Below are 243,793 nucleotides of genomic sequence, written 5' to 3'. Positions count from 1 at the left end.
TTACGTAATAATAACATTTTGACAATTTCTCAAATAACATTAAGTAAGTAAATTATTATTTTTACTAAATGAAATTTTAATAAAGAAAACTTTCATATTCTATAAATACAAGTAAATTGAAATAAAAATAATTAAATATTAAATTGAAATAAATTAATATAAAATTAAATATTAAAGAGAATAAAAATTATGCCCATTTTAATTCAATAAAAAAATAATAAATTCCTTGTATTTTTTTTTTAATAAAAATGGAATGGATGAAAAAAATTATATAAAATTGAGAATTTCTCTTTCTTATAATTTTCATGTTTTTTTTTTCTTTTTTACCTATTAATAAATACAAAAAATTTACACACAAAAAATAATTAAAATAAAAGTGAGTCAGTTAAAAAATTAAAAAAATATACAAAGTAAAAAATAAAATAAAAAATTTTAATCTAATAAAGTGTTGTATAAAATAAACTAATTTTACTTGTGTTGGTATGTATATGTGTAAAATCTCGTAAAATAATAATAACTATTTATACAAAAAAAAAAAAAATAAAAAGTGAGAAAGAAAGAGAGAAAAATATTTATAATTTGTTCTTTTATTTTGAAATTTGTATTTGTATAATAAAATAATAAAAAAAAAATTAGTGGAAAATAAGAAGAAGAAAAAGAAAGGAAGAAGAGAAAAAAAAATTAAAGGGAAAAATATTTTGTAATAAAAATTTTTATTAGAAAAATATCTAAATTAATAATTTATATATATATACATATATGTATGTATATGTATATATGTTTGCTGAATATATTAAATAAATAAATAAATTAATGTACGAATATCATGGATACCCTATACTGGATAATATTCGTATTTTTTAGTTTATTTTCAACAAATCCAACAAGTGAGTCTTTTATAATATTTTCTCTTAATGCTTAAATTTAATATAATTAAAATTTATTAAATATATTATTTTATAGTTAGCTATAATAATGTCAGTCAAAATTTTTATTCATTTAAAATAAATAGGTATAGGCAACTTACATAAGCCTTTTGAGTGCAAGTTATATATTCGCTTACGCCCGGAACACCAAAAAATAAAATTTAACTATAACTAAAATTAAATCGAACGTTGCGATCAAATTTCCATACTTTATTACTTAAACCTATTCTAAATCATTTAATCGCAACGTGATTTGACAAAAACAAAATATTTATTTTAAATTAAAATTAAAATTCAACGTTGCAATTAAACTCCTATATGAAATCATTTAATTGCAACGTGATTGAACTTTTACAGACAAAACTAAAGCAAAGTTCCAAATATTCAAATTACAATATTAAAACTTTCCCATGAGAATTATTCTAAACAATTTTTTGCTTACTAAACAGTTATTTCTTATAAATAGAGTAAATTCAATAGCAGCTTTGCTTGGTTGGTAGTTCAGTAGCTCGTTAGTTATTAAATCGTTTTGCCGTTTAGAAAATAAAGATTTAAAAATAAAGTTAATAAGTTTGGAATTGGAAATTAAAGTGTAATTAATTAATAAATGAAATAAAAAGAACTTTTATAAATCTTAAAATATTTTTTGTGTAAAGTAAAAACTTATAGTTTAATTTAATAAGTTTGGAATTGGAAATTAAAGTGTAATTAATTAATAAATGAAATAAAAAGAACTTTTATAAATCTTAAAATATTTTTTTTGTGTAAAGTAAAAACTTATAATTTAATTTGCACACATGTTCCACTTTTGTCCAGCAATATTTTAAAAATGCGATCGTTTGTAAATTATCTAACTACTTAGATAACTTTAAACTCACAAGAGCGAAAGTAAAAAATTTGAGAACATAAGAAACTATAAGTGTTTTTATTGTACAGAGATATTAAAAAATAAAAAATTCAAACTGTTTTTTTGCAAATTTAAGGACAAGAAACGAAAGTGGTACATCTATGCACTCAACGTTCCTAAAAAATAAGTGTGTACTCAAAAGGTTAAAATTAACGCTTAGAACTAATACTGGCGCTACTCCTTATATATAAGACAAGGATATTAAATACCGAAGCCTAATTATATGAAAATCTCAAGTAAAATACCAGCTTAGAGAAAAATGAATATCTACGTTTCATTTACGTGTTTAAACTTCTTGTGAATGTGCATACACGGGCAACTTCTGAACTGGAAAGTCTTTTTCGCTATATATGAGTAAAATATATGAGTAAAATAAAACCACAATTTTTTTGGTATTATTTAAAGTTCAGTTTAAATTGCTTACTTCATTGAAAAAAAATACCCATTGGCAATCTTAGACTTTTAGTTTTTAAAATATAATTAAAAAAATTGAATTGGCAAAAGCTACAATGTTGTATTTTAATCGAATGCCAAAAATAACTAGGAAAATATAAAGTCCTCCTGTTACAAATCAAAGAAAAATTTCCATATTCCAAAAAAAAAACTTTTCGTAACTACACTGAGCAATTACGCGTTTGTTTGAAGTGGTAAATTTTATGCTGAGGTTGTTATTATTAATTGCAATTTGTTATTCTTATATAATTTGAAATATATGTACATATATAAATTATTTTTTATTTTAAAAATAATTTTACGAAATTTGAAAGGAATTCTTTTGAAATTCAAAGAATTTTGTCGTTTTTTTTTGTTACGGCCCACTAGATTTCCATTTTCATTTGTACATATTTATATCCATATGTATAATGTATATGTACATTAAAAATACCAAAAGTCAGACTCCTTTGCATTATTTACTTAAACTGTAAGGACTTTTTTCCATTAGTTAAATTTTATTTATCAAATGCACGCAGAATGTGGTTGTATCAAAAATAAATTGATTTTCTAAGAACGGTCGGAGTTCGCCAAATACCAAATTTCTTATAATTGTTGGCATTTGGTTACATCTCATATTTTATGCTGTAATTTAAACTGATCGATTTAAAAGTACAAAAACTCCTTCAGGCGCTCAACAATTTTATGAATCGAAAAATTCAAAAATTTTCACAAAAAACTTCAAGGAATTTCCTTTTCTTCTTTTCGAAATTATTTGCATATATACATATGTACATATAATACATATACAAATCGAATATTGCAAAAGGACTTTATTGTCAAAAACTGAAAACTCCAAAATAATTTATTAATTAAATGTTCATATGTTATGTTTATTTATTTATTTTTTGTTGGTTTTATTTTGCAAAATTCATTAAATTCCACTTTGATTTATAGTGTTCATATAAAAACTTATTCTTTATATAATTTAATTTCTGTATATAAATTTGTGTATACGAATAGTACTTAAATTATTTTAATCACTAAATAAAAATATTACCTTTTAACCCTAAGATAATAATGAAATCTTAATTATATTATACAATAAACACATACACTTACATATTATTAAACTATAGTTCGAAAATGTGTGTAAATTGTGTATAGTTTGAGAAATTTAGTAGAACGAAATATCCTTGAAAAATCTAAAAAGAAAAATTTATTAATTTGTTCAACCAAAATTTATTATAATTTAACAATTAAAATTACATCACATTCTCTTGACATTGTATACACGATTACAACCAAATGAATGTATGCTTGTTTAGGTATTACAATTATATATACCCGTTTACATATTCTACATATACATGACTACATATTAATGTAAATTATTCCACATGCAGAATATTAAAGTATGTACATAAATGTATGTATACTACCATAATATAATAATTTATTGTAAATAAAGGGTAGGAGAAATTATATATAATTTACTTAGTATTTTACCAGACTATTACAGGACATTATTGTAAATATTATAATTGTAAATTGCGTAATTTTCGTTTCATTAATCTTTACAGTACAATTTTCTTTTTGTTCTTTTTTTTTTTTGTGTTTTAAGGGAGAAAGAAAAATAGAATTTCTGTCGTACATAATATTGTTTTCTTTATAATTTTTTGGTAATGATATCATTTCTATGCAAGACATTATTTTACTACATTTTCGAATATATTAATGGAAAAAAAACAACAGAGAAAAAAAAAATTATATGTTAAGTAAGGTTTTTACATATGAACTACGTTTTCAGAGACATGCAATTATAACAGAAGATTTTCCATTATGTACGACATGGGCCCAAAAAGCGCTCTGTTTATTCTTGTCGACATTTATTTATAGCAAAATTACTTTTAATTAAAGTTAGTTCGGTGCAGTTCCGTGTAGTTTCTTCAAATTTAATTCCATATCAATTAGGGAATTACACATTAATTTGTATTGAATTCCCCACCGACAGAACTTATCGATTCTCCATTAAAAAAATCTTTCTATATTTTTGATTTTCAAAATAAAATTTGAATTTTTCCTACGAACTTTGATGAATCGAATTTTTAACTGTACTTACCAAACTGAAGACAAAATAATTAACAACAACAGAAATTGAATTTGGGTTTCAATCATTAACTCGTCATATTTGTAGAAATTCCGGATGCTAGTAAAAAAGAGGCTCTTTTTTATTATATCTGGCTCTGGTTATAGAAATAAAGAATGCGCTCGTTAAGACGCCGACATGGCGGAATGGGAAGGATAAATCTAAAGCTGAACATAAAATCACAACTGAGGCTAAGGCGAGTTCGCTTTAATAAACTAATTAATATTAAAAATTTTTTTCAATTCAAAAATCTTAATAAAGCTCCAACTTGAAGAGTTGAACTTTGTTTTCCCTCATATAGAATATCTTTCGAATTCCTTATTTAGAAAAACTTTTTAATAACGCTCTTACGTACCTAACAAATTCTTAATTCAGCAATGTACAACTTATATATTATGCTTTAGATTTTGTTTTGCTTTTTTTTATTCAAAATATATTCAAAATGAAAGTTTTTTTATTTTTTGTTTATTTTTGGTATATGAAAGTACGAAGAGAACGTGCTCTGTTTTTATTAGAATTCTAACAAAATTTCATTGAAAATTTTTTTGTTTTCTTAACATTTTAATTTTTTATTTTTTTTTTTTTGTTTTTTTTTCCTGTTAAAGAACATAAAATTATGAAACAAATACATAAAGTTATGATATCTTTAAAATTTCTATGTTTATTTTATTTTTTTACTTTACAAAGAACAACATTAGGAAAATATTAAATTAAGACAAAACTAAAAAAAAAAAAAGAAAGAAAAACAGAAACAGTAAGAATAACAAAATGTAAACGATAAAGTATAAAATATCCTTGAAAAAGGAAATTTTTTGGAATACAAAACTGAAGAGAAACAGACAATTTTGTATACCCTTGAATTGAAAATAACTTAAAAATTTTTATGTACTAGTAACTAGTATATCTGAGAATATTTTGCACAATACCTAACAACACTACATATATAAGTTTTGTATGTATGTATAGGTACATAGAAGCTAATGCGAATATAAGAAGGGAAAGGGATAATGTAAGTTTCCTCTTAAATTAATTAAGAAGATGATTTTATTTTATTTTTAGTATTTGCAAATAGAAAATTTATTATTAAAATTTTTATTTTTAATATTAATGATTGATTTTTCAGAAATCAATTTCGAAAATAATTATAAATAAACTAAATTTTTTCATAAATAAATAAATTTAATTTTGCTTCTAAAATAATTACCTGCAAATCATAACTACTTAGTTTAGAAATTTTAATTTGAGAGTATTACAAAAAGTGCTATTGTAAGCTTTAAAGAAATTTATTAATTTTAGTACGAGCAATACCACAATCGCCTGGTATTTACATAAAATATACTGACAAATCTATGTTTAAGGATATTTGGTGGTAACTGTCTTCACCAAACCAAATAGTTAACACCAAATCATAGTAACTGTGATTATTATTTTGGGAAATTTTCAATGCTCTTTTAAGAGATTTTATTGAATGTATAGTCGTATAATTTTACGCAATACGAATTAAAATCAATGAGCATTAAGCTCACAAATAGATTCTATTTAAAAAAAAAACTCACCATTTTGGTTTTACCAGTAAAATTTTTCACTAAAAATCACCGATTTAAATTGAAAAACATAAAAAATTTTGTTTAACAAAATATCCACACAAAAGGATATTTTATGAATCCTTTTTATTTTCCTCTATATAAAAATTCTTAAATGATTTAATTTACTACATTATAGGAAAAGAGAAAAAAAAATATGCTTTTGGGTATTAAATGTACATTTTCTTAATTAATTTTTATAATTCTCATAAAATACATTATAGTAAGAAGAAAAAGACCAGAACAAAAAAAAAATAATATTAAAATTACCTAGTTAAACAAAACGATAAAAAAAACCAAAAAAACAAAATTGTTCTTTAAAGTTAATTAATATCAAAAAAAGGATATTTTTTTTTTTATAATGAATTCTTTGTTACAGATTGTATACGGAAAAGAAATAAAATATAAATTTGCATCTTTATCCAAAAACAAAAAAAAAAAAATACAATAAAGGTAAAACTTAAAATTCGGAATTTTTTAATTCTGTATTTCTTTTAATATGGAATAGGAGGGGGAGAGGGGGCGGAATCAGGCAGGCAGGAAATATTTTTTTATTGGAAACATATTTTTAATATTCATTTAAGAAATAAGGTTTATATTTCGTTATTAAAATGATTTAAGAAAGTTTTGGTTGATATTGTATTTTATTAAAGTTATTAATTTACCTTGAGCTGAGATTCGAATACTGGCATCGTAATATTATAATATTTATCGTAACAATTTTAAATATTATTATTATAAACAAAAACCATTAATTTGAAAGATAATAATTTGTTTTGAAAAAATTTTTCTAACACTTATTAATGAATTTCAAGTGGACATGTGCGCAACAATAGCAGCAGTAGTATAAAATTTTAAAAAATATTAGAAGATAGTATGGAATCCAATTTAACTACACCAGGCTATAATGTTACTTCTATTATAATGAAATTGCTTACTATGTTGTAGTTGTTCGATGCTTAATATTGTTCATGCGTTCTTAGTACGTTCATACTTTTAAAATTAATTCTTTTTATGCATTGTATATGAAAATACGAAATGTTAGATTACCATACTTGAAGACCTTTAAACTGAAATTAAATAAGAAGAATTTATGTATCGTGAGCTTAATTCATCGTGAACTTAATTCATCTTCTTCTTCTTCGTCTGCTTATCCATTACTGGATGTTTGCGATTACATTGCTAAAGCTCTCCTTGTTCTGTGCGGTGTGTACTAGTTGCCCGATTGTTTGCAGGCCAGTCCATTGCCTAATGTTTCGCAGCCACGACATTTGTTTTTGTCCAACACGTCTTTTGCCTCCTATTTTCCCTAGCAAGATTAATTGCAGTTACCTTGCAGTTACTTTAAATTAGAATCATAAATTTGTATTTGTTAATTCACAATTCAAATGTATTCGAATTAATATAATTCTATCGATATTCTATCGATTTCATATATAAACTAAATTATTATTAAAATTAGTATTCTTTAATTCTATTTTAAATAATATTTATTATGTACTATATTATTATTATTTATTTTAAAAAACATCACATATGAAGCAAATTAAATTTTAAAATTATGAATTGAAATTAAAAAAAAAAATTTGAATTCATATACGAGTATTGCTTTTCAACTTGTTTATTCACATGTGATAGAAAGACTTTTCCCGCCCTCTACCCGAAAAGAACAGAAAAATTTCATTCTTGCTTGAATTCTTTATGAATATAAAAGAAGAGAATTTTATTTATGTTTAGAATATTATCAAAGTGAAATTATTCAGTTATTTGTTATGTATGCGTCATACATACATATTATACTCCCGCACATATTCTGTGAGTTTGTATGCACATAAGTACATGTAGTCGTATAGCGGAGCTTAAGGAAATATAAGAACAAAATAATAAAAATTTTAACTTATGCCAAACAAAAGCAATGCTCTCACTGAACTTATTCACTTAAGTATTTTTATATGTATAACCGTATGTACACACATACATTAAAATATGTATACATTATTGTTATACACACTCAATACGAAAAACAATATACATATAAAATTTTCCAATATTTTCCTTTGGCTTTTAAATTCTTTTTCAATCTGCAATAAGAATAATATTTTATTTATTTGAAAGTCGGGATATTCTTTTATTAATTCATACCATATTGCATACTGTCAGGGGAGTATTGTAATCTTTTCGAGTTATTGTGTATGCTACTGGATGGGTTTTTATGGATTCCATTTACGGGCATGCTGATTCGGCATATCGGACTTGGGTCCGGGAAAAACTACTTAACAAAGGTGTTTTTTTCATATTTGAGACGACATTTTCAAAAATATTAAAAATTCTTAAAATATTATTCTTTAGTTCTGCTTGTAAATAGAATAATTTTAGAAACTTTTTAGTTTGAATTTGTTTTTCTGGACTAATGCCCGTAGTATTTGCCATTCGGAACATAAATAGCTTTCATACATTTGCTGTTACCATCACAATGGGTTTTTTTTTACTTATTCGCATTCATAATACACGACTAGTGTACTTACATGCTTACAAATGGAATCAGACAATTTTCAAAATGTTCAAATAAATTTTCTCTTTGTTGTATGCATGTATGCGAATAATATAATATATATAAGATACGAATATTTATATATATATATATTTATATATAATATTAATGTATTAAAGCAGACCAATTGAGAATTGAAATTAATTGAAACATATTGGTTTGTATTTGGATACGGTAGACTAGTCAAACAAATACAGAATAAGTATGTACAATAATTTTTTTCCATAAAACATTTTGATGCATATAAAAGGATAAAAGAAGAAGTTAAAGAGTTCTTTCATATAGAGAAAAAAACAACAACATTTTTGTATTCATCCAGTTTAATTTCATTGTTACGATTATTTAATTACGCGTATGTACAAGGAACAGCATAAAATTTGTAGAATTTCTTTAATTCCAATTCAAGTTTTTGCTCTTAGGTCCTTAAGTCTGTTGTTAAATTAACAAAATCCTTTGCAATTTCACGGACTAGCTCTTAGGAAATAGCCGCATTTTGTAGCTTTTACTCCTATTTAACATATTTTACAAATTATTCGATTTTTTTGAAATTGGATGAATAACAGTTGCAGATCTTAACAAATTTTGTATGTATGATCATGCATCACAGAGATTATTTTTCATCACAATTTGTTTCCGTACATCATATAGAAGAATTTACGTCTTAAACAATAATTTCATGGATTAACATTGTTCATTATTTTCTCTGGAGTTTTAGCAACGTACCAAGTAAAGTTGGGTTCCAATAAGGCTGTGTACTCGTTGACTTGCCATAAATTCAATTTTAAATGACTTATTATGTAAGATATTAATTACTATATTACTTTCTAAAACTTCTGTTTCCTCTTATCATAAAATTCATAAATTATACATTTTATATAGCTGTTTATATGTATTGCATGATATATGAGATCTTTGATAATGAAAATATTGTTGTGAATAAATTTTTACCAAGGAGACTTAATCACAGATTTTAATTTAAATCAAAAATTATTTTGGAAAACAGATAATATCATAAATCAATGTAGCTAAATATGAATTAATAAAGGTCCTTTTTGAAAGTCATAAATTAATTCAGAAAAAATAATATTAAACAGGTAATAAATAACAATATATATATACATGAATTGTGTGTAGGAGAGTGCATAAATTTTTGTTCTCATATTATGAAAAACATTGAAATTTATTTCATTGGAATTAAAGGAAAATATTAGTTTGCTATGTATTTTGGTACATAACGTATATACTTACTAAAATGAATAAATTTTTTGGTTGCTTACTATTGTGTATAAGTTTTGCTCGGGATTGCACCCAGTTCTAATTGATATTTGAATTGAAAATGCCTCAAATTTTTTTACTGCTTGAAAAGACGGTCTGTTAAATACTGTCAAATTATTTTGTATATCTAAATTTGCATGTGTAAGAGTTTGGCCAATGAATTTGTATAATTCGTTTCAGAAAGTGAATGAAATTATAGAATTTCACGGTAGTTGAACACCATAGCTGTACAGAGGCTGAAGAAATAATAAATAACCAATTGATAAAATGAACTTTTTTAAAATCATGTAAAACCTATGTTAAGGTATTAAATTTAAAAAATAATATTTCTTCAAGAATATTGCAAACTTATTCATTAAAACTAGTTTCTATAATATTATTTATAAAATGAAATATCCTTATTTTCCCAACTCATATATTCACATATACATTTTCATATTTCAATTTATTTTGAAGAGTATGTATATTTATCTCAAAGTTTGAATTATTCATAAAATTTCTGAAAATGAATTATTCATTTTATAATGTGCGGGTTTCTGAAATGAATATATAGAGAGTGATAAAAATCTGAAGCGTATATACGCGTGTATGTAGATATTTTGTTGCCGCAATTATTATAAATAAATTAATTTTAATTTTTATTAAAAAGGCACACGCCTATATTAATTTTTTTTTGTTAATAGAATATAAAGGTACATAATGTACAAGGAACCGGTAATTGGAAAATATTACAAAAATTTTTGAAATTATAAGTGCTCTTGGAATTTGAATCTTTAAAATAAATCCAAAACGCTATGTAGATTTTTAAATTTATTTAATAAGTAATAAAATTTTTGTATATCAAAACATAAATTAAAAAATCTAGACTTTGCACAAGCTAAGTACAGATAACTAATAGATTTTTAAAGCTATGTTTCTATAATCTTTATTCCTGTTGTAAACTGCTTCACTTTATTAAAAAGAATTATATTTGACTATTAAAAAAATTTACGAAAATGAAATTTTGAAAACGGCAACTCTGTTATCATAATTTATTTATTATTAAATTATATTGCATACTTTGTGGAGCAACATTTAAAAAATTATAAAAAACGTAACCGCCGTAATTTTCAAGAAGCCGAAATTTTTTTTTAAATTGGAGAAGTAGCGATACGTATTAGGCAGAAAGAGAAAGTTGAAAGAGAAAAAAAATTGTTTTTGAAAACGAGAAAAAATAGAGTTACCCATGTCAATAGTTGACACCTTAACGAAAAAATTCAATGTAAAACTTTTTCGGAATTATTTTATTATACAGACAAAGAGGCAAACAAACAAAGAACCGAATTTCTCTCTAAAAATAGGGCATCTAAATTTTTCTATTACAGGAAAATTCATTTCTGGCGAAATAGATTACTGTCACAGATCTTCTTCAATGTATTCAATGCGGTCCGCAAAAATACTTAATTCTAGTCCTTATTTGATCATATTGCAATTTAAGAATTTTAAATAGGCGTGATTATCATAATCTAAATGACATTCTGAAATATTAAACTCATTTAACTTTCGCTCAATTTAGTTAATGTTTCTTCCATCCCATAAACTAATTGCAGAATTTTAAACCAACAAGAAAAAAAAATAAAAAAAAATGTTATAATTAAAAGTTTTCAACATTTACGTAATCAATTAATAATGAGATTAATTGAGATAACAAAAAAAAAAACATTTTTGTGTTCACATTTAAGTAATTAAAAATTAATTAAAGTTTTAAAGATCGTAATCGCTGAATATTTTTTTTTTGCAGAAACGTTATGCAGAGGATTAAAAAAATATTAAGTGAGTGAAAAAATTTATCGAATTATGTAAAAAATTCTCTCATTACAAGTTTTTGTAAGGATGTAGCTTGAAAATATTTTAATATTGCATTTTTCATAAGAAGAACAAAATGACAACACATACTTCTTGAAAGTAAATGAGAATAGCACGTCCCTTAATTAAAAAATCGCAATATAACTATTAGTGTATTGCTTATGGAAGGTGTTACATGACCTCGAACATAAAATAATAGAAGCGTCTGCTTAACAAATGCTAAAAGAATATTAATTGAAACATTTTTTATATTAGGGATTTTGTCTCAGATCATTAGTTGTTTGTCTCAGAATTTTAATATTAGCAATTAAGCTTCGGCAGATAATCCTTTTTTACCTCTTACATTAATGTCTGTTATAATTTGTTATTTAAATGTTTTGATTAATAAAGCTTGCGCAGAGTGTTTCCTATAAGGTGGCAAATAATTTCTGGAATTCTTTGTATAATACTAATAACAGAAATTTTCGGAAAATTTAGAAAGGAAAAATTAAAAAAAAAACAAAAATAAAAATTCTGATTTTGACGAGCTTTATTTCGAAAACTATGACTCAAATCTAATTGATTGTAAGACCGAAATATAAAAAGCAATCACCTGTGAAACGAGTCTCTATGTTTCATTATTATTAGTTACTCTATGTCGCATTACTCCGAAGCTATAAGCATTTATTTACATACAAGAAAAATCTGGTACCTTTTTTTTTAACAGGCTGTAGCTCGAAAACGGGTATACATATCTGCACCCTACCCCACCCATGCAATTTTTTGCTGGAAATTGATCAAAGTATCATCTCTGAAAATATTTGCCACCTTATCCGAAATACTTATTAAATTTGCATTTAAGTAAAATTTGACGGTATGTAATTATTATGACACCCGGCCCTGCAAGTCAAATTATATAATATTTTCGTCTCTTAAGTGGGGTCATTGATCTTAAGAATTTATCTTAGAGTCATTGCTATACGAGTATAATTGTGTTCGAATAATTTAATTAATTTTTTACTTTATTTTTTTAATTTCAATATCAAACTTTTAGTAATTTCTATTCAATTCTATTTTTTCTAATATTTCTATATAAAAATTCTTTCATATCAACATTTTGAATTTTCACTAGCGATCAAAAAGCGTAAAATAAATAATATAATTTTAGTACATGTACATAATTTAATTTAATGATTTAAAGACATTTAAAGTAATTAAAACAAAGAAAATAAATATGTACGAATTAGCAAGTAATTATGCTATGGCATAATTTTAAAGCTAAATTTTTCATCCTTACAAATCCTATTATACAAAATTCATTTCAATAATTTTTAATACACATAATATACCTATATAAATTTCTCTATATTACGTATATTACCTACTTTTCTCTAAAGGATTTTTTTTTTCAGTATGATAGCATGAAATTTAAGAAAAATTTTCCTTTAATACTGAAAATGGCACGCGTAACTATTGAAATATCAACATACACCCTCGCAATGTACGTCTTATTCAATATACATATTGTTATACACATATGTACCTATATACTTCAATAATTTGACTGAGATTTTTTTATTATTTCTGATTTAAATATTTCATAAGCTTTTTGTTCATGTCGGTATGTATGTAATTTAAGTATGGGCACATAAACGAATTGAAATATTTTGTCTTTATTTAAATATTAATGCGTTTTAATTTAAGCTCTTAAATATAGCTCAAGGTTAAATAAGCATAATCTAATATTATTTTTTAAAGGTGTACATAATATATAAGCAAATTAAAAGCATATATAGACTGATAGCTGAGTTAAAAGATTTTATGTAGGCGATTTTGAAAGAGTTTCCAGCTTCACTGAATTCTTGCATGAAATTATATAGATATTTGAATTTTAAAATCATTAATCTTTGTAAGAATGTCGGCACAAAATTACCAAGTAACAAGTATAATTTTTATATGTAATGAATTCATAGCAAGGTATAACAAAATTAGGATGATTTACTTTGTATATGGATATGTCGTTGTTGATTTTTATGTCGTAAAGGTTTTATGATGTGCTTCAGAGTCATATAAAACCGACACCAATCAGGTGAAATACTATGTATGATAATATTTTCTTTTTATCTTTAAAATTATTTAAATAAATCTCTTATTTGGCTCACTGCTTTCGAAATTATTAATTAGCCTATTAAGGACTTGTCGATTCCTAAATTCACATTAACGTCACTTGTAATGAGTTATGTATAGATTGTAATGGGAATATATTATATAGATAGGAAAATTGAAACCACGGCGGAGTATATTTTCAGATTTGCCAGCATATTCCAAAATACATCAACGATCTTTATTGTAACATTATCTGATCTTCTGAATGTATACGGAAAATAATTTATCAAATGCTTAAATTTAGAATTCTAAATGACTACATGACTGAGATACACAAAAGATCAATGTTTGTCCAGATGTATAGACTGTATTGTTAAGCTTTCGAATTCTTCTGCGAGACTACTCTATACAGTATCTTAACTGCAATTCCTTATAATTCAAATTTTCCCATTTATAATCCAAAATGTTGTAAGTCTTGCTTAGAATATCAAATGTAAAACATAATTTAAGGATAATTTAAAGATGCTGTGTTGAAATTTAAAAATTTTTTTCAAAAAAAAATATTGTTAAGGAAATTGTATACTTTATATATTAAATTTAAAAGTTATTAATTTAGCTCAGCGCAGTTATATAAAAAGTAAATGTTTATTCTAGTATAAGAAAAAAGAAAAATAATAAATGTTATTTATTAGTGTAATTTTTTTTTCGTTTTTAAAACAAAAAGGAAAATACAAACTATGGTTGATAATTTTTTATATTTTGCAAGTCCTTGAAAATTTTTCTCAATTGTTGTTTTTTTTTTTCGAAAAAAAAACAAAAAATGTTTACGCAACTTCTTAACAAAATATACACAAGAATTATTGCTGTTTATTGTTATACAAACAAAACTGTAATTGTATACAAAGACACGAAACAGTTTAATTACATTTGTGGTGTATAACGAGTTTTTGTAGGGTGTTTTTTTTGTTTTTTAATTAGAACCTGTTACACACTACTTTTCCTAACTTGAACAATAAATAAATAAAATAAATAATATTAAGCCTTTTAACAAATTAAAACCAAATTTAAATAAAATTAAAATTATAAAGAGTTTCGGAAAAGCAGTTAGCCTAAAAATAAAGAAAGTTGTACGGTAATAGCCTAAAAATCTGCAATAAAATTTTAAAATATTTCAAATTTAATACAAGAAATCTTAAGGCATTTCAACTAAATTTGTATCAATGATGAAAAAACTACATCCTTTATTGGAGATCATTTTCAAATTTTGTGTTAGTAAATGAGGAGCTTATTTTTCTTCTCCAATTGCAATATAGTTTGATTAATCGCCATAATTAATGAGATCACCGTAAATGCTTTCTAATGGTTCATTTGATGTATTTTAAGTATATTAATTAGTAGGAGCAAAGAATCATTATTCTAACATTTTAATGGAGATGTTCCATAAACATTAAAAATCCCAAATAAAAGGTTATTTTCACCAAATATTACCCATTTTTTTTTTTACTTTTTAATGAAATGGTAAGCCATAATACCGACATTAAAAATTTATTTTCATATCAATTTTTTCCTCGCGAATTACCATACGCGTATCTACGTATTTTTACATATGTATATGTATATTACTTACATATATGTATGTATATATTTATTTATATTTTAAAAATTCAATACAAAATTTTTCGTCTATTTTCACTTAAAAATTAAAATAAGAAAAAGTATAGTGGTTGTGGTAACGTTAAAACGTTAAAAAATAATTCTAAAAATAAAATGTAGATATACAAAAATAAAATTCAAAACAGACTTAATAGGATACAAAAATTAAGAGGAGAGTATAACGAATTTTAAAGTAAAATTATCTTAACCTTTTTATTGTAATGTAAATGGTGCCTATATTGATTTATAAATACACGTACATAAATTCATATACATAATATATTAAAATACAGGCTGTATAACAATATTCTACCATATTTTCAAGTTGATATATAAATTTTGTGTATGTAGGTCATATTATGATGGTTTATTTATGTGATACGTACTTCCAGTGGTGAATATTTTAAGGATCAAGATTGGAAAGCTGAAGTTGTGTATTTAAAATTTTAGTACAGTTTTAAATTAAAACTAATTTAAACACAAATTTTTTTAAACGCAAAAATTTTAGGGCAAATCTATTATATTCTATAATAAATTTATTGTTATACAGTGTGAAAAATATGTAAGAATTTGCAATAAATGAATAGTAAATAAATTTGCTGGTAAATGAATAGTAAGTCAATTCTTAGTCGTTTAAGTGCTATAGGGTTATCAACAGTCTGCAATGTAGAAATTTTTTAACAGAACTCGACTTAACTTGGACCAATACCATTTGGATTTTAGTGATTTTTCTGCCCAAATACAGGAATCTGTATTAAATTTATGTACTGAGCTATATACTATTCGAGTTATTCATGGCTCAATCGTCACATATTTGTTATATGCTTGATTTACATTTTTTTTATTTGAATACATTACATTAAAATTTAATCAAAAATTTTGTGTTAACACTCATTGGTATTTTATTTTGCCATCAAATTGCAACACAATTTCATAAACACCTTATTCAACTTTTTAAGTGAAATGCATTTACACAATGCCATATTAATTAATGAATTGGGGAAAAAAATTATCCAAGTATACAAAAAGAATTCTTTCTCTTCTGGGTTCTGAATAATTTTTCATTTATTTCACTTTTGTGTACTATTTTTCTCAATAATATTGTTATTTATTTCTTTATAATTTTTTAATTGATCCCAAATGCACCTTAATATATACAACAACAAAAAAATTCTCTGTATATATACATACTTTATATTAAGATTAAAATTACCCATAAATTTCGGTGCACATAATGCATTTCATAAAAAAATTTTATTTCTTTCAAAATAAAATGCAAGGATGTAAGAAGAAAACAGAAAAAGTTTATAAGAATGTTTTTTAATAGAACAATTTATGAAGACTGAAGATGAAATGAAAATAATTCGAAAAAATACTTCATAAGCTTTTAACTTTAGAACTTTTCATGGAATTAATTGAAAATTTAAGAAATGTAGGTACTGTCAAACAACTTCTTTTACAAAAAACTCGCATAACTTATAAATCCTAATACTGTTTCACGGTAGCACAACTGTAGGTATACATTTTCACGGTAGGTATACATTTGTTAGCACAACTGATTATCCAAACTTACTATGTATTGCGTCTTCCGTTCAGTGACGGGTTCTGTGTCGCTTAAATTACAAACAACTTTGTGTAGATTTTGCAGTATGGAGGTTTAAGCATCGTTTCGTATTTTGTGCACTCTTGGATTCGAATGTTGTTTGATTCAACTCATCCTATAGGGTCGCTAAAGTTCCCTCAGGAAACTGTTATAGCATAGAAATGGTGTCTTTGAGGGATATTTATAAAATGTTAACTGGCCGCGGTAATAATTTCCTTAATTGAAATCTTTTCTAATTAAAATCCAAGCACAGTTTCTGCTTACAAAAACAATTCTTTCAGTCCGCTCTGCCTATATATCAATTTTATTCATTTTCATTTTATTTTAATTAATTTCTTATAAATTAAAAATCAAGGTTAATTAAAAATTTATTTTTTTTTTCTTTAAGTATATGTAGAATCTTAATATAAAGGATTCTCATTAATATATTTAAAAAAAAAATTGAAAATAAACTGTTATACTTTGGTAACCCTATACATTACGTGAAGGCTATTGCTCTAATATTCACATATTTTTATTAATATTAAAAATTTTCATGTTTTTAATAATATTCTCGATAATTATTATATAACAAATTTCTGTCTCTTATAATTTGTATGATATATTTATCTATATACCATGGGGAAAAATATGTTATTTCGTATTGATATTTTTAAATATATTATATATGATGTATGTACACTCTTTTATATTATAACAGTATATTATGCCTACATACATTATATAATGAGTTTATGTGCACAGGTGTATAAATTCGATGTAATATATTTTTTTAATATATTATAATATTGAAACGGTAGGATATTTTCGATAATATTTACGGGAATATTTGATATGGAAAAAACACCCACGCTTTAAGTAACGAATTAATTTTTTTTTTTCGATAATCACATGTAAATCAAAATTAAAATGGTAAAATATAATAAAAATATAATATTATGTATGTATGTTAGATTGTAAGATATAATCAAAATATTCTATACATTTTAAATTAATTTAATTGGAATTTAATTATTAATTCGTTTCGAATTATATTAGATTACTAAATACCTTTTTTTATTATATATTCTTACTAAATACAAAAATAAATGGTTTAATTTTTAATATTATGAAAATGAAAATTATTGTAGGAGTTGAATGACATTTGATTCCGTTTATAATATTTTATTGTGAATTGAAAATGTTCAGAGTAAAAAAGGTTTAAAACGTGTTAATGCAATTAAATCGAACACGATTCCAAGTTTTGTTATTTTTAGTTTAAGATTTTAGAGAAATTTTATTATTTGAGAAAATGTTAAATAATAATATTTTATTTTTAAATTGTTGAAACATAAGGATCTAATTAGAATGAGCAAGCGAAAAATTCAATTTCAAATAATTTTAGTTTTTTACATTTTGCAATACCTGATGACCATACTTTGATAAGTCTTGTTTGGGACATTAGTCGAGGAGACACAGAAGCACGCAGTGCCCAATCTCGGAAATTCCTTAAGCGTATGTTAAGATAGTGATTTAACAGTATAATAAATATAAATTTAAATGATAGGACGACATTATGTATATATAAGGACCTTAAAAGTTTAATTTTAAAAGTAACCTCTCTATATAATTTTATTAAATTAAAATTTATTTAAATTACTTAAAGTCCACAAGATGAAATTTCTACGTTTACTTATTAAAATCAATATCGCTTACAACCCTCATCCTCTAACGTATATTTATATTATATTTTCTGTTAAATATAAAAATTCCTAAGTATAATAATTTTGCTAATACTTTAATTATGTTATCATTATTTCATTCCCTAAATATTTAAATTTTAATTTTTATGAATGAATATTTTGCTATTTACAAAAGAAAAAAATTCTATAACCATTATTATCTGTTATACAATAATATGAAAAGTTTGAAAAAGTTTTTTTCTGTATTTTTAACGAAATTTTGTTAATTAAAAACTCTGTAAATAAATTTTTTAATTTTATTTTGAAAATACAATTTTAGTTTTCATTATCCCACGTAATTACCCAAATGAAAACAATAATACTTTTCAAATTTATTCTAATTTTATTCTAGAAATCTAATTATAGAAGCTAAATTTTATATTGTAAAGTAATGAGGTTTATTCCGCACTGTTTTTTTTTTCGCAAATTATTTTGTGAATTTTTTTGTTTTTTTTTTTCGTTGAAATTTTGTTTTTACGAGTATAAGAAAGTGACATTATATGCGATTTCTATTGAAATTATATTTACGTTTAAAATGGTTTTGAAAATTTTTTAATTTCAATACCGAACTTTGGAAAATATTTACATGAAACTCTCATATGATTAGAAAAAAAAAACAGGTTTAATAAATGGAAAAGTAGAAAGCATTCCTTTAACAATGGGCAATTTTAATAAATGGCAAATAACAAATAACGAAAAACAAAGTGCAAATACCGAAGAGGAAATGCAAATAGCAAGTAGCAAATACCAAATATCAAAGAGCAAATAGCAAATAGTAAATAGCAAATAGCAAGTAGCAAATAGTAAATGGCAAATGGCAAATAGCGAATAGGAAAAAACAAATAGCAAATGGCAAAAAGCAAATAGTAAATAGTAAATAGCAAATAGCAAGTAGCAAATACCAAATAGCAAAGAGCAAATAGCAAATAGTAAGTAGCAAATAGCAAATAGTAAATAGCAAATAGTAAGTAGCAAATAGCAAGTAGTAAATACCAAATAGCAAAGAGCAAATAGTAAATAGCAAAGAGCAAATAGCAAATAGCAAAGAGCAAATAGCAAATAGTAAATAGCAAATAGTAAGTAGCAAATAGCAAGTAGTAAATACCAAATAGCAAAGAGCAAATAGTAAATAGCAAAGAGCAAATAGCAAATAGTAAATAGCAAATAAAAAATAGCAAATGGGTAAAACAAGAGTTTTGTGCAAAATTTAGTTGATGCGTATGAATATATTCCTGTAATATTTATTCAGATTGATTAGTAATTACCGCTTAAAATTTCCCTAAAAAATGGAGCAAACTTTCATTCACAACCACGCACGAAACCTCAGTGGTTTTTCGAAATACAGAGATTTTAAGGAAATTTTGCTCACAAAATTTCAACTTAACCAAGATTTTTTTTGCTCATGACTTTCGCTTGGCTCTAAAAAAGATGGAAGCTTTAAACAAACAATTTTTGAAAGGGCTTAAACTGCATTTGATTCTATTAAAATAATGATTAATTTGGCAAGCATAACTCATAGATTAGCTAACATTTGGTACTTATTTCATACTATTGTATTTTCTTTGAAATAAGACCAATGCTTTACAAAATGCTATTTAAAAACATAATTGTTCATTTGTGTTAAGAATCGCACAAATTTTCATACTTTTATAGAAATTTTCAATAATTTCTTAGGAAAATGAAAAGTTTTGTAGTAGAAACTTTTTAAATTTATCCTATACTATTTATTTCTCTAAAATAACATTAACTTCTGTTACATACATACATATATCTATTTGATAACAATTAATTTATAGATAAATTACATAATATGTATGCATGTATGTATTTAATAAGTATTTTCTTTTATTTAGTTGGTGAATCCTTTACGATCAAAAACAAAAAGAATTAACTGTAAGATTGCATGTTAAATTGTAATATAAAATCAAAAGAATAAAAAGAAAATAAATTGAAAATGAAAACCAGGAATACTTTTTGAAGAAATAAAAACTTTGTAATTATAGAACTTTCAACTTTTCCTATATAATATCGTGTACATATATTTATTTTATATAAAAGGGACAGTTCACCTAGATAAATTTTATTTAAAGGGCTCTTTAGTACAATACAAGTAATGCTTTATTGAATTTTTTTTTTAAGTAAACGCTTTTTAATTAAAAAATTTTTTTTTCTTTTTATAATATTTTTAACCACTTTTACGAAAATTAAAAGTTAAAAAGAAAATTTTTCCCCCAACCTCTATATACCGCATAAATACAGTTAATAAATTTCTTTGGGAACAAGTTTGGAAAATTAACAAGAAAAATTTTTAAGGTGGACTGCTTTGGTTATATTTCAACTACATTTTTATGATATTGTCGTGTTCAATGTTTGAAATAAAAGATTAAATTTAATCAAAGGAGTAAAACGAATAAAGTATAAAGTAATTTTACCTGTACATGTAAAAATGGCCGCATAATATTATAGAAACTAAACCAAAATACTAAGAAAATTTATTTTAAATAATAGGGACTATAAGTAAATTTGCTTGCTTACTTAATTCATTTGAAAATGGGAACATTGTGATTAAAATTTTCGTGCAATAAAATATAGGATGTTATTAAGGACATTTACTTTAATATTAAGTTAAATATTGAAAATGTAAAAACTCGTGTCTGATTTTAAATTTTTAAAATTGCAAAGAATAAATTTTTTATAGAATATTTTGCATACTCTTATGCATTAATAATTAAAGAAAATAGCAATTATTATAGTCTTGCTTTGCTCTTCCTTGTCAAGGTTATTTTTGGTTTTGTTTTCGAGTGAAATTCCAAAAGCAAGAAAATAAAAATCTAAAATTTTATTTTCGGATAAGTACAAAATGTAATGTGGCAAGGTCATTAGCATAAAAATTACTTTGAAATAAGAAATTCAGATTATAGAAAATTTAAATTGAAGAAATCTTAAAATATGTAATCTTAAAGTGTTTTTTATTCGTTATTCAATTTTGAACTGTTAATGAGTTTAGTTTTGTCAGTATATTTGAGATACTCAGTTTCACAATATTTTAGTTTCAGACAAGAAAAGCAATTGGTCTGAAACACAATGAAGGATTCTTAATGATTGAAAAATTAAAAAAAAATAACTCAGTTAACTTTTAATAAATAATAAGACTGGAGGATTGTAGATTTAGATAATAGGGCGATGATCTACTGTGGCCTAAAGAAAAGAAGATCTATCGTGCGCCTAAGCACAAGTGGCCATCGTCATGCTTAGAGCACTTCCTCGAAAGTCACATTTTTGAATCCGAGCAACCTTTCTGGTGTTCCATAGCGATATGCCCATTGGTATAGTCCACCCGAGCTGTCCCTTTTCTTATGGACCAGTGCTCCACACTCATCAAGGATCGTTTTTTACTAAAAAAACTGATTTTAAAATTCCGCACGGTCTCATAAAAGTATTTGGTAACAGCTTTAAAAATTTATTTGTTTCATTAAAAATATCTGTTGAGAATTGAGAAATGTAGTTGTTTCAGCAGTCTTGTTTTGAACTTGTTTTCTTAATTGACCTAATTAACGAATTTCCAATTGATATCCACGGAAAATTTGGATCACTAGAGTTTTCTTATATGAAAGTGGTAAATTTTCATGGTTCATTTTCCAATATATATATTTTTACGTGCTACATTTCCAAAATTTAAAACAAAATTTCCCTATGAAATTTTTGCCCGATGAAAATTTCGCGGTTCATTTTGGATTTTTCGAAAATAATTGAATTAAATTTGAAAAATAATTTAAGAAATTGTAATGATGAATAAATTAAATATTTTACACATGAAGAAGAACAAAACTTCAAAGCACAGCCGGAAGAACAAACCTTCATAATTCGTTATTTATTTTAGAAGACAAATTCTTCTAATTTGAATCAACGAATTCATTAAGAATAAAATTTTATTTTTTATAATTTTCATTTTTGACCTAATTCTGAAATATTTAATAATTAAATTGTAAAACTTTAGCAGTAGATTTTTTTTGTAGATTTATATAACCGGGGTAACAGTGCACTGTGACTTGCGTGGTCACAAGTCAATCAAGTATCATATAAGATAAGGATCTAGTTTCAATAAGGATAAACAGTATCAATGTTTTCTAATTCAATTAATGAAAATTATTCAGTTTTTAGTTAAAGTGAACAATTTCATCAATTTTTTTTTTCTATAGTTCGGAACAAGTGAGAGGAGTACCATAATCCTAGTGTGTAGTCTTAATTTTTGTACTTTTCACATCAGCTAAGAATGAATAAATTAAGAAATTTTTGTCATTGATCGTATCACTGTACTAAATTGTCAACATTAAAGAAAACCGTCCTTGTTCTATAAAGCTTCTAATGATATTTTCTAACACCAGCATACAATTTAGAATACCCTTTTAAATAATCATAAAAATTTCAAATTTTCGAATTATTAAAAAGACAATTCTAATCTACAGTGTATATTTTTCAAATTTTCACTAATTGCAAGTGAACTTATGCGAATTGAAGTGAATAAATTAAATACAATAATTTTCAGCATTCTAAATAAGTAAATGTACGTTTATATTCGACTATAATTAAGCGCAAAATATGAATACAATGCATTGAAAATCTACACTCTATAGTTTCATTCCTTCATTCTATAGTTTATTTTAGACTTTAATTAAAACGGTAAAATTTTTTCTTAAAATGGAAAATTGAATTTCCTTCTAACTTCAATATTTAGTTTAATTTTCTTAATTTTTTTGCTAAATTTTATTTTATGATGGACCGTAGAGTGTACATAATTTTGTTGCGTCAATACCTTACAAGATTTTGATTAAACCAATTCCCATTAGGTTCATAGGAAAACAAAAAAATAAAATGTTTACATTATTCTTTTCCATAAATTGGATGTTATTTAATATAAGACAGGTGTTCTTAGTGACGTACATTAGTAGGCAGTATATATAAGTTTTACACAACTTATAAGAAATGAAAATATTCTTAAAGTATCTACGTGATATTTTGTAAATACAATTTACTCTTATGTACAAAATACTGTGTATAATAGAAGTTTAGCATGAATATCCTTAATCAGCTACATTTGAAAACTAGATGCGTAGGCGTGAAAACTTACAAATATTCAATGTAATTAGAAATGTACAAAAAAATGAACAAAAATATTTTCTTCAATTCGATTTTATTTCAGTAGAAATAGTTCCGTTTTAACTCAAGATGATGGGAAAATGAATAATTTGAATAAAGTCCTACACAACCTCGACAAGTCTTCGATAAGACCGAATTTTTTATTTCAGTTCCTTCCAAAACCTTAATTTCATCGAACTACACGCAACTCTTTCACATATTATAACGTACATATTTTATGTACCAAAGAATTAATTTCCTATTAAAATGCACATAATTCTACATTTATACAAATATAATTAATTGCTTTTACTTAATAACAATTTCTGTAAGTTGTTCACATGTGCGACCCATAAATAATTCAATAAATTTAGAAAAAAAATATTTAATAAATTGAAATTCCGAAATTGTTTTTTAAATTATATTAAATAGATAATTTCACATATTTTCATACTTTTATTGTAGAGGCAAGAAACTTATTGCCTGAAAAAATATTTAAGAGAAGAATTCAATTGTTAGCCAATATATAGGGTGATTCAATAATAAATAAAGATCTCTCCTTTTTCACTCCTCATTTGAACCACCCGGAATCCTCACAAATCCGTCAAGATCCCTAACATTTACATCCGCTAAGGCTGCAGTGCGACCAAAGAAGTAAAACCCGAAAAAAATTAGAAATATCTGCCTGAAATGCCCCAGGTGGGTCACCGTTTCATCTTACCCCCGTCTTAGCAACTCCTACAGAAATCGTTTGCGGTTTAGCCCGTCCTCCTTGCATGTTCGCTGATCAGACAATGGCCCATCAGAACACAATTACAGCATTGATATCCTCCTGTCGAAGAGATATCAACGCTTTTGTACTAAGCAAGTCCAGCCGACATTCTCGTCGACGTGTTACATGTTGTTCCATTTACTCATCTGCGAATGGTATACCCCAATGTCGCTTTGTGTAACAGCAGAAAATGGTCAAGTAAAAATTTTGCTAAAATTTTTTTAAAATTCCTGTATCTCGTTCAGCTTGATTCTCACGATCTTGTAAGACCTTGCATTTTTTCTAAATCAACCTGTTTAAACTATATACGTATACATAAAATATGTATGTGTGAGTACATCGGTTTTAATATCATTGAAAAATTGATTGGAGCTTTTGTTCACTCAACAAAAGGATAAAAAAAAATATAAAAGAAAACGACTAATTCATTCTTCCTTTCTTGTTTTCCTTGTTTTTCTTGAACTGACAATATATAGGTACTTTCCTTTCAATAAAAATTAAGAAAAGTATTTTTGAAATTATTTCCTATATCTAAGACATCAGTCGAAAAATGTATAAGGAAAATAGAAAAATTTCAAGGAAAATTAAATTTTTTCCATGTTAAAAAAAAAAAAGAAAAATTTTCTTGAATTGATTTTCTGTCCATTCAGAAATTACCTATACCTACCATTATAATTGTGTATGTAGGTAACTCTAGAGAATAGCAAAAAATGGAAAAAAAAATTTGGAAAATTGAGTTAAGTCCTTCATTTTCTATTAATTTTCTTTTTCATTCATTTTAAAGAATATTTTTTTAACATTATTTTTTACCTAAGGCAATTTCTATATATACACATTATAAGTACATTTATTGACACACACACACTCAGCCACATATCCACATATAAACGCCTACATTGAATTGCTTTCCGAAAAAAAAAAAATTTCATCGTAAAATTAAGAGGTAGTTCTATAATAATAAAATTATTTGTAGGTCAACACTTATCAATATGGTTAAATTTTCACAACCTTTACCAAATAAAAAGCAAAGAAAAAGAAAAAGAAAAAATTTTTGGAATTTGAAATGAATGGTTCTTTATTTTCCATCTCAAGTTCAATAATAAATGTGAATTTTTGATATAGCTCCAACAAATAATAATATCCTTAAAATATGGCGTACAATTTTCTTTTGTAATAATATATAAAAAAATTTTGACACACAGGTATGAAAGAAAAAAGAAATATGAAAATAAATAAGGAAAAAATAAAATAGAAGGAAGCCGTAGAAAATTCTTATAAGTAGAATAAGAACAACAAGGTATGTACGTAATTCTGAAGGAGAAAATAAGTCATCTGTAAAAGGAAAAACACAATTTATTATTTTCATTTTTGTTTTATTTTTTATTATTTTATGTTTATAACATTATTTAATTGAAAACAGAGAGAGAGAGAGAGAGAGAGAAATGAAATTTTTGCCACTCTTTAAATTATGTTGTTCTTCTACATTTATTTTGTATATTACCCATATATACATAATAATATGAGCTCATGTGGGAGAGAAAAGACAAACAAGCAAAAGCAAGTTTTATAAACGAAAAAAAATACCTATAACCTAGAAGGATTTAATGCCCTTGAAATTTGATTTGGTATATCTATATATTATATGTATACACATTGCGGCAGTGATGATTTTGTTTCATTTGCTTTTCCTCGAACAACGAAGGTTATGTTACGCTCATATTGTATAATACTTATATATTTTATCCACATTTAATATACAAGTTTATATATTTTATTTTCTTACTTTATTTTTTTGATATATTATTAAAGAAATGAACCCTATAGGATACCCATGTTAATGCTAATCTGATGAAAAATTATTGGAATCAATAATATTATTGAATGTTCTTATAGTATTTGATATATTCCAATATACACATACTTTATATAATAATACAGGCCATTTCTAATTCTATCATAAGCAGGTTGTGAGCAGATTTTCATTTTAAGAATATATCAAAATGTTAGATTTTTAGCAGATTATGTTTGAATTGGAATATATAGGTATATTATTTTACTTATACTATTACAATGTATAGATAATAAGATATATATATAGGATGTTATTGATTTCAATTTAAGAAAAATACCTGTCGTATTATATTTATTTTAAACACCTACTCGCATGTATCTCTGTTAAAATGTATTTATCTCATATTAGGGCATATGTCCTATATGATATATTCTATAAGTATAATACATATATGTATATGTAGATTTATTATGTTATAAGGTTAAATTTATTGAAGGAGTTAATTTTATATCCATTTGGGATTTAGATATAAATGGTTACAGTAGCTGTTAGTTGTAGAAAATGCCATGGTCCTTTGGTAAAATTTATCTATTCTTTAGCAATTCCTATATATAGTGAAACATTTCAGTACACACCTGAGAGATTATTATTATTTATTAAATAAAAGCTTTACTTAAAAGAAAAAGACCTAAGGAATTTTTGGGACTAAAGTATTTTGTATTGTATTATGTTTAAAGAAATTTCAATAAAAAATTAATATTTTGTAAATTATTAATCAATTTACTGCGAAAATAATAATGTAGTTCCGAACATTAAAAATTAAATGGGCTAATATTTTTTTAGTGATAAGCAAACACATGTAAAGTGACTTCCTAGGTATCAATATGGAAGGCTTTACTTGTGGATAGTACTAATATCTTATAATAAAAATAAGTTATCATTAAATGTTGACCAGTTCCAGAAACACTGGTTGAAATTTTAAGGAAACAGGTAGTAAATAATAAGTGAGAAACTGGTTTCTTCATTAATAACTATTTTGTATAAAATTACAGGCTTATAACATAATATAGTCACGGAAATTTCTTCATGCCTCTGTAGCTCAGTTGGTAGAGCGTCCGCCTAGAAAGCGGTAGGTCACTGGTTCGAGTCCAGTTCGAGGAGAAAAATTTTTTTAATGAATTTTTCTGCCTTTAACTCGTTCCTTTGATTACGTCATCCATCTGTTCTGCAGTTGCATGAAGAAATTTCCATTAAGATAAATTAGTAGTGTAATAGGCACATTCTTATTGATTCCGCAACTATGATGTTGTATTAGTAAAATTCATAATATAGTTATAGGGTTCAGAAGTACATAATCGATCTTAATTGATATTCCAAAAGCCACAATAGAATAGTAAAGTAATAAAAGGCTTAGAAGAATATATTCTGTATTTGAATGCCATTTAATTGGAAAATTTCTTATAGACTCGAATTTTTATATTAAGAAGCGATGACAAGCATTTGATAACATCAAAAATTAATGTTTGTCATAATAAGTGTCATGAAATGCTTTCAATATTTTCTTGCTACCTTAAATTTGAAAAATCTGTTAATCGTTCTAAATTCCTTTCACATACAGAATGTGAATATGGAAACGAAAAAATTATTACTCACAACACTACTTTTGTGCTTCTAAAAATATAATAAAGTGTTTAATTGCAACGTTGCTTAAAACAACACCGTTCATTGTTTAAAACAATATAACAATATTTTTTTTTAATAGTATTCCAATTACAGGTATTTTATGATGTGTACAGACAAATCAAAAATTATAGCTGCAATAAATAAATAAATTCATTGACTTTTTTTTATGGGAGCAATAAATCAGTGAATTTGAAGTTTTTAACACTTTTAAATGAAATAATTGAAAATTATTACGTTTTTAAAATTGTTTTAAAAAAATTATAACTGTTATACACCCAAACTGACATATTGTAAATCAATAAAGCAATGTCATTTTCATTTTTGAACACTTAATTAAAATGAATTCATTGCCATTCAATTTATTTTTCTTTTGTTCAATAATTTAGTTTTTAGAATTTTGTAAAAATTAATTGATTTTTATTTAACAAAACAAATATTATTTATTTATAACAGTTTTTTTTCCCTTTATTTTTTGATTTTTTAATTCTTTAAAATTTATTACAGATTAAGCTATACAGAAATATTCAATGAATTTATTTTTATGACACAATTTAAAATTAGAAATTAATTACATGCCTTATTTTACAAATTTTATAACATTGTCAGCCGCCATTGCTCTTAAAAATTTTTTAGAATAATAAAAATTATGTACACCATAGATATTTTTTATTTTTAATCAATTTTATAAAATTAAAAATTTAAATTTGAAAAACCTTCAACTACATTTTATTTTGTAATTTTACTAAATTAGAAATTAATTAAAAATTATATAACATGCCATTCTGTTAAGTATGTCACCTGTTGATTCTTTTATAATTAATCACTTGCATAAATAATTAATATTATTAAGGCACGCGCAAATAAAAAAAAAAAACACAAAAAAAACGAAAATGTTTTAATTTTGGCCATTTTGAATGGAAAAATGAATGGAAATGTCATCGAAATGGAATTGAGGCATACATAAGGTCAGTCGTATTCTACTTTTGTGTATAGATGAAGTAAAATAATCAGAATTACAGCAATATCAAGGAGAGAGAAAGCAATTTGAATAGAATTTACTTAAAAGGCTACATTACAAATTCATAAAAAATTTTTTACTATTTAAAATTTCGAACAATTTTAATACTTCAAAAAAAAATAATCTCAAATTCACAAATCAATTTAAAATCTGGCGGCCATTATAAAAATTCTATGTTTATTCATATTTGTTTTGTGTTCCAACATCATACAAGCGATTACAAAATTTAAAATTTCTAGTAGTTCTAGTCTATGTAATAGTTTAAAAAAAAATCACCTTTATTTAAATGATATTAAAAATGTTTAATTGCTAAGTACTGCTTTAGTGCTGTGAACATAATAAGGTATAGAGCTAGAATTTGGGTGGATACAAATTCAAATTTCCGAAATGTGTAATATTTCAAATACTAATATTATCCTAGTTCTACAGGTACGAGTAATCCCTCTACACCTCCGTGATTTACAGAAACTTGGAGTACATGTCAGATTTTTTATCATATCAGTACATGACAAGTATTTTTGTCATAGAACTGTCGGACTACAGTTACATTTTTTAGATTTTTTACAATTATTCATAGTGCAGCTTAGGCCCAGTCTCAGGATATTAAAAGCAATATTATTGTAAAATTAAATAATTTGTCAGAAAATATAACTTCCAGAAGAATCTAGGGTTCTGAAAGCAAGTTTAATTTTGAAAATTCAAATAAATTTGGACATATAAAGTATTCTTAGTCTATCTTATTGATTTAAGAATGGGCTAAAAGTTTTGGTATTATTTCTTTTTTCAAATCGGACCAATCTAGCAAATAGAGTGAGATTAAATTTTATTTATTCTTAACAAATTTCATCTAATACGTGAATCATGAACAAGTTCTCAATATGAAACCCTCGTATTTTATCCTATAATTTTCAACCTTTTCCTAACTCTGATTTATTTAAAAAAAACACAAACCAAACTATTAAAAAAGCCAAATTTACAATCGTTGAATTATTTTTGCCTACATAATTTTTTATTAAAATTTCAACCACAAATTCAAGGTGATTTTTATTAAAATTTATTTGTGTTTTACCATTTCCTAAACCCCATTTTGTAAAAAAAAAACGTTTATTTATTCTTTCGTCCGTTTTTGCTATTTTGTAAAAATAAAAAATCAATAATGTTAATAAAAATTTAAAAACGAAAATTTATTTTAAATGAAAAACGCATAAATACAATAAAAAAGAAAATTAACAATAACAAAGCATTAAAAAAATATGGAAAAACACAAAAAAAAAATAAATTTGCTAATAAAAAAATCGAAATTTTTTCAACGCACACATCCAAATATTCCAAATATAAATATTTACTTTCTAAATTCCATCTGCGTTTATTAAAGTTTGTAAATGTGTGTGCTGCTTATACGCAAAAAAAAAAAACGAAAAATTTTAACAATAAAGGATTGGTCACGTTTCGGCTTTATATTTTTTTGTCTCCTTCATGTTTAATCCTTTTTATAACCTTTATTTTTATTTAAATCATCCATCATTGTGTTTCATCCGCTGTATACACCATTTCTTCTATGTTCGTATTCGTATATATTCATATAACAAAATATTAAGGAACTTTTCCTTTCATTTTTAATGGATTTTAAATTTTTAATAAGCAAAACAAAAAAAGGTTTTTACATAATCGAAAATTTATGATTTTATCTAAGTTCTAAGTTCAACAAATCGATTTTTCAAGAAAGACAACAAAAAAAAGACATGATGATAATAAAATATTAGCAGTCTTGAACTTTTCCAATAACAGAAAAAATAAACAAAAATATTTTTGGGTTAAAATTTCTGGATTTTCTATAAATTTTTTCTCCTTTTCTATTTTTTTGTTTTAAAACTTTGAAATTTCTTTCTTGTTGCATATACTCGTAGTTTTAATAAACTTCGAATAGGTTTTATGTGTTTTAAACAACATAATATAAACGAGTATCTGTTATACAGTTTAGAAAAGTTTTAATTTAGTGTTATACTTAATATTTTAATACTTTACGCGCTTTAATAATGCCATCATGTTAATGCGATTTTGGACAAATTGTTTTTTGGAGAAATTTAAGGGCAATATTTTTTATTAAATCTTGTGTTATAGACTTTAATGTATATTGAACTCGTATATTTTTGTATGTGCAGGTAAATGTTTGTGCCTATATGAAAAAAAAGATTATATAAATTTAAGAAACTTAAAGAACATTAAAATATGCCGGGGAGTACTATAACATAACGATTTTCGAGGAATTATAGAAGAGAGCCCAGATTTGCGGTCAATGCCCTGTATTATTTCCATAAATTGGGTCTATAGAATTGCATATGAAAAGGAGATGGCGATTTTATTTATGAGGATGAATTAAATGTCTGATGTTATGTGTCATTTTTGGACTTACATGTAGTGTAATTTAAGGAAATCGATAATTATGTGAATGTAAGAAGCATACAGATACTTAATAAGTAGTAAAATGTTATATAAGCCTTTACGGCACCAATGATTTGGTTTTAACTCGACACCCTTCCTACCTAAAATCTAATAACATATCTAAACGTATGATTGTCAACAATTTTCTGATAATCACATTTTTATATCAAAGAAAAACAATCATAAAATGAATTTTCATGAAATTGGAACTCAAAAATTCCGAAATTGAATAAACTTTTAAGAAAATTAAGATTATTAACCTTGACCACGCTTATTTTTTGAGATTGTTGCTGAATTTATTAATAATTTTTTTTTCTTTTCTAAAATATAGTACAAGTTTAAATTGCCATTTTGATTTTTTTGCAAATGGTGCAGGATACTTTAATAATTTTAGTGTTGCCAGAAAAATGAGCAATCTAATTAAAAAATTAAGAAATTAAGAAAATGAGAATACTATGATTTTACTTTTTTTCTCATTTCGTTATATATATTTTCGTTATTCAAGCTGCACGACGTCACAAATGTACATTCAAATACATTTTGTGACGTCGTGCAGCTTGATTACTGAATACATTATAGCTCACAAATTGGACGACATTAATTTGATTTTTCGAAATTTCGATGTTAGAAGCGTTCGAACTCAGTAGAGTCTTTTTTTTTTTATAATAAGACACAAAATATGAGAACGAACATATCTTCGATAGTACAGCTTTTTTCGGATTTACAAAAAATATTTTCATCCTGGCGCTTCTTCAGTATAAAGAATTAAACTCGTCAATATTTCCCACTGTCTTAACAAAATTTATTTTTGCGGCAATATTTGAATTTTATTAATTCTTAATTTTTCTATATATAATAAATTCTATATTTAAATTAAAATCCCAACACGATTACTTTTCTAAAATTACTTTTACCAAATACATTTTTAATGCAAAAACAAAAACAGCAAGCAAAAATAAAAATTATTTATTTTCCATTATTATTCAAGTACGTCCTATGAAACAGCAATATTGTTATGATTATATAGGTATAGGCACATTTATTATTATTGCTGTCCTTCATACCTTCTATTGAATACTATGAATCCTACATGTACACAATTTATTTTACAATAAAGAAAAAAATAAGCAGGAAAATTAAATTCAATCAAATAAAATGAAATTAAAAAAAAAAAAAATTATTTTTTACAATTACAAAAGGCCTTTAAACTCTCTCAGGTATTTCGATTTTTCTGTGCTAATAAAACTGAATGAAAATTTTATTTCCCGTATAGAGTTGGTCTCTATTCAAATTCATTTGTAATGTAAATCAAAATATTTGTACATAAGTATGTATGTATATTTCAATATAAACGTAAATTGTATACAAATTGAATCTCTAATAATATTAAAATACATAAAAATTTCCCATAAAATTCATGCCACTATGGACTTTAGAACTAACTATACATATTTTACTGTGCTAAATCAAAATACATTTCGATTATATCTAAATTTAGATATTCTAAGTGTATATAAGCTGTTTTATAACCAAACCTTTACACCTTCATCAGCCACCCTGACTTAATTTTGAAAATATTTTCGTTTTTCTATTTTTATTTTTTTGTTTTTGTTTACCTTAAGGCCAGTGGCTCTTTAACCTATCATTTTAGGTTTTTTTTTTTGGGTAATGATTTTCTACCTGAAAATAAAAGCAATATGTAAAGAGAACTGTACAAAAATTATAAAAGCAACAAAAAAAAAAACAAACAAAATGGAGTAAAAACTCATAAATACTAAGTTAATCCTATTGTCGGCTTTCATGTCAGTTATTATTGTTTCTACTCCAATATTTTGTTTTTTCAACTTTTACTATTCGTGAATAATAATACATTAGAATAAAGATTAAATAATAGTATAGTGAACAGCAAAACTTAGTCTAGGACAGTTGTATAGAGAGAGTGTGTGTGTTTGTTAATAGTAACAGTAGCAATTACAACAGAATTAAAATCTTTTCGTATATTATAACATCACCATTAAAATTACACCAAAAAATAACAGTATAAATTTAGTTGGAAAAAATGCCGGTTTAAGGACCTTCAAATAACAAAAAAAAAGAAAATAAAAAAACTAACAAAATCCAAAATGGAATAAAAAATTTGAGAAAATTTTGGCACACAATGAAATGAGAAAAATTAACCTGGTTTGCGTGTTACGGAAATGTTACGTTTGCTACTGCGTTATTACAAAACCTTAAGTTTAATGAAAAAACAAAAAAAAAAAAGAAAAACATAAAATTTGAATAAAAAAAAATTCATCATACTTTTTATTTCGCCATTTTCCCTTTTTTTTTTTTGCATTCTTAATAGTGTAGCAAAGGCCGAAAAAAAAATAATAAAACAGAATAAATAAAAGGCGAATTCACAAAACGATAAAAATTTAAATAAAGTAAATTTTCGGCTAGCCTTTATGTCAATACACTAGTTCTACTGAATGCATTGCAATAAAATGCCCAGGTAGGTAGTGAAACGCTTTTTTTTTGTAGAATTTTAAGGAAACGTTTTTGGAGTAAGTGCTAACAATTCTTACTAAAATAATTCACTAAAAACTAAAATTGAAATTTAAGAATTTCACAAAAGAAAACGTTCTTTTACATTGTAATTAACATAGAGTACACGTTGATTAAATTGGATTAATTTTGCATATTGGTAGGCGTTGTTTAAAGTTGCAACAATATTGTTTAATTTACGTGTCATTACAAAATCTGATTTTATGTTTCATACGAGTAACTTAATTATTAACCTAACCATTGGTGCAGTGGTTATGGCTCCGGTCTTTTAACCGAAGGGTTAAAAGAAAAAACGACGGCAGTCTTGTCACCTATCTATAGTTCAAACACTATGACGCAATGAAACTGGATTATGACTATTTATGATGTTATGCACTAGCCCTATGTTCCTCCAAGGAGCGACGAAGGAAGAAAAAAACTTAATTATTAGGAATTGTAAGTGAAAAATATTTTGTCGATTATCGCCACAAAATATTATTATATACCATAAGAGATCATTTTTTTTAAGTTTCTAGAGATAATTTGTCACAATACGTACACAAAAAAAAATCACAATTTACAAAACCTATAACTTCTATAACCATTGAAAATGGGGCTCTTTTTATAGAATCTCGAAATGCTACGTCATAAATGATTATTTCAATTTATAATTAAAATTCTTGTTAATAACACCATTTATAAAATATGAGATCTATATACCGAAATTTCATGAACGATAATCGAAAACGATATACAAAATTGCAAGAAAATGAGATTGTAAATCATATAAATGAATGCAAATCTGTTCTATTGTTTGATACCCATATCAGAAATAAATTTTGCTTGAATTATTGTTAGAATTGAAAAAAATGGAATTTTATAAGCCATTCACACTCTTTACAGCCTAATCTTGTATTTCACCTTTTCGTCTCACTTTTGTTTTACTTTAAAATCGGAATTCTCAAATTTTCTAATGGATATTTCATTTTTCCAATAAGATTACTCATATTTTCAATTGGATTTTTGCATTTTTTCTCAAAATCTCACCTCATTTTATCGACTTACCTTCAAAAACAAAATGAGTAAATTTTCCATACATTTTAGTAAAAAACGACATACGCAATACGAAGAAATTGTTCTCACTCGAAAATTATATTATATACAAATATCGGATCAGTTACTCATTTTCTCCTCACTTGGCCAATAAAATAGCGACAAAGTTGATCAGACTCTTAATAATTATACATGAAAATGTATTAATGAAAATTTTCGATAATCATAGCTTTTGCCATAAATTTCAATTGGAATATTTAGTAACCTTAAATAATCTTACTCTTATATAATATTATTCTGAAATAATTTTAAATTCATAAAAATTTTGATATATCCTTAGTCCTGACCAATGTTAAATTTTGTTTTCTTGGAAAACTAAAGTTAATCTTCTGGGAATAAATATGTAAACTAGCAGATTTTTAGAATATTTCAAATTTTTTTTTTGGCAACTAGTGTGTTCTAAAATAAATTTCCGTATTTATAAATTTTTTTGTTTTCAGTTTTGTTTTGATCTAACCTTTTTTTATACCCGTACGAACGTATGTTCGAAGGGTATACTAAATTTGCCTTACCGTTTGTAACGCTAAGAAATAACGGTCTTAGATATAGACTCAAGTGTATGTTTTTGATCAGCGTCAAATTCTGAGTTAATTTAGCTTTGTCTGTCCGTCCGTCCGTCCGTCCCCACGATAACTCAAAAACTAATTGAGCTAAGTTCACCAAATTTTCACAAATGATTTATTGTAGTAAGTGCCAGAACCCTATTTAAATTGGACATGATCGGGGTACCGGTTCGGGTAGCTGCCATACAACTTCAAAATTTATTTGGCTATATCTCAGAAACTATAAAAGTTGTGGTATTGAAATTTCACACAAACGAGTATATTAGTAGGGCCAATGTGTATGATAAAAGTCGTTGAAATTACTTGGCTCCTTCTGGTACCTGCCATACAATTTCAAAAGTTATTTGGCTATATCTCAGAAACTATAAAAGCTATGGTATTGAAATTTCACACAAATGAATATATTAGTAGGGCCAATGTGTTTCATGAAAGTCGTTGAAATTACTTGGCTCCTTCTGGTACCTGCCATACAACTTCAAAAGTTATTTGGCTATATCTCAAAAACTATATAAGCTATGGTATTGAAATTTCACACAAACGAATACACTAGTAGGGCCAATGTGTATGATAAAAGTCGTTGAAATTACTTGGCTCCTTCTGGTACCTGTCATACAACTTCAAAAGTTATTTGGCTATATCTCAGAAACTATAAAAGCTATGGTATTGAAATTTCACACAAGCCAATATATTACTAGGGCCAATGTTTTTGATAAAATTTGTTAAAATTTCTTAGCTTTTTCTGGTAGCTGCCATACAACTTAAATAGTAGTTTGGCACACACAGTATTTTGAAAAACAGACAGTATTGAAATTTTGCATAAATTAATGTGTCCCTTAGTCAGTTATGGCATCTTTATTTGCACATAGGATAACAAATTCGTACGGGTATCACAGAGTTGACAAGGTCAACTCTATTTTTTTTCTCGTTTTTTTTTGGAAATATAACAAAAATAGAGTGGTTTTTAGCGTTTTTAGTATTCGAGAAAAGTGAATTTTTTTTTTTTAAATGAAGGCAGTTCCAAAAAAATTATTTACCTTTCAAAGTATTTTACAAAGAATTTATCGATTTTTTATAGCTATCATTTTTTATTTGTTATACTATTTTCTAAGTTAATATTTTGTGTCTGAAATTTTCGAAAGGAGAACCATGAATTTTTGTTAATTCACATTATGTGAGACTTGGTTCTTTTCTTTTTTTGCTCGTTTTCTCTTTTCACTTCTCATTTCATTTTTTTCAGAAATGTTTTCCCATCAATTTTATTGCATAGAAATCTAATAAAATTGGCTTAACATAATCGAAATTTTTTCTAATAATTCTTGTATTCAGTTTTAGTTAAATAAATTCCTATATTATAAGTGTTGCTAACAGATTAAAACAGGCTATATAGGCTGTACATTCACTGAATAACAGGCTATATAAGCAACATAAACTAAATAAAAGGAACATTAAAATAATAAAACAGTATGCGTGTGTACTTGTATGTATGGAAGCAGCAAGAAAACGTAATTCCGTCTTTGTCTAACCGGAAATTGGTGTTACTTTTAAAGTTCTTTCAGTCATTAATTCAAAAAGGAAGTCAAAATGATTATCTTTTTCTTTTCTCTTTAATCCTTATATACATATCTACATACACATATATATTTTGTTTAATATAGTTACAATATCTTTCATACTGTGTTGGTATTTCCTATAAAATACAAAAAAAAAAAATAATATTGATTGTTTCATTTGGTATACGTTTAATACAGCAATTTTTGGTATATTTCTCAATTTTGATTGAATGTTGAAGGCCCAAATAAATAATAATGGTGAACCATAAGGAAATATGAAAATTATACAATGAATTTTCGTTTATTTGGTATACAGATAAGTGAAGGCATATCTAGAGAAATGATTGTATAGCACTAATAATAATTTCAAGTATTTTGTACTTCAGTCTCTCTTCTTTGATTAATATCCATTAAAACGGTTATCTGATATGGTTTATATAAAAAATGGCGTTATTTTGAGTAATTGTAATTTGTTTTATCTTTGTTTTTTTATTATAAAGAATAAAAGTATAACAGATAGGTTGACTATATTTGAATAAAAAGTTCATTATCAAAGATGGAACACAAATTTATTTGTATATGGGTAATTGTAAACAAAAATAAAAAAGAAAATTTTTTTTTCAAAGGAATTTTTATTGAGTATTTTTTTTTTTTGTCGGAGTGATTGAGGACATTAAAACCATTTATAAAATTAAATAAAAATTTTCTATTTTTAGAAATAAAAGAATTTGATTAAAAAGTGATTTTGGACTTTTTGTTTTACAATTATTCCGTGAAAATCATTGAGAAACTTTTTGATTTATTTTTAAAAATTAAAATGACATGAAAATTTCCCATTTATTTTTTGTTTTTAATAAAGTAGGCAATATTAAGCTTATAATAAATTAAAATTTGCTTTCGAATATTTTTTTTTCTATTTTATTTAAATTAAAGAAAATTATTAATGATTTAAATAATTATAGTAAAAAAAAAGTAATCAATTATCCAGTATAGAAACGATTTTAAATCAATGTTAATTCCCTATGACAAATTATAAAATTGTATAATTACAATAGATTTTCCAAATTCAAAGATTTGAGTCAATTAATATTTTCTATACTAAATTCCATTTAAAATTAAATTTTATTTAAAACAAAATTCACACAAATTCTATCTCCGACAATAATTACCGAATATTCTAGACGAATAATACTAGACGATAAGCTATTCGGAGTCGAAAATTTTAATAGCTTTTAGATACTAAGAAACAGTTAATTTTGTTAGAACAAAATTTTTTCGAATTCGATTCCTTCTCAAGTTATCGCCTTTCGAAATTTATAAACTTTTCGACGCCTTATATTTCCGAAGCTGCAAGGCGACCACGCAACTAAACCTTGAATTCGAAGATTATGGTAACGCTTATTTTAACTGTTTTTTTTTTCTTTTTGTTCATCCTAAAAGTATGCAATAGTTATATATATATAAATAATTAATAATGTACATAGTAGATTGCTTTAAGAAGCAGTAAAATACACTTGTTGAGGAGGAAAGTGTTATTTTCTAAACCATTGGTTAAAACTAACTTTTTTCAGATTAAATAAAGAAAAGCCAAAACAAATTCTTTTATTTTATTAATTTTATATTAGCGCCTATTTTTCTTATAAAACTCCGATAATTTTATAAAAACACTGAACTTGTACCACAAAATTCAATTTTAATTATAAGAACTGCTACAAACTCTGAATATCTTATACTCGTATATTATAATAAAAAATAAATAAAAATTTTTATTTTAATTTTTAATTTTTCTTAATAACAAAGTTAAATAGGCAATTTATTACGAAAGAAAAATATGCGATTACCCTACAATACTAAATAAATTTTTATGAAAAATTAATTTATATTAATAATATTCTTTTAAGAAAATATAAAATAAAATATGGTTAATGAGTTGAAATTTTATAATTAGAAAACTTTATTAATTTCTTATCGAGTATTAAATTTACGTTTTTTAATTTCTTTTGTTATTTGTAAGAAGGTCCTACCAATGGATTTTCTTATTTTTCTCTTCATATCAAATTCTGTAATCATAAAACAAAAATAAAATTTATTCATGAAAAAATTTTCTTTAAATTTTCACTTTCTCTAACTTTACCCATAACATTTCTCGTGAAACTTTTCGTAATTATTACACAAAATTATTTTATTCTATATTCCAAAAATAAAAACAATAATAAGAAAAGTTGTGCTATTAGACCATTAAATATCCTGTTGACTCATTTTCCGGTAGATAAATTTATAAATTCTTAAAGCTCAAAACTTTCAATTCCAAGGGTGTTACGAGTATAACGAGATATTTTTGTAATATCGCTCTTTCAATATTCCATTGTATTGTTATAATAAATGATTTGCTATTTTATTCTCTCCTCGTCTGTAAATTCATTAATACATTGTATATGAAAAGAAAACGACAAAAATTCTTAGAAGAAGAAAGAGAAAATAGGATAAAAAATAAAAGAATGAAAGAAATAAATTACGAGAATTAGAGAAATTTAATTAACTTTGAAGAAAAATCAGAAAAGAAAATGTGAGAATCGAGAGTGATTTCAATTTTTCTTCTTTTATTATTTTTGTTTTTATTCTGATTTCGTAATGATTTCGCTTTATTTTAAAAAAAAAAAAAGAAAATTCAAAAAATTTTTTACTTACACTTTTTAATCATTCTTTTCGCTACCACCACCATAATGCCCGCATTTCTTTATTTGTTTTTTTTTTTTCGCTTGTTATTTTTTTGCACTTCTCTTTTTTTTCTCTCTGTGTAAAAAGATTTACGTTCTCAGTGAAATTAATTTTATCGTTTGGTCCTAATCGTTTCTTTCATTTTGAATTTCTTTTTTATTCTGTCTAAATTTATTACCACCAAAAAGAAAAATTGAACTACACTGCGATCCCTCTCGCAAAAATTTAAAAAATCCGAAAAAGAGAGAAAACAATGAAAAAAATTTTGTTGTTTTTTCAAACAAAAAAAAACCAAATCAACTACCAACAAAAAGAAAGAGTACATAACTGTTTTATTATTATTGTTTTCATCTTCTGCTCTTTCTCTCTCTTTTATATTCTTAATTTTTATGTTTCATGATTTTTCAGTACGTTAATACAAAAGAGTCTTAAAATAATAAAAACAAAAAACAATATTATTTTATACATACATTATACACACTATGTATGGGTTTAACATTGAAATGAATTTCAACTTAAAAAGACAATATCCTTATGTGATCTTTCGTCCTTGCATTACTTAATTTTAAAAACAACATCGTATAATATAAGATTGAGAAAATATCTTAACCATGAAGAGAGTATAAAAATATTTCAAAAAAAAAAGAAAGATAGATTGTGTTTAATGCTTCTCGAAATATATTATTTATTTTTTTATCAGCTGGTACTGAATTTGTTCTCGCTTTAAATTACATCCTGTCTGTTATACATTTTTCTCTGAATGATATTTATTTTTTTTGCTTTCTATTTTATTGTACACAAGTCAAGTATACAACTTTGATCTTTTGTGTATATAGAATAGGAAAATGTAATAGTATTTTACAAAAATATTTACAATGTAATGCAATGTAAGTTTATTTGATATACGTTCAATAAATAAGAGTTTAAGATGAGGAGGTATTCTGTAGATTTTAGAAAAATCGGGATTAAAAAAATGTTGGAAGATGAAAAAATATTTGTGAAATTTTTAATTGAAAAATTTTTAATTTTTCTTTCACTATAGTTAGAATGGGTAGATTAATGTATTTGAAGCTACATGTAAAACTCGAAATGTACTTTAAAAATTTCAGACAACTTATACGATATACATTAAAAACATCGTTCTGGTAAAAATTTTCATGAAATTTAATATTTTAATGAATTTCAATAAGATTAATCAAAAAGAAATTTTAAGAATTTCTGAATTTTCTAATGAACTTATTAAATTCTTATTGGATAAAACAGGATACGCAGAATTTGAGCTTTATTTAATATTTTCTTTTGCATGTATTGTGGCGCCTGGATAACTTCCTCTGATAGAAGATATTTAGTTTATGTTTTCATATTCCGTAATTCTGTTTAAATTTAATTGAAAAATGCATATTGAAAGCATTTAGTCACTAATATAATGCGAGTATTGTGATAGCACGTGCAGAATGAAGAGGCTAATAAGAATTTCTGAAATGCACATTTTATGTCATAATTTAGTTACTGGTAGCACAAGTAACAAGAATTACAAAATTTGTCATACTAGGTATACCATAGTTTATATTCGGCAAAATTTTCCCTTATTTTATTTGTTTCGTATTATAGCGTCACTTTTTAACGTACAAACGAGTTCTTTTTAACGTATATTCAATTTAATGAAAACTTTGCCCTTAAATCTTTAGCTCATTTTGAGTACATCTCCAAACAGCAATATTTAAGATCAAATACAATTTCTTAAACATACCGGAGCAAAATTCTGTACAGTATTCCAATACTTCCACTTTTCACAAAGAAAATTATATAATTAAAACAATATCCATCAAAACATTTTGTTCATTTTTGTACACATATACAGATGATAGAATTAGAAACACTTTTTGAAGTTTAATTTTCCGCTTGAGAAAACCTTGAATAGCCAAATAAACAATAATTGAAAATAATAATGGAAACAATAAAAATAGAAATAAGAAAATAAATAACGCAAGACAAAAGAAGAAAATAACAGAAGAAAAAATAAAATAAAAGCGCAAAACATAGAAATTTGATAACACGAAAAAAAAGAAATCAAAACAAAACCAACAGAAAAAGAAAAGGAAAATAATTTTCCATTTTCATTAGATAAAAACAATTGGCATTAACAAGCAAAAATAAATTGAAATAAAAAAAAAAAACGAAAAGCAAAAGAAATAAAATTAAAGTATTAGCGATTTTGATATTTAAGAAACCCAAAGGTGAACCCTTACAATAACCACACACATTATACATACATAAGAAGAAAATTCCTCAAAAAGGATATTTTTAAGACAAAACATCAAAAAAGAGAAAAGAAAAACAAACATTTAATTGGGATATAATTATTCAATCGAGAAAAAGAAAAGAGTAAATGTAATTTGAAATTAAACAATCAAACGAAAAATGGCAAAAGAATTGAATTAAGGAAAAAAAAAGAGGCGGAGAAGAAAGAAATAAAAGTGTTGCATAATATCGCCACAGGACAGTACCCACTTTAGCTGTTTTCAAAAACAATTCTGTTAATATCATTCAAATGATTCCATTGAAATTAAATCCATCCTTTTTTTTCTTTTTCTTGTTTATTTGAACCTTAATTGAAGTGATTCATTCCGTCATATTACAACTAACTTAAAATGGGCTACCACTCCCCTTCAAATACAATACAAAATATTAAAATAATTAAGGTCCTTCTCTAGACCATTTAATTCTATTCAATTGGCTATCATTTTGTTTTTATTTTTTTTTTTTTTGCTGTTTTTGAACGAAAAAGGAAAATAATAACAAAAGAGATAAGGATATATCACGTGATGTCATTGTTTAATTTCATTTTGACAATTTAGGATGTTCAAATTGTGTACATAAATAAAAATAAAACAAAGAACCACCAAAAAAAAAAACAGTAAATTTATATTATGTACTGTCATATGTTTATATAAGTGTTATACATAAGAATTTACGTACATGTTGGAAGACACGGTCAGGAAGAGAGAGAGAGGGAGAGAATAATATTATCATTAAGCTAATTAAGGAAAAACAAACGTTACAATAAAATAATGATATAACGGTATTAATAGCAATTAAAACTCATTTACTTGAGAGTTTTTCTCACTTTTGTTTTTTCACTCTTGTTTTTTTTTTCTGGTTGTTTTTTTAATGATTTTTTTTGTGTTTTTTTTTTTTGCCTCCTTTGTCTGCAGCTGCGATTCATTATTAGCCACAATATGGTAATGGTTGGTTGTGGTGACCTTAATTGAATGCCCTATAATGTAGAGTGTATTATTGTAGTTAAGATGGGAAATTAATCATTTTAAAAGGATTGCGTAACGGAAAAAGGAAACATAATTATCATTTACAATTCATTTTTTTTTGTTATGTTTTTTTTTTTGGTTTTTTATTCTTTTTTTGCTGTTGGCGTTATTTATATCGAAAATTTATATTATTTTTGTTAAGAAGGACAATGAAGGTTTTTGAGTGAATATAATGTTGGTATACTTGTAAAGAAAAAATAAAAATTTAAAACGCATTTAAAAAATTTTTTAATCGATATTATCGGCACGTTTTATTTTATTTATTTATTTTTTAAGAGGATTGGCTTCTGTTATCTGTGATTATATTGAGTGTCTCAAAGTCGTATTAAGTAATCATTGTAGCATAGGGTATAAAATATATACTTATATAAATATTTATTATAATTAATAATAAATAATAAAATTATTAATATTTTTGTAATTTTCGGGCATTATTTCCACAATACTCCCATAATGATGGTACAATAATTTAAGTTAATATTTTTTAAAATTTATTGGAAATCTAAATTATTAAATTATAGGATTTTTTTTGATTATTTGATATATTACAGCAAGCCTAAAATATATGTATATTCAATATACAATATACATGAACAATAAATTTTTTAAGTGCCCTTAAATAGCTACAAAATAATTTCCTTGATACACGGATTCCCTGAACACAGAATTCCTCAATATGAAAACATTGCTTCAAAAAAAAATTTGTTCACTAATACATCCTAGTTCAAATAAAATTTATACTTAAAATTGTGCGCCAAAATATCGAATTGGGCTCTCGCCAAAGGTTTTGCCTTTTATATTCGCAAAGCTAATGTCATGTTTGATATGTTTGCGAGGAATGCAGTAATTTCAAAAGACGCCACTTTAGTGCCACGAAATCAATAACGAGATTTATTCAAAATATCAAATATTCAAGAGTGTTGACCAATGGTTTCAAATTTGAAGCTTTTTTAATGGGTTAAGCGTTGCAAGTGTTAATTAGAGCCCAGATACATAATGTATAAGTGCTTTGGTTTAAAAAAATACATTACACATAATAAGTGACAGATTTTATTACATGGTCTCTGACTCTAATATAAATTTCAGAATTGCAACTCTATTCATGATTTATATTTAAACACATACCTCATTTTTTAATTATACGAATCTGACTTCAATATATTTATAGAAAGTCTTAATTAATAATTTTTAAAATTTTGTTGTTTTCATCACATTTTTCTCGTTAATACCTCAATATCATATACCATATATAATTTATAGAACATTTTGTAGGTGTTCAAAAAACAGGATTATTTTTATAAGAGAAAACAAAATTACTTCATTGTTGCTTTTGTGTTCGAGGTATTAAATTCGAGCTCTTTTAGTTCCTGGCGTATAATGTTGGCGTATAATATTTTTTTTCCCAAATTTGTAATTTTTAACAAAATCAAAATCACTCATATTCGTATTTATTTACATAAACATATAAAATGAGATTCATTAATTATTTTTGACCCAATATATTTCATTTAAATTTCAAAATTTAGTTCATTTAACAGGAATAGAAAGGCAATGCCATTAATACATACGTGCGTGTATGTATGTTATCATTTTTAATATCAAAAGTGAATAATCTTCAATAAAATATCAGAATTTTCCATTATAAATCATGATAAAAATTCATTTGAGTAAAAAATTTTAGTATTTAATTTTTTTATTTTTGTTATATAATATTATATAATTTTGTATAATAAAAATATCTAATTTAAATTATAAAAGAATCACATTATATAATTGCACCTACTCAATAAAACCTGTATGCAAATATTTAATCAAATATAATTAAATAATATTATAATTAAAATTTGAACAGAAAAACAAAAAAGAAAATTTATTTATATGGAAAAAAAACTAATTAATTTAATTAAAATTTTTATAAATAAAATTTAAAAATTTTAAACAAACAAATTACATAATATTAAGTATTCGAAAAATAAATGAGAGCATTCTGTTTCTACTTTAACAAAATAAGCTTGGAAAGTACAGTAGTTTCCAAAAATAAAGTTAAAAATTTTTGAAAAAATTTAAAAAATATTCCTGTAATATGAAAAAAAACTTGTTTTAAAGAACATATAAACCTAGAGCTAACTACACAGAAATATAGATTCTTTGAAAATTGTAATCTCTAAATTTAAATTGGAAACTTAAGCTAGAGTGGAATTTATTGTAATTTATTGATTTCACAGTAGTTTGAAATTTCCTTTGGTTAAATTATTAACTAAAAAGTAGAAATAGTTTAGGTGTTTTCCTTTATTGTACTAGAAGTGCGACTTTGTGGTTCACAATTTCATTTTATATGTCCGAAAAAATTATTTTAGAATGTGCTTATTGCGGTGCTGAATAATAAATATAATAAAATTTTTAATATTATTAAATAATTAAATTTAATATAAATTTACTCTTAATTTATTCATAAACCATAATCACTTTTAAATAAATTCAGAATATGTTATTAATTTTTCAATATTTTTATTTGTCATTATTCATAATTAATGTGATTGATTATGGTTTGCTTTATTAAGTGAGTAATTTAAAGTGAGAACATACACCTATACAATTTAATTTTAATTTTTAGGTAATATTTGTTATGTGGTTTTAATATTGATTAAAATTTTTATATACTGAAGTGCTTATTATCATTTTAATGAACTCAGGTGTCCGATCTCTTTCCCCCTCATCCCTTCACCTACCTCTTTTTAGGAAATATATGTTTTGAGAATTAAATTCAAAAAATGTGTGAAAATGAGACAAATTATAACTAATGATTTTGATTGCTTCATAAACAAGTCAATAGTATGAAATTAAAAAAATTACGGTTTCCAGATAAAATCCATAATAACTCCACGAATTTTCCCTTTGCTTAAAGAGAATTTATTTTTAAAGGGAAACGGAAAATAGTGTTTCTTTTCTTACTAAATGTACTCAAGGTGTAATATTAATAAAATTTAATAATATTTTGCAGATTCTAACTAAATTTAATTATAATTTTTTAAAATTTTTAAATAATAAGAATTCTGAGAAGTCTAATTAACTTAAATGGTTTGTAAGCTCCATGAATAAGAACAAAAATTCTAATTACATAATATTATAAAATTCTTATTCATTAAAAATTTTTTCATGAAAATATAAACTGTTATAACCACAATATCCGGTTTCCATTATTATTTTATTTTATTTTACTTCATTTTATTGTTTAAGAGAAGAGAAAGTATTAAAAACGGCTCTGCATATATCAAGAGTTTTCAATCTCGGTTGAATTAATTATGAATAATTTATTAAAACCAGGAAGTTCTTTGTTTTTTAAAACTATTTTAATATTCTCTGTTAAAAAGTAACAAGAACAAAAAAAGGAGCAGGAAATGAAATATTTATACAAAAAAGGAATGAAACAAAATATGTATGAGGTTACTACAACCCCACTTTAAAAACATTTTATTTTCCATATATAGAATTTGCGAAAAATCGGAGCAAAATATGATGATGAAAATGATGGATTATTCTTTCTGTGTGTTTAAGAGAGAAAAAAAAAAGATTTTTTTGTATTGAATGATGTCTGCTGTGTTGAATGTAAAATTATTAAACTAAGTCTGCTTCGACGGCTTTTCATAGCCAACTAAATCTTGCCCTTCTGCCTCAAATGACAAGAATTACCAATACCGAAGCGATTCAAGATTTCTGTGACAGTGCCAATACAAAAAATACAAGCTAATTGCATTAACCCGTCATCGGTGGTATTATGTAGGTACGCGTGAGCCTCACAAATAATTACAATCAAAAAATTAATTCAAACACACCTTAATCTAAATCAAATGTAATTTGCTAATTAAATTTAACAAAATTTCTAATTTTATATTGAGTGAAATTCCTAAATTATTTTAACATCAATTAGCTTGTTGGGTCTCAAGTTAAAAAAAATGGTCTCTATTTTCATCTTTAAAAAAATATCAGAGATTTTTTACTCTCCCTTTGTCCTACATCCTTTAGATTAGCCTTTTATTTAGAAAAAGAAATGAGCTTAAAAATAAAATTATAAAGGAAAGACAATATTGAATTCTAATAACATTGCAAATTATATAATAAAATTTGCATAAGTTCATAAATTATTTATTTGAAAAAGAATAAAGAAACCCGAAGAAAACAAAAAAAAAATTTCATTTTCGTATTTGAATTTCGTATTTTCTTATTTGAATCTTCAAATTTTCCAGCAAAATGTACTCGTAAAATGTTGCTTTGAAAATTATACAATCTACTCATTTATTTATTTATTTAGAAGAAATTTGGGTCAGTGATAAAATGGCACCAAGCTTTTAACATTAAAAATTTATTATTGTATAATAATATGTAGAAATTTTCCGGTTATATACAAATTCACACTGCCAAATATACATACATACATACATAGTATCTGTAATATGAAATATTCAAGAATTTTTGAATAAAATAAAAATAAAATTTTGAAAATAAAGGTCAAAATTTAAATGTCAATTTAAATTTCATTAAAATATTTTGAACAACTGAAAAAACTAAATTATTATTTTAAGAATTAAATCGATACATATATACATATGTACATACATTAAGAATTATATTATAATAATGTGCAATATGTGCTTGTACACTTTATGTAGCAGATGGGCATTTGACGAGCAAATTTATTCATATATTGTATGATGTTATTGCTGTAATCACAGACAATATTAGTTTTTGAGAACAATATTTAAAAAATTTTATATAAACTTTTAATTGAACTCGAAATCATCAATAGTACAGGACGCTACAATATTACAATTTTGGATTTTTGTAATAGAACTACCGGCTTTCATATAATTATATAAGTGTAGCGCTAGTCGCTTGAACAAACTTCCCTATTTGCTCCGTCACATTCATCAAAGCCCAAACTGAGAATTAATTTATTCATACCGCCATTCTTTTCTATAAATCTCGTTCGTTCTTTCGAATACATTATTATTATATAAGACAAAAATAATTGGCTCCATAAATCTTCACAAATTTTTGTTGTTGAATGGCAAAAATAATAATTATGTTGTGACAAATTTTTATTCATTGCTACAAGATTAAAATTTTTAATTAATTTCAAATGCTTAAACACATAATTTAAGTGCATTAAAATTATAATTATGAGAATTATGAGAATTAAAAAATATTCTTCAAGCAGTGATCTAAAAATATTATTAGAATAATTTAGGAAATTAATTTGTGAGATTAAATAATTTTTAAGTTCCACAATATTTCATCAGATAATTTATCATCAGTTGGAACAGAGCACAATATTGAAACAAAAAATATATAGGTATATTTTTTTTTTGGTGAAAAATATGAGTTACGAATATGAAAATATGCAAATTATTTGACATTCAATCCTTTAACGATTAAATCCATGCTTTAATAAATTTTTGTTGATCTTCTTAAAGATTTTTTTTATAAGCAAAAATCATGCAAATTATTGAGTTTTCCGTATAATTCATAAGCAAAAATTTAAGTTACTTAATTAGTGCTATTATGTTTACGTATAATATTTTAGAAAAAATAAATTAATAATTATGCAGAATCCTATAAATATGCAATATTAAGTTCTTGAAATAAATTTATTGATTTACGAACTAGCTAGTATACGCTTTGTCTAATCGCAGTTCTCTCTCTCAGAATTAATAATTTCATAATAAAAAGTGATATTCAATACTCTTTCTCTCTCTCTCCTTTAAAAAATCTCTCCATCTTTGTGAGTTTTTTGGAAAGTTGGTGAGAAATGGGTTGAATGCCGATTTGAGTGGGTTGAATGAGTATTTGAAATTTAATGAAATTCAAATAAAAATTTTTTTAAAATTGTTCAAACAGAATTTTTTAACTTGTAATCAAAAATTCAATTATAAAAGTATGTATTTTAAAATAATAAGAAGGTTTTTGGTGCACCTTCTGAGATAATGCGGGGCCCACGCCCGCTTGAGACTGAAGCTACTGGGAAACTAAGTGCTCACTCTAGCGGAGCTGGGGTCTACTGGCCCTTCAAAGTTGCATGAGAGAGAGTGTTGCAGGGTTTTGCTACGCACCTAGTTGGGTGGCACAATAGATCTATATTTTTTACAATTTGTTTTTGAAACCTTAAAGTCATTAAATAACGATTTTGATTTTGCTATTATTCTTCTGCGAATTGTTCATCACTTGCTATGCGAGTGCCCCGCTTTGATTCCGTTATGGGGGATATCGTTCGACGGGTTGAGGTATCTCTCGGGGAACTTAAGGGTGATCTTTGTAAAGGAACTTCAATGGATTTAGGGGACGGCTCTGTGCTGGAGGAATGCCGATGGTCTTTCAAATGACCTAGTGCTGAGTAGCAGTGTCTTCTGTTAAATTTATTTGTATAGTATTTAAAATTCACGATCACATTTGAAGAACACCGAAGTGATTCGTTTCAATGATTTTAGGGCTTCATTCCTTTAAATTTTCAAATGCAAATTTATATAAAAAAAAAATTTAAAGAAAATCACGAAATATGTTTAAATTTCAAATTGTAAAACATTTGCAATAATAATTGAGAAAAAAATATCTCTAAATTTTCTCATACAGCACAAAGATTTCATGAGAAATTTACAACACAAGCCTATTTTTTATATATTTTTTATTTCGGTTATGTGATATACATTCGTTATTTTTTATTTTAACATTGACATTGTATTTTAACAACAACCCAACCATTTTACATACGCATAAAAATATTCCCTCGATTGAACTTTATATAAGAAATAATTTTTCATTCGTGATGTTAATGAAATTCACGTGCTTGCTTCACCATTACCAAAATATCCATATAGGAAGTTCTAAGAATACGAAAAACAAAGCTGCAATAAATATACGATTAAATAATGTTTAAGAATAACAATTATATGGAAATATTAAAATTTCAACCTATATTTCATTACTTTCATGTTATGTAACCTTACACATTCTTATCTATATATAATATATTTCGTTAGTTGAAAGATCTGCAAGGTTTTTTAATCTATAAACGCGTCTTTTTTATTTAAAAGAATTTCTTCATTATATGAGAAATATTTTCAAGATGTTCCATAAAATATCCTTGAATAACAAGACTCATCTAAGAAAATAAAAAATGAATCATTGTCCTTCTGCAAATTTATATTAGAAAATTTGTTTTTTTCTCTACCCTGGAATTTTCATTGTTTTTCTTTTGTTGGAAATATTGAAACGAAAAATTTATTACACAATATATTTTATTTTATTCCTATTATATAAATTTTTTTTATATTATTTATGCTCCCTTTTATATTACATGCGAGTAAAAATATTGAAATTTATTATTTTTTTTGCAGCGACACGAAAAATTGAAAAAAAGTGCATTTTTTAAAAAAAATATTACATCAAGAATTCGAATTTAACTTTAAATCCTGTACTAACGAATTGGCTTAAAAAATGTAGTATCAGTTAATAGACATTGGATTTTGATGATCATCAGAGAGTCAGTGACGATCGTAGTTTTTTTTAGATATCAATAAAATCTTAAGTATAATGACATGGTATGGCATTTGAATTTTATGTGTTGGAATGGTACATGATACTCATATATTCAATTCCCAGCTAAAAGAGCACAAAAAAAAAAGAACGAAATTTGGCTGGCTCATGAGCTTTGCATGGCTCTTAATGGTTCCAATTTGAAATTTATTGTTAGTTCATTAATATCAAAGGTAATCAAAATATTCTAACTCCGTTCACTTGGAATCGTTTAAATTGTTTTTTTTAATACAATTAATTGAACTTTTTAAAAAAAAGCGAATTTTTAGATTCCCACTTTTGAATTTTTGAACTTTATGAGCAGAAAAACTTTTCGAAAATAAAATATTGCATATTTATAGGATTTAATTTTTATACCGTTCCAATTCTAATTCTTGAAAATCTTCTTAATTTTGGTGATATCAAATAATCGACAATAAATAATAATATTAATTTAAGGAAGAAAAATATTTGTAGAGTTGTTTTTTTTAAACAGTTGCTCGACATATTAACTGAAATGAAACTGACCACAAATTAAAATTGAAAAAGTATATAAGGTTCTCAATTTGTGAAAAGGTTATAGTTGATCGAAGCGCCACTGTTGCTTTCAATTAACCTTCTAAATAAAACCAAAATACACATAAGTAGTAGCTATATGCTCATTAAATTATTTGAAATTATTAATAATTTATATGACATAAATTTGAAATTTAATAATAAAATTCAATTATGGAATAATGAATTTCATTTCTTTACAATATTGCCAACTAATTATAATAAATGTTAAAATTAATTTTTGTATAATTTTTTGGTTGTTTGTTTTTTTGAATTAAATTATTTACTATAGTTTTTAATTAAATTTAATAGTAATAATTGGTTTTCCACTAATTTCTTGATTCCTTTATTTAATATACTAATACTCGTATTACATATATTATTATCATTAATTTATTAACCATACTAATTATAATACAATTTTACTGTCAAATTAATATCATATTTGCTATGTTGGAAAGTGTTAATAATTTCATTTAAATTTTATTTAATTAAGTTGAACAGAAAATTATAATTTCTGGTTTGTTCATAAGTATTAATATGTATAGGCAGTTGAAAGTTAATAATAATTATTATTTGTATTCTTTCATGTAAATTATATATTATTATAATTTAATTAATAACTAATTAAGTTTGTTATAGTGGTTTCTATTTTAATCCATCATAATAATTAAATAAAATATTTTTCAATAATTTCATTGTTAACAACATGCACACGATAATTAGTTTCATAATAATAATATAATTACATTCGCCTAAAAATTTTCCAAATTTCTTGTTACGTGTACTTGAATTAATTAATTAAAGAAGAAAATTAGCCAAGACAATGATTTCTACTTATTATCTGGCTTAATGTTGGAAAAAATTTGCTTATTCGTGTTGCTCTGTTAATGGTTTATTTTGTTTAACTGCAACACAAATAGCTTATAACCACTGTATAAAACAATTTTTGCAAGAAGTGAAAAATTCCAGAAAAATGATCAGAGAAATTACGAAATGCTATTAAATAAACATAAGTTCACTAAACTACAGTTTATATCAGTAACCTTAAACTGATTTTTTTAGAAATTATTAACATAATTTTTTTCTGAAACAAGGTAATCGAAAATTTTAATAATTATTACCATTAATAAATGATTCGTTTTGTATTTGAGACAAAACGTTTTTCTATTTTATCTAGCCTCTCCCTAAAATCGCCTTTGAATAATAAATTTTTTAAAAAATACAAATTTCAGCACCTTATTTCTACGAAACAGTAAGCTGTTGCTATAATAAGGCAACTGTCACCATAAAGATCAAACTTTTAAAATTAATAACATTGTTTTATTTTCGCCTGAAAGTATGCAATATAAAGAGAATAATGCAAATAGAACATAATTTCCTAAAATGGATTTTCCAATTGTCTGAACAAAATATGCTACAGTCAAATATGTTTAATATCAATCCTGTTTAATTTTACAAATCGGTTATATTAATTATATTTTTGACAAGAAAAACCTCTATTGACTTCTACATTATATTCGAAATCGCTTAATAGGAATTTCCTCCAGAGGAACAATTCGTACATCTAATGAATTTTTTCTGATGGATGAACAATAATTTTATTTTTTTTTCCAAAACTGTTGAATGTGATCGGATTTTTTTTAGAAGGCACCCGCTTAAATAGTTGTCAATTACGATTTATAGTTGTCAGGTTTTCAGCTCTTCTGTATTTCGCGAACCCATGTATTATGAATTAAGCAAATTGTCCGGATAATTTCAAATTACTTTTGTTTATTTCAACCTCGCTTAATTTCATATAACGTGAATTTATCTAAGCATCACTTATTTTCACAATTCCCTTACAATCTCAAATTCTTGGAAATTTTTTCTGTGTGATCTTAAGAGTGTTCGACTGCTGTTTAAAATATCTCTTTGTTTAAAATACAAAAATAATTTTGTTTTACAATATCAAAACGAAAAATTTGGAGATTGGAATAAATTTAAAAAATTTTAAATGAAAAAGATCAAAAGTTTTTTTTTTTTTCAAAAATCAATTACTTTTAATTCTAAGGATAATAGCCATTAATTCAGTCAGTGACATCCTTTAATTTGGTCATTAAAAAGTTTTTTTTTTATTTCATGAATAACATTTTTGAAAAGAGTAAAAATTATAGTTTTTTTTTGTTGTTTTTTGTTTTTTTTTAGGCCAACTTTTTTCTTTTCATTTCTTTCTTTGTTTATTTTATTACTTGAATTCCTTTAAAGGAAGCCATTTAAGTTGTTATAATACGAGTAGTAAAAGAAAAATTTTGTTTTTTCTTTTTATATTTCTTTTGTCATAAAATCTTTTACAATCTCTAAGGCAATCCTATGTACATGTGTGTATATGTATGAACATACACATAAATTCTATTTAATAACATTTTTTTTTTTTTTTGAAATATAAAGCTCTAGATATCTTTTATATTTTTCTCATTCATTTAATATGAAAGAAAACTCGGTTTTAACACTATTTTAATATTTAAGGGAAAAGGGAAAGGTGAGCACATGAATATCAAAAATTATTTTCATTTTCAATGCCACAAAGTATACTTTAGAAAAGAAAAGAAGGGAAAACAAAAAACGAAAAAAAATTCTCCTTAAACTTTTCTCATCATTTTCTATTCATAAAGCGATAGGTAACATAAACATATACACCTATCCATATATACGTATATAAATTAATATTTAATATATTAAGGATTAGTACATTTTTTCAAATACACACATATACAAAAGCTGTTCATATTATTATTATATTATGTAGGGCAATCAGTACAGGCTTTTGAGAAATTGAAACTATAATAAAAAAAAAGAAGAGTACATACACACTTTTGTATTATAATAAAGCGAATAATACAAAAAAAAATTTTTATTCCGAAAACCATCCCAATTCTATTAAGAGATTATTTAGAGTTCTAAAAGTTTTTAACATTAAAAACAACAAAAATAAAAGGATAAAGTGTTTTCTTTAACTTTTCTTCTTTTTTTATTTGGAAATAAGAAGGAGAAGATGAATTCTGAAGTGTGCTTGTGTAATTCTATGAATTAGACTGCTATCATTATATTCCTCGATTGAATTGGTTATCTTGTTAGTCAGCAAGCAGGTAAGGACGTAAAGTATATATATGTATAGAAGAGAAGAGGAAAAGTATTCGCATATCCAATTATTATTGAAACTTTTTACCCTATTAAGTTTTATGAAAAGTTACCATTTTAATATTTTCCTTTACATTTGAATTTTGTTTTGATTTCGTCCTGATTATCTTCATAAAGTAAATAAAAACTTTCTGTTCTATTCAAAAGTATTTTATTTATATATGGTATTATACAGGGTGTTTGTATTAGGTGGCCAATAATTTCAGGGATAATTCTTTGATCAATTTTCAGCAAAAAATTGTGAGAGCGGGCACAGATATATTATTTATCGGGCTGCAGTGTGTTGAAAAAAATATGTACTATATTTTTCATGCATATAAATAAATGTCTATATATTCGGAACCATGCGACATAGAGTAACCAGTGGGGGTCTGATTAACAGTTCGAAAGAACTCCCTCCACCCTCATTACCAATACAATTTTTTGCTGGAAATTTATCAAAGAATCATCCATGAAATAATTTTCCATCTTATTCAAAACACCCTGTATAAATTTTAAATTAGTGTTATACCAATATAAACCCTGATGGTGTCACATTTTGAAATTGCTTTCATTAAGAGAATTTCTTTCGAAAAAAAAAATTCAAATGAAAATGATTTCATTTCGTTTATTTTTTTTTCTGTGTTCTGTGCTTGTGAATAGAACGATCTATAGATGGAGAGGTGGAGTCATTTATAAGAGTAACTCTCTTAAAACTCATTTGAAAGTATACTTATACATATATATATATAATAAATATATAGTCGCAGCTACAATTAATTTTTATTTAGTTTTTAGAAATCCTTTTGTACTCCTGCTGCTTTTATAATATTACGAGTATAATGGCAACACATTTGAAAAATCCTTATTTTGTTCATGTAACTTCTTCATTCACTTTGACATCAAAAAATTAAATAAGATGAATTAATAAAAAATTTTAGATTTCATTGCATTTTAATGACTTAGTTTCCCTTATTTTATAGCAAACAAACAAATAAGGTTCATGTTAAATTTTACAATACAAAATGTAAGATAAATTTTCAGAAAAGATGTACAAATAAAAATTTATTATTTATTATTTAAAAATGGAGCAAAAAAAAAAAACAAATTATATGAATAAATTTTACAGTTATTTAAGCTGTAAATTTGAGTGAGACAAAAAAAAAATTATTTTTTAAACTCTACTGTGAATTTATGGAAAGAAAATAATTTTAATAATATTCATAGAGTCTTTTATTAAGGATAATATTAGAGAAAAATAAAATATTTGTAAGTGGTTAAATACAAACACAGATTTATAAAATATTATTGATTATGTTCTTGTCTTAAATAATGGAAAAAAAAAGGATTTTTTGGTATACACAAAACGGTTTTATTTATTAAAATTTTCTTTTTTTGCAGTGTTTCTTTGCTTTTTCATAAAACAAGGATATTAAAGGATTATAAAGGAAAAGAAAGTTTTTTTTTTCACTCGCATTAAAATATTTTATTTTAAATTTTAATATTTCCATTTTATAGTAATTCTTACATAACTTTTAAGGATAGCAAAAATTTGTATAATTTATTATTTTGCTATTAATTCTTATTCTTAACCCATCTATTTTTACATATATATTATTATTTTGTGGCCAAAATATAATTGACTAACATTTATTCCATGTACCTTATGAGAAATTGATTGTAGATTGTAGAGGAAATAGGTTATATAAATAAAAATTATAAGTAATTAATTAAACCTTAAGAACGGGGCTTATTGAAATTATTTGAGTTCTTCGGAGTTTATTTTGGCAATTTTTTATGTTTAACAAAATTTGTGCACGAGTGTCGTAAGTTCCTTAATATGAGATTTTGTGTTTTTATTATCAGAGTCACACTTATAATTTTTTTTTTAATTTAGATCAGAGGAAGTAGTCGCATATTTACTCCGTAACTTATAGAATAAATTATGCTTAAGCAAAGCCTCACACGATATAATTATATACTCCTGTAGAATTCAATTGAAATATAGAATTGCTCCACATGAATATGAAATATTATGCGGCATTTTAATTGTTATTTTTCCAAAAAAATTTTTGAAAAGAAAATTCTTATTAATTTCACTCTATACCTCCGCGCTCCTACCCATTTGTTCTTCTGTTCGTGTCTATTTACAAAGCTTCTACACCCTTTAAGATAGAAAGCTGAAATTTTATATATAAGTTGATCTCTATTAGAAACTTATTACAATAGAAGAAAATTTTTACCCATCTCTCTACTCCACTCCTATAAGAGTTATAGCCCCTTAAATGCCATTTCTTGATTATTTATTATGACGAATTTTTGTAATTTCTGCAAATACAGAAAACTAATGGTGTGGTTTTAAAACTTTCTTTTTTTTAAGTATTATGTTCAGGAAACATGAACAAACATGAACAAAGTCCAAACATAAACAGTAATTTAAAACTGATCAAAATTAAGTAAGCTACTCAAATTTAAAATACAGTCCTGCCTCCTATAAAGTCTCCAAAACAATATTCTCTGCTTAAGTTATTTACCCCTTAATAAAATTAATTTTTTCTAAACAGCCCAAATAAATGGGCTCGTTTCTCCCTCGTTTTGAGTTAATTCACTTAAAGTCGAAAATGTACGGTCTCAAAAGCGATGGTAATAATATGTGAACAAATGAATATATCAACTTAATTCAGTGTTATAAGACATATACTTCTCTCCCTTTGCCTCATATATTTTAAATACATTTCAATTAAGATACAATATGATCCATAAAAATTTAATAAAATAGCTTCAGAATCTCTTTCCTATACAAATTATAATTCATTCTTCCTTAAACAATTCAACTCCCCCAAAAAAAAATCTTATTTAACGTAAAAAAAATTTGAATTTTGCAATAAAAAAAAAAATTTTTGAATTTGTGACCAAAAAACTCATTAACATTTTCTCAGATTATATTTTGATAGAATTTCATTTTAATAGTATAAGGTACGGTACACCATAGTAAGTAAATTATAAAAAGAAACAAGTAATTTCCATTTTATTTTATTACTGCATATCATCGGTGCTTTCATTACCATTTTTACATAACACCTTCAAAGATAATCGAATTTGTTTTCTGCTTCTTCTTCTGATTATTTTTTTCTATTTTTTGGTTTCTATTTTTATTATAAATTTATATAGGGATTCTTGAAAATCTCATTCTTTTACGACTAAATACGCAGTCAAATTTAAAATTCATCGTACATTAAAGTAATTTTAATCTATAACTTTTCCCATTAAAAGGAATGAAAATAGAAGAGAATAAAACAAAAAATCAAAACATGACTTGTAAGGATACGCAAAAAAAATTTTTGTTCTTTTTTTTTCATCCAATATAAAAAGGATGTTCTTTATATAATCTTGCATTTTATCATTATTTCATAGAATGTACAATGTACACACATTCCGCCCTATATATATACAAAAATACAATAATGGTATAGAAAAGATAAGAATAAAAGAAAAATGATTTTAAAATAGAATTAATCCTCAAGAACGAAAAAAAAAATAACACAAAAGCAAAATAAATACTCTTATATTCAAATCATGGTTAGTGTTGGGTAGTACATAAAAAAAAAAGTTCTGGATATATAACTTTTACTTCGACAGACCATTAAATTTCATAATATTGAATACTTCCGCTTCATTAATATGAATAATAAATCCATTAAAAAAATAAAAAGAATAAAAGGACGAGAAACCGTTAAAATAATATAAAAGGGAAATGGCGACCTAATGTACTAAAATTAAAGGGCGATCTTTACTTTTATAATAATATTCTTTTATGAGAGTTGTGTATACAATATGGTGTTATAGAAATCACCTATGGAGATTTTGATGATTTTAATGATCGATTCACGGTGAAGATAAAATTCAAGCTGGTTAATCAAAAATTATTTGATCAAATTGATTTGTAAGTAGATTCAATACAAATTAATTAAACAACTCAAATAATGTGTCATTTGCTCCATCTCTTGTATTAATGAGACCAAAAGGAAAATCTCTAAAATCTCTAAAATATGCAGATTTTATTTACGATTTTGTAAAATTTCTTAAGCTTATTATGAGAAAATTGAATATTTTATTCTAAGAATTTCATCTTACAAATGAGACCATCAAAAGCAAAGGTCCCCAACTCCAAGATGACATATCGACATACTTGACTTTTATTATAATAGTTTTACCAATCGTATTTACAACTGTTTCTCTCAAATATAAAATATTTAGTACAATATTCAATTACCCATAATGTGGGTATTTTCGTACCCACCTGCCCATATGAGTTGTGTTGTGAGTAAATTTTAAGTGTTTTAAAAATAAAAGATTAATGAAATATAAAATTGAAATCTCAGCATTATAATAACGTTATCGTACTTCCGAAACTCTAAAATCCTTATCTCCGTTGGAATTCCAAAATTCGATTAAAGTAAAACTAAAACATTTGTGATTAACTTTTATTATTTGATCTTTGTGGAAAATCTCCAAAAAAAAAACTCAAAATTTAAAATTAAAGTATTAAGCCAGAAAAGGATTATTTGTAGTGAAGCAAAGGATCTTACTAATAAAACGCAAAATAAAGCAAAATGAAATGAGAATCCTCTTATGATTTTAGCCTTATAGCATTATGCCAGTAAATTTGTTTTTTCCTCTTTCTTCAACTTTTTCATTTTAATAAAAAATAAAGAAAAACTTTATTTTTTTTTTGTTTTCATTTTAATTTTTTACCCACACTCCCACCCTTAAACTTTAATTCATTATCCACACGTAAATTTCCCTTATTTTTTATTTTCGGTGGAATTTACCTATGTTTTACTCATTCTTGTGTTTGAAAGAGTGGGTATGAGGCAGGTATTATTAAAACTCAAAAATTTTGGTGGAGTTGTGATACCATTAGGGACTAAAATAATTCTGTAAGTTTATTTGTTTATTTTTTGTTTTGTTAAATTGTGGGCAGGGTATCTGAATTTTATGGTATTTTTGGCACATTTTTAATACAATCAAAAATGAAATATGTTTATTAGTTTCTTTTCATCAGCTTGCCTGCATGTGCGTCATTTTTTATCAAAATTTTTTAATATCTTTCAAAAGAATTAAATTTAAATAGTAAGAAATTTTCGCTTTCAAAGCAATATTTTTATTTTTGTTCTAATGTGCTCATTATTGGCTGTTAAAAAGCTTTAACTCTTGCTTTGGGAAGCAAATTATAACGAAGAGTATGCGCATCTTAGTTTGATCAGATTTCTATGTTACCAGCTAGAAAATTTTATACAATCCACACTTGAAATTTAAAATTTTAAAAAATTGCTTAACCCTCTATTTTAAATTTTAAACAAAATTTTTGGTTTCTCTTAAACTTTTATTTGCTCCATGACATTCTCTCACATTGTTGCTCTTAAATACTCATATTGCATAGCTAAATTGTATTTTGTTAAATAAAGACTCTACTTTTTCGCAAAACCATCAATTTAATCTGCCTTTTACCGAAAAATTATTCTGATATTCTAGAATGAAGTTTTAACTAAAATTCTCCCTTATATATACACCTAAATAAAACTTTGGTAAATATTTATGTACATATACAATACGAGGATTTATTGTACATGGTATATAAAGTCAGAAAAAAATATTAGTGTCGAATTTATTAAAAATTCATAGAGAAAATATAAAATGGCAAAAAAAAAAACTTGTTGGTCAGGTTTAATAAACAAAAATAAAAAGAAAACCAATCAAAAATTGTGAATGTCCTAAAAAGTTTTGTTTTTTTTTTTTCAAATACTTTTCAAAATAAAAAATAAATAAAAGTTGAGAAAAAAATAAAAAAGTTTCCGTTCCATTCCCCCAACAATTTTTATTTGTTAAAAATCTGGATCCGTAAATCTTGGTAATAATTTAGATATAATGAATAAAGTATTTTCAAACTAAAAATACGAGAAAATAAATAATAATTTTACCAAGGAGTTTTTGTTTAACTCGAAGTTTCGGAAAAACAAAAATTCAACTCGAAATTTTGTAAATATCAACAATAAGGATTGTTGATTTAAAAGTTTTGACGGATGAATTTGTTTATTTATCGGCCGGATTATACAAAAACGATAAATCAATACCACAAAATCATCATAAACAAAATTAATATTTTTTTTTATTGTTATAACTCACAGTCTAACTTACATCGCAAATACTATACCACTCCAAATGAATTTCTACCCATGCGAATAAAACTTTAAGGTTTTTGACCCGTCAAGCCAAACATTTTTCTCCATGTAAATAACATACTTTAAAGTTAATGTAGAATTTATAAAGCTATTTAAAAACTTTTCCTTTTTTTCTTACAATAATCAACATAATTTAAGGATAATAAAAAAAAAGCAAAAATATTTTTCATGCAATTTATAAAATGCATATAAGATTTTTCAATTCAAATAATATACAAAGTAATAAAGGACATTTACTTCTTATATCTACATAGGTGTATAACAACTTTAATAATGATAAATACACATAAAATTATGAATAAAAAAAGGATAGTTCTATATAATATACTACTGTATAACAGTATAATTATATACTTAACAGTACAGATAATCTCTTACAATATTTTCAAGTACCTACCTTATTCACTTCTTAAGAGTTTAAGTGGCTTATATAATATTAGATATATGAAGCTTTTAAGTTCAGGAAATAATATTTAATAGCCGGTTTTCTGGTTGTTGTTAAATAGATGTTGATATATATGAAAATAATTATTATTTATATAAATTGAATTTTATTCAGTTTCCAGCTTATGTATTTCAGGTCAAATCATTTGTCTAGGTACATTTATTTTGTTATATAGTAATAACGTATAAGTAAATCTATTTAAATATAGAATATGATAAATAGTCTTCAAATGATTTTCTCGTAAAATTTACATGTATATCTTCATAAAGTTCTGTTTTCAATAAAAACCCTTCTAAAAGAAACTCATTTTAATCTGAATATTGTAGAAAGTTGACCAAACTTGTGAGGCATATTCAAGATTGGGATCATTAAACTCCCTTGACCAGCATTTAAAAAATCCCAACATAGAACTAGCCTTGCCAACCACATTGTTGTAGTGATTGGCGAATGATAGCTTATTATCAAAGTAAACCTCTAATTCCATAATTGAATCAATCCTACTCATAACTTGGCCATTTAAAGTATAATCTTATATTATTGGCTGTATTTGCCTGGAATAACACATTAGCGCGCACTTGCTACTAGTACACTGATATTAGTTCACCATCTGAAAAAGTTATCTAGAACACTCTGTATAGAAACTGCGTCTTTTACAGAATGAATACTCTTGAAAATTTTCATATCATCAGCATAAATTAACACTTCACTGCAATTCGAAACGGACGCTATGTCTTTAACAGCGATGATGAAGGGCAATGGACCCAGGTGACTGGCCTCGTGAACTCCAGAGTTAGCCACATCCGGGGATGACACCGATGAACGAAAAACAACCCAGCTTATTTCCTTCCAGAAAGATAAGAGCCAACCCAGCTTACAAAATTGTTGGGAAACCTTATAACCTCAATTTCAAAAGAATTACGTCGTGGGGTAAAACGCCAAAGGCTTTGCTAAAATCAATGTAAATCACATCCGTTTGACACATTATTTGCCTTAAATTCCTTAAATTGCCATTATTGTGTAACACTTCTCGCGAACTTCAATTAATTTATGATATTCCCAAATTGCTTCGAAATTGCTGCCCAAATTTATTAATATTTGTGAGCCAGATCTTATAAACTCTTTCGGCAGTTAATAAAACCAATATTGTCCAACAATCCGAATGAAATTTACAAAAATCTAGAATTGCGATGATTAAAACTAAAGAAGGAATTTAAAGTTGTCTCTTTCTTTTATTTTCTGTTTTTTTCCTTGTCTTTAATTTTTATTATTAAAGTAAAAGGATTTTTTATGAAAGAAAATAAGCAACAATTAAAGAAAATTGTTATTTTTTTTTTATTATGCTTTTTACTTTCTTCTTTATTTTCATATTCTTTTGTTTTACTTCAAAGGATCTCCAATTATTCAAAATTATAAAAAAGTATACTTAAAATTATATTCGAATCTTTGTGTTTTATTTGCGATTATTATGCTTTTAAAGCAAAGTATGGCAATATAAAATAATAAAACAAAGCTTATATACACAAATTTCTTTTTATATTTTATAGTAAGTTTGTGATTTAATGGGAAAAAGGGAAAAATACAAACCCTTTTCGAAATAATTATATGTAAATATCAGCTAACAAAGGAGCATTTTTTTATTTACTGTCTGGACCTAGCACTATTTATAAATTATAAATATTTTCGTTATTTAAAAATAGTGTTAATAGTGTTGCTAGTAATAATGATTTAATTTAAGGTAATTTTGGAAAAAAATGTATTTAGTAAATTTATTACTCAAATAAGATTTTGAGAAAAATTACAAAAGATATTGAACGCTTTTGGTTATTTGAATATAGTTCTAAATTCCTTTGCAAACGAAAATATTATTTGGTTCATTCACAGATTTTTTGGAACAAGGTTGTAAGACTCTCAAAATGTGGTTTTAGTGGGCTCCGAAATAGTAATCAAATGTTAAGAAATTACGTAAAAACTACGCTCTCAGTAGTCCTTATTAAATCAATTTCCTTAAGAATTCCAAACTTTAGAGATTGTCGCTTAAGTTTTAAACTGTTCATTTTTATTCAAATGTCTTCAAATATTTTGAATTCGCCATAATTTAGAGCGAATCATTATCAGAAATTAATTTTGGTTTTAACTATACACAAAGAACTTAAAGAGTACAATTTAGTATTCAAATAGGTACTCATTTTTAATAATTATCGGAAAACTCTTAATATATAAATTGAAGGAAAATGGCATACGCGTGTGCTATGCAGTCTATGACCTCTTTATTTAATTTTCCTTTTATTTTTCAATAATTTCTTTTTAAAAGCATTTGTTTTTTTTTTATAAATATTTTTGTATGAATATTTTGAAAAAATATGTACAAACACCTATGTATGTATACTTATACACAACAAAAAGTTTTTATACCAGTACACAAGATTTTCAAAAGAAGAAATTTTCAAACCACCATAATGAAAAAGTTATGAATTTAATGGGTTAACAGCGAGTAATTGCAATTTCTTTGTAAAGAAAAAAAAAAATTTCTTTTTTTTTTTTTGGTTTTTCTTTTATAAATTGTGTGTATGTTATGAATGTATGTGTGTATATCACTTATATATATCATTATTATGTAATTATCATGTCTATATTTGATTGTTATATGTGGAAATACACTTAGTCTTAACAATCTTTTGTATTACATTCAAAAAAGAAAGTAAATATAAAGGCTATGATCGATTTTTTGTTAAATAAGCTGGAGCTGGAGAAGAAAGCAGAAAAAAAAAATCATTCTATTATGCGACGGCAAAGTTGAGTAAAATTGCCATGAAATTAATTTTTTCTTTTTTTGTGTTTCAATTTATTCTCACCATCATAATTTTTATGCTAAAGGCTAAAAGAAAATCTTTGTACAAAAAAAAAAAAAAGGAAAAGTTCTTGAAAATATTTTCGAAAGAATGAAAAGTTTTTCTTAAATAATTTTTGTGGCACTGAAAACCAAATTTATGAGTTTAAGATTTTTATTATTTAGTTTTTATTACTAATATTATTTATTTAATAAAGAACCTATATACAACAATATGTATATAAGAAAATAACTAGTTTCCTCTATCATCTCATATTTTTTTCACAAAATCTTATTTAGTTTTTTAAGGTTACTTAGAAAAAAGAATTTATTGAAATTTTTGAAAAATTTTATAAATGAAGTTTTAAAAGGATTGTTTAATTTTGTTTGAAGGAGAGATGGTTCTGAAGTGCATAGTATTGTACTTGCCTGAACATAGTTGCTTTTGATAGCTCTAATACATTTAAATGGTTTTTAAGGCACACATACATGAACGTTTTGTGATATTTTGTGCGCTATTAATGATGATCAGACAATTCAACTGTTGCATTAAATTAAACAAAATGTAAGCAAAATTTAATTTACCTTAAGTTTTGATCTATAAGTTTAATTATTTCTAATTTCTATTGCTTAATTGCTCAAAATGTTCTAAAAAATCAATAATTACAATATTATGATCGTTATATAGAGGGCATCCGAGACTAGATGGTAGCCGGCTAGCAAAGTGCATCCAGACGAACAAAAAACACCTTATTATATTCTGACTTTTGCACCCGTCTTCTCGAGTTATGACGCCTCAAAGGTAGAATTGTTGGCATGGAGTTCACAACAACTTAAAGGATTCGTTTGCGCTATAGACATGTGTATTCATATATTCTTGCTCAACGTTTGAATGGCACTATAACTCAAAAACCAATAAAGCAAACACTAACAAAATTTCAGAAACAGTTTTTTTTTTTCTTCCAAGGGCGGATCCTATTGTGATTGGACCAATTCCGATAACAGGTTCGGGTAGTTTTCATACAACTCAAGTAGATCTTTGGTTAGACAGGCTCCAGTAGCTGCCATACAACTATGAAAAGTTTCCAAATATTTCAAACACAATTTTTCATAATGAACAAGGTACAGGTATAATTCAGTCGTTTCAGACCAACTGAAAAATTTTTATTTGTTACATTTTCAATGATAACTCTGAAAATACGACAGTTGAAGTTAAAAAACTTAGTGTGTTCATAATAAAGCTTATGAAATATCTTTTCGAGCAGCGTATCAGTGGCTTCAATGTTTTTTTTATATTCAATGACATCTACGAGTACAGAATAAAAATCTTAAAAAACTTTTCGAATAAATTTTTCCTTTAATCGTCATTTACTCATAATAAGAATTTCCTATAAAAATGTCAAATTTTCAATTTTAAAATTGAGTTTAAATATTTCTTGTTCAACTAAAATTAATTATTAATAATATTTATAACTCCAATTTCAAATATAATCCTACACTGTCTTTGAACTCATTTTAAAAAATAAAACGCAATTTAATTTTATTTGACACTCTTATTAAAGTTTTGTGAGCTCTTATTAAAGTTAAGTGGTAAAATATTAAAATTTCAAATTTTTCTTATATACTCGTATGTATAACACTATTCATCACTTTGTTCATTTTTATACTCATTACTATTTCTCCATATTTTGTTTACTTTGCTTATACAATAATTCAAAAAGATGAGAACTTAAAATTTCATTAACTTTTAATTTTGCTTTTACATGTTCAAAGTATAATTTTCAAAAGTGAAAACTTCAAATTTCTTTTTCTTTTATCTTCCATCTTCATATATGTACTTAGACCTACATATATGTTTAATATACGGGTACCGATTTCTTATTCATTATTATATACTTTAGATCTTCTATCATGAAAATTCTCTTAAAATAACAAGTAATGATTGCACGCGTTATCAAAATTTTATTTCTTCTTCTTTCAATCAGCTCAAAGAACTCCGGCCTACATATAGCAAATTCTTGTATATAGGAAGATGAGAAATCATTTATTCACTTAAATATTTATTTTTCTTTAACAAATTTCAAAATATTTATGTTACATACATATACACTTATAACGTAAATTTGCTGTAAAAGAGTAGACACAAAAATTGGTTAAAAAATAAATAAAGTAAAAAACAAAAAGGTTGCATCAGTTAAAATTGATTCTGATTTCTGATTCCGAGAATTCTTTACATTAAAAAATTTCCAACTTAAGGAAGAGAATATTGTAAGGAATACGAAACAAGAAGAAAATCAAGTTAAAAAAAATTAAGGTGGGTAGTTGTGTTGTTGAATGTTAAAAATAAGAGAATCTTTGGTAAACTTTAATTTGTTTTTAACACGATTTTGTTTCTAATAAAAAAAGTTTTTGTTCCTACAATGTCTAAAGGAAATTTTTTAAATATAATTTTTTTAAAACAGATCAAATAAGGTTCTTCGCAACTTTAATTGCGTACAATTTTGCTTTTATTCCATAATTTTGCTATTAATATGATTTAATACTGCCATATCTGGAGTGTAATTTTTTAAGGGTTATAAAGTGACAATTTCAAAATAATAATTTTGACATGAGTACGAGTACGTATTTAATGTATGACAAGTAGATTATTTGAAGTAGTCAACATTTGAGCGGGAAATATTTGAAAAGCCATTAGTAGCTGACGACGAACAAAAGCACATTGGAAAATTTCACTTGTTAAAAAAACAAAATCTCGTCATCCAAAATTTTAACAATAATAAAGTTTTAATTCAATAAAAAATATTGTGTTTTTTTCCCAAAATTCTATAAAAGTAAATAAAATGAAAAAAATCTTTGAAAACGCAATTTAAAACTTTAGAAAATTTACACAAAAATAAAAGTTTTTCATATCGATTAGAAATTGTAAGATTTTCAATAAAATTTTATATTGGAAATAATTTCCTTCTAATGCTAATGCAAATATAATGGAATATTCAATTGAAATTGAATTAGATTTTAAACGATTGAATAAAATAAAAAGTTTGTGGGGAAAGTTTGTCTATGCCAAATTCAGCGTTTAAGTTTTCATTCAATTCAGAAAATATTTTTATATTTTCGACTAGAATCTAAAACCTCAATAATATGGTGTTGTTTATAAAAAATTGAAATGCTCTAACCAATCTAAATTTTACATTTTTGATAAGATTTTGATAAATTGTTTGCTATTATTTTAGTCTTCATCTACAATTTTGAGTGGTAAATCTACAATTTTGAGTAGTTTTGAGTGCTGACAAATCACTAATAAAATAATTCGAACAAATCGATAATACGAACACAATAATTTGACTAAAAACTGCAAAAAACTTCAATTTATTTGGCAATAATTTTAAATCCTTACTTCATAAATATTGAACCGACCTCGATTTACGTTCAGGTTACGCTCCAAAATTCAGGGACGTAAAACAAAAATTGACGTAAACCAAATATAACATTATAGTCACAAATATATAAAATAAAACGATTTAAATCGAGGCCCTGATGTACCTACATATAAAATTAGTAAAATTGCTTAGCCATCTCATAAATTGCCGATTATTTTAAATGCAACCTATATGCTTTTCCGAAAAAAAATTATGAATATAATATTTCTGGTGTATGTGAAAGTGAAAACAAAATCATAAATAAATTTAGACCATATTGAAAATGGCAAGGTATAAAAAAGAAAACAAATAAATTAATAAAAAAATTACACCATTTAACTAGAAAAAATATCCAAAAAAGAAAGAAACAATGAAAACAATGAAGAAAAAATAAATTTCATTGTAATTTTTATCTACAAGTAGCGCCTCTGGCGTTCACAAAAATATCTTATTTATTTTACCATTTCAGTTGGGTTATCAACTACAGGATCCTATGGTTTTGTTGTTCTGTTTTTTTTTCTTTTTTTTTTTGTATTTATTATGCTCAGGCTGTAATTTCTTCCTTTCTTTTCTTCTTCTGCATAAAAGATCAAAATATTTTTTTTTTTCCTTTTCTCATATTTTTTTATAATCATGCAAATTTAAATCGACATTATAAACTTATTGTTCCATTTGTAATTCTAATACATTGCGTTGCATTTTATCGATCAAATTAAAATTGAAATTGATTTGTTACTGTCGAAAAATGAAGTCGATGAAAGAAATAAAAACCACATACAATTGCATACACACGCCATGGTTCATTTGAAGTAAGTTGAGCGGATTTTTTTTTAAAGATCAGGATAGTAGTTTATAGTATTAGTGCAGCATATGAAATAAAAATAAAAATAAAGTTCCCACAAACATCTCCGCACTAGAGTTGAACTTAATTCAATTTTGTGGGACAGAAAAAATCTGAATTAAACTCATCACTCTTTACTGTAGTTCTAATGGTAGATTTTTGTAGTATTTGTGAAAAATACTTAATTTTTCTCACAAAGCATTTTAGTTGAAACTAGAAAGTAGTAAATAGAGGTATTAATTACACTAATAAAGATTGACAAATTAACAAATGAGATATACAATTTAATTCGAATATTATAAACTTACATAGTAGCATTAAAGTACAGGGTTTAGATACTCGTAATTGTAATTTTGTGTAATTATTAAAGGTTAAGGAATTTTTGTATTGTATAAGTGCACTGTAGGGCAAACATTTTTGTAAATTCTTGGTGAAATTAATTAAGAGTAATTCGGATGACAATCTGCCACGCAACTTCTAAATTTAAATTGACCTATATTTCAAGGAATCGAAATTGAATAATTTTTCTACTCTATGAGATTTCGGTGATGTACTTTTGTAAAACATAATAATTGCGCTGTTTGTTCTTGTATCCTATAATTGTCACAGTCAATTTTGAATTTCTCCTGTTGTATTTTACTGTTCTTAATGCTGTACTCAACATATTCAACACGTTTACATACATAAATAACAGAACAGAGCTGAAAGGAAATTTTTTTTCTTGTGCAAAAAAAAAAAAATGTTGTTTTTTTTTTTGGTTTTTTCTTTTTCTTGTTATTGCATTTTATGTTTTTCTTGTCGTTGTTGTCTTTGCCATCATTCTTTATTTTTGTTGTAATTCTTATAATTCACCTGGAAGAACTAAACGTTATTAAAGAAAAACAATTTTCTTTTCTTATTTTCATGTCAAAATGGAAACTTTGGTTATTTTTCCATTTTTTTTTTTGTTTTTCATTGTACATACCTTCCATATTTTTATTATTATCCTTGTTATTTGTTTTTTTTTTGTTGGTTCATTGTAAATTATAAAACATCTTCAAAGTAACCTTTGGTAACGCTTCAGGAGACAAATGTTTTTTCTTTTTATCAGGGCATTAATATTTTTTTTTTGTTTTTGTTTGTACTTTTTTGGTTAAATAATTTTTTTTTTTTGTTATTTTTGCTATTTACCAGTGAAGCTCCTTTGAAAGGTGAGCCTATCTAGTTAAACTTTTGAACAGAATGAACTTGGTTACTTTTACAGGTTTTTGTTTTGTTGGTTTTGCTATTGCTATTAGGCAGTTATAAAATAAAATTTTTTATTCATAATTTTACTGTTTTTTTTGCATGTATTGTCGTCGTTGTTTTATGAATTTTTAACATTCTCAGAGTAGCCACAACAAAAATATTAAAGATGATTTTTTTTTTTATTTGAAATAAAAATTTCGTCTTTAATTTTTCATTTTTTCGTCAAGTGTGGGAAACAGATATTAACAAGATATTATCAAGAATCAAAGGCAACATACGTACGTGCTGGTCTTATAGATTACAGTAAAACATTATGAATAGTGTAAAAATTTTAGTGTGATTTTATTGCACAAGATATGTGACGAAATTGTGTATTAACTTCATCGCTTAATTATTTGTTGGCCGGGATTTTGGATTTGAATATTTGACAAAAAGATGCCTGACAAAATGTTTAAATTCTGCATTTGATCTCTCAGGTATTCACAATTTAACATTTCTTTTTTAAAATTGTTGGTTACATTAGACTTTTAGGGGAATAAGATTAAATTCTTATACACCCACAGGTTTTCGGTGAATAAGAATTTAATTCAGTAGAAATTTGACTTTTAACAATAATATTTTTATGGAATGCAAAAATTTCCATCAAAATTTTTCTCAAATCAAAAGGAAACTTTTTTATGTAAAACAATTTTTTTTATTACATTATTTAAGGAAATTATTAAAGCAATTTTTTTATTACATAAAAAATTCATTGCAATTTTAAAGGAAATTAAATAATATCCTTCCTTATTTTCAACCAAATACGATTAGCAAAATTCTGAGCAGCATAAATGTGAAAAATTAGGAAGACGATTAGTTTGTTAATCAAAAGAATGACGATAAATTTCATATTAGAATGAATATTTGGCAGTCATGAAATATTTGAGAAGATTTTTTGAAGTTTGCAAATTTTAAAATTTGGAAGTATAGTTACCAGAACTATTACGTAAAATTTAACATTACTTGCTTTATATTTAGACTATACTTATTAGACACTGATTCACCACCAATTCGGCTTATATTAAAGTTATTTTAAAATACGACATCCATTAAAGTTTAATTTTTTTGTTATTTGATTACTTAGTTAAATAATTAACTCGAAATTTGGTAAGAAATATGTTGCTAAATAACTCATACTGCTATTAAACCAGTATACCAGTAGATTCATAAATAATTTTAAAAAATTAAATAACATGCTCAAGTTGCAAATTTTTGCATCGGAAAAATTACCAAATCCAGGGATGTATGAGTTGTAAAATAGCATTTAGCACAGATGTACAGGCGAATATAAAAAATTTTATAATTAATTAAAATTTGTAAAAGCTCACGCAAAAATTCACTAATAATATCAATTAATTATCAATTAAAATTTTTATATTTTCTAAGGAAATTCTTGCTATTCTTACGAAAATTTCAATTATAAAAAGCTATTTCTCAAATTTTAATGCAATTATTTCAAATAAATTTGAAATTACAAAAAAAAAACAATAATTTTTTTTAGTCCTTTTATAATTCTATATTATTGCGTAATAAACAGTATAATAAAAGAAATTATTACAATTCCTATGTTACTTTTAAAATATTATAATCGAAAAAAAAATTTTTCTAAGGAAACACAGAAAAAATATTTTCAAAAACGAAAAAAATAATATTCTTAGAATTCCAATTTAGGTTGTTATTAAAATATTATAATTTTAGGTTCAAAATAATATAGTCCTTCTCAATTTGGAACAAACAAGAAAAAACACAAAAATAAAAAACAAAGAACAAAATAAGCGAAAATATTCCCTTACGGGCAAAATAACACATTGGGAATTGAAGTGTTAATTTATATGAAAAAAATGTCAAAATGGAATTCCCAGATTAAAATTACAAAAAAAAAAAAGAAGAAAAACAGAATTCCTTTTCTTCTCGTTTTCCTATCTTTTCTTTCTTATTTTTCCATGTAACCTGTAACATTTCACAGATTAATACAAGTGTTCCTTCAAAAATAAAAAAAAACCTTAAAAAAACATTTTTAATACCCAGTTTAAATTCTCAAAATTGATCCCAATTTCATGCCTTTAATTTCCCTCAATACAACCGAAAAATACCAAAAAAGGAAAAGAAACTGAGGATGAACTTTTTTCTCTTTTTTTGTATTAAACATTGTTGCAAAAGAAAAAAATTTATTCAACTTACAAAAAAACAAAAAAAAAAAAAAACGAAAAAGTAAGACAACAAATGGCGCAAACAGGAGTAAGGACAAAAAGCAAAAAAAAAAAGCACCGAAAAAAGTATTGAATGAAGGGAAAACAAACACAAAATAAGAAAAGAGAAAACCAAAAAAATTTAAAAAAAAATACAACAAAGGAGACAACAATTTATTTATGATGGTGGTTTTTATCCGAATTGCGCAATGATTTACCGCAAAGTAATATTTATATTTACTTTTCAGCTTTAAAGCACAATGATAAAAATCCATTGAGGGCAAATAAATATTTTTCAGATGTCGTTTTTTTTTCATTATTATATTAAACATGAAAAATGTTTATGTGTTTGTATGTATGCACAAGAATGGAGCAGAAATATGGGTAAAGAAAATTTTCTTTCTTAAACTGAATTTGGTATTCAAAAAAAATAAGGTACACAAAATCGAAAATTTCTTATTAGACAACACTCGCAGTGTGAATAAATTGTGTGTGCTTGAAAATTGTTATTTTAAGAGTTTGTCGTACAATAATTTTTTTTTTTGGATATTATTGAAAAATTTAACTAATTTACTGCCGTATTTGAAGAGAAAGCAATTTTAAATTAACCTTATTTATTTTTTTGAACAAATGGAAATCTATATTTTCCAAAAGTTTATCAAATAAATGTACGGGGTAGTCAAATGTTATAAATGCTAATAATTTTTAGCACTTTTCCAAAAATTTTTTTGAAAAAAGTGCTTATTAGTTTCACTCTGTCCGTCCGTCCGTCCGTTCGTCCGTCCGTCCGAAACAAAATGGCCGCTCAAATTTACCGTTATTTAAAGTCCTTTTTTTCCAAATTTTTGATGTCGATTTTCTTCTAGACCCCAGACTGTAGAAGCTTGAAATTTGAGGAGCTTTTAGATATTAATAAATAGTTCATTTTGTTAGAAGAAAATTTTTTTCCATCTCCACCCCCTCTCAAGTTATCACCTCTTGAAATTCGTAAAATTTGAATTTTTGACACCTTATATTTCCGAAACCGCAAGCTTTTCCAAATTTTTATAAACGCAAAAAGCTAACGGTAAATTTCGTGAAATTAAAAAATATAATTATTTTTCTTAACTCACACAATTAACCCTTAAAATCGCACATTATGTTAACCCCTTTTTATATTAATTTTTGCTTTATTTCAAAGACTGCATATATGCGTCATCCTAAATATATGCAATCCTAGAAATAGTTTTGTATATGAATGAAAATAATTTTAATAGTGTGATAGCTATACATAGACTGTATTTAAAAGCAGAATTTTCAATTGTTGAAGGGAAAAGTGCTACAATACAAACCATTGGTTTGACCCAACTTTATTATAAATGATTTCTCACATAGAAGAAAAATTCTTTTGTATTTTTGAACTTTGTATTTAATTTGTTTTATTGATTGGCATTAAAATTAAAAAGAACATGTTGGGAAATTTGGGAGAATTTAGGTAGGATTTAATGGAGAATGTTAGGAAAATTGTATGAATTTTCAATATATTTTTTATTACAAAATTTATAAAGGAAAACTTGGTAAAATATTTTCTATTTGCAGAATGGAAGCGACTTATTCAGATTATTTTGAAAATTATTTGGTTTCGGAAGAAAAAATATAACTAATTATAATTAAACTAATATACTAATAATTACTTAATCAAATCGTGTACTTCACAATTTCAAAAATAGAAAAACTACAGCGTTGCAATCTGAAATTTTTTGGAAATTAATATGGAATTTACGTAAAATCGAACCAGGATAATTACAATGATTACATGATTAGTAAATTTTAATTGTATGTTAAAGCCTCTCATATAGATTGGATTTAAAAATGATTCTACAAACGACCCGAAATGTAATCTTAAGAAATTAGGTACTAAATACAAACACAAATTTTCCTTATATTAAATAAGTTTCAGTTGATAGTAAATTTAGTCAATTTTTATACATCTGTACAACGCAGTGTCACTAGTTCTTATTTTACTCGACTAATATGCCGGAATAAATTTGCATTTTCGAATAAATGTATTAGAGTAGGAAATAAATTACTCTATAAGGAGAAAATTCGGTAAAGGGCTGATTAAATTTTAAAATGAAAAATTTTAAGTCTACTTTGAGTTCTAAGTAAATGTTTTTAAATGTTAATATTTTGACCATTTTGAAGACAAAGTTTTAAATGTTCTAGTTATTCACTTACAATTACATCAGCCTAGAGGTGCGCCTAATTACATCAGCCTATTTAAAGAGATAAGCGAAATCATATTCATTTTCAATTAAGTGACATGCAATTGTGCAGGTATTTTTCCATTCAAATTTTTATTTCACTAATTTTGAAGAAATATTTTTAGATTTTTAATGCTATATGTAATTGCAAAAGAGCTCTAACTTCAATTGGAAAGCATTGTCTCTTATTATAGGCAAATCATTGCAATTTCCTCCTAAATTTTATATTGGAATTTTATTGAGAATTTTTTAACTAAAATAAACTTTGACATTTAAAATGTATTTAAAACTTTAAATCTCTAGACTTTTAATACAACTTTGTAATAATCGAAAGCACATTTTTAATTCTAACTACTTCCATACATTCATACAACTCTGTACAAGTCTATAAACACATTATTCTTATATAATGATGTTGGGTGTGTATGACAACACTTAAGTATTCATTTCCCAATACAAATAAAATTTTTTTTTTAAACCGCGCGATAAAATAAAAATTTAAGAATATGTTGGTGGTATGCTTTAGAATTTTTTTTTTTGAAGAAAACAAAATTAATTTCGATGTCCTTGAAAAGTATAGAAAAAAAAACAAAAAAAAAAATTATGTAAATTTTCTGTCGTTCTTTTGCACATAAATATCTTTTTGTTTTTTGTCCTTTGCTCCTTTTTCTGATTTTTTGTTTCGAAGAAAATGTTTCATTTTTAAAAGAATTTTCAACTCAAACTTTTTTCTTTTCTTCCAAAAAAATAAAAGAAAAACACATTCTTTAATAATATGGTAGAGGTCATCAAGAGTGAGAAAACAATTCCGTATATAGCTAGTACAGTTGTTTTCAAATAAATGAAAACAGGGTTATAAAGAAAATCATAATTGATGGTCCCCTTAGCTATGGAACCTAAGTAATTAAGTTTTTAATGGATTTTTGTTTTTTAAATATAGTTTGGAAATAGAAACGAAAATTTTGTGTAGAATTCTTATTCATTTTTCAGTTATAGGCAATTAGAAATGGAGGGATGGTTTGGGTTTAGAATTCAACCCGATACCAAGTTAAAACATCAAGACCTTCTGATACCATAGAAACGGCAATGTTTTAATTTTGAAGACGAAATTTGACACCGCAGCTGCGAATAATATCATGACGTTTGCTTATACAGGGTGCTTCTGCAACAGGTTAGGAGCCATAGACCATTTTGAGTAGACGGTCAAAAATGAGTGTCAAATCGAAACCATTTCGAAACTACAGGGATTTTATAAACATTTAGCGAAATTTTAACGTGTCTAAATTTTTTTGCTTATCTCTTCTGTTCTAAAAAAAGTAGAAACTTCAAATATACATTTGTAGAGAAGACTGTTGAAGGGTTTTAATATAAATCATTAAACGTTAAAAAATCTTGGTATATAAGAGATATATAGCGAAAAAAAAACAATTTTTTTAAATTTTTAAAAATTTTAAATGTTATAAATCTCAACTATTATTAATTATTGTTCGACTGCCTATACGGTAATATATGGCGTCTAACTTGTTGCTTAATCACCCTGTTTTGGGGTTCGATTTTAAGTCAAGCAGCTGTTTTTGACCGGATACAACTACTTCTTTCATAGCTCCCTTATATTTGTCATCTATTTAATGAATTACAAAATTCAATACGTCTTTTATCATGTTAGCGGATTCAATTTGTTTGAAAATGAAAATTACATTATTAATAACGAACCAAATATGGTATATGGACCAAAGATCCTTGCACAATATAAATAACTGCTCCGAATGTTCAACAATATTGCAAAAAAAAAATTATTATTATTTTATCCTTTTTCCATTTTTACAAAAATAATAAGAAAAAATTTAAAGGAAAAAGTTTGTGCACGTGTTTAAAATCATAATTATTTGCTCACTTGGAAGAATATTTTAATTTAAAATTAAAAAAAAAAATAGAAAAAAAAAAACTAAGTATATAAAATAAAATAATCTTCTTAATAATTCAGGAAAAATAAACTAATTTCAGAATTCTATTTTGAAGTTCTTATAAAGTTTGCCTTATTAAAAAAAAAAATTGTAATCACTACAGCTTAAATAGTGGGTGGATATAGAATTTAAATGTGCATTGTAAAATAAAATATTTTAATTATTTATGCAATTTTCTCTATTTTGTCCTTTCATATTTTTCGCATAATAAAATTATGCTTCGAAGAGTTGTACACTAAAATGTGCTACACTAAAAACTATTCAGGAAAAACATTAGAAATGGCATATTGCTTCTACACGCTAACACTTATAATATTAAGTAGATCAAATAGGCTTATAATAATTATAAACAAAACTTGTTGTGGAAAATTAATAAGCTTATTAAAATTTTATATTAAAACTTATGTTGTCCATACATTTTCACTTTAATATGTAAATACGTAAGCACCTTTAATGTAATATTGTAAAAGGGATTAAAAAATTTTTAATAAATTTAACCGTTATCAAATGAGCGCATTTTTCGAAAACTATGACCGATGAAGAACTATTAGGAAATTAAATGCTTGAATCAAATGCTGCATAATTAATATCGCTTCATTGGTTTTTTGAAAACAGTAGTTATATGATCACATATGTCCATAGAAAACAATTTCCGATTGCCCTTAATTGTTGTATGTATAATTAAGGCCTAACCCAACAGATTCCTAAAATATCAAATAATGCCGCTTGTATTATGATGTTTGTTTGTTTAATCCAGTTTGAGCAGAAAAATTTTATAATTTTTCTGTTTTGAGTCGTTTCATTGGTTACGCTATCAATCTGTTCTGTAGTTATATGAAGAAATTTCCATTATTTATTCTAAAAATGAAATTAATAAAAACGAGAAAAGATAGAGTTGACCGCGTCATTTCTGTGATACCCGTACGATTTTGTTATACTATATGTGCGAATAAATATGCCATAACTGACTATGGGACAGACTATGACTTTAAGTTGACGTATTACCATATTAATTTATGCAAAATTTCAGCACTGTGCTTTTCAAAATACTGTGTGTGCCAAACTACTATTGAAGTTGTATGGCAGCTACCAGAAGGAGCCAAGCAATTTCAACAACTTTTATCAAACACATTGGCCCATTCAAAATGCAATAAAATTTCGTCTTGAAAAAATTTTAAGAACGAGTGCAATTTTTCGTTTAAACTTCACTCATATCCTCATTAAATTTTATAATTTGATTTCCGTACAACAAACACAATGACAATAATTATTTTCCAAAAAAAAAAAACCAAAATAATTACATTTTTTACATTACACGGCAACGCTTGAAGGATTGTCAATTTTCTTAAAGAAAAAAAATTAGCTTTATCATTTAAAACACAGGGAAAGGGGATCAAAATTTATAAGAACTGGAAAATTTTGATAAAAAAAGACATGAATCTCAAAAGGTACCAAATTCTAAGAAAAATATCAATAAAATGAACTTGAAAATATTCAAGTAAAAAAAAATCTTTACCACTCTGAGCGTAAAATCGATTTTTATGCCAACTTTTTTTTTGATGAGCTACTCAAAAAATTTGCAATAATTTTAATGTGTATTAACAATGATAAGGCTTTCTTATCAAAGTAAAATTACCCTGCAGCTCACTTGAAATAATTTAATTTTTTTTTTTGGAAGAAAAAATTACAAAATATGTAATGAGTATAGGGTTTGTAAAGAATCACATTTCTTAGAGTTAAAATCCCTCAGAGATGTCAAAAAGAGGGAAAAATGAGTTCACTTGAATATGAAAATGTGTGGAAATTGGTAATTGTTGTGTAAGATTATATAGTTTGAGAATCCTTCCGTTTGTTTTTAATTCAAGTATGTGTTAACCTTAAAGAATGATAAAGATTCCTCCTTATGGAAGAAGGTAGTGATGTAGCTTTAATATTTTAAAATGAACTAGTTCTTAAGCTTTATATAATTCAAACTTTTTAATTTACAACTCCTTACGTAAATGGAATTTAGTTGAAAAAACTACATATGGGCAGTCCACAACAGATGAACCACAACAAATAAATTCAATGCAATTCATATTAAATAATTTTAATTTCTTGCTTATATTTCCTCCCCAGCAAGAACATATACATACACATAAATATTTTGTTTACAAATAAATAATTCGAATTTAAGTAACTACAAAAATTCTAAAAATAAAAAAAATTTATTACTCCTCAATATTTGGAAAATTTCAAATAAAAAAAACATTGAAATTGAAGTGATTTAGTTTTTCATATGAATTTGATTTAGGATACTGACTAAGAATTAAATCTATTTTAAAATTTTTAATACAAGAATAAAATTTCACTTAAAAAAATTGATTTAATGGTTATTTTTAATGTTAATGGTATTGAATACAGTTTCCAATATTTTCAAAAAATTACATACAATTACATGATTAACATTTTCTGGATCAATAGTCAATTAAAATTATCAAAGAAAAATATCTTAAAATATTGAATTTTGAACACTTTGGGGCAGTTTCCCAAATATAAATTCTTCACAATTTATTATTTACATATTAAGAAAACATGACAATAATTGGCATAACATCTTCAATAATACAGGAAAATGTTTCCACGATACGGGGATATTACAAACTATCACATTAGTTAAACTGCAAGCTCTCAATTCTGATCTAAATAACATACGATCTCCCATATCCTATTAGTCGCCCCACTTGAAGTGATGGCCATATTATTAAAAAATATTTTGGTTTTTATAGAATTTCAAGTTTTGAAATTGATTTTATTCAGAAAATTACAAAATTTTTGAAAAACAACCGATCATATCAATTGATGTGCCTAAGAGAATGTGGCTGTATGTACAAATCGTAAATAGACTGAAATGAAAATGCTAAATGGGTTGCAAAATTAAATCCGGTATTTAAAAAATTTACTTAAAAAATTATTTAAAACAAAAAAAAAAGGAATTATTTTCTTTAATTTTTTTTTTGCTTTTCATTTCCAAAAAAAAAACATTTTCGTCACAAAAATTTTTTTAAGGATTATCCTAAATCCTTTTCGATATAAATAAGCTTTAATATAAACAAATTATCAGTTAAAATTGGTTTGAGGGTAAACTAAAATAAAAAATTTTCTACATGTATGTGTATGTAATGTATATATATTATTATAAGTATGTATTCAATATCTATGACAATTCAAAAAGCTTACAATAAATCCAATTTTCATGTTTCGTATTAAAAGTTCATTTTTCATATCAGAAAAATAATAAGTGAATGAATGAGTGTAGTGCCTTGTTGCTATACACTCTATAAAATCCTATCTGAATCTGTACAGTGTATCATGATATTAATGGCAGCTATTTTTATTCTACTCAGTTCTAAATTTTATTGTGTTTATTTGTTTTGTGTTTTTTTTTTTTTTGAAATTTGTGTTTTTTTTTTATTGAATTGTAAAAATATTACATACACGTTCATTCATCATGTTTTGAAATCCTTTTATTTTATGTTATTTTTTGCTCGTCGTCATATTATACTTGTAAAATCCTAAACAAATATTTTTTGAAATGAAAGGAAAATAAATGATAAAATATTATTATGTTGGGTAGCAGCCATATTTCTGTGGTTACAAGCAAAAATTGAATAACTTGTTTATTTTTTAAATCGGAATATTTTTTGAAATTCGCATAAATATTTTAAAAGTCTAAATTGTCTTTATTCTGTTAATTTTTTAAAAATTTGATCCGTCTATAGTATATACCTTAAATTCCAAAAATTATGGTTAAATTGAACGATTAGTTTTAATATAATAGATCCGCGCGGCGCTATAATATATTAATACGGACGCCCACAATTTACATAAAAAGCTTAAATCTTAATGGCAACCGTAATACAATTTTAAAAATAATTTTATTATTTATCTCAAAAATATGTTCACTACCACAGAAGTAGCAAATTCTGGTAACTTCCATATTGTAGAAACCAGGCCCTTTTCTGGTTTGTTTGGCGCCCTAGGTAGTTTCCAGAAAGTGCTCAAAAAATTGGAAAAAATTTTTATTTTTTAAAAATTAGTTTTTTTTTAGGTTTTCAATGGCGGCTATTGCAATATTAACTTGAACGAAGAATCGCAATTTTGACAAAGCATTCAATTCCATATTGCTTACGTAATGTATGCAGAGCAGACATTGAAAAATCTCTTTTTATAAATTTTCTAATTGCAGTGTTACAGTTCGTGAATGCATTTGCCAAATTTAATATTTTTCAGTCATAAATTATATATAATAATGTCAAAACATACGATTTTGAAAATTAAAATTTAAAATTCGTTCAACAATATTTTTGTGTTTACATTTTCTCTGCTCACTTGTTTCTACACTGCAGCATTTTAGTAAAAATAATAAGAATAAAAAAAAGTTTGGAGTAGTCAAATATTCAAAATAGTAAATTTTAAAATTTGTTTAAAAATTGATTTCCTTTCAAACTGGAAATTCAGATGGTTCGTATATACAATTCACAGTAGTGTAACAGCGATACCATAGTTCCTTAACCTGATGCAACATTTTTATATTAAACAACTTTATTCTTGAAACCACCGACTTTAATATTATTTCTTTTTTACACACATGCACATTTGTACATAAAATTTTAAAATATTATAGAAGAGTATTAAATGTAGATTAAAATAATAAAAGCAAAATAATAATTCAAAGGAGTAGAATTGTTGAACAGATGGCATTGAAGTTATTTTTACCTTCCGAATTTACTGTACTTAATAAATGCAATTAAAACAAAATATTTAACAAAATGGTGATTTAAAAGATTGTATTTTTTTACAGAATAATAATTATACAAAATTTCACTCTATATCATATTCACTGAACACAACAACACCAGTAAATTAAGGCAGAAAATTGTAAATTTTTAACTATAAAATTTTTCTCTGTGCATATTATGCCGCACATTGAATGTCGAAATTCATACATAATTTAAGCCTTAAATTCAATTTTATTTTCAGATTTATTCATTTATACATACTTTTCGAAAAATTTCTTGATATTCCACAAGAACCCAAGGAATAAATTCTTTTAATCTTATATTCCGAAAGGAAACAATATTTTCAAGTTTAAAAATATTATGGCCATTATAATGAGTTTAGTTTAAAGCCAAAATGAAATTGTTGAAGCAAAAAAAAAAAAATTATAACAATTTTCTGTTGTTCTTAAAAAAAAAAATATTCTTAATGATTTCTTCTTTTAAAATTTGAAAAAGTTTTTTTTTTTGTAAATTTTTGTTTCAAATGACCTTGCCAAAAGTTTGTTTTTGAAACAAAAGATGAGCAAAAAAATGAAGAAGAAAAAACATTTAAAATTTTTCATTTTCTTTAAAATCAATTTTCAAAAAACATTATAAAGTCAGAAATAATTATTGTCTTTAGTTTCCAAAACAAAAGGAAAACTTTTAACACTTTATTTTTGACAACAAACTGTTATACTTCTATATACATTTTGTGTTTATATTCAATTTTATGTGTATATGTCCGTGTACTTCTGTCATAATGTAAGAAAAAGTTATAAAATTTTAAAATTAAGAAAACTCAAGAGATTTCATATTCTTGTGTATGAAATGTGACATTTTTCATTTAATTGTAAATTAATTTTTAAATTCAAGAAGAAACAGTATTTAAAAGTCAAGTGTAGTTTAATGCGTAAAGAATTTAAGCATGTAAAATTAAATTTTATATCTTTACACTTAGTGATTATGACGTACATTAATTGACACAATTTATAAAATGGAAATATTTTTATTTTCACATACATACCATGTCAAGATCTAATATTTTCAAGAAAATCGAAAATAATAAGCACTTTATTAAAGATAAACTGTTCAGAATAGCATTGTGGTCTTTAATTTGATAATTTTTAAATGATTTTTTTTTTCCTTACTCCTCTTGGGAGCATAGGGCTTCCACTTGACATCTCCATCTTGTTCTATTTTGGGCTATTTGCTTGATTTGACTCCATGTTAGACCTACGTTTTCTAGTTCTGATTTTACAGATCTACGCCAGGTGTTTCTGGGGCGTCCAGGTCTTCTTGAACCCTACGGGTTCCACTCTAAGCTCATTTTAGCGATATTATTGGCGGGTTTTCTTAGAGTGTGCCCAATCCATTTCCACTTTCTTCTTCTTATTTGCCTTCCGATAGGTTCTTCGCCTGTTATTATCCAGAGGTCTTTGTTACTTATCTGTCTTGGCCAGAATATGCGGCATATTATTCTGAGGCATCTATTGATGAATACTTGCAACTTTTGACTGGTAGATTTTGATGTTAGCCAAGTTTCACTGCCATATGTCAGAACCGATTTCACACAAGACCGGAATATTCTGACCTTAGTCGTTCTGGATATCTGCCTACTTTTCCATATTGGCTACAGTCGACCGAACGCCGCTCTTGCTTTCTTCAGTCTGTTGTCTATATCTTCTTGGTCCCGCCCTCTGGTGTTATGATGCTGTCCAGGTAGCAGAAGCTGCTAACGAACTCTATTTGTTGGTTATTGAGCTCCAGACTGACTAGTAGAGTTTATTTTCATCGATTTTGTTTTGTCTATGTTTATTTCTAACCCCACAAGTTTGGCAAGTTTTTCAAGGTGTTTTAATTTTCTCTGCATGTCGCTGATCTTGTGGGACAGAAGGCAGATGTCATCTGCATAATCTAGATCCTCCAGATATTGAGTGAGACTCCAGATTATGCCTCATCCGTGTGAGCAGACAAGTTGCAAGATGTTATCTAGCACGATTGTGAAGAACAGTGGTGAAAGTGGGCAACCTTGTTTGACTCCTGACTGGGTGGTGAAGGATTCGCTTATTTTTCCTCGGTGTAATACTGCGATCTTTTAACGCTTTCCATATTGCATCGCGCTTAATTGTGTCGAAAGCCTTCTTGAAGTCTATAGAAGTGCATGTATAATGGTGTTCTGTACTCTATTGATTGTTCGACTATGATTCGAAGCGTATTTAATTGACCGACACAACTCCGATGCTGGCGGAACCCAGCCTGTTCTTCACGTATTGTTTCCTCTAGTTTTTCCCTTAAGCGATTCTGGATAATTGTTGCCAAGAGTTTGTATGCTATGTTAAGTAGTGTGATGCCTCTCCAATTATCACAGTGAGTCAAGTTGCCCTTTTTTGGTAATTTGATGATAAGGCCCTTTTTCCATGACTGCGCAACCCTTTCTTCCCTCCAAGCTTGCGAAATATGTGGTTCTAACAGCTGGGCCATAGTTAGTGCGTTTGCCTGAAGTAATTCCGCTGTCATGCCATCACTGCCTGCAACCCTGTTATGTTTAATTTTTTGTATGACTGTTTTTATTTCGCTAATATTTGGGGGATCTTCAGAAATTCTTAAGTTTGTTTGTCTTCTGACTGGGTTACTACTATCATGCACTTCTTCGCTGGTCGTATGTGTTACGTTGCTAATTTTTTCGAAATGCTGTTTCCATATTTCTATCTGGGCCTCTTCATTTGTCACTAGGTTACCGCTTCGGTCTCTGACAGGGCGAGCTGTGTTTTCTTTTTGCCCGGTGAGATTATTAATTATTCGGTGCAAGCCACGCATGTTGTTCTGGCTGGCGTGTTACTCCGCTTGGAACGCCATCTTTTCGAGATATCTCCGTTTGTCTCCTCTAGCAGCTTTCTTTACTTGTTTTGCTAAGCTCTAGTACTGTGGAGACTTGTTGTTGTTTTCGCTGGTCGCTAGTTGCTTAGCATCTCTCCTTTTATTGATGAGGTCCCAAGTCTCGTCAGAGATCCATGTTTTGCGTTGTATTTGTTTTTTACCTAGCGTTTCTTCGGCAGTCTCTTGAATCTTAGTCACAATTTCTTCCCACGGGTGTTCTTGGTCAAGTGGCAGCTTTTCACGCAGTCTGCTGGTATATCTATAAGCAGTTTGGGAGTTCTGGAGTTTCTGTATATTGAAGCGTTTGTTTCTGTTGTTATAGTGCCTTTTTCTTTCCATTTTCAGCCCGATATCGCCTGTCAGCAGCTCGTGATTACTATCTATGTCTGCTCCTCTTCTATTTTTCACAACTAACATGTATTTTCTCCATCTTCGGCTGATACACATGTGATCGATTTGGTTTCTTGTCTTCCCGTTTGGCGAAGACCATGTATATTTATGTAATTTTTATATGAATGCATCCTAAAAATATGTAAATTTTTATGAATTATGAATTTATATAACCACATCAAAATGTTGAATAATAAAAGTATATGTAATCGGTGCAATAAAAACATAAATTTGAGAAATAATAATTTACTATGTTGTAATGGACCATGTAAAAACTGATTGTGCAGCATGTGTATAGGGCTGAACATTGAAATTATATACAGCATATTATGCAATCTATATAGGAGTCTTCAAGCGGAAGCTAGTATAGGAGATTCAATTAATAAAAAGCTGCATACACGATAATTGTAAAACAAGCCGCTAATAAGCCGACAAGGTACTGATTCGCAAAAAATTCAAAAAGAAGTTGACCGGTGATTAAAGAAAGTGGACAGCTTCAGAGCAATTTACCACTCTTTATCCACACAAATTCAATTGCCTTAGTTTTTTTTTAAATCTCTTTCCTAATTATAGATATATTTGAAATATGGTGTTAGTCGCTTGATAACAAATATTATGTTGATAGTTTCATTTTGTGTTCTCCTATCAAAGAATATTAGTTGTTAATTTCTTCTTTTTAATATTTTGCACATAATCATCCACTCCCTTTATTATGAACGCTAAATAAAAATTATTTGTTAATTTTTGAAATATAAAAATTCAAAGTAGTTCAAATTTGCGTTTTAATGACAATGGTGTACATACAGAAATAAGTCAAATTAATTAATTAAAAATTTATATGAGATCTTTGTTCCCAATTGTAAATTAAAATTTAACGTAATTGTGGCAATTTTGGCAAAATGTGCAACAAAATTTATTTTCTTTAAATATCTTCTATAATACTTAAGTCCATTAAATTACTAAAATTTCAATAAATTTTTTGTAATCAGAGTTAACTTTCAATTTCAATCAAATTAGTATTAAATAAAATTTCTGATTTTATAAAAAAAAAAAATTATTTTCCTGTAATTAAATATTAAAATATCATAATTTAACCAATGGATCCTTAGTAACATTGAATACAATATGCAATATTGAAATATATAAGGTGCCTATGTATATAATAATATAAAGGACCAATATCCTGATATTAACAAAAATGTAGAGTACAAAAAAGGTGGAAACAAAAGAAAATAAGGAACAAAATTTTCAAATCGTATAATGAAAGATTTATGTACTTATGTATGTATATTCCTATGGAAACTTTCATTATTTTGTAACCTGAATACTTAATTTATGACTCCAAAAAATTTGAAAATACAAAAACAATTTTTTGAAATCGAATATTAAATTTAACTAGGTGAATAATAAAGATTCTTAATATAATTGTTATTTTTGGTCTTTCTTCACAAAAAAATCAAAACATTTGAGGGAATGAAATATTTACAATAAATTTCCAAGAATATTATAGGGAGTCGACCGCCGGTTACCAACATTGAATTTCATATTTATAAATTATAATTTTAATTCATATTTTCTTCCTATAAATATCATATTTCATCATTGTACAATAATTTATATGAACATAAATTCAGTTCCTAAAACAAAAGCATAATATAAATTTATTGATTTATTAAAACAAAATATTTTGGTAAACAATATATTTTATGTATAATTGTATGTATGTAACACAAATATAATATTTTTGTGTAATATATTATACAAATTCCAAAAAAAAATTTATTATAACAATATTTTTTTTTGTAATATTTTAATTTCCTTCTTTGTTATATTACAGGTGGACAATCTGAGGTTGAGGTTCATTTAACATTGAAAAAATATGTTGATCGAGGATTAAGTGTCACAATTTTTTGTGAACATAATGTTAAACACGAAATATTATATAAGGTATTTATTATAATTGTAAATTATTGCCAAATATATAAAAAAAAATCCGGAAAAAATAAAAAATAATTATTAATAGCTTAATGCTCAATGCGTATAACTAAAATTTTTTTTATATAAAATAAAAAAATAAATCATAATTATTTTGAAATAATGCCATAATTCGTTATTATTTAAGGATCGTATTTTAATTAATTTAAAATAATAATTGAAATTAAATACAATAGAAATTTGAATAAATTTTCATTTAAGGATAAATAGCATAAAAAGTTAAAAATTTTTTCATTCCATATAATTATGAATTATTTTAAATTTAAAATTAATATTAAATCACAGTATCAAATGAAGCTATTACTATAATAATATAGGGAAAACTCTTGAATTTTGCTTTAACGAGAATTGAATAAAAATTATGTCGTTTGTTGTAATATAAATGAATGTATTTAGATATTTAGATCGAATTCATTCAACAGTAACGCCAATTTGGCTAGACTCAATTTGTTTGATATTCACGTCAAAGAATAGTTTGAAAATTCTTGATTTATAATATGCTGAAATCATGCGAGCAAAACTTTTACAAATTTTTTTTAGTAAAAAAATTAATTAAATTCATTTTCCATTTTAAGAGTAGAAACAAAATTATTCGGGGGGGAATGCCAAATTTCGCTATAAACACATATTATAATCAAATAATCTGATGCAAATGACACTGAGAAAATTTTTAATATTTGCTGCGTGATTCTGTATATCTCTTCCTCATTTGTTTTCTTAGTCATTTTCAAATAAAAATTTTCATTGTTTTAATTGAATATTCAATTTCTCTAATAAGATTACTGTAATTATTTCAATTGGATTTTCTCATGTTTTCTCAAAATGTCAACTAGATTTTGGCATTTATGAATTTCTTTACGAGTTAATCGTAGCTAAATTTGTTATATTTTTGAAAGAAATGAAAATGATATTATACGAATCACCAGAAAATGTTATTATACGAATGCTCACTGACTCTTTCCTCACCCGGTGATCATTGTTTCCGAGAATTTTAGAAAGAAAGTTAAACTCTCTTATAGAAATATTTCGGATTTCAGCTTGTTTTTATATTTATGTACTATCAAAATTTTCCACAAAACTTGAATACTATCTCGAAAAAGTAATTGGAAAAACCGAATAATTCATGTGTGCGAGATTTTATTTATAATTTAAAAAAAATTAAAATAACAAAATAATTAAACTAAAATATTCGATGAGTCTGCACTGAAGCCAATATTATTTTGTTAAACTTGACTTCTGCTGTTCTTACTGCTGTCATAACCGACATAATTCTGTTTATATTTTAAATAGTTTAATCAAAATTATTAGCTCTCATAATTTGATTTCTCTCCTCGGGTAACAAATATTGAACTTTTATTTATAAGAATAAAATTTTTACACAAACAAGACAAGAGTTTTCCATCTTCTTCTGATATTTTATTTAAGATTATTTTCAAATACTCATGCTGCTCCCACAAAATTATCTAAGTCTCTAAATATTGTGTTAATAAATTCGTAAACAATGACACGCACATCAATTAGAACAAAAAAATATAAAAGAAAAGTTGACTTAACAATTCTTGACGTCCAGAATTTTTTTGTTGAATTACGAATATTTCTTATTTGTTTTTGTATTTTTATATTTACATTAAAAATTACACAATAAGAATTTAATCAAACAAATTAAATTACAAATTTAGTAAATTGAAAATTTATTATTATACATAAATCAGAAATAAATAATAGAAAATTCCAAATCATCTTAAAAAATAAGTTCTGATATTTTCTATTTTTAATTACTGTAATGTTCACTTATGAAAATGCAAATTGTTTGAGTAGATCCGACAGTGTTTACAAACATCGAATTTTAATTCAAATCTTTTAGATGTAATGTAGGTCTTCTTCAAGCGATTAACGTACTATTACAAAATAAGATGTTTCAATGGTCTACGTGTCATGAACCGTGGCCGCCTATACGTTTCTCCAAAAATATTTGCTGCAATTCAAAAAATTTGTTTGAAAAAAAAATTTTTTTTCTACTTCTTATCCTAGGCTTATATTTTTGTTTAATGTTACTTACGATTGAAACCAGTTACGCTAACAATACTGAGAGATTCCAGTATTTTCGATGAATGGTTCAATATTAATAATATTATTGTGTAGATATAATTATTGTTTAATCTCCAACTGATACTTGGCTCTTTTGGTAAATTATGTAGCTGAATTAATCCGGAAAACATTATAAAATAAAAACTTATAATACACACATATAAATAAAATAATGTTCCCAAAATATAAAAATCCTTTTTCTTTTCTTTCCAAATTTCAAGAATACCCACTGTTAAATAAAGGAAAGAAATTCGAAATTCTTGAAATGTCTAAAATTTTTTCAAATCATGTAGAATTTTCACCAAAAAAAAAAATTCTTAAATTATTCAACCTGTTCGTATTTAACACATACAAACACATTTGTACAAAAATATCCTTTGAAAGAAAGTAAAATATTAAAAAGGAAATGCTGTGCGACATGAAAATGAATTTTTTTTTTCTTTTCAAATTTTCTGTAGTTTTGTTTATTTCTCTCTTTTATTTTTGTATTATTGTTATTATCCTTGTCTTATTCTCTTATACTGTTAATCTACAAGTTAGCTTCCTGGAAATACAAGAATATGACAGGATATATTATGACTACTGTACTTTCTTTTTTTCTTTTTTTGAAAACTTATAATATTGTGTTTGTATTATTGTAATTTAAAAATAGAAACTGACACTTTCCTTCTGTCCAAATCATGATTCTGTCCATATTGTATGTATAAGTTGTTTTTTTTTCGTTCTTGGAGGAAAAAACTGAAATTGATTTGTGAATACATGGAAAATATTGAAAATATTTTTTATGTTGGAAATTGAATAGGACTCATTCACTCATGCTGCTTGATAAGCATTGAATTTTGATCGAAATTTTATTTACATTTCAATATTTTTCATATTTAAGATTTCGATGGGAAATTTGAATGCATGAGTTCATATTATCTACTATTTTTTATTTAAAACTCTCTTATATCAACGCAATTCAGCTAGTATTTTGCGTATTAAATTCAAGTGATTAATAGTTGGGGAGTTTTACATAAAACAGTATGTAATTAACTATTTGGTTATTAGCGACGATTCGCGAGAATGTTATGACCACATTTAAGTAAATATTACGCTTCCTTCCGTAATTATAATATTTAAATACTGTTATTGCGAATTAACAAATTTCAGATTTCAATTGTTGATTCTGTAGCATACATAAAGTTCTGCATAATTTCGGATTAATTAGCTTTTTCACATAAATTCTAATCGAATTTTATTGAAATCTTGAGGACAATATTATTTAAAAAATAAAAAAACGGATTCGACTCAAAAAATTTCACGTTTACAAAAAAGTTATGCAATATTTATTATTGCATACCTTTAGGCCGAATGAGCAAATTTAAAAGTATTATAACATTTATAATGATTTAATAACGTGATTAACTATTAAAACATAATTAAGATGGACCTAGATGAGATTTCAAAGATTACTATTTAGATAGATTCTTCAAGAGAACCGAGGGGCTTAGACAGACACCTGTAATCGTATGCTCAATAACGACCTAATGATCATGTAATGATTCTAACTGTTATATTGTGGATCTGTTACATCTGCTACATTAAGCAGCCAACCATACTGAGGATAGTGACCACCATGAAAGGTCACTGTGTCATGTGTTTATGTTATTTTACGGTTTTGTTATTGTACGGTAAATGAAACGTTTGTGTCATCTTCCTATATGTTTTCAAAATTAAAAAATGTTTGCACTTTTGATCGGCAAAGTTATTTGAAAATGTCATTAACAGAATTTTGGAAGAGAAAAAGAGACGAGTAGAAATTTTCTTAAATAAAATTTTATTACATAGATTTTTTTACATTAAATATCAATTAGAAGTTTTATAAGCAGACACACGAGCGAATAACGTGGGACGTACAAGCTTTTTAACCATTTTTGTTATTGCAGTAGCTGATACTGTGCGTCACAATAATACGAATACATAACATTCCTTTTGTATTTGAACTTTATTGCCTTTTTCATATACACGTGCTATATAAGATTTATTGAACTTATAGGGATATTACACGTGTATAAACTTTAACAACCACTAAATGTATAATATAAATATCTTAAAATTTAAATCCTCCCATATAAAACAAAAATGTAATAAATATGCTTATACCCTTTTTTGGAGAATTAAATTGATGGGTGTTGTGATTTGAGATTATCTTTGAAATAGTTTTTTGTTTCAACTTCATAGATTCGAATTAAATAATGAAATCTTTGTGGAAATTCAAACAAAATATTTTATAAAATGTACAAAATTCACTAAAACTTTTGAAATATTTTAATTTAAAAACTATACCAAAAGAATTTTCAAAGAATTAAGGGAAAAAAAAAATATTTTTAGTCTTTTAAGAAATGGAAAAAAAAAAGTTTTATTAGCAAAACTTTTTAAGAATTCATTCTTTTTTCTTTTCTCTACTTTTGTTAAAATTAATTCTGATAGTTTAGATATCTTCTGATAAGCTGTTTATCACCTAATAAAGAAAATTATACTGAATGTATGCAATAAACTGCTTTAATATTAAAAAAATTTAGGTATATTGGAAAAAGTTTTAAAATAATAATGAAAAGGATTGGACAGCTATGAGTTTGATTTCACTGTAAAATTTATAAAAACACAAAGGATAAATAAAAGGTTTTAGGTCTTGTAAGGATATCGATATGACTTTATATTGAAATTGAAGGTGTTATACACAGCAATGATACACTATAATAATTCGAATTTTTTAAAATTCAATACATATTTACATTTCATAGTGTAAAACTTTAAATGTAACGTTATGATTATGCTATCAACTTAAGGCGTTATAATGTATACGACACACGGTAGCAAACATATTTCAGTTAAATATGTTGCTCTTTATTTTCGAGAGAATATACAGGAAAATTCAGTACTCAGCGTTTTATACTGATTAGCATACGTACAAATGTAAATACTATCGAATAAATAAAAAATTTTCTTTTAAACTAGGGGTCAAATCTCATTAGCTATTCATGGAGATTCTAATCTCATCAGCTACAGAGATTTTAAGAAAATTTGGTAGAGGTTTTACTTCCTCTTTTCATTAAGACAGGGAATGACTTAATTTGGTTCCTCTTGTAGCTTTTCAAAAATTTTTATCTCTTGCGTGAGAAGTGCAGCATCTCCGAAGACCTCATATAGACTCTTTCAAAAAGACTTTGGTTTTAGCTAGCAAAAGCTCTATACCAAATATTTCAAATTCGAATGTCAAATTTGAAATTTGACATTCAGTTCCGAACAAAATTTTTTAATTTAAAATTTTCCAGACCATAAACGTTGAGATATGTTAAAACAATGATCGTTGAATTATTTTAATCCAATTTAACATCCAATAAACTATATCAAGAACTTGAAATACATATACATTCTTAAATGACATTGTCTGAAAAATGCGACCCCTGATCATATTTCAAAATTAATTTAATTTACAACAGATTTAATTAAAATTTCGTCTTTCTAATCAATCAATGGAAATTGTACTTTATGTTATTTTTTTTTTAATTGCCACAAATTGTCGATTTCAACAGGTTCGTAGTAACTTGTTCCATATATGTTCAAGGGACAATATAATTTTCTCGTCCAAAATATTTTAAAATGAAAATGTATTCCACTTATTGTTTTATGCCATGCTTAAAAATTAGCTTACTAAAAAGAAAAAGGAAAAAAAATAAACAAGTTTTTTTTTCCACATTTTTGTCCTTTTATTAAAATTCGTGTCTAGAATTTTATTATTTTTTATATTTTTAAGGATAACTTTGGTTTCGTTAACTTTTATGATAGTAAAAATGTGACTTTTATTTTCGAATTTTCCTAAAAATTTTTTATAAACTTCATTCTTTTATTAACTAAATTCTTTTGTTGCTTATTTTACTCTTAAATTTTTTAAATATTTTGTTTACCTGCTGGAATCAATGCAGTTAGCTAATAGCAATTGAATATTGAAGTACTTTAAGGCAATTTTAAAGCAATTCTTACTGATTTTAGATTGTTATTCCAACAGAACCTCCTCATTATGTTTGTATTTTCAATCAATTTATTAAAAATGATTTGCAGTAAAGCCTGTCAGAGACAGAGTTGCCAGGGACCGCAGTTTCTTTACGGCTTAGAAAGATTTTTTGCATTCCCAAACGAAACTATACAACATTTTAAATTAAAAAACTTTACGTAGTTTTTTGGTTTTTTCGTCTTTTCAATACGAAATATTTTTGGCAAGAACTTTCATTTGCAAATTTTTTTTCGCTAATGACAGATTTTCACCTCTTACAGAATCCGGTTTTCACAGGTTTCACTGTATATGAATTTTTATCATAAAGGTTTCCCCGAGATGAAAAAATAGAATATTTTTTTTTATGAAACTGGTGCAAGGGTGTTGTAGCAGCGACTGTTGAATTCATCAATTGGAATATGCTGATGAACCTTTAAACCCATGCAATGCTGTATCAGTTAAATTTTCAGCAAATCAATTAAAAACTCCTGACAATTGGTAAAGTAAATATAGACAAATAGTTATATAATGCTTTTAAACTTGACAGGAGTTTTTAATTTTCAATTATAGCTTTAAAATAAATTGCTTATTACTGAAATGTAATTTATCTTTCCGAATATTTTAGATATTTTCCCGTATATTTTATAAGCTATACGTAAAAAACCTCTCTTTTAAAATAAATAATTAAGTGAAAAATAAGTAATGGTGATTGGAGCAATTTAGCTAACAAATATTATAAAATTAAAATTACAAAACTAAATAAATTTTACAATTTTAACAATATTTTTACAGCTCTCATTAACTAATTAAACATTTTATATATTAAAAAATATTTTTCCATATAAATTTATTTTTTGTTTTTATTTATAGGTTCTGTGGCTAAAATCAGATCATGGGAAATTGTTTGAATATGTTAGAGTTAGAAATCCACCATTCAGAAATTTTAGTATACCAGGTGCAGAAATTGACGTAAGTTTTTATAAACAAACAAATTATTTGTATATACATATTTATACACCTACTTACTTACTATAAGGAACATTAATTGTATACATATGCATATGTATGTATTGAAAATTTACGTTTACTTCTATAGTGGCAAACTTATTAACAGCGGTTATAAATTTTCTTTTATTTTTTTTTCTTTTAAATTTTATTTTTAATGGCTTTTGTTTCGTATCGTTATGGATTTTAATTACGTGACGTATAACATAGTTGCACTGACGAATGTATGCATAAAATATATATACGCTGGCATAGCAAGTTTAATGACATAGTAATGAAGAATTTAATTAACGTCATAACGAAAATTTTTTTTTTTGCTAATTCGTTTTTGTTTTTTTTTTTAATTTTAATGAGTTATTTTCTTAGTTTTCGGTATGCACCTATGTATATAACAATATTAGTTAAGTGGTAAAAAGTTGTTACGTTGTTACCTTTTTATAATAATATTATAGAAGACCTAGTAATTATAAAAGTTTTTTCCATATGTAGTAAAATTTTTATAAACAATTTTTATGTAATTATAGTCAAGATTTTTTAACAGCAACACTCTAGTTTATAACTTATTAAAGTGAAAGAGTATAGGTACTGCAATATTGCATTAATTTCTATATAAATCGTGAGAATTTATATAAAATGTATAAATGTTTTAGTTCCTCCTTTTATTTTTCAAAATAGCTACTTACATTTATGAAAGTTTTGTGCAAATAAAATTATAAAAAATGTAAATTTAATAATGAAAAGTTATTACTATTTTACGTATACTCTGTTATTTATTTTAAATGAATAATTGTTTAACAATTTACAAAAGTGTGTAATTAATAGTGATTTTGAAAAGAAGAATACGATTTTTGTTTGAAAATATAATTAGAATTTTGTATTTTATTGGAACTATCGTCTTATATTAACTATTTCTCGTGCAAATTGAGCGCTAATTAACAAATAGATTTAGATTCATTATACATACTTATGTATCTAAAGGTATAACAATAATATTAAAATAGTTTAATACATATATGATAATTTCAACTACATAATTACGGAAAGATACATAAGAATAATAACGTGATAACTAAAATGAAATTTAAATAAATTTGAAATCGATTATTCAATCCAATATCCGGTTTATTAAAACTTTTCTCTTTTGGAAATGGTACCGAAATTAATCGAAATTTGTTGAAAATTTTAAAATCTCAATGATGAACCAAGTAATTATATTGGACCCAAGAGCGTTAATGTTCTCCAAAAAAGTACAAAGTTGCATAGCGTTTCATATTTTGTAATATGACACACAAAATTTTCGAAATCTGGTATAAAAACTAGAAAAATTGGATTATAAATTTGAGCAAGATTAATATTTTTGAAATATTTTCGAATTATCACAGTACTCCTGTTAAAACTATAAGACATTTTATTACCTTTAATACACTAAAGTAATGTTATGGGTACCCAAAATTTTGTTTTACAAAAAAAATATTTACACTAGATATTACACTATATATGGTAAAAAATTACAATCTTAAAAAATTTCAATAAAAAATCGTGTCCTTTATGTCATTATTTCATCTTTTATTAAAGATTCCATTCATTTGATTTATTTTACTGTCCTTACAAATAATATAAGAACAAATTTATTATTTCTTCCTTTCGGGTTCAGAAAAACCAATTAAAATATTTTCCATTATTTTTCCCCAAAATATTTTTATTTGAATTCAATTCAAATATTAAATCTATTATTTAGATTAAACCAATTTCTTACACATACATGAACATTAACAATGAGCTGGTATACATATACATACCTACATATGTATGTGTGTATATAAATATTCATATTTGTACATAATTTCAACAGGTAATAGTGAAATTCCTTTTATAATTTCTAAACAAATATTTTAATACACAAGTATTATGCAAAATACCTACAATATAACCTAAAGGAATTTTTTAACCCAAGACATTATAAATATAGCAAATTTATTTTTAATAATATAATTTCTATAATAAATTAATATTCATATTATATTATTTATAAAGATCAACAATCTTAAAATTTATTATAATCTTTGTCCCAAAAAACAAAAACAAACCCTTAAGTTTAAAATAATTTTATATGTTTTTGAATTTTAAATACGTAATTTATTTTTAAGGAAACCTATATAAAAGGATTCCTTCTTTTATTTTTCAATTAAATCCCAATTATAAAATCAATAAAATTTTATTTACTATATAAAATTAAAATATCCTTTCTTTATTATACAATCAACATACAAATATAATGCCAAAAGTCCTAAATAATATTATTATGAATTTTCCTTTTGCAAACTTAAATTAAAAGCATCTTAATAAAATAAATAATTCCAAGGAACATCTACATAATAATATAGAAAATTAATTTTAATTCTTTAATATCCTTGAATCTAACTTGAAATTATTTACATTTTACACAATTATAATAAAAATAACAATTACAGTGTAATAATGAAATGAAAAATCTGATGTGGTCAACACATAACCAACTCTATAGGTATGTTCCGCATGCAAATGCTTTTTGAACACTTCTTTACAATTTTAATGAAATTAGTAAAATTTTATTTAAGATACCTGTAAAATGTAAACTTGGCTCTTAGTATGAGTTTCGTTTTGTGGCATCCGAATTCCATGAAAATTTTCTTTAGAGCCATCCGAATTCGTCATTTAACAAAAGTAAATAACACTATTGTTAAATGACGAATTCGGATTAAGTTTAGGTAACAACCAGAACTCAAATATTAAATTTCAAGGAATTTCATAAAGTAGTTCAGAAGATATAGTAAAAAAAGTGAAATCGCCCCTAGTTCAGTTTCACAAATCTGATCTTTCCGAAAAATTTACAGATTTATTACTTAACCACCTCGAATTTAAATATTAAATTTCAAGAAAATTAGTTGATTATTTCTGTTCATATGCGAAAAAATGTAAAATCGACCTGCAAAAAGCTCTAGTTCTTGTACGTGTGATATCTCTCAAAAGTTGATCAATATTCCTGACATAACCAAAATAAGGTCACATATAAAATTTTATCAAAATCGGTTCAGCCGAAGTTGAGACTCAAGCGTGCGTACACAGACCGACAGACCGGCATCTCTTTTAAAAATAGTTTATTTATACCTCCCTTCTATGGAGAAGTGCCGTTCTCAATGAATACTCCACATCCGAAATTTGGTGCCATCACATAACTTCCCTTATTGTATGCAATGCAACCGGTAAAAATGATGTCTAAATAATCTTCTTTTAAGCATCTAGAATTTTAAACGCACTTTCAAAGTTTCACTCGAAATTTTTACCTTTTCATAATCCATAAATCAATTTAAAAACATTTAATGTAGATAACCTTTCAACTTTTATATTGTGCCTGTCGGTGTTATTAAAATCTTGTATTCAAAATGCTGTTTGCTTCTTGTTAGAGAAATTAAATATGTTTATTTTTTTTTGTAGAAATCTAATATTACTTTTAACGACCCTTCAATATTATAATAATGACACTTCTATTATAAAAGGAAAATTAGGTTTCTAAGATTTTACGAGTATTATGTAATGAAGAAGAAAGAAAATTAACACTAATTTAACTTTATAGAAAAACTTTTTTAAAAAATATTTTGGTGTATTTTGGGATGGTTGAAAATTTTATTTATTTCTTTTATAATTTACCATTTTCATATTTTGTACGTACATATACACACAATCTATTTACATTTTTAACAACCATGTCCTTTAACTTCTGGTTCATAAGACATTCATAAGAAGAAATGGAATTAATAAGATTTTATTTTGTCAACATCTTAGTATGTATGTTGACCAACTTAAAAATATTAATGTGAAAGTGATTAGAACTGTTGAGGGAAAAATACTGAAAGTAAACATTTTAATAAAATGACCGAGAATTTTAGCAAATGCACAAACCATGAGGTTTTTGCGCAGTTATTTCAATTATTTAGTTATTGTTTTGGACGTTTGACGTCCATTTTTGTAAAAAAGTCGGTTTGACAAAAACTACATCTGTTTGACATAAAGGTCATTTGTACAATAATAATAAAACGTATTGTAATATTATCGCGCTAATCACTTTCGGAGTACCAAAATTTTAGTATTAATTTCAAGAAATGCCTATAAAAACTCAAAATTTTGCACTAATTTAACAACAAGAACTTCTTTCTATTGATTTTTTTTTAGTTTTGGCGTATTTCATAAATAATTTATATGTACATATAATATGTACGAAGCTTATGCCTCAATATACATTGCATATAGTTGACAACCTTATGATATCGTTCTTATATTTCTATAAAAATAATGTTCTAAATAAGCAATTATTATTAACCTTGCAAAATACATGCAAATTTTTTGATGCCCTCGTTCAAATATTTTGCTATTAACATTATACATGTATACGCATATAAATATTTTTTTTTATTTATTTACACCAAACAAGGTGCTAACATAATTTATATTAATTTACAAAAAAGAAACTTATTACATACAAAATACAAAAAAAATTGCTTATGCTTAATACAGGAAACAAGAAAAAAAAAATATTACTAATATTTAACCTACAAACAATAAATACATAACTGCTGATGCAGCAAAATTAGAAATTTTAAGTATAACAAACAAAAGTGAATCAAAAGAAAAAACACAAATTATAACAAGGTACAATATAGTGTAATATGATATTATAAAAAATTTACTAAAAAAAGTCAAAAATGTTTCTACTTATGACAATAAAAAAAACTATAATTAGGTCAATGAATTACTTAAAAATTGTGGTAGGTTATGGTTAGTATAAAGTGTCAAGAATTTTTTTTTTGAAAGTGTTCTTGGAATATGTAGGTGAAAAAAGGTAGCTAAAACGATTGAATACAGTACAACACCTATTAATGGGCTCATTTTTACCATATTCAGTTCTATGTGTCTGTTCTTTTAGAAATATAGTGTGTCTAGTAGGCCTGACGTCATTATTGATAATCATTTTTCTTTTAATGAATTCGACATTTATAACGCCAGTTATAACGTCAAACGTGAAACACGAAGAAAGCATAGAACGGCGAGATTCAAGGCTAATCATATTTAGGGACTGCAGCCTAACTTTGTAGGAAGGGATGCTGTGAAAGTCATGTGGATCGTAAAGATTTCTTAAAGCAAAAAGGAGAAATTGTTTTTGGACGGATTCAATTCTATTACTATGTGTTACAAAAGCGGGATCCCAAATAATACTGCCGTATTCTAAAATAGAGCGAACCAGAGAACAATAAAGTGATTTTGTAACACAGATATTGTCAAATTCTCTGGCTCTACGCTTTATGAATCCCAGCATCTTGTTTGCTTTGGAAATCATATAATCATAATGTGCATTAAAATTTAATTTGCTATCTAGAATGATACCTAAGTCAGTTATGTGGTCGACGCGTTCTAAGGTGGAGTTTTGAAGAGAATAATTTTGGCAAACGATTGAACGCTTTCGTGAAAAGCTGATAATATAACATTTTTTAACATTAAGGTCTAATTTATTAGCATTGCACCAGTTATCAAGAAGTACTAATTTCGTTTGTAGGTAGTTAGTATCAGATATATCATTTATAACGTGGTACATTTTTAAATCATCAGCGTAGGTTAGATGAGAAATACCCGATAGACAATGAGAGAGGTCAGAAATAAAGACATTGAAAAGAATAGAGCCTAGATGACTTCCTTGAGGAACACCGGAATGAACGCGAATAGGTTTAGATTTAATCCCCTGGAATTTAACGAATTGGGTTCTCCCCGAGAAGTACGATTTGAGCCAACCTAGTAGAGGGAACTTAAAACCAAAATTAACTAGTTTACGCTCCAAGGTATTGTGATTGATGCGGTCAAAAGCTTTACTGAAATCCGTATATATTGTATCAACTTGAAAACCGTTTTCCATTAATGAAAGAACGTCAGATGTGAAAACTGTAAGATTTGAGGTTGTCGAGCGACCAGTTCTAAAACCATGTTGCTCGTTATTTAATAATGGATTGATGACCGGTGCAAGTATATTAGTAACTAATTTTTCAAATAATTTTGGGATAGCAGACTGAATAGCAATACCTCTGTAGTTTTCTATCGCTGTTTTGTCACCTTTTTTGTGAATTGGTATCAGATACGAATTTTTCCAAGCTGATGGAAAAACTCCGGTGGATAAAGATCTGTTAAATATTGAAGTAAGAGGGTTTGACAAGGTGTAGCGACAATTGTAAAGAAATATTGGTGGCAGAAGGTCAGGACCAGATCCCTTCTTAACGTCTAGACTACTGATGCCCTGAAAAACATTTTCTACCGATAAATGAAAGTATTCGAAAAGCGGGTTGGTATTATTAACAAGGGGTGCAGGATTGAAATTAACATTATTAGAGGGTAACTCAGGGCGATAAATTTGTTGGAAGTTGTCAGCAAAAAAGTTACAAATTTCCGTGGGAGATGAAGACATTCTGCCATTCATACACATCGAAATCGGGTAACCTGATGATTTACGTTTAGTATTAACGAAGTCGAAAAACTTTTTAGGGTTGCTCATTATTGAGTTACCGATATTTTGGACATAATTATCATATGCCTCGTTTGCCTTAATCTTAAATTCATTCGCCAACTCATTATAATCATTTATAAGTGAGTTGTTGTCATTACCAGAGTGCTTAATTTTATGGTACAATATATTTCTCCGGTTGCGTAAATGTCTTAAATTACGGTCTAACCAAGGTTCTTTTAATTTGTCTTTTCTACGGATTTTCGGAATATGGTTGTCAATTATTTCAAAGATAATGGAATAAAAATCATAGATAATATTATCTAAATTATGCTGCTCCAACAACGTTTCCCAATCAATTATACTAAGGGCATAATTGATACCGTGGTAATCAGCGTTCATAAAATCATATACAATTTCGTTATTGTAAGTATTTGAGAATTTATGGTTGGAATAGGGTAGTTCTAAAACCAACGCGTTGTGATGGATTGAGTTTCGGAAAAGATTTTCTTCGTCAGTGGCAGAACGAACATTAATGGTGTCATAAGCATTAGAAAATGCTAAATCCAACCAATTACCTCTACTGTTGGGGTAACGAAAAACCTGCTGTAAGTCGTTCCCATAAAAAGTACTAATAAAGTCAAAATCTATGTCATCCATGAAATTGATAGGAAGAAGTTTGTTATCAAAATCATCGATGACAAAAGATAATGACGGTCGATTGAAATCACCCAAAATTACAATATTATCATCCTCATATAAATAGTCTGAATGAATGTTGCCATAAAAACATGCAAATTGTTGTTTAATTTAGCTTTAGTTACAAAAAATGTTTATTATTATTTTACATAATGTTAACTATCTTATATGCCTATTATACCACGCAAGAATGTTTAAATTTGCGATATTGACATTTTGTAGGCGTATAAAAATGTTTAAAAAAAGTAATAATTAATTTTCCGGGTCAATTTCATAAAAGCGGGGAGGATCGCATTATCATAATAAATTAAATTTAAATTATCTTACAAACACTATATAATTATATAATATGGTATACCATAAAGCTGCATGTTCATTCTCATTTATTCAAAAAATATAATATACATATCTAGGTATGTTAGTATGAAATTATATATCATAAAACTCATTTATTAAAAATTTTGACAGAAAGAGGGTAGAACTGTTATACTTTTAGAAGGGCATAATAAAATTATCAGGGAATCCGAAAATTTTAGTAATAATTTATAATAGTAGCTATTAAGTAAAATCTGTCACAATAAAAATATTGTAACATTAAATTTGAAGGCATAAAGGATTCAAAATTATAAAGAAATTTTGAAGTTTCTGAGTTTCAAATAGGTTTAATTGATTTAAAATTTTACTAAATTTATATTGAAATGTTGATAAGAACTCGACTTGCTTTAACACACTTTATCCAAATAATCGATGGTTGTGCCATATTGTCCTTATAAATAGTTTAAAAATTTTTATCGCGTAAATGTACTCCGAAATCATAAAAAGTAACTTGCAAAATAAAAGTCGCTTAATTTCTTATGCGGCAATGAACCGGGAGAGACAAGATTAAAATTAAAAAACCTAAATACAGAAAACTATGAATATAAACCATTAATTCCAAAATTAAATTTGAATATTGTGATAATTATGAGAAAAGTCCTTCGGTCAAGAATCGCTAAGCTTCGTTTAAAGACTAAAATGGGATAGAAAATGTTTCGAGAAATTCTTACAGACTGTACAAAAATTTTTTCTGTTATTGTCCTTTTTGTAATTTTACATTGTTAATCATCAAAAATACTAGAATACATAATCTTTTTGCTTGAAATCACAAAATTCTGCGTTGCAAAATATATGAAGACTTCGCGAGCACAACTCATATAATATACATTCAATACCAATACCGTAATTATGAGAACAATTTGTTAAAATGCAAGTTTGAAATAAGCTGGCCAATTATAAATCGAATATTATAATTAGTATAGTCATAATTAAATAAAACTTTAAATTTTTTTCAATTTCGAAAAAACAACTCGAATAATTTCAAAGAAATCAACTTTTTAAAATAAAAAATAATAATCAGTTGGCCTTCTGTATATTTTTTTTCTCATATAACAACTTGTAACAATCATTTTTATGTATGCACTTTCATACTGCAAATTATGCAGTTATAATTTAAGAATGACGTTCAGTTATACAATATTTCTCAATTTTTTTTCCTGACCTTGTTCTATATATTCAAAGTAAATAGCATGTATGTGTTTATATAGGCACTCCGAATATTAAACTGTAAATACAAATACAATATTATACAAGAAATTCTGAAAATTCATCACAACACTTATTTTATTAAAATGTTATTTACCGTTAATTTGTATTATTACGGTATAATTTAATTTAATATCTAATACCGTTATTTCTTTCATCAACTAGTTATTATTTTATAGTTTGTATTTTTCTTTTTTTTTTCTTTTTCTTTTCCTTTTCTTTTTCGTTGTCCTTCTCCACTTTATTCATAATAATTATTTTATTTTTGTATTTCTGATCCTGTCATTTTACTATATTTTTGTTTTTATTTTTTTTTTCCTTTTTTTTATTTTATTCATGTTTACCTTTAGACCTCTTATCTGATTGAAAATTATAAGGCAAAAGAAAAAAAAAAATTTATAAGAAAAACTCTAGATAAAAATGAAAAATTTTTCACTTATGTTTTTTCTTTTTGATTTTTGTTTTTTTTTTAGTTGGGAAATTTATTTTTATATACTTATTACTAAGTTTTAACACACAGGGTACAACACAGAGTCACGCGAATATATTCTACAATGACACTTTGTATTTCATACCTACTGCGGAGTCCTTTATATACGAGAAAAAAAATTTGAGAAAGGAAAAACGGTTTTGTTACCTCTATGATAGCAGAGAAAAAAATAAAGTCAGTGAAATTTAATGAATATAGAAAAGAAATAAGTAAAATAAAAGAAAGACAAACAAATTCCCCGAAAAAGAAAAAATCAAGAATTTACTGCGAAAAACTGTGATTGAACATGAACGAATTACAAAAATTAATTTACTTAGTGACTGTTTCACTTTCCATTTTTGTTATTTTGGTGGAAACAAATTAATGAGGACAATGACACTACAATTTTTCCTTCTGCGTAAGGTTCCAAAATAAATACAATGGTACCTATATAGAATGATTACAACTTATTTTTTATTATCTTTTATACGTGAGTAAAACGTAATGTTAACAAACATCTACATTATTCTGTTTGCTCATCAAGTCATTTCCATCATTCAACTATATATGTGCCTGTAAACAAAAGCATGTGAAATATTTGGAGGACACATAAAAATGTGTTTGTAATTCAATTTAAATGACGCATTACTTTCAATTTTTGTTAATTCATAAACTAGTCTATATTTATAGTCATAATAAACTGTTAGGGCTAGGTGTTATTATAATTTTTCAAACAAAAATTTTTTGAGTTAGAATCTGAAGGTAGACTCAGTAATTAATTAATTTTTCTATTGTTAATCTTGGAAAAATGAAATAAAAAATATTCTAACTTCAACATTGCATTAATGTATTTATACAAAATTCAACTCACGGCTTATATTATCAGCTTCAGGTCATATTCAACGCACAGTGTTTACAAACAATTCAGCTCACGAAGTGTTATTTATTAACACAATTTTAATAAAATTCACAAATCAAGCATAATGCACGTACATTTTAAATTTTCTTACTGGCACTGGATGCGTATTTGCACATTCTTATTTTGTGGTTAAATTCACCAACACGGTCCAATATATACAATTGAAAACTTGAACACAATTTGTTTTCTGAAGGTCTAAAGTATTAAAATCTTTTTGTTATTTTACTGTAGTGCATATATCTCAAGGTTATCTCGATTATAATTGTTTATTATTTCAAATTTCTTCATCTAGTTTTTATTTATGAAATTGTAAATATTAATATATGTTTGTACGTGTGTACGTGGCTCCCGCATAGAAAGAACAAAAAGCTACATACATATATAAATACGAATTCTACATTCCAAGTAAATAAAATTTTTTATTTTTTATTGTGAATGAATAATGAATTGACATCTTTCCATTTTTGAAAATGAACGAACCGACGACACTTTTTTTCTGTCATTTTATTCCCACTGTTATTTTATTACTATAATAATTGTAAATATATACACATATAGATACATACATACGTTTTATTTTTTTTTCATTTATTCTCATAAGTATTATAAAAAAATGAGAGAGAAAAATAATATAAATTATATTTTTTGCTCTCCTTTTAATATTTTGTATTTGTGTGTAATTATCTTGATGGTGTTAAGGATAAGAAAAAAAAATTTTTTTTTAATAGCATATTTACAATATGGGTAATATTTTAAAAAAATATATATGTACATTACATATATATATACGAGTATATCAGAGTATAATTAAGGTAACAATAAAAATTTATGTATTTTTAGTCCTTAATATGATAATGGGATTTAAGTTATTTATAAAGAGTATATAAAATTTCAATGTATGTACATCTTTATGTATACATAATAGATACACATAGCTTAAGAAATATAACAAATATTATTATGTATGTATATATGAATGGTGGGTGTACATAAATATTTTTTAATGTAGATATTGTAAAATAAATAACTTGTAACTGATTTAAGGTTATAAAAATATTTTCAATTTTTCATAATTTATTAATTAAGTGAGGAACCGAAAGAAAAAAAAAGAAATAACAATAAAAAGGGTATAGAAGAAATTTCGAGGACATGAATAGAAAATTTTTATAATTTATTATTTAATAATAAATTTAAATTTTAAATATACGAAATAAATTTAATAAATAATTAATGAGTGTTGTGAATAATGGGACCAATAAGACACAGTGTTATAAACAATTATGAACAGTGTTGTAAATCTCTAAAAGAATTAGATTTTCTAAAATAATATGAAAACTTTAATAAGACTTTAATAATTAATTAAAATTTTTTCATATTTTTGAAAAAATTTTTAAAATTATCAATTTAGTTTAGCAAATTACATTTTAGTTTAAAAACTTTTCAAATTTAGAGTCTGTATACTAGTATTCTTATCCATATTTTTGATCCGTAAAGTAGGTGCATTTGTTGGAGTTTCGATAACAGTTTACTTGCGCTTTTGTCTCTTACCAAGGCATAGTTTCTCGGGATCAGCTTGAAATTCTTTGAAATCTTTAATAGCCAAACCAGTTCAGTCTTCATTGTACCATATTTTGCAGTTTCCATCGCATTGTGACCCCATCTTCGTTCCAAAAATTTATATTCTACTTGTACTGATTACAAGAACATCTTTCGACATTTTGAAATGTTTTCCGAAGTACTTCATTTAACTGAAAAATTAAATTTAATTCAAATTTAAATTTTATATTAACAAATTTCCAATTGCCGTAAATTTATATTTGAATTACCAATAATTTATTAAATTTTATACACACCTATACAACGTGTATAATTAAATCTCAAATACACAATTTAACGTATTTATATAATTTTAATATTCATTATATACATATTATGTGCATACATACAATGATTTCAATTGAATTCTTTTCCAAATGAAAGAATGAAATTTCAGAGTGGAACTCGTAAATTGTTTTTTTGAAAAGAATGTCATTGTATTCCAAGAATTTCATTCAAAATGGTTTTAGACAGTAATTAGAAAGTTTTTCCTATATTTTCTTTTTTTCATGCTTTATCAAAAAAACTGTCACATGACCTAATTTTTCTCATGAATTTCTTAAAAATACTTTCTTTTTTTTATGCTGAATGCCTAAATTTTTAAGCTATTCTGAATATACTTATTTAATATAGAAAATTATTATGGTTGTATATTAAATAAAAATCTGTTTAAGTAATTGAATTTTTCCTTGTTAACTGCGTATCTGTCTTATTTAATTTGATGCCTGTTCAATTCTGTTGTATACTCTTATACTTAATTCTGAGCCAAATAGAAATTGTTACTTGAATATAAGAAAGTAAATATTACAAGATAGGACGCTTTCTCAACTTAGACTATAATGTTTAATTGTATATGCCCGATAAAAAATTTTAGGATAATATTCAAAAACTAATTGTTCCATTACAATGAAATGTTTCTATACAGTTCTTAAGTTTTTTTAACATAATTCTAACCAAATACTATTTAGAAAACATTACCTTGTAATTCATCATATTCTACAAAAATTTTCACTTTAAATTCAAATATAGGAACAATACTTCGCTTATCACAAACCGCCATGATCAGAAAAAAAAGGATGAATTCAGAGAAAAGATATACAAATATTACCAATCATTTCCTTTCTCGTTATATACCTTTAATTGCATGAAATTTTCATGTATACCTACACGTATGAATATAATTTCACATATGACTATATGTAAATGCAAATATAATAAAATGAAACCAAATTCATACACCATAATCCAGTGGAAACAAAGTAATACTGGTATTATGATATTTTAACAAAAAGCGTCGCAAATAAGAAAAACAAAATTAAGGAAAATATTTTGGGAAAAATAAAATTTTTCCAGGAAAATCATTGTATGAATTTTTAAGCAATATATAAAAAAAGTTTTCTTTGGGTTTTTCAGAAAAAATAATTTCCCATAAAAATTTAATTTAAACAAAATTTGTTATTATACACTTTAATGAAAATTCTATATTAAGAATCGAATACAATTCGAATTTAATTAATTAATAAACTCTTCTCCGTACACATATTCCACATACATAAAATGCCGGCAGCTGTGCGAGATAAAAATAAATTTTTGAAAAAAAATCTAAACATTGTTATCAAAAATTATTTATAATATACAAAAAAAGGACTTGTAAAATGCTGTTATTCTAGTTAAAAATCAATAAAATCAAAATGCAATTCAACTTTAACAAATTTATTAGATTTGTTTTTGACAAGGATAATAAATTGTAATTATTGTTTAAGACAATAAAATAATATTATTGTTTTTGACTCATTTAAATCAGACAAAAATTTTCAATTCTAATAATGAAATTTAATATTAAATTTAATTAAGTTTAGAGTACAATTTTTTGAGCATTTTTTTAAATTAATTAAATATTTTAATTTTTTTTTATTGCAGTGGAGTAAAACTGATGAAACAAAATTGTCTTTAAATAAATTAGAATTTGAAGCATCTGGTCATTATTATTGTGAAGTATCAACAGATACACCAATATTTACAAAAGCATCACAAGAAGAACCACTCCATGTGATATGTAAGTGAAATTTTATTAATTGTCTATATTCAATAATAATTTTGAATAAATTTTATTATCAAGAATTTTTAGAAGTAGATATTTGAATTATTAAACCGGTGTTATTGATTATTCGATTATTAAATCTTGTGACCTATAGTTTTGAATTCATTATGCCTTCTACTAATAATGAACTTGTACATTACACTGATGACAAAAATAAATGGATTTAGACTAATTTTAAGAACATTTTTTCGAAACTATTCATACATGAATCGAAGCTACCCCTTGTAGTTTCCAAAAATTCATTTTCAAATACAACAAAAATTAAATTAAAATCAGAATAGCATCACCCTAAAAAAAAAATTTAAATTAACATAATTAGTTAAATTTGAGAATTATACAATAATTAAATTCCTTATTCATTAATGTGAAAAATTAAATTACTAAAATAAAATTTATCGTAACAATATTTCATTCTATATACGTATAAGAAAATTTAAGATATATTTATTGAAAAAGAGAGAGAGAGGGGGACAGATTACTAAAATAATTAATTTAATTAACATTTTCTTCCCTCTATACATATATTTATGCTTTACAAATATAATTTTATATATGTTTTTCCTGTTTTAAAAATTTACAGCACCACAAAGTGGTCCGCCGGCAATTAAATTCAAAAAGAAACCACCATTTTATATTGGCGATCAGCTAATAGCGCTCTGTAATACAACAGTAGCGCGACCTATACCACATATTACATGGCTGATTAATGGAAAAAAGGTAAAAACAAAAAAATTTTAATTTATTTTTCTTAGTTCTCTTACACTCATACATATAGGTATATATATATAGATAGACAATTTATATATGTATATGTAAATTTTTTTTAAAATCATCATCATTATTACCGTTATCATTGTTATCATTATATAATCATCATTATCATTATTATTTATATAAACCCATTTAATAAAATGTACGATAATAAACAATGTTTGTTTTTTTTTTTTTGTGTTTGTGCAGTATTGCCATTTCTTGTGTATTTTTATTTTATTATATTATTAAAAGTAAATAAAGATTACACGAATATCTTTACAATATTATTTATATACATACATACTTTTTAATTCTATTATATTATTATATTAACACCAACATTATAAAAATAATATAATAAAAAAAATAAAAGACACTAAAATAATAAATAGAAACAGCAGGATAAATAACACATTATTAAAGAAAACAACAAAATGCAAGGATGAAAAGAACAGAAAAATAGAAAAATAGAAAACAATCAGCAAGCTCATAATGTTTACAGGCATTATTGTGAATTTCATAAACATTTTGTAGCAAAAATTAAGACATTTCATCATTTCTAAAAATTATTTTGGTGTTTTTGCTAAAACATGTTGTATATAGGGTGAATATTTCGAAGTAGAATTAAAATTTAAAAAAATTCTAATCAGTTTATCTATAGTTTGCTGCCTTAATAATTCCTTAATAAAGAGTCTTTTGCAAGGCATAGTTTAAGCGCCAACATTAATTCTGTTTCCACATCAAACATAATCATACAATTTTTTGTTAGTTACACTCTTAACATCAATAATTATTAAATTTTATGAAACTATTCTTTTTAAAATGCAAAATTGTACAAAAATAATAAGAACAAAACCATAATTAGTGCGTTTCCAGGGAAAAAAAGTGTAAACCTGGCATTAGTTTTTTGTAAAGTGATTTCGATGAATGCGTGTAGTTAGACAGACGGTAAAATAATTTATTTTAAGTATAACTGTAAAGAATGCCTGTTATCTGTTAACGAGAAAGCAAAAACTCTAAATTTTCATGATTTTCTTCAAAATGATATCGCCACTCCTCTGGTCTATCTTTATAAACATTTTTTATAAAATTTTTGAATAATAAAGTTTGATCGTCAATTCGAATAAGAGAAAAATAAATTTCGAATTTGAGAGGATTGCAAATTGATGTGGCAGAGTTCATATTATATAAAATTTTATGCATTCTATAAAGAAATAATTGCCAAATTTTCACATTTTCAAGGCGTAACTCACCCTGTTTTAATACTTTTTATATTAATAGTATTTTTATATTATAATTTTAATATTATAATATTATTATTATGCTTTATAATAATAACATTTATAAAAATAGAAGAAAATTTATCAAAATTATTAAAGGTTAGCAGGAGTTCTACATATTTTGTATGCCTAATATTTTACGTAAATTTGAATAATATCATGCTCATAAAAGTGTAAACAAAAAAAGAAAGAAAAAAACAAAAGCATGGAATTTCATTAAAATTACTTTTCACCTTTTGGACCAAAAAACCCAAAAAAAAACACCCTTGAATAATTAAACTAATATTTAAGATTTATTAATTCTAAATGATTTTTAATACAGGCATTTACCTTTTATAAACAAAATCAGCTATATATACACACAAACTTTTTTTTATCAAAAAATATTTCAGTGTTAATTATGTACAATAATTTATTGAGGCCTACTATTAAAATTTTTTTATCATTCTGGCATACTTTATTATTTTCTACATTAAGGACACATTGGTGACATATTTTTCTCGGTATTATTTTTTTCTTTTTTTTTTGGGTTAACTTCAAAACCAAAGTATGTACTGGGCTTTAACCATCAATTTTATAAATTATTATGGTACATAAATTGAGGAAAAATACGAGAAAAATGAGAAAAGAAAAAGTTTTTTTTTTTTTACATTTAATGAAGGTACGAAAAAAAATGTTCTTTTCGTAATTCTTCTGTACAACAAAATGTCTAAAACATATTTTTTGATCTTATACCGCAAATTAATTATAGAGAATTTTTGAATAACTAAGACAATAATTAATCAAATATATTTTAGGGATACGCAAGAGCAATACGAAAAAAATGGTTTGTCAGAAAGAGAAAGTATAAATTTTCTTTAATACTTCAATAACAGACATTTTGGCATTCTTATTTATAATGGTTAAGTAAAAGTTGTAATTCTATACTTTTTTTTCTTCAAAAAGCAAAAAAAAAAGATCACATTTTGGTCTATGTAATGAAGAAATGAATTTGGGATATCAATTTAAATGTAATTACTATACATAAGAAAATATAATGGAAAAAAAATTTTTTTTCTTGCTTTTGAGTTCAATGTTCCGCCCCAAAAACAAAATTGATAAATTCTAGTAATAAACAGTTATTTAGTGGAACCAAAAAGTTAATGTTTAATTAAGTAAAAGGTCAATATAATAATATGAAAATTAAGAAAAGGGCAAATTATTAATAGCAAAATCAGTAAACTTATAATTTTTTTTCGGGAATTCAAAAATAAATTGAGGAATGTAAAAAAAATTTGATTGTAATGTTTATTGTCTAGTTCATCACAAATGCTGCATAAAATTACTCCTTTCAAATTTAAAGAACACTATAGTAAGTTTTTAGTTAATAATATATTTAGAAAAATTTGAGTTTAGCCCTTAGTTTCATTTTGTACCATTCAAATTCCCTAAAATGCTTATTCGTTGCTACCGGAACTGAAGTAAAATATTTACTTTCAACAAATTCCGTTAATTAGTTTCGCAGATATGGTAAAAACCCAAAATCGGCCTTTAATTCGATTTCCAATTCCTGATGTTCCCAAAAACTTTAAAGTTTATTGTTTTACTACGCTGCATTTAAAATATGCTGAAATTTTAAAGAAGTCAAACATTTTACATAAAATTGTTTGGCAAGCACGTCAGACTTTAAAATTATTAAAATTAAAAATTTTTATTCGACATTTTTAAGATCTACATTGTAACATGATGTAGTTATGTTTGTATAGTTCTGTGTCCATTTCCATACATGCATGATGCATGCAAACGCTTTTGAAATACCAATTAAAACGAGAAATTCACTTACGTTTTTCTACAATTATTTTCAATTTTATGTGCATTATTTTTGAAAACTAAAAGTTATTCCCACACATACTATAGCATTATGAGTTGTTTGAAGAAGAAAAAAAGTCAATATTTTAGAAAATCGTGGAAAATTGTTTCGAACTAATCTTGAACTACAAAACTTTTATAAGGCAATAAGATGACTTCTAATTCTATTTAAAATTGCCTCTGCATAGGCAATAGGAAAAATATTTAAAACTATATATTTTTATAACATTAAAGCCTGAGAAATTGTATTTTGAAAGAGAACATATCAGTGGCTTCAAGCACAAACGACTTAAGTCTGTTTTAGTGATTTCGAGATAAATGCATTTTAAACTTTAAATTAAATTTTGAAAAAAGTTGTGAAGTTTTTTGAACCAATTTTTTTTTTGATTGAAAGATAATTAAAAAAGGAAGCGATTAACTCACAATCTGAAGTAAAACAACTAATAGTATTCTCATAATTATGAAAAAAGTGAGATAGGCGGTTATACAAAATTTATAAAAAGCACTTTGCAAAGCATAACTCGACTTAGGCGATTTGTGAAAAATTACTTTTGTATTTTCGTCAAACTTAAGTCGACTTAAGCTGTTGTTGCAAAACTGAAGATATGGTTTTAGGTGACTTAAGTTATACTAAAAAGGGAAGAAATATATATATTATTTTTACGTTATTTGATTTTTCACTCTTTTTTTAAATCATTGTCATTAAAAACATAAATTGAGGTAAAAAATGAATAAACTTCAAGTAAAAATTATTTCTAAAAGTTTAAAAATAATTTTTTCATTAAATTTAAGAAAGGTGACAGTATCTTTTATTCTCTCTCGGATTCTCCAACTAAATATGGATGAGTATCTGCTAAATCTCCAGTCTTAATCTTTTTGTAAAATTTGTGAACCAAAGGATCAATAAATTGCATCAAGTACTCTAAGTTTTTCTTTTTTTGGACTAATTTTCTCTTCTTCTTTAATTCGAAGTATATCTTGAAAATCTAACTAATTAACACCTCGTCTTAAAATATAAAAAATCTTTGTATAAACTGTTCTTGTAAAATATTTTTGGAAGTCAATTTTTTGAAATCTGTGGTGCGACTCTTTCCACTTAAGAGAATTTCAAAAGGTAATTCAATTACAAAAAGGCTTCATTGTGCAACGGATCTGACAAAGTTGTTACATTATTGTAAAAATGAGCACATAAAGTAATCTCTAAAATGAGTTTATGAGTTTTGTGTTTGTTATTTTATTTATGTACTATAGTCCATATGACTTTCTTACTTGTTCATAATGATACTAAATGCGAATTAATTAAAATTTTTAAATCGAAAGCAAACTGAAATCGAGTGTGAGTCATTACAACTCCTGTAACGAAAAGTCAAATTTGATAGTGAACTCGAACTCGTATAGGAAATAATAATTCGATACTTGTGACAATTAAATCTTGGAGACGTATTATTAATTACATATAGAGAATGGTTTGTGAGTCAGTTTTTCTCTAAGTTCTGCCGTAAAAAGTATATAGATCTCTGTAAAAAGTTGTGGCAAAGTAAATTGGTTCGGAATTTGCTCTCCTATCATAGAGTATATAAGTATTTGATTATCAAATAAACAAAGAATATTGTAAGTTTGCTCGACATTTTTATTTTAGCTATGAGCATTTACTTTTCAATTAACACTCCATACAAATTGACCACGAGTCAGTTTCGAGCGTTCATGTACTTGAGTGCATTCAGGAAGCCCGGTCGCGAAAGATGAAGCGAATTTTTCTAACCGTTCGGCAAATTGTAAAAGGATTTTTCTTAAAAGAATAAAAGCAGAAAGCCTTTCATATTTTTTTATCTCTACAAATATGTTCACATGCCCAATAGGACCCGAAAACTTGCTTTTGAATGTTGTCAATTTTAAAATCAGGATCGTTAGTACAGTCCCAACGACCAAAGTCAATTGCGGTTTTCAAAACTGTATTAACTTCGGTTTTCAAAGTAAGATCTGTTGATGCTTGTTTATTTACTATAGGACCAGTTTCGCTAATTTCTATGCTTTAAAACACTTTGAATCCGTTATGTTAGTTTCAAATATATTGCAATACCTATAACATCCGCCACAATCATCTCAGCTCTCCTAGCAAGTTCCAAATTTTTTAATGTACATTTATTAAGCGTGAATAAAGTTTATATTGGATAATTTTTGCATTATTTAACAATTTCCAACATCAGCACATTTAAAAACAATAATAAATAACTGTCTTTGTAAAAAATACTTCCTTCGAAATAACAAAAATATCATAAATATTTGAAAATTGAAGAAATTTGATCTCACGGAAATGAGTAATAAAAAGTATAACAAAATATTGTTATTCCCAGATGTACCAGTTTTATTTATTGAAATCCTTTGCAAATTACAATAATTTGAATTTTCTAACAAAATGTGTTTTACTAGTTTATAATAAAAATATTGCTTTGTAGTACAATAATTAGAATGAAAACTCTTGTTAAACACAAAAATTTTATCTTCCTAATAACATGTGTTTTACAAGGGCGTAATAAAACCACACTTTGTTTAATAATACAATTATGTTAGACTACAAAGGCAAAACAATCTACCATCAGGTAGCTAGCCACGTGTCATTTTAACATGGGAACTCCGTCAATTGAAAAAAACATTTGTCGCAGGTAAATCACGAAATGACCTACAAGATTATTATTGTTAAATAAAAAAATTCAAATCTTAAACATGGGATATTTGGGTAATTAGAGCATTAATAATGCAGGTAACTTCTGCAGATGTTTTATATTTTGTGTTAAAAAATACAACTATCTTACTTGTCGCTGAATATAAGATTTAATTTTAACTATAGTGAACAAGTTTTAAACCATGGACATAAAGTACCTACACTATATATCACATAAAATAATATGTTAAGCGTTATAAAATATTTTTTATTATAAAAAACTAAAAAATATTCTATACTAATTATGTATTATTTCGAACACTAAACGCTTAACTTTGATTTTTGGTTCTTATTTGCACGCGTTATAAAAACCTAACTCAACATAAGAAGCCTTTTGGAATATAATTGTATTTGCAACAATCGCCTAACTCGAGATGAGTTTAAAAAACTACCAATTTTTATTTTACACAAATCGCTTATGTCGAGTTAGTATTTAAAAAAAATCAAAATTAATTTTGCAACAAAAGCCTAACTCGAGATAAGCGGTTGTAAAAATTCATACAAATAAAAAAAAATGTCACTAATTTTGATTTGCAACAATAGCCTATCTCGAAATAAGTGGTTTGTCAAAAACATAAAAAAGATGTTTTCTGCTCCTAACTCGAAATAGGCGGTTAGTGCAAGTGCACATAGCTACCATTTCGAGTTAGGTCATGTGTGAATTCGACAATAACTCCGGCTACAACAATCGTAGAACCACCAAATTTTGTGAGCATATGAAACTCAAAGCGGAGAATTCGCTGGTAAACATATCTCATTTTTGTCTTAACTCGAGTTAGGCGGTTTGTGTTTGAGGCCACTGATATTTGTGCTGCAAAATTACGATATGAACATGAAAAATTGTTGCTCATTAAATTCATTAGTAAAATATTTTTATTTTTAATTCATCCTGCAATAATATTTCCTTTTTTCCTAACTTGGTGTGGTTATAAACGTGCAAGACTCAAAAATTATACTTTTTAGCGTTTTTCCTATTGTGCATTGCAGTCAACCACTTAATATGTATAAATGTGCTTTAAAAAGAGCAATTTAAAACGTACACTTCTTCCGTGAAAAAATTGTAAAAAAAAACCTAAATTCTAGAAAAAAAAGGAAAAAATATTCAATTAAAATTAAAATTTAAATTGGAAACATTTTTATAATACTGAAAATAATTTGTAAATTGTATAGCGAAATTTTTTCTTTAAAATTCTAGAAAAATTATAAAGCTTGTACCAAAATTAAATTTTCGTGTTAAAAGAAACCATTTTGTATTAATTTAAAGAAGCAAAAACAATAATTGAGTGTTCTACCTTGAAAATTCTGGTTTTTTTTACAGTGTACGAGTAATAGTTAAAAAGTAACACAATCATAACTTTTATATACAAAGTGCTACTAAAAAACTGAAAATCCGTCGTTAGCGATGAAATGCAAAATTGCGTAAAAAACATCCCAAATTCCGACAATTATTGCACTTCTTAGAATTTCAAGCGACTCTATGTGTACTGTATAATGTTTTTAACCATAATTAAAAGCATTGTTATATTACAAAGATCTATATACAAAGCTATGAATAGAATACAGAATATTATTTTCGTGGGATCTTATTTCCATGTTAAACTTAATTAAAATTGAATATGCAATTTTAGAATTGTATGACCAAATTTTTAGAATTTAAAGGTAATTTTCCAAATTTTTGACATTAATATTGTCATAATTTCTTCGAATGCAATAAGAATCATAATATGATTAGGAAGGAATTATGGGGTCATAGATTATAGCGAATATATTTTGGTGTATAGATTTTACTATCCAAATTATACAATTACATAGATAGATAAACTTATCTACCTTTAGTATGAGATTGTAGTTGCCCGACTTTAATTAAACTGTTATTTTTCAACTGTGTATTTAAGAAAACGCCTAATATACTTAAATTATGTGTGCCTATGTCTACTAAAAAATTTTAATATTTAAAAAAATTTAACTAAAATTCGCTTTATCACTAAAAAATTTTAGATACCTTAACTAAAAATAAAATTTAAGCTGTTCCAGTTTGCAGCTCCTAAGGATATTTATTTGTCACCTGTAAATAAAGCAAAATATAGAACATATGTCGTATATTATTCACGTTATTTTGTTACATACCTACATTTCTGATACATTACATTCATTCGCACAATATGATTTTTAATACTCATTTAAAATAAAGAAGACCTGTTATATATTCTCATATAATTTTATATTTTTTCATTTATATCAAATTAATTTTTAGGTTTCAAATGAATACCTTCGGCCAGTAAATTCAATTTCTAAAAGTCATCGAAGTAAATCCCATAAACAAGGATCACATCAAAGTAAACATCAATTCCAGCAATTACAATTAATTCACCAGCAACAACAACAACAGCAACAATTACAACAACAATATCAACAAAATCAACATCAACAACAATTACAATTATCACATATGAAAAATAACCCACCGCTATTAGATAGAAATACACACCAACAACTGGATTATAATAATAACAATCATAATAATCATAATGGAAATAATAACAATAATAATAATGATAAAATACCAAGTCTGAGAGGATTTAATTCACATGGATTCAATAGTTGGCAAGGTGAGTACATTATAAAAATATAAATAAATAATTATTATTAAGGATCTCAGGATAGAGAAAAAATTTATTTATTTTTTTTAAACAATTCACAATATTTAATTAGATACTCTTTTGTATAAGCATCGTTTTATAATTAATATTACAGATAAAGTACTTCAAGTTAGTTATTTTAAAATAAATTTATTTAAATTTCATTCCGGTGTTACGAAAAAAATTAAAAAAAGTTTTAATTGACTTCAAATTCTTCGGAATATGGTTGGTAAAATTTTATAGTAAAATTTTAAGTTGAAAAATGTAATTATTTATTTTTTGCGACCTTTGAAATTATTTTTGAAATTCAATCACATTTTTATATATATATACAAAAGAGAACTCTTTGTTAAACAAGTTTTAAAATCTTTTATTACAAAAAATTCCTATTAAACTAAATTCCTGTTAATTGCGTTAGGGAATGCTTAAACATTAATATTTTTCCTTGAAATTTAATTTACAATTTATTACTACCTTTATTTCTGTCTGCAATTTAATAATTTTAAATTAAATTTTATTATTTTAATATTGCAAATTCAAAATTATAATATTCAATTTTCGTATATAATAAATTACATATATGGGTAGCTTTCAATTTCCAAGGAACTTCTAGATTTCCTGCTTAGAGCTTTTTGAAATATGAAAACATTCCATAACAGTTGTTTACAATTCACTTTTTCTTAAAATTTTTCCAAGTATTTAATTATTTTATTCATGCGAATTCACTTTTTCTGAATATCCAATTCTGAAAATCACAATAAGATTTACAAATCTTGTCTATAGACACAATCTTAAATTCGAAGAACTATATATTAAAAAATTTTAGGATATATACAATATAAATTTCTAACGATTCACCTTGTATTATCAATATTACGAATTTCATTAAAATTAAAAATAATAAAATTTTGCGATAAAAAATATTACAATTTTTTAAAATTGATAAAATAGCAAATTAGGAATAATATTGTTTATTCAATTTTAATTTCTCAAAATCTTAAGAAATATTCTGTAACAAAAGAGTCTTTTCTTCCAGAAAGTAAATTCATTATTAACGATTAAAATATCACTTTGTTTCTCACTCAATTTACTTTAAAAATGTCCTTTGTTTTACATAATTTTATTTCTAGATTTCCTTGCATTTCTTCTGTTAACATAAAGTACCTTGTATAATTAAAATATTTTATGCAAAAACCAAAAATTATTAAAACAAATCTAAATTAAATTATGCACTTACAAAATCTTAAAAGTCTTAATCCTTGCGTTCAGTCTCTCATACTGTGAAAATTAAATTTTGTTTTCTACATTCAACACCATAAAATATCAAAAATTTGCTTCCTTAAGTACATTTTATTTGGACTAAAATTATAAGTAGTAGAAAAAAAAATCATAATTTGAGTACTAATTTTATTCCTTTTTGTTTTTCGTCTCACTTATCTTCATTTTCATTTGTTGAAGTATTCAAAAAACTGGGGAAAAAAAACACAAAAATTCAACAATCGCACGAAAACCATCCTTAATTCCAAATTAAATTCCATTTTTTTTTTTTACTTTTTCATCCTTATCATCGTTGCTCTTAGTGATGTAGTGCTCTTGGCTTTTTATAAATTTATTAAAGAATTAATTGGAGCTAGTATTCACTTCCAATTAATTACATATATTTTTTTTTATTTTAATTTTTCTCTTTTTTCTTTATTATCTAACCATCGTTCTCTTAGCAATAATTATTATAGAAAACTTTATTCCTTTATAATTATCATTATGAATAAGAGAAACTTTTCTTATTACTTTTCAAAAAAAAAAAATAAAAAAAAATGGAAATGATTTTTTTTTTACAGATTTTCATTTTCATCTATAATAAAAGATAAGTTGCAAAATAAATAAAAAACAACAAAAATTAAAAAGATAAAATTAAAAGAAAAATTGGATAGAAAATTGAAGCGTGTACAAAAAAACAAACAAACAGAAATTAAAATATCCTTTGAAGAAAAAACAAAAAAATTAAAATACAAGAAAAACACAAAATAATAATAAAAGAAAACAAATCTTTTTCTCTATAGAACTTAATTGGTTTTCCCTCTCGGTAATTTTAATGAAATCGTAAACTTATCCTAGACTCTATGACTATATAGAGATTTACGTTCAAAAATAAATCAAAAAAGAAAAACAAAAAGTGGCAGAAAAAATGAATAAGAAAAGAACCAGAAGAGAGAAGAGGAGAGAAAAACAACACACCAAATTAATAAAGATTGTTGAAAAATATAATCTTGTTGCTCTCTTTTTTTTTTCTTCTCTTTTCTTTTCACTCAATTTCTTTTTTGAATTTTTTTTTTTCTTCTCTGTCCTTGCAACAAAATTGATGTGAACTTGAAGAACAATTAAAAAAAAAAAAATTATCCCTAAAGTTTATGATTTTTTTTTTCTCAAAATTTTATTTTTTTTTTTAATTTTTCTCAAAATGTTAATGAAATTTTACGATTTCAACATTATTTTGTGTGTATTTTGTGTTGAAAATTTTCAAATTTTCTACAATTGTATTGCCAATTGCAATTTAAAATTTAAAATATAATTTTAAAGCAGAGGGCGTAGGCGAAAATTTATTTTCATTTCGGAAATAAAAAATCTTTAGAAATTAATCTATTAATTTTCTTTATTTTTTTTAACAAATTTATTTAAGCTGGGTCCGAAAAATATATACAAATGTATAGCACAAATTATAACAACGTTATTTGAAAAATATTTTTTGGAAGCGAAAGGAGATGAAATACTAATTGCTGAATCTATTTTCAAAACAGCTTAAAATTTGAAAATCTAACGTTGATCAAATCAAATTCCTGTGTTCATCATCTAATCATAGTAGTTTCATCGTCTTTAAAAATGCCTTTAACGGATGATTTTCCCTTATTAATTGCCATGAGTACATTATTAATATTTAAAGTGAAATTCCAACTACTTTTATATTAAGAATGCCCGATACTTGTTAAAATAATGTTCTTTTCTCTTCTTGAAAACTCATAATTCAATTTATAATCTTTTTATTAAAAGAAATGAATGACAAAACTGAATTTGAATGGTTAAAATTGAATATCAATATGTTTTTCTCATTATTAAAATGATAGATAGTTCTATTTTCTTTGAAAAGCACTACTGCAAGTATTAACATAATTATTATTATGAAAAGAAATCATTCAGCTGTTCAAAATCCCTCCTACGCATACATTAACAAGAATCGTAAAGAAAATCATTATTTTATTATATACAAGGTTTCTCATATCTAAGTGCACTGATATATTATATTATCATTGTGTAGGCCCTCATGAAGGCCCTCATGAATTTTTGTATATGGAGACGATGTTCACAGCTCAACAGATTCCGAGTTACGGCAGCTTAATGTTATTTTGATTGAGTTTTTCAACTTTATGCAGTATACATTTTTTGAGTCATTGAAGAAAAAAATTTGAAGGAAAAAAACATTTTCAGTACTTTATTTTTCTCAATAACTAATAAAAAACAACGGGTAGGAAGATCACCCATATACCAAATGAAAACTCGGATGCCAGCTGTGATAAAACTAGAAAAAGTAATGTAATGCAATTAGTAATGTAATTCCGATTTAAATCTGTTCATATTATAAGAAAATCTGTCAGATGATCAGAAAGCCCCCATTTTGTGGTTTTCAAATCATATTGAATAATGCGTCTGCAGGAAGTAACTAAAATGTCAAGAAGTAAAAAGATCTTTCAACTTTGTCTTTAAGACCTTGTAACTCGGAATTTATTGAGCTGTGAACATTGTTTCCATATAAAAGTTTTGCCTACTCATGACAACCTATACAACAGTATAAAGCAGTGTACTTAGATGCGAGACACCCTGTCGGCATACTGTTAGTATACTTACTGTAATAGAAATTGTAAATCAATTTTATTTAATAACAAAAATATTTTAATGTAGAAATCGAATTGGATTTGAAGTCCTTAGAGGGAATAAATTCTCTTTCGATTTTTTTGTTTTCTTTTTTTTTTGTATTCTCGTATAGAAATTATTGCCTAAAGTGCTGTCAATAATAATAATGAATAGTTATAACTGATAAATTACTAATCGATTTAATGTCAAAAGGAATATTTTACATTTGAAAAACAAAAAAAAAAGAAAATTATTTACTCTTATTGTAAAAGGATGAAAAAAAAGAAATAAATGAACTATTTTATGCTTTTCTAATTTTACTTGTTGGCTAAAGCAAAAGCAATTTTAATATTCTTATCCAAGTACTCATTTTACTAATTTAATTGTCAGTTCTGTCTAATTGGTTTCTAACATTTCTTTTTTAATAAAAACGTCCGTCGCCTTAAGTATTTTTTCTATATCCATAATGGATGCAAGGCATATTGCGCGTTTTTTCTTTCTATTAAAAAATATTTGTGATTATATGAAGGTTATCTGTTTCTATTGAATATTATGGCTTGAAAAACTAAAGAAAATACTTCATTACAAATAATTAACTTTAAATATCCAAAAACTTTTCAACCAATACTTCTACAATTATATTCTTAAAAAAATTTGTTCAACATTTTGAATTTTTTCTAGGATGATAAATTTCTTATCTGTGACCTTGACATTTTGTTGCTCAAAATTAATATATAACAGATAATAACAAAAATATTGAGAAAACTAACCTACAGCAATGTACGTATGTTACTGTAAGGGAAAAACATCAACACCATAACAAAATATATCGCCATAAGAAACCAAAATTATTGTAAGAAAACTAATAAAATAAATAACAGCAAAAAACTATTTGCTCACAATAACAGTACTGATTTTTTAAAAGAGAACGGGGAGTCTTGAACCGTGATTAAAAAAATGTTTCTCTTAAACTTTTTCCTTTATTACTCGTTCCTCTATAACTCATTCAGAACAATAGAGGATTCAGAGCAATAGAGGGTTGACATAAGTTAGGCGTTAAGTTCGATACCCACGAAAGCTTTGAATACGTTTTACCATTTGTGCTTTCGGTGGAATTACATATCGCTAACCTGGTGACCAGTTATACTGTCAAGACTATCGTATTAAAATGGACTGCTGCATCCCAAGATTGAATTTTTACAGTAATTTTTGCGTCAAGCTTCCCTCCCGTGACTAGTGTTAGTGAGCCTTGGACATTTCTGTGAAAATGAATCCACATAGACAATGACAAGCTAAGCTGAAAGCCCTTTCCACATCTGGGGCGGCACAAAAGGGAGGCTAAAATACAACCTTGGGAAATCGGATGTGCTTCTAGCGATGTTTCGAGAGCTATTGCCTGCCTAACGACAGTCTAAACTGGAGCATACGGCAAAATTAATGAGACCACGCTGGACGAGATATCGAAGATTAGCATCGGAGATTTAGAAAGATTCTTTAAGACGATCAAGTGGCTTACATAAATCACCTGTAACTGCACGCTCAATGACGACCGGGTGATTACTGGTAGCTGTAGCAAAACGGCCCATTTATGCTAAATTTGGTGCGGTACCCACGACAGCTAACAAAAACTTTTTTTTACCTTGTTTAACTAATATCCAAATGTTTTACTTTTTAACAGATTAAAATTACGGCCTAATAAACTCTTTTAACGATTAAGATGATTGAATTGGTCTATATCCAATTATAGCTGAAAAATAATTGAGCAATTGCATACAATTACGCACACATTGGGTTACGACACCTCATTATTTTCTCTACACTTTAGGCAATTACAATAATTATTAGATTTAGAAATGTGCTGCTGGAGATTACTACAACTACATTGAACCATAAAAAGTTTATTAAAAAATTTTGAAATTCCAAAAAAAAATTGAAAATCAGTCTGGTTTAATAACTTAAAAATAATTTGTTTAATGATTATTTTTTAAAAAATTGAAAATAAACACCCTATATTACTTCACTCACTGTACTAGCCTAAATTGCTGAGTTTTATTCGATAGAATTTTGTTTAATGGAATAAAACAAAGAAATAGTAAAAATTTCAGGGAATACTACCCACTTAAGGATAATATTTTATTACACTACATGAACAGAAGTTGTCTGTTTCGTGTTATTGTTCAGCATTCTAGTTTAACAGAATGAACAACGAAATACCTATAATAATAAAATAAATCCTAAATGCCAGACTTGTTGCAAGAAGAATCATAATAAAAGGAACGTGCTCGATCAAACATGAAAATAAAAAATGGTGTTATGCTTCAACTTGTAGGTACAAAAAATATACTATATATTATACTATGAATTCTCAAGGATGTAGCGCGGCAATAATAAAAAAACATAATAAAACATTGCTATAACACAAAAAGCTCATCAATTTTTATGTATGTACAAGATTTTCTTATCTACAAGTTGTGCAAGAACAGTAAAAGAAGTTGGCTATCTTAATAAAATCTTATACTTGATTACATTAGAATGTTGTTTCATATACCATTTTAATCAGAACCTATTTCAATAAGAATCTCGAAGACCACCCGTCGAACAGGCAATAAATTTCGAGAAGATTTTGAATTCAAAATTTCAAAATGAATAAATTTTGGATTGATTTCCAAAGTTGAACATATACTGATTGAAATCCAATTAATTGTGCAAAACCCTTATCGATTGGGCAAGATAAACACTTTGCTAATTGGCATAAACACTAATTAATAAAGAAAAAACACTAATTTGAAATTTGTACCAGGGAAATTGGAAATTAAATAGATAAAAATTAACGGACGGTATTGTCGGTTGCTAAAGGAATTTTTACCTTTGTAATTTTGTTAAAATGGCCATTGAATCTTCACTTGGGGGCTACTAAGGGATGCTATGATGCCAAGCTATTCTTTTCATATTGCTCTAAGGAAGATTTTCTATGAATAGCTGTGTACTATAGTTTCTACACTTAGCATTGTTTACTGAAACATCATTTAGACAAATTGGGTAAACCTGCATAGATTCTCCGGAATGCTCTCTTTTTCACAGATTCTGCTGGAACGGTGAGGAGACGAAATTCTTTCAAATATCACACATTCTGTTTATTGAATATTTTCGCTACAATTTTATTAAAAGAGGCTCATTTAATTATAGAAAAATGAAAATTTAACGAATATATGATAGATTCTTAAATTCGTAGATTCTAAGGGAACCGAGTGGGACAGGAGCAACCCCCCAAGCCACCGCAGCCATTTTTGACTTATTGTAGCCCCTCCCCCACTCTCCCGTCTATAATATCCCCGTTCCAATCACAAAGCCGGAGATATCCCTAAGGGAGTTGGACAACAGTTCCCGAACACTTAGGGACTCTTGTCCAAGACAATTGCGGCGCCGAACAGCCAGAACCGGACAGTCGCAGAGAATGTGCACGGCGGTCTCATCGCCACCCCCACAAAATCTGCACAGGGGGGAGCCCGACTTCCCCAGCCTATGCAGGTGGTACTTCACTGGCACTGGCCCTCCGCGCCAGCTCATCGGCAACTTCGTTGCAACCAAATGAGCGTCACTCTGTTCTCCGATGCCAATTCCATAAGTGCAGCAAGGCAGCTCCAGACCAGCTTGGATGTAACCTGAGCTGAACGAAGCCCCAGCAGTGCAGCCCTGCTGTCTGAGAACACATAAATAGTGCGGTTTCTATACCCTCTTTCTAAATTGATTCTCAGACAGATCTCTATTGCATGTATTTCGTCCTGGAACACTGTGCAATACGGGTCAAGGGTTGCATATACACGCGTGTCCGGGCGGACACCGTATACGCCCGAACCCACACCCGACTCCGTTTTGGACCCGTCCGCATACCACACGCTCGAACCCGACCTAAGTACCGGACCACCCCGATCCCACGTCCATCGATCGGGAAACAGAACCCTGTACCTGTGGTCGAAGTTGTACCGCGGTAGACAGGTATCCGACATGGTTATTCTTAGAATCGGATCGCTCTCAATGAAGTCTCTGTGAGTTCTGTGGGCCAACTTTAGCCCTGCCCCCTCCTCGCCAGAGAGAAGTCGGTAAGTCACTAGCCGAGCTTCCTTCAATATATGGAGGTGCAGTGGCGGCAATCCGATCATCACCTCCAATGCAGCGGTGGGAGCCGTCCGCATTGCCCCGGTCACTCCCAGGCAGGCCAGCCTCTGTAGCTTTTCCAGCTTGGCCCGCACACCCGCCTGCTGAGCCTTACGGCACCATACAATCGACGCATAGGTGACGATGGGCCTAGCAAGGGCCGTATATAGCCACAGTGCTATTCTGGGACTAATTCCCCAGGTCCCCCAATGAAGCTCCTACACGTCCGCAAGGCCGCCGTAGCTCTCCCGATAACTCTATCTATATGGGTATTCCAAGAGAGACGATTATCCAGAGTTAACCCTAGATACTTCACCTCCCTAGAGTAACTAATACGTTCACCAAACAGAATTGGTCTCGTTAATCTATCCCTGCTTCTGCGTCTGGTGAAGGCGACTAAATTTTCTCTCTCAATGTTCCTAGTGCTCTCAAATTTTCCCCGCACGACGAAGGCCACATCGTCAGCGTATCCCCAGACACGCGCCCCGGAGCCCCTGAGAGCAGCGATTAGATCATCCACTACAATGGACCACAGGAGGGGCGAAAGAACCCCGCCCTGCGGACATCCTGTTGCAGCGGAGATGAAGAGTATATCGTCAGCTATGGTGGACTTAATAATCCTATCCTGTAGCATCCGATTAACCCATCTGCTAGTCGTCGCATCAATTCCTCGTTTGTGCAACGACTCACAGATGACATGATATGGGGTGTTGTCAAAAGCTCCCTCTATATCAAGGAAGCAGCCAACTGCCACCTCCCGCACCTCCAGTGAGTTTTCAAGGACCCCCACCAGACTCTGCAGAGCGAGTACAGTAGACCTTCCCGACTGATAGGCGTACTGAGATTCATGCAAGGGATTGCTTCCCGGTGCATCGTCCCGTGTAAATCTATCAATCACTTTTTCCATTGCTTTCAATAGAAAAGAAGTAAGGCTGATTGGACGGAAAGACCTTGGGTGGTTGCTTGGTCGCTTACCCACCTTCGGAATATACGTCACTTTAGCCACCCTCCATGCCTGAGGGATGTAACCCCACGCATAGCTGGCACGAAAAATTTCCAACAGTGCTCTGGCGATATGTTGGAAACCCCTCTGCAAAAATGCAGGATATATCCCGTCATCCCGTCTCGGAGATTTGAAAGGCCTGAAAGAGAAAACAGCCCATCTAATCCTGCCCATCGTAAAGACTAGACGGGATCGTTGCCAGTCATCCCTCCTGGGCCTGGATACCCTCGGTTCAATGACCGCATTTGAGTGATTGCGAAGAATCTCCGAGTCAGGAAAGTGCGTTGACGCCATAAGCTCCAACGTCTGCTTTCCGTTTTCAGTCATGGAGCCATCAGGCCGTTCCATTAGGCCCAACCCGCTAGCATACTTTTTGGAAAGCACCCTGTGAAGACGCGCACTGCTGGAGAGTTCGTCAATGCCCTTGCAGAACACCCTTCACGAGATTCTCTTCGCTTTCCTAATTTCTTTATTGTATTTTGTGAGTGAGTCTTTATACTCTTCCCACGAACCCGACGCCTTGGCCTTATTGAATAGCTTTCTGGTCTTTAGTCTAAGCCTTGAAAGCTCTTCATTCCACCACGGGCACATCCTATTGCTCCGCCTCGGCTTAGCACGGCAGCTCCCGTGGTAGGCATTAGTAATAGCCGCCGTCAGGGCATCGCTGGCCAGTTCGATATCCATCACCGTTCTGACAGAAGCAGGAACGGATCCAATCCCATCTATGAGGAACGTTTCGAATTGACTCCAATCTGTGGATTGGAGTACCCGATACATTTCTTCTGCCAGGCTCCCGGAGACCATGATATCAAACCTAATCTGCCTATGATCGGACATGGATATCTCGTTTGAGACATGCCATCCACCAACCCTACTGCCGATAAATTCAGTGCAAAGGGTGATGTCAAGGACCTCTTCCCTAATTGCATTTATGAATGTCGGCCTATTGCCCTCATTCATAACCATTAATTTATTGCTATATATAAATTCAAGTAGGCACTCACCTCTTTTGTTTATATTGCTGCTTCCCCAGACGGCGTGGTGGGCATTGGCATCACTTCCTATTATAAGTTGGAAGTTCCTCCTTCCACAAAAGTCCACTAGATCCTTCAGTTGCTCGTCCGGGTGGGCACAGTCCCCCGGGAGGTAGGATAAGCACACAATGAACTCTGACCAGCCCCCGGAGGACTTCACCTTCACAAACGCAGCTACCTGATCCTTAGAACAGTAATCTGGAATGGAAAAATACGTTAGCTTTTTACTAAACAAAATGCAAGCCTTAGGCCTGCGTTTGTATTATATTACAATACCATATTGTATTATCATACAATAGCTCACCTGTTAGGCCCTTAACCTGATCCTTACTATGTAAGGCTCTTGCATAAGGGCGATATCGAGGTGATCCTTCATAAATCTATGAGCTAGAACATCAGTAGATGCCCTAGCATGCAGTAGATTTATTTGGATGCACCTCACAGCCATATCATTTCCTCCGGCTCTTGTCTATGGGCTTTGGCCCTTTAGACAAAGGCTTTACATGAGCCTTGCCTCCCATTGCCGCCTTTTTACACAGCTTGGTGGGCGCCTGCCCTGCCACAGCCTCTTTTGCCGTCACAGGTGCCACGCTAGCCTCTCCAACAGCGAATACCGAAGCAGTTCCGGGCTTCCCAATGGGCTTGAGCCCTTTTGGTTCACCCCGGACGCTTGTGTTTGGCGTGCTGGTCCATGTTCCTTCCGTTTCCCTTGCCGCCATTTTCGGAGCGATTTCAGACATTCCAATGAGTTTTGGCTCTTTTGGTTGGCCTGAAGTGCTCGTCGTTGTCGCGGTGGGCATTGGTTTTTTATTTTGTCCTGCCCTGCCGCCAGCACCTTGAGAGGATTTTCTTCCTTTAACCCGAACGGTAACACGGAAGAAATTCAGGAAAAGTCGGAACTCCGCTTTCCGTAGATCTTCCAATCCGGAATCATCCACGGAAAAGGTGATGGAGCAGCCCCCGTCCCAAGGCTTTATCTTCCTGCACACACTGGTTATCCACTCCATGGTGTTTTGATTGTTGCATGTTACGGATATCCATCCGTCCCTTTGCAACGCTGCAGTGAATTGTGAAGGGCGCCTGGTATCCAGAGTCCGCATACTAACGACTAAGCTCCCCCTTAGCCACGCAGTCATCGGCATATGCTGTTTCACCTTGACTTGGGATGCCTGTGGTCAGCTGACGTATAGATATAGGTCTGAAACTCACAAAGTAAGAGGCTCGCCGCGACACATGACCACGACACGAACGTAACGTTAATCGTTTCAATCACCCCCTTATCCTCCGCCATTACCGGGGCCCACCACTAGGAGGTGACAGTGCGGTTTTGGGCCCATATACATACTCGACTATACATACTCTGTGTGACTGTCCAACTCTAACGGTCAGGACGTACAGATGATTAGGCGGAGATTTCTGAGTATGGGAATGAAATTTTTCTAACATGTTTCTTCAATTATTTTAATACATTTAAATTCTTTGAATAAACTTCAAAGAGTTTGTTTCTCAGCAAGTTTTTTACTATAAAATTCAACATCTTAATGAGAGAACATTATTGTACGCGTCTTCTTTAAAAATCTTTTCAAAATAAGATTAAAGTAAAAAATTCTCCAAAATCCCTGATTCTGGTAAAATTTATTTGGACTTTTAAAATCTTTCTCCTTATACGAAATACATAAAATCTAATTATTTTTTCTTAACATTTACATAACAATTCACTCTTCGATAATTCAAAATCTACAAATAAGGACTTTGTTTTTTTCTTAATTTTTTCTTTTTGTTTTTTATTTTTTAATAGAATTCAATGGGAGAAAAAAGTAAGATGATATTCCATATAATATTATTGAAAATATTTTGTAATCCTGCAAGTTTTATTAAATAGTTTATCGATCAAAATGTCAGACAATATTCGCAATAAGCTCATTAAAATAATATCAGACATGTTCAAGAATATAAACGAAAAAATAAAGGAAAAATTAAAAAAAGAGAAAAAAAGTTATTTCAAAAAATAAACAAAAGGATATTCTTTTATTATTTTCTTGTTATTATTTTAAGAATTTCGTTATTTTTTAAGGATAATAGGATAATTGTCTCCGAAAAAAGAAAGGATAGAAATCTTTATGAGAATAAAAAGAAAATAAACAATAAATTTGTTCCTTTTCTTTTTTTTATTTTTATTTTGAAAAGGACAATAGCACGCGATTTTTTCTCCAAGATCAAAATACTTTGTGTACTGTACATTTATTCTGAGTCTGAGATGTTGACGAACACGATTAAGTAGCCTAAAGAATCTCAATATTATGCTTTGCTATTATCCTATTATATTTTGCTATAGAGAAAAAAAAATGAACTCTTTTGTTCAACCAAATTGGTCTCTTCCATTTCTTAAGCTTGTTTTAAGGAAAATTTAAGAAAAAAAAAACAATTATTTTGTAATTTTCATTCAGCTCTCTAACATTTCATCTTTCGATTAAAAAAATTAAAAAATTAAATCTTAATATCTTAATTGCAAATACTTCGAAATTAAGTACAAATTTTTGGAAGCTCATATAGTTTCGAAATATCGCTCATATTATATTCATTATTCATTCAGAAATGAGTGCCGTACGAGATGACGGCCTTTTTGTCCATTCAGCTCATTAAAGCTCTTGAAATATTTCTGGTTCCTGAAAGAGAATGTCATAACTTGAGTATCGTGCTCTTTGTACATTGTAGAAAATATGACACAAGTTTATTATTTGACAATATCTTTTTCTCTCACTATCTTTTCAACAAAATAGAGCAAATTATTATTAACGTTTTATTAATAGAGAAATGTGCTCTTTCACAAATAACTAGTTTAATTCAAACTTTGTTTTCGATCCTTAAATAAAGTAAAAATTTTCTTTTTTTTTTTTTCGAAAGTAAAATTTAATTCGATTTTTGCGTGTACTTTTAACAACGTGTCGGATATACACAAAGGTTTTTTATTGATTTAAAAAGACTTAAAGGGCGTTATCATTAAATAAAATGGAAAAGTAAATTTGTTAAATTTTTATTTTTTTTTTTTGTATAAGAAAATGATTTAAAAATTATAAAGGAGTAAAAAGAAAATTAAGTAAATTTAGTATTTTGTTTCTTTTTGATTTTGTTTTTTTAATAAATGAATTTAAAGTAAAGGGTTAATGTGATTGCTTAATGGAATAAGAGTAAAATATTTGAAAAATAAATAGATTTAACTGTTGTTTTAGTGTACCTACGCTCTAAAAGCAATTAATTCAAGTTTTTATCGGACTTTATGGAGATGTAACTAAGACCACGACTATTTAAAATTTAGAATTTATTTAGAATTAGCAATCCTTAGAGGTAATTTGGTAGATACTCTTATAAAAATGTTTATGTTGAGCAAAGCTTCTAATGGTAAATTCCAATCTTGTCAAAGTTGAATTATGATGTGATAGCCGTCAATTTGTAATGACTTGAAAATGACGCACCCAAATCATACATTTAAATTAAAGGAATAAATTATAATAGAATATCGCTGTCGGAACATGCAGCAGAATATCTAACGAATATCATAATTCAGAAAAATTATTCAAAATCAATTGTAAATTTTCAAATTTGTACAAAATTAATTAATTATCATGTAAGTAGATTTAATCAAAATATTCATTCTAAAGTGTCATAATACTAAATTTACTCTTTGTCAAATGAATACACTATATAACCCTCCTCTTTTCCTCTCAAATACTTAATTTAACTGAAGAAAATAATTTTGAAGCAAATAATCTAGTTCCGCAAGTATACTGTTGCAGTCAATTGAATTCCAATTAATTTTGAATTTTTCTTAATAACTAAGAGAGTTTTGAGCACATTCATAATCAATTATAAACTACTTAATAGCAAATAAAATTATTCATTATGATTTAGACGCGCCATTATCATTTCGATTGTCTGAGTCAATACCATATTATCAAATATCAATTAATATTAAGCAGCTGTAGACTCTTTACATATTAATGGCCATTGTAAATATTGAAAATTTTTAATTACTTTAAACTCTAGAATATTAATTGAAGAAGTGATTATTCTTTGTTGCACTAATACCATTAAACCTCATTATATTTTACTAATGGTATGATAAAAATTCAATTATTGAAATGATTTGCTTAATCGCTACTCATAATAAAAGTTTCTTTTTCAAATATTTAATTTAAAAATTCTCTATAGAATTCAATATTGCATTAAACTCAACCATTAGAAAATTATTTATATTTCATGACACAATTATATTCTTTAAAAATTGTAATTTCAAATTCAAAACTTAAAGTATATACAAAGGTCTTATATTTATTACAATTTTAGTTTACTTTACAAGTGGTTTATTTGAAATTCTTCTAATGTAATCACAACACAATTTAACTTCAATAAAATTAAATTCAATTTTCCATCTTTTCTTTATTAAAGGACATTATAAGCGTTGAAATATTTTCAATCAAACTTTATTCCATATTCCAATTATTGAACAAGAAAAAAAAAATTCAAAATGGGTTAACATTCCACCTGTCTGAGTCTAGAAAATTCAAGACTCTTAAAAATGCTTCAAAGAAAAATTTATTTGAAAGTACTTAAATAATTGTGAACGAAACAGAAAAATAATCATTGTTATTTTGTTTAATTTGACGTAAAATAAAAAGTGGAAAAAAGAATTTCAAGTACCAAATAAGAAATTGTAAATATGTTGTTTTCCATATTATACTTGTTTTCGATTTTCTTTGCGGATTATATTTACTAATTGGAAAAACATGTTAGATTTTACGAAAGTACTTGAAAGTTAGAATAAATTACAAGAGTACCTATGGGTAGCGATTTCAGTATTTGAAATTACGATTTATTTTCAAAGAGTGTATGTTTTATATTTCTTGATTGATTTATGAGACTTATGACTGAAGATTTGTGGAAATTCAATTATTCAACGCCGAATTGCTTTTCTACTCTAATCATGACGTATATAATTTGTTCGCGAATTCTTGGTTCTATTCCTTTTTTCATAAATCAATACTATTTCTAAGCGTACTGCAATTAATTAGCAAAAACTTTTCAACAAATACAATTTCGAATCAGGTTATCACTCTAAGCTAGTTCGCTCTTAAGAGCTTTAAGATTTATGCCTATTCTGAAGTAACTATTATAACATAACCAATTTATACCGGAATTTTTAGTTTTAAATTTAAAAATTTTTAAGGTTTCTACGGTATATTTCTTCTTCCCGAATATATGAGTGCCTACTTGCGTTAATGAATCTTTTTCTCAGTTTTGAAAATGAATTCAAAAAAATTTTCAAGCCAGGCCAATTTATAGCCTACATAAATAATTGATATTTTCGTTCTATTTACTGATTAAATTCAATGGTTGCTAATAAATTGAATTACAATTAAACAATACAAATGAAAAAGTTGTAAAAAGTGCTTGGAAATGACTTGGTTAAGTCCAAGCATTCTATAGATACTTGAAAATCTGTTTAATTGAGTTTTGATTTCTTTTCTAAAAGCATAAATTTTTATACACATAGTTTTCATTTTCAATGTAAAGGAAATTGTTTTACAAGCTCTTACATAATTGCTTTCAAATGCCCCCTCCTTTTTTTTTAAAAAAAATCTACTTAAGTATGTGTAGACGTAAACTTTTTTTGAAACAAAAAAAAATTGTATGGTTTGTTTTGAGTTTTGAATACTTTTTGTTTTTAAAAAAAAATTCCTATCCTTTTTTTTTTAACTTTCCAACTAAAATGAACAATAATGTTGAAGAGCTTTGAGATCTTCAAACAAAAAATCTGAAGTAAAAAATAGAAAAAGTTTGTTAACGGACTTTAACATGAAATATTTTCCAAACACTTCAAAATGGACGTTTCCCTTTGTTTTTCATTTTGTTTTTCAGTCAAATTTGATTTGTGTTCAGGGTATAATTAAATTCATTCTTCTATTACCAAGGTAACCAAAAATGAAATGTTTCAAATGGCATGGAACCTAATAGTTCAAATGTTTTATTTAATACATAATGGTTCAAATGTAAATTCTACAATGGTTGCTGAAATTTCCAAAAAGTTAGCGTAACAAACACCCTAATCGAAGATAACTAAATCAACCGAAGTATTCACTTATTTGAAAATCTTACAAACGTTTTCGAGTTCAGCTGTAACCCGTTCAATTTACAAAGCTTTTCATATGTAAGTGAATAGTTACAATATAGAAAACATGACGTCCATTCCAAAAACTCTGAAGTTTTCCAATTCCACTGCAAATACCTCAAAGTAACACGGTCAAAATATTATTTTCCAATTTTCTCGTACTTTTTCAATTCCATACTGCACATGCATTATTTCTTCGTTTTTTCTACTTTATATGTAATTTGTAAGTGCATTTTTCCTGGTCAAGTTGTTCCTGACCATAATAGAAAAGTAAATATTTCAAAATTTTTCCCAACTTTATTTCTAAAAATAGGTATGGAATAGCAACAAAATTAAATTTTTGCATTTGTCCACCTCTTCTGTGTTTGAAGCTACAAAAATGACTTAAGAATATTTTTACCATTTTCTTTAATTGTAAATCAACATTTCAAAATCTACTTTATACAATAATTATGTGATTTTCTAACGAATGTCATTCCAAAAATCTTTTATCGCCATCAAAGTTAATTTTTAGTACTTTAAAGAACAATAAAGATATCAAAAGTCAAATCACACGCTGTGCTAAACCTTAACAATCGATATTAATTTGTCATTTAAAGAGAAAGAGAAATGGTATATTTGACAATTTGCCGATAATCAGTCAATGTCAAAATTAACATATTAATCAAGTGCGTCAAAAAAAAAAATTTTTTTATGTGGAAGATCAAAGTTATCAAATCATTGTAGCAATCAATACTGTTTTGTATGAGAGACAGTTATTTTATATGCTCTTTATTTTGTAAATTTTCTCTTTTTTTTTTACACAATAATTATTATACTCTCCCAGTTCTGTTTATTAATTTTTTTTAACAAAGTGCTAACAAGTTTCTATACTTACTTTTTATTTTATTTTGTACAAATTTTAAAATTATCTTAAAATTACCAAGTAATTTATTCTTTTCATTCAATTTCAATCAATCATTTTCGTAAGGAAGAGAGAAAAAATTCTCAAAAAAATCAGCAAATGTTTTTAAGTCGTCTGAAATGGTTACATGCGGTAAATTAAAAATCAATCAATAATGAACAATATTTTGAAATCAGATTAAATTGTTGAAAATTTTTTTACAAATGGATTTTTAAATTTTTAAATATTTTTATTGTGATAGTGAAAAATTTAATTGAGGTCTGCAAGAAAATTATAAGTTAAATGAATGCACTCAACAAAAATTTTTTTATAGATTAATGTGGTTTTGTATAATATGTGTATCAAGTACGTTCCAAGCCTATGCAAGCGCTTCACATACATATTATACAAACGCTTCACAGTTCAAACTTTATTTCATTGTGCTCGTTCATTACAATATATGACTGTATATTTCTTTTATTGTACAGAAATATACAGTCATCTATTGATAACTGTATATTGCCAATTCATGCCTCTATGTAGATTAGTTAGTAAAGCGCAAGCTTGGAGAGCGGTTGTTCACACTGGTTCGAGTCTAGTATGATTAAAAAACTTTTTTAATTTTTCTGCCTGGACTCGTTCTTTGGCTATATCGACCATATGTTCTGGATTTGTATGAAAAAATTTTCTTGTTTAAATGATTTATTGTTAAATCGATAGATTAATAGTATCCCTAATAAATTTTCTGTGCTAATTTACGTTTAAAACTTATATATATTATGTATTCGTTTAATAGTTTTAAGACTTACAGGGAATTATAATGAGGAATTAATAAAATTTTAAATAATCAAATTTTCAGGATTTAATTAAGTAAACATGAGCAAACTGCTCAGAAGAGTGAGTAAAGATTGAAATGAAGAAATTAAAAATTGTGATGTTTTTTTTTCTGAAAATTATGTGTGGAAATAATTTCGAATAATTAAAAGTTTTGTGAAAATTTTTGATGCGAATTGAAAAATAAGTGGGTATATTTTTTAAGAAATTATTAAAAAAAAAAACTTTTAAAAAAATTAACAATAAGAAAATAATTTTGTTTTTTCTTTTCATTTCCACTTCAAGGATGAAAATTTCGTTGTGTGTTTTATTTTTTACATAAAATATTTACGCATGAGATAATATTGTTTTGCTTTAATTTATAAACTCATATATACATGAATATATTGTATAATGAAAAAACATCTTCTTTAAAACAATAAAATGTTGGCTGCTGTGTATGAGGAGGACGCTGAAACTTACCGTACGAAGAAATAGGATACGAAATATAGGTATTTCTTATTATAATAAAAATATGATTTGGACTTAATTTAGTTAGAAGAGTATAGCGATTCATAACGGCCCGCTAAAAGTTTTCATAATGTTATTGAATCGTTTGTGCTACCCTCAAAGATTTGCACCAAAATTTGAAATTCGCTTTCATACTCTACCTACCAATTTATAATAAATTAATTTAATTATTTTTGGTTTACAAAAATTACAAAAATTAAGAATATTACTCGTAACATTATGTAATTGGTATTCGCTATGTAATCTAACCTTTATTTACATTTTTGGCAAATTATTATCCCTTGGTGTGATGCGATTGTCAATAATTTTTTGACTTTTCAATTAATCCTGCCCCGTACTCTGTGGAAATTGCATATAACTGATATAGAGCATCGTTAGTGAACAGGCTCAACATTAATTTTTTTTTTAACAATTTCAATGTTTTCTATTCAATTTTATTCTCTTTCTCTCTCTCTCTCTCTCTGAAATAATTAAAGTTAAACTGTAACGAAATAAAAAGAACACAGTCAGTTAGGATTTTTTGATTAATTCTATACTTTGGTAAAAATTGTTTTTATTTTTTTTTTTCTTATTTTTCTTATTCTGTATATATGTGAATGAATCTATTTGAATTCTTTTTTGTTTATTTTGTTTTCTAAAAGAGTTTTCTATACTAAAAGCATTCTATTTTTATTTTGAAAACGTAACACAAATGTTTACTTTTATTTTCCAAATATTTGTAAGGAATTGTATAACATACACACATACGTCATTACATACGTTTTATGCAAATATACAACGCGATCTCATCAAATATATACGAAGAAGAAGAAAGAACATTTTTAATACGCCCACATGATTTTGGTTGTGGTTTTTATTTACATAAATTTAAGATGTTTACAAACACACACATATATACTTATCACGTACATACGATAATGATATGTAAAATGTATAAGAATATTTTAAAATTATTTTGGCATAGATTTTGTGACGCAATGGAAAATGCCAAGCCTAATTTTTTGTTGCTATTTTTTGAATTAAGGAAAATGGTGTGAGATCATATAGGCTAGACATGACAAAAATATTAAAAATTTGTAAGCTTACAGCATAAATTTTCAATTTTTTCCTCATGTTTTTTTTTCTTTTTCTAAATTATTGTAAAAATACAAGAGAGTTGTAAGCTATAAAATTCGTGATTTGAATTTTTGTTTTTTTTTTGTTTTGGTATTGTGTAAAATGTTCACGGTATTTTTATATTTTAAACGCATGGTAATTTTATTATTTTGGTTTTCCATTACATATTTACTATTGGTCTCATTGGTGTTTGGTTTAAAAGCTTATTTTCTATTGTACTTTTACGTTTAAGTAAATTAAAATAGAATTTACCTTGAAAAACACATGTATTTTTTAATTTTTTTTTTTTTTGGCACATCATCAAGATTTTTCGAGGTGGTTTTCATTTATTGTATGATTTTTGAAAATCAATAATTTAATCATTTATTAAATTTAAAATAAAAGCGTTCTTTAATATAATTTGTGTAAGGTTCTTTTCCCATACTACATTTGTAGTTTCTGTTTTCTCCCTTTAAATTTGGAAGCTGCTCTTGTTTTAGTAATTAAATGCAATTTACCAAATTTGGTATTAAAATACAGTATATTGTATAACTCTAAACACTAAATTTAACTTAAACATAAATTTCTAAATTAAACTTTACTGTTAAAAATAGCCTCAAATCTACCATATATGCAAAATAAGCATTTACAATTAGCGCCATTGGAAACTTAAGAAAAACTAACTTTTCATTCTATTACACCTGTACCTGTACACAAAAATTGTAAATGTTTATGACGAATTTTGTATTAGTAAGATAAAATTACAAGAAAGTGATTTATTATGCGTATCGTGCAATTTTAATACCATGTAGTCCATTGCTTTGAAATTGGAGGTTGGAAGAGTACCTTTTGGAGACAGCAGATTGCGCCAAAAACTCAGTTCCTAGCCTTGTTAAACGGCTTATATTTTTGCTAAATAAAGATAATATTTCATTTGAAATAGGGTTACAGAGGCGGAAGGCGGCAGATCGAAGAACTTTTTGAAACCGTTATCCATATGGAAGGTTATTTTCGCGGTTTAGTTTTATTTTAAATTTCCAGTATATTAAAAACAAACTTCATATTGTATTTTTCCTTTAAAGAATTTTATTTTCCTAAGTGTTATTCATGCTTGTGTATTCTTCATCGTCTTTGTGATGTTATTAACGAGTTATTTTACGAGCCCCATCCTAATGCAATTTTAGTTCAATTTAATTAAAATATTTCAACAATTTTAAACACCATTTTTCATACTTATTTACTTGTACACATTGTATTCATATACCTGTGTTTGGAAATAAAGGATACCTGCAACAACCTATATAAGTTTTCCAATCCGATAATTGTCATACACCATATTCAATTTACTTTAAACGCTGAAACTCAGTTGCAGTCCGCATGAGTAAAAGGACAAAATTTTTAAATCTAAAAATTTTAAGAAAAAAATGAAAAAAAAATCTTAGCAACCAAAATTTTAAATTTAAAAAAAAAAGGAGTAAAAGTAAAACACAAATTAAAAAAAATAAATGAAAAAGGATAACAAAATCTAAATAAGAAAACAGAAAAATAAAATATTAAAGGACTAAAAGAAAAGTTTAATTAGAGAAGAAAAAAAAATATTTATTTTTTCTTTTTTTTTTAATTTTTTTTTCAGTCTTCATTTTGCTTTTGCATTTCTCTTGTAGCCGGACTAAATTTAAAAAAAAGGATTTTGTTTTTTTGCATACAAAGTAAAAGTATGGTTTCTTTGTATACGTTTGTATTGTGTATTTTTTTTTTATATATAGGAAAAGTCCTTAATCAAAATCCGGAAGTGTTATATATATCCTTGGGGAAATTTTGCTCCTTTATTTTCTTCTCCTGTTAGTTTTTTGTTAACATTTTTTTATTTCGTAAATTTTTTTCTCACTTTAAGATTCATAAACAAAAAAAAAAACAAATTTATTTCATGTTTTGAACAAATTTACTAGAATCCTTAAAAAAAAGGATTTCTCTTTTATTTTTGTTATTTTTTTTTTGTTATTTAGTGTATACTTTTTCTCTCTAACACAAAAATGTTGGTCAATATCCTTCTTATTTGCCTCTTTTATTTCCATTTTTTTTTAATATTTTTTGTTTCTCATTTGGTTATAGAAATTCAACTTTTACAAAAACAAAAATAAAAGTTTCAAAAAATGAGGGAATGTCCTTAAGGAAAAACTTTTTTTTTTATTTTCAATTCCAGTTTATTTTTTCATTTTTTTAATAACGTGAATTTTTAAATCAGGTCTTTTACACATAATAATTTTTTTTTTCTTTTTGAAATATTCCCTTACGTAATCATTGATCTGTGATGATATTCCAAAAGTGGAATGTAAAAGTGAAAGAAAAATTAAAAATTTATTATTGTAAAGAGAATAATTGTGTCACTTCATTAAATTTGGAAAAATAAAAAAATATTTTGTATAATTAAACTGCATTGTTTTTTTACAAATATTTTAAATAAAAAATTAATTTCGAAATATTTTATGGAATATTGGAATTTTAATTTTAACTAAAGTTTCATTAAAGGGTACATTAGCTTTAAAAGTAATCATATTTAGAAATGATAAGAAATAATGCTTTGAGATATAGAAATAAGTGTATGTGTTTGATCAGATGCATTTGCATTAGATGTAGCGCATATCCGTCTGTTCGTATTGACGTCGGTCACAACAGTATCTCAAAAACTAATTGAGCTAAATTCAAAATTTTCAAAAATGATTTTTAGTATAGTAAATGTCAGAACACTATATTTAAATTGGATATGGTCGAGGCAGTCGTTATTGAGTAGCTGCCACACAATTTCAAAAGTTATTTAGTCATAAGTTGCAGTACTAAAATTTTTTAAAAATAACTATATAGCAAAATAATTATTATTTTCGGTAGAAACAGTTAAGACGTCATGAGCGCTCAGGATTACAGCCATCTTAGAATTTATAGAACCTTCAGTATTGAAATTTCGCAAACGCAAATATCTTTTCTTTATCGAAATGGCGGCTATAGTCACAAAAAATCTTGAAACTAATCTTAATTTGTAAATATTTGTTACAATCCTTGTATCTGGGCCCGGTGAACTTTCCTGGACTCTGTATCCCGTACAATGGGACATGTTGGAGTACAGATTGCTAAATCACCCTACATAGTAATTTTATAAGTATATTCCTAAGAACATTTATAACAATAACTTTCACAAACCATAATCAATACAATAAGAAATTCAAATATTTAATAAACCACAAGCAAATGAATTTTAAATAGTCTCTATTAACAGACTCTAGTATCAGAGAAAATGAAGATTTTTGCTCTTTTTTTTAAATTTAAAGATTTTCTACAATATTGAGTGCGCGTTTAATAATAATAATAAATAAATTATAATTTGCGATTAAAATATTCACCAAAAAATTTTAAATATACACGTGCAGCCACAGAAGTGTAAAAATAATAATTAAGTAAGTAGATAACTATAGAAAAAATTTCGACATTAATAAATCAAAAAATTTTAACAAGGTGCCTTTTTTTTCAATCGCTGAGTAATTTTATAGTATCAGGACTCTTCAATATTAATACAATTTTGATAGAAGCACAAGAACAAAGAAAAATAATCTTTACGCATTCCTTGAACCATAATTTTACGTTAAAGTGGCTGTATTCGTGGATATATTTTTTCTATCTTTTAAGTATGTATATGACTTTTATCTATCCCATAATTTATAAATAAAACTTTCAGATTTTTTTAATAATTTTTTTTTAAATGAAAAGTTTTTTTAGCTTTGAAGCTTTAATTACATACTATGAACACAAAGTCATTTAAAAAGCAAAAAATTTTAAGCTGCTACTAAGGGCCCTTAAATAATTTCTCTTTTTTACGATTTTTGTTTAATCTTTGATCCTTTTATCCTCTTTAAAAATAATAAAAATGTACTTAAATATACATGAACTTTGTTAACAAATTAATTTAAACAAACAACCTATTAATAAATTAATTTTGGTATAGGAACAAATTTTGATTGCATCAAATAAAAATTTGTGGTATTCGAAATTTTTTTTTCATCAAAAATAATAATTTTAAAACTAACTTTATTTGATCGTTTTCAAAGAACAAATAAAATATTTTCTTAAAATTGTCCAACATTGAACGAATATTCATATAATAAGTAATTTCTGAATTTTGGAGAGGGCAGCAAAAATGATTTGTATTCGGAGGTAAGATCGGCAACAAGAAAATTAATTATTTTCGCAAAAGTATGGCGTGCTTTGGTGAAAAAATACCTTCTGCCGAAGTATATATTCCAAATTTTCAATAATATGTTAAAAACGAATTTCATTTATTGAACAAGAAACAGAACAAGAGCGATTATCGGTAACGAATTAATGTCAGAATTTATATATAGAATACACATATTATTTCAGTGGAACAATATACCCAGAATTGACCGTTATTACCGCAGCGAATTTGACGTTCCGATAATCTTCTAAGGTTAACAACGAAAATCGTCAATGGTTATTGTTCACCGCTCTCCTTTCACAATAACTTTGTATTTTATATAGTTTTGCATTAGTCCTACTGCGATTTGCCTGATCTACCTTAACTAGTTTCAAAAATAAACATAAAATTAGCATAGGGAATTTTTAATTTTTTTTATTTACAAAAAAAAATCAAACACGTAAATTGTGAATTTAATTTTAAAGTTGTTAAATTTCTTTTATTAATTTTTCGTTTTTTTTTTTTTGCAGAAGAGCTTCCACATCAACAGTATCATCAGCATCGCCGTGAAGGTCATCATCATGGCTTATACAATCAATATAATCAATATACAAATAATGAACATGAAACAAATTATAGAAGTAATTTTGACAATAAATATTATGAATTGAAGAAGCATAGTAGGTAAGTCAAAATTTTAATGTAACCTTTAAAACACTATTTTGAACTCACTACAGGATTACAGACATAATATACATTGTCATAAAATATACAAAATTTGAATAAATTGATAAAACTTACAAGCTCTACTAGTAGTAGTAAGAGGGGGGGGGGGGGGGGTGGGCTCCACCCGTACACCAGCGCAAGGCCCAGGCACTAGGCCAACAGAAAAAGGCCCGTCGGCAACCCCCAGAAAACACGCAATAACCCCCATGCACTTCGACACACAAGACCCCCCTATCCGAACCAGCCAACCTCCCTGGCGAAGCCCCAACCCTCGCAAGATGATCTGCTATCTCATTACCTCGTATCCCGCTATGACCGGGAACCCAACACACAGTCACCCTGCACATAGTACAAAGTGCCCTAAGTTCCCCTCTGCATCGACCCACCAAAGCCGACCCAACCGAATAGGACTCGAAGGCCCCAATCGCCGCCCTACTATCCACAAAAATTGCCAGCCGCAATCCCCCACCGGTCTTGTTGCAGCCAATTCCGCCGCCCTAAGCATCGCCAAAATCTCTGCCTGGAAGACCCCACATCCTTCAGGCAGCCCAATCGATAGTTCCATCCCTTACTCCTTGGAGAAGACCCCCGCCCCCGTACCGTCCATGGTCTTACAACCATCCGTGTAAATGGATAACCCCTCATGCGTGCATAACCCCCCACACTACAATCCTCCCTTTGAGGAACCGCCACCCCATAATCAACCCTCCAGTCGGTGTATAGCACAACAAAATCAGACCTAACGTCCATAGGCCGCATCCCAGAATTCTACTGTGTGTGTATTCCCTGTTTTTAAGTATGCCCATCGCTTGTAACCTCAAGGCACTCCTCGCAGCCGCCGCTTTTACCTGCTCACCCAGCGGATCCAGGTCAAGAATAACCTCCAAACCCAAAGTGGGTGTAGTACGCAATGCACCCGTCACCCCAATACACGCAATACGCTGCACCCTCTCAAACTTCCCCCTTTCCCTATCCCGAAGCACCGCTCGCCTCCAGACCAATTCCCCATACGTCAGAATAGGCCAAACTACACACTCATACAACCAGTAGACTACTCGAGGACTCACTCACACCGTCTACCAGCCGCCCCCTTGCAGGCAAACAACGCAGTCGTGGCCCTCCTTACTCTATTCTCTATGTTTTCCCTCCACAGCAGCTTACTATCCATAATCACGCCCAGGTATCGCGCACAGCCCGCCAAACCTAGTTCGACTCCCGCCATCCTAGGCAGGACAAACCAGGACACCTTCCTTTTCCTCGTGAACAACACCAGCTCAGTTTTTACGGGGTTCACTGAAAGACTGCACCCCCGCGCCCAAACATATAGTCTATCAAGACCCCCCGCAATATTGCACTCAGTACTTCCGGGTATTTACCCGAGACCAGGATTGCCACATCATCCTCAAAGGCAGTAACTCTACATCTACTATCCCTCATGAGCCTAAGATAACCCTCCATAACCCCCCCTGAGAAGTGCCTCTCACCACTAGCATCCTCACCCTACTTGGGCCCCACTCGCCCACAACCATCCTAGTAGTAAGCATTTGCTCTATCCACCTGATTACGCCCTCCTCTACTCCTACATCTTCAAGAGCTCCCACGATAGCTTAAACCTTTACATTATTGAAAGCACCCTCAACATCCAAGAAAGCAGCCAATGTATAATCCTTGTACTGCAGAGACACCTCCAACTGCGTGACCACCGCGTGGAGTGCCGTCTCCACAGATCTCCCTCTTCTGTAGGCATGCTGGTCATTTGACAGACCCGACTCCCTTTCCTCATTCCTTATAAATTTTTCCACTAACCTCTCCATGGTGACCACTCCTACCAGGCTTCGGCACAAAAACCGTCCTTACCTCTCTCCATTCTCTAGGAACATACCCCATATACAGGCAGCTACGAAAAATTACCATCAACCAAGCAATGATCACTCTCGGTGCCCTCCGCAGCATAATAGGCCACACCCCATCCGTTCCCGGAGACTTGTAGGGGCCAAAAGACTTAATAGCTCACTGTATCCTCTCCCCCGTAAAAATTTCTTTACCTAAAACTCGTACAGTCTCCGTTCCTCTCCTCGGAACCACCTTAGCTTTTGCTATGCCTTTTTCCTCGGGAATTGATCCCGGAAAGTGAACCTCCATCAGCTACCCCAACGTTTCTATACTAGAGCCAGCCCAAGTACCATCATCTCTTTTAACAAAACCAGGTACCAGGGGCTCCCCCGATAGTAGTCTTAAAAGCCCTCAGTTCCTTCTTATATTCTTCCCACATGGATGGGTTGCTTCCCCGCTTCGCCAAATTATGTAGCCTCTTCACTTTCCTTCTGGATTCACTAATTTCGTTACACTATCATGGTGGCCTACCACACTTTGCAGCGCGGTTAATTGGGCAATTGGCCTCGAAGGCCCTCCTCATAGCCGCACTCAGACACTCAACCGCATTGTCAATTGACTTGCCTCTTCTTATCAGTTCATGTACCGGCCCAGTGATGTCAGATTCCAGGGCCGCCGAGGACCCATCCCAATTTGCCCTTCGGAGGTTCTTAAAAAGCGCCCCCACCTCCGGTTGCAGATTTATCCTCCGATACCATCCAGTTACTGACTATTAAGGTGCCTAAATTAGTAGCCCATAGAGTGTGGCGCGCATTCGCATCACACCCAGCCAGTACATCGTGTCTCCACTTCCTGATAGCCTTTCTAAATTTTCCCGGCGGCGGCTCTGCCTTGCTATCGTAGGGCATATAGCATGAGATAAGAAGAAGAGGCAAATCCTTCTTCTTCCTCTCCCACCTCACCACAGTTGTATCGCCGTCACAAAAGTTATTTAAAAGTTTTAGTTCCTTCCTGGCGAAAATACAAGATCTCTGTCTACTTACTCCGATTTTGTAATACAGGACATAGTCCTTAAGCCTCAGGCCCCGTATTCTCGCATTTCCATCCAACCACGGCTCCTGAATGAGCGCAATGTGGATGCCATTAGCGCTCATGTACCCCACAAAATTGCCAGTAGCGGCCCTACTGTGATGGAGATTGACTTGTATAACCTCCATCTCCCGAACTGCCCGCCCCAAAAATCCTAAGCATCACCTTGGATAAGCTGAACCTTACCAATCCGCCATTTTTCTCCATATAGGGCACCGATTTCCTATTTATGCTCAGAAGGAAGTGTTGTCCAGTTTCCTTCCGAGAGTCCTCCTTAACCACAGTCTAGTCCTCAGCCCCGAGCTCCAGATTCTGTGCAATCAGTAGCCTGAGGATTTTCTCCGCTGCAACGTAGGGTTTGGGTACCCACAGCCACGGCTTCGGCCTCCGGTACCTTCCAACATTGAACCTAGGGACAGCCCGTAGTTTGGCCCCCTCCCGCTACCACCTTGTAGTCTCCATCCCATCCAGCTCCATCGAAAATGAGATCATCTGCTGAGCCAGATGAAAACACCTCCACTAGCTCAACCTGGATCCTTTCTTCCAGCCTTTGCCATTTTTCATGATCCAACCGGCCTTCCGGGTCGCTCTCATGCACGATGGCAACCTGCCTCCAATCCCCCATCTGCGAAGCTGTGCCTTTCGCTTTCTTATAGGTGCTCGGGAGAATACCATCGTCGGAACGTCCCCTCCTCTTCTGGAAGTGGTCCCTCTTAACCTCGGCTTTGTCCTTGGTTGGATGAGCCACCTTCCGAAGTACGGTCCCACTGGCGACTTAGCCCCACCTGGGGCCAAGCCCTCGCCGCCCGTCGTAGATCCGGACGATATTTGTGCTGATATCTCAGCACGCTCTTCAACACTCCTTTCAGACATCCTTCATAATAGTTGAGTTGTGGGATTCTCTTGGTTTTTCAGACCTCCCCCTCGACCTTATCGGCGTGGTTGCACCTGCCAAACACTGTAAAGATATACAGTATCCGCCGACATCGCTCTTGGGTTCTTTAGTCCTATATAAGCCCCCCCACCACGACAAGGTGGAATGCCCCAAGGAGGTACAAGCTCTACTAGCTATTTTCATAGTTTCGGTAATTTAAAATTTTAAATATAGACACTTAAGCAACGAAGAATCACATAATTCCATGAAAAATTTCAAGAATTTTTCCTTTAAATGAAAATTCTTAAACAAGCAAAAACGTTTAAACTAAAAAGGCTTTGTATGAATTTAAAACCACTTTACTCTTAAAATAACAAAAAAAACACAATGTCAATATATTTCTTTTTTTTTTCTTTTAAATTTTACTTATTTTAAATCTTAAATAAGCAAAAAATATTTACTTAATATTTTCATTAACATTAAATAATAAATGAAATTTTTCCACGTAATTTTAATAATGCTTATTAAAAATTAAAATGCAGAAGAAGAAAAGTCATTAACAATAAAACCCCAAAAAATATAAGAAAAAAAGGATTTTATTTATCAAAAACCAAGTTGATCCTAAAAACACTAAGATATTAATAAAATTAAAACATGGGGTTCATTTCATTTGAATCAAGAAATCTAGCTGGAATTGCATATAAATCACTTGCAATCTAGCACATGTTTTTTTTACAACACTCAATTTTAAAGGCTGAATTAAACAGCTACAAGGGTAATTTAGGCGGACTTTCATATATTGTAAACCAAAATTTATATATTACATAAGACTTTCTTAAAAATACTAAATTACGCACTTGCATACCTTAGAAATTCACAACATTGCTGTTCTTCAAACGTTGTTAACAAAATTCTTTAATTTAATTCCACTTTCAAGGTACCTTAAAAAAGACTTGCGAAAATAAATCTAATTAAAATTAAAAAAATCTAAATCAGAATGCGAAACCCAACGAAGTTTTAGAGCAACTGCCTCCATTAGTTTATCTCAAATGCTTATTTAACATGTGTAGTCTTTTCTGCATTTAATTATCACAGAAAATTAACTATAATCTGCAGGGAACTAAATAAAATCGTTACGAGTAATCTAATTTAACATGAATTAGTTAGTCTGACAAAAAAATTTGTAAGAATTGCCAAATATGAAAACACAATTTTACGATATACAATAATATGCAACAACTTGATTTATGACTTATATGAATAGTGTTAAGAACGACAATACTTTAACATCTTAACTTTGCCTTAAATGGGCAACAGTTAGAACTATTATTATAATAATTTCTCTTCCACTTCTTTCATTCTCATTATAATATTCACAGAACAACTCATCAGTTAGATTAACAACTTATGCTCAAAATGCACTTTATATTAAAATTTAATAGCCCTTAAATCTTAATATTAAATGAATATTTTATTAAAATTTTTTTTTATTTTAAACACTTCTACTAACATATAAAAAATTATTTTCACTAAAATCTTGTATACAAACTTCTTTTTTCAAAATATTTATGAGACACTTTAGAAAAAACTTGGTAACACTTACTTTAAAGATAATATGAAATCATATACCTAACATAAATTTTGTAGGTACTTAAAACATATGCTCCCCCATCTTTTATAAAAACGAAGCCCGGTATAATAATATTATTATTTTGTGACACACCTTACTACATAATCCAAGTATTAAAAGTATGAAACTTCGGTATAGTGTGCATACAAATATACATACGTGAGCTATTTATAATATAAGAAAATTATGAATATACAAGAATAAATCCTTGAACTTTGTACAAAATATACCCAAAAGTTCTATATATACACAAACATACACAAAAAATATTTACGTTTCCATTTAGTTTATTAAGAGAAATAATAAAAGAAAAACAATAACAACAACAAAACGAAAAAGAGAAGGAATCAATTTTTCCCTTGTGACGTCATAGCGATTTACTTTCCTTTTTTATGTTTTGTATCAAATTTTTTTGTTCTTTGCTTTTATTGTTATTCTCTGAAAAGAGAATGCCCCTTCTAAAAAAAGTGATTCTATTCTGACAAAGAAATGACAACAAAAAAACTAACAATGTGTTCTTTTCCGTTCTCTCACTCTCTCCCATTCATTCTTTGTTCCCCCTCCATATCGTTCTCTTTTATGTTGTGTATAATATGTTCTTTCTTCTTGATTGTATCAGGTTAAATTTGAATAAGTGGTCCCAAAACCGGTTTTTTTATTATCCATCAAGGTATGGTTTTTCATTTTTCATCTTTTTTTTTGCATATTACTTTTCAAGTTTTGGTTTTATTTCAATATTTTTGGCTTATGAATTTTCATTTAAACTTTATAAAAAAAAAAAAAATTTTTTTTTCCGGCTGCTTGTATTATACACAAAAAAAAAATGAATGCATGGAAATCATAAGAAGAAAAATTACTGATGCGAAAACTGGGACCAAATTTTTTGGTTCTTTTTGGTTTCATGTAGTTTTTTTTAGTAAATATTTTCTTTTTTTTATTTTTTCTTAACTAAATAGCTGAAATTGTGTTCTTTGACTTATTTTTTGAGTTTTATCTCACAAAATGAAAATGTGAAAAAAGGATAATGATTTTTCTTTTTTATTTGCTTATTTTTTTATTCTTAATCATGTGAAATAAAATGGAATGTTATAGAAGAATTGGTATTGCATTCATTATTATTAAAATTTTTATGATTCAACTGATGTAAAATTTGGGAATTTATATTTAAGACATTTTGAAGATCAAGAGTGGAAATGGTATTTGACTTTTTGAGCTACAAGCAAAAGCATAACTTGTTCTAAAAATTTTAGCACGTGTAACATACTAATCGCTAATCCACCTATGAAAAATTTATAGTAAAAGATTTATAAAAAAATTAGAAAATAAAAGCAAGTAAAGTTCTGCGATTCTCTGACACAATTGGGAAACTGGCGGAAAATGAGGCCTTTTTGAGCAATCTATTAGATTTTATTTGCGCAATGACATAAAAATAAAATAAAAAATTTTTTTTAAATCTCTCAGAACTTAATTGACATTCTATGGGAGTTTGGGAAAACCGGTTTTGTCAAAAATTTCGCGGAACAGAAATTCAAGGGCTCCGCAACATTTTCTCATGGTATTTCACATGATTATATTTTTCTTAACTTTTTCCAGGCCGCTCTTGAAATTTTCGTGGGTGTACACTGGGTTGATTTCCGAAAAAAATACCCGAAGAAAACTTACAAGATGAGTCATACCTCATACGAATGTAAATGGTGACCTTCGTTTGTGATCAAAAAGAGCTTCAGCTCCATTCCAGACCCATATTTCTGAATGTCCTATTGTTCATCTTAATTCTTACATAAACTTCACATTATTCTTAAACAAAAAAAAAGCCTTGTTTATTATTATTATAGTTGCCAAGTCTTCAAGTATCCTTTTCAGTGAAAGTTTATCATCATTTGGTAGAGAAATGTAGTGAAAAACAAAAAATCTTTTAAAAAATATAAAGAAAGGGAAAAAAACCGTATTTTTGTTGTCTTATTCTTTTCAATTCTTTAGTTCTTTTTTTTGATGTTATTTTTAGGTCAAAATGCTCTTCAATTTAAGTGGTGTCTGAGGAAATGTACACATACAAATACTTACATACATTAAAATATATACAATGTATGAATATTATAGGTACACCTCTCTTTCTTTCGTATAACATTATATAAGTTTTGAATTGATGCAATAATTTAAAATTATGAAATAGAAAAAGATGGCAATATTGAATGACAAAAAAAGCAAAGAAAACAAAATAAAAATAAAACAATTTAAAAAAAAAACAAGAAAAATTTTAGTGTATAGAGTCAAAAAAAAGAGAAATATGAAATGTCTGAAGTAAGAAAGCCATACTAGTATTCAATGTGTTGTTAAGTGTTATACTCAACTGATAATATAAAGGAATATTTTTTTTTAAAGAGGATGAAAATTTTTAAGAAATTTATGATTTTATTTCTTTTTATGATAAAAACACTTCATTTTATGTTGTTTATGAATTGAAATGAATATTTTATCACTAAAAAAAATGATTACATCTTGTTAGTATATAACATTAAATATGGATAAATAATGAATGTAAACTAGTAAAATTAATGGAGAATATAATTTTTCTCGTTTGTATTTTTCTTGTTTTTTTCTCTTAGTTTTTGTTATTATTTGCTTCGTTAAATTGAGCAAGGAAATGTGGTTGATAAGTTGGTGGTTTTTATTCATCATGTACTCGTATGAGTAAAAAATATTTTTACTTACACATCATATAAGTATAAAAAAATAATTTATGAATTTAAGAAATGCTGAAAAGAATTATTTATGTTTTAAATTTAAGATTTAAATTTAAATTTAATTTTTTAAAGGTTTAATGTAAAATTTTAATTTTGGGTTTTCCCCTTAAAATTTTTTGCGGAATTTTTTTTTTTGAGTTGAACTTTTTGTTTTCTTAAATATTAATACTGAAATGTTGTTCAGATTTTCAATATAATTTGAAATTTTCATCTTATAATTCGAAAATCATCAAGGATCTTGTAAAATTAGAAGTTTTGTTTAAGGTTTTATAGTGAATACTTTAAATTTTTAATGAACAATATTGAGCATTTTACATTTATCGTACACCCAATTGAGTCATTTACATTTTACGTGAACAATATTGGTTTATTTACATGTTTTTGTAAAAATATTGAGTTTTTTAGGTTTTACGTAAACCATATTGGGTTATTTACGTTTTATATTAAAATATTGGATTTGTTTACGTTTTGTGTAAACAGTATTGGGTTATTTACGTTTTGCAATAATACGAAATTGGGTTATTTACGCATGTATTAATATATAAATTTTTTACAATTTTCGTAAACAATATTGGATTATTTACGATTTATATAAAAGTATATAGTTTTTTACGTTTTACGTAAATAATATTAGGTTATCTACGTTTTGTATCAAAATATTGAATTTTTTTACGTTTTGTGTAAACAACATTGGGTCATTTACGTTTTAAATAAAAGTACATAGTTTTTACGTTTTACGTAAATAATATTAGGTTATCTACGTTTCGTATCAAAATATTGAGTTTCTTACATTTTACGTAAAAAATGTTGGGTTATTTACATTTTTTATTAAAATTACGAGTTTTTTACGTTTTGAGTAAACAATATTGGGTTACTTACGTTTTGTATTAAAATATTAATTTTTTACGTTTTATGTAAACAATAATAGGTTATTTACGTTTTATATTATCTATTTTACATGAAAATATTGCGTTTTTTTACGTTTTACGTAAACAGTATTGGGTTATTTACGTTTTCTATTAAAATATTGAGTTTCTTACGTTTTATGTAAACAATATTGGGTTAATTACATTTTGTATTAAAATATTGAGTTTTTTACGTTTTATGTAATAAATATTTGGTTATTTATGTTTTGTATAAAAGTATTGAATATTTTAGATTTTACAAAACAATATTGCAATACAAAATTTAATATAAAAGAATGGAGTTTTTTACGTTTCACCTAAACCATATTAAATATTAAAATATTTAGTTTAAATGAAAAAGTTGAATTAAGTTTGATAACACTTAGACCAATAAAAATGAATACAATATTGATACTAAAAGATTTAAAGGACACGAATTAAGTGAGGTAACAAAATTCAAAAAAATATCACTTATATGAAAATTTACAAGTTTGTGTTCAAATACAAAAATTAATCGCAAGCAATTGCAAAAATCCTTAAAAAAATTTCCTTTTCAATGTTCAACATAAAATGAATGCATATTCCTACATTTTCTACCATAGCATTTTAGAATTTTCCATATGGATTTTATTATAATAATTTCATTTATTGTACATTTAATTTTACAAGCAAATAATGCCATTATTTTATTTTTATTACTTTTAAAAGCATTTTAAATGAAAATCCTTTAAACTTTATTGTTTTATAAAATAATCCTTTATATTAAAACTATGCACAATATTTTGTATTCTTAAAATAAAGTTATACTTAAAAAAAATTTAAATGAATGCAAAAATTTTGAAAAAAAAAGATTAAAGAATAAAATTTGAAGATAGAAAGAAAAACCATATTCATAATTATCTTATAATTTATATTTTTGACATCATCACTTAATTACATACATATTTACATAACTAAATTACTCATGTATTTTACATGTTTATTATTTTAAACAAAACAAAAATAGAAACACAAATAAAAAGGAGTAATTCGACAAGAAAACAAAAAATGTTTTGTTTTTTTTTTTTTTTAAATGTTTTCAAAAGTGACACACATTAAGAGTACAAGAAAAAGATTAAAATTTTATTACTAAAATATTTTTTATTGTTTGTACTTTATTGTCACAAGGATTTATTTTTAAAAAATAAATTATTATGAATTTCAATTGTTTTAATTGGATTATGAAAATTTAAACCCACTTATAATCATCCTAAAGTGCTAAAATTATATAAAATTCTAAGTTTCCAAGCTTTAGCAATTTCAGCTGAATTCGTTCTCTCGCATTATTTACTCATAGCCGTTCTGATAAATTCGTTACCGCTTCATGATCTATTAAAGTGAAATTTTACTCTCATTTTGGAACAATTTTTTCTCTCTCTCTAAAAAACTTGATTCAATTACAATTTTGATAAACAACTGAATTTAGATTCAACAAATTGACTGAATACTTACATAATTTAGACCGTTTCAAATTGCTTAGCTGAAGTAATGCAGATAACAGCATTTTTAAAAATTACAGCTTTCTAATACCGTATAGTTACTATTAATAAAATTATTCGAATTGCAAAAATTCGAAAAATGCGAATTCGACAAAAATAAGAAAATATCAAATTTAACACAATATGACACGAATTATTTAAGTTGACTCTAATTGATCAAGAAGTTTAACACTAACTAATAGATCAGAGAGATATGATATATGATTTTCTTAAATTTTAATTTATTGTGTTAAAAATAATTAAAATGTCGCCATTATTTCAAGAGTATTCATAATTATTCTTAAAAATCTATCATGTGCAACCAATTCTTAAAACAATATCTCATTCCAAATACATAATTGTAATATGAAAAACTATAACATTCAATACACAACACGACACAGCTACACAATGCTATACTACAGTTTAAATAGGAAGTATTTAGTAAGTGTGAAAATGTGAAGAAACACTTACAACTCATGAAAAAAATAACTCAGAATAGTATACAATTAGAAAATATTTAGAACTCCAATTAAACCAAGTCAAAATAATTTAAAAACATTCTTATGATTTGCAAACATGTCACCCAGAACTCATCACTCTCAAACATACTACATAGTTTTATTATGAACAGTTGAATGGATATTGTCAATATTATAACCAAAAAAAAAGAAAACAAAAACCATTATTATTAAAAATTTTAAGAACAGTCATTTAAAGAAACAAGCCTCTAAGGAAAATACGTAGGTACCATAGTACAGTAGCTAGTCATTAAAAAAATATTTTAAAAATAATGTTACAAGTGGGCAGACCAACTCCATGTATAAGTATATAACATTTATTGTTAACTGTTATATTTTTATCTCTTAATTTTGTTTTCCATTTTTTTTTTGTTTTTCTTTAAGCAAACAGGAAAACAATTCATATTTAGTGCATCTGTAATTAAAAAACAAAACAAAAAAAAATTAAACATAGAAAAAAAAACAAAAATTCAAATTATGGTGGCATGTTTCAGTGTATGTTTTACATAATATCATTGTAAATGTAAATTAACAAAAAACTAAAACATTTGCTATCTCATCAACATATACGTATATAGAAGCACACATATATTATGTATATAAGCGCATGTGAGTACTAAACATATGCAAAAAAAAAATATAAATGCAAAATAATAGAACAGTTTTTGCATATGTGCATTGTTCTGATGACGTAAGTGGGTTGAATAATTTTCTACCTTAAAATATTTAAATGGTATATGCCAGAAGCATAACACTGTATTTTAATTGTACATATGTACGTACATATGCATATGTACAACAAAATCACCCAGCATAATACCGGAATTAAAAGAAAATATGAAAATGTTTTTTTTTTATTTTTATTCTTTTTTTCATCATGTTTTGTAGTTTGTTTTTTTTTTTTTTTTGCTTTTTCTCTGACAAAAGGATAATAAACACGGAATTTTAGTCATATTTTTGTTATTTTATTCTATTTATTTTTTTTTTCTTCTTTAGTTTGCATGATTGTCAAGGATTCACATGCATGTATGCAATCAAATCTACAATAATAATGACAACATTCCATTTTGTTTATGCATAATATAATGTATGTACGTGTGTATACAGTGATATATTCGAATATATTATTATAGTTATGGAAATGAAGGATATATTTTATAGTTTAGATTTGATACAAAAATATATAATGCTTTTTTACATAATATTATGAGCATCCATAACATTCTGTAAACATTCTGGTGTCTTGTTTTTCATTCATTCATGCAATTTCTTTTGTTTTGTTCTAATATTTACAAATGTATATTAGAATGTGTTCGGTATGATATATAGTAAACATTTTATATATCTACATAATATTTACGTTTATACAAAACAAAAATTATATTTTAATAAAAAATTTAAATTAAATTTTAATAAAAGTGTTGTAAATTTGGCATTGGCTGCATAATAATAATATTGTAAAATCGATGTATATTACGGGATTTTTGGAATAGAAAACTACTCTTATAGCTATATCAGTGGCAACAAGCACTGAGAACAACAAAAGATTTAAGTTTGTATAAGTGATTTCGAAAACTTTAAAATAAATTTCGATTCAATTACGCATATAAAAAAATTTGTCACTATCTCGAAATAAGTGGTTTGTTATTGGTAAAAAATATGTTTTCTGCTGTTGACTCGATCTACGCGACTACTGCAAATGTACATAGTTATTGGAATTAGCCATTTGGAATTAGACGAAGTGTGTATTTGACAATAATTCTGGCTACAATAGTCGTAAAACCACCAAATTTTGTGAGCCTATGAACTTCAAAACGGAGAATATTCCACTGACCACTGATTATTTTCAAAATCATTTATTTAGAATTTTGTAACCAATAATTCTTTTGGGTAAATTTTCGGGATAAATGTAGAGTGAAATTTATTTAATGTATATGAATTTTATTTGCTAATAATATAATTATAAGCTATCGAATTTAGTTTTATTTTTAGAAAGATTATTAAAAGAATTATTAAAGGGACTTTATTAATAGTTTTACATATTAGATTCAAAATTTTATAAATTTTCAGAAAATTTAATTATCAATTGCAAAAATATTGCAAATTATGAATTTGTTTTAAAAGTGCTTTTATATTTGGGACGGTTTAATAATTTTAAATTTCAAAAATTTAAATTTTATAATAATTAAGTGGGTATTCAAGGAAGCATAATCATTTTGTGTGAAAGTTCGTATTAGTAACGATTAGAGCCGGTTAAGAAGAATCAGCGCACAACAAAACTTCTTACAAGTCTATTTTATTTAGACATTTACTCTTCAAGCATCCATCTGATATACAGCTGGTCAGGTGAATGTAAAGCAGAGCTGGTGTTTGCATAATATCAATTTGAACGGTGTCACTCTTGATTTTATTATGAAATTTTTCATCTTAAGTTCTCTTCGTTTTTTTCAGTTTTTTATGTCTGTTTTGACTCGTCTAAGTATTTAGTGACTTGTCCTGCGAAACATTATCTCCAAAATTTTTCTTTATATTTATATACTATAAATATTTATATACTTTTATATTTATATACTTTTCTTTATATTTATATACTTATAAGTATAGTATTTAAATACTATACTTACGAGTTTCGGTACTGCGATAGTACTTCTCTCTGCTTCTCTTATGTTAAAATTGAAACAGGTTTGTTCAGACCCCCTTTATTCAGTGGGTTCCGCTTTTGCTCTCATATTTAAATAAGCACTGAAACTGCGTCAGATGGAAGATAGTATCACAATACCACAGGTCGATCAGTTTTGCAGTACACTCACTATGGCTCCCATGTTGTTTTCATACCTGGATTGTCTGCTTTATAAATTAATTTTAAAATAAACAATTAATTAAATTATTAAAAACAAAATAGTGATAAAAATTCAAGTCTTGCATCACTAATTGCATTTAAGGTTATTTGTTTTTTATTCAAATTCGTATTTTTTAATTGGCTTCAAATGGGTTTTTTTTTTTGAAGCTTAATCACCTCAATCAATACACACAAAAAAAATAAGTTTTATTAAATTAAAATCTAAATTAAGTTATTCATTGAATTTTTCTCAGGTTATCGAAATAAAAAAAAGAAAAGTCAACCAAAGAGTAACTCTTGATCCATTTCATTTAAAGTGGTTTTTTTTCCAATACAAATTGTATATAGCATGGAATTCCATTCTATCGAATTGAGTATTTCAGAAAGAGTGTATGTTGGAAATAAAAAATTGATTTCTTCTTGAATGAGAAAAAAATTAATTATTTTTATTTTATTTACCACTCCTAACAATTGAATTTTTCATTCAATTCCATTTATTTTTTACTAAAGAATTTAAAGAATTTTTTATAAAATGTTAAAATGTATTTTTTAATTTTTATGAATGGTGCTATTTTTAGAACAAAATACAGTTGATGACGATATTAGGAAAAAAATTTCTACAAAAATCTTCAACAGCTTCATTATTTGTCTACCTTGTTCGGTTAGAGGGTAAATTGTTTGTCTTATGAATGTAAAGTGTCTCGATAAATAAAACATCAGTTAAAACTATGACTTCCAAATAAGCATAGCAATGAACCGATTGAATATTAAACTTATTTAATATATTAAGCAATTTCAAAAGAAAACTTTGGTAACTGATGAGTTGGCGGTCACACTTCCACAAGGAACATAAACCCTCTTCTTTTTGTTGCAGTTTATTAAGTACACACTTCTTACGTAAAGTTGACAAAATAATTTTTGCTAAAAACAATATGTTTTGTTTAGAACAAAGAAAAGTCGTCCACATTTTCAGTATCTATCTCAGCTCAAATTTTTCAATAATAATTCTTGATTTTCTAGTTTATTTATTTACCAGTTATTTTTGCAATTAAATTATGAATACTACAACCATACTCTTTAAACTAGGTTTTTAAAAACAATCTACTGCATTATTTGATTTACTTTCATTTATATATGTATTGAAATAATGAAATATTGCATACATTTAGGATAAGCCAAAAAAGAAATTGAAAGAAGCACTAATAATAATAGTCGAATTCAATGGTTAAATAAGTAATATTTTTCGATAGCATGGAATTTATTGCTTTTATAAAAATTTCGGAAAGCTTGCAGTCGCGGAAATATAAAGCGCTAAATTAACTTCTACGAGTTTCGTAATGTGATGACTTAGAAGAGCGTGGAAGTGGAAAATAATTTTTTTTTCAACGAAATAGACTACTTATCAGTGTCTAAAAGATGATAAGAGAAGCTGCAAACACTACTTTTGCGCTTGGAAAATTAAAAAATTTTTGTGATTTCGATACTATAAATAGTCAAAAACGTTCTTTTGAGAAGTTTTTGGGTCGATAACTCTAACAGGGGGAAGATATGTAAACTGAATATGTTTCTAATAGAGATTTTGTAACCTGCTTGTGTTTATAAAATTTCAGCTGTTTATCTGAAAGGGTATTGAAGTTTTCTAAAATGACAAATGAGTCCGAAGATAAAGTCCAAAAAATTTTTAATCAATACTTAACCTCTGAACATTAATGTAATATTTTTTATTTCCATATAAGACCAATAAGTATTTAAAGAAATTTAAGGAAGTTCAAATTCATAAAACTAACAATTTTCCATCTTCTTTTATAAATGCGTTTAACTTACTTTAACCCTACTTTAAGTTAATAAATTACTAAACATAAACATTAGTAACTACTCGAAGTACAAACTTTTACCAGATAATCCACATAATACGAATTTATTTTACATAAAACTGCACTTAAGTATTTGGATACTTAATGGAAAATTATGGTGAGAAAAAAAAATTTAGTAATAACTCTTAAGAAAGAAACTTTAAACACCTTACTTAATAACTTTAAATGTCGCATCAAAAATGCAAAATATTCAAATTTCAAGAGCAACCTTATAACAAGCAAGGATAAATAAAAGAAAAATAACTACAACTTTCTATTATTTTCAAGTTTTTATTATGGTTGTTGCAATATATTTTTTTGCATTTTAGTTTTAAAAGAATTTAAATAAATGGAAATTTTATTATAGGAATAGGTAAGGGTACCTTCATTCCACATTCATATACGAGCATAGCATTAAGATTACTATTACCAATATTCATGTATGCATTTCTGCATAAACTAACATACGTGCATTCATTAAATATCCTTTGTGAATTGGGTGTTTTATAAGCTCTTAATACAATTTTTTTTTCTATTTTTAGTTCGTTTATTTCATAAGATTTTATTTAAATTAAAGAGATAGAGAGAAGAAAAGGGTTCTTTTTTGTGGTAATTTACAGAAAAATTCACATAAACACAAACACATTAAAATATTTAAATTAAAAGTAAATAAAATTAAAATAAAAAATGAAAAAGGATATAAGGTTTTTTTTCAATCAAAGTTGAAAAAAAACAAAAACCGAATTTTACTTATTTTTTTCAAACCAATTTTCAAAAACGAATCAGAATTTATGATGGATTGGAAATTCTTTGACCCACATTATGAGGACCACAAAATTTTTCTCTCTTTTTCATTCTAATTTTATTATTTTAATAAAATTATGTAAACTTATTCTGAATATTAATTGAAGGTAACAAAAATATTTCCTTTTTTTTTTAAATATGCATAAAGGAAAACACAAAAATATTGAATATGTGGGCATAGCAAATGTGTTATTTTTAAAAGAGGAACAAAAAAAATGAATTTATTTGGACTGAAAATTTTTTGGTTTCTAAAAAAAACCGTAATGAATTGACAGAAGATGCTAAGTGTGTTAAATTTTGAGATTCTTCAACAATCAACACTCTTTGGCACTCAAATTTCATGAAAAATCTCTTGCACTGTTAAATCCAAAAAATTTTTTTGCAAATCACTCTTAGCAATTTTAAATTTTACTTTGCACCAACTTCCTTTTAGTACGAGTACAATCATTTTCATACCTACACAGAGAAAAACTAAGGTATTCAAAAAAAGGGACAAGAAAAAAAAAATATTCATATTATTTGCTATCAACCATGCCGGACCGCTTCAAAGAATGCAATTTTCAAGTATACGTTACAAAAAAAAAACAGAAATTGAAGAAAACTAATTTTCATGGTAAATTGTCCATGATAAAATGAAATTAAAATGAAAAGAGAACTAAAAGAAAAACAAGCAATAAATCCGGAATAATAACGGAAAAACGAAAAAAAAAAACATGGAGTCCTTGAAAAAATACAAGTGTAATATGCAAATAAAATTCATTCCGCAAATGTTTATTTTTTCATATAGGCCCACTATAGATATGTAGGACATTATTGAATTTAAAAATTCATCATTATTGTCGGTTAACTAGCTATGATGCGGAAATAAAAAGAAATGCAAATTTATTGAAATTTTCCTTTGAGCGAATATGAAGTAGGCCTACACATACGTATAAAAACGAGAGTAGACGGAATTGAGAACTGCCATATAAATTTATACAAACTCGACTACAGTTTTCTAAAATTTGTTTCTAGTTTTGGGACAATGTTAGTTTGTATAATATTAATTAATGCTTGGCCTAAACATTTCTTCTCTTAATAAGAAGAAGCAGCGATTTTGTAAATAAAAGCTAATTTGTGCCAAATTTGACTAATGTATGTAACTTGAATGTTTTTTCTTCAAAATTTGATTAAATTTATTTAAAATCATGTGACAGAAGAAATATACTAAAACAACCTTATCAAATTTTGACAAAAATATGGATACCTTATTTGACTATGTACAAAATTTCAGTGTCGTAGCTCTGAATATTCTTTGAGTCGTAATTATTATTGAAGTTATATATGGTAGTTATTCGTACTGTCCTAATTCCTTGGTCCTCATGAAATATAGGTCTGAAGAACAAAACACTTGTAGAATTAAAATTCAAAGGTATTTGGATTTAATTAAGGAAAAATCAGATAAAAACCAATTTCGTACTTCCAAATTTAATTAAAATTTTTGATATTAGCACTGTTAATATTAATGAATATTTAGAATGAATACATTTTTTGAATATATTACAATTTTAATAAAAATTGGTACTCGATGCCAATAAAATCTGAAACAATGAAATTATTTTGATTACTACAAAATTCAATTCACCAAACTATTGTTAAAATTTTTTGATAATTTTAAAAGCTATTTTTAAAAATATTTCAAATATTTTAGCTGTGATTAAGCATAGAATTAAATTAAAAAATTTTATATACAATACAGCCATTTTAACTTTATTTTATCCTCGAAATTTTCATATAATAAAATTGTTGATATTTTTTCTTTTTATTATTTTACAGGAATTCATTTAATAGAAAATATCGACGTCATTTAAATGATAACAATAATGGTTATAGTATGAGAAGAAGTTTGGGTGGTAGTGGTGGTGGTCTTAATGGAAATAGTAATATTGGTGTTGGTAATTATGGTAATAGCAGTATTATAAATGATGCAGCTTATTCAATTCAAGCATCAATAAATAATGGTGCTATCAGCGCTAGTAGTAATAGTGAAGGAAGTGGTTATGGTAGTGGTTTTCTATCAACCGGTAGTATAAGTAGTAGTAGTATTGGTAGTGGTGGCGGTAGTATAAGTCCTAGTAATAGTCATATAAATGAAGCAACATCAAAATATCATTCACATATACCATATAATGGTACATATGCAATGAGTGGTATACAAATTGAAATTGGTGAACATCATATTAATAATCATGGTAGATTAGAAATAACATGTTTAGCAACAATACCAGCACATGTTGCTCCTGGTGAACAATATGCCGATTATAAAACACATTCTGTTAAAAGTAAGTACATAATATTATAATATGTACATATATATTTTATGAAAATTTTACAATAATAATAATAATATTAGCATAATTTGGATTATAATGAGAAAATAAATTCCTATTATATGCACACACATAATACATATATAAAAATTGTAAACAGAAGGATATAGGTTTTCAGTAATTTATAAATAAAATTTAAAAGGATTTATAAACGAATATTTGAACAGGAAATTGTTGGGTAAAATTTTATGTACGGTGATGATAATTACATGTATGGTTTATTAAATCAGGGAAATTGTAATTATCAAAGCTTATAATTTGGTTAATTCTTCGCTAAAATTTTCTCATTTATATTTTCCGTTCGTCTTTGCATATTTTTTTCATAACATGTTCTATGAAACTTTGCATCTAAATTTAGCAAATGTTTATCGAATCAAAATAGTTAATGCGCCTTTACACAGCCAATTGTAAAAAAACAAGAGCTCACTAGTTCTAATTAATGCGTTAAACCTTAGACCTTCAATATTATTAGGATTCTTGTTAACCTTTTGACTCCATTTTGCTCGCTTAATTATAGTCACAATCACATTTAATGTAGCATAACCTATTATGTAATAAAAACACCATATTTGTTTTATTTTATTTTATTGATCTACAATTTATGCTTTTGATTAGAACCTAAATTGTAATCATAAATCCTTGCTGTTCAAACGAAATAAATTTGAATATAAATTTATATGCTGGAAAATGAGAAATAAGTGATAAAAAAAACTTTTAATTTAAGCCTAATTTATGAATTATGACATTGTCGTCCAACCATTTTACAATTTTTTCACAAAATTTTGTTATAATATTAAATTATAATTAAAATACTTATGAAATAACCACAGATTGTATTTTATAATTAAAAATATCCCGACATAAATTTACAGGAAAAAGAAATTTGCAATTTTAATCAAAAAACCCCAACATCAACCAAAAACAAGAAAAAATTAGCTTCGAAAATATTTCATAATAAAATTTCTCATGTTCATGATGATGAAAAATCATGATCATAAACATAAAAATAATTGCAATTTAGTTCTAAAATGTCACTTCAATTTGCTTTATTAAGTATCCCTAACTGGTTATTTGTTATAGAGTGCCATCATTATTGTTTATCAACGCGAAATATTAAAATTTTCTCTTTTCCTTTTTGTCAGAATAGAACCGTTGAAGTGGTTTTATATCAAATTATTTAGGTACCAAAAGTGTATTCTTCATTCTTGTGAATTTCTCATTCCCGCCGCCCCCCCCCCCTCCCTTTCTTATTTTCCTCTCATATTTTGATTATTCATTACTATGCTTTACATTCTGTAAAACTATTACTTTGCGATTTCAAAAAAAAAAAAGGATAAAAAATTTGTCATAGTTTGAGTTACAAAAGGCACTACTCTATATATACATAAAACATAAAGCTTGAAAATAAAAATGAAAAATTAGTTTTTTAGTTGAATCATGAATTCTATTTAAAATTCCTTCTATAATAACAGAATCAGCAGTAGCAATAGCTGTAGCAATAATGGCAGCTTATACCGAATATCTTTGCATCAAAAAGAATACAATATTATTATACACACATAGTAAAATGAAAACTTGTGAAGTGTTAATTTTAAGTGGCCTTAAGCAATATCATTTTTTTTTTCTTTCCTATATTTTACAAATAAACCACAAGCGTTGAATAGAAAAATTTGTTAAAAAAAAACAACAAAAAACCAAACAAAAATTAAAAAACAAAATTCTTCTCACTCATTCTTTTAAAAAATTTTCGAGTCCTTGACATTTTTTTAAAAAGAATTTTTTATATACTTCTATGTTAGTGATTTAAGATAGTTAGTAATAAAGATGATGATAGTGACGACAATATTAGTGATGATAACGATGATGTAATCATAGAATATTTTCATTTTCCAGTTTAAAGCCTAAGATTTTCATTTTGGTTTTTTTTCTATTTTATTTTATTTCTTTAGTAATGTTGTGTAAAGTGGAAATGTACTTGGAGTTTTTGTCATACAAGTTCGTCCAGTTGGTAATTAATGTTCTTAACTAGTTTGGAATATGTTTTGAAAATTAATCTGAAGGAAATAGGAGAAATCACCTTGTAATAAACACATGAATTTACTACATGATCGTAAACACAGGCTTGTCCCCAAAGCTTTATTTCATAAAATGTCAAAACTTAATTTAACTGCATTGCGGCATGTTATCGCAAGAGTAAAAAACTTTAATAAAATAAAATTCCACTATTTTATTCTTATAATTTGTTTTACTGTTGTGACACTCTCAAAATTTTCTTATATAAAAATAGAAGGAAAACCAAAATAATATATTTTTTTACAACACCCCATTGCTTTCTGTGTCTCTCTTCAAACTTTGCAGAAGGAAATATTTTGAGAGTTTGTTGTAACAAAATTTTCTCTTGTAGTCAATTTTTGATTCTCTTCGGTTAATTCATTTTAATAAGTTCAAGCAATTTCTTGCTTACGTGGAAATTAAAATTTTCGTAAACCAACGAATTCATTTAAAAAAAAATTTTTCATTTTCTGCTCACTACTCTTTACTACTTACTTGCTTTATTTTTGTCAAAACTTCGAATTTTTCTCCTTTCCTTTATCTAATAACAATTTTTAAAGAAAAGCACAAAATAAATAAATAACATCATCGCGCCTTAAAATTCTTCATCAGATACTTATGTTGGAGTCTCGTTGATTTGCAAATTACAAACATTTTTGTAATTTGAAAGCAAAAAAAAAAAATTTAAAGATAGCAATTTAGAAAATATTTTTAACTCATTTCTCTTAACCCACATTATATTATATAAGTATAACACCTACACAGTTTATCAAATAATTTGACATTCAATTTGCATATTTTACATAAAGATTATTAACATTTTCTTTAAACAACCAACTATTTGTATAACAGTTAGTTTACTGAATTATATCGGAATCTCTCAGAGAACGTAGATAATATTAAAATATTTTATCTTAAAGATCTTTTTTATCGTGATTTATTAATTAAAATTTATTATAATAATAATTTGTTAAGTAAATATTCTTAAGAAATTAAAAAATTTTTGTTTGAAGAAAATTTTGAATTTTTTATGGTTCTTTGTTTTTTTGTTTTGTTGATTTTATTATAGTCAAAGTGATGACACCTTCAGGCACTTTATTAAGCTTAACTTTAATAAAAGTGTATAAGAAAGTTAAAATTTATTCTTAAAGGTTAAAAACATTAATAAAAAAAAATGGAAATTTTTAAGAATAATTTTGAATAAATGAAATTTTTTTGGAAAATTAATTATTTCAAATAAAAAAAATAATAAGTGAGTTGAATTTTTTGATTTTCATTTCATAAAGTTTAAGCAATACTAATTTAAAAAGTTCTAAAATTGATTGAGATTGATTGAGACATTTTCAAATGTTTATTGGCAATATTTGAAAAGTGTATACTGGTAATGCTATTAGTAAAACTAAATTTAAAATTTTTTACCAAAGTAAGAAATAAATATCTGATGATGGCCCAGATATTTAAGAGAGAAATTGAATGATTGCATAAATTATAAATTCGTAGCGCAAGTAAGTAAGCCATACAGATAGCCCTTACTTTGGTTTTCGTACCCTGATATTCCTAAAAATTTCATATTCATGAATTCATAATTATACTAAAATCCAAGGACACAAGTTAATTTATTTTTATATTACACACAAAAATCTAAACATCAAATTCCTGGCACCTGATTTATTCCAAAACTTTTGTGGTGTCTGAGGCAAGTAAGACACAGATATCTCTGTATAAATAAATTATTTACAATTTGATGCCAATATGTGACCTTCTTTATTGTATTTAATGTATCCTTGTTGCAGTCATAAAGCTTTTTAATTCTTAAGTATAAGAAATGAAACAAAAGCTTTTTAAGTGAATATGCTATTATTATCAATAATTTTGTGTTGAACTTTTCACATCTGTACTTTGATTCAGCTTACGTAATATTGCTTATTATGCTTTTCATTAAAATTAGACAACAAATTAATTTTAAAATATTACAAAATTTTGCGTATAACAATCTTAAGTATACTAATAATTTTTTAACCAGATAACCCGGTAATGCAACAGATTAATTAGTCGCAAAATTTTGTTGTTTTTTCGTTATTGATTAAATTCTCATTTGAAATAAAAATTATTTATTATTAGACATTCTTCAAATCAATTTTTACAATCAAAAATTTTACAAAACTAAACACTTTTTTAATAAAATTTTAATTTAACCCCCCTATAAATAGCGCTACTAAATACTTTTTAAATTATTTCTTCATCTAATATACAATATAAATTCTCTTTTACTCCATTCATATATCATAGTTGATGTTGAGAGAAGGCCAAAACCACTTCCAAATAAAACAACATTTGATCAACAATCAACACCGCAAGTACCAGATGGTATGGCACAATTAGCAAATAATAACAGTTCGAATAGTGTTAGTATAAATCGTGTTTTACCAATTAATTTAATATTATCATGTTTAACAATATTAAGAGTTTAAAATTCAAAATTTGTATATATATATTTATTTATTATATTAATTAATTTATTTATTTATTAAATAATAATTATAATTATTATTATAAATACAAAAAAAAAGAGAAGAAAAGAATTAAAAAACCAATAATTAGACAAATAATAAATTTGATTAAAATACGCATAAAATTTATAAAATATATATTAATTGTAATTTTATTGTAAAAAGAAAAAAACTAAAAAAAATAATAAACTATTTTTTAAGAAAGAAATAATTAAAAATATATATAAAAAAAATTAATAATAAATAAATTATGAATAATAAAATATATTAAATTGAAATTAAATTTTAGAATTAAAATTTCCGGAACGTGAACGAGAGGAATATTATATATGTATATATATATACAAATAATATTTATAATAATTAATTTTAAAACAAAATATATGAAATATAAAATTAAAAATTATTATAATAAATTATAATAATAATAATGGTAAATTAACTAAAAAATGAATGTTAAATTTATTATTGAAATACTAAAAAAAAATTTGTGTAAAAAAAATATGAAACTAAAATATTTATTAATTTAAATAAAAAATAAAGAACAATTTGTACATTTGCTTGAAATTAAATGAGAAAATAAAACTTAAAAAATATACATATATATATAATATATAAAATAATTTACATACTAAATTATAAAAATACAAAATGTTATTTTAAAAATATTTAATATTATTAAAAAATCGCCTAATCTGACAGCTAGAATTATTAATAAAAATTAAAAATAAACTAAAATTAAATTTAATTTAAAAATTAAAAAAATATATTGTAAAATAATATATTTAATAAATTATAATTATAATAATGAGATTAAAGACGAAAAAATTTTTAGTTTAATTAATTTTAATAAAACAAAAAATAAAATTAAATTTTGTATTTATGAATAATTTTTAATTTCAATAAATTTGCAAAAAATAAATATGCTAAATATGTTTTATTTGAACTAAAAATTATACAAAGACATTTTGTTTTTTTTTATTAATATAAAATTTCAGTAAAAATCAACAACAAAAAAAACAAATCTCATATATTTTAAATGCATAATATTATATGTATACTTAATTACAATATATAGACTAAAAATACAAATTATTGTTGGTAAAAAATTATGAAAAAAAAATCAAAATATATTAAAAATAAAAATACAAAAAATAGAACAATTAAAATGAATAAAAAAAAAAAAAATCAGTATTTTTAGAACATTTAAATCATATTTTGCGTATTCTACTTATAAATTTATATAAAATATTTACATATACAAATATATTCATACATATACATATAATATAATAATAATGATAATAAAAAAAAAAAATTTTAATTTATTATTTGAAAACCGATAAGACTTATAAAACAAAATATTTATTTAAGAATACAATAAAAATATGAAAAACAGAATTAGAGATTTTTTTTTAATTAAATTTTCTTTTTTTTGTAAATAGCTCTACATACTTACATATTCTTTTTTCTATTTACTTAATACTTAATTACAAAGATTATTATTATATTATAATAATTAAATTCAAATAAATTTTGTAATATTGCTTTGATTTGTTTTCGTGTTCTTAACCCTAACCTGCACTCCTCTATTTTTCTGTATTCAAATTTGGAATGTGAAATTAAATAACATTCCTTAAGGTAAAAGTCATTTACTTATAATTAGGGTATTGCATTTCCATAGTACACATTTAATTATAAAAATTATTAATTTCAGTAAATCTACAAAATATTCCAGCAGTAACTGCATTTAATCTAAATTTTTCACTGTCAAATTTTATATACAGCCTATTTGAAGCAGATTTCACAAAAGATGTTGTTTTACATTTTTTTAACAAAATTCGCAAAGTTTGATTAATATGTTAGCTCAAATTTAAGACGAAAAAATCGAATTGAAATTATGCGAAAAAATCAACCCCAATTTACCTATATTTAAGTTACTTGAAAAACACACATTAAATTTTGTTTTTGTTTTCCGATTCCAATTGACAGACAAAAATTTTGTTAATAGACAAATCAAAAATTTTAAAGTTGATAATTAAATAACCTTTTTTCAAAAAAAATTGAACGCGGCTAATAATTACAATTTCATAAGTGAAAATTTAATCAGGTTAGAGGTCTAGAATTTTAATCATTAATATAGTTTAATAATATTTCCGAAATTTAACAAATTAAGACTTATTTTTGTTAATTATTATAGAATTTATTTGAAATAACTATAAACTTACATACTTAATTATCCGACAAAATTATCAACAACAAACTTGATTAAAATGATAAAAAAATTAAATAATTACTTAAAACCTATAAAAAAAATTATACCAAGTAACAATCAAAAACAGAATTTATTAAAAACAAAAAGAAAATAAAACATAAAAATAAAATATGAAATTTTAAATCAATTATTTATATAAAATGAGATTTATTTAAAAGACAAGACATTAAAAACCACAAAATCCATTTTAAATCGTCTATATTTTTTTAGAAATATTTTACTAAAAGGCAAAAACTATAAGAAAATAAAAATACAAAACAACCTTATAAAAAACAACTGTTTCATTGCAGTAATGCAATCTTCTTTTTTCTATACTAAAAAATAATGTAAAAAAAATAAATTATTTATCTTAATTCTATTCGTCTATTTATAAATATTTTAATAATATTTAAAACTTATGTAAAAAATTTCATAAAATTATAAAAAAAAAATCATATAAAATCAGTAAAATAGCTGAAATAGGGGAAAAAACGGATCTTATTAAAAACAAAAAAACATAACTATATTTTACCTATTTTTAAAAATATATAATTTAGTACAAATGTACTAAAAAAATTAGTACTAATGTACTTTAAAAAATATTAAGTACTAATGTACTAAAAATTTTAGTACTAAATTTTATAATCACAAATACAAGCATGTCTTTCAGGACGTTTTAATGTTACTTAATTTTTTAAAATATATTTTTCAAATTTAAATACATTTTGGTAGCTCTTGTGCAACGATTTGCATTAAAAAACTTGATAAAACAGTGAAACGATATTTTGATAACATATTACAGTTATTTCAACATATGGGACTATTTTCATAGTCTATAAACCATGAAATCATTATTCCCCCCTCCCGCTCCTACTTTTTTTATTTTTTAAGTACAAAGTATTGTCTCATTTTTACGTGTATACATAATTGTACAACTGTTATATAAGCAAAAAAAACTGTTTTACCCATATATTTGTGTGTAAAACTTTGCACGTATACAAATAAATTTTATTTGTAAATTATTATGCTTTTAAAATCACATAAATTTCAAGTAAAAAAATTTATGGTCTTTGTTTTCTTGCGTTGAAAAATTTTAAAAAAGTGTTATACTATGCCATTTTAATTTGTATGATAACCAAAATCAAAAAAGGTTAGTGCGACGATATGGCCCACCTTATCAAGAAAAAAAAATATGAAAATTTTAAATAAAAATTAACTGTATATTAATTTTTTATGTATCTACAATGTATATATAAAAATATTTTATGTTAAAATGAATTTTAAATTAAATAATTTATACAATATTATTAAAACAAAATTATTATTTGGTTACTATTTGAGAAGGACTTATTTTTATTAATTTCAATTTTATTTCTTTTACAAAATTATGAGGGCGTGTTTATATAATTATTATAATCATTCTTTTATAATGACATATACAGAGCCTTTGGTGTACTTTTGGTATTGGACTGCTACTACATTTTATACGCAATACATATGTACATTATATTTAACCACGATTAAGAAGCCCGTAGGTAAATGGAATCATTACTTTTCTAAATTTTTTTAACATTTATTAATTTACTCTACTTATACAATCATGTATTTTTATTACTAAACCTCCTTAAAATGACAATATTAGAATCAACATATACAATTTATGTAAAACATAAAAGTTTGAATTTAAAATATTAATTTTAATATTAACATTTTGAGATTTATTATAAAGGTAGCTATTACTTTTTTTACTCACCTACTGAGAGAATTTTCAATCAATATCATATGCCAGTACTACTCTTCTATATTAATACCCTTGAATATTTAATAATAGAGAGAGAAATGGAAATGAGAGTATTTTTTAAAAATATACAAATTTCGATTGCTCTATTCATTTTAAAGAGATAATAACTTTGAGTTGTGACAAGCTAAACAATATTTTTTTAATTTTTCTCCAAATGATAATTGGAGAAAAACTTTGTATATTGTTTACAGTAAATCAATTGAGAAATTGAGATTGAGAGTTCTTTTAAAAACTTGCATTTTATTCTCAGCCGTTGAGTAAGAAGGTAATTAATTTCTTCACTACAATTGTCAATATTTTTGTTTTTGTATTTGTCAAATTCTTAGTTATTAATTAAAATCTAGATTAATTTAAATTAAAATCTCATTGTATAATAATTTTTATTTGAATGTATAAATGGTCATAATAATTAATTAATTGAAAAAAAAAATATTTAAAAAAAAAAAAATAAAAAAAAATAAAATCGAAAAAATGTCTAGCGTGTAATGAAAAAAAAATTAGATGAAAGTCAATGTAAAAATTAGATAGGAATTAAAAAAAAATAAAAAATAAAAAGAAAATAAAATTATTTAAGTTTTTTTTATAAAATTAATTGTATAACATATATAATTTTTTAATATTATAATAATAATTAATAAATTGTTTATAATGAAAATTCTATTTAAAATTTTTTTTAAATTTTTTAAATTATAAATTTTACGAAAAATTCTACATCTATATATACGCGTTAATCTTATTGTCTATATTTAATTTTTAATTTATATTAAAAACAATACAATTGATTTGATTTCATTTTATATGTACGAGTATAACAAAAAAAAAAATACCAAAATAATATTTTCCAAAATATAATTATTAAGTTTTAAACAAATAATTAATTTGTAATAATATTTATATAAGAAAAGAATATATGAAAATTATGAAAAATGCAAAATATACAAAAAAAAAAAAACAAACAAAAAATATAAAAAATTAAAAAAATATTAATAAAATAATTGAATCAGCTTTAAATGTGGTTTGTAAGATTTAGAAATTTAAAGACAAAAAAAAAATAAAATTATTATATAAAATAATTAATTTTAATGAATGAATAATAAAATACTAATTATATAACGTATAACAATTAATAATTAATTATAATAATTATAAATTAATTTTAGAAAAATTTAAATATAAATTTTAATTTTAGTAATTATGCATATAGGTTTTTTTTTACGAGAAAAGAAAATTAATAATAAAAAATTATTTTTTTTTTTAATTTAATTTTTAAAAAAATAAATAATATTTTATATTTGTATATTAAATATATTAGAATTATATTTTAAAATAATAATATTAAAATACAAAATATGATAATCAAATTTCGTTTCGAATTCATTAAAAACTTATATTTAATAAACAACAACAAAAAAAAAGGCATACAATATTATAATTTGTATGAATATTATTGTAAAAATATACCTATATATACATATATATATATATATAAAATATAATTATATATTTATAATGTTTTTATACACAACAATTAATATGTCTATTGTATATGGATTTGTAAATAAATACGAAACCAATTAAATCATAATAAAAATTTCAATTTGAAATTCTTAAAAAAAATTAAAAAGAAAAAAACAAAAACAATCCTCTATATATTTTAACTTTAAAACATACATTTACATACATGCATATATATAGAAAAAAAATATTTCGAGCTATTTGAAAGCTAGAAATATTAAATCAAATATTGACTATCGATGAAATTATTTTTAATAATATTTTTACAGTTTTGGGAGCATTAAAAATATTTTTTTTTTACTTAAAAAAAAGTAAAAAAATAAAACACAATCATTTATTAGTCCTGAAATTTGAAAAAAAAATTTGAATATATTACGCTTTGTTCTCTAAATTAAATATTCTATCACGAAATTATTTGGAGATATTCCGAATATCATGAGAAATTTTGGGTTCATATGAAATTTAATGAAAAATTAAAAGAAATATTACGAAATTTTAATAAATTTTTTCATATATGAAATTAGAACCCGAAATAATTTTGAAATAAAAAGAGTTCGAGAATTTTCAGCCACTAAAAAAAACCTGATAGAAAAAATAAACCTATTTTAAGGCAAATTCAATTTTTTGGGAATTTTTTTAAATGGTAAGCGTGATTGTATTTGTTTTCAGATAAGCCAATTTAAATAAATAACTAAATCAATTTTTATTTTTAATATTTTGAATTTTGCTTTTGAATCTTTTACAAAATGTGATAAATTCGATTAATCTTACTCTACTCTATGAAAAAAATCAAACGGAAAATTTTCATTTTAACATCATTTTGATTTCTAAAATATAGCGTAAGAGCGAATCATTGCTAATTTGTTGGAATATCGTAATAATTTTAAACCATTTCAAAGTTTCAGTATACAATAATCTTTTTAAAGAAAACATTTAAAATTTAATGTAATACGAGTATTAAAATATTTTTCTCAAAAATTTTTCAATATTATTTTATATATCAGAAATGGCAAATAATAAAAGATTTTAAGAACATAATGGAAAATCCTTCATACAACTGCAGAACAGATGAGTGCCGTAAGTAAAGAAACGAGGTAAAAATTAAAAAATTTTTCTTCTGGAACTGAAATCGAAACAGTGACCTACAGCTTTATTAGTTATGCTCTACCAATTGAGCTACAGAGGCATGAAAATTTTAAATTTCCAATTATTTTAATAAATATTCATAAATATTTATATAGGCTATGTATTTTATTATTTTGCACAAAGAGCATAGAAATTCTGTAAGTGGAACTTTTTTAAAATTATCACTTCATTCAAAATAATTTAAAATATTTTTTTTTTTTGCTTACAAAAATTACTAAATTTCTTGTTTTTATTCAAAAGAAATATTGTTTTTAAAAATTTCCTCCTACCCCTAAAATTATGCAATTTTTTTTTTTTAACTTTTCCATCCCAAATAAAAAACGAAGAAAAATTAAAAAATAATTTCATAAAATTTCTCAAAAAAAAAAATTAATTACATACAATATTTACACAAAAATAAATGGCAACAAAGTGAAAAAATATTTTTTAATGTAAATGGTCCATAAACTACATAAATTAAATACACATATACAAACATAAATGAATAAATAAATACAAAAAAAAAAAAATAAAACCAATTTTACCAAAAAAATTCAGTAAGTAATTAAAGCAAAAGTAATTAATTGAAAATAAAAATAACAAAAAATTACCATAGTAATATTACAAATAAAAGAGTAAAACAAAAATCCAGAGAAAATAACAAAAAAATCCTGTTTATAATTAAAGTAATTTATTGGAACGCATAGGCAAACATACATACATATACATATGTTTTTTATTTTATTTTAAATTGTATTTATAAATGTATATATTTGTATGTATGCTAATATAATGTAATTCTAAAATAATAAAATACACCTACATATACAAACATGCACATTTGTATATGAAGGAAAGCTATACAAATTGTACCCAAAAAATAAGTATATTTAAAAATCTTTAAAAAAAAAAACAAAAAAGTCCTTTAAAAGAATGCATCATTTTTGTTGTAGATACATTCTGAGAAATTTCTGAGAAAAATTACAATTATTATAAAATAATAATAAAAAAAAAAAAAATAAAATTTTTAATTACAAATAGAAGAAAATTTTCCATATACGTTATTATTTCCAAATATTGAAAAAGAAAATTAAAATGAAATAAAATATTTTATGTGGTTTAAATTTGGAACAAACTAATAGAAAAACAAAACCAATTAAAAAACAATAATAGTAATAAATTTAAAAATAAAACAAAAAAAAACAACAAGAAATAAGTTACTAAATTGTTTGTTAAGTACTGAAAGTGATTAACAAACATATTTACATAGGAAATTTTTTTGAACAAACAATTTACTTATATAATAACTTTAAACTACTTACATAATGTGTATATATATATATATATACATATACGGAAATATTAATGTAATAGAGACACAAACAATCATAATTCATATTTTAAGTAAATATTTGGAAAAATAAAATTTTATAAAAATACAAAAACAATATTAAAATATTAAATAAAATAAAAATGGGTACTGTCCGATTTTTCTGATTTTCGCTTTCTAATTTAATAATAAATAAATAATATTGAAAAAAATATTTGCAAAAAAGAAATTAAGTGACAAAAAACTTAATTGGCCCCATAATGGTTTTATACTAAATTTTGTTTCTTATTTAATTATTTATTAATAAATTTTTATTGAACATCTCATATAATTTTACAAAAAAAAAATTTCAATAATTTATTTTGTTAAATAAAATGAAATTTTCTTCGGTTTTCCAAAAATTTAGCTTTTCTTTCTAAAATAAAAGTTTTCACATAAAATTTTTTGTAGTTTTGTTAATCAAATATAAATGATTTAATTTAAAATATTTACGTACAGTTTTCATATTGTGTTTTATTGTTGGCTTGTCAAATTTTGCGTAATTACCCACAGCGGGGGTATTTTTTTAAATTATTAGGAAATAAGTTGAGTAATTTCGGGTAATTAGACTTGTTTATCTAGAGTTTTTTTAAACATGATTTTTTTTTTAAATATAAATTTAATAATAAGTCCAAAAAAATCCATTTTTTTTTAAGAAATGTTCTATTACGTCAAAATATTTTAACAAAAAACTTTTGAAATTTTATCTGTAAATTTTCAGTTGTCATATATATATTTGTCATTATCAATTTCAACTGCAAGTAATAATAATATGGTCAAAAGATTGTATGTGTTTTTATTTGAGAGTTGGTTAATTTTTCATTTTCCATTTGGTAGCCCTGTTTCAAACATATTTATCTAACATATTTGATTTCGTTGTGTTCGTTTATATGTGCTCTATCTTCACAAGCTTCAATTATTATTTTTAATAATAATTTGAATATTTTAAATTACTTTTCCAAAAAAATTATTAAAGATCAAAGTCTAAGTCTCAAAGCGATTGCTTACAACAGCCTGTATTCCAAATGTGTTGTAATGTACAAGCAATTAATAATCAATAATTAATTTCTTAATTTTAAATTAGTTAATTTTCATGTCAATTAAATTTAAATAAAATTTCAATTACGAGCATAATTGGATTATAATGCTATAAAATTCTTTGTATTCAAATCAGCTTAATCAGATTCCATATGTAGAAGAAAACTGATATTGAAAGTAACTACTTAGTCCAACAATTTAAATGAAAAATTGAAGTCATTTCTTTTTTTGTTTTTGAAATATTTTTATAAGTATACAAGTATAAAATCAGTAATAGAAAAGAAATTTTTGAAAACTTGAGAATATATTGTAAAAATAAATTGAGTATATTGTAAGGACAGCAATTTGTATATTTAAAATTATTTTTAATAAATACTATTTTTTAATAGAAACTCATTTGAAATGGAAAATTTAAAGCTCCCCAAATTCAAGTACAATGTTCGACTAAGAAGTACATAAATGATTGGTATTAATTTAGCATAAAAAATTTATTATGAAGATTAACTATCATATAAAACCTAATCTTATTAGAAGTACTAGTTGATTACGATACTATCAAAATTATTCTCCATTAAGATAGGGTACGAGACTCAGTTTAATACAATTAAAATTTAAAAATAAAGCAAAAATAAAATATAACTTTATAGTTTTATTCCTCATTCTCAAAGAATTTTCTCTCTCGCTCGCTTTATGGCAATATTATATTATGCTATATTGCTTTATAATTAAATGTATATATAAAATTTTAATTTCAATTGACTATTTGTTCCCGTTGAAGATTGCCAATTTAAATTGTTAAAATTTTTACTTATACCACGAATTCAAAATAACTTTAAAAATTATATTTAATATTTCTAATTTATACTGCAAATCACACTCGAAATTTATATAGTACTCTGAAAATCAACTATTATAAAATATAATAGCAATTGAATGAAGTCTGTAAATTTTGGTAATTTGGGAAAATTTAATATTAAATACAAGCTATTTAAAGTTTCAGGCTGAAAACCATTTCCGAAAATATTGTAATTTCAAATATAAAACAATAAGATCAGATCAGAAAATGAGAAAAATTCGATAGTACAATCCTATAACAAACCGTTAATAAAAAACAAAAAAAACATAAAATAAAAAAATGAAGAATAACGTTAGCATAAAAACAATTTTAAATTTAAATATAAATAACTTGTATTACATTTATAATTAAATACCAAAAAAGAAAAAATTAAAATTAAATTTAAAATAAAAAAAAAAAATTTAAAAAAAAACCAAAAAAAAAAAATAGCTACAATGTCTTATGCAGGTATTTGACGTCTTCCTATGCTACGCTGTCTATTAAATTATAAAATTAAATACACACACACAAAACAAAAAAAAAAATTAAAAAAAAATTTAAAATTAAAATTAAAAAATGAAAAAATAATTATTAAAAATCGTAGATAAAAAATTTATTAATTAAATTTTCCAAAAAAGGAAAACAACAACAAAATAATGCAAAGAAAAAGATTGAGTTATTTATAAAAAAAAAAAAAAAATTTGATAAGAGTTACAAGGATTCACAATCATAAAAGAAAAAAACCAAAAAAAAAAGGATAATTTAATTGCTAAAATTAAAAATGTTTGATAAAAAAAAATTCATACTTTTTACTTAAATTTCAATTAAAAATCCGCAAATTCATGAATTAAAATACAAAACAAAAAATAAACTAAAAAATATGAAAACATTTGAAGGCAGAAAAGCTCTTCTTAAAACACTTCCGACACCCTTTTTGGTTTATAAAAAATTCGCTACATAAACAAATACGAAAAATTTTATCCTTATTTTCTCCAGGAGTTTTCTCCATAATTTTATTAACAAAATAATTTTCAAAACGAAAATATTAGTAAAAATTAATAAATTATAATTCACAAATTTTAAACTTGAATAACAATTCTACAAAAAATTAAGAATTTTAATAAATGCAAGGTGGACGAGTAACATTTCGATTTCAGCTTGCTACGATCTGATCTACATTAACTAGCAAGCATATTTACATATTCTTGCTAGTTAATGTAGATCGTAACATAGAATTTGACTTTCTCCTGAAAGAAATGAAAACATTTTAAATTCTGTTTTGAGAATTTGAAGATTGTTATCATAAACATAAACCAATTTATAAGGTTCAGTTGTGTCTATGATAACTTCTATTCAAATTTATACATTAAAACATCATCTTTTTCAAAACGAAGTAGTAATGTGATTTTTGGAAACATTTCGTGAAAGATTTTCAATTATAATTTGCGCAGGAGAAGGTGAAAATAAAATAGGATAAGATTTGTCGCAATTATAAATATTCGCATGGTTGAATCTAAATTTCGTTTAAATTGGAAGAAAATTATAAAAATCAAATAACATGGAATCTATGAAAAAAGTGCTAAATAAAATAAACTTTTTAAATTTTGTTTAGTCGTTTTTAAAATCAAATTTAAAATGTATTTAATTTAAATTACAAAAAAAATATTATATTAAGATTTATCATGAACACAAACCATTTTTACAATACACCCGAAATATGAAACAAAAATGCATATATATAATGTTCAAAATGGCGAAATTCACAAATTTAAAAAAAAAATCTCTCATTTTCGTATATAATCAATCAATTAAACACAAAAACTCCTGGTGATGAATAAATTAAGGATATGAAAAACTTTAAAAATTAAAAAATAAAAATAAAATAAAAAAGAAATTCACAACTTTCACTAAAAAAAACGAAAAAATGTTTACAAACCCCATTTTTCAATCAAACCTACAAACTCTCTTATATCATTATTTTTTAAAGCATAGCATATATAATTTTGCATCTTCATCTTCATGCTGGCATTTTAATTCTTTTCATTTCCGCTTCCTTAAGAAGATCATCGCATTTCTGTCATTTTCAATTTTAAACTTTTTTAAAATAATTTTATATTGATCACTTTGCATTTATGCAATATTCACCCTCAAGTATGGTGCATATTACTCATACTCATACACATATATAAGAAACTGTTATATATATATTTACATATAAATGCTTTAATATATAAAAAAAATTATTTGTTAAAAAGTTATTTTTGTTTTCTTTTTTTATTTTTATTATATTATAAAAACCACCTTAAAAAAATATTGAATGAATCCACCTGAGAATTTTATTTATGGTTAATGTTACATACGTTATACTTAACCTATTGTATTATAACAGATTTACTATGCAACCATAACCATATTTACATACTTATATAGGAACAAAAATTTAAATGGAAAACCTGACTTTTCCAAACACAAAATTTTCATTTATAAAATCCAGTCTGTATTTTGTGAAATAAAGTTGTATATGAGATGAAAGAGATTAATGACTATAGCAAGTAGACATTTAACCAGATAAATGATTTTTATTGCATATTGCATATACCTACAAACATATTATATACGTGAAAAGATCTAGGTATATCTATACAAAAGGCGTATAATAACACGAGGATAACAGGATTTGTTTTGCCTTTTTTTCTCAATATTCATACGTTTTGTATCCTTTTTAAAGCAAAACTTTATAAAGATATAAAAGAACCGATGTATACGAGAAATCACTTATAAATCAAAAAAATTTTAAAAAGTAAACAAAATATAAGGTTTTTAATATAAGAGGAAAATTTTTTTACTATACAATCATTTATAAAAAAACTTTCATATCATACCATAAATCGGTTGTTTTAGTGGTAAAAAAAACCAAAAAAATACGTATGTGTGGAACATAAAATAAAATTTCATCTTATTTGTTAGCCATTTGTCAAAGAGCCAAACCAAAAATAAATAATAAAATTATGATAGTGTCTTGTCAGCTTGCCATTATAGCTTTTCTAAATGAAAGTGAGTAAAATATAAATTTTGCTCCCTTTCAGTTGTTTTCAGCAATTAGTGCAAGTAATGGAACTGATGCTGGAGTTATAGGTTTTTCTAGTATTCGTAGTTTGAAACGCAATTATTTTATTTTTATATTAAAAAAACGAATATTTGCAATTAAGGTCCTTATTTTTTGAATATTTTGTCTTACAAAATCATAAAAATTCCTCTTAAGCCTCAGATAGCAGACTTATACAAAAAGTAGTCTATCAATTTGAATAATATGAAATTCAAATGCAGAATTTTCCAATATCTGTGCCACTCATTTCAAATTTTTGTCAAAGTTTCGGCCTGGGTCTTTACTGTTAAAAGTGGAAATTATAGAGTTCCTTTTCAAAAATGTGCAATATTCGATGAGCTTTGAACTTAAAACAAAACTACTTATGATTTTTACTGCTTTTCAATGAATCAAAATTTTCTCTAACTTTATCTTAATTCATCCAATGCGTTTTCAATTTTTATTTCAACAGATTTTTTTTAGATTCAATACTTTTATTTATTAAATCTAATAAAAGAATTGAAAAAATAAAAAGGAAAATTTATTGTGTAACTTTCAAATTTAGCTGACAGAAATAACACTTACGTATACGTAATTTTGTTAGGAGAAAACATTCAGATTATTAAAAATTGTGTATTTTTATGTTAAACAATCCGAAAATTTAATAAAATTCGTCATACTACAAAATCATATATAAATTCTAATAAACTATACAATACCATCTGGTATTAATGTTCTTTATACTCAAACACCTTAAGATCACTTTCTCCTACTCCATATACCAATAAAATATTCGAAACAAAATGATAAAACGAAAAAAAAAACCAACCAGTTAAGGCTCTTAAAAAAGGAGCCTAGATTGGCTCTTGAATTTTTTCTATTCTTGTAATAAAAAATAATTTTTCCGTTTTTCTTATTTTCTTATTTTTAAAAAGTAACCATATTTTTTTTTTTTTTGGTTCTAAAAACTTGAAAATCAAGGGTCTTTCACATGTTAAGAAAAAATGGTTTATTAGCAATATAAGTAACTTACTATAATGCGTAATTTTTTCAGCTGATTTTTAGTTTTGCCGTTTTATAGTTTTAAAAGACTCAATAAAGCACGGCATAGTTTAAATGTCTGTCACTGAGTAATTTTAATAAACCCGAATTTACAATTCTCCAAATAGTCTCCAAAGCTCCAAAATAGTCTTGAAATTTTAAAAAACAAGAGAACATAGGGTATAATCGCATATAGTACATCTTTTATGAAATACTTAACTGCTTATACTCATTTAATCAATTCTATTTTAAATTATGCGGCTTTCACAAATAAAAAAAAAATATGTCAGCTGAATGTCAAAAATGTGAAATATGTCATACATGTCAAATAAATTAAAAATGCCAAATTAATAGAAAATGTCAAATGTGTCAAAAATGTCAAATTCATCAAAATTGTCAAATATTTCAAAAATGTCAAAAATGTCAAAAACATCAAAATTTCAAGAAATCAAAAATGTCAAATGCCAGATAGATCAAAAATGTAACAAAAAAATTTAATATTCAAATTTACTTCCTCGTGTTACCATAATTTCACCTCAATATCGAGAAAATTAAAATTATAAACGAGAAAAAATAATAAAATGGCCGACAATAAAATTGACCATTTTCTTTTACTGTTAATTTTATTTATTTATTTGTTTGCGTTTTTTCTCTCATTTTTGCCTCTTTTTTCTTTTTTTTTCGTTCTTTCTAAAATGGGCAAATATTTAATGGTCTAACGTGTAAATAAATAAAATTTTATTGCGAAAAAATGTCTTGATAAATATTTTTATTGCACTATTTTTTGTTGATTTGTGTGGTTTTTACAGTAATTTTATAATAAATTTCGAAGAAAAAACAAGAGAGCAAAAAAAAAATGGAAACGAAAGCAAGTAATAAAAAAAAATATTATATTTTTCATTTAAAAAATATAAAACGTCTGTGTCTATGCTCAAATTACATTATGGTCATTATCGTTAATATCAAAAAGGAAAGAACGAAAAAAATGTAGGGAAAACATGTAATATGTTTCAAATTTTTTATCAATATAAATAAATTAACAAAAAGCAAAAAAATTTAAAAATTATTAATTTTTCTCCAAGGAAACATTTTTATATTCAATAATCGAAAAATTTCAAAATTAACTTTAAATATAACTAAAATATAAAACATTAAATAGGTATCATAAAAAGCAGATCTTAAGTAATAGCAATTTTAAACAGTCATAAAAAGCAATTAACATTTTCGTTGATTAATATTTCTTGATAAAAAATTGAAATATTTTTATACTCCTCACCTTAAATACCCCTACCTTCAAAACAAAAATATGGGACAATTAGATTTTATTTATCTTATAAATTGTATTCAACTACAGTGAAACATAACTGAACGAAACTGAAAACTTACCCAGAACAAGGCCTACAGATTTATGTAATAACATTTATTTGTTATTAAATACAGAAAATCTTTTATTACTGTTGGAACTGGAACATCAATCAACTTGAAATATAAAATATTTCCCAACTATTCAAAATTAACACAATTAATTGAATATTTGATTATTTCTAATAGAATTCAAATCAGTTCTACTCCGAATTCGGAAATAAAAGAAAAAATTAATGTAAAATGTACAAATTTTCTGAGAATGGAGAATAAATTTGCAGCCATTAACAATATAAACAAAGCACAAATACAACTCTATAAATATTGTATAAAAAAATAAATATACAACTCGTTTCTATTTCTTTATTAATATTCAATGAATATTAATAATAATATGAATGGGTTCCATGAGGAAGCGCTTGACTGCCTTTAAAATATTTATATATAAAAAATTAAATACTTTCCTCATCATATTCAATTCAAGGTTATTTAAAGGACATTACTCATAAAATTTTATTATAATTATTTATTTTACCTTCATTTCATGGAAATATGAACAATTTTCATAATATGATAAATAAACAAGGTATATTCATCAAAGAGAAATCTATCAAGTGAAAACTTCAATTTGTAATCACCTGTGTGAATTTTATTGGATATCATGATTTTTAACGTTCTTATTAAATAATTTACAGCATGGTCCCCGAAACAGAAGTTTCGAAATTTTATATTTATAATGATTTATATATATATTTTACTCAAGTACCTGGCTAAAGCAACTAATCGAATTTTCATATGTTTTATAATACCCCATAATACTATGTCCATAATTGTTATACGTAATGGTAATTATGATCAATTATTCGCAAAAAAATTACATGAAACATGAATTGTTTTTCAAATCTGCTTAGCTTTACTAATTGGTAATTAAGAATGAAATTTGCGATCTGAGTACATACGAAATATATAACTATTATTGGATACGTTTTTTTCATATTCAGAAATCTTAATTATTCCAATTTAATTTTAGTAATTTAATCAGAATTAAATAACCTTTCTACTACGCTCTTTATAAATATAAAATCACATTTATTACTTCACAAAAAATCTACTACATAAATATGTTCTTTTCAAGCCTTTCACAAAAAATACCGTGCAGAAATTTATTTTCAAAATCCTAACTGCATTTTAGAATACCCAACATTGTTGCATATATTCCAAACCGTTATTAAATGGCATATACGAATTTCGATTTAATTTAAACGGGTTTATATCGAAAAACTCATATAATATTAAAAATTAAATCTAATTTTTATCATTATAATTTTTCAAAATGCTAAAAATACTTACACATTTACATGAATACTTAAAAAAAGTCTATACATAATAAATAAATATTTCTTAACTCATTTTACTTCCCTTTTATATTTTCATCCTTGAAATAAATCAAAAAAGCAAATAAGAACAAGAAAAAATGAAAAAATTTTCCATACCAAATTTTAATATTCCTGATGTTTTATTATAATAATGTAGTCGGAAAAGAATATTTTTGTAGTATCACATGGGAAATCAAAACAGAAGTCGCATTTTGCATAAAATATGTACATTATTAAAGTAAAGGAACTTGTTTTAGATATTTTTAAAAGTAAATACATTTTGTATATATACTCGTATATATTTACATAATAACGTAATAAGGTATTTGAAATTAAACACATAAAAGCTATACACTAGCAATATACATTGGATTATCTACATTTTTGTGTACATGCTATTGTATGATAACATAAAATATAAGTTAATAATAAAATGTTTCTCAACAGGTTCTTCAGTATAGTTATGAAATATTATGAAAATATATTAAATAAATAAAATATTTTCATTTCAATGAGTAGGAAGTTTTAAAGAAAATTTAAGAATTTTGTTGGATCTCAAGTTTGATACCTCATTATTCTTTAAAGCAAAATTGTAATTCAGATAAATTGCAGTTTTGTAAAAATTTTAAACAAAATTCCAAAAATTTTTAAACAAATTAACACTCTCATTTCAGAAGATGTCATTCGAATTAAATAACATAAATGCAATTATTATGTGTAATGAAAAGTTTTCATATTACTTAATCAAAGTTTTATTTTTACTTCAGTAATTCTGCCCCCAATTATATGCAATTTTTACTTTATTATTACAATAGTTTTAATTCTAAATAATTAATTTTTTTGTTTTCCTCCCTATTGTAAAAGATAAATACGTATAAATTTGTAGGAAGACATCATGACTAGCTACCTTCAAAGTTTTCAATGAAGTAAGGTTTACCCCTAAAAGTATGCAATTTTTGAATTTATTATTTAATTTCTTGAAGGCTACATCAAAATGAAAGAAAAGTATTGCATAGTAAATTTGTTTATATTTTTTGAATGACCAGCTTGAATTCTATATGATCGCACAATATAATACTTTCTCGTTGATTTCCCAAAAAAAATATAAAAAAACGTACAATTTTTTATGACTGTGAAAAGTGTTGTAATGCATAAAATGACTCATAAATAAATTGAATTAATTCCTTTAAAAAAAAATTAATAAATTTTTATCCTAATCAATAAAATTTTAATACAAAATGCCATTATTGTAGAGGAAAAAATTATTTTTAAATGTTTAAAAAAAAATAAGAGAAAATTTTGTGTGAAAAAAAAACAACTCTCCCTCCTTTCCAAAACCACTTAATAAACTTGTTTTATTGTTTGTGTTCCTTTTCGTTCATATTTTCAATATTACAATTTTAAATAAAAGATGGCGATGTTAAATGTCATAGCAATATGCAAAAACATATCATAAATGTTGTAATCGAGCTGTGTTATAAATCAAAAATAATAAAGAAAAAAAAAAACAAAATTAAAAATTAAAATTCAGAAATAAAAATTATAAAATATTGAAAAATTTACATAAAAATGAAATAATGTAATTAAAAATTAAAAAGTAAATGTGAATAATTCAGAAAGAAAGAAAAAAAAAAGTAATTATTTTATAAATATTATAAGTGTATTTTAACTTAAACGTTTTATTTATTTTATAGATAATAAAAAATGCTTTTTTGATTTATAACATGCACCCACACACACAAAGTAAAAATTATTGTGTGTAATCTATTCATTTGCAAAAAGTATAATTTTGTTTTTATTTTATTGTATAACAGTTATGTGTAATTATTGCCTTTTCTCGTGATTAAATCATATTAGAAACCATATATATAGAAAGAGAACGTAATATTCTGTTCAATGCAAATATGGCAGTATATGAGACAGTAAGAAACTTCTATAAAATATTTAGTATATCCATAAATAGGTGCATGTGAATATGTGAATATTAAATTGTACAAATTTAATTCATTCACAATATATTAAAATTTAAATGCACTTTTAAAAAAATTTGTTACCACATGTACAACATGTACAATTATTATAAATGCATAACGTGAGATTTGTCTATAAATAATTTGAAATTTTATCTAAAACCATAGTTATTTTTAAGGTAGATATCGTACCAAGTGTGACATATATAATATATTATGTTCTACCCTAATACGTTTCGTCATCTGTTTGTAGATTTTCATATTTTGCTCATGCATTTTGCTCGTATTTTTTTGGTTTTTTCATTTAATTTCTTCATGATATTTGAAACATCAGAAAATTATACAATATCATAACATGTAAGCATTCGGAACACTGTAATAAGTTAAAATAATAATTAATAATATTGTTTCCTTTATAAGAAGACTTTATAATTTTGTAGCAAAATTAATTTTTGTAATTAATACCAAACGAAATTGACAAATTTCTTAATTTAAAATCTTATGCTTATATTTAATTATCGTTAACATTTTATTTGTAAAGAATCATGTAATTAGTATTCATAATGCTTTATGCTTATCATTTAATAGAATCAATTATCATAACATGATTTCATCATTAAAAAAATTTAATTTTCTTTAAAATTTTAAATTTCGAATCAATTTTTTTAATTAAGTAGAGCAAATAACATAATAGATAAATTTTTCGTTTTTGTTTATTTGCCTAAATTTTTATTAATAATATTATTTGCAAATAATTTTTTAATAATAATTTTTTAATTTAATTTCAAATTTCAATCGAACTTAAAAGATTTTATTCATGTAAATGGCAATAATTACATTGACATTTTCATTAATTCATAAAAAGCATTAAAAAAATATTAAATTTTTCCTTAATCTCTTTTTCGATTTACTCGGTGAAAAACATTAAATTCAGAGAAGAGGCGCTCAAAAGCAAACTGGGTCTATCCGTAAATTATCGATTTTTAAATTATTCTCACAAAATATTAATTCATATGAAGCTATTAAAGCGAAAAGAAAATTCACCTTACCAATAGAGTAATTTTTCTTTTCTTAAAATAGTAATTTAAGAATATTATAAAGGAATTGCGGAACCCTTCAAAATTTTTAGTATAATCTTTTGAAATTAAATTCGATGAGTGACTTAGAATACTGCTAAAATCCTAATTTTTACTTCTAATTTGTAAAAATCTTAATTATTTTAAATTACATGCTTCGCAGCGCCTCACTTAATTTTTAATTTTTGTAGCCAAAATCATTGTATATATTTTTGAAATGTTAATTTTAAGAGCTATAAAATTATTAATATATTAAAATTTAAAAAGAAAATACTTAAAAATCAATATTAATTTTGTACATAGTTTCTTTTTGTTTTTACTTTCACTGAATTTCTTTTATTCGTTAAAAACCGATCACAAAATATTTCAAAACCTTAACACGTTCCCTACTTCATTTCTTCTTTCTTTACTCCCACCCTATACCATTTCATCTTATACATGTCTCATAAGATTTTAATAAATTAACAACAAAAAATATTCATTAAAAATATACCATATTACATCATTACATACATTATTACATGTAATATACATACATACATAAAAATATTATTTATAAAAAGAAAAAATCTAAAAAATAAAAAAGAAATATAATGTAAATGTGTGAAAATAAATAAAAATAACCAATACATACATACTTACAAATATACATATAAATGACATACATTTAATTCTATATACATATATACATACATACAAAATGAAAAATAAAATATACAAAATATTTGAATGTTGTGAACGATATTAATAAGTAATTAACAAAAAATTAAAATAAAAACAAAAAAAAATAAAAATGGTAAATAATTATTAAAAATTAAAAATGAAAAAAAAAAAGATTGAAATTAAAATTATAAAAAAATATTGAAAATTAAAAAATAATTAAAAATAAAAAAAAATAAAAATTTTTTTTTTTAATTATAATGAAAAATAAATTGCGGAAAATCCCAAACAAAAAGAATGTTTTAGTTCCACCCTTTTCGGGAGGAAACAAAAAAAAATTGTTGAAAAAATGAAAGTATAGGCAAAAAAAAATTATTGAAAATTAAAAAAAGAAAAAAAAATAATAAAATTAAATTTAAAATGAAAAAAACAATTTAGGTTTGTGGTAATTAGAAAATTGAAATTGAATAAATCAATTACGTGTATGTACTTACACACACACACATACATACATATAATATGTAAATGTATTTATGATCAAATATACATGTATATATATATATATTATGTAAATTAAAGAGAAATAAATAGAAATTTAAAAATTATATTAAATAAAATAAAAATAAAAACAAAAAAAAAATTATTATAAAAAAAGGATGAAAGGAAAATGCAAAACTAACAAAAGAATATTTCGAAAATAAATGTTAGAAAATAAAAATGAAAAAAAAAAAAAAATAAAAAAAAAAATCATTAATCATAGCGTTTTTTTCATTTAATATAATTGAATTTCAGGTATAGAAATTGGTCATAGCCTAAGAAATTTATGTGCGAGGCCGGGTGTTTCAATCACTGACGAAATTGAAATAATTCACCTATTTCAAATGAACTCCAGTAAAATGATTTTCCCAAACATTACACTCAACAAAAGTTGCGAAATAAAGTAAGCCAAAACTAAGCATTCATGCCATATATTAAGGATTTACACCACTTATTCTGATATTAAATTAGCACTTCAACTACAGACGAACAGAAGGATAAACATGGTTAAATAATTTTACAATTTGATTCTGAGCAAGAGCATATTAAATATCGCCTGACACGATCACAGATGATTTCCTTTATGGCATTACATGTATGCCGTGATAAATTCAATATTCCCAAAATACTTGTATGTGATAATAATATTGATTGGAATGAATAGGAATACCAAGAAATAAAAAAGGTGCCAAAATAAATTATTGGATCAAAATGGCGAGTAAATAATTAACTTAAAATCAATGTTGATGACGATCAAGATCAGAATGAATATTGAAAAAGGGTTTAATGAAGAGTAGTATACTTATACCTGTTAGCTAAACAATATTAAAATCACTCTTGCAATTTCGTCAATTTACACAATTTTCAATTTTCATAAGTAGATCGGGTATAATTTGTCGAAACGTAATTATTTTGCGATTTCATCTCCTTTCCTAGCGTATACTACGGTTTCTAATGATCACCATTTAACACGTCTATTTTTTATTATCTAAAATAATAGTCATCACCTTTTATTTCAAACCAACTTGTATGACTATACTATTGGCTATATGAGGATTTTCAAAAACCAAAAATAAATGAAGAAAAAAAATTGACTCTGCACTCGACGCGATATCTCTTCAAGATTATCTATTTAAATAAATATATGCTAAGGCAATCTTTTAGAAAAAGACAAACAGTTTTAAAAACTACTCATAAAATTTTAAGTAGAGTTGACAAATTTATGAACCTGTGTATTTGTTTGCTTTAATTCTAATTGCATTAAGAGCTGTGGTATATATGTAGGATTGCCAGTAATTGAAATCTAATTATTCGATTTCTCTAGACGCCATTTTCTTACAAATCATTTTACAATTTTATTTATACACCTTTTGCGAGAAAAATTATTCCAAATTAACACTCATATTAACACAAAATTGAAAATATTCTTCTAATTTCTAACTTTGAGGTTTCGAAAATTTCAAGATAAATAAAACGAAAATAAAAAAGAAATTTGTGAAAGAAATATCGGGTACTTGACAAAAACATCATGTAAGCATAATAAATAATTATAAAAACGAGAAAACAAATAAGAAAGAGAAAAGCACCGAAATTTTTTATATTTGTTCTTTTTTCTCTTATTTTACTATTAATTTAGGTAGAAAAATGAATCTGTTTACATTCAATTAATCCTTAAGGATACCCCAAATTGTTATTTTATTTTTAAGGCGAAGAAAATAAGAAAACAAATTCATAGTATCCATTATAAGTTTTTGTTTTTTTTTTTTTGTTGTCCCTTTTTCTTTCATTTTCTGACTTTACCTTCTTTGCTTTCTTATAAGAATGAGAATATTTATATACTCTACTCAAATAAAATTACTTGTGTATGTACCTAGAAATTCTATTATAACAATAAGGATTAAATAATCACCATAAAACGTGAGTGACCTTTTATCGCCTCTTTTTCATTTGATATGAAGCAAAAAATACCCAGGAATATAAAAAAAAAATAATAATAGAGTAAAGAAGAAAAAACATTTTAACAAAATCCCCAAAGAATCCTTGTGTTACAGCTATAGAAAAAAATTTCTTTAAAAAAAAAAAACAAAAAAAGATTAACTCTAAACTTGAGGAACCTTTAAAATCAAAAGGCGCAAATGTATAACAAAATGAATGTCTTTTAATAAATTTATTGTGCTCTTAGGACTTCTTTATTAAATTGAATTTTTTTCTCTATAAATTTTCAACTTTATTTTTTAGAAAATTTTCGCTTTTTTCTTACTTTGTTTTTTGCGAAATCATTCTATTTAGTGTTTTAAATTGTTGAAAAAAAAAAAGCAGAACAGTCAATAATTTTGAACAAGTTTCTCATTTCATGAAGCTTAAAAAATTTTAAACAGTTAATTTTTCTTTTATTCTGTAAAAGTTCAGCAAGAAAAACTGAGAGACAGAAAAATAGCCAGTATAATAGGGAATTGTTTTGTAAGTATGCCATTTATTTGTATTTTAACACCATCTTTCCAATAAATACAATTTCAAATCTCCACAAAAATTCCAGGATACGATACCGATGGAGAAATTGATTCGAAATATTTTAGTCAAAAGTGTAATTATCTACTCTTAAACTTTCTTTCTTCAAAAGAACAAAGCCCTACTCGTAAAAAAATTACTTTTTAGCTGATACTGTTAATATGGGTCAGAATTCTAAAGATGCATTCTAATTTAGATTAACCAATTAATATTTAAATAAGATGATCCCCAATTGCGACAATTTTGTCGATTAACAAAGCCATCAAGATAAAAATCGAAGATCGCTGAAGATGATTTTCTTCGAAAAACTTTCATTATTTGCAAAATATTGCTCAACAATAAAAACGTGTTGTTCTTTTGTGTAGCGCTCCATTTTTAATAATCCTGAACTGTCAGCTCACGCTAAAATGGGCTGTAAGGCAACTTGTAAAGAATAAACAAAAACTTGTATAAAGAAAGTTTGAAAAACAATGCCATTGAACCAGAATGAGGTAAATCAAAAGTTTTCCACTCCTACTGAAAAAAATTAAAGTAACAGGAAAATTTTAATAAAAACGAGAAAAAAAATAGAGTTGATCTTGTCAACTCTGTGATACCCGTACGAATTTGTTATCCTATGCGCGAATAACTAATGTGCCATAACTAACTATGGGGCAGACTATGACTTTAAGTTGCCGTATTACCATATTAATTTATGCAAAATTTCAGTACTATGTGTTATTCAAAATACTGGTTGTGCCAAACTAGTATTGATGTTGTATGGCACCTACCAGAAAGAGCCAAGAAATTTTAGCGAACTTTATCAAGCACATCGGCCCTACTAATATATTCACTTGTGTGAAATCTCAATATCACAGCTTTTATAGTTTCTGAGATATAGTCAAATAACTTTTGAAGTTGTATGGCAGGTACAAGAAGGAGCCAAGTAATTTCAACGACTTTTATGAGACACATTGGCCCTACTAATATATTCGTTTGTGTGAAATTTCAATACCATAGCTTTAATAGTTTCTGAAATATAGTCAAATAACTTTTGAAGTTGTATGGCAGGTACCAGAAGGAGCCAAGTAATTTCAACGACTTTTACGAGACACATCGGCCCTATTAATATATTCATTTGTGTGAAATTTCAATACCATAGCTTTAATAGTTTCTGAAATATAGTCAAATAACTTTTGAAGTTGTATGGCAGGTACCAGAAGGAGCCAAGTAATTTCAACGACTTTTACGAGACACATTGGCCCTATTAATATATTCATTTGTGTGAAATCTCAATATCACAGCTTTTATAGTTTCTGAGATATAGCCAAATAACTTTTGAAGTTGTATGGCAGGTACCAGAAGGAGCCAAGTAATTTCAACGACTTTTACGAGACACATTGGCCCTACTAATATATTCGTTTGTGTGAAATTTCAATACCATAACTTTTATAGTTTCTGAGATATAGCCAAATAAATTTTGAAGTTGTATGGCAGCTACCCGAACCGGTACCCCGATCATGTCCAATTTAAATAAGGTTCTGGCACTTACTACAAAAAATCATTTGTGAAAATTTGGTGAACTTAGCTAAATTAGTTTTTGAGTTATCGTTCGGACGGACGGACGGACGGACGCACGGACGGACGGACGGACAGACAAAGCTAAATCAACTAAGAATTTGACGCTGATCAAAAACATACACTTGAGTCTATATCTAACACCGTTATTTCTTAGCGTTACAAACGGTAAGGCAAATTTAGTATACCCTTCGAACATACGTTCGTACGGGTATAAAAATTGAAAGGGAATTTTTTTCTGCTTTTTATTTTTAAATCAAAAATAATTTTGAACACAAATAAATGGCTAAAAACGAGTTAGTAGAGTTAACCGTGTCAACTCTGCAATACCCATAGGAATGAATGATTTTAAGAGTTGTATAATAATTTTCACACTGTTTCCTTCGACCTCCCTTTTTATAATATGTGCAGCGCTATGTTGTGCATATACATATTAAAATGACAGTTGCCATATAAGCACATATAAAAATATATGTCCATACTACAAAATTCGTAAATGCAAAGTTTTATTGCTGTAGCTTCTAAGATATGCTCAAACAACATTTGAAATTCTATGGCAGTTACTTGAGCCGTTGCTTCGATCAGATACAATTCAAAGTTGGTAAACTTAACTCACATGATTCTTGAGTTATTGCTAGGACAGAGGGACAGACATGGCTTAATCGACTGACGGAATTCGACACTGATTAAAAACACATACCTGTTTTTACCTCAGACCGTTATTTTTTAACGTTGCAAACGCAATGGAATATTTACATTCCCTTTCAAACACACATTTACGCTGCTGTAAAAATTTAGTGTTGATCTCAGGTGCTTTCAGACCATTTTAATTAACCTATTAAACATTTTGTCGTAACTAATATACAAAAATAGATATTCATCAAACTGTTATACCAATATAAAAAGAAAAACAAGTAAATCTTGAAAACTATTTTCATTAATCCTTTCACTTTTACTTCATATACACTTCATCAGTTAAATTAAGTGATAAAAAATTTACAAGTTTAACACTAAATTATTAAAGAAAACAACAAGTTTTTAAAGATAACAAATTTTCCTTATTACTATTATCCTTATGTCCTTTTTAAAAAATTCAGGAATATTTTAATACTGTCATTAATAGGAAAAGTGATAAAATCGCGATAACATTTTGTTATGTAGTAAACAATAACATTTTGAAGGACTGTTATAAATTTCCTTCAAATATTGTACAAAATATTCTTTTTTTAAACCTGTACAAAGTATGTGAAGCACACTTGTTATGAAACTATTGTTGTTGATGTTGACGACCGACCTGGCAGAGCATGTCATCCGCCACTGGTTGGGGCATCGGCCACCCGCTACTCCAGTGTGCATCTGGCTGTGTCCCGGAGCTTCAGCCTGGGGTGGGTTAAATAGAAGTAGCCGGTTACCACCAATGGCTACGTAGCATAAACAGAAAAAAAAAATTATGCACACGTCGAAAAAAAAATAAAAAAATATTAATGCGATTGCAAAAAAAATAGTGAGGTTGGATTCAACTGGAACACCTTGTAGCGAACCAGAACGTGAAGCGTTGTGATAGGGTGCACTACACGGTACACCACCGTGCTGACAGGGTGACGAATCACCACTGTCCCGAGCCCTACCCTTCCATGAGCCTCAGATGTTGTTGAGACTCCCAATATGCTCGAAAAACCCCTAAATTTTGGACACCCTAAGGTAGAGCGGAACTACGATTCCATCAACATTTTAATATTAGGTAGGAATTTTATATTTATGAATAAAATCCATATATTTAGATACTATACCAAAAGGCTATAGAAAGAAAAAATATCAATTTACGGTCGGAATATTTAGACATTTAAAATAAAAAAAAATCAATTTACCATAGCTAAAACGTGTAAAGTTAGATATCGTCAAAAAAAACATTTGTCGTCAAGAAAAAATTTTACTTGTCATATGTATTTGTTTTTTATAATTCATCAATACAAAAAAAAGACTAATTTACAAAAAAAAATTTCGAATCTCTTTTACAATAGAATCTTTTTTTTTTTTTTTATAATGATACATAGTTGAAAATTTAAAAAAAAATTGAATAAAACATTGCCTTTTTTCCTTAATCTTAGAAAAATCGTATTAAAATTTTATTTGACAATTAATCCAAAAAAAACGTATAGTAAAGATTTTGTGAACTACTTTCAATTTTAATATGACAATATAAGTATTTAAATAGTCTGGTTAGAAAAAAAAAAGCAATGTTTTGTATAAATTTTACCATTATAAAATAATTTTTCTTAAATATAAATTTAATATAATTATAAATTTTCTTTTTTTCTTCTTGTTAAAAAAAAAATTCTCCTTTTGTTTGTTACAAGTCTAATAGCTATATTTATTGAATTAATGCATTTTTTCCTTTAATGTATACTAATTAAATTATTTCATATATATATATATTAATTTCTAAATTCAAATTCTATATGTTAATTTAATGGTACCATAAAAAAAAATAATTATGGACTGGGCCCAGTACTCACGTGCTCGGTGGTTTTTCGGGACTCCATACACGGGGGGTGGTTCCTTCCATCATACATATATATTTTTTCTTTTTCTCTCGTTTTTATGTAAAATTTTAATTTTATTTATTAAATATATTTTCTTTTTCAATAAAAAAAAATAAAGCTCTTTTTATGACTATTAACCAACATGAAATTAGTGTTTTTTTCTTTTCACAGTTTATAATTAAATGTTTAAAAAAAAATTTTCTAAGAGAGCTATGCAAATAAAAATCCTTTTAAATATGTAATTTTATATACATTTCCACTTGTTTTAATTTCGTCTCATTATATAAATTTTTTTTTCTTTATTTTTACTTATTTAAATTAATTTGCGTATTAGCAATTACATAATATTATTCAATCATTTCTTTCCATATATATATTATTTTATATGTTAATTAATTACAAAATTTTCAAAAATTATAAAAAAATTAAAAAAAACTAAAAGTAATTAAAGGCGTATTTTTGCCTTATTTTTTTTTCATTTTTTTTTTGTATTGTAGTCTATTTTATTCTTAGTAATTTAGAAAGAGATACGAAAATCTTTCAATTATACATTTAAATTCTTAAAAAAAATTCGGTAAGTTTCATTATACTATAATAATTATAACTTTTATTACACCGCAAACCTTTGATTATAATTTGTTTATTAAAAAGTTATATTAAACAAATAAGCAAACGAAAAGTTAATTATATATGTATATTTTTTTTCTTTTTATGCTTTATTAAAGCTTATTTAATTTAATACTAATTAAATCCATGACATTAGCAATGATTTTGAACTTAAAGTAGCACTTAAAATTTGAAAACTTTTACAAAAGAAGATCAAATACTGATTAATACTTAAAACCGAAATTCAATATGTTAATATTTGATCTTTTCTTTTTCTAATATTTCGAATTTTTGTTATAACAAAGTTAAATTACACTATAGATTAAAATGAAATGAAAAACGATTTCCCGGAACAATTTTTAAAAATGACAACTATTTTTGTATTATATAATGATTATTAAAATGATTTTGTTGAAGACCACTTAGTCGATGTTATTTAAGAAAAAAATACAACCCGTAGGGTATCTATCCTTTTATATCAAATAATTTAAAAAAACAGTATAAATTCATGTTAGAGTTTTCAAAATACTTTTTTTTTTCAAAATTCACACTAATATTTTATTTAAATTTTCTAAAAGTATTTAAGTAACTGTTTTTTTTTTCTTTTTATAAAAAAATTATTTAATACACGAACTGAACAATTACAGGAGATCGACCGCTTTTCAACTCCACTCACTTTTATTAATTCAACCTTTTTGATTAAACTCTAATTATGAACTGCCAAAAATTTACTGACCTATTTTTCAAACCAATTCAACATCAAGAAAAGAAAAAAAATTCCACTACTCATACATACATAAAAACTCCAAAATTCCTAACGGTAAGATCGTATGATATTTTACTGGAAATTTCGATTCCGAAGAAAAAAAAAATATTCCTAATAGAAATAAACCAACAACAATAAATCAGATCATGACACAAAAAAAAATTTGCATGATATGACATTTAACCCTAAACAGGATTCTTCCTAATATTTAATACAATTTGTTCCTATATAACACCAACATGGTCATGCACACACCTATAATTCGCATTAGAATAGTATATACCATATAAGGGTTAGCAAACAATTAGAATATTTCAAATCGAAATGAAAAAAAACTACAACAACAATTTGCATTATGCGTATGAGAAGAGAATAGAACGAAAAAGAACAATAAAAAAAATTACAAATACCAATAAGGTACAAGTATACTTATGCGTAAACATGCAAATCATGCGATGTACGACTGTACTTATTTTTTTTTTCTCCGCTATGAATAGGTATGTTTGTGAATAATAATGTGTATACATATACATAGGTTATATGCACGTATACAAAATTATTATGTTAAAGCAAAAAAAAGTAATTCTTATAGAAAAAGAGGTATAAAATCTGACCACTGTTTTAAGTTGTATTATTGAAATAATTATTAGGGATGGGAATTTTAAATTGCGTTATTGCTACCTAGAATAGAGCAATTTATGTAAAATTAAAACCTATATGCATGTATGAAAAATTTCCTCTTATCTTGAAGTTAAATTTTTCCCATAAAAAAATTAGTTTTGCGAAGAAAAAAAAATGTTAATTGCTTATACCTAGCCCATAACACACTAGCCGGGAGAGTGGAATTTCGGAAAAAAATTCATAATTTATTCATTCAATTAACCAAAAAGGATTTTTAGCAGAACATTTTGTTTTAAAATTTTGCTAGTATTTTTTTCAATATCATTAAATTCGTGATTGGGTGATAACCATATTTACGATTTTTTTAGTATGAGATTTAGTGCTAGAGAACGAGTAGCAGAATAACTAAAGTAAGTTGTATATTATTCAGGTAAAAAGCAGATTACAGCGAATCAATTAAAAATTTCAAGTTACATAAGAAAGTTTAAGTTAAGCGGTCGGTAGTAATTATTACTTATAAATTTTACCCATACATAAAATGTATGAAAATCTATAAATATGAGAACAATGGAGATAAATAGAAATTTCATTTGCCTGAAACACAAAATTGATCAGATACGATTCAAAGCTAATGTATAGTAAATTTATGAATAATGAGATTCAAAATGTAAAAAGTCACCTGACGTATGTCACCTGTCACCTATCATCTGCCAACTGTCACCTGTAAACTGTCACCTGTCAACTTTTAACTGTCACCTGTCAACTTTTATCTGTCATCTGTCAACTGTCACCTGTCAACTGTCACCTGTCAACTTTTAACTGTCATCTGTCAACTGTCACCTGTCAACTTTTAACTGTCATCTGTCAAATGCCACGTGTCAAATCAGCTAGTCAATTCTTTCCTGTCAAATATGAAATGTTTCCAATAAATTGGTTTATTATTTCTCTTAGTTCCCGAGGCATAATAAATCTTTAAATCTACGTTGTTATTAATGTATTGTTCTCGAAAAAATAAAAACTAAATATAAATTTTTAAAATTAGAAATTCTTCAGACACCTAAAATGATATTATTAATAAGATCGTATTAGTACATTTCTTCCAAATATTACAAACATTTCAAGTAAATCTTTATAAATATGATTGAGTAATGATATTGTATGGAACAACATGATATTTTGTTTTCTCCAGACGGCAATTTGCTATACAACTTCAAGTAGACTGAATAAACAGCGTGGAAACAACAATAGACCTGGTGAAATTAAATAATCAATACAGAAAAATGTAATAAAATTGCTATGCATTGAAAGTTAATATTTTATTATGTTCCTTTGCATTACATTCAACCTAAAAAAAAAGGATATTTTTCCACTCTCATAAACATTAATGCGTTGGTGTTACAAAATTTTACGTAGGCTATTCATATAAAATACAATAAAAAAAAAATAATTTTTAAAATAAAGTCTTGAATTAATGAAAAAGGATTAATTTTCACATTAAAATGCTTGTGACAATTCAGATAAATTTAATTTTCCCAAAAATCTAAATTTAAAATCAACTCAATCAGTCAAATAGGCAAAGCAATTCTTTATAAAGACTCGACATATTATTTATAAAGGATTTGCTTAAATGCAGTTTGCTGAGAAAAATTTTTATAATTTTTCGGCTTTAAGGCTCATTTCGGAAAATATAAATTTTAAAAGTCAAATACATCCAAAACCCTAACTTTTATATTTTGAACTAATTCTTAAAAAGTAATTTTAAATTTTTCACTGAAAGCTGCCCATTTGACTATTTCAAAAAATATTAATGAGCACTGAGGCAAGCTTACAGCTTATACAACCTCAACAAACCAACATAATTTATTCTGTATGGGCTAGAAATTACAAAACATGCACTATTTCCTGTACTACTGTATACTTGACACGCAACTACCTGTTCCGTGCTTTGAAGAAATTGAATTCTAAAAATTCTAATTAAATTATTTTCGTTTTAAATCACTTATCATAATATTTATCCAAAGTAAGTAGGTGTTTGAGTTTTCAAAAACACAAATTTTAGGAAAAAAACAAGCCAGATAACAGATTCCTATTTACTCATAAATATATATGTACATATGTACGTAATGTATATGAAATACAAAATCTATATTTTTAAGTAAATGTTTTTGATGTTAGAAATCAAATTAGTACACAATATTTTAACTTTTGATCTCATAATTAATAAATGTTCATTAATTATATAGAATATTCGTTTAAAAAGAACCTTAAGACCTACATAATTCATGTGAAAAATTAAAAAAAAAAAATAAATTTGTGGAAGGAAAAAGTTTCTGGAAAAATCTTACTTATTTGAAAATTTTCTAAATTTTCCAAAAATCAAAATTCAATAATAATTTTGTATTATTTCAAGTTAACAAATACTATATCAGCATCCTTTTCTAGAGCAAATATTACGGGGACTTTATAAGAATACATAATATATGTATAACTTTAATTAATCTGTAGCAATGATATGGCAAGATAATATTATATACCTACAAACTTGTTATACATGTAAATTTATATACAACATTAAAAGATTAGGAATATCGAAGCAAGGATCGTTATCTTTAAAAAAGGAAAAAAATTCGATAATTTCTGATATTTATCCTTATTTAAATGTTGATTTTTAGTTAAAAAATTAAATACAGAAATAATTATGTATGTATACATGTGTCTTTACTTGTTTTATCAAATTTTGAGTACAACATAGACAAGAACATATAAATATCCAAATGTAAATTATATGTAATCAAACAAAAATCTATGTGGGTGAAATGGAATTGAAAAAAAAATCATTCTATTTTTAATTTACGTATACTTTTATAGTGTTTTATACAGGGGTTGCTAAAGTTCTAGAAAATTATTTTTGAAAAATTTTAAAAGCAAATGACTCACACATTTTCAAATTTTGAATATGTCTTATGAAGCAAATAAATAGAGACACTTAAGCTTAAGAAAATGGTTAGTACCCATATTTAATTTCAACAAAGCAGTCTCGGTAAAAAACTATTCCAGAGAAATAATAATAGTTTACTTCTGAAATCTCAACTCTTTAACTCCAACTTTTATAGACTTATAAAACGCGACAGAGTAAGATCAAATTCAGCTCATTTTTTCAACTTATTAAAGACTTACTTATGAATTTATTTAAGAATTTACCAATATTAAACTACTTACTACTATAGTAAATTAGAACTGTAAATTAGAACTACACTGTCAAAGACAATTGAATTACAGACTTTTACTCTCGAAATTTGAACTTTTCCCTACTCTTAACTACACTTACTTTTATTAAATATATTATTAATACGAAAACATACACTAGAATTATCCTATATGCATCTTGTAGATTGTAGATCTCAAGAGGACCGAGTGGGACAGGAGAACCCCCCGAGCCACCGCAGCCATTCCTGACTTATTGTAGCCCTTTATACATCTTACTTCTTGTGTGTTTGTTTGTGTAACCACCTCTTACTATAATATATACTCATATTTGTTTATAAATAATCTTTGGTTTTTTAGAAATTGAAAAATCCTTAAAGAGATGTGGAATCCTTTTTTTTCTAACATATTTTTATTCATTTTCTCTTTCATTTTTTGTTTTTATTTTTTTATTTGTTATTTATACAGTTATTTTTAAGAATATTCATATGAGTTTTTTTTCTTCTCTTTTTTATACTTCTTATTTCATTATTTTGTCTTTTTGTTTTGAAGGATATTTATTGTTTCAGCTACATAAAATTGGATTATGTTATGTCCTTTTTCTGATTTTATCTGTTATTTCTCATTTTAACTTCGTCTTATTTTTTTTTGATATTTTAATGTTATGAAAATATTCTTGTTCTAATTTAAATTTCTGCTAAATAAAATAAATACATATTATATAGTAAGTAAATATAAAGGAATTATTTAGACAAAATGGAGACTTGAAAAAGAAACACAAAAAGAAAAGAAAAAGGACATAAGAGAATATAAAATTTATTTTGTTTTTAATATCCAAAAAATAAGTATCCAAAAAATAATTTTTAATATATGGGAAAACATTGTTTAAGCCTATTAAATTCAATTTTGTTATTTTTTCTAAGTTTGTCTATACATAAAGATTAATATAGAGAAGAAATCTTTATAAATTAAAATGATTAAAATTGAAAATTGCCAATTAATCTTTTCTAACCAAATTAGTATTTTTATTGTGCTTTTACTTTCAAGGCGCCTTGATATTATTAAATTTAGAAATGAGAGTAGGTCTATTAAATATTTAATTTTATAAATAAAATTATACAATATATTAAAAATAATTTTCTATGCTTTCCAAAATATCAGGAAAATACAATTGTTATTTTAAATTCTCACTTAAAGCAGCTATCAGTGACATTTACTTTTATAATTATTATGAAAGTCCAATGATATTTGAATTTCTGAAAAACTTTCGAAACGCCAAAACAATTATGATAAAATAAACATAATTGTTCCAAATTAATATGTGCAGAAATTGAATTTTATAATTTTCAATTCATTAAAATAAAAAATTTCTATTTAAATTAAATAATTATAATTACAATGAATTTTGTCAAAACAAAAATAAATAATAATAAAATTAAATCTCAAGAACGACTCCCATTCTGAAATTCGGATTTTAAAAAAATGATCTATTCAATTTAATTTGTATGTGTTGTATATTCAATATTGAAAGGTTATTCAGGTTAAAATTTACCTCTTCTATATTACATAATTTTTTAAAGTATGAATACTAAGCGAAAAAATTTTTAAAAAGCTAGTCCAAATATCCTCAAAAAACCAAACAAAATTATTTCTTTTTCGTAATAGCCTAAAAGAAAACATATTCTCCTATCAAATTTCTGCTCCACAATATGAAATATGATCCTCCTATTTTATGATCCTTTTATATTTATTATTAACAGCTATTCTATATTTTCATATATATGTAAGTAGTTTTATTTATTTCAAGGATACAAACGTGACTTTATTTATTGCAAATTTTCACTTTAATATCAAAAAAATTTTATATTATTATTTAATAGTATAACAAAACTAAAAATATATACATATATGTATATAAAATTATACCTTTAATTTCCAATAAACTTAAAGTACTAAAAAAATACCACAATTTATATGCTCTTCATTCACATACATTCATATAAAATTATATAATATAACAAAACAAAATAATATGCTACCCTTATTAATAAATTATTAAATTTTGTTATTTACTTCTTAAAAGAAAAAGGAAAATAAAATATAAAGAAAAATGTCATAAGTTAATTGATTGATTGTATTATATAACAATTTTCAAATCATAAACATTTTCGTTTACTTTATATACATATATGATATATTAAAATAAAAGTAAAAATGATATATTAATTACGTGATTTCATTTCAAATTCAAATTAGCCTATAAAATCTTTTTTCACATAATTTAACTTTATAAGTTTTACTCATATACAACCAAGGCTACATTTATAATGAAAAGTCATTGTATGCATGTATTTTCTATGAAATGTATGTTATTTTTTGACATAACATTTTTATAATATCAATTAGAAATATTTATAGACAATTTCTTAAGAATTTTTAAATTCATTATTGTAAAATGTGTGAAATTTATGAAATTCTGTCAACATTTTATACCAAAGTATATGTATATCAAAAAATTTTTGCATTTGATATTAAATTGCCAATGTACAATAGTGCATAGCACTTTTAACAAAGTGTATAACACTTTTAGAAAGGTGTATAACAGTTTTAAAAAAACGTAAAGCACTTTTGGTAAAGTATACAACACTTATACAAAATGTATAACACTTTTAAGAAAGTGTATAACAGTTTTAACAAAGTGTACAAAACGTTCGATAAAGTGTATAATAGTTTTAATAAAGAGTATAACACTTTCAAAAAAACACTTCGGTGTTGTCATGATGCAAAAATCTTAAAATGTAAGTCAAATTAAAACATAAATTTACAATATCATTGCAATATTCTAATATATTTTTTCATAAAAAACCTAAATCAAATCTTAAAATTGTGCTGAAACTAAAGGTGAATAAAGAATTTCTCAAATAATTTTAGTAAAAATTTGCGCATAAATATGCTTGTGTGTATGTGAATAACTATTATTGTAATAAATCTATTTAAAAAAATCTCAGGTGAATTTTTCGCCACAAATCAAAAATTTATTTTTTTTTATTATTATTAATAAATTCTTCAAGGTTTTTATATATCATTTTTATATTGCTTAATACATATATATGTATTATAGTTTATGTATAACAACTTTAACTTTTCATACCTCTCAATAACCTACGATCAGAAAGCATAAAAATCAATGCATACTTTATTTATGTGGTTTCAAGTTTTCCTTTTGCCTATTAAAACATTTTATATTTTTGGGTATATATAATAGTAAAACTTTGAGGAATCTATACACGAACTTTTTTCTAACGAAAAGTCACGTTTGAATCATCCCCGAAAAAAACAAAAATAAAAAACAAATTTTACGAAATAAATCTTAAATTTTTGGTTGTTAAATGTTCACAATTTATGAATACAACTTAAGTATTGCACGTCATTTCACATTATAACAGTTTCAATTGAGTGCTACACCTTCAATTAAGAGATTCTAATGTGAAACATGTGAATGAGAGAAACAAAAATCCAAAAATATAATTTGAGTACTAGAGGAAAAGTAGGTAAAGATACTTTAACAATAAACAACTTTATTATCCAATTTCTCTTTGGATTCCTACCATTTAAAAATTAAGCACACACACTTGGAAAACTTTATTAGTTAGACGACGATTAATGTCGTAAACTATAGTCTATTGTTGTTAAAATAAAAAGTTTATTTTTTTTTAGCACTTTTCCAAAAAAATTTTTGAAAAAAGTGCTTATTAGTTTCACTCTGTCCGTCCGTCCGTCCGTCCGTCCGTCCGTCCGTCCGTGTGTCTGTTTACAAAACTTCTACACCTTTGAAGATAGAAAGCTGAAATTTAATACGTACATAGATCTTCACTAGAAACTTATTTCCGTAGAACAAAATTTTTACCTATCTCCCCCCCTCTAGAAGTTATACCCCCCAAAAACCCGAAAAATGGCCTTTTTTAAATATTTGTTGCAATGAAACCATAAACATTTTTGAAATTTTGCAAACGCAGAAAGGCAGTGGCTTGCTTCCCCTTGCGCGGTATACTATAGTTCAATTTAAGAAAAACAAAATGGCCGTTCTAATTTACCGTTATTTAAAGTCCTTTTTTTCCAAATTTTTGATGTGGTTTTTCTTCTAGACCCCAGACTGTAGAAGCTTGAAATTTTAGGAGCTTTTAGATATTAATAAATAGTTCATTTTGTTAGAAGAAAATTTTTTTCCATCTCCACCCCCTCTCAAGTTATCACCTCTTGAAATTCGTAAAATTTGAATTTTTGACACCTTATATTTCCGAAACCGCAAACTTTTCCAAATTTTTGTAAACGCAAAAAGCTAACGGTAAATTCCATGAAATTAAAAAATATAATTATTTTTCTTAACTCACACAATTAACCCTTAAAATCGAGCATTATGTTAACCCCTTTTTATATTAATTTTTGCTTTATTTCAAAGACTGCATATATGCGTCATCCTAAATATATGCAATCCTAGAAATAGTTTTGTATATTAATGAAAATAATTTTAATAGTGTGATAGCTATACATAGACTGTATTTAAAAGCAGAATTTTCACTTGTTGAAGGGAAAAGTGCTACAATACAAACCATTGGTTTGACCCAACTTTATTTAAAGTAATTTTGTTCAATTTTATTTCGTAAATTTTGACATTTAAACTTAAAATGAGACATAAACATAAAAGAGACGACATGTTTTTTAGGTTTTTCTTTCCTTTATATTCAAGCATACTTTTCTCAAAGTATATACGAAGAGAGTGTAATTTAAAGTAAAATATGATGATTTTAATAACAACGTGTAGAAGTTTATATATGTATGTAATTTATTATTTTAACACAAAAGTAAAACTATTAAAGTTTTTATGTTCAGGTTTAAGGATAATAATTGTATAACGCTCATTTACATTTGAATGAGAATAAGAACACACATTGACACATGTTATGCAGCATTTACATATATGTGACAGCCGTCGCCATTATTTTAACTTTTACGATTATGTTACAGCTAACGCATACACATACTGTGTTTGATAATTATTAAGAATAAAAATTAAATTAAATCTAGAATATTTTTTTGTAAGCAAAATCATTAAAAGACTTAAAATTTAAAAAAAAAACCAATTTAAACTTATGGAAAATTAATTCAGGAGAGTAGAGTTATAGTCAGAATGAAATTCAGAGTGAGAACTTGTTTTAGAGTCATACTCAGAGCTAGAGCGAAAATCAGAGTCGGAGTGGGAGTCAAAGTCAGAGTCAAAGTCCGAATTGCAGTTAGAGTTGCAGTCGGAAGCTGAAGTTTTTCAATCTTATAGCCAAAAATTTATAATTTACGAGTATATGAAAATTACAAAAAAAGATTAATTTATTTGGTTTTTTGTAGCAAAACTATAAGTGATATAGGTTTTCTCAGCGAATTTTTACAATAACTAACAAAAAAAAAGTTTCAGTGGATTTTAAACGATTCTGTCAACATGTTATGTCAAAGTGTTTATAAAAAAATTTTTCCGCTTGAAATTACAATGCTAGTGTATAACAGTGCATAATACTTTAACAAACTGTATAACACTTTTCAGAAAGTGTATAACAGTTTTAACAAAATTTTTTTACAAAAACGTTTCAGTATTACTATGATGTAAAACTCTTGCATAAATAATTTGCGCATATATTTTCTTATGTCTCAGCTACTCGAACCAGTTATTTGAATTAGCCCATATTGTATTTGGGCCAATCACAGCAGAAAAAAAACAATTCCTGCTTACAGTTTGGTGGAGTTTACCTTTTCTGTTTTTGAATGATCATGCAATAGATCAGACAAATATGTCCAAATATATAAATACAGGTTCATACTGGAGATGACTCCTTGAAGTGGTTACTATACCAAGCAAATATGCCTTTAACTAAGATTTATCGTTCAAAAAAAAACACTGCATGTACTATATGTAGGGTCATATTTAATAAATAGTCAAAGTTTTACAATTTAATAAAAAAATTTAATTGCACAAATTAATTTTCTTAAAAAAAAAAATTAGTTGTTACATGAAACAAGGATATGAAAAACAAATTACTTTGATTACAATAATAAATAGCGCTTTAATACGCTTTATATTACTTTATTCATTGGAATAATAATTTTATTAAAAAATTCTTTAATCCAAATGTAAGATTTATTGGACAGCCTTGTCAATTTAACTATAATCATTAATTTTCATTTAACTTGTAACATTTTCTTGTCATTTAAAAAAATTCAGTTGTATAATAAAATAAATTCTAAGTTATTGAATATTTTCTGAACTTTATAATCCAAATATCACAATAATTTTGTTAATTTTCACTCCAAAATTTATTCAAATTTACATAAATGTTAATTAATTTCTTTATTAAATTAAAACACATAATATTTTCTTCCGATTTAATTTAATATATTTAATTTTAATTCATTTAATAGCTCATGTAGCAAAATTATTTTTATTAATATTGTATGTAAAATCATTTAGCCAAAAACAAACTAGTTATTTTTAATTTGAATTTATTTGATTATGTCGACGTTAAAAATTTCTAAAAATATTGAAACTAGCTATACTTACAATACATTGTGTCTTATTTAATCCTGAATATCCTTTATTTCGCTTACAATTGAAATATTCATTTTGTAAGAAATTTAATCTTAAATACCTACTACTTACCGCGTAAATCGATATTAACCGCAATGTATTTACAGTAAATGTGTACACATATATACAATAATTCAACATTCATATAAAAATAAAACTTTACATGTTATACTGGAAATGAAAACTTTTAACAGAAACCCAATATTATTATATCAGAAAATAAGTTAAGAAACAACAACAAACAAAAAAAAAAAGAACAATGCAATAAAATATTAGCGAAGAAAGCAGAATATTGTTTAGAAGGCATATGTTGATCCTTTCTTGTAATATATCCTATAACGACCTATTTTCTTAATCCCTGAAAATGCTGGTAATAAATATCTCTTTTCTTTTTTACATACATGTACATGTATTTCTTTTCTATATTGTTATTATTATTTTTATTTTATTTTTTTTTATTAAAATACTTATGAAAAAAATTTTTTATATATCTGGAAATTTTTTGAATCTACATACATAAGTTCCTATATAGTTGTTCAGATTTTTGAATCAAATTCTGGAAAACAAACAAATGGAAATTCTGGCAAATGGCAAAAAAATTCACAAATTTATTAAAGCACGAATTTGACCGAAAAGCAGCAACAGAAAAATTTTGCAGAAATTAACCTAATCGTACTCTGATGGTTCATAAAAGAGAATGCAATAGACATTTTTAACAGAAAATGATTCACTTTTGTAAATGTATGGGGAATATGGTTTCAACAAAATTTCATCGTGAAGAAATTAAAAACTACTTGTAGGAAATCTTGTTAAATGGCATAACCTTTTAACTTTATACTTGTTTTTTTAATGTTCGTTCAAATAGTTTTAAAATGATTTTTAAATATGAAGCTTTACCTACGTATTTTAAACTACCTAATTAATCGGACTACAAAAATAAAATAACAAATTTTAAAATTTTAATGTAATATAATGATAAAATTGCATATCATCAGGCGAACAATGTTATGTACTGTACGTTACAATGACATTTTAAGCAATTTTAGGTGTATTACAATGCAAACTTTTACCATAGGTAACACCGCCTATATTTTTAACAATTTAATTATTTAGCTTAAAATATTAAAGATGACTCCTTTAATATTTTATTCCTAAAGGAAGCATTTTTTTTAACAATAATTTCTTATTATTTTCCCTTGAAGTTTTTAATAATAAAAATTTTTGCTCGACATGAAATATGTATTGTGCCAAGCCTCTTTCATCTTTTTTTTTTTCTTAAATTTTATTCTCGCTTTTTTTTTTAATATTATTTTTTGTGTATTTCTATATATGCTCTTTTTTCCTTTGGTGTAAAATTCAATGCTTCCACAATGTTTGTGAAATGAAATGAATATATAGACCTTAACCTTATTGTACAAACGATAAATATGTATGGAGAACCATTAAAATATACGAAAACACCAACATATAGAAATACATATAACATTCCTAGCCTACATAATCACATGGTGTTAAAACATTTAAAGAGAACACAAAAAAAAGGCCAAAATTATTGAAGAGAAGAAAAAAAATTTAAATAGAAATTTTCTAATACATGTGTAGGAAATGAAATTTATGTGTAAAAATCTATATATATACATACATTCACCTGTATATAGATGTATGCGAAATGTATATATAGAATATATAATAATAGAACGGTATTCATTACTGCAATTATCACCTATTAATTATGAAAGTAATTTATTTTATTTCTCTTCTTTCATATACAAATTTTGAGTAGAAAGAAATTGTTCTGTATTTATATAAAGTACATTATAATCATTAAAATTAATATGGGTAGAAAAAAAACATTGAGATCGTAAATTAAAGTTGAAGAAATAATAAAGTAATAAAATGTTTTCTTTGGCAAAAATTTAATAAGATAATGAGTGACGCATTTTGGAAAATAGTTAGTCTTTTGAATTTTTATGTGTTAAAGGTATTTTTAAAATATTCATTTAATCAAGCATCTATAAAACGTGAAATCTTCGAGATCTACTCGTATATGGTTATCTCCCTACAAAAATGTTTTTTTAACACTTCATTCCCGTTCGGAACATCGCGCTCCCACATATCCTCTAAATTTTACTCTGTTTTGTGCTAGGTACTTAACTTTTAACCATTCTGATCCAACCATCTCTATTTTCTTTATTTCATTGTTATGTGTATTTTGTTTTCTGTTCTGTAATTACCCAGAGTTCTTCATTTAATATTATTTTTTTGGAGTTTGCATATTATCCTCAGACACTTATTTATATATATGTGTATTTTGTTGATATAGGTTGCGTAAGTCAACCATGTTTCACAACCATATAGTAGTGTTGATTTCACACAGTCGTTGTATACTTTAATTTTTGTGTTTCTGGCTAAGCAGGTGACTTCCAGACATGCCACAGTCTGTTAAATGTTAATTTTACCTTAGATAACCTGTGTCAAAGTAAATACAGTCAAAAAAATTTAAACCTATAAAAACTGTAGTTAAAAATTCAAGACAAACCTGTATGAAAATCAATTACACTTCTTTCTAATACTAACACGAATAATTCCTGATATTAAAAGATACCTCACACGATTCTAATATTATATAGTAATAAGAAATAATTACGGCAATTTAATTCATAATGCTCAAGACGAAAGCTAGAGTAAAAATTCGGTCATTTAATACGAACACTTTGCTTTAGGTTGGGAATAAAATAGAGGGCAAAGTTTTCAGTTTAAGAATGAGAAAAAGTAATTTAATGAACAATTGAATTATCCAACAAAGCAAAAGGACAATTTGAATAAAATAATTTATAGGAAAAAATTCGAAAATTTGGTTTGTTTCTTTGGCAAAATTTGTAGTCATAATCCAAATATGGTTTAGTTTGCGATACTTGATAGCAACTAAACAAAATTTCAAGAAGAATAAAATCAGTAACGGGATTTCATTATGAAACGAATCTAATGTATGGTCCTTTGTGTATTCAAAATAGGGAAACGTTCACAGCTTATCCTATAATTATATTTGCTATATTAGAATTTCTTAGAGTGTCATTCACTTTGTTGAACGAAATGCTAAATTAGATATTTTGATAACATCAGCAATAATTAGAACGGAATGATAAATTGTCTTATTAAATTGTGTAGTATTACATATATAATAAAATTTTTCAGAATTTAAAACAGCAGGGTCATAAAATAATTTGAAAATGAAATTATTATAAATTACAAAATATATGGAAAATTATCTTAATATCTCCCACAATAAAGCAGAAAATAAAACTGCTTGTAATCCTACTTCATTTATAAATCTGCATACAAAACAAAAGTCTTATTATTCTGAAAACTAAATTAATACTGTTATATTCCAATTCGAATCTTAATTCAAATTTGTATGCATTTACTTACATCTAGTCTTTTCCTTTATCCTATAAAGAAAAAATTTTGAAAAACTTTAAGGATTTTCACAAAAAAAAACTCATTTGCAAATATTTGCATTTTATTAACAAAATCTTTACCTTAATATTCATTTTAAATGCATTCTTATGCATATCTACTATAAATCCTTCACAAATAATACCTTAAAACCCTATATTTTCATAAACAAAGACCTAAAGACCATTTTAATATTTAAATATGAAACAAAGACACAAAAATACAATCACATCAATAATTACTACTTTTCTTTCAAATAAAATTCCAATATTTTTGAATATTCAAAAAGAGAAGCAAAAATATAAAATAGTATAGTATTACAAATGTTTCATTATCCTGAGAGAAGATTATAATGACATTATGGATTTTGTAATATAAATTCTTCTTCATCATATACATACCTACATACATTACTTATGTAGTATGCATAAAAATATCCTGACTATGAATAAAATATTTTGTTATACAAACACATGTGTTCACATTATTATACGCATATTAAACGTATAGACAATATTAAAAGTGTTGCTCCTGAAAATTTTTTTTGGGTTCAAATTTTCTGTTTTTCTATAGCATTTTACCAATAGCTATAGAAAATTTTAATTTTTACAAAATAAAGAACATATTTTTTATTTTTGAAATTTTTGTTTTTGCTTTTATTGAGGAAAATGAAAAATATAACAAATATAAAGGGAACAGCATTCTATACAAAAAAAAAAAAAATATTTTTATGGCATCCTTTTTTCTTTAAAAGAACAGAGCCAAGAAGAAAAAAAATTTAAACAAAATTTTTATTGCACAATCTTTCCAATTTGGTTTTTTCTCTGTGTACAATATTGTAATGTCTTTGTTTTGTAAAATCTTTTATATCCCATAGATATGTGTTATACATACATATACAAAAATTTATATATTTATAACAAATTGGAAAGGGGTGTATTTTGACAATGAAATTGTGCACGCACTCACGTACTTTATACACACAATATGAATATCCTTTATAAAATATAAAATTAAATTTTTTTTTAGAGAGAGTGTAACCAATTTAAGTGTTATATTTGCAATATATGAACTGAAACATACGATTAATGTCCCATTTTTATATTGTTATACAATAGAGACAATATGATGTTAATGTTATACATTATTATATTATTAATTTTAAAAAAAAAAAGGAAAAACTAAGAACAAAAACAAAATTCTATTTCTCTCTTCTCTTTTTTTTTTTTTGCTTATGTAATACGTTTTCATTATATACAGTCCTGTCCACATATGGACATATATTTTTGATCATTAAGTTTTATTTGTCAATAAAAACCAGTAATTGAACATAAGTACTTGGAATTACAACAAGGATATTTCAAAAATAATCAAAAAAAAAAAAAAAAAAAACTCCTTAATACGCAGATTTGTTTTAAAGAAAGTCGAAATAATGTTATTAAAATATGTATGTATGTCGATATATACATAGGTATTATGTTAAGGGATATTTAAAATAATAATAAAAGAAAAAATAAAATTAAAGGAGATTTTCATTTTGTAATATAATATGTGGTTACAATGATAATTGAGTGGTAATGACAACAAAAGATTTTAGTTACCTCTAATAAAAATATCATTAGAGAATATTCATTATTCTTTTTTTTTTTATTTCATACTTTACTTAAGACAAATGGTAGTTATTTTAATGGAACACCATTATAGGTACATATGTAATGCAGAAGCTTTTAAACAAAAGAAATATTTTGGCAAAAATATTTAAAGAGGAACCCTAAGGTAATGTTAAAATTTCGCCTTAAATTCCTGCCAATCTTAGAAATTCTTTTAAAATTATAATAGTTTTTAAATACTTTTTGAACTTTTACCCTATACTTCGAAGGTGAATGAGTTTACCAGCACAATATATAGTGTGAAAATTTAAATTTGTTAAAGTTTATTATCAAATGTTATAAAATTGAAGAACTATATTTGTAAACTGTGAATTTTACTAGCATTTCAAAGGAAATATGACAGGACTTACCATATAGTTCGAAGTTTAAATTTTACTATAGTATTATTGACATTAAAATTTCAATTAAAACTGAAGATAATTAAAACGAATTCTCTATAATTCTGTCCATAAAGATTATAAGGAAAAACAGGAAGAAAAACAAATTTAAAAAATTTTCTTATGGTCATTTATAAGTCTTATAAGACCTACCGTGAGTTCGAATTTAGTAGTTCTTAATTTTATTAATTCTTCACAATTTATAAATATAACAGTCTTACCTCTGTAGAATTTTTGAATTCCTAAGTATAATTATTAGTATAATTCCAGTGATTCATTTTATTATACTGAAAATTTTATATTATTTGAAAGCTTTTCGAATAAAAATTACATATTCTTACAAATTCGTACAAACTTGTCAAATTTTACTTGAAATATCAATTGATAATTGCTTAGAATTTTCTAACTTAAGTGCGATTTTCAAAATTTTTATTAATAATTTCTGATAAAGATTGTGTGTCATGACTTGCACCAACCTATAAAAATCCTAATTTAGCCATTAAAATTATAGAGAAAATCATAAATTTTTGTATATTATTTTCTGCCACATATCAAGAATTTTTGAATTTCTTTTGGACGTTAATAAAATGTCATCTTTACAGACAGTTTAAATGTCATATTTACAGACATGCTACTTTACAGACAGTTGAATAAGAGAGCTACTTGCATTCTTAAAAACAAGCTACTCAACAAGAATTTTCAAACTTAAAAAATATTTTGTCCCACAATTGTATGAGTGTGTTACAAAAGACAGAACAAAATTATTACACCCACATTATATAATTTTAAAAAATTAAATTTCAACCCCATTAACATAAAGGACCTTCTACACATATATGGACAAGATTTTTAATTTAACAGCTTGGCTTAAATGACAATTTTTTATATCAAAATAAGAATCATTTATGGTCTTTGAAATTACAAAATGGTGGCTTTTATGTTCTTAATATTCTTATATGGTCTCGTCTTAATTCTTAAGGATTTTTATACGATATACAGTTATACAGTCACATACTGTTAATTGAGAAGGTATAGATGTTTTGTTATTAGCACGTTTATAATGTAATATGTAAGTATAAGTCTATTTATTTCATAGGCAGAAAAAAAGGACATTTTTTAATGTCTATGACAATTTAACAATTCGTTTTCGTCTTTGCCTTAATCTTACGAGTGAAACACTTTCAATAAAAGAAAATTAAGGATTTAATGTTTATTTTTGCTTTTTTTGTTGTAGTTGTTCCTATAAAGTAAATATTACATATTATGTAATTTTTATTTTAACGAAAGGGAAGAAATTTTCACATAAACTATAAAAAAATAAATTAAAGTCTTAAAAGTATTTTTTTTAATTAGGTCCAACAAAATGGTGGACATTTAAGAGATTAACTGTCAAAGATATTTTTAATGATGCATTATTTTACGAAAAAGGATATTATGAAGTTCTTTATAATAGTTTGAAGAGTAAGAGTGTAATTGAAAAAACTAACATGAATTTAAGATTTAATTAACTTCAAAATACTTTCATATAATTGGCCCTTAAAATTTTACCAAGTATATTAAGGGCAACAAAAATAGGCCGACAAATTTTCTTAATTTCATAGCGCAAACCATTCCCATAAAATTTTGAATTTTTTGGAAAAATTTCAGTTTTCTAACTCAAAATTTTATTTAAGCAGCTATTACTCGAAAACATTTAGTCTGACATCAACTATTGTCATTTCCATTATGTAGGTCTACTAGATTGTAGATTGTAGATTCTAAGGGAACCGAGTGGGACAGGAGTAAACCCCCAAGCCACCGCAGCCATTTTTGACTTATTGTAGCTCCCCACTCCCCCGTCTATAATATCCCCGTCCCAATCACAAAGCCGGAGATATCCCTAAGGGAGTTGGACAACAGTTCCCGAACACTTAGGGACCCTTGTCCAAGACAATTTCGGCGCCGAACAGCCAGAACCGGACACTCGCAGAGAATGTGCACGGCGGTCTCATCGCCACCCCCACAAAATCTGCACAGGGGGGAGCCCGACTTCCCAAGCCTATGCAGGTGGTACTTCGCCTAGTGATCTGGGGCTGACTTTGTGCAGCCGCTGCCTTTCTGCGGTCTGCCTTTTTCCTAGCTGAGCTTCAATCCAATGCAGCGGTGGGAGCCGTCCGCATTGCCCCGCAATAGAAATTCGCAGGCCAGTCTCTGTAGCTTTTCCAGTTTGGCCCGCACACCCGCCTGCTGAGCCTTACGGCAATATACAATCGACGCATAGGTGACGATGGGCCTAGCAAGGGCCGTATATAGCCACAGTGGTATTCTGGGACTAATTCCCCAGGTCCCCCCGATGAAGCTCCTACACGTCCACAAAGCAGTCGTAGCTCTCCCGATAACTCTATCTATATGGGTATTCCAAGAGAGACGATCATCCAGGGTTAACCCCAGATACTTCACCTCCCTAGAGTAACTAATACGTTCACAAAACAGAATTGGGCTCGTTAATCTATCCCTGCTTCTTCCTCTGGTGAATGCGACTAAAGTGCTTGGATTTATATTTAACTCAACGCCTTTGCACCACCTTTCCACAACACGTAAATTTTGCTGTTGAAGATCAGAAATAGTGCTCTCAAATTTTCCCCGCACGACGAAGGCCACATCGTCGGCGTATCCCCAGACACGCGCCCCGGAGCCCCTGAGAGCAGCGATTAGATCATCCACTACAATGGACCACAGGAGGGGCGAAAGAACCCCGCCCTGCGGACATCCTGTTGCAGCGGAGATGAAGAGTATATCGTCAGCTATGGTGGACTTAATAATCCTATCCTGTAGCATCCGATTAACCCATCTGCTAGTCGTCGCATCAATCCCTCGTCTGTGCAACGACTCACAGATGACATGATATGGGGTGTTGTCAAAAGCTCCCTCTATATCAAGGAAGCAGCCAACGGCCACCTCCCGCACCTCCAGTGAGTTTTCGAGGACCCCCACCAGACTCTGCAGAGCGAGTACAGTAGACCTTCCCTACTGATAGGCGTACTGATATTTTTGCAAGGGATTGCTTCCCTGTGCATCGTCCCGTATAAATCTATCAATCACTTTTTCCATTGCTTTCAATAGAAAAGAAGTAAGGCTGATTGGACGGAAAGACCTTGGGTGGTTGCTTGGTCGCTTACCCACCTTCGGAATATACGTCACTTTAGCCACCCTCCATGCCTGAGGGATGTAACAACACGCATAGCTGGTACGAAAAATTTCCAGCAGTGCTCTGGCGATATGTTGGAAACCTCTCTGCAAAAATGCAGGATATATCCCGTCATCACCTGGACATTTGAAGGGTCTGAAAGAGAAAACAGCCCATCTAATCCTGCCCATCGTGAAGACTAGACGGGATCGTTGCCAGTCATCCGTCCTGGGCCAGGATGCCCTCGGTTCAATGACCGCATTTGAGTGATTCCGAAGAATTTCCGAGTCAGGAAAGTGCGTTGACGCCATAAGCTCCAACGTCTGCTTTCCGTTCTCAGTCGTGGAGCCATCAGGACGTTCCATTAGGCCCAACCAGCTAGCATACTTTTTGGAAAGCACCCTGTGAAGACGCGCTCCGCTGGAGAGTTCATCAATGCCCTTGCAGAACACCCCCCACGAGATTCTCTTCGCTTTCCTAATTTCTTTATTGTAATTTGTGAGTGAGTCTTTATACTCTTCCCACGAACCCGACGCCTTGGCCTTATTGAATAGCTTTCTGGTCTTTAGTCTAAGCCTTGAAAGCTCTTCATTCCACCACGGGCACATCCTATTGCTCCGCCTCGGCTTAGCGCGGCACCTCCCGTGGTAGACATTAGTAATAGCCTTCGTCAGGGCCTCGCTGGCCAGTTCGATATCCATCACCGTTCTGACAGAAGCAGGAACAGATCCAATCCCATCCATGAGGAGCGTTTCGAATTGACTCCAATCTGTGGATTGGGGTACCCGATATATTTTTTCTGCCAGGCCCCCGGAGACCATGATATCAAACCTAATCTGCCTATAATCGGACATGGATGTCTCATTTGAGACTGCCATAAATTCAGTGCAAAGGGTGATGTCAAGGACCTCTTCCCTAATTGCATTTATGAATGTCGGCCTATTGCCCTGATTCATAACCATTAATTTATTGCTATTTATAAGTTCAAGTAGGCACTCACCTCTTTTGTTTATATTGCTGCTTCCCCAGACGGTGTGGTGGGCATTGGCATCACTTCCTATTATAAGTTGGAAGTTCCTCCTTCCACAAAAGTCCATTAGATCCTTCAGTTGCTCGTCCGGGTGGGCACAGTCCCCCGGGAGGTAGGATGAGCACACAATGAATTCTGTCCAGCCCCCGGAGGGCTTCACCTTCACCAACGCAGCTACTTGATCCTAAGAACAGCAATCTGGAATGGGAAAATACGTTAGCCTTTTACTAAACAAAATGCAATCCCTAGGCCTGCCCTCAATTGTATTATCATACAATAGCTCACCTGTTAGGCCCTTAACCTGATCCTTCGACCTTCACTATGTAAGGCTCTTGGATAAGGGCAATATCGAGGTGATCCTTCATAAATCTATGAGCTAGAACATCAGTAGATGCCCTAGCATGCTGTAGATTTATTTGGATGCACCTCACAGCCATATCATTTCCTCCGGCTCTTATCTATGGGCTTTGGCCCTTTAGACAAAGGCTACATTAGCCTCCCATTGCCGCCTTTTTGCACGTCTTGGTGGGCGGCTGCCCTGCCACAGCCTCTGTTGCCGTCCCAGGTGGAACGCTAGCTCCTCCAACAGCAAACACCGAAGCAGTACCGGTGTCTACAGTAGGTCTACTAACTACTGTTTACTACATTTTTCGACACTATTATAATATTTTACCAACAGAATTTTTTCAATCGAATTTTAATATAAGTCTCCAAAAATACTCATCGTGGTTTGATTTTCTGCTTCGTCACCCTCTCAACAGGAAAATTGTTTTCCTAAAAAGCTGCAGGATAATTACTTCTAAAGTTTTATATACCAGCCCCTAACAACCCAGTGTACTAACCACAATTTTATCATGTTATTATACGACTTAAAATAGTAATGGTATGATTAATAACCTTTAACTATATGTACAACAATCAATTTATAAATTCAAAATTGACAAATTGACATTTTGGAAAAGTTCATTCTACTCCCACATTTAATGCACTAAAGTATTGCACTCGTAATTATTACGCTTCTAAATTTCACAAGAAAATTCATTTTTTGCATAAAACAATTCTTAGGCAGATTTCATGTGGGTGCCATCATTATTTCTAATTTAAATATCAATATGAATGCAAAATATTTTTAGCTGTTAGTACTAGTTTTTATGCAGCATTTCAAATTTATATTTAATTTTTGCCATTTAATATCTCACAAAAAAAAATCAATTTCCTTTAAGTTCTATATATGTAAAAAAAAATTTTGAATGTTGGAATCTTATTATTATTTTCTAGCTAGCTTGCCATATATTTATCATCAACAAAATGATTTTAATCTTACATACATTATATAATAGATAATAAAAATAGTGTTCTTAGTAATAAAAAAATACAAACATAAAAATGAATACAAAATGTGTTTGTGTATGGGTGTACGTATTATTAAATTGTATATATAGTAGTAATATTGTTGCTTAAAAGATTTTTGTTTTATCCTTATCTTGATATCCTTGGAGTATAAGTGCAATATTTTGTAAAGAAAGATTGCAGCAAGAGAAGAGCAAAAAAAAACTCAAATAGGATTCTTAATACTGCACGTTTCATTGAATTTTGTAAAAAAAAAAAAAGAAATTGGGGTGAGTGGGTGGTGGAAATTAAATTTCTACTATTTTTTTTTTCTATTTTCTATTTTAAGCTTTTAATGCAACAGTTTTATTGAATAAAAATCCATTTTCTTTTATATTTATTTAATCTTCAATCAAAAAAAACACTCTACGATATTATATACACTAAAAAAGAACAGAAAACTTTTAAAATAGTATTTTGAAGAAAAAACAAAAAAAAAAAAAGATTTTTTTACATTAAAATAAGTGAATTTTCATTTGAATTTTGATTCTGAAGGCAAGGATACAAGATTTAAGGAGTACTTCATATTCTCCATTACAGCAATAATAAATTATTTTAAAACAGATTTCATTTTTTTTGTAAAATTCTCAACATATGGCATTCTTTTTTGTGTGTAAAAGCAAAATTTTTTTTTATTAAATTTAAATTTACTTTCAGAGTTTGATCCAGTTTTAAATGCTGACTTTATAAATATTTCAAAATAAAATTTAAGGAATTAAAGGAAACTAAAAATTGAAAGCTAAGAGATTGGCAAGTATACCTAGGTATACAAATACCCTTAGCACATGGCATGGTTAAACAATTTCAAATTTCAAAGAATAGTTTTTGTAATTATTAGAATTTTATAACTTATATGTAAGGTAATAAAACTGTTATACATATTATAGTATACATAATAATATTAAAAAATCTACATATTTGATAGTAGAGCACTTTATTAAAAAGACATTTCTGTATGAGGCTAAAATATAAGCCTCAAAGAGAAAAAGTACATGAAAACAACGTTACGTTTCCTGCGATGGTTTCTTTTATTCAGTGGTTTCATTTGTTGACAAGTTTTAATAAAGGGAGGATTGCATCTGTTTTTTATAAGTATACAAGAGAATTTAAGAAAAATAGAACTTATTCCTAGAAACGATTCGTGCTTCTGTTTTATTTAGTTTTTTTTCCTCTGTATCTTCAGTAAAAAAATTACTGCCTACGAGTCCTCTAAATTAACTTCAGCAGTTAGGATGCGATAAATTATCAAGTAAATGTAAAATATGAATTAATGGTCCTATCTACACAAAAATTCCGTAATTTGAAAAACATCAATGAATTATGAAAATTATCATGTATGGAGAAGTTTTTTTCAAAAAAAAATAAATAAAAACTTCAAAGTATCAATATTTTTAGAGTAAGGAAGATGACCTGAAGCATTTCACCGAATATAATAATGATTCATTTCCGCCTAGTAAAAATACCACAGCTTTAAACCTGTCTTAATAAAAACTGCTTAAAATGTTTTGCCAAAAAAAACTTAGAGGTCTAGAAAGATAATTTTAAGAAGGCTTTGCAAAAAATAAATGGACCGAGATAGATAGGAGAACTAAATGGATTATTTGCAACTTAATAATTTTATATTTTCTTGTTGTGCAAGTGGAACCGGTTTATAAATTATTTTTGTGCCTCAAATTATCTTTAACTTAATAATAAATTTTGGCGAAACCTATCTATGTCGTCAATTATATAAGAGAAATTTCATGTCACATATAAATCATAGCAAGAAACCTAGTATACATGGCAAACGTTTCATAATGTTTTTTGCAGCGAATTCCAATAACCGACTTTCTACAGAGTATTAACAGGAATAAAAATTAATTTAATCAGTTGGCACTTTGAAAATACTACAAAATTTCAGCAAAGGAACCACATTGTTTTTTTTTTAATTCATTGCAGTAAAATTCTAAGAGATTATTCTATTTCAATTCATAATTTGAATGCCCCCTTTGTTATTCTCTTAGGAAACTTTGTTATTCTCTGAACACCATAAATGATACAGCCATATAGTTTGCAAGATCAACACACATTTTTCAATTTTTCCGTAACTCACAAAATCTATTTATATAAAAAGATAGTCAATAACAGAACAAAATAATTGGTTTTACGTTAAGTATACCTTCAAATACTTTTATTGGTATTTAGTTTATCACAATATAGAATTTTGGGAGAAAATATTCAATAACAAAAAAAAGTTTTGAAACTATAATAAAAACTTTAAATTTAACTATGGTAGAATTTCAGGGAAAAAAACTCGCCTTCTCTCCATTTTAGAATGTTCTACAAAATTACTCAAAGTACATGTTGATGTAGATGTATAATCTTTTATAACCTTAAAATCATCTTATGTACTTTTTATAAATTTTATTTGAGATTAATATTAAAAATTATATAAAAGGGAAATTTTCAAATCTTCTTCTTAGTAAAAGTCAATTAAAGGTTGTGTATGAGTAACATTGAATTACTTTAAACTTTTTGATACTTGGCCAATTATCTAAGAAATAAAAACTTTGTTTCTTTATCCACAAACTTTTTCAATACTATTATTTTGCTCTGAAATTAATTAAAATTAGAGAAAATTACAGAAAATAGTATGAGAAATTTAATGCTTTTATATTCGACAAAATATTTGTTAAAATTATTTTTTACAGATTTGTGGTAGTCGACGTAGCCGGTACAGTAGATCTACGGCACCAAAATTAGCGCGAATGCTTGCCACAACAATACCGTGATCACCAGGCCATCATTGAATATAGTAATATACGATTGAACGGTTCTGTTAAAGAATCTATCTAAATCACCGATGCTAATCTCATCCAGGCCCGTCATACTTGCTCCGTCCCATGAGACCAATCTGTTCTCGCTCAGAACCGGACACTCGCAGAGATAGTGAAATCTTGTTCATTTCCCGGCAACTGCAGTACGTCGTACTTATACACATTACACGTTTGTACTGAATATTAATATTCAGCACTCAGTTTGGAGTGCTCATATTACAGAATGTTGGTTGACATAGGGCTAAAGATTTCTTGTAACATCACGCGGCATATAGAGCGCCCGTTAGGTCTATAAGCCTCATACCCAAGTGCTACCTACCACAATTTCAAGTATGCTGTACACACATCAACCCACGACAATTAGAGATCTTCTTTCCAATGCGTAAGATATTCTTAGCCGGCTGTAGAAACTTTTAGGCTTTCGCCTAGTTTACCCAGAATATTTGCACACGTTGTCACCTAATTTGCAGGATCCTGTAAATGACGGCATGTTTGACCTTTCTCCTACTGAATACCAAAACCTCGTCGTTCGTTTCTAGCTCGTTTCTAGTTTTCATTTACTAAGCACCATTAGTAGGGTCTGGATAGATCACAGAAATGATTTTTTTTATATGTGCAATAAAAAGAATTTTTATAAGCCAATTCTATTCTTTATTATAGATCCCACAACCCTAGAAATAAATCAATTAATTCTTTTATCTATAAAATTCATAACCTGCCTCTAATCAAAAATCAAATTTTATGGTAAAACGTTTCCCATTGTAAGAACACTTTTTCTTATACTCATCACTTTGGTTCTTAAAATTTTTTTATTTCAAATACTTTTTACATAGGTTATTTTTCAAAAATTAATTTTTAACCTATAATTTCTATTCCATTAAATTTTAAAGATCATTTAAGATATTAAAAAACATTTAAAATTTAATCTCTTCTTTACAACCAAATTATTTATTTATATCCTTGCGAATTTTCCTTAAATAAACCAAGAAAAAAAATATTTTTTTTTTAATTGAATCAAAAAAGAGCTACTTTATTTCAAACACAAAAATTATTAAGCTATTTAATAATAAAAAAAAAAAAATTATTCCACAAGAAGAAGAAGAAATGTTTTTCACTCTATTGAAAATTCTATGAATGTGTTAGAGAATAATATAAAAAAAAAATTGGTTTTCACTAACCTTAAAAATTTAACTTAAGGCTTTGTAAATAAAAATAAAAATCCACCCATATACTAAGCAAAAATTTCAATTTAAACCTCATTTAATTGTCTTATAAACATAAAAAATGAAAAAAAAAGGAAGAGAATTCAAAAAAATACATTGTTATCGAAAAATTTGTAAGGCTGTCCAAAACTCATACTCAAGTTCATGTTAAACCAGTCCATATTCATATTGTTTTTTTTTTATCTTACAGGCAACCTTCAAATGACAAGGTTTACGATGCTTAATTCAATGTAATACAAAATATAATAATACGGTGTTCATCCTCACAATTTTGAATGACTCTTAAAAAAAGTCCTTGTTTTTTTTGTTGTTTTTGATGTCCCGAATTTCTTTAAAAAAAGTTTATCCTAAAATTTAAGAAAGGAAAACCATTAAAATAACATGAAAATTATAGAGTTATATTGCAGTTTTTATTATTTTATTCATATAAGAAAACTTGGAAGCTGTAAATGTAGACTGGAGTTGTGTGCTTCATGGTGAACTCAATGAAATTTCAATTAATATTCAAGGTAATATGTATTTAGATTGCTTCTTAATTCTATGACACAGGACAATATTGAAATATCAAAGCTAAGACTCTGAATTCATGATTGATATTATTTAGAATTCAGCCAATGAACAACCTTGTGTTGAATTGTGCCAGTGTAGAGTGGAAAACATTTTTTTACAAGTGATACTTTACTTAAACTTTTTAATAATGTAAAAAGACTACTTTGATTACATTCTCCGAAAAAAATTCAATCAGATCTATGTTATATAAAGGAGGCTTCAAAAAAGACAACAAAACTTTTATACTCAAATTAGAAATCTTGAATGATTTTGATAAGCAATTTCGAAAGGAATATCATAAATTTTTATTATCCTTATTCTTATATTTTAAAGGATAAGTTGTAAAAAAAAAAAAATCAAAAAAAGTTCAACAAATTTTTATTATCTTTTCATTAAAAAATTTTTACAAGGTACATTTTTTTTTTATTATTATTTTTCTTCATTTATTCTTTTTTATCTTCAAGGGCACATTACAACGATGTATAGGTCATCAATCTTCTATACAACATCATTTATATACCTTTAAATATTCTTAGACTGAAAACAATGTGTTTATTTCAAGATTAGAATTTTAATGGCAGTGAAAAATCGATTTTTAAATTCGATTAATAATAGCCATTCAATTTTGAGTGTATATTTGAAAACCAATTGGATACCAATATTTATTTATACTGTTATTTTAGAATTAATCCAAGGACATTCCAAGCAATTTAAATTCTCTTTAAAAAGTATCTGCGGTAAAAATCTCAGATAAAAAGCATCATTAAAAAAAATAATAATAAATTTTTCGAACGATAAAGAGTCAGACGCCGGAAAATATGCAATTAATTTTAAAATGCAATTTTCAAATTAGATATTTTACCAGACGTGTTATGGATGTCATTTCAAAAATTTATATAGAAGGTTTTAAATGAATCAATGGCCTGTAAGAAAGTGTGTTCGATATGTGAGAAGAAATAGTATATTTTTCTTGTTCATAACAGTTCCCGAAGCCCTTTCGAAAATCACCTAATATGGTGACTATTGAAAAATCTTAAAAGTCTTACAGTTTTCGTTCCAGAAAGCTTTTAGATATCGGTTCTGCTCGATATTATATTCTCAAAAATACGCCGAGAGCCGATATTGAAAAATATATCTGACTAATATGTGTATCTACGGCTTATAATTTAAATAGTCTCAAAGATTTTTAAATTGTCACTCAGTAGTTTTTCAATAATTAGTCTTATGATTAATCAAGTTTTAGAGGAAAAGCCTTCAAAAATTATCACCATTCTAAAAATGTCAGTGGGTCATATGACATACTTTCATTTTTCAATTTTATATCTGATGTATCTGATCTGATATATTACTCCATTCATGAGTCACATCTCTTCATCAAATATACTAACACTTTTCCAGTTTCACAATTATCCTCCAGAATTGAATATTAAAACTTATTTTAAATCGCTTTATCTATAATTGGATCACTAGTATTACTAAATGTACACTTATTTTGAATTAGATCTAATCTTACATAAAATTATATTTTTATCAAATTTTACATGTCTACGCTTGACATGATCTTATTAAATTTTGTACAATTTCCGATTAATTACCCAACCCCTTGGTACAAGCAATTTTTTTTTCATTTCTCTGACTAAAATTAATTCCAACATTTTAAAATCCAGAAAATCATTTGTAAACTTCTGAATTTTTCGCTTTATCAAAAAATTATTATTTTCTATCCAAACAAACACCACACACCAATTGAAACCATTTTCCAATTTCATTGATCATTATCATTTAAATTTAACATTTTAATTTTACATACACAAATATGTTTATTAAAATCTCAGAATGTTTTTACGAAGACCAAATTATTTTATACTTTATCATCAAATAATAAATTAGGTAGTAAAATAAAAAGAGAAATTTAAAATGGACTAATATTAGACCTATATACACAATAATAAAAATAAAATATATAGGGAGAAACATTAAGGACTAATAACATAATATAGATAGAGGTCTAAAGATCTTGTTTATGCAAAAATATAGGGTCACGTTCCTAATAATAATAATATTATTATAATTTGTAATGTTTGTCTGACGCTAGCTAAAAAACAGTTTCTAATTTTTTTTATAATATTAAGTAAACAGCATATAAAATTTAACATTTTTATTCGTTAACCTACACACAAAAAAACACATTATATATCAAAATTTTTTTTTTTTCAATATATTTATTTAAAAAAAGATTTCAGATAAGAGAGAACAACATATTTGTTGTCCTTTTGAAAAATATGTTGTTAATTTTATTTTTATGATTATTTCTCGTGTGATATCAAAAATGAATGAATATTGGAATGATTTTCTTTCGTGGCTCTCTGGTTCTTTTTTTGTTTTTGCTACTCTTGTAGCTGCTCTTGTTGTTTTTTCCTTATTCAAACCAAATATTTTCCTTCTGGTTTTTGTAACTCTTACTTTTTTTTATCCCATTTGTTTTCTAAATTCGAAGCAAACGCAAAAAAATAAAGGACTTATTCTCCATATTATTTTTTTTTTCTTCTCATTTTTATAGCCCCTATAAATTGAATGAAAAAATATGAAATTTTTTTTGCTCGATTTTTTATTTTTTTATTTGGACTGTATGGTGCCATGCCATTAAAAATATTTTGACATATGTAAAATAATGTTGTTTTTTTCTTTTTTATGACTATTACAAAAAAAAACAGAGAAAGACAAATTTTTACGAAATATAAACAGTAAAAATATAAGACAAAATCCCTTAGCTATCATAAAAATTTCTAAAAATAAAAAACAAAAAACCAAAAATTAAATTTTCCATATTTTAAGAGTACAAAAATCTAAAATAATTTTTTTTTTGTTTGTGTAGATTTGTAAAGCAACTTTGTATTTTTTTTTGGCGAAAAAAACTTTTTTAAAAGAAAAGAGCACTCAAAAACTTAAAAAATTGAAAATTACATGAAAATTATGATAAAATAAAAGTTGAGAATTTCTATTTGTTTTCTTGTTTGTTGTTGTTGTTGTTACTATTTTTTTATTAACATTAAAATAACACGAGAATTTGAAATATTATGAGTTCGTTTTAAAAATATGAGAGAGAGAGAGAATGACAAACAGATTGTGTTGTGATACTTAAGAGATAAATAATTATTTTGGGATATTAGTCTCTTCTATTAGTCTCTTTCTTTATTACTCAAAATTATTGGTATACAATTGATAATATCTGTAAGAGTAAATAATTCGATAAATTAAAATTTTAAATTCACGGTAATTACGAAAAAATGCTTAAGTCAAAATTTGTAGTTTCGAGAAAATTAAATTCAAAAATTTAATAAAGTTTTTGAAAAAATTTAAAGATTTTTACTATTGTTTGGTGTCTCAAGTTTAATCTATTATTACATAAGTATGAACTTAATCTTATTTTTGAAAGTAATTATATTCTATTTTTAAATTATATATAAATACACTTATTTCAAAAGTTATTAATTTTCGACAGACGTAAAACACAATTCAATTGAAAAATCATAAGTCCATCTCTAATTTTAATATAGTTAAATAGTATAATGACAATCATTACTAAGATATTATTAAATTGACAATATTGTAATAGTATGTAAGTAACTGAAATTATTTAATACTGCAAATCAATATTATAATTCTAACCTAAACTTTAACATTTCGGAAAATATTCCATTCTTATGATAGAAATAAAAGAAAGAACACGTAACAAAATATTCGTCGTCAATTTTTATTTTTTTTAAGCGATACATTGTCAAGAGCCACTACAATAAGTAGTTGCAGTTATTAATATTATATTGCAAAAATAAACACTCATTTCAGCTTGATTCTTAATAGAGCGGGTTAAACATTTTATTTATTTTTTAAAAAATCAAAAGCAGAAAATTTCATTAAAATGCTCAATTAAAAATTTTGAAATGAGTTTCACACTCATAAAAAAAATTTTTAAAAAATTTCTCATATAATTCACTAATTATAAACTTAATATTCCTTCATCAGAATAGAACGCAATTATAACACAATTTTCTGGAAGAACAAAGTCCTTAATAAAACAGAGAGCTTACAGGTGGCAGAAAACTTTATTTTATTTGTGATATGAGAAGTAAAACGTAATATAAAAAAATTTTTTATATAAAACCATTTTGTTTTACTTAAAATATTTTGGTTAATTGAAAAACTTTAGCAACTACTAAAAAATTTTATAGTAAATATGAAAAATTTATACTTCAAAAAAGTAATAATAATAACACGCTAAATGTTATTTTATTTACACACACACACACACACACACATGAATATATTTAAAGATAAATTTTTCAATATGTAGTTGTATATTTTTTAATTATCCTCATAAATATTTAAAAAAAAATACAAAATAAAATGTTGCCTATTTTTTCTTTAACCATTTTTCATTTGAATCCTGTAGCAAGAACCAAATACAGAACAACAAGAAAAATAAAATATGCATATGTAAATATAAAAATTTTATACAGCTGGGATTGTTGCAACACAAACATTCAACTATAACGTACGGAGAGAACGAAGAGAACAAAAAAAAACGGGTAGGAAAACAAATGCAAAAGTTTAATGATGTAGAAAATAGGAAAAGCCAAAATAAAAAGAACAAAAAAAATGAACAACTACAATAGTAAAATTTTATATTAAAGAGGTGGAAAAGCAGCAACAGGAAGCAAATATTAAGCAACAAATGTATTTACAAATACTCGTATACATAAATGCCGTATAGTCATGTACATATGTATGTATATACGAGTATACTGAAACAAAATAAATAAACAAAAATTTTTTAATGCTCGTGTCACGGAAGGATAAGCAACATTTGTGCAAATGCAACACAAAAATGTCCTTTTGTTACTGTCACTGGCTATATTTTATTTTAATTCAATTTATGTCATTCTGTTTTTCCATGTTTTTGCTTATTTTTAATAAAAATTTGTATATAATTTTAATTCACATAAATGTACATAATAAGTTAATAGTAAATATTTGATATTTATTGTGCCTGATATTCTTTTAATTTTTGGAATTTATAAATTTCAAATTGTGTGGGAATAATTTTTGGATATTGTGTGGGAATGCAATATCAAATTATTAAATATAGAAAAACAAATTTTGGTAAATTGCATTTTTAGGTTATATAAATAGATTTTGAAATTTCTTTAAAAATGTATACTATAATTTATAAATTTAATTATAGCTATGTTGGGTAGTAATTATAGGTGAAGGAAATAACAAAATTGTTGTTTACTCATTATGCATTTATAATTAATTTGCTATATTATCGTAAATAACAAAACGTGCCATTTATTTTGGTGCAAGGCTCGCAAATTCATAAGAACTCTTAAAAAAGTATGGTATAATTTATGAATTTCACTTTGCTTTATGTACGTGGGTAGTATGCAACAAATATCAAATTAAATTTATTCCGCCACAAACAGCAAATAAAAAAAAATGTTTTATAAAATCGACCCATATTAATTTTTTTTTTTTTGTTTCTGTTAAAATTAACAAGGACAGTGAATCGATGATAAAAATATTTATGGAAAAATTTTTTGAAAATATTCTTGTCTACTCTACATTCTATGATACCCGTGCGAATTATTAAACCGGTATTAATAATTTAGCCCTCGAATAGAATTAATCGTTTCATAATGAATTAAAATTTGCCTCAAATTTTATCAAAACTCATTGCGGCAAAAATTTCTCGTTCTTTGCTGAAATTATGATATGCAAATTTTTTTAAATTTCAAAATATCGATCCCAAATCTTATTCATTTGTTATTTTTGGAATACCTACTTTTCAAATTAGGACTTTAAAAAATGAATGAATAAAGAGCTGCAATGAATCTTACTATTACTAACTTGCTTCGATGAAAAATCGCGCTACATTACTATAGACAATCTAGTTCGAAAAATACTACACGCAATGATTTCAATAAACAATGTACACAGAGTGATTCAGTAAAGAGCACGAATTATATATTATTGTTCAGGGCATCAAAAATGGGTAAAATTTTTGTTTGGATTTAGTTGTTAAATCTCAACGGTTTTCGAGATACAAGAAATTTTCACGAAATATTTACCTGCCTAGCTTTATATGCATGTCCAAGAAAGATAGAAAGTAAAGAGCTTGAAAACAAAATATTACTTGATGATTTATTTTACATTCTTTCAAAAATATGGACAATTTTACTTGAGTTTCTATATTTCACTAATGCTATACATGTTTGGTGCTATACCTCCTGTGCCAAAACAGACTTTTCAACGTTTAATGGCTTAAATTAAACCTTGACTAGCTAGGCAAAATTGTGTCCAGCTGATTTTAAAAAACTATCGCGACTTAAAGAAAAATAAAACAATACTAAATGAAGAATATTGAAATTTTTCTAAAGTTCGAATGCTTGGTATTCTGAAAGTACAAATTTCAAAGGGCTTAATACATAAATTATTTCAGAAATTTTAAATTGTTAAACGTATTTCTTCATAATCACATTTTAAATGCCTTAAAATGAAAAAGTTTTCCAACCAAAAATTTTAAGTTGTGCCATAAAAATGACCATATTTTCTTGTAAGTGTTGCCTACTAAATTAGTAAAAGTGTAATTCGAGTAGAAGCAACTCATATGATTCTAATGCATGCAATTAATACCAATAAAAAAAAACCGCAACTATGTTAAAAATTGGATGATTTAACCTTCTTTCAACAACCTGAAACCTAATTGAAAATTTAAAATAAAGCAATGGTAATTCAAAAATCAGAATAAATTTTAACATACTCATAAAATATGGAGAATGCCTTATCTACGGCAATCGTTTATAAATTTAAAAATCTGGTTTCATTTACGCAATTTTCATGTTCTTTTCAATTTATTCTTACTGATATGGTTGAAAAACCAATGTACAATGGGGGTATGTATGTAAATTTCATTTGATAATTTTGTTGTTAAAAATAATTTCATTTGAGAATGAAAAAAATTATTGTTATACATTCAAAAAATACAAAAAAAAACTGATGAATTTTCATATGTGGTCAAAAAATAAAAATTATATTAAAAATTGTGGTTTTAACAATTCACCCATATATTTGCAGTGTGTATGCGGCGGTAAATTCATTTAAACATGCAAATAACCTCATATACATACCAATACATACATACGTTAAAATTTCATTCCACTTAAATTTCTATAGGCAAACAATAATGTGCGTATACGTAAAACATGCAATTTTTCTAAAAAAAACAAAATTGATAAGGATCAAAATGGAAGCAACGTGCATTTTTTTTTCTAACACAATGTTGGTTTGTATATATGTAGATATGACCAAATTTTAATATATATATTGCACAATATCGTAATGTTAAATGGGTAAAACCACCTGTAGTTATTTTTGATAAATTGTTATTGGTCTACTACATAAAAGCTTCATGTAAAATATAATTCTAGTAGAAATGTGAGTATGATATTTGAAAATCTGAATATTAAACACATTTAACGCCCATGTGTACATTTTATATTGAAAATCAATAAAATTAATTTTTGCAAGTTGTTTTTTTTTTCTAGAAATTTAAATATAGAAGTTTATTAGAATTAAAATTTAGCGTGTATGGTTTCTATTTTTAACTTTAATAAGAAATAAAATTCATAAGAAATTTAATTGTAATGCATAATAATTCATCAAAAACAGGAGCGAAGGCAGGGTTAACTTATGAGTGGCCTAAATTTGATTACATAAAAAATTAAAATAGTATGCCTGATAATTCTTGTATGCGTTCCTCAAAATTTCATAATAAAGACTGATGTGTTTTCAGTTTTTACCAAAGTACATACGTGCATACTCTAGCTTCTGCAAGAACTGTTGTTTGTTAATAATACTAAAACTGGTATTATAATTTACATACCCAAGAAAAATTTGGAAGATTATTGATCTACATCATCAATTCTTTTAAAGATATATGCAGTATAACAGATACTTAATTCAAGTCAATTATTTCTTTCGAATCTGAATCTGGAATTTGTTTTGTATTTTAGAATTTTAAATCACAGAAATTTTAATTAAATTTTAAAAATATTGGCATTTTTCTCTTTCAAAATTTTATCATATTCTCACCTAATTTCTACTACTATGTATATCTAATGAAGAGAAACATTTTCATGCCGGAAAACACAGTCTATAAAGTTTTTTCCTTTGAACAGAAGCTGTTACATGTAATGAATGTAATTAGGAAATTTAGTAATGAAGATAAACTCAAAATAAAAATTATGTTCTAGGTTACAAAATTTAAAATTAAAAAGAATTTTTTGTTATTTTTTAAACTTTTAAAAAGCTTGCACATCTTTTACATTTTGTCATCAAACTTCTTTAATATTTAAATTAAATTTTCTTTTCAACTGCATGGCTCATGAAGTAGCACATTTGCCTTACATAAATTTAGTTTTTAAATAAATGTATTCGGATATGTGAATTTTTTAATGTATTCTTCTACTACGCTGTATTGCATACATTTAGGAGAAGATATCGCATATACATAGGAACTTAAAAAAAAAATTTAAATAAGTTCCACTAGAAAAACTTTTACTCTTTCCCCCCTTTTGCTTTTACACAAATAAAATTAAAAAAATTAACAAGTTCGCAATTGAAATTTTCGCAATTTTAAGAAAACCGGAAACTCAGTAAACCAAAAGAGTTAGAAAAGAATTTCGTTCTATTTTAGGGAACATTTTTAAAGGCGATTATTAAATTATTGCTTCTGGCGATTTTAAGATCATCGACAAATATACGTGTACCATTTCGTAATAATACGTTTGCTTTGATTAATTAGCGGCAGAAAGAAAAACGACTATATATTTTTAGGTTACCAACAAATGGCCCTACATTGTGGTGGTATAATTTTAATAGAAGAAATAAACAGGTAAGAAGAAATAAACAGAGAAAATCGTTTCCACGTTTAAAATCAAATTTTCGATCGCTTTTTCGAAACAGACTCATGGACTGATAAGTGAAAAATCGGACATAACTCATAAGTACATTCTATTACAATTTTTCTGGAAACGTGCTGATAACTATTGAAACTGCTTTTATTTTCAAATTCAGGTTACTTAACATGTGTTCCTTATTAAAATTTCTTGATGACAAATAAATGCAGAAAAATACTAAAGCACAACTTTACTTTATGAATTATCAAATTATTTTCGTGTATATAAAAGTAACCTATTACGAGATTTTTATTACAAAATAAAGGATGAACTTTTACCATTTCTTTCATATAAGCGTAAAAAAAATTACAACTATAATTACATCAGTACCCTTACAAACTCTTCAAGGCAAATAATTTTCGAATACGCGACTATGAATTCATATAAAGAAAAAGTTTATGATCAGAATGTTAAAAAGCTGATTCCAAAAAGAAACTTGGAATTTTACACTTTTACATTTACATTAATATTTTTTTACTGTATACCTACTGCCTTTAATGTGGCTGAAATTAACTATATATCACACTATTGCCAGCTAACTTTAAGGCTATTTGTTTAAGTATTTTAAGTCACTGATGCAAATAACCATCATAATTTCAAGAAACAAATGGAAATCGAATGAAAAGCTGAGATTGTGAGTCACTTTCAGTTATTATAGCAGAACAGATTAATTTATTGCAATAATTCAAAAGACCGTATACAAATAATTCAAATAATTTAAAATAAAATTGCAATCTGCTGGTGGTTCTTAATCTCAATAAAATTTTAAATCTTATAGCATCCAATTATGAATCAAAAAATGATAATACCAATCCTAAATTTCGTAGAGAGTTCCTTATATTACAAATACATTATAGAATGAAATACTTTTTTTTATAGAACAAAAAAAAAAGAAACGTGCATTAAACTTGAAAATTTCCTTTGCAAAAGATGCAAAGAAACTTTTAATAAGCTGCAGTTAACTTAGTTATTAATTTTTTTTGGTGAAAAATTTCAAGACTCTTATGCGTTTTTATTTGCCTGAATGTGTGTAAGTTATACCAAGTTACTTTTATGATTTGTTAATCATAATTAAAAAAAAATATATAAAATTCACTGAAAATATTTTTACAGCTTCCTCCACGTGCTTAAAATTATGAATTATAGCACCTCATCATTTATTTTCTTAAATAAATTTTTTATGACATTATTGCAAAATTTAATATTTAAGGGCAAAGATAAAACATATAAAGTACTAAGCTTTCCAAAATTATGAATTGTATAAAATTTTGTTTGATAATTTCTTGCCCTTCCACTCATTTGAAATTTTATGACAATTTACTAATATTAATATGATTTATTATGGTCCTTATAATATTACACAGAAATTTTTAAAATTCATAAAAATTGCATATTTTTAGGGTAAAATTGGAAAAATTTATATATTTTTGCATTAATAAATTAAAATTTTTTGATAAATTCTCAAAGAATATTAGAAAAAATTCTTAAAATATTCTAAATTTATTCTTCAATTCATTTCAAATTAAAACAAATGGTGGCCGTGTGAGATTGCACTTGTGTAACTATTAGTAAAGTGTAAACTATTTTTCATTTACTCAATCAAAAAGTGAGTAAACAATTAATTATTACTAGCTATTCTAAACAGCAATTTCTTTATACCTGTACTTTATTATCCTTAAATGATTATTCAAAATATTTAATAAAATCAGCTTTGTTATGCAAGCTTGCAATTTCTGCCATGTACGTCAGATTTACAAAAAATTTTTAGCATTTTTACAAAATTTTTAATATTGAAATCTTGTACTCGTATAAAATATGACTAATCTTATTTCGAATTTTCAATTTTATTCACATAATATTTGAACTTGTTACAAAATTACACATTTTTAGTATATAAATGTGTATGTATAAGTTGTGGTTAATGCTTTTTCCTTCAATTGCATAAGAAATGAAATTTTGCTATTGTTGGAAAATTTTTAAACGATAGGAAATAAAAAAAAAATGAAGTAGCTACCAAAATTTATTTTTCTTCGAAATTTAATCTTTTTTCCTAAAATTTTTTTTTTTGTAATTTTTTTTTTTTTGGGTACCGCAACTTAAAATTTACATTTAATGCAATATCTGAGTATGGCATGCATTTTTTTTTTTAATTTTTCTTATATTTTCATTGTTTGAATTGAGAATAAATTGTAAAATTGAAAATTCGTTTCGCAATCTTATACGAGTACTAGCTTTATTGCATTCTTACATTTAGTGTACAAGTATTTTTTCAGACTGCTCATAACAGCGCAAATATGAGACAACCCAAATGTTCCTATGTCCAAAAAATCCACATGTTGTTGATGCTTTGTTTTCTGCGCCACAAAAACTTGAATATTATGACCTATTCCCCCTTCCTATAGTCCAAAAATAATTCTTTTTTGCTCAAAACAAATACTCGTCCAGAAGTTTGTGAACATGCAAATTTGTGTTTTAAATAGGCAATTGCAATAATTTTGAAAAAAATCATCTTCGATAATTCGATTATGCCACGTCCTGTTATTTTGTACTCGTAACAATTTGATCACGACTCCAGCAGGTTCCGTGACCCCTATTTAACGAATTTTATCGATAGTTTACAGCATAATGAAGCCTTTATGAAAATATTTTTGTCTTCCATTTAATTATTTACCTTGTTTCCTAAGTAACAAAAAGTGTTATATGCAGCTTTAAACGACATGACGTAAATTTATCCTTAACTAATAATAATATTAACTATAATGAAACCAAATATTTTAATTATATAGAGGATCTTAGTGAGATTCATAGTGAGATTAAACAATATCTTCTCAAATTAATTTTAATTTTTTATACAGCACTCAGTTATACAATGTCTTCAGCATATAGTATCTCACATATTGTAAACTTTTATTAAAAGTTCTAAGTATCCTAGATTAAGACGATCAAATTTTATTCTTCAATTTAATTTTTTCGTTCTTTTTCGTATTTTCTTAAAATTTTGATTTATTGTATTTCGAAAATTTGCTATGAATAAAGAAAAATGTTAGAGCGTGGGTTCCTTAACATTAAAGGAAAGAATAAAAATAAGTGGAAGAAAAAAATATTTTGAAATTTTTTAGTTTAAGGAAACTGAAAAAAAAAAATTAGTTTTTTTCCTTTTCTTGCAATTTGTGTTTTTTTTTTCTTCTTTATATTGCATTTTTAACCTTAACACATAGATGGAAATGGAAAATAAATGTTCTTGAAATGTTATGCATTCTTCTTCAAGGATCTTATTTACACATTTCTTCTGATTGATATTCAAGTTGTTAAAATTTAAAGTTTTTTACACTCCGGTAACTTGGGTTTTTTTCTTTGTTTTATTTTTTGCTTTCCGTGTGCTTTTCCTGGTTGCTGAACAGTAAGAGTTGAACATCGAAAATTTGTTCTTTATTTTAAAATTTTTGTAACATGTTTAAATTTCTCTATTTTTTCTCAATTTTTCTCAAAAAAAAAAAACAAAAATGATGATCAAGAGAAAAACAAAAAAAAATTTTTTTTTTTATTTTTTTATTGCCTTCAAATCGATAAATGAGGTAAGAAAAATGTAAAGGTAAAAAATTTTTGTTGAAAAGAACTTTTGTTTTTTTTTTTTATTTATTTTTTATTTTAAATTCTTCCTTTTTTTTGTTGTATTTGAAACAAAAATCAATAAATATCATAGTCCTTTTTTTTGTTCTTCTATTTTAAAGAGAAAATAAAAAATGAAATAGAAATTATTTTGTTCTTCGTTTTCTTCTTCCTACTCTATTTACTTTTTATTATTTTTAATGTTGAGTCTAGGAAATAAGGTTTTAAAAAGGATATATGTAGAAACAAATAATAATTTATTTAGATAAAATTAAAAACACAAATAAGAAAAAAAAATTCATAGGAAAAGGTCCTTGGTAAATTTTGTATTTTTAAAATTTATTAAAGATATAAAATAAATAAATAAAAAAAAAGTAAAAAAACAAAAAAGTTTAAGGTTCATATAATTTGTTTCCTAACGGAAGAACAGGTATGTATAGAGCGTAGAAGCATAGAAAGCATAAAAAGAAAAAAAAATGACAAAAATAAAATTTTTTACTTAATTTATTATCCTAAAATAAGGTGTAGGTAGATTGAATACCTTTAATAAAAAAAAAAAAACAGCAAACTACAAATAACAAATTTTTTAGTGCTTTTCCAAAAAAAATTTGAGAAAAAGAGCTTATTAGGTATCACTGTATCCGTTCGTCCGTGAACTTGTTTATAAATCTTCTACGCCCTCCAAAATAGAAAGCTGAAAATTCATACGAACACACATCTTTACTAGAAACTTATTTCCGTAGAAGAAAATTTTTATCCTTCCTCCTTTAGTTGCTGCCTTCCTCTACCACGGAATAATATAGTCAAATATTAAAAGGCAAAATGGACGTTGAAATTAACCGTAATCTGCAACCAGTTTTTTTCTTAATTTTTTGCATCGTTTTCCTTCTAAACACCAGCTTGCAGGAATCTTAAATTTTAGCTTAATATCGGAATTTTACGGAATCTGATAATCTTTTATTTTAGGTAGGAATCTATTATTTACTTTAATCGTAATATTGAAATTTTTGGCGTCTTATAAATTACCGAAACTGTAAGCCTTTCCAAATTTCTATAAAAGCAAAAAGTTAACAGTAAATTCCGTGCCAACAATTAAATCTTAAATTCAAGCGCCTCTTTTACTTTTTTTTTTTTTTTGCGTCATCCTAAATGTATGCAATCTTTAAATATTTTGGTATATCAACGAAAGTAATTCTAATTATGTAGTACATACATAGATTGTTTTTAAAATAGTATTTTCACTTGTTAAAAGGAAAAAATGCTGCCTTACAAACAATTAGTTAGACCCAAATTTATCGTCTATTTGCTTAAAGTTTATTTAAAGATAAAGTCCTTTATTGTTAGAAAAAAAAAGTAAAGTGCTAAAAATTATTTAATATAAATTAATTAAAAAATATAGGAGAATTTTTTTTTTGAAATTAAAGTAATTAAAAAGGTATTTATTTTTCATATTTTAAACTGTTTTAAATCTAATAAAACTATCTGGGTTTAAATAGAATTTCGTGGAAATAATTTTTGTATGTACGCAGCAATAGTTGTCCTCAACCAACAAAACACCAAGTTATTTTTAGAAATTTCATAAATTTTTAAAAATAAATTCGGAAATATCAAAGATAAATGAATAATTATAGAAAAAGAAGTTTTAAATCATTTTGATCCCTTATTGATTAAGGTCCTTAATGGGTTATTCTTTCACTGTTTGCTCAATTGATTAGTTCCAAATTTTAATAACACAAAAGTATAACTTCAAACAAAATTATTACTGAATTTTCAAAATTTTCTTAATTATTTCTCTGATATTCTGACATTTAAGAATAATCTATTGCTCTTTAAAAAATCTTAAATGAATAAGAGCACAATTTTCTTGCTCTGACTCTCTTCTTTACTTAATAAATTCAACAAATTTTTCAAGTAAATTTTTATTAAATATTCTCAGTGTGTAGTTGATCAACAATAATAGTTTTCCTTTTCATGGAATTTCTCAAATTTCATACACCTATTCTTTTCAATTTGAAATTATTTTATTTTTCTTTTGTTCAAATACAAAACCTGTATATGAAATTTATCTCTTAAATTAAATTCCATTGACTAAATTTCTAATTGAATACCGTTGAAAGTATGCCTTAAATCTAGTACAATATTTGTATACTCGTAAGAAAAGAAATATAGAAATATGAAAGATTTTTCATATGGAAATAGTTATTCTTGTCCGAAAATGCTAGATATTGGAACAAAAATTGCAGCTTTTTATTTGCTATATGAAATTTCAAATGAAAACTGCTCATGGTTTTTCTAACAAGGCACATAAAATAAAAATTTTTAATTAAATATTGAAATCGTGAAATCGTAAAAATATTTGATTATTACTCTCTTATCATTTTACTTATGTATAAAATATGACAATATAATTATTAAGTAGTTAAAAGTTCCCAAAATAATAAACATGCAAACTTGAATGCAAATAAATTCCTTACATAATGCTTAACAAACTATCATTAATTTTAATTTGATAATCTTATAATCCGATGAAAATAAGCTATAAACGAAGGGTTGTACTTAAATTCCTCAATTAATTTTCAATACACATTTAAGATTGATTTTCTTTTTCAAATTAACTCTAATTATATTACTGCACCCTAGCATTCTATTTAAACTTCTATAGAACTACAATAATATAATACAAATGGATAAACACATTGTTTCTTAATCTAAAACTCTACTTGAATTATAGTATAACACATACAATATAATCAAGCTGATTTCGACAAAAAAATTTATAGATAACCTTTGATATAGGAAAACTCTTTACCAAAAAAAATAAGAAGAAATAAAAAATAAACAAAAATTTTTATATGTTCATATAAAAAGGATACAAAATCTTTTTGCAATAATTTTACATCAATTTCAATCCAATATTTTATGTATATACTCGTATAAGATTTCAACAATTTTATAACATACTACGTGTATATAGTTAACGAAAAATGAAAGATATAAAAATAATATTGACAGTATATCATTTACTACCCATTTTTATCGACAGTGAGCATATTTAAGATCGCTCTACTATAATATTATGTAAAATGAATAATATTACATATATATATATATAAAATAGCATGCTTCGAAGACAATAACTATTAATACCATTCTTATCATTAAGCCGTTAAGGATACTCGTATACAAGCTTAATACATCCTTATTTATTACTTTGTTTTCCTGTTACTCTACACATAATGTACTTACATCTATATAGTTATTTCCACATATTATAATGACAAAAGTTTTTAAAATATCAACATATATGTGAGGGCATATTATGTGTTCGTATATGTTGAATATTTTACAAAATGATTGATATATTGTAGTTAAAATAAATGTTATCCATAAACCATATACAAAATAGTAATTTAACTTTAAATACTTTTATAAATTGAACTTGTCTAATATATACGATAGTTTGCTGAGTTGAAGCTTTAAAAGAAATGTAAAATCTTTATATTTCATGTGTGTATATGGAAATGAAAACAATTTGGGGTTAAGATAATTATTAATCATTGCTGTAAACAATATAGAGAGTATATTATTATTGAAAATTTTTTATAATTTAAATTTTCTAAAATATAAAATCGGAGACTAAATGGTTATTAATAGCTAATTTTATGAAAACAAAAAGTTTTCTAATTATCCTTTTTGTGTATTTAATTTTTGCTTGTGAATATTGTCCATGATGCGAAAATAATAATAAATAAGAAAATATTTTATTAATAAATTGTATAACACTTATACAAATTATATTCAAGGACAGGTACTAACACATAAAATATGTTTGACCATAACTGGTCATATATTGTTAATTTATTTACATTTTGTTTCGAAAATGTACGAACAAAATTCCTTGCACGTTAAATGACGTTAGTTAATTAACTAACACCCCTTTTTTCTTAAAAGGGTTCAGCTCTCTTATAACCTAATAATTATTTTCTAAATATCATCTACTTAAGCGCTAAATCTAGAACCTTAACAAGCTGAGAGACCTGCATAAACCTCTACCGAACTATGTCAATCATAAACCAGGTACTGCTACACATTCATACAATACATGTTTCACTTATTAAGATTTAACTTTCGTACTTTCAAAACTATTTCGATCGAATACTCGAAAAAACTTTCATTCGTCGGTCATTGCATTATTTTAAAGTTAGTAAGAAAATATATTGTTGCAGATAATGTTCAATAAATAGGCCAACTAATAGTTTAAACTCATTTCTTTCCATATCAGTTAGCAATAGAGCCATAAGTTCTTTTTGGAATATTGTGGCATCATGCAGCTTGTACGCCAATTCCCTCATTTGATTAATCCTTTCTATCAATTCATGTTGCATAGGATTGTCAATATTAACAACTCTAAAATAAATAAACAATATCGCTACACCTTGAAATTAGAGTTACGTCCTTCTAATCTCCCAAAAACATATCCAACTGACATCAAAATATTAATAAGAATGATACCAAATAATTGATAAGGTAACTGTGGTGACGACATGTTCTTAAAGACAAAGTAATTATCACTATTTTAATTTTACAAAATTGTTTTTGTTCAACAAACTGTATACATTCAGTCATACACAAGCATATGTGATTTAATTGATTTGTATTAAACAAACATACAATGTAATAAATGCCCTTATCGTCACAATATAAATTTTTTCTTCAGTATCACAAATGAAGGAACAAATTTATACTAATTGATAAGCTAGAATATAAATGAATTCTGGTTCAAATACATACAGTCGCCATGTTTTACATTATATACAATATTAAAAACTATAAACAAACCGTAAATTTTATGGTCTTTTCATGAAATGTTTACAAAAATTCTTTCTATTTTAGTATACAATTTTAATATTCAAATATTCTTGCATTTCAAGAAAAGAAACATACACACATATGTACCATTTCGTATTTTTAACTTTCATACACATTCAAAGAGAAAAGATGGAAATAAGTAACTTTATGTATTGATATGTCATGCCATTAATGTGTAATCAATAAACCATTAGTGATTACGATTTCTTCTATTTGGTGACGTTATTCGGTATGGGAAGAGTCGGCGAGGGTATTCACAAACAAAAAAAAAAAAAACATTTGTATTGAATATTTTTTATTTTTTTTTTAGAAAATATTACGCAAACATGTAGTTATAATGTATGTAAAGTGTATTATATTTTTTTTTTTTCAATTTTATATCCTATGAGAAGAACACAAAATTGTTTGGTCAAAAAGTTTTCATATTTTAGGGATTTTGTTGGAATTTTTACCATTTTATTTTGAAAATGTCAAAGTTAAAATTCTTTAAATTTCAGAGAATTTTGTAAAATTTTCAAAAAAATTTTTTATGGGTAGGAATTGCTGCAAGTAGCATATTTATTTTCAAATAAATTCGAATCAAGCAAATTTTTTTTAAAGTAGCACTTTTCTCTTGACGAAAAGAAAATAATTTTTTTTAAAAGCCGATCTGCAACTTAAATTATGCTATGCAATTTAAAATGATTGCATACTTTACGGGGAAAAAAGCGTCAAATTCGACGGTTAATTAAACTAGTAAAGCTAAATAGTTACATTTTTTTCAGAAATATAAGGTTACGATAATTCAAATTTCACAAATTTTGAGAAATGAAAAAAGAACAGATTGAAAGGGTAAGAGGCGGAGAAATTATTTTTTTCTAATAAAATATAATTTCAGGTTCGTAACTCGGCGATCTGGGACAAAATTGATAACAAAAATTTGGAACGTTTAGTTTCAAAAGCTATTTTGTCATTGCAATGTACATCTAAGATGGTTCTTAATAGAAAAAGCAGTCCGCTACGTTTCCGTGTTTGTAGAATTAGAAAAAATTTGCGAGTTTCAATAAAACAAATTTTCAGAAAATGGCATATTTAGAACTTTGGCTTACAGCTCATAGGGAGGGAAGATAGGTAAAACCAATTTTCTTCTACAGGGACATATAAAGGCGGACAGAGAGCAAAACTAATAAGCACTTATTTTGCAATCCCGTTCGAGAAAAAAGCTAGAAGAAATTTTTTTGAATCAACAATGTTCTCTATTGTAATTTCATAAAATGGAATAAAATTTATAACCTGTTCTTCTTCATATTTTTGCATACATTTAAAATACAAAATTTTTATCTTGACATTTTTCCATTTCTCTTCTGCTTCTATACAAATTTGTTGTGTATTCAATTTTGTTTTTTCTTCTGCTTTTTTATTTGAATTGAGCTTTCGAATTGAGAATCGGAATCAACATTGTCAATTACAAAAACATTTTTCATTATTATAATAAGAGTTTGTGTGTTTGATGCACATTTTCTTTTCTTATTTCGTTATTATTATTATTATTTTGCGGTAACATGATTTTCTCTTTTTCTCTCTCTTCTTTTTTTTCTTTTCCGGTTAAATAATAATAACGGAATGGTTATATATATGTATACACACAACATATACAAACAAGAGAATTATAGCTCCACTTATGTTCACTTACTCTGTACACTTGTTACATTTGCAATATATGAATGATCTATAAGAAAACAATAAATATCAGATATTCAAAAATACCACCAAAACAAAAATAAAATAAAATAAAATAAAATAAGAAGAGAAATGATGATAGTATAAAAGGAAGAGAAAAGAGGATAAACAAAAATGAGAAAATAAAATAAGAGTATAAAATAATATTTATTTATTTATTTATTTAAGTTATGTTTACATTCCATAAGTATATTCAAGGATTCAAGGAATACTTATCAGTTTTTGACGGAAATTAAAGACACACAAACAATATTTTCGTAATGAAATGACATTATACATACACACTCATTGAACATAATAGAAAAAAGTCAAAAATCTATAAGGCGTTTCTATAAGGATTCCTACGATGCATTCAATGTACACTCAATTTCTGAATTCAACTATTACAATTATAATTTTCTCTTTTGTTTCTGCACCATAATATGTGTTACATAAAAAGGATGTTGATTTTCCTCTTCTCTATCTTTATACTTTTCATTTAACCGATTTTATACGAAAAATATATACTATAAGAAGAGAACAATGATAAATAACATAACTAAAATATATTTTAAGGACCATACACTTAACAGTTCTGTTATTATATAAGAGGATAATACACATTGTTCTTACAAAAAAGACACTAAAGAATATATTGTATACAGACTTTAGAAAATATCATAATATTAAGAATACTTACTTAAATGTGTTCTATTCGAACGTAAGAAAATTGTAGACAATACACAAAATGTTAAGTATAAAAGATCTTTTGTATTTTTGACACTATTTATACATTCTAATAGGTTTTTATGAGAAAATCACAAATATTTTTGATGAATTATGACAAAGGTACGATTACAGGTATTTTTCTTATAAAATATAATTTAATTCTCGGAAAATGAAAATTTTGTGGCTTGTGGAAAAAATTTTGTGGAAAAAAGGCGCAACATTGTAATTCGAATAATTTAAATCCATAGTTTTAGGTTTCATATTTAAATGAATTCTACAATACTACTAAAATTTTCTACTCCGATATAATTAAGTTGAAGTAGTTCGAAACAAAACTATGCGAAATTAAGATAGTTAATAATTCTTCCAATATTAAAAAGTCTTAAAATTTACCGTTATCTAAATTCCGTTTTCTCAAATTTTTGATATCGTTTTTCTTTTATTCGGACCTCAGGTTGTTGGAGTCTTAAATTTTAGTAGCTCTTAAATATTCATAAATAATTCTTATACCCGCTCTTAAATTATCGGCGCTCGAAATTTACAAAATTTGAGCTTGTGGCACCTTATATTTATGAAACTGCAAGCTTTTTTAAATTTCTATAAACGCAGAAAGGTAATGGTAAATCTCAAATCATAGAAAAATACAATTATTCTTCTTAACTCAAGTAATTAACACTTAAATTCGGATATTATCTTAACGTCTCTTTAAATTTTTTCTTTTTTCATCATCCTAAATATATGCAATTCTTGTTATACTTTTGTATATATGAATGAAAGCTATTTTAATAATGTAGCACATAAATAGATTGTTTTGAAAAGCAGTACTTTCATTTGCAAGAAGTTCTGCATTGGTTTAATCCAACTTTATTATTTCTCCTATAGCTATGCAAATTAAAACAAAAAAAATAGTTGCAATAGATGAAAATTTTTATTAATAAATTCGGCTTTTTCCACGAGCAGTGTTGTTTCAAGATTTTTCGTTTGTTCTTAAAAAATGAGATAAAATGAAATCAGGCATACTTTAACCGCTCAACTCCTAACTACATTACTCCTAACTGAGTAGTACAAGACTCAAGGTAGAATAGCTTTATTCAAAATAATTTGCTTTATTCGAATTCAATTTTTCATAAAAGTTGATGAAAACATAAAAATTATGTAATACTTAAAATACACAAGTTACAAACAAATCTCACACAATATTTGCAATTATATTTTTCCAAAAAATTCTGATACGCCATGAATTATTCGAATTGAAATCCTTTAATAATAGCATATCCATTGTAGATTTTCAGAAATATATATCTACCACTCCATTGATCAGTTCAATTAATAATCAAATTTTATTTTAAATAATATTATAAGACAAATTCCAAATAAATACAAAATTATTATTGATCCTTTATTTCAATTTCCTTTAATGATAAACTGTACGTATTTTAATACAATTTAATAATACAATTGTACTTCAATTTTCTTTCTCTATATTATAAATTATGGTGTATATGAATTACAAATTTTCCAATTTTTAAAAATGTCAAAAATGCATCGTATACAATAATATTAAATGTATTCAATTTTAAATATGCTGACTATTTTGTTAATATCGTATATTTGCTTTCTCATTCTTATTTTCCTAATAGAAAATATTTTAAGGAACCTAAAGTGTATACCTCGAACTTTTGTTTAACGTCATTTTGCTTAAAACACATAAGTTTTCCTTTTACTATCCGGTTTTTCATGTATTTTGTTTTTTCTTTATCCTTGTTCTTCTTTTGTTTTTCTTACACAACTCTACACAGAAAAATGTAAGTTTAAAGTTTTTGTTAGAGAAATGAACAAGGAAAAACCATATTGCAGAAAATTGACATACTGGTATGACAACATTCTGAATATTACCGTCAATGGCATATTATGGCAATTTTTTTAAGTATATTTTCTTTTTATAATTGCATGTATGTATGTATATGTGCACTTATAAGTTTTAAAGATAAGTTAATGTATTTATGAACTATTTAGTTTTAAAAAAAAAAATATAGAAGCTATTCTTTTGTAGGAAGTTTATAGATAGAAAAGTTTAAGTGTATGTAGGATGCGATTTTCTTTATTTATTCTGCTTTTTTTTCAAAACAAATGAATTTCAATGTTATTCAAAAGTTTTGAACTTCAGGGAATTTTCAGTGTAGATAGAAAAATAAATGAAGAAAAAAATAAAGTAAAGAAAATTACGGATAAGATTTCTTGTCTTCCATTTAGAGAAAATTTTTTATTTTAAGAACTTTTATTTTTTTTTTCATATAATTTAAAATTTAAAAAAAAAAAATTTTAATAATATTTGCTGTTAAAATGATATTACACTTTTTGTGTTGCCATAAGGCCGAACAAATTTTTCTATTTTTATTTAAAATCAAGGATATTTTCTTGAAGAAAAGAATTTTTATATTTTTTTTTTTGTTTATTTTATTTTGTATGAAACAGTTGGTAAAATATGAATATATGTATGTAGATTAAATGCATATACAAGGAATAAAATAAAATATTCATTTAATATACAAGAACAATACATGTACTTTCCAATCGCATAAATAATTTTTATTTGAAATTCACAATAGAATTTATAATAAAAAACAAAATATTTTTATTAAGGATTTGTTGTCATAACAGCAGTTTTTCCAGTTATATATAAGTTGATATTTATTTTATCTATAGATTTTCCGAAAGACTTTATGGATCAAAGTAGAAAAGACTATATAAGGACTTAGAAAATGAATTCCAAATAAGGTACATTTGAACTGCATCACAAAAAATTTCATTTTGTGAATTTAAAACTATTAAAATTGAGTATGTTTTTGTTAAACAATTCAACCAAATTCAGCACTGTTCAGAATTAAATTTGAAACTTTAATTTAAAATCTTAATTTATAAAACCTGTTTCAACAAAAACAACTTTAAAGATTCCAGTTTTTAATTGTTATAGAAATTATGTAGAACTAAATTTTCACTAGGTCTAATTAGTAATTTTGGAAACTTGTTTTGTTTTTTAATTTTACAAAAAATCTGATGGGGCCAGCATATAACGGCGGTGTATTGTCTAGTTTAGTGAAAGTTCTTCAGAATATTAAAAGAATGCATTTTAAATATTTCTTTTTAAATTTTAAAGACACAAGTAAGCTGTAAGTTAACTTACCTAGATAAGTGTAAATTTGGCCATCTGAATTTGGTCACCTAGATAAGTGTGAGTTTTTTTTTGTGCCATCTGAATCAGCTGAAAAGTTCGCCAGTTAATTTCCAACACAAGCAGAATTCAAATTTTAAATTTTAAGATATTCCATTAATTAGTTTCTTAGACATGTTACAAAATTTAAAATTGGCCCCCAGTTCGGTTTCCGAGCCCTGAAATATCACATAACCCTCCCTTGCTGTATGCAATGCGATCGGTCATAAAAATTTTTTTAAAAATTGAAATGAAAATCAGAAATTTTAAATGAAAAGCAAATCTGATCTTAAGTACTGTGGCAAATATATGAATTTTGGTTAAATTTATACAATTTCGTTCTTACAAATTACCTTTATAATATATTGAATTTGAACTATTTTCATCATGCATAATAATATGAATTATTGCATAGTTTTAGGACACCTATAAAAGTAAGTATAGTAGCAGCATTAACATCATGAAATTTATGTTAATTTCATCAAATCTCAAAAATTATTCAAGCTGCAATAACAAAATTTAATACAAACTAATAGAAACTATTAACAAGACTACTATTTTCATACTGTTATCCCAGTGTTCACAATAATTTAGTTTATTTCTTTCTCCCTCTAACACTCTTATTTTTTACAAAATATTAATTGCCATGCACCACAAATTTATTAAATTGAGCAGTTTCTTTATTGATCTTTAAAATTTATTAAATTACTTTTCTTTATTCAATTCATTTATAATGAAGGTATTTTAAAAATTCTTTCCTTGTTCTCTTCTTGTACTTAATTTATAGCATATGATCATTATATTTCATAAATAATACAATTGATAAATTTTCAATAAATATAATTAAACCAATAATCCAATATATCTTCCAACATATTACTAAAATTGGTAATAAACCATAATAAAACAGTTCATTAGAAATATGATTTTCATTTCAGAGAGAAGAAAAACCACTAAATTTTACAAGGACTTTTCAAGAATAATTTGTACCATCAAATCTAAAAAATTTATATTGAAACGTGCTTTAAATGAACTCAAAGAACTTT

General features: G+C 26.0%; 1 protein-coding gene across 2 annotated transcripts; it reads left to right on the top strand.

Moving 5' to 3' along the window:
- Positions 1-502: 502 nt before the first annotated feature.
- On the top strand, positions 503-164,559 carry LOC129611820 (probable cyclin-dependent serine/threonine-protein kinase DDB_G0292550). 2 transcript variants are annotated; one of them, XM_055525195.1, is made up of 10 exons: positions 854-887; positions 11,604-11,635; positions 85,992-86,101; positions 93,144-93,242; positions 106,983-107,118; positions 107,744-107,880; positions 116,021-116,375; positions 140,723-140,876; positions 159,343-159,848; positions 164,238-164,559. In XM_055525195.1, exons 2-10 carry the CDS (start codon positions 11,611-11,613, stop codon positions 164,417-164,419), a joined length of 1,704 nt encoding a protein of 567 aa, XP_055381170.1. In that variant the 5' UTR covers positions 854-887; positions 11,604-11,610; the 3' UTR covers positions 164,420-164,559. The 2 variants fall into 2 exon arrangements, with proteins under 2 accessions (XP_055381169.1, XP_055381170.1); XM_055525194.1 differs by lacking the exon at positions 11,604-11,635 and having other exon boundaries at positions 503-887.
- The last annotated feature ends 79,234 nt before the right edge of the window (positions 164,560-243,793 follow it).

The sequence above is a fragment of the Condylostylus longicornis genome, unplaced genomic scaffold, assembly GCF_029603195.1.
Source record: "Condylostylus longicornis isolate FDR11 unplaced genomic scaffold, ASM2960319v2 ptg000055l, whole genome shotgun sequence".
Classification (NCBI taxonomy): Eukaryota; Metazoa; Arthropoda; class Insecta; order Diptera; family Dolichopodidae; genus Condylostylus; species Condylostylus longicornis.
This window is presented reverse-complemented; position numbering and strand designations above follow the sequence as displayed.

Bases quoted from the DNA above. Each gene is read 5' to 3' on its own strand.
- LOC129611820 (XM_055525194.1), top strand. From the start codon at position 827: ATGGATACCCTATACTGGATAATATTCGTATTTTTTAGTTTATTTTCA. The intron at 888-85,991 runs GTGAGTCTTTTA...GTTATATTACAG, and splicing joins ATTTTCAACAAATCCAACAA to GTGGACAATCTGAGGTTGAG. The intron at 86,102-93,143 runs GTATTTATTATA...TTTTATTTATAG, and splicing joins AACACGAAATATTATATAAG to GTTCTGTGGCTAAAATCAGA.